Consider the following 274,137-nt stretch of genomic DNA (forward strand, 5'->3'; position numbering starts at 1 on the left):
AGTATCACACAGGATAGGATTAGATACACAGCTCAGCAGACAGTATCACACAGGAGAGGATTAGATACACGGCTCAGCAGACAGTATCACACAGGATAGGATTAGATACACGGCTCAGCAGACAGTATCACACAGGAGAGGATTAGATACACGGCTCAGCAGACGGTATCACACAGGAGAGGATTAGATACACGGCTCAGCAGACGGTATCACACAGGAGAGAATTAGATATACGGCTCAGCAGACAGTATCACACAGGAGAGGATTAGATACACGGCTTAGCAGACAATATCACACAGGATAGGATTAGATACACGGCTCAGCAGACAGTATCACACAGGATAGGATTAGATACACGGCTCAGCAGACAGTATCACACAGGAGAGGATTAGATACACGGCTCAGCAGACAGTATCACACAGGAGAGGATTAGATACACGGCTCAGCAGACGGTATCACACAGGAGAGGATTAGATACACGGCTCAGCAGACAGTATCACACAGGAGAGGATTAGATACACGGCTCAGCAGACAGTATCACACAGGAGAGGATTAGATACACGGCTCAGCAGACAGTATCGCACAGGAGGGGATTAGATACACGGCTCAGCAGACAGTATCACACAGGATAGGATTAGATACACGGCTCAGCAGACAGTATCACACAGAAGAGGATTAGATACACAGCTCAGCAGACGGTATCACACAGGAGAGGATTAGATACACGGCTCAGCAGACAGTATCACACAGAAGAGGATTAGATACACGGCTCAGCAGACAGTATCGCACAGGAGGGGATTAGATACACGGCTCAGCAGACAGTATCACACAGGAGAGGATTAGATACACAGCTCAGCAGACGGTATCACACAAGAGAGGATTAGATACACAGCTCAGCAGACAGTATCACACAGGATAGGATTAGATACACAGCTCAGCAGACAGTATCACACAGGAGAGGATTAGATACACGGCTCAGCAGACAGTATCACACAGAAGAGGATTAGATACACGGCTCAGCAGACAGTATCGCACAGGAGGGGATTAGATACACGGCTCAGCAGACAGTATCACACAGAAGAGGATTAGATACACGGCTCAGCAGTCAGTATCACACAGGATAGGATTAGATACACAGCTCAGCAGACGGTATCACACAGGAGAGGATTAGATACACGGCTCAGCAGACAGTATCACACAGGATAGGATTAGATACACAGCTCAGCAGACAGTATCACACAGGAGAGGATTAGATACACGGCTCAGCAGACAATATCACACAGGATAGGATTAGATACACGGCTCAGCAGACAGTATCACACAGGAGAGGATTAGATACACGGCTCAGCAGACAGTATCACACAGGAGAGGATTAGATACACGGCTCAGCAGACGGTATCACACAGGAGAGGATTAGATACACGGCTCAGCAGACAGTATCACACAGGAGAGGATTAGATACACGGCTCAGCAGACAGTATCACACAGGATAGGATTAGATACACGGCTCAGCAGACAGTATCACACAGGATAGGATTAGATACTCGGCTCAGCAGACAATATCACACAGGATAGGATTAGATACACGGCTCAGCAGACAGTATCACACAGGATAGGATTAGATACACGGCTCAGCAGACAGTATCACACAGGATAGGATTAGATACACGGCTCAGCAGACAGTATCACACAGGAGAGGATTAGATACACGGCTCAGCAGACAGTATCACACAGGAGAGGATTAGATACACGGCTCAGCAGACAGTATCACACAGGAGAGGATTAGATACACGGCTCAGCAGACAGTATCACACAGGAGAGGATTAGATACACAGCTCAGCAGACGGTATCACACAGGAGAGGATTAGATACACGGCTCAGCAGACAGTATCACACAGGATAGGATTAGATACATGGCTCAGCAGACAGTATCACACAGGAGAGGATTAGATACACAGCTCAGCAGACAGTATCACACAGGAGAGGATTAGATACACGGCTCAGCAGACAGTATCACACAGGAGAGGATTAGATACACGGCTCAGCAGACAGTATCACACAGGAGAGGATTAGATACACGGCTCAGCAGACAGTATAACACAGGAGAGGATTAGATACACGGCTCAGCAGACAGTATCACACAGGAGAGGATTAGATACACGGCTCAGCAGACAGTATCACACAGGAGAGGATTAGATACACGCTCAGCAGACAGTATCACACAGGAGAGGATTAGATACACGCTCAGCAGACAGTATCACACAGGAGAGGATTAGATACACGGCTCAGCAGACAGTATCACACAAGAGAGGATTAGATACACGGCTCAGCAGACAGTATCACACAGGAGAGGATTAGGTACACGGCTCAGCAGACAGTATCACACAGGAGAGGATTAGATACACGCTCAGCAGACAGTATCACACAGAAGAGGATTAGATACACGGCTCAGCAGACAGTATCACACAGGAGGGGATTAGATACACGGCTCAGCAGACAGTATCACACAGAAGAGGATTAGATACACGGCTAAGCAGACAGTATCACACAGGAGAGGATTAGATACACAGCTCAGCAGACGGTATCACACAGGAGAGGATTAGATACACGGCTCAGCAGACAGTATCACACAGGATAGGATTAGATACACAGCTCAGCAGACAGTATCGCACAGGAGGGGATTAGATACACGGCTCAGCAGACAGTATCACACAGGAGAGGATTAGATACACGGCTCAGCAGACAGTATCACACAGGAGAGGATTAGATACACGGCTCAGCAGACAGTATCGCACAGGAGGGGATTAGATACACGGCTCAGCAGACAGTATCACACAGAAGAGGATTAGATACACGGCTCAGCAGACAGTATCACACAGGATAGGATTAGATACACAGCTCAGCAGACGGTATCACACAGGAGAGGATTAGATACACGGCTCAGCAGACAGTATCGCACAGGAGGGGATTAGATACACGGCTCAGCAGACAGTATCACACAGAAGAGGATTAGATACACGGCTCAGCAGACAGTATCACACAGGATAGGATTAGATACACAGCTCAGCAGACAGTATCACACAGGATAGGATTAGATACACAGCTCAGCAGACAGTATCACACAGGAGAGGATTAGATACACGGCTCAGCAGACAGTATCACACAGGAGAGAATTAGATACACGGCTCAGCAGACAGTATCACACAGGATAGGATTAGATACACAGCTCAGCAGACAGTATCACACAGGATAGGATTAGATACACAGCTCAGCAGACAGTATCACACAGGATAGGATTAGATACATGGCTCAGCAGACAGTATCACACAGGAGAGTATTAGATACACAGCTCAGCAGACAGTATCACACAGGAGAGGATTAGATACACGGCTCAGCAGACAGTATCACACAGGATAGGATTAGATACATGGCTCAGCAGACAGTATCACACAAGAGAGGATTAGATACACGGCTCAGCAGACAGTATCACACAGGAGAGGATTAGATACACGGCTCAGCAGACAGTATCACACAGGAGAGGATTAGATACACGGCTCAGCAGACAGTATCACACAGGAGAGGATTAGATACACGGCTCAGCAGACAGTATCACACAGGAGAGGATTAGATACACGGCTCAGCAGACAGTATCACACAGGAGAGGATTAGATACACGGCTCAGCAGACAGTATAACACAGGAGAGGATTAGATACACGGCTCAGCAGACAGTATCACACAGGAGAGGATTAGATACACGGCTCAGCAGACAGTATCACACAGGAGAGGATTAGATACACGGCTCAGCAGACAGTATCACACAGGAGAGGATTAGATACACGGCTCAGCAGACAGTATCACACAGGAGAGGATTAGATACACGGCTCAGCAGACAGTATCACACAGGAGAGGATTAGATACACGGCTCAGCAGACAGTATCACACAAGAGAGGATTAGATACACGGCTCAGCAGACAGTATCACACAGGAGAGGATTAGATACACGGCTCAGCAGACAGTATCACACAGGAGAGGATTAGATACACAGCTCAGCAGACGGTATCACACAGGAGAGGATTAGATACACGCTCAGCAGACAGTATCACACAGGAGAGGATTAGATACACGGCTCAGCAGACAGTATCACACAAGAGAGGATTAGATACACGGCTCAGCAGACAGTATCACACAGGAGAGGATTAGATACACGGCTCAGCAGACAGTATCACACAGGAGAGGATTAGATACACAGCTCAGCAGACGGTATCACACAGGAGAGGATTAGATACACGGCTCAGCAGACAGTATCACACAGGATAGGATTAGATACATGGCTCAGCAGACAGTATCACACAGGAGAGGATTAGATACACGGCTCAGCAGACAGTATTACACAGGATAGGATTAGATACATGGCTCAGCAGACAGTATCACACAGGAGAGGATTAGATACACGGCTCAGCAGACAGTATCACACAGGAGAGGATTAGATACACGGCTCAGCAGACAGTATCACACAGGAGAGGATTAGATACACGGCTCAGCAGACGGTATCACACAGGAGAGGATTAGATACACGGCTCAGCAGACAGTATCACACAAGAGAGGATTAGATACACGGCTCAGCAGACAGTATCACACAGGATAGGATTAGATACACATCTCAGCAGACAGTATAACACAGGAGAGGATTAGATACACGGCTCAGCAGACAGTATCACACAGGAGAGGATTAGATACACGGCTCAGCAGACAGTATCACACAGGATAGGATTAGATACATGGCTCAGCAGACAGTATCACACAGGATAGGATTAGATACACATCTCAGCAGACAGTATAACACAGGAGAGGATTAGATACACGGCTCAGCAGACAGTATCACACAGGAGAGGATTAGATACACGGCTCAGCAGACAGTATCACACAGGATAGGATTAGATACATGGCTCAGCAGACAGTATCACACAGGATAGGATTAGATACACATCTCAGCAGACAGTATAACACAGGAGAGGATTAGATACACGCTCAGCAGACAGTATCACACAGGAGAGGATTAGATACACGCTCAGCAGACAGTATCACACAGGAGAGGATTAGATACACGGCTCAGCAGACAGTATCACACAAGAGAGGATTAGATACACGGCTCAGCAGACAGTATCACACAGGAGAGGATTAGATACACAGCTCAGCAGACAGTATCACACAGGAGAGGATTAGATACACGGCTCAGCAGACAGTATCACACAGAAGAGGATTAGATACACGGCTCAGCAGACAGTATCACACAGGAGAGGATTAGATACACGGCTCAGCAGACAGTATCACACAGGAGAGGATTAGATACACGCTCAGCAGACAGTATCACACAGGAGAGGATTAGGTACACGGCTCAGCAGACAGTATCACACAGGAGAGGATTAGATACACGCTCAGCAGACAGTATCACACAGAAGAGGATTAGATACACGGCTCAGCAGACAGTATCACACAGGAGGGGATTAGATACACGGCTCAGCAGACAGTATCACACAGAAGAGGATTAGATACACGGCTAAGCAGACAGTATCACACAGGAGAGGATTAGATACACAGCTCAGCAGACGGTATCACACAGGAGAGGATTAGATACACGGCTCAGCAGACAGTATCACACAGGATAGGATTAGATACACAGCTCAGCAGACAGTATCACACAGGAGAGGATTAGATACACGGCTCAGCAGACAGTATCACACAGAAGAGGATTAGATACACGGCTCAGCAGACAGTATCACACAGGATAGGATTAGATACACAGCTCAGCAGACGGTATCACACAGGAGAGGATTAGATACACGGCTCAGCAGACAGTATCACACAGGATAGGATTAGATACACAGCTCAGCAGACAGTATCACACAGGAGAGGATTAGATACACGGCTCAGCAGACAGTATCACACAGGAGAGGATTAGATACACAGCTCAGCAGACGGTATCACACAGGAGAGGATTAGATAAACGGCTCAGCAGACAGTATCACACAGGAGAGGATTAGATCCACAGCTCAGCAGACAGTATCACACAGGAGAGGATTAGATACACGGCTCAGCAGACAGTATCACACAGGAGAGGATTAGATACACAGCTCAGCAGACAATATCACACAGGAGAGGATTAGATACACGGCTCAACAGACAGTATCACACAGGAGAGGATTAGATACACGGCTCAGCAGACAGTATCACACAGGAGAGGATTAGATACACGGCTCAGCAGACAGTATCACACAGGAGAGGATTAGATACACGGCTCAGCAGACAGTATCACACAGGAGAGGATTAGATACACGGCTCAGCAGACAGTATCACACAGGAGAGGATTAGATACACGGCTCAGCAGACAGTATCACACAGGAGAGGATTAGATACACGGCTCAGCAGACAGTATCACACAGGAGAGGATTAGATACACGGCTCAGCAGAGAGTATCACACAGGAGAGGATTAGATACACAACTCAGCAGACGGTATCACACAGGAGAGGATTAGATACACAGCTCAGCAGACGGTATCACACAGGAGAGGATTAGATACACGGCTCAGCAGACAGTATCACACAGGAGAGGATTAGATACACGGCTCAGCAGACAATATCACACAGGATAGGATTAGATACACGGCTCAGCAGACAGTATCACACAGGATAGGATTAGATACACGGCTCAGCAGACAGTATCACACAGGAGAGGATTAGATACACGGCTCAGCAGACAGTATCACACAGAAGAGGATTAGATACACGGCTCAGCAGACAGTATCACACAGGATAGGATTAGATACACGGCTCAGCAGACAGTATCACACAGGAGAGGATTAGATACACAGCTCAGCAGACAGTATCACACAGGAGAGGATTAGATACACAGCTCAGCAGACAGTATCACACAGGAGAGGATTAGATACACGGCTCAGCAGACAGTATCACACAGGAGAGGATTAGATACACGGCTCAGCAGAGAGTATCACACAGGAGAGGATTAGATACACGGCTCAGCAGACGGTATCACACAGGAGAGGATTAGATACACGGCTCAGCAGAGAGTATCACACAGGAGAGGATTAGATACACGGCTCAGCAGACAGTATCACACAGGAGAGGATTAGATACACGGCTCAGCAGACAGTATCACACTGGAGAGGATTAGATACACGGCTCAGCAGACAGTATCACACAGGAGAGGATTAGATACACGGCTCAGCAGACAGTATCACACAGGAGAGGATTAGATACACGGCTCAGCAGACAGTATCAGACAGGATAGGATTAGATACACGGCTCAGCAGACAGTATCACACAGGAGAGGATTAGATACACGGCTCAGCAGACAGTATCACACAGGAGAGGATTAGATACACGGCTCAGCAGACAGTATCACACAGGATAGGATTAGATACACGGCTCAGCAGACAGTATCACACAGGAGAGGATTAGATACACGGCTCAGCAGACAGTATCACACAGGAGAGGATTAGATACACGGCTCAGCAGACAGTATCACACAGGAGAGGATTAGATACACGGCTCAGCAGACAGTATCGCACAGGAGGGGATTAGATACATGGCTCAGCAGACAGTATCACACAGGAGAGGATTAGATACACGGCTCAGCAGACAGTATCACACAGGAGAGGATTAGATACAGGGCTCAGCAGACAGTATCACACAGGAGAGGATTAGATACACGGCTCAGCAGACAGTATCACACAGGATAGGATTAGATACACGGCTCAGCAAACAGTATCACACAGGAGAGGATTAGATACACAGCTCAGCAGACAGTATCACACAGGAGAGGATTAGATACACGGCTCAGCAGACAGTATCACACAGGAGAGGATTAGATACACGGCTCAGCAGACAGTATCACACAGGATAGGATTAGATACACGGCTCAGCAGACAGTATCACACAGGATAGGATTAGATACACGGCTCAGCAAACAGTATCACACAGGAGAGGATTAGATACACAGCTCAGCAGACAGTATCACACAGGATAGGATTAGATACACGGCTCAGCAGACAGTATCACACCGAAGAGGATTAGATACACAGCTCAGCGGACAGTATCACACAGGATAGAATTAGATACACGGCTCAGCAGACGGTATCACACAGAGGAGGATTAGATACACGGCTCAACAGACAGTATCACACAGGATAGGATTAGATACACGGCTCAACAGACAGTATCACACAGGATAGAATTAGATACACGGCTCAGCAGACAGTATCACACAGGATAGGATTAGATACACGGCTCAGCAGACAGTATCACACAGGAGAGGATTAGATACACGGCTCAACAGACAGTATCACACAGGAGAGGATTAGATAAACAGCTCAGCAGACAGTATCACACAGGGTAGGATTAGATACACGGCTCAGCAGACAGTATCACACAGGAGAGGATTAGATACACGGCTCAGCAGACAGTATCACACAGGAGAGGATTAGATACACGGCTCAGCAGACAGTATCACACAGGATAGGATTAGATACACGGCTCAGTAGACAGTATCACACAGGATAGGATTAGATACACGGCTCAACAGACAGTATCACACAGGATAGGATTAGATACACGGCTCAGCAGACAGTATCACACAGGAGAGGATTAGATACACGGCTCAGCAGACAGTATCACACAGGATAGGATTAGATACACGGCTCAGTAGACAGTATCACACAGGATAGGATTAGATACACGGCTCAGCAAACAGTATCACACAGGAGAGGATTAGATACACGGCTCAGCAGACAGTATCACACAGGATAGGATTAGATACACGGCTCAGCAGACAGTATCACACAGGATAGGATTAGATACACGGCTCAGCAGACAGTATCACACAGGATAGGATTAGATACACGGCTCAGCAGACGGTATCACACAGGATAGGATTAGATACACGGCTCAGCAGACAGTATCACACAGGATAGGATTAGATACACGGCTCAGCAGACAGTATCACACAGGATAGGATTAGATACACTGCTCAGCAGACAGTATCACACAGTATAGGATTAGATACACGGCTCAGCAGACAGTATCACACAGGAGAGGATTAGATACACGGCTCAGCAGACAGTATCACACAGGATAGGATTAGATACACGGCTCAGCAGACAGTATCACACAGGATAGGATTAGATACACGGCTCAGCAGACAGTATCACACAGGAGAGGATTAGATACACGGCTCAGCAGACAGTATCACACAGGATAGGATTAGATACACGGCTCAGCAGACAGCATCACACAGGAGAGGATTAGATACACGGCTCACCAGACAGTATCACACAGGATAGGATTAGATACACGGCTCAGCAGACAGTATCACACAGGATAGGATTAGATACACGGCTCAGCAGACAGTATCACACAGGAGAGGATTAGATACATAGCTCAGCAGACAGTATCACACAGGATAGGATTAGATACACGGCTCAGCAGACAGTATCACACAGGATAGGATTAGATACACTGCTCAGCAGACAGTATCACACAGTATAGGATTAGATACACGGCTCAGCAGACAGTATCACACAGTATAGGATTAGATACACGGCTCAGCAGACAGTATCACACAGGAGAGGATTAGATACACGGCTCAGCAGACAGTATCACACAGGATAGGATTAGATACACGGCTCAGCAGACAGTATCACACAGGAGAGGATTAGATACACGGCTCAGCAGGCAGTATCACACAGGAGAGGATTAGATACACGGCTCAGCAGACAGTATCACACAGGAGAGGATTAGATACACAGCTCAGTAGACAGTATCACACAGGAGAGGATTAGATACACGGCTCAGCAGGCAGTATCACACAGGAGAGGATTAGATACACAGCTCAGTAGACAGTATCACACAGGAGAGGATTAGATACACGGCTCAGCAGGCAGTATCACACAGGATAGGATTAGATACACAGCTCAGCAGACAGTATCACACAGGAGAGGATTAGATACACAGCTCAGCAGACAGTATCACACAGGAGAGGATTAGATACACGGCTCAGCAGACAGTATCACACAGGAGAGGATTAGATACACAGCTCAGCAGACAGTATCACACAGGAGAGGATTAGATACACAGCTCAGCAGACAGTATCACACAGGAGAGGATTAGATACACGGCTCAGCAGACAGTATCACACAGGAGAGGATTAGATACACGGCTCAGCAGACAGTATCACTCAGGATAGGGTTAGATACACGGCTCGGCAGACAGTATCACACAGAAGAGGATTAGATACACGGCTCAGCAGACAGTATCACACAGGATAGGATTAGATACACGGCTCAGCAGACAGTATCACACAGGAGAGGATTAGATACACGGCTCAGCAGACAGTATCACACAGGAGAGGATTAGATACACAGCTCAGTAGACAGTATCACACAGGAGAGGATTAGATACACGGCTCAGCAGGCAGTATCACACAGGAGAGGATTAGATACACGGCTCAGCAGACAGTATCACACAGGAGAGGATTAGATACACGGCTCAGCAGACAGTATCACTCAGGATAGGGTTAGATACACGGCTCGGCAGACAGTATCACACAGAAGAGGATTAGATACACGGCTCAGCAGACAGTATCACACAGGATAGGGTTAGATACACTGCTCAGCAGACATTATCACACTGGAGAGGATTAGATACACGGCTCAGCAGACAGTATCACACAGGAGAGGATTAGATACACGGCTCAGCAGACAGTATCGCACAAGAGGGGATTAGATACACGGCTCAGCAGACTGTATCACACAGGATAGGATTAGATACACGGCTCAGCAGACAGTATCACACAGGAAGGATTAGATACACGGCTCAGCAGACAGTATCACACAGGATAGGATTAGATACACGGCTCAGCAGACAGTATCACACAGGATAGGATTAGATACACGGCTCAGCAGACAGTATCACACAGGAGAGGATTAGATACACGGCTCAGCAGACAGTATCACACAGGATAGGATTAGATACACTGCTCAGCAGACAGTATCACACAGTATAGGATTAGATACACAGCTCAGCAGACAGTATCACACAGTATAGGATTAGATACACGGCTCAGCAGACAGTATCACACAGGAGAGGATTAGATACACGGCTCAGCAGACAGTATCACACAGGATAGGATTAGATACACGGCTCAGCAGGCAGTATCACACAGGATAGGATTAGATACACGGCTCGGCAGACAGTATCACACAGGATAGGATTAGATACACGGCTCAGCAGACAGTATCACACAGAAGAGGATTAGATACACGGCTCAGCAGACAGTATCACACAGGATAGGGTTAGATACACTGCTCAGCAGACAGTATCACACAGGAGAGGATTAGATACACGGCTCAGCAGACAGTATCACACAGAAGAGGATTAGATACACGGCTCAGCAGACAGTATCACACAGGATAGGGTTAGATACACTGCTCAGCAGACAGTATCACACAGGATAGGATTAGATACACGGCTCAGCAGACAGTATCGCACAAGAGGGGATTAGATACACGGCTCAGCAGACAGTATCACACAGAAGAGGATTAGATACACGGCTCAGCAGACAGTATCACACAGGAGAGGATTAGATACACGGCTCAGCAGACTATCACACAGGAGAGGATTAGATACACGGCTCAGCAGACATTATCACACTGGAGAGGATTAGATACACGGCTCAGCAGACAGTATCGCACAAGAGGGGATTAGATACACGGCTCAGCAGACAGTATCACACAGAAGAGGATTAGATACACGGCTCAGCAGACAGTATCACACAGGAGAGGATTAGATACACGGCTCAGCAGACTATCACACAGGAGAGGATTAGATACACGGCTCAGCAGACAGTATCGCACAAGAGGGGATTAGATACACGGCTCAGCAGACTGTATCACACAGGATAGGATTAGATACACGGCTCAGCAGATAGTATCACACAGGAGAGGATTAGATACACAGCTCAGCAGACAGTATCGCACAGGATGGGATTAGATACACGGCTCAGCAGACAGTATCACACAGGATAGGATTAGATACATGGCTCAGCAGACAGTATCACACAGAAGAGGATTAGATACACGGCTCAGCAGACAGTATCACACAGGATAGGATTAGATACACGGCTCAGCAGACAGTATAACACAGGAGAGGATTAGATACACGGCTCAGCAGACAGTATCACACAGGATAGGATTAGATACACGGCTCAGCAGACAGTATCACACGGGAGAGGATTAGATACACGGCTCAGCAGACAGTATCACACAGGATAGGATTAGATACACGGCTCAGCAGACAGTATCACACAGGAGAGGATTAGATACACGGCTCAGCAGACAGTATCACACAGAAGAGGATTAGATACACAGCTCAGCAGACAGTATCACACAGGAGAGGATTAGATACACTGCTCAGCAGACAGTATCACACAGGAGAGGATTAGATACACGGCTCAGCAGACAGTATCACACAGGAGAGGATTAGATACACGGCTCAGCAGACAGTATCACACAGGATAGGATTAGATACGCAGCACAGCAGACAGTATCACACAGGAGAGGATTAGATACACGGCTCAGCAGAGAGTATCACACAGGATAGGGTTAGATACACGGCTCAGCAGACAGTATCACACAGGAGAGGATTAGATACACAGCTCAGCAGAGAGTATCACACAGGAGAGGATTAGATACACGGCTCAGCAGAGAGTATCACACAGGAGAGGATTAGATACACAGCTCAGCAGAGAGTATCACACAGGAGAGGATTAGATACACGGCTCAGCAGACAGTATCACACAGGAGAGGATTAGATACACGGCTCAGCAGACAGTATCACACAGGAGAGGATTAGATACACGGCTCAGCAGAGAGTATCACACAGGAGAGGATTAGATACACAGCTCAGCAGAGAGTATCACACAGGAGAGGATTAGATACACAGCTCAGCAGACAGTATCACACAGGAGAGGATTAGATACACGGCTCAGCAGACAGTATCACACAGGAGAGGATTAGATACACGGATCAGCAGACAGTATCACACAGGAGAGGATTAGATACACGGCTCAGCAGACAGTATCACACAGGAGAGGATTAGATACACGGCTCAGCAGACAGTATCGCACAGGAGGGGATTAGATACACGGCTCAGCAGACAGTATCACACAGGAGAGGATTAGATACACGGCTCAGCAGACAGTATCACACAGGAGAGGATTAGATACACGGCTCAGCAGACAGTATCACACAGGAGAGGATTAGATACACGGATCAGCAGACAGTATCACACAGGAGAGGATTAGATACACGGCTCAGCAGACAGTATCACACAGGAGAGGATTAGATACACGGATCAGCAGACAGTATCACACAGGAGAGGATTAGATACACGGCTCAGCAGACAGTATCACACAGAAGAGGATTAGATACACGGCTCAGCAGACAGTATCGCACAGGAGGGGATTAGATACACGGCTCAGCAGACAGTATCACACAGAAGAGGATTAGATACACGGCTCAGCAGACGGTATCACACAGGAGAAGATTAGATACACGGCTCAGCAGACAGTATCACACAGAAGAGGATTAGATACACGGCTCAGCAGACAGTATCACACAGAAGAGGATTAGATACACGGCTCAGCAGACAGTATCGCACAGGAGGGGATTAGATACACGGCTCAGCAGACAGTATCACACAGAAGAGGATTAGATACACGGCTCAGCAGACGGTATCACACAGGAGAGGATTAGATACACGGCTCAGCAGACAGTATCACACAGGAGAGGATTAGATACACGGCTCAGCAGACAGTATCGCACAGGAGGGGATTAGATACACGGCTCAGCAGACAGTATCACACAGAAGAGGATTAGATACACGGCTCAGCAGACGGTATCACACAGGATAGGATTAGATACACGGCTCAGCAGACGGTATCACACAGGAGAGGATTAGATACACGGCTCAGCAGACGGTATCACACAGGAGAGGATTAGATACACGGCTCAGCAGACAGTATCACACAGGATAGGATTAGATACACAGCTCAGCAGACAGTATCACACAGGAGAGGATTAGATACACGGCTCAGCAGACAGTATCACACAGGAGAGGATTAGATACATGGCTCAGCAGACGGTATCACACAGGAGAGGATTAGATACACGGCTCAGCAGACAGTATCACACAGGATAGGATTAGATACACAGCTCAGCAGACGGTATCACACAGGAGAGGATTAGATACACGGCTCAGCAGACAGTATCACACAGGATAGGATTAGATACACGGCTCAGCAGACAGTATCACACAGGAGAGGATTAGATACACGGCTCAGCAGACAGTATCGCACAGGAGGGGATTAGATACACGACTCAGCAGACAGTATCACACAGAAGAGGATTAGATACACGGCTCAGCAGACAGTATCACACAGGATAGGATTAGATACACGGCTCAGCAGACAGTATCACACAGGATAGGATTAGATACACAGCTCAGCAGACGGTATCACACAGGAGAGGATTAGATACACGGCTCAGCAGACAGTATCACACAGGATAGGATTAGATACACGGCTCAGCAGACAATATTACACAGGATAGGATTAGATACACGGCTCAGCAGACAGTATCACACAGGAGAGGATTAGATACACAGCTCAGCAGACGGTATCACACAGGAGAGGATTAGATACACGGCTCAGCAGACAGTATCACACAGGATAGGATTAGATACACGGCTCAGCAGACAATATTACACAGGATAGGATTAGATACACGGCTCAGCAGACAGTATCACACAGGATAGGATTAGATACACAGCTCAGCAGACGGTATCACACAGGAGAGGATTAGATACACGGCTCAGCAGACAGTATCACACAGGATAGGATTAGATACACGGCTCAGCAGACAATATTACACAGGATAGGATTAGATACACGGCTCAGCAGACAGTATCACACAGGATAGGATTAGATACACGGCTCAGCAGACAGTATCACACAGGATAGGATTAGATACACGGCTCAGCAGACAGTATCACACAGGAGAGGATTAGATACACGGCTCAGCAGACAGTATCACACAGGAGAGGATTAGATACACGGCTCAGCAGACAGTATCACACAGGAGAAGATTAGATACACGGCTCAGCAGACAATATCACACAGGATAGGATTAGATACACGGCTCAGCAGACAGTATCACACAGGATAGGATTAGATACACGGCTCAGCAGACAGTATCACACAGGAGAGGATTAGATACACGGCTCAGCAGACAGTATCACACAGGATAGGATTAGATACACAGCTCAGCAGACAGTATCACACAGGAGAAGATTAGATACACGGCTCAGCAGACAGTATCACACAGGAGAGGATTAGATACACGGCTCAGCAGACAGTATCACACAGGATAGGATTAGATACACGGCTCAGCAGACAGTATCACACAGGAGAGGATTAGATACACGGCTCAGCAGACAGTATCACACAGGATAGGATTAGATACACGGATCAGCAGACAATATCACACAGGATAGGATTAGATACACAGCTCAGCAGACAGTATCACACAGGATAGGATTAGATACACGGCTCAGCAGACAGTATCACACAGGAGAGGATTAGATACACAGCTCAGCAGACGGTATCACACAGGAGAGGATTAGATACACGGCTCAGCAGACAATATTACACAGGATAGGATTAGATACACGGCTCAGCAGACAGTATCACACAGGAGAGGATTAGATACACAGCTCAGCAGACAGTATCACACAGGAGAGGATTAGATCCACAGCTCAGCAGACAGTATCACACAGGAGAGGATTAGATACACAGCTCAGCAGACAGTATCACACAGGAGAGGATTAGATACACAGCTCAGCAGACAGTATCACACAGGAGAGGATTAGATCCACAGCTCAGCAGACAGTATCACACAGGAGAGGATTAGATACACAGCTCAGCAGACAGTATCACACAGGAGAGGATTAGATACACGGCTCAGCAGACAGTATCACACAGGATAGGATTAGATACATGGCTCAGCAGACAGTATCACACAGGAGAGGATTAGATACACGGCTCAGCAGACAGTATCACACAGGAGAGGATTAGATACACGGCTCAGCAGACAGTATCACACAGGAGAGGATTAGATACACGGCTCAGCAGACAGTATCACACAGGAGAGGATTAGATACACGGCTCAGCAGACGGTATCACACAGGAGAGGATTAGATACACGGCTCAGCAGACAGTATCACACAGGAGAGGATTAGATCCACAGCTCAGCAGACAGTATCACACAGGAGAGGATTAGATACACGGCTCAGCAGACAGTATCACACAGGATAGGATTAGATACATGGCTCAGCAGACAGTATCACACAGGAGAGGATTAGATACACGGCTCAGCAGACAGTATCACACAGGAGAGGATTAGATACACGGCTCAGCAGACAGTATCACACAGGAGAGGATTAGATACACGGCTCAGCAGACAGTATCACACAGGATAGGATTAGATACACGGCTCAGCAGACAGTATCACACAGGAGAGGATTAGATACACGGCTCAGCAGACAGTATCGCACAGGAGGGGATTAGATACACGGCTCAGCAGACAGTATCGCACAGGAGGGGATTAGATACATGGCTCAGCAGACAGTATCACAGGAGAGGATTAGATACACTGCTCAGCACACAGTATCACACAGGAGAGGATTAGATACACGGCTCAGCAGACAGTATCACACTGCAGAGGATTAGATACACAGCTCAGCAGACGGTATCACACAGGAGAGGATTAGATACACGGCTCAGCAGACAGTATCACACAGGATAGGATTAGATACACGGCTCAGCAAACAGTATCACACAGGAGAGGATTAGATACACAGCTCAGCAGACGGTATCACACAGGAGAGGATTAGATACACGGCTCAGCAGACAGTATCACACAGGGTAGGATTAGATACACGGCTCACCAGACAGTATCACACAGGATAGAATTAGATACACGGCTCAGCAGACGGTATCACACAGAGGAGGATTAGATACATGGCTCAGCAGACAGTATCACACAGGATAGGATTAGATACACGGCTCAGCAGACAGTATCACACAGTATAGGATTAGATACACGGCTCAGCAGACAGTATCACACAGGAGAGGATTAGATACACGGCTCAGCAGACAGTATCACACAGGATAGGATTAGATACACGGCTCAGCAGACAGTATCACACAGGATAGAATTAGATACATGGCTCAGCAGACGGTATCACACAGAGGAGGATTAGATACACGGCTCAGCAGACAGTATCACACAGGATAGGATTAGATACACGGCTCAACAGACAGTATCACACAGGATAGGATTAGATACACGGCTCAGCAGACAGTATCACACAGGATAGGATTAGATACACGGCTCAGCAGACAGTATCACACAGAAGAGGATTAGATACATATCTCAGCAGACAGTATCACACAGGAGAGGATTAGATACACGACTCAGCAGACAGTATCACACAGGATAGGGTTAGATACACGGCTCAGCAGACAGTATCACACAGTATAGGATTAGATACACGGCTCAGCAGACAGTATCACACAGGAGAGGATTAGATACACGGCTCAGCAGACAGTATCACACAGGATAGGATTAGATACACGGCTCAGCAGACAGTTTCACACAGGATAGAATTAGATACACGGCTCAGCAGACAGTATCACACAGGATAGAATTAGATACATGGCTCAGCAGACAGTATCACACAGGATAGGATTAGATACACGGCTCAGCAGACAGTATCACACAGGATAGGATTAGATACATGGCTCAGCAGACAGTATCACACAGGTGAGGATTAGATACACAGCTCAGCAGACAGTATCGCACAGGAGGGGATTAGATACACGGCTCAGCAGACAGTATCACACAGGATAGGATTAGATACACGGCTCAGCAGACAGTATCACACAGAAGAGGATTAGATACACGACTCAGCAGACAGTATCACACAGGATAGGGTTAGATACACGGCTCAGCAGACAGTATCACACAGGAGAGGATTAGATACACGGCTCAGCAGACAGTATCACACAGGAGAGGATTAGATACACGGCTCAGCAGACAGTATCACACAGGATAGGATTAGATACACGGCTCAGCAGACAGTATCACACAGAAGAGGATTAGATACACGACTCAGCAGACAGTATCACACAGGATAGGGTTAGATACACGGCTCAGCAGACAGTATCGCACAAGAGGGGATTAGATACACGGCTCAGCAGACAGTATCACACAGGATAGGATTAGATACACGGCTCAGCAGACAGTATCACACAGGAGAGGATTAGATACACGGCTCAGCAGACAGTATCACACAGGATAGGATTAGATACACGGCTCAGCAGACAGTATCACACAGGATAGGGTTAGATACGCAGCTCAGCAGACAGTATCACACAGGAGAGGATTAGATACACGGCTCAGCAGACAGTATCACACAGGATAGGATTAGATACACGGCTCAGCAGACAGTATCACACAGGAGAGGATTAGATACACGGCTCAGCAGACAGTATCACACAGGAGAGGATTAGATACACGGCTCAGCAGACAGTATCACACAGTATAGGATTAGATACACGGCTCAGCAGACAGTATCACACAGGAGAGGATTAGATACACGGCTCAGCAGACAGGATAGGATTAGATACACGGCTCAACAGACAGTATCACACAGGATAGGATTAGATACACGGCTCAGCAGACAGTATCACACAGGATAGGATTAGATACACGGCTCAGCAGACAGTATCACACAGGAGAGGATTAGATACACAGCTCAGCAGACAGTATCACACAGAAGAGGATTAGATACATAGCTCAGCAGACAGTATCGCACAGGATAGGATTAGATACACGGCTCAGCAGACAGTATCACACAGGAGAGGATTAGATACACGGCTCAGCAGACAGTATCACACAGGAGAGGATTAGATACACAGCTCAGCAGACAGTATCACACAGAAGAGGATTAGATACACAGCTCAGCAGTCAGTATCACACAGGAGAGGATTAGATACACGGCTCAGCAGACAGTATCACACAGGAGAGGATTAGATACACGGCTCAGCAGACAGCATCACACAGGAGAGGATTAGATACACGACTCAGCAGACAGTATCACACAGGAGAGGATTAGATACACGGCTCAGCAGACAGTATCGCACAAGAGGGGATTAGATACACGGCTCAGCAGACTGTATCACACAGGATAGGATTAGATACACGGCTCAGCAGATAGTATCACACAGGAGAGGATTAGATACACGGCTCAGCAGACAGTATCACACAGGAGAGGATTAGATACACGGCTCAGCAGACGGTATCACACAGGAGAGGATTAGATACACGGCTCAGCAGACAGTATCACACAGGAGAGGATTAGATACACGGCTCAGCAGACAGTATCACACAGGAGAGGATTAGATACACGGCTCAGCAGACAGTATCACACAGGAGAGGATTAGATACACGGCTCAGCAGACAGTATCACACAGGAGAGGATTAGATACACGGCTCAGCAGACAGTATCACACAGGAGAGGATTAGATACACGGCTCAGCAGACAGTATCACACAGAAGAGGATTAGATACACGGCTCAGCAGACAGTATCACACAGAAGAGGATTAGATACACGGCTCAGCAGACAGTATCGCACAAGAGGGGATTAGATACACGGCTCAGCAGACAGTATCACACAGGAGAGGATTAGATACACGGCTCAGCAGACAGTATCACACAGCAGAGGATTAGATACACGGCTCAGCAGACAGTATCACACTGCAGAGGATTAGATACAGAGCTCACCAGACAGTATCACACAGAAGAGGATTAGATACAGAGCTCAGCAGACAGTATCACACAGGAGAGGATTAGATACACAGCTCACCAGACAGTATCACACAGAAGAGGATTAGATACACGGCTCAGCAGACAGTATCACACAGGATAGAATTAGATACACGGCTCAGCAGACGGTATCACACAGAGGAGGATTAGATACATGGCTCAGCAGACAGTATCACACAGGATAGGATTAGATACATGGCTCAACAGACAGTATCACACAGGATAGGATTAGATACGCAGCTCAGCAGACAGTATCACACAGGAGAGGATTAGATACACGGCTCAGCAGACAGTATCACACAGGATAGGATTAGATACACGGCTCAGCAGACAGTATCACACAGTATAGGATTAGATACACGGCTCAACAGACAGTATCACACAGGAGAGGATTAGATACACAGCTCAGCAGACAGTATCACACAGGAGAGGATTAGATACACAGCTCAGCAGACAGTATCGCACAGGAGGGGATTAGATACACGGCTCAGCAGACAGTATCACACAGGATAGGATTAGATACACGGCTCAGCAGACAGTGTCACACAGGAGAGGATTAGATACACGGCTCAGCAGACAGTATCACACAGAAGAAGATTAGATACATAGCTCAGCAGACAGTATCGCACAGGAGGGGATTAGATACACGGCTCAGCAGACAGTATCACACAGAAGAAGATTAGATACATAGCTCAGCAGACAGTATCACACAGGAGAGGATTAGATACACGGCTCAGCAGACAGTATCACACAGGATAGGATTAGATACACGGCTCAGCAGACAGTATCACACAGAGGAGGATTAGATACACGGCTCAGCAGACAGTATCACACAGGAGAGGATTAGATACACGGCTCAGCAGACAGTATCACACAGGAGAGGATTAGATACACGGCTCAGCAGACAGTATCACAAGGAGAGGATTAGATACACGGCTCAGCAGACAGTATCACACAGAAGAGGATTAGATACACGGCTCAGCAGACAGTATCGCACAAGAGGGGATTAGATACACGGCTCAGCAGACTGTATCACACAGGATAGGATTAGATACACGGCTCAGCAGACAGTATCACACAGGATAGGATTAGATACACGGCTCAGCAGACAGTATCACACAGGATAGGATTAGATACACGGCTCAGCAGACAGTATCGCACAGGAGGGGATTAGATACACGGCTCAGCAGACAGTATCACACAGAAGAGGATTAGATACACGGCTCAGCAGACAGTATCACACAGAAGAGGATTAGATACACGGCTCAGCAGACAGTATCACACAGGATAGGATTAGATAAACGGCTCAGCAGACAGTATAACACAGGAGAGGATTAGATACACGGCTCAGCAGACAGTATCACACAGAAGAGGATTAGATACACGGCTCAGCATACAGTATCACACAGGAGAGGATTAGATACACGGCTCAGCAGACAGTATCACACAGGATAGGATTAGATACACGGCTCAGCAGACAGTATCACACAGGATAGGATTAGATACACGGCTCAGCAGACAGTATCACACAGAAGAGGATTAGATACACGGCTCAGCATACAGTATCACACAGGAGAGGATTAGATACACGGCTCAGCAGACAGTATCACACAGGATAGGATTAGATACACGGCTCAGCAGACAGTATCACACAGGATAGGATTAGATACACGGCTCAGCAGACAGTATCACACAGGATAGGATTAGATACACGGCTCAGCAGACAGTATCACACAGAAGAGGATTAGATACACGGCTCAGCAGACAGTATCACACAGGATAGGATTAGATACACGGCTCAGCAGACAGTATAACACAGGAGAGGATTAGATACACGGCTCAGCAGACAGTATCACACAGGATAGGATTAGATACACGGCTCAGCAGACAGTATCACACAGGATAGGATTAGATACACGGCTCAGCAGACAGTATCACACAGGATAGGATTAGATACACGGCTCAGCAGACAGTATCACACAGAAGAGGATTAGATACACGGCTCAGCAGACAGTATCACACAGAAGAGGATTAGATACACGGCTCAGCAGACAGTATCACACAGAAGAGGATTAGATACACGGCTCAGCAGACAGTATCACACAGGATAGGATTAGATACACGGCTCAGCAGACAGTATCACACAGGATAGGATTAGATACACGGCTCAGCAGACAGTATCACACGGGAGAGGATTAGATACACGGCTCAGCAGACAGTATCACACAGGAGAGGATTAGATACACGGCTCAGCAGACAGTATCACACAGGATAGGATTAGATACACGGCTCAGCAGTCAGTATCTCACAGGAGAGGATTAGATACACAGCTCAGCAGACAGTATCACACAGGAGAGGATTAGATACACGGCTCAGCAGACAGTATCACACAGGAGAGGATTAGATACACGGCTCAGCAGACAGTATCACACAGGATAGGATTAGATACACGGCTCAGCAGACAGTATCACACAGGATAGGATTAGATACACGGCTCAGCAGACAGTATCACACAGGATAGGATTAGATACACAGCTCAGCAGACAGTATCACACAGGAGAGGATTAGATACACGGCTCAGCAGACAGTATCACACAGGATAGGATTAGATACACGGCTCAGCAGACAGTATCACACAGGATAGGATTAGATACACGGCTCAGCAGACAGTATCACACAGGATAGGATTAGATACACGGCTCAGCAGACAGTATCACACAGAAGAGGATTAGATACACTGCTCAGCAGACAGTATCACACAGGATAGGATTAGATACACGGCTCAGCAGACAGTATCACACAGGAGAGGATTAGATACACGGCTCAGCAGACAGTATCACACAGGAGAGGATTAGATACAGGGCTCAGCAGACAGTATCACACAGGAGAGGATTAGATACACGGCTCAGCAGACAGTATCACACAGGATAGGATTAGATACACGGCTCAGCTGACAGTATCACACAGGATAGGATTAGATACACAGCTCAGCAGACAGTATCACACAGGATAGGATTAGATACACGGCTCAGCAGACAGTATCACACAGGATAGGATTAGATACACGGCTCAGCAGACAGTATCACACAGGATAGGATTAGATACACGGCTCAGCAGACAGTATCACACAGGATAGGATTAGATACACGGCTCAGCAGACAGTATCACACAGAAGAGGATTAGATACACTGCTCAGCAGACAGTATCACACAGGATAGGATTAGATACACGGCTCAGCAGACAGTATCACACAGGAGAGGATTAGATACACGGCTCAGCAGACAGTATCACACAGGAGAGGATTAGATACACAGCTCAGCAGACAGTATCACACAGAAGAGGATTAGATACACTGCTCAGCAGACAGTATCACACAGGATAGGATTAGATACACGGCTCAGCAGACAGTATCACACAGGAGAGGATTACATACACTGCTCAGCAGACAGTATCACACAGGAGAGGATTAGATACACGGCTCAGCAGACAGTATCACACAGGAAAGGATTAGATACACGGCTCAGCAGACAGTATCACACAGGAGAGGATTAGATACACGGCTCAGCAGACAGTATCACACAGGAGAGGATTAGATACACGGCTCAGCAGACAGTATCACACAGAAGAGGATTAGATACACGGCTCAGCAGACAGTATCGCACAGGAGGGGATTAGATACACGGCTCAGCAGACAGTATCACACAGAAGAGGATTAGATACACGGCTCAGCAGACAGTATCACACAGGAGAGGATTAGATACACAGCTCAGCAGACGGTATCACACAGGAGAGGATTAGATACACTGCTCAGCAGACAGTATCACACAGGATAGGATTAGATACACGGCTCAGCAGACAGTATCACACAGAAGAGGATTAGATACACGGTTCAGCAGACAGTATCACACAGGAGAGGATTAGATACACGGCTCAGCAGACAGTATCACACAGGAGAGGATCAGATACACGGCTCAGCAGACAGTATCACACAGGAGAGGATCAGATACACGGCTCAGCAGACAGTATCACACAGGATAGGATTAGATACACGGCTCAGCAGACAGTATCACACAGGATAGGATTAGATACACAGCTCAGCAGACAGTATCACACAGGAGAGGATTAGATACACGGCTCAGCAGACAGTATCACACAGGAGGGGATTAGATACACGGCTCAGCAGACAGTATCACACAGAAGAGGATTAGATACACGGCTCAGCAGACAGTATCACACAGGATAGGATTAGATACACGGCTCAGCAGACAGTATCACACAGGATAGGATTAGATACACGGCTCAGCAGACAGTATCACACAGGAGAGGATTAGATACACGGCTCAGCAGAGAGTATCACACAGGATAGGATTAGATACACGGCTCAGCAGACAGTATCACACAGGATAGGATTAGATACACGGCTCAGCAGACAGTATCACACAGGATAGGATTAGATACACAGCTCAGCAGACGGTATCACACAGGAGAGGATTAGATACACGGCTCAGCAGACAGTATCACACAGGATAGGATTAGATACACGGCTCAGCAGACAGTATCACACAGGAGAGGATTAGATACACGGCTCAGCAGAGAGTATCACACAGGATAGGATTAGATACACGGCTCAGCAGACAGTATCACACAGGAGAGGATTAGATACACGGCTCAGCAGAGAGTATCACACAGGATAGGATTAGATACACGGCTCAGCAGACAGTATCACACAGGAGAGGATTAGATACACGGCTCAGCAGACGGTATCACACAGGATAGGATTAGATACACGGCTCAGCAGAGAGTATCACACAGGATAGGATTAGATACACGGCTCAGCAGACAGTATCACACAGGAGAGGATTAGATACACGGCTCAGCAGACAGTATCACACAGGATAGGATTAGATACACGGCTCAGCAGACAGTATCACACAGGATAGGATTAGATACACGGCTCAGCAGAGAGTATCACACAGGATAGGATTAGATACACGGCTCAGCAGACAATATCACACAGGATAGGATTAGATACACAGCTCAGCAGACGGTATCACACAGGAGAGGATTAGATACACAGCTCAGCAGACAGTATCACACAGGAGAGGATTAGATACACGGCTCAGCAGACAGTATCACACAGGAGAGGATTAGATACACGGCTCAGCAGACAGTATCACACAGGAGAGGATTAGATACACGGCTCAGCAGACAGTATCACACAGGAGAGGATTAGATACACGGCTCAGCAGACAGTATCACACAGGAGAGGATTAGATACACGGCTCAGCAGACAGTATTACACAGGAGAGGATTAGATACACGGCTCAGCAGACAGTATCACACAGGATAGGATTAGATACACGGCTCAGCAGACAGTATCACACAGGATAGGATTAGATACACGGCTCAGCAGACAGTATCACAAAGGAGAGGATTAGATACACAGCTCAGCAGACGGTATCACACAGGAGAGGATTAGATACACGGCTCAGCACACAGTATCACACAGGAGAGGATTAGATACACGGCTCAGCAGACAATATCACACAGGAGAGGATTAGATACACGGCTCAGCAGACAGTATCACACAGGAGAGGATTAGATACACAGCTCAGCAGACGGTATCACACAGGAGAGGATTAGATCCACAGCTCAGCAGACAGTATCACACAGGAGAGGATTAGATACACGGCTCAGCAGACAGTATCGCACAAGAGGGGATTAGATACATGGCTCAGCAGACAGTATCACACAGGAGAGGATTAGATACACGGCTCAGCAGACGGTATCACACAGGAGAGGATTAGATACACGGCTCAGCAGACAGTATCGCACAAGAGGGGATTAGATACATGGCTCAGCAGACAGTATCACACAGGAGAGGATTAGATACACGGCTCAGCAGACGGTATCACACAGGAGAGGATTAGATACACGGCTCAGCAGACAGTATCACACAGGATAGGATTAGATACACGGCTCAGCAGACAGTATCACACAGGATAGGATTAGATACACGGCTCAGCAGACAGTATCACACAGGAGAGGATTAGATACACGGCTCAGCAGACAGTATCACACAGGAGAGGATTAGATACACGGCTCAGCAGACAGTATCACACAGAAGAGGATTAGATACACGGCTCAGCAGACAGTATCACACAGGAGAGGATTAGATACACGGCTCAGCAGACAGTATAACACAGGAGAGGATTAGATACACGGTTCAGCAGACAGTATCACACAGGATAGGATTAGATACACGGCTCAGCAGACAGTATCACACGGGAGAGGATTAGATACACTGCTCAGCAGACTATCACACAGGAGAGGATTAGATACACGGCTCAGCAGTCAGTATCTCACAGGAGAGGATTAGATACACTGCTCAGCAGACAGTATCACACAGGAGAGGATTAGATACACGGCTCAGCAGACAGTATCGCACAGGAGAGGATTAGATACACGGCTCAGCAGACAGTATCACACAGGAGAGGATTAGATACACTGCTCAGCAGACAGTATCACACAGGAGAGGATTAGATACACGGCTCAGCAGACAGTATCACACAGGAGAGGATTAGATACACGGCTCAGCAGACAGTATCACACAGGAGAGGATTGGATACACGGCTCAGCAGACAGTATCACACAGGAGAGGATTAGATACACGGCTCAGCAGACAGTATCACACAGAAGAGGATTAGATACACGGCTCAGCAGACAGTATCGCACAGGAGGGGATTAGATACACGGCTCAGCAGACAGTATCACACAGAAGAGGATTAGATACACGGCTCAGCAGACAGTATCACACAGGATAGGATTAGATACACAGCTCAGCAGACGGTATCACACAGGAGAGGATTAGATACACAGCTCAGCAGACAGTATCACACAGGAGAGGATTAGATACACGGCTCAGCAGACAGTATCACACAGGAGAGGATTAGATACACGGCTCAGCAGACAGTATCACACAGGATAGGATTAGATACACAGCTCAGCAGACAGTATCACACAGGAGAGGATTAGATACACGGCTCAGCAGACAGTATCACACAGGAGAGGATTAGATACACGGCTCAGCAGACAGTATCACACAGGATAGGATTAGATACACGGCTCAGCAGACAGTATCACACAGGAGAGGATTAGATACACGGCTCAGCAGACGGTATCACACAGGATAGGATTAGATACACGGCTCAGCAGAGAGTATCACACAGGATAGGATTAGATACACGGCTCAGCAGACAGTATCACACAGGATAGGATTAGATACACAGCTCAGCAGACAGTATCACACAGGAGAGGATTAGATACACGGCTCAGCAGACAGTATCACACAGGAGAGGATTAGATACACGGCTCAGCAGACAGTATCACACAGGAGAGGATTAGATACACGGCTCAGCAGACAGTATCACACAGGAGAGGATTAGATACACGGCTCAGCAGACAGTATCACACAGGATAGGATTAGATACACGGCTCAGCAGAGAGTATCACACAGGATAGGATTAGATACACGGCTCAGCAGACAATATCACACAGGAGAGGATTAGATACACGGCTCAGCAGACAGTATCACACAGAAGAGGATTAGATACACGGCTCAGCAGACAGTATCACACAGGAGAGGATTAGATACACGGCTCAGCAGACAGTATCACACAGGAGAGGATTAGATACACGGCTCAGCAGACAGTATCACACAGGAGAGGATTAGATACACGGCTCAGCAGACAGTATCACACAGGAGAGGATTAGATACACGGCTCAGCAGACAATATCACACAGGATAGGATTAGATACACGGCTCAGCAGACAGTATCACACAGAAGAGGATTAGATACACGGCTCAGCAGACAGTATCACACAGGAGAGGATTAGATACACGGCTCAGCAGACAATATCACACAGGATAGGATTAGATACACGGCTCAGCAGACAGTATCACACAGGAGAGGATTAGATACACGGCTCAGCAGACAATATCACACAGGAGAGGATTAGATACACGGCTCAGCAGACAGTATCACACAGGAGAGGATTAGATACACGGCTCAGCAGACAGTATTACACAGAAGAGGATTAGATACACGGCTCAGCAGACAGTATCACACAGGAGAGGATTAGATACACGGCTCAGCAGACAGTATCACACAGGAGAGGATTAGATACACGGCTCAGCAGACAATATCACACAGGATAGGATTAGATACACGGCTCAGCAGACAGTATCACACAGGAGAGGATTAGATACACGGCTCAGCAGACAGTATCACAAAGGAGAGGATTAGATACACAGCTCAGCAGACGGTATCACACAGGAGAGGATTAGATACACGGCTCAGCAGACAGTATCACACAGGTTAGGATTAGATACACAGCTCAGCAGACAGTATCACACAGGAGAGGATTAGATACACGGCTCAGCAGACAGTATCACACAGGAGAGGATTAGATACACGGCTCAGCAGACAGTATCACACAGGAGAGGATTAGATACACGGCTCAGCAGACAATATCACACAGGAGAGGATTAGATACACGGCTCAGCAGACAGTATCACACAGGAGAGGATTAGATACACGGCTCAGCAGACAGTATCACACAGGAGAGGATTAGATACACAGCTCAGCAGACAGTATCACACAGGAGAGGATTAGATACACGGCTCAGCAGACAGTATCACACAGGATAGGATTAGATACACGGCTCAGCAGACAGTATCACACAGGAGAGGATTAGATACACGGCTCAGCAGACAGTATCACACAGGATAGGATTAGATACACGGCTCAGCAGACAGTATCACACAGGATAGGATTAGATACACGGCTCAGCAGCCAGTATCACACAAGAGAGGATTAGATACACGGCTCAGCAGACAGTATCACACAGGATAGGATTAGATACATGGCTCAGCAGACAGTATCACACAAGAGAGGATTAGATACACGGCTCAGCAGACAGTATCACACAGGAGAGGATTAAATACACGGCTCAGCAGACAGTATCACACAGGAGAGGATTAGATACATGGCTCAGCAGACAGTATCACACAGGAGAGGATTAGATACACGGCTCAGCAGACAGTATCACACAGGAGAGGATTAGATACACGGCTCAGCAGACAGTATCACACAGGATAGGATTAGATACACGGCTCAGCAGACAGTATCACACAGAAGAGGATTAGATACACGGCTCAGCAGACAGTATCACACAGGATAGGATTAGATACACGGCTCAGCAGACAGTATCACACAGGATAGGATTAGATACACAGCTCAGCAGACAGTATCACACAGGAGAGGATTAGATACACGGCTCAGCAGACAGTATCACACAGGAGAGGATTAGATACACTGCTCAGAAGACAGTATCACACAGGATAGGATTAGATACACGGCTCAGCAGACAGTATCACACAGGAGAGGATTAGATACACGGCTCAGCAGACAGTATCACACAGGAGAGAATTAGATACACGGCTCAGCAGACAGTATCACACTGCAGAGGATTAGATACACGGCTCAGCAGACAGTATCACACAGGAGAGGATTAGATACACTGCTCAGAAGACAGTATCACACAGGATAGGATTAGATACACGGCTCAGCAGACAGTATCACACAGGAGAGGGTTAGATACACGGCTCAGCAGACAGTATCACACAGGAGAGGATTAGATACACGGCTCAGCAGACAGTATCACACAGGATAGGATTAGACACACGGCTCAGCAGACAGTATCACACAGGATAGGATTAGATACACGGCTCAGCAGACAGTATCACACTGCAGAGGATTAGATACACGGCTCAGCAGACAGTATCACACAGGAGAGGATTAGATACATGGTTCAGCAGACAGTATCACACAGGAGAGGATTAGATACACGGCTCAGCAGACAGTATCACACAGGAGAGGATTAGATACACGGCTCAGCAGACAGTATCACACAGGATGAGATTAGATACACGGCTCAGCAGACAGTATCACACAGGAGAGGTTAGATACACGGCTCAGCAGACGGTATCACACAGGAGAGGATTAGATACACGGCTCAGCAGACAGTATCACACAGGATAGGATTAGATACACGGCTCAGCAGACAGTATCACACAGGAGAGGATTAGATACATGGCTCAGCAGACAGTATCACACAGGAGAGGATTAGATACACGGCTCAGCAGACAGTATCACACAGAAGAGGATTAGATACACGGCTCAGCAAACAGTATCACACAGGAGAGGATTAGATACACGGCTCAGCAAACAGTATCACACAGGAGAGGATTAGATACACAGCTCAGCAGACAGTATCACACAGGAGAGGATTAGATACACGGCTCAGCAGACAGTATCACACAGGATAGAATTAGATACACGGCTCAGCAGACGGTATCACACAGAGGAGGATTAGATACACGGCTCAGCAGACAGTATCACACAGGATAGGATTAGATACACGGCTCAACAGACAGTATCACACAGGATAGGATTAGATACACGGCTCAGCAGACAGTATCACACAGGAGAGGATTAGATACACGGCTCAGCAGACAGTATCACACAGGAGAGGATTAGATACACGGCTCAACAGACAGTATCACACAGGATAGGATTAGATACACGGCTCAGCAGACAGGATAGGATTAGATACACGGCTCAACAGACAGTATCACACAGGATAGGATTAGATACACGGCTCAGCAGACAGTATCACACAGGAGAGGATTAGATACACGGCTCAACAGACAGTATCACACAGGAGAGGATTAGATACACGGCTCAACAGACAGTATCACACAGGATAGGATTAGATACGCAGCTCAGCAGACAGTATCACACAGGAGAGGATTAGATACACGGCTCAGCAGACAGTATCACACAGGAGAGGATTAGATACACGGCTCAGCAGACAGTATCACACAGTATAGGATTAGATACACGGCTCAGCAGACAGTATCACACAGGAGAGGATTAGATACACGGCTCAGCAGACAGGATAGGATTAGATACACGGCTCAGCAGACAGTATCACACAGGAGAGGATTAGATACACGGCTCAGCGGACGGTATCACACAGAGGAGGATTAGATACATGGCTCAGCAGACAGTATCACACAGGATAGGATTAGATACACGGCTCAACAGACAGTATCACACAGGATAGGATTAGATACACAGCTCAGCAGACAGTATCACACAGGAGAGGATTAGATACACGGCTCAGCAGACAGTATCACACAGGAGAGGATTAGATACACGGCTCAGCAGACAGTATCACACAGTATAGGATTAGATACACGGCTCAGCAGACAGTATCACACAGGAGAGGGTTAGATACACAGCTCAGCAGACAGTATCACACAGGATAGGATTAGATACACGGCTCAGCAGACAGTATCACACAGGATAGGATTAGATACACGGCTCAGCAGACAGTATCACACAGGAGAGGATTAGATACACGGCTCAGCAGACAGTATCACACAGGATAGGATTAGATACACGGCTCAGCAGACAGTATCACACAGGATAGGATTAGATACACGGCTCAGCAGACAGTATCACACAGGAGAGGATTAGATACACGGCTCAGCAGACAGTATCACACAGGAGGGGATTAGATACACGGCTCAGCAGACAGTATCACACAGGATAGGATTAGATACACGGCTCAGCAGACAGTATCGCACAGGATAGGATTAGATACACGGCTCAGCAGACAGTATCACACAGGATAGGATTAGATACACGGCTCAGCAGACAGTATCACACAGGAGGGGATTAGATACACGGCTCAGCAGACAGTATCACACAGGAGGGGATTAGATACACGGCTCAGCAGACAGTATCACACAGGATAGGATTAGATACACGGCTCAGCAGACAGTATCACACAGGATAGGATTAGATACACGGCTCAGCAGACAGTATCGCACAGGAGGGGATTAGATACACGGCTCAGCAGACAGTATCACACAGGAGAGGATTAGATACACGGCTCAGCAGACAGTATCGCACAGGAGGGGATTAGATACACGGCTCAGCAGACAGTATCACACAGGAGAGGATTAGATACACGGCTCAGCAGACAGTATCACACAGGATAGGATTAGATACACGGCTCAGCAGACAGTATCACACAGGAGAGGATTAGATACACGGCTCAGCAGACAGTATCACACAGGATAGGGTTAGATACACTGCTCAGCAGACAGTATCACACAGGAGAGGATTAGATACACGGCTCAGCAGACAGTATCACACAGGATAGGGTTAGATACACGGCTCAGCAGACAGTATCACACAGAAGAGGATTAGATACACGGCTCAGCAGACAGTATCACACAGGAGAGGATTAGATACACGGCTCAGCAGACAGTATCACACAGGATAGGGTTAGATACACTGCTCAGCAGACAGTATCACACAGGATAGGGTTAGATACACGGCTCAGCAGACAGTATCACACAGAAGAGGATTAGATACACGGCTCAGCAGACAGTATCACACTGGAGAGGATTAGATACACGGCTCAGCAGACAGTATCACACAGGAGAGGATTAGATACACGGCTCAGCAGACAGTATCACACAGGAGAGGATTAGATACACGGCTCAGCAGACAGTATCGCACAAGAGGGGATTAGATACACAGCTCAGCAGACTGTATCACACAGGATAGGATTAGATACACGGCTCAGCAGATAGTATCACACAGGAGAGGATTAGATACACAGCTCAGCAGACAGTATCACACAGAAGAGGATTAGATACACGGCTCAGCAGACAGTATCACACAGAAGAGGATTAGATACACAGCTCAGCAGACAGTATCACACAGGATAGGATTAGATACACGGCTCAGCAGACAGTATCACACAGGATAGGATTAGATACATGGCTCAGCAGACAGTATCACACAGGATAGGATTAGATACATGGCTCAGCAGACAGTATCACACAGAAGAGGATTAGATACACAGCTCAGCAGACAGTATCACACAGAAGAGGATTAGATACATGGCTCAGCAGACAGTATCACACAGAAGAGGATTAGATACACGGCTCAGCAGACAGTATCACACAGAAGAGGATTAGATACACAGCTCAGCAGACAGTATCACACAGGATAGGATTAGATACATGGCTCAGCAGACAGTATCACACAGGAGAGGATTAGATACACAGCTCAGCAGACAGTATCACACAGAAGAGGATTAGATACATGGCTCAGCAGACAGTATCACACAGAAGAGGATTAGATACACGGCTCAGCAGACAGTATCACACAGAAGAGGATTAGATACACAGCTCAGCAGACAGTATCACACAGAAGAGGATTAGATACATGGCTCAGCAGACAGTATCACACAGAAGAGGATTAGATACACGGCTCAGCAGACAGTATCACACAGAAGAGGATTAGATACACGGCTCAGCAGACAGTATCACACAGGATAGGATTAGATACATGGCTCAGCAGACATTATCACACAGAAGAGGATTAGATACACAGCTCAGCAGACAGTATCACACAGGAGAGGATTAGATACACGGCTCAGCAGACAGTATCACACAGGAGAGGATTAGATACACGGCTCAGCAGACAGTATAACACAGGAGAGGATTAGATACACAGCTCAGCAGACAGTATCACACAGGATAGGATTAGATACACGGCTCAGCAGACAGTATAACACAGGAGAGGATTAGATACACGGCTCAGCAGACAGTATCACACAGGAGAGGATTAGATACACGGCTCAGCAGACAGTATCACACAGGATAGGATTAGATACACCGCTCAATAGACAGTATCACACAGGATAGGATTAGATACACCATCCAGGAGACGGTATCACACAGGGCAGGATTAGATACACGGCTCAGCAGACAGTATCACACAGGATAGGATTAGATACAAGGCTCAGCAGACAGTATCACACAGGAGAGGATTAGATACACGGCTCAGCAGACAGTATCACACAGGATAGGATTAGATACACGGCTCAGCAGACAGTATCACACAGAAGAGGATTAGATACACGGCTCAGCAGACAGTATCACACAGGATAGGATTAGATACACGGCTCAGCAGACAGTATCACACAGGAGAGGATTAGATACATGGCTCAGCAGACAGTATCACACAGGAGAGGATTAGATACACGGCTCAGCAGACAGTATCACACAGGAGAGGATTAGATACACGGCTCAGCAGACAGTATCACACAGAAGAGGATTAGATACACAGCTCAGCAGACAGTATCACACAGGAGAGGATTAGATACACGGCTCAGGAGACAGTATCACACAGGAGAGGATTAGATACACGGCTCAGCAGACAGTATCACACAGGAGAGGATTAGATACACGGCTCAGCAGACAGTATCACACAGAAGAGGATTAGATACACGGCTCAGCAGACAGTATCACACAGGAGAGGATTAGATACACGGCTCAGCAGACGGTATCACACAGGAGAGGATTAGATACACGGCTCAGCAGACAGTATCACACAGGAGAGGATTAGATACACGGCTCAGCAGACAGTATCACACAGGAGAGGATTAGATACACGGCTCAGCAGACAGTATCACACAAGAGAGGATTAGATACACGGCTCAGGAGACAGTATCACACAGGAGAGGATTAGATACACGGCTCAGCAGACAGTATCACACAGGAGAGGATTAGATACACGGCTCAGCAGACAGTATCACACAGGAGAGGATTAGATACACGGCTCAGCAGACAGTATCACACAGGAGAGGATTAGATACACGGCTCAGCAGACGGTATCACACAGGAGAGGATTAGATACACAGCTCAGCAGACGGTATCACACAGGAGAGGATTAGATACACGGCTCAGCAGACAGTATCACACAGGAGAGGATTAGATACACGGCTCAGCAGACAGTATCACACAGGAGAGGATTAGATACACGGCTCAGCAGACGGTATCACACAGGAGAGGATTAGATACACGGCTCAGCAGACAGTATCACACAGGATAGGGTTAGATACACGGCTCAGCAGACAGTATCACACAGGATAGGATTAGATACACGCTCAGCAGACAGTATCACACAGGATAGGATTAGATACACGGCTCAGCAAACAGTATCACACAGGAGAGGATTAGATACACGGCTCAGCAGACAGTATCACACAGGAGAGGATTAGATACACGGCTCAGCAGACAGTATCACACAGGAGAGGATTAGATACACAGCTCACCAGACAGTATCACACAGAAGAGGATTGGATACACGGCTCAGCGGACAGTATCACACAGGATAGGATTAGATACACGGCTCAGCAGACAGTATCACACAGGATAGGATTAGATACACGGCTCAGCAGACAGTATCACACAGGAGAGGATTAGATACACGGCTCAGCAGTCAGTATCACACAGGACAGGATTAGATACACGGCTCAGCAGACAGTATCACACAGGATAGGATTAGATACACGGCTCAGCAGACAGTATCACACAGGAGAGGATTGGATACACGGCTCAGCAGACAGTATCACACAGGATAGGATTAGATACACGGCTCAACAGACGGTATCACACAGGATAGGATTAGATACACGGCTCAGCAGACAGTATCACACAGGAGAAGATTAGATACATGGCTCAGCAGACAGTATCACACAGTATAGGATTAGATACACGGCTCAGCAGACAGTATCACACAGGAGAGGATTAGATACACGGCTCAGCAGACAGTATCACACAGGAGAGGATTAGATACACGGCTCAACAGACGGTATCACACAGGATAGGATTAGATACACGGCTCAGAAGACAGTATCACACAGGAGAGGATTAGATACACGGCTCAGCAGACAGTATCACACAGTATAGGATTAGATACACGGCTCAGCAGACAGTATCACACAGGAGATGATTAGATACACGGCTCAGCAGACAGTATCACACAGGATAGGATTAGATACACGGCTCAACAGACAGTATCACACAGGATAGGATTAGATACACGGCTCAGCAGACAGTATCACACAGGATAGGATTAGATACACGGCTCAACAGACAGTATCACACAGGAGAGGATTAGATACACGACTCAGCAGACAGTATCACACAGGAGAGGATTAGATACACAGCTCAGCAGACAGTATCACACAGGGTAGGATTAGATACACGGCTCAGCAGACAGTATCACACAGGAGAGGATTAGATACACGGCTCAGCAGACAGTATCACACAGGAGAGGATTAGATACACGGCTCAGCAGACAGTATCACACAGGAGAGGATTAGATACATGGCTCAGCAGACAGTATCACACAGGATAGGATTAGATACACGGCTCAGCAGACAGTATCACACAGGAGAGGATTAGATACACGGCTCAGCAGACAGTATCACACAGGAGAGGATTAGATACACGGCTCAGCAGACAGTATCACACAGGATAGGATTAGATACACGGCTCAGCAGACAGTATCACACAGGAGAGGGTTAGATACACGGCTCAGCAGACAGTATCACACAGGAGAGGATTAGATACACGGCTCAGCAGACAGTATCACACAGGAGAGGATTAGATACACGGCTCAGCAGACAGTATCACACAGGATAGGATTAGATACACGGCTCAGCAGACAGTATCACACAGGAGAGGGTTAGATACACGGCTCAGCAGACAGTATCACACAGGATAGGATTAGATACATGGCTCAGCAGACAGTATCACACAGGAGAGGATTAGATACACGGCTCAGCAGACAGTATCACACAGGATAGGATTAGATACACGGCTCAGCAGACAGTATCACACAGGAGAGGATTAGATACACGGCTCAGCAGACAGTATCACACAGGAGAGGATTAGATACACGGCTCAGCAGACAGTATCACACAGGATAGGATTAGATACACGGCTCAGCAGACAGTATCACACAGGATAGGATTAGATACACGGCTCAGCAGACAGTATCACACAGGATAGGATTAGATACACGGCTCAGCAGACAGTATCACACAGGATAGGATTAGATACACGGCTCAGCAGACAGTATCACACAGGAGAGGGTTAGATACACGGCTCAGCAGACAGTATCACACAGGAGAGGATTAGATACACGGCTCAGCAGACAGTATCACACAGGAGAGGATTAGATACACGGCTCAGCAGACAGTATCACACAGGATAGGATTAGATACACGGCTCAGCAGACAGTATCACACAGGAGAGGGTTAGATACACGGCTCAGCAGACAGTATCACACAGGATAGGATTAGATACATGGCTCAGCAGACAGTATCACACAGGAGAGGATTAGATACACGGCTCAGCAGACAGTATCACACAGGATAGGATTAGATACACGGCTCAGCAGACAGTATCACACAGGAGAGGATTAGATACACGGCTCAGCAGACAGTATCACACAGGAGAGGATTAGATACACGGCTCAGCAGACAGTATCACACAGGATAGGATTAGATACACGGCTCAGCAGACAGTATCACACAGGATAGGATTAGATACACGGCTCAGCAGACAGTATCACACAGGATAGGATTAGATACACGGCTCAGCAGACAGTATCACACAGGATAGGATTAGATATACGGCTCAGCAGACAGTATCACACAGGAGAGGATTAGATACACGGCTCAGCAGACAGTATCACACAGGAGAGGATTAGATACACGGCTCAGCAGACAGTATCACACAGGATAGGATTAGATACACGGCTCAGCAGACAGTATCACACAGGATAGGATTAGATACACGGCTCAGCAGATGGTATCACACAGGAGAGGATTAGATACACGGCTCAGCAGACAGTATCACACAGGAGAGGATTAGATACACGGCTCAGCAGACGGTATCACACAGGAGAGGATTAGATACACGGCTCAGCAGACAGTATCACACAGGAGAGGATTAGATACACAGCTCGCGGGCAGTATCACACAGGGTAGGATTAGATACACCGCTCGCGGGCAGTATCACACAGGGTAGGATTAGATACACGGCTCGCGGGCAGTATCACACAGGGTAGGATTAGATACACGGCTCGCGGGCAGTATCACACAGGGTAGGATTAGATACACGGCTCAGCAGACGGTATCACACAGGAGAGGATTAGATACACGGCTCAGCAGACAGTATCACACAGGATAGGATTAGATACACGGCTCAGCAGACAGTATCACACAGGAGAGGATTAGATACACAGCTCAGCAGACAGTATCACACAGGAGAGGATTAGATACACGGCTCGCGGGCAGTATCTAGCACAGGTGATGAGCTCGGATACCTCATATATCATCACTTGTTATTATCTCCCTGTTATTAGTGCAGGTACTGTATAATTCGCAGTGATTGGTTATTATTATTATTGTTGGTTGTATCCAGTTTTGTGAAGATGTCACCAATGAATCACTCAGGGTGGAGGAATTTTAAGGCAGCAGGTGGCTCAGTGGTCAGCACTGTACTGTATATAGGGCAGCACGGTGGGTCAGTGGTCAGCACTGTACTGTATATAGGGCAGCACGGTGGCACAGTGGTCAGCACTGTACAGTATATAGGGCAGCACAGTGGCTCAGTGGTCAGCACTGTACTGTATATAGGGCAGCACGGTGGGTCAGTGGTCAGCACTGTACTGTATATAGGGCAGCACGGTGGCACAGTGGTCAGCACTGTACAGTATATAGGGCAGCACAGTGGCTCAGTGGTCAGCACTGTACTGTATATAGGGCAGCACGGTGGGTCAGTGGTCAGCACTGTACTGTATATAGGGCAGCACGGTGGGTCAGTGGTCAGCACTGTACTGTATATAGGGCAGCACGGTGGCTCAGTGGTCAGCACTGTACTGTATATAGGGCAGCACGGTGGGTCAGTGGTCAGCACTGTACTGTATATAGGGCAGCACGGTGGGTCAGTGGTCAGCACTGTACTGTATATAGGGCAGCACAGTGGCTCAGTGGTCAGCACTGTACAGTATATAGGGCAGCACGGTGGGTCAGTGGTTAGCACTGTATTGTATATAGGGCAGCACGGTGGCTCAGTGGTCAGCACTGTACTGTATATAGGGCAGCACAGTGGCTCAGTGGTCAGCACTGTACTGTATAAAGGGCAGCACGGTGGCTCAGTGGTCAGCACTGTACTGTATATAGGGCAGCACAGTGGCTCAGTGGTCAGCACTGTACTGTATATAGGGCAGCACGGTGGCTCAGTGGTCAGCACTGTACTGTATATAGGGCAGCACAGTGGCTCAGTGGTCAGCACTGTACTGTATATAGGGCAGCACAGTGGCTCAGTGGTCAGCACTGTACAGTATATAGGGCAGCACAGTGGCTCAGTGGTCAGCATTGTACAGTATATAGGGCAGCACAGTGGCTCAGTGGTCAGCATTGTACAGTATATAGGGCAGCACAGTGGCTCAGTGGTCAGCACTGTACAGTATATAGGGCAGCACAGTGGCTCAGTGGTCAGCACTGTACTGTATATAGGGCAGCACAGTGGCTCAGTGGTCAGCACTGTACTGTATATAGGGCAGCACAGTGGCTCAGTGGTCAGCACTGTACTGTATATAGGGCAGCACGGTGGGTCAGTGGTCAGCACTGTACTGTATATAGGGCAGCACGGTGGCACAGTGGTCAGCACTGTACAGTATATAGGGCAGCACAGTGGCTCAGTGGTCAGCACTGTACTGTATATAGGGCAGCACGGTGGGTCAGTGGTCAGCACTGTACTGTATATAGGGCAGCACGGTGGCACAGTGGTCAGCACTGTACAGTATATAGGGCAGCACAGTGGCTCAGTGGTCAGCACTGTACTGTATATAGGGCAGCACGGTGGGTCAGTGGTCAGCACTGTACTGTATATAGGGCAGCACGGTGGGTCAGTGGTCAGCACTGTACTGTATATAGGGCAGCACGGTGGCTCAGTGGTCAGCACTGTACTGTATATAGGGCAGCACGGTGGGTCAGTGGTCAGCACTGTACTGTATATAGGGCAGCACGGTGGGTCAGTGGTCAGCACTGTACTGTATATAGGGCAGCACAGTGGCTCAGTGGTCAGCACTGTACAGTATATAGGGCAGCACGGTGGGTCAGTGGTTAGCACTGTATTGTATATAGGGCAGCACGGTGGCTCAGTGGTCAGCACTGTACTGTATATAGGGCAGCACAGTGGCTCAGTGGTCAGCACTGTACTGTATAAAGGGCAGCACGGTGGCTCAGTGGTCAGCACTGTACTGTATATAGGGCAGCACAGTGGCTCAGTGGTCAGCACTGTACTGTATATAGGGCAGCACGGTGGCTCAGTGGTCAGCACTGTACTGTATATAGGGCAGCACAGTGGCTCAGTGGTCAGCACTGTACTGTATATAGGGCAGCACAGTGGCTCAGTGGTCAGCACTGTACAGTATATAGGGCAGCACAGTGGCTCAGTGGTCAGCATTGTACAGTATATAGGGCAGCACAGTGGCTCAGTGGTCAGCATTGTACAGTATATAGGGCAGCACAGTGGCTCAGTGGTCAGCACTGTACAGTATATAGGGCAGCACAGTGGCTCAGTGGTCAGCACTGTACTGTATATAGGGCAGCACAGTGGCTCAGTGGTCAGCACTGTACTGTATATAGGGCAGCACGGTGGGTCAGTGGTCAGCACTGTACAGTATATAGGGCAGCACGGTGGCTCAGTGGTCAGCACTGTACTGTATATAGGGCAGCACGGTGGGTCAGTGGTCAGCACTGTACAGTATATAGGGCAGCACGGTGGCTCAGTGGTCAGCACTGTACAGTATATAGGGCAGCACAGTGGCTCAGTGGTCAGCACTGTACTGTATATAGGGCAGCACGGTGGCACAGTGGTCAGCACTGTACAGTATATAGGGCAGCACAGTGGCTCAGTGGTCAGCACTGTACTGTATATAGGGCAGCACGGTGGGTCAGTGGTCAGCACTGTACTGTATATAGGGCAGCACGGTGGGTCAGTGGTTAGCACTGTACTGTATATAGGGCAGCACGGTGGCTCAGTGGTCAGCACTGTACTGTATATAGGGCAGCACGGTGGGTCAGTGGTTAGCACTGTACTGTATATAGGGCAGCACGGTGGGTCAGTGGTTAGCACTGTATTGTATATAGGGCAGCACGGTGGGTCAGTGGTCAGCACTGTACTGTATATAGGGCAGCACGGTGGCTCAGTGGTCAGCACTGTACAGTATATAGGGCAGCACGGTGGCACAGTGGTCAGCACTGTACAGTATATAGGGCAGCACAGTGGCTCAGTGGTCAGCACTGTACTGTATATAGGGCAGCACGGTGGGTCAGTGGTCAGCACTGTACAGTATATAGGGCAGCACAGTGGCTCAGTGGTCAGCACTGTACTGTATATAGGGCAGCACGGTGGGTCAGTGGTCAGCACTGAACTGTATATAGGGCAGCACGGTGGGTCAGTGGTTAGCACTGTATTGTATATAGGGCAGCACGGTGGCTCAGTGGTCAGCACTGTACTGTATATAGGGCAGCACGGTGGGTCAGTGGTTAGCACTGTATTGTATATAGGGCAGCACGGTGGGTCAGTGCTCAGCACTGTACTGTATATAGGGCAGCACGGTGGCTCAGTGGTCAGCACTGTACTGTATATAGGGCAGCACGGTGGCTCAGTGGTCAGCACTGTACTGTATATAGGGCAGCACAGTGGCTCAGTGGTCAGCACTGTACTGTATATAGGGCAGCACGGTGACTCAGTGGTCAGGACTGTACTGTATATAGGGCAGCACGGTGGCACAGTGGTCAGCACTGTACAGTATATAGGGCAGCACAGTGGCTCAGTGGTCAGCACTTTACTGTATATAGGGCAGCACGGTGGGTCAGTGGTCAGCACTGTACAGTATATAGGGCAGCACGGTGGCTCAGTGGTCAGCACTGTACTGTATATAGGGCAGCACGGTGGGTCAGTGGTTAGCACTGAACTGTATATAGGGCAGCACGGTGGGTCAGTGGTTAGCACTGTACTGTATATAGGGCAGCACGGTGGCTCAGTGGTTAGCACTGTACTGTATATAGGGCAGCACGGTGGCTCAGTGGTTAGCACTGTACTGTATATAGGGCAGCACGGTGGCTCAGTGGTCAGCACTGTACTGTATATAGGGCAGCACGGTGGCTCAGTGGTTAGCACTGTACTGTATATAGGGCAGCACGGTGGCTCAGTGGTCAGCACTGTACTGTATATAGGGCAGCACGGTGGCTCAGTGGTCAGCACTGTACTGTATATAGGGCAGCACAGTGGCTCAGTGGTCAGCACTGTACTGTATATAGGGCAGCACAGTGGCTCAGTGGTCAGCACTGTACTGTATATAGGGCAGCACGGTGGCTCAGTGGTTAGCACTGTACTGTATATAGGGCAGCACGGTGGCTCAGTGGTTAGCACTGTACTGTATATAGGGCAGCACGGTGGCTCAGTGGTCAGCACTGTACAGTATATAGGGCAGCACGGTGGCTCAGTGGTTAGCACTGTACTGTATATAGGGCAGCACGGTGGCTCAGTGGTCAGCACTGTACTGTATATAGGGCAGCACGGTGGCTCAGTGGTCAGCACTGTACTGTATATAGGGCAGCACAGTGGCTCAGTGGTCAGCACTGTACTGTATATAGGGCAGCCCAGTGGCTCAGTGGTCAGCACTGTACTGTATATAGGGCAGCACAGTGGCTGAGTGGTCAGCACTGTACTGTATATAGGGCAGCACAGTGGCTCAGTGGTCAGCACTGTACTGTATATAGGGCAGCACGGTGGCACAGTGGTCAGCACTGTACAGTATATAGGGCAGCACAGTGGCTCAGTGGTCAGCACTGTACTGTATATAGGGCAGCACGGTGGGTCAGTGGTTAGCACTGTACTGTATATAGGGCAGCACGGTGGGTCAGTGGTCAGCACTGTACTGTATATAGGGCAGAATGGCAGCTCGGTGGTTAGCACTGTACTATATATAGAGCAGCATGGTGGCTCAGTGGTTAACACTGTACTATATATAGAGCAGCATGGTGGTTCAGTGGTTAGCAGTGCACTATATATAGGGCAGTATGGTGGCTCAGTGGTCAGCACTGTACTATATATAGGGCAGCATGGTGTCTCCGTGGTCAGCACTGTACTATATATAGGGCAGCACGGTGGCTCAGTAGTTAGCAGTGCACTATATATAGGGCAGTATGGTGGCTCAGTAGTTAGCACTGTACTATATATAGGGCAGCATGGTGGCTCAGTAGTTAGCACTGTACTATATATAGGGCAGCATGGTGGCTCAGTGGTCAGCACTGTACTATATATAGGGCAGCACGGTGGCTCAGTAGTTAGCAGTGCACTATATATAGGGCAGCATGGTGGCTCAGTGGTTAGCAGTGCACTATATATAGGGCAGAATGGCAGCTCGGTGGTTAGCACTGTACTATATATAGGGCAGCACGGTGGCTCAGTAGTTAGCAGTGCACTATATATAGGGCAGCATGGTGGCTCAGTGGTTAGCAGTGCACTATATATAGGGCAGAATGGCAGCTCGGTGGTTAGCACTGTACTATATATAGGGCAGCACGGTGGCTCAGTAGTTAGCAGTGCACTATATATAGGGCAGAATGGCAGCTCGGTGGTTAGCACTGTACTATATATAGGGCAGCACGGTGGCTCAGTAGTTAGCAGTGCACTATATATAGGGCAGCATGGTGGCTCAGTGGTCAGCACTGTACTATATATAGGGCAGCACGGTGGCTCAGTAGTTAGCAGTGCACTATATATAGGGCAGCATGGTGGCTCAGTGGTTAGCAATGCACTATATATAGGGCAGAATGGCAGCTCGGTGGTTAGCACTGTACTATATATAGGGCAGCACGGTGGCTCAGTGGTTAGCACTGTACTATATATAGGGCAGCACGGTGGCTCAGTAGTTAGCAGTGCACTATATATAGGGCAGCATGGTGGCTCAGTGGTTAGCAGTGCACTATATATAGGGCAGAATGGCAGCTCGGTGGTTAGCACTGTACTATATATAGGGCAGCATGGTGGCTCAGTGGTCAGCACTGTACTATATATAGGGCAGCATGGTGGCTCAGTGGTTAGCACTGTTGCTTTACAGCGCTGGGGTTTTGAATTCAATTCCCACGAAGGAAACATCTTCAAGGAGTTTGTATGTTCTCCCAGTGTTTGCCTGGGTTTCCTCCGGGTTTTCGCCGGGTTCTCCGGTTTCCTCCCACACTCTGTGGAATTAATGGTGACATATAAGGGAATATATCAGTGAACCTTGTAAGAAAGAGGCAAAACAAATAACATCCACAGATCGGGGGTCCCCTTTGACAAATTACTATTGGCGGCCATATAGTATACATTGCACTATGGCTACACCGCACCCCTCCCCCACACGTCATGGCACATATAGGCTGCGAGCTTCCCGCGGTTTCTTGATTTCTTTCCTTTTTTTCTGATAGTTTTGTCCCTAGGTGGCGCTGTTGATGACGCTGGATAGAACTCGCGCCTCTCGGTCATCCTCTTCTATGCCCCGGTCCGGTCTCGTGTAAATCAGGAAATTAAAAGACTTCATAACTTTCTTCTCCCGTTTTGTGTCTACAGCTCCTATGCAGAACTATGTTTCTTCACGGTTACAGACTACACACAAGCCCTGTGTGGTCTCCCTCCCTGACAGCAGGTTATCAAGACAGGAGGCCCCTGGAGGTACTGATGATGGGGGGGGGTGGTCCGATGTGATAATCCTCCTACACCAGATTCCCAGGATTCACTATCCTGGAGAAGGAATAGTTAATGTGCGGAATTAACCCTGTCATGTCTGGACTGCTTAGTGTCTCTGCTGGTAATGCAGGAAAAGGCTCCATACAAGGTGATTGACAATCGCTTATGTAGCAATCGCTCAACAATTTATTTTCATCTTCACATTTTTAATGATTTTTTAAAACAATGAATATAATGGAGACACGTCGGAGTCCGAGCAAACAGATCAATAAAACCAACCGCGAGACAGTAACGACCCGAAACTCCTAACAGGTCGTAGGAAGTTACTGGAAGTAGAGGAAAAAGTTTCTGCGCAGAACAGTCCTGAATGGCCTTGTGCACACGCAGAGTTTTTGCTGCATTTTTGGAGTAGAAACTTAGTAGAAACTACCAAGTTATTGAGGAGTTTTATGATTTGGAGAATTTCCTCTCCACAAACTCCCTGAAAAAAAGTCAGGAAAGTGTTTTTTTTGTGCGACTTGAGAAACTTGGGAGAAACTCTTCCAAGTTATTTCTATGGCACATGAGGAGTTTTTGAGCATTTTCTCTCTTAACTGGAGAAGTTTTTGAAAAATGGTGGAAAAAAGAGAAAGCGAGAGAGAGCGAGAAAGCGAGAGCAAGCGGGAGAGAGAGAGCGAGAAAGCGAGAGCAAGCGAGAGAGAGAGAGCGAGAAAGCGAGAGCAAGCGAGAGAGAGAGAGAAAGCGAGAGCAAGCGGGAGAGAGAGAGCGAGAAAGTGAGAGCAAGCGAGAGAGAGCGAGAAAGCGAGAGCAAGCGAGAGAGAGAGAGCGAGAAAGCGAGAGCAAGCGAGAGAGAGAGAGCGAGAAAGCGAGAGCAAGCGGGAGAGAGAGAGCGAGAAAGCGAGAGCAAGCGGGAGAGAGAGAGCGAGAAAGTGAGAGCAAGCGAGAAAGCGAGAGCAAGCGAGAGAGAGCGAGAAAGCGAGAGCAAGCGAGAGAGAGCGAGAAAGCGAGAGCAAGCGAGAGAGAGCGAGAAAGCGAGAGCAAGCGAGAGAGAGCGAGAAAGCGAGAGCAAGCGAGAGAGAGCGAGAAAGCGAGAGCAAGCGAGAGAGAGCGAGAAAGCGAGAGCAAGCGAGAGAGAGAGAGAGCGAAAGTGAGAGAGAGAGCGAAAGCGAGAGAGAAAGTGAGAGCGAAAGCGAGAGAGAAAGCGAGAGAGAAAGCGAGAGCTAGAGAGAAAGCGAGAGCGAAAGCGAGAGAGAAAGCGAGAGAGAAAGCGAGAGCGAAAGCGAGAGAGAAAGCGAGAGAAAGCGAGAGAGAAAGCGAGAGAGAAAGCGAGAGAAAGCGAGAGAGAGAGAAAGAAAGCGAGAGAGAAAGAAAGCGAGAGAAAGTGAGAGAGAGAGCGAGAGACAGCGCGAGCGAGAGAGAGAGCGAGCGAGAGAGCGAGCGAGAGAGAGAGCGAGAGAGAGAGCGAGAGAGCGAGAGAGAGAGCGAGAGAGAGAGCGAGAGAGAGAGCGAGAGAGAGAGAAAGAAAGCGAGAGAAAGTGAGAGAGAGCGAGCGAGAGACAGCGCGAGTGAGAGAGAGAGCGAGAGAACACAAAGTGTAACTTCGCTGCAAAGCTTTATATTCAGGGGTAGAAGGGAAGCGGCCGTCTTCAGGTGCGGAGGCTGGCTTCACCTTTCACCATGTCTTCACCACAACCCAGGATGCAGGTGAAGGTGGTCACATCATGATCCGCAAAGTGCTGCAACCGCACAAAAAGCTGTAACCGGCTGGATGTTTTGTGACCCGTGCACTCGCAGCATGCACGCACTTTACAGCTACTTAACAACAGAGGATAAAGGATTTGGGCAAAATATGCGTGGAGGTAATGGCGGTGACTGTCAGCGGAGACATCTCATTGGCGGGTTTAGCAATATATTTGGATTTGTGCAGGGTAAAGCCATCATCAGTTTGGGGTCCACGGCCACTGCAACCACGGCAGGGTAAATCCAGCGGTTACTTAATCATCAGGTTGGGCAAAGCCGTGGAAGTTTGGGTTCAACCGAAGTTTGGTTCGGGCACCAGAGCTCTACCTGAACTTTAACCAGAACCCGAACCTCATAGAAGTCTCGCTCCGTCTTCGGAGTTCAGCTCCGCTCATCTCTAATTGCGACTTCTTTGGTATTATGAGATCTGGTGGATTCATTACTACGATTTTATGACTTTGCCGCAGATTATCGCTCCAGTAATCGCACTGATCGCAGGTAACGATGCGATCGATCTCACGCGCGTAGTGAAGTATCCACCAGGATTCTTCTCATCACCAGATCCAGGTGACATCGGATCCGTCTGTTTTCTGTTCAGTTGTAATCGGTGGGCGTCAGATTGGATCGGATGTTTGTCCGTCCTGACACGTTCCCGGCTGAGTCGCTCGTTCACGCCCCTGACTTATATACATATATATTAGTTTTGGACAGAAGCCACAGAACTCGCCGCCTCCTGGCAGGAAGACAGGTGAGCGCTCTCTGCTCCCAGGTGTAGGAGACGCCGCCCGCCCCTGGCGACTGACGCTGGCAGACGACTCCACTAATGACCCCCGTCCTGCTGATTGAAGCCGTCACCGAATCCTTCCAGTCACCTGCATCCCAGGAACACAGAGGAGACCATGTCTGAGGCCAGGGCCATCCCCGTCACCCACCGGAGGGCGACCTACCAAGTCTGCGTGGTCGGGATAGAGACGGCCATCGACATTCACAGGTGCGTTCGACAGATACATTCATCTCCTCCTCCTCCTTTTACTTACTTTTCCCAACAATCAGACCTCCCCCACCCCCCTGTATAAATGTTCTGTACACCCTGAAATCTGGCATCTAGAGGGTTAACCCCTTCCCCTGCCGTTCCGCCTGGGGACATCTTTTGGGATGATTCAGGTTTTTGTTTTTTTTTCTCCTGATTTGACTGAAGTCACAAAAAGGAGAAAGTTTTGGGGAAATCGAAATGTTGCGATTTGTAAAGACGGAGCTCACTGATTGGTCCAGAGGATTCTACAGAATGGTAACAAACCCTCAGCTGCGAGGAGTCTAATAATCAGGATGGGTTTAGATGTAAGCAACAATGTTTCCATTCACTGACAGCAATGAAGAGGAAACAAAGGGACAATTCTGTTACAAAGTTGTAGAAGTTTTATTAACAGAAAACTGGAAAACTCCATCCTGAAATACTCTGTGCTGAGTGATGACAGGGGTCAGGGCATCGCCTGCTATCAGGGGCTTTAGGACAGATCTTCCCCGTGGTTGTGAGATTCATAGGGGGGTCCTCAGCTTGGGGGCTAAGGCCACCAGGATTGTACGCAGCCCTGACCCAAAGAGCTGACGATCTAGTCTCCAAGTGTCAATCACTTAACATCCGCCTTTCGGTGTGTCGGATCCACGGACCGCCCGTCTCCATAGCTGCAGCCCACAGATACGTTTGTGTATTTCGAGGGACAAACCCTTCACAGCGATGTGATTGACAAGGGCCGGTGACTCAGACTGCGGGCCGGACGGGTGATTGACAGGCGACGATGGCCGTACTATAGGGATTAGCTGCCGGGTGTGAGAGGAGGCGACACTGCGTGTATCCAGAACTCGTCTCCTTCGCTCCTAACCCACCCGAGGATAATGGTGAACAATAGGGTCTGTTCTTCAGTCTTATGGGGGTCTGTGAGCCGGGACACCCACCAATGCCTACAAGAAGGGGACCTCCGGCTTTGGCGCTCTGTTCTCTTTTAGCCTTACTTGGGGGTCTCTGGGATTCTGTGACATGAAGGATGTTACAATGTATCACTCAGGATTCCAGCATGTTTATATCACAGAGGGCTGGATACATTGTGACGAACCCTCAGCTGTGGGAAGTGTTAGGTCTCCATTCGCTGACAGCAAGCAGAGATATAAGATGAGGAGCCGAGGCTTATTCAGAATATTCTGTGCTTAGGGGGGTCTTCCTGTGATAAACCTCTTATGTGTCACTGACATCCAATAGCTGAGGGTCCAAGTGACCGGATTCACTGCATGCAAGCGGGGGACCTGGGGAGGGGGAGCGTGCCGGGGTCTGGGAGTGAGGAGCTGGCCTTTGGGTGTAATGACCGGTGATCAGCGGGGGCCGAGCGGACGGACCCTTTGAAGATTTGTGGGACACGATGAGTCAGGGACGGCGGTGATTATAAGATTATTCTAATAACTCTGACTCCAGTCACCAACAATGTGACAAGTGCTCCCGTGGAAATGTCACCAGAGCGGATCCACCCCGAACGGGCGGACAGCAGCCGTCAATCAGGAAGACTTTCCCTTTAATCTGTTTCCTGGAAAGAGAGTCTCCTGCTGAAATACTCTGTGCTGCTGGGAGACCCTGCTTCATTCACTCTGGAACTCTCCGGCCCCCAAACTGGAGCACAAAATCAAACATGTTCTTATTTTTTTTCCGTCTTTGACCTTTGATTTTATTACAAAAAGTCGCACATTTCAGCAATTAAAAAGTGGCTGATTGGGAGGTATTCACACCAAAATCCTGACGGAAATGCAATCATGAATTGGGCCCTTAATATTTTGCCCCATAAAACAAGGACATCTCCACTAAAAACACTGAAGGGCCTTCTTACAAAGATTCCTGAAATACTCTGTGCTCCATACTAAAAAATATAATCTCCACGTCAAGAGGAAACTGCGTGACACTGAGGATGACGAGAAGATGAAATATTTATAGTAATTAGAATGTTCAGTGACACAATGTATCGAGATGTAGAATTATCCACCAATCACAGAACCCGGAGCGAGACACAAACAGATCCCGGAGAACGGTCAGCACAACTGCCCCTGTATATACACACCGCACAGTACAACTGCCCCTGTATATACACACCGCACAGTACAACTGCCCCTGTATATACACACCGCAGAGTACAACTGCTCCTGTATATACACACCGCACAGTACAACTGCCCCTGTATATACACACACCGAACAGTACAACTGCCCCTGTATATACACACCGCACAGTACAACTGCCCCTGTATATACACACCGCACAGTACAACTGCCCCTGTATATACACACCGCACAGTACAACTGCCCCTGTATATACACACACCGCACAGTACAACTGCCCCTGTATATACACACACCGCACAGTACAACTGCCCCTGTATATACACACACCGCACAGTACAACTGCCCCTGTATATACACACACCGCACAGTACAACTGCCCCTGTATATACACACCGCAGAGTACAACTGCTCCTGTATATACACACCGCAGAGTACAACTGCCCCTGTATATACACACACCGAACAGTACAACTGCCCCTGTATATACACACCGCACAGTACAACTGCCCCTGTATATACACACCGCAGAGTACAACTGCTCCTGTATATACACACCGCAGAGTACAACTGCCCCTGTATATACACATACCGAACAGTACAACTGCCCCTGTATATACACACCGCACAGTACAACTGCCCCTGTATATACACACACCGCACAGTACAACTGCCCCTGTATATACCACAGTACAACTGCCCCTGTATATACACACCGCACAGTACAACTGCCCCTGTATATACACACCGCAGAGTACAACTGCCCCTGTATATACACACACCGCAGAGTACAACTGCCCCTATATATACACACCGCACAGTACAACTGCCCCTGTATATACACACCGCACAGTACAACTGCCCCTGTATATACAAACCGCAGAGTACAACTGCCCCTGTATATACAAACCGCAGAGTACAACTGCCCCTGTATACACACACCGCACAGTACAACTGCCCCTGTATATACACACCGCACAGTACAACTGCCCCTGTATATACACACCGCACAGTACAACTGCCCCTGTATATACACACCGCAGAGTACAACTGCCCCTGTATATACACACACCGCAGAGTACAACTGCCCCTGTATACACACACCGCAGAGTACAACTGCCCCTGTATATACACACACCGCAGAGTACAACTGCCCCTGTATACACACACCGCAGAGTACAACTGCCCCTGTATATACACACACCGCACAGTACAACTGCCCCTGTATATACACACACCGCACAGTACAACTGCCCCTGTATATACACACCGCAGAGTACAACTGCCCCTGTATATACACACACCGCAGAGTACAACTGCCCCTGTATATACACACACCGCAGAGTACAACTGCCCCTGTATATACACACACCGCAGAGTACAACTGCCCCTGTATATACACACCGCACAGTACAACTGCCCCTGTATATACACACCGCAGAGTACAACTGCCCCTGTATATACACACCGCACAGTACAACTTCCCCTGTATATACACACCGCACAGTACAACTGCCCCTGTATATACACACCGCACAGTACAACTGCCCCTGTATATACACACACCGCACAGTACAACTGCCCCTGTATATACACACACCGCACAGTACAACTGCCCCTGTATATACACACACCGCACAGTACAACTGCCCCTGTATATACACACACCGCAGAGTACAACTGCCCCTGTATATACACAAACCGCAGAGTACAACTGCCCCTGTATATACACACACCGCAGAGTACAACTGCCCCTGTATATACACACACCGCAGAGTACAACTGCCCCTGTATATACACACACCGCAGAGTACAACTGCCCCTGTATATACACACCGCACAGTACAACTGCCCCTGTATATACACACCGCAGAGTACAACTGCCCCTGTATATACACACCGCACAGTACAACTTCCCCTGTATATACACACCGCACAGTACAACTGCCCCTGTATATACACACCGCACAGTACAACTGCCCCTGTATATACACACACCGCACAGTACAACTGCCCCTGTATATACACACACCGCACAGTACAACTGCCCCTGTATATACACACACCGCAGAGTACAACTGCCCCTGTATATACACAAACCGCAGAGTACAACTGCCCCTGTATATACACACACCGCACAGTACAACTGCCCCTGTATATACACACACCGCACAGTACAACTGCCAATGTATATACACACACCGCACAGTACAACTGCCCCTGTATATACACACCACACAGTACAACTGCCCCTGTATATACACACCGCACAGTACAACTGCCCCTGTATATACACACCGCACAGTACAACTGCCCCTGTATATACACACCGCAGAGTACAACTGCCCCTGTATACACACACACCGCAGAGTACAACTGCCCCTATATATACACACCGCACAGTACAACTGCCCCTGTATATACACACCGCACAGTACAACTGCCCCTGTATATACACACCGCACAGTACAACTGCCCCTGTATATACAAACCGCAGAGTACAACTGCCCCTGTATATACAAACCGCAGAGTACAACTGCCCCTGTATAAACACACCGCAGAGTACAACTGCCCCTGTATATACAAACCGCAGAGTACAACTGCCCCTGTATAAACACACCGCACAGTACAACTGCCCCTGTATATACAAACCGCAGAGTACAACTGCCCCTGTATATACAAACCGCAGAGTACAACTGCCCCTGTATAAACACACCGCAGAGTACAACTGCCCCTGTATATACACACACCGCACAGTAAAACTGCCCCTGTATATACACACACCGCACAGTACAACTGCCCCTGTATATACACACCGCAGAGTACAACTGCCCCTGTATATACACACACCGCAGAGTACAACTGCCCCTGTATATACACACCGCACAGTACAACTGCCCCTGTATATACACACCGCACAGTACAACTGCCCCTGTATATACACACCGCACAGTACAACTGCCCCTGTATATACACACCGCAGAGTACAACTGCCCCTGTATACACACAACGCAGAGTACAACTGCCCCTGTATATACACACACCGCACAGTACAACTGCCCCTGTATATACACACACCGCACAGTACAACTGCCCCTGTATATACACACCGCACAGTACAACTGCCCCTGTATATACACACCGCAGAGTACAACTGCCCCTGTATATACACACACCGCAGAGTACAACTGCCCCTGTATATACACACACCGCAGAGTACAACTGCCCCTGTATATACACACCGCACAGTACAACTTCCCCTGTATATACACACCGCACAGTACAACTGCCCCTGTATATACACACCGCAGAGTACAACTGCCCCTGTATATACACACACCGCACAGTACAACTGCCCCTGTATATACACACACCGCACAGTACAACTGCCCCTGTATATACACACACCGCAGAGTACAACTGCCCCTGTATATACACACACCGCAGAGGACAACTGCCCCTGTATATACACACACCGCACAGTACAACTGCCCCTGTATATACACACACCGCACAGTACAACTGCCCCTGTATATACACACACCGCACAGTACAACTGTCCCTGTATATACACATACCGCAGAGTACAACTGCCCCTGTATATACACACACCGCAGAGTACAACTGCCCCTGTATATACACACACCGCAGAGTACAACTGCCCCTGTATACACACACCACACAGTACAACTGCCCCTGTATACACACACCGCACAGTACAACTGCCCCTGTATATACACACCGCACAGTACAACTGCCCCTGTATACACACACCGCACAGTACAACTGCCCCTGTATACACACACCGCACAGTACAACTGCCCCTGTATACACACACCGCACAGTACAACTGCCCCTGTATACACACACCGCACAGTACAACTGCCCCTGTATACACACACCGCACAGTACAACTGCCCCTGTATACACACACTGTACAGTACCACTCCTCCTGTCCTGTATATATACACTGCACAGTACAACTGCCCCTGTATACACACACTGTACAGTACCACTCCTCCTGTCCTGTATATATACACTGCACAGTACCACTCCTCCTGTCCTGTATATATACACTGCACAGTACCACTCCTCCTGTCCTGTATATATACACTGCACAGTACCACTCCTCCAGTATATATACACTGCACAGTACCACTCCTCCTGTCCTGTATATATACACTGCACAGTACCACTCCTCCTGTCCTGTATATATACCCTGCACAGTACCACTCCTCCTGTATATATACACTGCACAGTACCACTCCTCCTGTCCTGTATATATACACTGCACAGTACCACTCCTCCAGTATATATACACTGCACAGTACCACTCCTCCTGTCCTGTATATATACACTGCACAGTACCACTCCTCCTGTCCTGTATATATACCCTGCACAGTACCACTCCTCCTATATATATACACTGCACAGTACCACTCCTCCTGTCCTGTATATATACACTGCACAGTGCCACTCCTCCTATATATATACACTGCACAGTACCACTCCTCCTGTCCTGTATATATACACTGCACAGTACCCCTCCTCCTGTCCTGTATATATACACTGCACAGTACCACTCCTCCTGTATATATATACACTGCACAGTACCACTCCTCCTGTATATATACACTGCACAGTACCACTCCTCCTGTATATATACACTGCACAGTACCACTCCTCCTGTATATATACACTGCACAGTACCGCTCCTCCTGTCCTGAATATATACACTGTACAGTACCACTCCTCCTGTCCTGTATATATATACACTGCACAGTACCACTCCTCCTGTCCTGTATATATACACTGCACAGTACCACTCCTCCTGTATATATACACTGCACAGTACCACTCCTCCTGTATATATACACTGCACAGTACCACTCCTCCTGTATATATACACACCGCACAGTACAACTGCCCCTATATACACACACCGCACAGTACAACTGCCCCTGTATACACACACCGCACAGTACAACTGCCCCTGTATACACACACTGTACAGTACCACTGCTCCTGTCCTGTATATATACACTGCACAGTACCACTCCTCCTGTCCTGTATATATACACTGTACAGTACCACTCCTCCTGTATATATACACTGCACAGTACCACTCCTCCTGTCCTGTATATATACACTGCACAGTACCACTCCTCCTGTCCTGTATATATACACTGCACAGTACCACTCCTCCTGTATATATACACTGCACAGTACCACTCCTCCTGTCCTGTATATATACACTGCACAGCACCACTCCTCCTGTCCTGTATATATACACTGCACAGTACCACTCCTCCTGTCCTGTATATATACACTGCACAGTACCACTCCTCCTGTATATATACACTGCACAGTACCACTCCTCCTGTATATATACACTGCACAGTACCACTCCTCCTGTATATATACACTGCACAGTACCACTCCTCCTGTATATATACACTGCACAGTACCACTCCTCCTGTCCTGTATATATACACTGCACAGTACCACTCCTCCTGTCCTGTATATATACACTGCACAGTACCACTCCTCCTGTATATATACACTGCACAGTACCACTCCTCCTGTCCTGTATATATACACTGCACAGTACCACTCCTCCTGTATATATACACTGCACAGTACCGCTCCTCCTGTCCTGTATATATACACTGCACAGTACCACTCCTCCTGTCCTGTATATATACACTGCACAGCACCACTCCTCCTGTCCTGTATATATACACTGCACAGTACCACTCCTCCTGTCCTGTATATATACACTGCACAGTACCACTCCTCCTGTATATATACACTGCACAGTACCACTCCTCCTGTCCTGTATATATACACTGCACAGTACCACTCCTCCTGTATATATACACTGCACAGTACCGCTCCTCCTGTCCTGTATATATACACTGCACAGTACCACTCCTCCTGTCCTGTATATATACACTGCACAGTACCACTCCTCCTGTCCTGTATATATACACTGCACAGTACCACTCCTCCTGTATATATACAGTACATGACAGAACAATAATACATTACAGGACACCGAACATAAGAACAAAACAAGACGACAAATCACAGAAAATAGAAACAAAATAAATCCCCCCAGGAATATATATATATATATACAGGAAATAACTATTATAAAACCTATAAGACCCCCGGCCCAGCTTCATTCATACTACTATATACAATCCCACACAACGCTCACACCGTCCTATATACACATAAAACACCGTCCTATATACAAGATTATATACAATAAAACACTAAACCTAATATAACGTATATACAACCGGGAACTAACACTGACCTACTGGCCCCACTGCCTGACCTTAGTCACCCCCTTACCGCACCTCATTCACACCACAGAAAACCAAAAATAACAAGATATACAATAGTGACATGGACAATTTTTTTTTTTTTTTTTTTTTTTTATATTTTATATTTTTTTTGTAATTTTTAATATATATACATAAAACACAGCCCTACACTAACTATCCCGCCACCCCTGATCCAGCTCTGGCCACAAAGTTCAGGATTACTCCGAGCTAGGATCAGGCCCCAAAGTTTTTCCCCAGGCGGGGCCTGGACCAGGCCAGATCAGTCCTCTTATCACCGCCGATGAAAACCCCCCCAAATCCCCCACCCAACCTAACTAAAACCCCCTATTATACATTATATACAATATATACAGAACACAACCTACACACTCACCATCCAAGGCTCAAGTTCGATGCCGGCAAACCTTCTATTCAGGAGACAGAAATACAAAACAAAAATCTAGGGTGAAAAGACATCGGCCCACCACCAGGATATAGGAGTACTACCGGACTAAGGCACCCTGAAGGAAAAGCCCCTCCAGAGACGGGCCGCCCTCCGGGCACCCAGTCTTTCATACTCCAGAGAACGTACCTTCACCAGGTCACCTAGGATGTTCCTACAGACTTCATCTACATGGAGGATTTTACTCTGCGTCGAGACTAAAACTCGTGCGTTCCACGTGAAATACCTGACCACTGCGCTGACTACGAATAAAGTGTCTCGGTCCCTTCTCCCAAGGTCTCCGAACGCTCCATAGGCCCACCCGGCGTAGAACAGAGTAGCCAGCCGCGGCCAACCAATGGAAGCCCCCACCCTGTTGTACACCTCTGTATTAAAGGGACAATGAAGCAGGAAGTGCTCCATGCTTTCCAGCACGTTAGCACAAGCCTCACGGGGGCAATTCCTGTCCTCGGAGCTCCTGTACTTCAAATTGTCCCTCACATACAGCTTACCATGGAAGCAGCGCCAAGTCAAGTCCCAGTACTTCTCGGGGATCCTGCTAGAATTTAACAAACTCAACCCAACCTCCAGATCCCGACTTGGGCAGTCTTTGAGGGCCAATGGACTCTGAAAATGAGAAAGCAAGACCCTCATATCGAGGAGTTTCCTCGGGAGGGACCTCACCTCCCACATTCCCAGACCCCACCGGCGGATCATTTTCAGAACCGGGGTAACATAAGCCGGGAGATGCCCGTGTGGTGTGCGGAGATCCTTCACTCTTCCCCCTGTCTCCCATTCCTGGAAGAAAGGCTGAAACCATCCCTTGCAGGAGAATACCCACGGAGGAGCCCTCTCTTTCCAGAGGTTTGCCACATTCAACTTCAAGAAAGTGTTCACTAGGAACACCACGGGGTTCACCATATTCAAACCCCCTAGTCTCCTCGTGCGGTAAGTGACCTCCCGCTTGACTAGGTTCAGTCTGTTCCCCCATAACATCTGGAAGAACAGACTGTAGACCCGTGTCCAGAGAGGCTCTGGCAAGACACAGACGCTGCCCAGGTAGATTAGCAAGGGGAGCAGGAAAGCTTTGCACAGGCCAACCCTTTCCCTCAGGGTCAAAGACCAACCCCTCCATTGGTCCACTCTTTGGGCGACACCTTTGATTCTGCCTTCCCAGTTTTTCGTGGGGTAATCACCCTGGCCGAATTCGATGCCCAGGACTTTGGCATGTTCTTGGGGTTCGGGGAGGGTGTCCGGAAGATCAAACCCGGGATCTCCGCCTCCCAGCCAGAGACTCTCACACTTATCCTGGCTGACCTTGGACCCGGATGCCTCCGAGTAGCGCTCCACTTCTGACATCACCGCTGCTGCCTCCTCTTGCGAAGAAACAAAGACGGTGACATCGTCCGCGTAGGCCACCACCCTCAGGATAGTCTCCGGCGCCGCCCCGCCCATCCGCACCCCCACCAACGGTCTACAATCGATCCTTCTGAGGAAGGGATCGATCGCAAATGCGTAAAGCAAAGGGCTAAGAGGACAGCCCTGACGGACACCGGATCCTACCCCAAAAGGTCGTCCAATCCACCCATTCACCAGAGGGAAAGTCTCAGCCCCTGCATACAAGGTCTTAAGCCAGTCCACAAACCCTCCAGGCAGACCATACCTCAAAAGAGTGGACCAGAGGTACTCGTGGTTAACCCGATCAAAGGCTTTTGCCTGATCCAGGGTCAGCAAGTACCCCTTCCAGAGGCCCGCCCTGCCTTGCTCCACGGCCTCTCGGACACCTAGAACAGCACTAAAAGTGCTACGGCCAGGAACGCAACAGTGCTGAACCTCCGAAAGGAGCCGGGGTGCAAACTTCACCAGCCTGTTGAAAAGTATCTTAGCCAAAATCTTCCTGTCCACATTGAGAAGTGCTATGGGACGCCAGTTCTCAATGCGTGACGGATCCTTACCCTTTGACAAAATGATCAAAGCTGACCTCCTTAATGATCTCGGCAGAGTGCCCGAGGAGAGACACTCGTTAAACACCTGAGTCAAGAGGGGGACCAAAGAGTCCCTAAAGGTCCTAAAGAACTCGGATGTTAAGCCATCCGGACCTGGCGACTTTTTGGGCCTAAGCCCATCGATCGCCAGTCTCACTTCCTCTTCTTTGATCGCTTCTGCCAAATCGCCCAGCGAGAGGTCAGCCCCTGGCTCAGGAACAGATTCAGCCAGGAAAGCCGACATCCCGTCACGATCAAGCTCCCTCCTTCCCAAGAGGTGCGAGTAGTAGGAACTGACAACCTCCAAGATCCCTGATCTGGACCTTCTCAGGGACCCCGTACTGTCCACCAGCCCCGTCACTATCTTACTATTCACTGACATCTTACAGTTTCTGTAAGGGTCGGGCGAGCAGTACTTCCCGTAGTCCCTCTCGAAAACCAAAGATGCGTGCCTATCGTACTGACACCTCTTCAGCAAGGACTTCACTCTGGAGATCTCCTCGCGGCTACCTCCAGTTGAGACAAGATGCTCGAGTTTCCTCCTCAGGCTCTGATACAGGCGATCCCTGTTCAGGCTTCTGAGGTTCGAGAGCTGCCGGAAGAATCTCGCCACCCGATGTTTGAACATCTCCCACCACTCCGACTTAGTGTTACTTAGGCCCAGCAATGGTACCTGGCTCTGAAAGAATTCCTCAAAAGACCGTCTTACAGCTTCTTCCTCAAGGAGTGATGAATTCAGCTTCCAATAGCCTCTTCCCATCCGAGGAGTCTCTGTAACGTTGAGAGAAAACATAATCAAACAGTGATCGGAGAACTCCACCTCCACAACCGACAACGGCGAAGAGACGGCCTCCTCCTTCAAATAAAACCTATCTAGCCTAGACCTGCACTGACTACCTCTAAAAAAGGTGAATCCCGTGTCGCCCGGGTTGTGCCGGATGTGGACATCCACCAGGCGAGCCTCACTCACTATCCTGTTTAACGCGACGCAGTCATAAGCCAGCCGGTCTCCGGAACCTCCTCTATCACAGGATCTCGTGACATTGTTGAAATCCCCTCCGAAGACCACCTGCCGACTCGAAAATAAAAAAGGTTTGATCTTCAGGAAGAGACATTTGCGGTCCCACTTGGACTGGGAACCATAGATGTTAATGAGCCGAAGCTCTTGTCCCCCCATGGAGACATCTAGGATCAAGCATCTCCCCATTTCTAATTCGATCACTCGTCTGCATTCAACCGCTGCGGTCTTAAAAAGGACCGCCACCCCGCTATACGGCTCGGCCGCAAGAGACCAGTAGGAGGGCCCATGCCTCCACTCCCGCCTTGCTTTATGCAAGGTTGATATATCGGTCAACCTGGTCTCCTGCAAAAACAAAATGTCGGCGTCAAGTTGGCCGAGAAAATGAAAGGCCGTGTACCTTGCCGCATCTGACTTTATGCTGCAAACATTAATAGTTGCCAGCGTCAACGGGGTGGGTGCCGCCATCATGATTGATTGAATTAGATAGCCTTTTTCTTCCCACCACTGACAGTCCCAACCTCTTCCTCTGATAATGACGGGTTTTTAGTGCGCTTAAGACAAACAGATTCATCCATTCTCTCCTTACATAGATTCTTGCCCTCGTCTGGTGGTCCTGGGTTAGTCATCCCCCCAGAGGGCTTTGTATTTGCCCCCCGAGAGGAAGACCCAGCCATCTCCTGAGCCCCAACGACCTTGTCCGCAACCTCCGGCCCCGGGTCCCCACTTCCCCCCTCCAGAGGGAGGTCCTGGAGAGCCCCGAACCGGTTGGAGAGATCCACCAGAGGGGGGGCGGCTGAACCCTCCAATGGCGCTTGGATCATGGCCAGAGAGTCAGAGGGGTCGCACTCCAAAGAGGCAGCTCGAGACCTGGTCCCCCTCCTACCTCTGGCCGTTTTTCTGTTACCCTTTTTCTTTTTCTCTGACCACTCCCCCTCTCCCTCATCTAGACTGTCACCAGAAGAGGGTTCCTGGGAAGACGTGGCGTCCTCTCGCTCTTCCCTTTCAAGTCTCTTGACTTCCTCGCTCAATTCACTGTCTTTAGGATCCTCAGCTGCAAGTGAAGTACCTGGGTCAGAGTTTAGGGACATTACTCCCTGCCCCCTGTCCCCACGGCGCTTCTCCTGCCGCCTGATGGTGGATGGCGGCAGCTTGCTCCTCACCGGATCCCTGCCTCCCCCGCCCCTACTGGTCCCTTCACCGGCAAGATTAGTCCCGGCTTGCGCCTGTCCCACACTCGCAGCTTTCAGGACCGCATTGGCGAAGGAACGCGGACAGCGACTGAACGGGTGACCGAGGTCACCACACAAGTTACACCTAATCCTGCGACAGGCAGCAGCAAGATGACCGAGGTCCCCACACAGTGCGCATTTCTGGGTGGTACACTGCGCACTGAAGTGTGTGGGGCTACCGCACCTGTGACAGACCTTAGGCTGCCCCCGGTAGAAAATCAAGATCCTATCCCTCCCCAAAAAGGTTGAGGAGGGGATATGGGTAACAGTGTTTCCCGAAACCTTCAATCTCACCATGAAGGTCCAGGCCCCTGACCAGATACCATGGTCATCCAGATTCTTTTCGGGAATATTGGTGACCTCTCCGTATCTACTCACCCAGGTGGTAATGTCCATACAGGAAAGCGACTCGTTACTAGTCAGAACGGTCACTTTCCTGACTGAATCTTGGCGAGTTATTGCCAGGGGAAAGAGACCATGCCATTCGGGGCGACTCCGAGCCAGCTCATGGCGAGACCAGAAAAGCTCAAGGCCCTCCGGTCTCACGAAGCTGACATCGAAGTAGGAGGTCCCATAGGGATGGATCAAGGCAAAGATGTCATATGCCGCAAAGCCCATCCCCAGCAGGAGCTCAACCACCTTCGACCTATCAGGACAGGCATCCTTGCTTACCCACTGGAGACGGACCACGTTCCTACGGTTACTCCTCTGCCCCGTTGTCGGCAGAGACCAGACAGTCTCTGCCCCTCTATCTCGGAAGGCTGAAAGACCATGTCTCTCTATCCAGAAAGACAGATCAACCTCCCTCCCCTCTACAGTGATGGAGCTCTCCCCTCTCCTCAGGGCGTCCAGGAGCTGCTGTTGCAAGTCACCATCCCCAGGGCCACCAGACGAGGGCGCACTACTACCCCCAGCACTGACAGCTTCTGAATAGCTTTGGGCTGAAGCCCCCGCCAATGCTGGGGGGGCAGCGGGACCAGCACCTACTTCCCCCCCACCAACACCAGTGCTGCTCCCACCATTCACTCCAGTACTATTCACACCATTCGCAGGACCATTACTCCCATCGTTCACTCCACTACTACTCACACCATTCGCAGGACCATTACTCCCACCATTCATTACACCACTACCCCCAACATTTGCTACACCACAACTCCCACCATTCCCACAACTCCCAGCATTCATTCCACCACTACCCCCACCATTTGCTGCATCATCATTCACTGTACCACTAATTCCACCATTCCTACTACTCTCATCATCTGCTCCACCATTACTCTCACCATCTGCTCCACCATTACTCCCATCATTCACTACACCACTATTTCTATTCTCTTTACTTGTCACCCCATTACCTCTGCTGTTCTCTGCACCTTCCACAGTCACCTCCATTCCTTCCTCCCTTGTGTCTGGTGTCTCTGCACTCACACCTGCTGGGCCGGGGGAGGGGAGCACCTCCAGAGACTCCTTTCCCTGCAGCACCACACCCGTTTCCCTTTGGTTGCTGCTGGCTTTCTGCAGGTCGTCTCCTGGAGCGCCCCGCCCCCCTACTGCAGCATTTTGGTCCTTGTTCTGGCCAGACTGTTTTCTCGGCACCTCTGCCCGCCCTGCACCCACAGACTTTGGGGTCTTAGTGTCCTTTTTGGGCTCTGGGGCACACTGCCCCCCTGTCGCAGCAGTGTGCCCAGTGTTCTTTGCTGATGTGTTTTTCACATCCTTCCCTGCCCCCCCAGCCCCGGTGATAACCGGCTTAGCCGCAGAGGGCAGGGTGGGAAACTCCACAGAACTCCCTATGTCCGGCGCTGTGAGTACCTCCACAGCCTCGCCCCCTGCACTGTTCCCCGCACAGATGGCAGCATCGCCGGACGTCCGCCTCCTCTCCCCACCTTGCCTCTGCCTCGAGCCCACTGCAGAGCCCGTGCCTTTAGGTTTGGTGGGGTTTAAACAGAAGGTGGCAGGCGCAACATCAGACATTGGTACATACTTGTAACTCACCACCTCCTGTGCAGCTCCTCCGGTCTTCTTCTTCTTCCTCTTCCCTGTCTCCTCCACTGGTTTGTCCTCACCGAAGGAAAACCGCGTCAGGTCCACTGGAGACTCCAGCAGTCGGATCTCCCTCAGCAGTCCTCCTTCCTCCTCCTCCCCCGACACTCCAGCCTCTGCTGTGGGAGTCCTCTGCCCTGCAGGGAGACCACTGGAACTCCGGCTCTGCCCCTCACTGGCTCCAGCAACTGAGACTCCAGTCACCTCTTCATCCTCCTCCTCCTCTTCACTAAGGACGCTGGCTGGCGGTTCTCCTGAGGTGTTTAACCCCTTCATTTCTGAGAACCGCCGCTGGTTCTTAAACCTCTCCAGGAAGGGACCTGCGCTTTTCTCAATCCCCTCCCGGAGGAGCACTAACCTGACCACCTCGTCTCTGAGGGCTTTAACCATGCCGGCCTCCCAGTAAGCCTGCCTCTCCCTGGGGAGAAGAGAGGCAGACGACAACCCTCCTCCTGGAAGTGCTTGAGCTCCACAGACAGCTGCTACTCTCAGCACCACTCCTCCTGTATATATACACTGCACAGTACCACTCCTCCTGTCCTGTATATATACACTGCACAGTACCACTCCTCCTGTCCTGTATATATACACTGCACAGTACCACTCCTCCTGTATATATACACTGTACAGTACCCCTCCTCCTGTATATATACACTGCACAGTACCACTCCTCCTGTCCTGTATATATACACTGCACAGTACCACTCCTCCTGTCCTGTATATATACACTGCACAGTACCACTCCTCCTGTATATATACACTGTACAGTACCACTCCTCCTGTATATATACAGTGCACAGTATCGCTCCTCCTGTATATATACACTGCACAGTACCACTCCTCCTGTCCTGTATATATACACTGCACAGTACCACTCCTCCTGTATATATACACTGCACAGTACCACTCCTCCTGTCCTGTATATATACACTGCACAGTACCACTCCTCCTGTCCTGTATATATACACTGCACAGTACCACTCCTCCTGTCCTGTATATATACACTGCACAGTACCACTCCTCCTGTCCTGTATATATACACTGCACAGTACCACTCCTCCTGTCCTGCATATATACACTGTACAGCACCACTCCTCCTGTATATATACACTGCACAGTACCACTCCTCCTGTATATATACACTGCACAGTACCACTCCTCCTGTATATATACACTGTACAGTACCACTCCTCCTGTCCTGTATATATACACTGCACAGTACAGCTCCTCCTGTATATATACACTGCACAGTACCACTCCTCCTGTATATATACACTGCACAGTACCACTCCTCCTGTATATATACACTGCACAGTACAGCTCCTCCTGTCCTGTATTTATACACTGCACAGTACCACTCCTCCTGTATATATACACTGCACAGTACCACTCCTCCTGTCCTGTATATATACACTGCACAGTACCGCTCCTCCTGTCCTGTATATATACACTGCATAGTACCGCTCCTCCTGTCCTGTATATATACACTGCACAGTACCACTCCTCCTGTATATACACACTGCACAGTACCACTCCTCCTGTCCTGTATATATACACTGTACAGTACCACTCCTCCTGTCCTGTATATATACACTGCACAGTACCACTCCTCCTGCCCTGTATATATACACTGCACAGTACCACTTCTCCTGTCCTGTATATATACACTGCACAGTACCACTCCTCCTGTCCTGTATATATACACTGCACAGTACAGCTCCTCCTGTATATATATACACTGCACAGTACCACTCCTCCTGTATATATACACTGCACAGTACCACTCCTCCTGTATATATACACTGCACAGTACCACTCCTCCTGTCCTGTATATATACACTGCACAGTACCACTCCTCCTGTATATATACACTGCACAGTATCGCTCCTCCTGTATATATACACTGCACAGTACCACTCCTCCTGTCCTGTATATATACACTGCACAGTACCACTCCTCCTGTCCTGTATATATACACTGCACAGTACCACTCCTCCTGTCCTGTATATATAGACTGTACAGTACCACTCCTCCTGTATATATACACTGCACAGTACCACTCCTCCTGTCCTGTATATATACACTGCACAGTACCACTCCTCCTGTATATATATACACTGTACAGTACCACTCCTCCTGTATATATACACTGCACAGTACCACTCCTCCTGTCCTGTATATATACACTGCACAGTACCACTCCTCCTGTATATATATACACTGCACAGTACCACTCCTCCTGTATATATACACTGCACAGTATCGCTCCTCCTGTATATATACACTGCACAGTACCACTCCTCCTGTATATATATACACTGCACAGTACCACTCCTCCTGTATATATACAGTGCACAGTATCGCTCCTCCTGTATATATACACTGCACAGTACCACTCCTCCTGTCCTGTATATATACACTGCACAGTACCACTCCTCCTGTCCTGTATATATACACTGCACAGTACCACTCCTCCTGTCCTGTATATATACACTGCACAGTACCACTCCTCCTGTCCTGTATATATACACTGCACAGTACCACTCCTCCTGTCCTGCATATATACACTGTACAGCACCACTCCTCCTGTATATATACACTGCACAGTACCACTCCTCCTGTATATATACACTGCACAGTACCACTCCTCCTGTATATATACACTGTACAGTACCACTCCTCCTGTCCTGTATATATACACTGCACAGTACAGCTCCTCCTGTATATATACACTGCACAGTACCACTCCTCCTGTATATATACACTGCACAGTACCACTCCTCCTGTCCTGTATATACACTGCACAGTACCACTCCTCCTGTATATATACACTGCACAGTACCACTCCTCCTGTATATATACACTGCACAGTACCACTCCTCCTGTATATATACACTGCACAGTACAGCTCCTCCTGTCCTGTATTTATACACTGCACAGTACCACTCCTCCTGTATATATACACTGCACAGTACCACTCCTCCTGTATATATACACTGCACAGTACAGCTCCTCCTGTATATATACACTGCACAGTACCACTCCTCCTGTATATATACACTGCACAGTACCACTCCTCCTGTATATATACACTGCACAGTACCACTCCTCCTGTATATATACACTGCACAGTACCACTCCTCCTGTCCTGTATTTATACACTGCACAGTACCACTCCTCCTGTCCTGTATATATACACTGCACAGTACCACTCCTCCTGTCCTGTATATATACACTGCACAGTACCACTCCTCCTGTCCTGCATATATACACTGTACAGCACCACTCCTCCTGTATATATACACTGCACAGTACCACTCCTCCTGTATATATACACTGCACAGTACCACTCCTCCTGTATATATACACTGTACAGTACCACTCCTCCTGTCCTGTATATATACACTGCACAGTACAGCTCCTCCTGTATATATACACTGCACAGTACCACTCCTCCTGTATATATACACTGCACAGTACCACTCCTCCTGTATATATACACTGCACAGTACAGCTCCTCCTGTCCTGTATTTATACACTGCACAGTACCACTCCTCCTGTATATATACACTGCACAGTACCACTCCTCCTGTATATATACACTGCACAGTACAGCTCCTCCTGTATATATACACTGCACAGTACCACTCCTCCTGTATATATACACTGCACAGCGCCACTCCTCCTGTCCTGTATATATACACTGCACAGTACCACTCCTCCTGTGCTGTATATATACACTGCACAGTACCACTCCTCCTGTCCTGTATATATACACTGCACAGTACCACTCCTCCTGTATATATACACTGCACAGTACCACTCCTCCTGTCCTGTATATATACACTGCACAGTACCACTCCTCCTGTCCTGTATATATACACTGCACAGTACACTCCTCTTGTCCTGTATATATACACTGCACAGTACCACTCCTCCTGTCCTGTATATATACACTGCACAGTACCACTCCTCCTGTCCTGTATATATACACTGCACAGTACCACTCCTCCTGTATATATACAGTACATGACAGAACAATAATACATTACAGGACACCGAACATAAGAACAAAACAAGACGACAAATCACAGAAAATAGAAACAAAATAAATCCCCCCAGGAATATATATATATATACAGGAAATAAATATTATAAAACCTATAAGACCCCCGGCCCAGCTTCATTCATACTACTATATACAATCCCACACAACACTCACACCGTCCTATATACACATAAAACACCGTCCTATATACAAGATTATATACAATAAAACACTAAACCTAATATAACGTATATACAACCGGACACTAACACTGACCTACTGGTCCCACTGCCGGACCTTAGTCACCCCCTTACCGCACCTCATTCACACCACAGAAAACCAAAAATAACAATATATACAATAGTGACATGGACAATTTTAAACCTTTTTTTTTTTTTATATTTTATATTTTTTTTTGTAATTTTTAATATATATACATAAAACACAGCCCTACACTAACTATCCCACCACCCCTGATCCAGCTCTGGCCACAAAGTTCAGGATTACTCCGAGCTAGGATCAGGCCCCAAAGTTTTTCCCCAGGCGGGGCCTGGACCAGGTCAGATCAGTCCTCTTATCACCGCCGATGAAAACCCCCCCAAATCCCCCACCCAACCTAACTAAAACCCCCTATTATACATTATATACAATATATACAGAACACAACCTACACACTCACCATCCAAGGCTCAAGTTCGATGCCGGCAAACCTTCTATTCAGGAGACAGAAATACAAAACAAAAATCTAGGGTGGAAAGACATCAGCCCACCACCAGGATATAGGAGTACTACCGGACTAAGGCACCCTGAAGGAAAAGCCCCTCCAGAGACGGGCCGCCCTCCGGGCACCCAGTCTTTCATACTCCAGAGAACGTACCTTCACCAGGTCACCTAGGATGTTCCTACAGACTTCATCTACATGGAGGATTTTACTCTGCGTCGAGACTAAAACTCGTGCGTTCCACGTGAAATACCTCACCACTGCGCTGACTATGAATAAAGTGTCTCGGTCCCTTCTCCCAAGGTCTCCGAACGCTCCATAGGCCCACCCGGCGTAGGACAGAGTAGCCAGCCGCGGCCAACCAATGGAAGCCCCCACCCTGTTGTACACCTCTGTATTAAAGGGACAATGAAGCAGGAAGTGCTCCATGCTTTCCAGCACGTTAGCACAAGCCTCACGGGGGCAATTCCTGTCCTCGGAGCTCCTGTACTTCAAATTGTCCCTCACATACAGCTTACCATGGAAGCAGCGCCAAGTCAAGTCCCAGTACTTCTCGGGGATCCTGGTAGAATTTAACAAACTCAACCCAACCTCCAGATCCCGACTTGGGCAGTCTTTGAGGGCCAATGGACTCTGAAAATGAGAAAGCAAGACCCTCATATCGAGGAGTTTCCTCGGGAGGGACCTCACCTCCCACATTCCCAGACCCCACCGGCGGATCATTTTCAGAACCGGGGTAACATAAGCCGGGAGATGCCCGTGTGGTGTGCGGAGATCCTTCACTCTTCCCCCTGTCTCCCATTCCTGGAAGAAAGGCTGAAACCATCCCTTGCAGGAGAATACCCACGGAGGAGCCCTCTCTTTCCAGAGGTTTGCCACGTTCACCTTCAAGAAAGTGTTCACTAGGAACACCACGGGGTTCACCATATTCAAACCCCCTAGTCTCCTCGTGCGGTAAGTGACCTCCCGCTTGACTAGGTTCAGTCTGTTCCCCCATAACATCTGGAAGAACAGACTGTAGACCCGTGTCCAGAGAGGCTCTGGCAAGACACAGACGCTGCCCAGGTAGATTAGCAAGGGGAGCAGGAAAGCTTTGCACAGGCCAACCCTTTCCCTCAGGGTCAAAGACCAACCCCTCCATTGGTCCACTCTTTGGGCGACACCTTTGATTCTGCCTTCCCAGTTTTTCGTGGGGTAATCACCCTGGCCGAATTCGATGCCCAGGACTTTGGCATGTTCTTGGGGTTCGGGGAGGGTGTCCGGAAGATCAAACCCGGGATCTCCGCCTCCCAGCCAGAGACTCTCACACTTATCCTGGCTGACCTTGGACCCGGATGCCTCCGAGTAGCGCTCCACTTCTGACATCACCGCTGCTGCCTCCTCTTGCGAAGAAACAAAGACGGTGACATCGTCCGCGTAGGCCACCACCCTCAGGATAGTCTCCGGCGCCGCCCCGCCCATCCGCACCCCCGCCAACGGTCTACAATCGATCCTTCTGAGGAAGGGATCGATCGCAAACGCGTAAAGCAAAGGGCTAAGAGGACAGCCCTGACGGACACCGGATCCTACCCCAAAAGGTCGTCCAATCCACCCATTCACCAGAGGGAAAGTCTCAGCCCCTGCATACAAGGTCTTAAGCCAGTCCACAAACCCTCCAGGCAGACCATACCTCAAAAGAGTGGACCAGAGGTACTCGTGGTTAACCCGATCAAAGGCTTTTGCCTGATCCAGGGTCAGCAAGAACCCCTTCCAGAGGCCCGCCCTGCCTTGCTCCACGGCCTCTCGGACACCTAGAACAGCACTAAAAGTGCTACGGCCAGGAACGCAACAGTGCTGAACCTCCGAAAGGAGCCGGGGTGCAAACTTCACCAGCCTGTTGAAAAGTATCTTAGCCAAAATCTTCCTGTCCACATTGAGAAGTGCTATGGGACGCCAGTTCTCAATGCGTGACGGATCCTTACCCTTTGACAAAATGATCAAAGCTGACCTCCTTAATGATCTCGGCAGAGTGCCCGAGGAGAGACACTCGTTAAACACCTGAGTCAAGAGGGGGACCAAAGAGTCCCTAAAGGTCCTAAAGAACTCGGATGTTAAGCCATCCGGACCTGGCGACTTTTTGGGCCTAAGCCCATCGATCGCCAGTCTCACTTCCTCTTCTTTGATCGCTTCTGCCAAATCGCCCAGCGAGAGGTCAGCCCCTGGCTCAGGAACAGATTCAGCCAGGAAAGCCAACATCCCGTCACGATCAAGCTCCCTCCTTCCCAAGAGGTGCGAGTAGTAGGAACTGACAACCTCCAAGATCCCTGATCTGGACCTTCTCAGGGACCCCGTACTGTCCACCAGCCCCGTCACTATCTTACTATTCACTGACATCTTACAGTTTCTGTAAGGGTCGGGCGAGCAGTACTTCCCGTAGTCCCTCTCGAAAACCAAAGATGCGTGCCTATCGTACTGACACCTCTTCAGCAAGGACTTCACTCTGGAGATCTCCTCGCGGCTACCTCCAGTCGAGACAAGATGCTCGAGTTTCCTCCTCAGGCTCTGATACAGGCGATCCCTGTTCAGGCTTCTGAGGTTCGAGAGCTGCTGGAAAAATCTCGCCACCCGATGTTTGAACATCTCCCACCACTCCGACTTAGTGTTACTTAGGCCCAGCAATGGTACCTGGCTCTGAAAGAATTCCTCAAAAGACCGTCTTACAGCTTCTTCCTCAAGGAGTGATGAATTCAGCTTCCAATAGCCTCTTCCCATCCGAGGAGTCTCTGTAACGTTGAGAGAAAACATAATCAAACAGTGATCGGAGAACTCCACCTCCACAACCGACAACGGCGAAGAGACGGCCTCCTCCTTCAAATAAAACCTATCTAGCCTAGACCTGCACTGACTACCTCTAAAAAAGGTGAATCCCGTGTCGCCCGGGTTGTGCCGGATGTGGACATCCACCAGGCGAGCCTCACTCACTATCCTGTTTAACGCGACGCAGTCATAAGCCAGCCGGTCTCCGGAACCTCCTCTATCACAGGATCTCGTGACATTGTTGAAATCCCCTCCGAAGACCACCTGCCGACTCGAAAATAAAAAAGGTTTGATCTTCAGGAAGAGACATTTGCGGTCCCACTTGGACTGGGAACCATAGATGTTAATGAGCCGAAGCTCTTGTCCCCCCATGGAGACATCTAGGATCAAGCATCTCCCCATTTCTAATTCGATCACTCGTCTGCATTCAACCGCTGCGGTCTTAAAAAGGACCGCCACCCCGCTATACGGCTCGGCCGCAAGAGACCAGTAGGAGGGCCCATGCCTCCACTCCCGCCTTGCTTTATGCAAGGTTGATATATCGGTCAACCTGGTCTCCTGCAAAAACAAAATGTCGGCGTCAAGTTGGCCGAGAAAATGAAAGGCCGTGTACCTTGCCGCATCTGACTTTATGCTGCAAACATTAATAGTTGCCAGCGTCAACGGGGTGGGTGCCGCCATCATGATTGATTGAATTAGATAGCCTTTTTCTTCCCACCACTGACAGTCCCAACCTCTTCCTCTGATAATGACGGGTTTTTAGTGCGCTTAAGACAAACAGATTCATCCATTCTCTCCTTACATAGATTCTTGCCCTCGTCTGGTGGTCCTGGGTTAGTCATCCCCCCAGAGGGCTTTGTATTTGCCCCCCGAGAGGAAGACCCAGCCATCTCCTGAGCCCCAACCACCTTGTCCGCAACCTCCGGCCCCGGGTCCCCACTTCCCCCCTCCAGAGGGAGGTCCTGGAGAGCCCCGAACCGGTTGGAGAGATCCACCAGAGGGGGGGCGGCTGAACCCTCCAATGGCGCTTGGATCACGGCCAGAGAGTCAGAGGGGTCGCACTCCAAAGAGGCAGCTCGAGACCTGGTCCCCCTCCTACCTCTGGCCGTTTTTCTGTTACCCTTTTTCTTTTTCTGTGACCACTCCCCCTCTCCCTCATCTAGACTGTCACCAGAAGAGGGTTCCTGGGAAGACGTGGCGTCCTCTCGCTCTTCCCTTTCAAGTCTCTTGACTTCCTCGCTCAATTCACTGTCTTTAGGATCCTCAGCTGCAAGTGAAGTACCTGGGTCAGAGTTTAGGGACATTACTCCCTGCCCCCTGTCCCCACGGCGCTTCTCCTGCCGCCTGATGGTGGATGGCGGCAGCTTGCTCCTCACCGGATCCCTGCCTCCCCCGCCCCTACTGGTCCCTTCACCGGCAAGATTAGTCCCGGCTTGCGCCTGTCCCACACTCGCCGCTTTCAGGACCGCATTGGCGAAGGAACGCGGACAGCGACTGAACGGGTGACCGAGGTCACCACACAAGTTACACCTAATCCTGCGACAGGCAGCAGCAAGATGACCGAGGTCCCCACACAGTGCGCATTTCTGGGTGGTACACTGCGCACTGAAGTGTGTGGGGCTACCGCACCTGTGACAGACCTTAGGCTGCCCCCGGTAGAAAATCAAGATCCTATCCCTCCCCAAAAAGGTTGAGGAGGGGATATGGGTAACAGTGTTTCCCGAAACCTTCAATCTCACCATGAAGGTCCAGGCCCCTGACCAGATACCATGGTCATCCAGATTCTTTTCGGGAATATTGGTGACCTCTCCGTATCTACTCACCCAGGTGGTAATGTCCATACAGGAAAGCGACTCGTTACTAGTCAGAACGGTCACTTTCCTGACTGAATCTTGGCGAGTTATTGCCAGGGGAAAGAGACCATGCCATTCGGGGCGACTCCGAGCCAGCTCATGGCGAGACCAGAAAAGCTCAAGGCCCTCCGGTCTCACGAAGCTGACATCGAAGTAGGAGGTCCCATAGGGATGGATCAAGGCAAAGATGTCATATGCCGCAAAGCCCATCCCCAGCAGGAGCTCAACCACCTTCGACCTATCAGGACAGGCATCCTTGCTTACCCACTGGAGACGGACCACGTTCCTACGGTTACTCCTCTGCCCCGTTGTCGGCAGAGACCAGACAGTCTCTGCCCCTCTATCTCGGAAGGCTGAAAGACCATGTCTCTCTATCCAGAAAGACAGATCAACCTCCCTCCCCTCTACAGTGATGGAGCTCTCCCCTCTCCTCAGGGCGTCCAGGAGCTGCTGTTGCAAGTCACCATCCCCAGGGCCACCAGACGAGGGCGCACTACTACCCCCAGCACTGACAGCTTCTGAATAGCTTTGGGCTGAAGCCCCCGCCAATGCTGGGGGGGCAGCGGGACCAGCACCTACTTCCCCCCCACCAACACCAGTGCTGCTCCCACCATTCACTCCAGTACTATTCACACCATTCGCAGGACCATTACTCCCATCGTTCACTCCACTAATACTCACACCATTCGCAGGACCATTACTCCCACCATTCATTACACCACTACCCCCAACATTTGCTACACCACAACTCCCACCATTCCCACAACTCCCAGCATTCATTCCACCACTACCCCCACCATTTGCTACATCATCATTCACTGCACCACTACCCCCACCATTTGCTGCATCATCATTCACTGTACCACTAATTCCACCATTCCTACTACTCTCATCATCTGCTCCACCATTACTCTCACCATCTGCTCCACCATTACTCCCATCATTCACTACACCACTATTTCTATTCTCTTTACTTGTCACCCCATTACCTCTGCTGTTCTCTGCACCTTCCACAGTCACCTCCATTCCTTCCTCCCTTGTGTCTGGTGTCTCTGCACTCACACCTGCTGGGCCGGGGGAGGGGAGCACCTCCAGAGACTCCTTTCCCTGCACCACCACACCCGTTTCCCTTTGGTTGCTGCTGGCTTTCTGCAGGTCGTCTGCTGGAGCGCCCCGCCCCCCTACTGCAGCATTTTGGTCCTTGTTCTGGCCAGACTGTTTTCTCGGCACCTCTGCCCGCCCTGCACCCACAGACTTTGGGGTCTTAGTGTCCTTTTTGGGCGCTGGGGCACACTGCCCCCCTGTCGCAGCAGTGTGCCCAGTGTTCTTTGCTGATGTGTTTTTCACATCCTTCCCTGCCCCCCCAGCCCCGGTGATAACCGGCTTAGCCGCAGAGGGCAGGGTGGGAAACTCCACAGAACTCCCTATGTCCGGCGCTGTGAGTACCTCCACAGCCTCGCCCCCTGCACTGTTCCCCGCACAGATGGCAGCATCGCCGGACGTCCTTCTCCTCTCCCCACCTTGCCTCTGCCTCGAGCCCACTGCAGAGCCCGTGCCTTTAGGTTTGGTGGGGTTTAAACAGAAGGTGGCAGGCGCAACATCAGACATTGGTACATACTTATAACTCACCACCTCCTGTGCAGCTCCTCCGGTCTTCTTCTTCTTCCTCTTCCCTGTCTCCTCCACTGGTTTGTCCTCACCGAAGGAAAACCGCGTCAGGTCCACTGGAGACTCCAGCAGTCGGATCTCCCTCAGCAGTCCTCCTTCCTCCTCCTCCCCCGACACTCCAGCCTCTGCTGTGGGAGTCCTCTGCCCTGCAGGGAGACCACTTGAGCTCCGGCTCTGCCCCTCACTGGCTCCAGCAACTGAGACTCCAGTCACCTCTTCATCCTCCTCCTCCTCTTCACTAAGGACGCCGGCTGGCGGTTCTCCTGAGGTGTTTAACCCCTTCATTTCTGAGAACCGCCGCTGGTTCTTAAACCTCTCCAGGAAGGGACCTGCGCTTTTCTCAATCCCCTCCCGGAGGAGCACTAACCTGACCACCTCGTCTCTGAGGGCTTTAACCCTCTGGGAGGTCGCGGGTCTCTCCTTGTTGGACGCCCGGGTGTTCAGGACCCGGGCCTCCCTCAGCTCCTCTTTCAGCTGGGTTAGTGCTTTGCCGGCGTCCTCGTACTCTCGCAACGTGGCGACCACTCGGGAGGAGAAGGAACTTGTGGACTCGCTGGAGCTCATCTCCCCCCAGGATCTTGCTGGGCTCTTGTTCCTGGGGCCTGGGGTGCCCCGGTCTCCCTCTCTGGGCTGGCGGTGAACAGTCTCGGGGTTGGAGCAGGTGGATGTATTCTTCCTCACCCTTCCCGATCTCCTCACTCCCTCCTGGGCCGGTTGTTGAGGCTCCTTCTCCCCCGCCGGCATAGACCGGGGGATAGGAGGCTGGGAAGCCATGCCGGCCTCCCAGTAAGCCTGCCTCTCCCTGGGGAGAAGAGAGGCAGACGACGACCCTCCTCCTGGAAGTGCTTGAGCTCCACAGACAGCTGCTACTCTCAGCACCACTCCTCCTGTCCTGTATATACACTGCACAGTACCACTCCTCCTGTCCTGTATATATACACTGCACAGTACCACTCCTCCTGTCCTGTATATATACACTGCACAGTACCACTCCTCCTGTATATATACACTGCACAGTACCACTCCTCCTGTCCTGTATATATACACTGCACAGTACCACTCCTCCTGTCCTGTATATATACACTGCACAGTACCACTCCTCCTGTCCTGTATATATACACTGCACAGTACCACTCCTCCTGTCCTGTATATATACACTGCACAGTACCACTCCTCCTGTATATATACACTGCACAGTACCACTCCTCCTGTCCTGTATTTATACACTGCACAGTACCACTCCTCCTGTATATATACACTGCACAGTACCACTCCTCCTGTCCTGTATATATACACTGCATAGTACCACTCCTCCTGTATATATACACTGCACAGTACCACTCCTCCAGTATATATACACTGCACAGTACCACTCCTCCTGTCCTGTATATATACACTGCACAGTACCACTCCTCCTGTATATATACACTGCACAGTACCACTCCTCCAGTATATATACACTGCACAGTACCACTCCTCCAGTATATATACACTGCACAGTACCACTCCTCCTGTCCTGTATATATACACTGCACAGTACCACTCCTCCAGTATATATACACTGCACAGTACCACTCCTCCTGTCCTGTAATTATACACTGCACAGTACCACTCCTCCTGTATATATACACTGCACAGTACCACTCCTCCTGTCCTGTATATATACACTGCACAGTACCACTCCTCCTGTATATATACACTGCACGGTACCACTCCTCCTGTCCTGTATATATACACTGCATAGTACAGCTCCTCCTGTATATATACACTGCACAGTACCACTCCTCCTGTATATATACACTGCACAGTACCACTCCTCCAGTATATATACACTGCACAGTACCACTCCTCCAGTATATATACACTGCACAGTACCACTCCTCCTGTCCTGTATATATACACTGCACAGTACCACTCCTCCAGTATATATACACTGCACAGTACCACTCCTCCTGTCCTGTATTTATACACTGCACAGTACCACTCCTCCTGTATATATACACTGCACAGTACCACTCCTCCTGTCCTGTATATATACACTGCACAGTACCACTCCTCCTGTATATATACACTGCACGGTACCACTCCTCCTGTCCTGTATATATACACTGCACGGTACCACTCCTCCTGTATATATACACTGCACAGTACCACTCCTCCTGTCCTGTATATATACACTGCACAGTACCACACCTCCTGTCCTGTATATATACACTGCACAGTACCACTCCTCCTGTATATATACACTGGACGGTACCACTCCTCCTGTATATATACACTGCACGGTACCCCTCCTCCTGTCCTGTATATATACACTGCACAGTACCACACCTCCTGTCCTGTATATATACACTGCACAGTACCACTCCTCCTGTATATATACACTGCACGGTACCACTCCTCCTGTCCTGTATATATACACTGCACAGTACCACTCCTCCTGTCCTATATATATACACTGCACAGTACCACTCCTCCTGTCCTGTATATATACACTGCACGGTACCACTCCTCCTGTATATATACACTGCACAGTACCACTCCTCCTGTCCTGTATATATACACTGCACAGTACCACTCCTCCTGTATATATACACTGCACGGTACCACTCCTCCTGTCCTGTATATATACACTGCACAGTACCACACCTCCTGTCCTGTATATATACACTGCACAGTACCACTCCTCCTGTCCTGTATATATACACTGCACGGTACCACACCTCCTGTCCTGTATATATACACTGCACAGTACCACACCTCCTGTCCTGTATATATACACTGCACAGTACCGCTCCTCCTGTATATATACACTGCACAGTACAGCTCCTCCTGTATATATACACTGCACGGTACCACTCCTCCTGTCCTGTATATATACACTGCACAGTACCACACCTCCTGTCCTGTATATATACACTGCACAGTACCACTCCTCCTGTCCTGTATATATACACTGCACAGTACCACTCCTCCTGTCCTGTATATATACACTGCACAGTACCACTCCTCCTGTCCTGTATATATACACTGCACAGTACCACTTCCCCTCTCCTGTATATATACACTGCACAGCACCACTCCTCCTGCCCTGTATATATACACTGCACAGTACCACTCCTCCTGTCCTGTATATATACACTGCACGGTACCACTCCTCCTGTCCTGTATATATACACTGCACAGTACCACACCTCCTGTCCTGTATATATACACTGCACAGTACCACTCCTCCTGTATATATACACTGCACAGTACCACTCCTCCTGTATATACACACTGCACAGTACCACTGCTCCTGTCCTGTATATATACACTGCACAGTACCACTCCTCCTGTATATATACACTGCACAGTACCACTCCTCCTGTCCTGTATATATACACTGCACAGTACCACTCCTCCTGTATATATACACTGTACAGTACCACTCCTCCTGTCCTGTATATATACACTGCACAGTACCACTTCTCCTGTCCTGTATATATACACTGCACAGTACCACTCCTCCTGTATATATACACTGTACAGTACCACTCCTCCTGTCCTGTATATATACACTGCACAGTACCACTCCTCCTGTATATATACACTGCACAGTACCACTCCTCCTGTCCTGTATATATACACTGCACAGTACCACTCCTCCTGTCCTGTATATATACACTGCACAGTACCACTCCTCCTGTATATATACACTGCACAGTACCACTCCTCCTGTCCTGTATATATACACTGCACAGTACCACTCCTCCTGTATATATACACTGCACAGTACCACTCCTCCTGTATATATACACTGCACAGTACCACTGCTCCTGTATATATACACTGCACAGTACCACTCCTCCTGTATATATACACTGCACAGTACCACTCCTCCTGTATATATACACCGCACAGTACAACTGCCCCTATATACACACACCGCACAGTACAACTGCCCCTGTATACACACACCGCACAGTACAACTGCCCCTGTATACACACACTGTACAGTACCACTCCTCCTGTCCTGTATATATACACTGTACAGTACCACTCCTCCTGTATATATACACTGCACAGTACCACTCCTCCTGCATATATACACTGTACAGCACCACTCCTCCTGTATATATACACTGCACAGTACCACTCCTCCTGTCCTGTATATATACACTGCACAGTACCACTCCTCCTGTCCTGTATATATACACTGCACAGTACCACTACTCCTGTCCTGTATATATACACTGCACAGTACCACTCTTCCTGTATATATACACTGCACAGTACCACTCCTCCTGTCCTGTATATATACACTGCACAGTACCACTCCTCCTGTCCTGTATTTATACACTGCACAGTACCACTCCTCCTGTATATATACACTGCACAGTACCACTCCCCCTGTCCTGTATATATACACTGCACAGTACCACTCCTCCTGTCCTGTATTTATACACTGCACAGTACCACTCCTCCTGTATATATACACTGCACAGTACCACTCCTCCTGTCCTGTATATATACACTGCACAGTACCACTCCTCCTGTCCTGTATTTATACACTGCACAGTACCACTCCTCCTGTATATATACACTGCACAGTACCACTCCTCCTGTCCTGTATATATACACTGCACAGTACCACTCCTCCTGTCCTGTATTTATACACTGCACAGTACCACTCCTCCTGTATATATACACTGCACAGTACCACTCCTCCTGTATATATACACTGCACAGTACCACTCCTCCTGTCCTGTATATATACACTGCATAGTACCACTCCTCCTGTATATATACACTGCACAGTACCACTCCTCCAGTATATATACACTGCACAGTACCACTCCTCCTGTCCTGTATATATACACTGCACAGTACCACTCCTCCTGTATATATACACTGCACAGTACCACTCCTCCAGTATATATACACTGCACAGTACCACTCCTCCAGTATATATACACTGCACAGTACCACTCCTCCTGTCCTGTATATATACACTGCACAGTACCACTCCTCCAGTATATATACACTGCACAGTACCACTCCTCCAGTATATATACACTGCACAGTACCACTCCTCCTGTCCTGTATATATACACTGCACAGTACCACTCCTCCTGTATATATACACTGCACAGTACCACTCCTCCAGTATATATACACTGCACAGTACCACTCCTCCAGTATATATACACTGCACAGTACCACTCCTCCTGTCCTGTATATATACACTGCACAGTACCACTCCTCCTGTATATATACACTGCACAGTACCACTCCTCCTGTCCTGTATTTATACACTGCACAGTACCACTCCTCCTGTATATATACACTGCACAGTACCACTCCTCCTGTCCTGTATATATACACTGCACAGTACCACTCCTCCTGTATATATACACTGCACGGTACCACTCCTCCTGTATATATACACTGCACGGTACCACTCCTCCTGTCCTGTATATATACACTGCATAGTACAGCTCCTCCTGTATATATACACTGCACAGTACCACTCCTCCTGTATATATACACTGCACAGTACCACTCCTCCAGTATATATACACTGCACAGTACCACTCCTCCAGTATATATACACTGCACAGTACCACTCCTCCTGTCCTGTATATATACACTGCACAGTACCACTCCTCCAGTATATATACACTGCACAGTACCACTCCTCCTGTCCTGTATTTATACACTGCACAGTACCACTCCTCCTGTATATATACACTGCACAGTACCACTCCTCCTGTCCTGTATATATACACTGCACAGTACCACTCCTCCTGTATATATACACTGCACGGTACCACTCCTCCTGTCCTGTATATATACACTGAACGGTACCACTCCTCCTGTATATATACACTGCACAGTACCACTCCTCCTGTCCTGTATATATACACTGCACAGTACCACACCTCCTGTCCTGTATATATACACTGCACAGTACCACTCCTCCTGTATATATACACTGCACGGTACCACTCCTCCTGTATATATACACTGCACGGTACCCCTCCTCCTGTCCTGTATATATACACTGCACAGTACCACACCTCCTGTCCTGTATATATACACTGCACAGTACCACTCCTCCTGTATATATACACTGCACGGTACCACTCCTCCTGTCCTGTATATATACACTGCACAGTACCACTCCTCCTGTCCTATATATATACACTGCACAGTACCACTCCTCCTGTCCTGTATATATACACTGCACAGTACCCCTCCTCCTGTCCTGTATATATACACTGCACAGTACCACTCCTCCTGTCCTGTATATATACACTGCACAGTACCACACCTCCTGTCCTGTATATATACACTGCACAGTACCACTCCTCCTGTCCTGTATATATACACTACACGGTACCACTCCTCCTGTATATATACACTGCAAAGTACCACTCCTCCAGTATATACACTGCACAGTACCACTCCTCCTGTCCTGTATATATACACTGCACAGTACCACACCTCCTGTCCTGTATATATACACTGCACAGTACCACTCCTCCTGTCCTGTATATATACACTGCACAGTACCCCTCCTCCTGTCCTGTATATATACACTGCACAGTACCACTCCTCCTGTCCTGTATATATACACTGCACAGTACCACACCTCCTGTCCTGTATATATACACTGCACAGTACCACTCCTCCTGTCCTGTATATATACACTACACGGTACCACTCCTCCTGTATATATACACTGCAAAGTACCACTCCTCCTGTATATATACACTGCACGGTACCACTCCTCCTGTCCTGTATATATACACTGCACAGTACCACACCTCCTGTCCTGTATATATACACTGCACAGTACCACTCCTCCTGTCCTGTATATATACACTACACGGTACCACTCCTCCTGTATATATACACTGCACGGTACCACTCCTCCTGTCCTGTATATATACACTGCACAGTACCACACCTCCTGTCCTGTATATATACACTGCACAGTACCACACCTCCTGTCCTGTATATATACACTGCACAGTACCACTCCTCCTGTCCTGTATATATACACTGCACAGTACCACTCCTCCTGTCCTGTATATATACACTGCACAGTACCACTCCCCCTCTCCTGTATATATACACTACACAGCACCACTCCTCCTGTATATATACACTGCACAGTACCACTCCTCCTGTATATATACACTGCACAGTACCACTCCTCCTGTCCTGTATATATACACTGTACAGTACCACTCCTCCTGTCCTGTATATATACACTGCACAGCACCACTCCTCCTGCCCTGTATATATACACTGCACAGTACCACTCCTCCTGTCCTGTATATATACACTGCACGGTACCACTCCTCCTGTCCTGTATATATACACTGCACAGTACCACACCTCCTGTCCTGTATATATACACTGCACAGTACCACTCCTCCTGTATATATACACTGCACAGTACCACGCCTCCTGTATATATACACTGCACAGTACCACTCCTCCTGTCCTGTATATATATACACTGCACAGTACCACTGCTCCTGTCCTGTATATATACACTGCACAGTACCACTCCTCCTGTATATATACACTGCACAGTACCACTCCTCCTGTCCTGTATATATACACTGCACAGTACCACTCCTCCTGTATATATACACTGTACAGTACCACTCCTCCTGTCCTGTATATATACACTGCACAGTACCACTTCTCCTGTCCTGTATATATACACTGCACAGTACCACTCCTCCTGTATATATACACTGTACAGTACCACTCCTCCTGTCCTGTATATATACACTGCACAGTACCACTCCTCCTGTATATATACACTGCACAGTACCACTCCTCCTGTCCTGTATATATACACTGCACAGTACCACTCCTCCTGTATATATACACTGCACAGTACCACTCCTCCTGTCCTGTATATATACACTGCACAGTACCACTCCTCCTGTATATATACACTGCACAGTACCACTCCTCCTGTATATATACACTGCACAGTACCACTCCTCCTGTATATATACACTGCACAGTACCACTGCTCCTGTATATATACACTGCACAGTACCACTCCTCCTGTATATATACACTGCACAGTACCACTCCTCCTGTATATATACACCGCACAGTACAACTGCCCCTATATACACACACCGCACAGTACAACTGCCCCTGTATACACACACCGCACAGTACAACTGCCCCTGTATACACACACTGTACAGTACCACTCCTCCTGTCCTGTATATATACACTGTACAGTACCACTCCTCCTGTATATATACACTGCACAGTACCACTCCTCCTGTCCTGTATATATACACTGCACAGTACCACTCCTCCTGTCCTGTATATATACACTGCACAGTACCACTCTTCCTGTATATATACACTGCACAGTACCACTCCTCCTGTCCTGTATATATACACTGCACAGTACCACTCCTCCTGTCCTGTATTTATACACTGCACAGTACCACTCCTCCTGTATATATACACTGCACAGTACCACTCCCCCTGTCCTGTATATATACACTGCACAGTACCACTCCCCCTGTCCTGTATATATACACTGCACAGTACCACTCCTCCTGTATATATACACTGCACAGTACCACTCCTCCTGTCCTGTATATATACACTGCACAGTACCACTCCTCCTGTCCTGTATATATACACTGCACAGTACCACTCCTCCTGTCCTGTATTTATACACTGCACAGTACCACTCCTCCTGTATATATACACTGCACAGTACCACTCCTCCTGTCCTGTATATATACACTGCACAGTACCACTCCTCCTGTCCTGTATATATACACTGCACAGTACCACTCCTCCTGTCCTGTATTTATACACTGCACAGTACCACTCCTCCTGTCCTGTATATATACACTGCACAGTACCACTCCTCCTGTATATATACACTGCACAGTACCACTCCTCCTGTCCTGTATATATACACTGCACAGTACCACTCCTCCTGTCCTGTATATATACACTGCACAGTACCACTCCTCCTGTCCTGTATTTATACACTGCACAGTACCACTCCTCCTGTATATATACACTGCACAGTACCACTCCCCCTGTCCTGTATATATACACTGCACAGTACCACTCCTCCTGTCCTGTATATATACACTGCACAGTACCACTCCTCCTGTATATATACACTGCACAGTACCACTCCTCCTGTATATATACACTGCACAGTACCACTCCTCCTGTCCTGTATATATACACTGCACAGTACCACTCCTCCTGTCCTGTATATATACACTGCACAGTACCACTCCTCCTGTCCTGTATATATACACTGCACAGTACCACTCCTCCTGTATATATACACTGCACAGTACCCCTCCTCCTGTCCTGTATTTATACACTGCACAGTACCACTCCTCCTGTATATATACACTGCACAGTACCACTCCTCCTGTCCTGTATATATACACTGCACAGTACCACTCCTCCTGTCCTGTATATATACACTGCACAGTACCACTCCTCCTGTCCTGTATATATATACTGCACAGTACCGCTCCTCCTGTATATATACACTGCACAGTACCACTCCTCCTGTCCTGTATATATACACTGCACAGTACCACTCCTCCTGTCCTGTATATATACACTGCACAGTACCGCTCCTCCTGTCCTGTATATATACACTGCACAGTACCACTCCTCCTGTCCTGTATATATACACTGCACAGTACCGCTCCTCCTGTCCTGTATATATACACTGCACAGTACCACTCCTCCTGTCCTGTATATATACACTGCACAGTACCACTCCTCCTGTATATATACACTGCACAGTACCACTCCTCCTGTCCTGTATATATACACTGCACAGTACCACTCCTCCTGTATATACAGTACATGACAGAACAATAATACATTACAGGACACCGAACATAAGAACAAAACAAGACGACAAATCACAGAAAATAGAAACAAAATAAATCCCCCCAGGAATATATATATATATATACAGGAAATAAATATTATAAAACCTATAAGACCCCCGGCCCAGCTTCATTCATACTACTATATACAATCCCACACAACGCTCACACCGTCCTATATACACATAAAACACCGTCCTATATACAAGATTATATACAATAAAACACTAAACCTAATATAACGTATATACAACCGGACACTAACACTAACCTACTGGTCCCACTGCCTGACCTTAGTCACCCCCTTACCGCACCTCATTCACACCACAGAAAACCAAAAATAACAATATATACAATAGTGACATGGACAATTTTTTTTTTTTTTTTTTTTTATATTTTATATTTTTTTTGTAATTTTTAATATATATACATAAAACACAGCCCTACACTAACTATCCCGCCACCCCTGATCTAGCTCTGGCCACAAAGTTCAGGATTACTCCGAGCTAGGATCAGGCCCCAAAGTTTTTCCCCAGGCGGGGCCTGGACCAGGCCAGATCAGTCCTCTTATCACCGCCGATGAAGACCCCCCCCAAATCCCCCACCCAACCTAACTAAAACCCCCTATTATACATTATATACAATATATACAGAACACAACCTACACACTCACCATCCAAGGCTCAAGTTCGATGCCGGCAAACCTTCTATTCAGGAGACAGAAATACAAAACAAAAATCTAGGGTGAAAAGACATCAGCCCACCACCAGGATATAGGGGTACTACCGGACTAAGGCACCCTGAAGGAAAAGCCCCTCCAGAGACGGGCCGCCCTCCGGGCACCCAGTCTTTCATACTCCAGAGAACGTACCTTCACCAGGTCACCTAGGATGTTCCTACAGACTTCATCTACATGGAGGATTTTACTCTGCGTCGAGACTAAAACTCGTGCGTTCCACGTGAAATACCTCACCACTGCGCTGACTATGAATAAAGTGTCTCGGTCCCTTCTCCCAAGGTCTCCGAACGCTCCATAGGCCCACCCGGCGTAGGACAGAGTAGCCAGCCGCGGCCAACCAATGGAAGCCCCCACCCTGTTGTACACCTCTGTATTAAAGGGACAATGAAGCAGGAAGTGCTCCATGCTTTCCAGCACGTTAGCACAAGCCTCACGGGGGCAATTCCTGTCCTCGGAGCTCCTGTACTTCAAATTGTCCCTCACATACAGCTTACCATGGAAGCAGCGCCAAGTCAAGTCCCAGTACTTCTCGGGGATCCTGCTAGAATTTAACAAACTCAACCCAACCTCCAGATCCCGACTTGGGCAGTCTTTGAGGGCCAATGGACTCTGAAAATGAGAAAGCAAGACCCTCATATCGAGGAGTTTCCTCGGGAGGGACCTCACCTCCCACATTCCCAGACCCCACCGGCGGATCATTTTCAGAACCGGGGTAACATAAGCCGGGAGATGCCCGTGTGGTGTGCGGAGATCCTTCACTCTTCCCCCTGTCTCCCATTCCTGGAAGAAAGGCTGAAACCATCCCTTGCAGGAGAATACCCACGGAGGAGCCCTCTCTTTCCAGAGGTTTGCCACGTTCACCTTCAAGAAAGTGTTCACTAGGAACACCACGGGGTTCACCATATTCAAACCCCCTAGTCTCCTCGTGCGGTAAGTGACCTCCCGCTTGACTAGGTTCAGTCTGTTCCCCCATAACATCTGGAAGAACAGACTGTAGACCCGTGTCCAGAGAGGCTCTGGCAAGACACAGACGCTGCCCAGGTAGATTAGCAAGGGGAGCAGGAAAGCTTTGCACAGGCCAACCCTTTCCCTCAGGGTCAAAGACCAACCCCTCCATTGGTCCACTCTTTGGGCGACACCTTTGATTCTGCCTTCCCAGTTTTTCGTGGGGTAATCACCCTGGCCGAATTCGATGCCCAGGACTTTGGCATGTTCTTGGGGTTCGGGGAGGGTGTCCGGAAGATCAAACCCGGGATCTCCGCCTCCCAGCCAGAGACTCTCACACTTATCCTGGCTGACCTTGGACCCGGATGCCTCCGAGTAGCGCTCCACTTCTGACATCACCGCTGCTGCCTCCTCTTGCGAAGAAACAAAGACGGTGACATCGTCCGCGTAGGCCACCACCCTCAGGATAGTCTCCGGCGCCGCCCCGCCCATCCGCACCCCCGCCAACGGTCTACAATCGATCCTTCTGAGGAAGGGATCGATCGCAAACGCGTAAAGCAAAGGGCTAAGAGGACAGCCCTGACGGACACCGGATCCTACCCCAAAAGGTCGTCCAATCCACCCATTCACCAGAGGGAAAGTCTCAGCCCCTGCATACAAGGTCTTAAGCCAGTCCACAAACCCTCCAGGCAGACCATACCTCAAAAGAGTGGACCAGAGGTACTCGTGGTTAACCCGATCAAAGGCTTTTGCCTGATCCAGGGTCAGCAAGAACCCCTTCCAGAGGCCCGCCCTGCCTTGCTCCACGGCCTCTCGGACACCTAGAACAGCACTAAAAGTGCTACGGCCAGGAACGCAACAGTGCTGAACCTCCGAAAGGAGCCGGGGTGCAAACTTCACCAGCCTGTTGAAAAGTATCTTAGCCAAAATCTTCCTGTCCACATTGAGAAGTGCTATGGGATGCCAGTTCTCAATGCGTGACGGATCCTTACCCTTTGACAAAATGATCAAAGCTGACCTCCTTAATGATCTCGGCAGAGTGCCCGAGGAGAGACACTCGTTAAACACCTGAGTCAAGAGGGGGACCAAAGAGTCCCTAAAGGTCCTAAAGAACTCGGATGTTAAGCCATCCGGACCTGGCGACTTTTTGGGCCTAAGCCCATCGATCGCCAGTCTCACTTCCTCTTCTTTGATCGCTTCTGCCAAATCGCCCAGCGAGAGGTCAGCCCCTGGCTCAGGAACAGATTCAGCCAGGAAAGCCAACATCCCGTCACGATCAAGCTCCCTCCTTCCCAAGAGGTGCGAGTAGTAGGAACTGACAACCTCCAAGATCCCTGATCTGGACCTTCTCAGGGACCCCGTACTGTCCACCAGCCCCGTCACTATCTTACTATTCACTGACATCTTACAGTTTCTGTAAGGGTCGGGCGAGCAGTACTTCCCGTAGTCCCTCTCGAAAACCAAAGATGCGTGCCTATCGTACTGACACCTCTTCAGCAAGGACTTCACTCTGGAGATCTCCTCGCGGCTACCTCCAGTCGAGACAAGATGCTCGAGTTTCCTCCTCAGGCTCTGATACAGGCGATCCCTGTTCAGGCTTCTGAGGTTCGAGAGCTGCTGGAAAAATCTCGCCACCCGATGTTTGAACATCTCCCACCACTCCGACTTAGTGTTACTTAGGCCCAGCAATGGTACCTGGCTCTGAAAGAATTCCTCAAAAGACCGTCTTACAGCTTCTTCCTCAAGGAGTGATGAATTCAGCTTCCAATAGCCTCTTCCCATCCGAGGAGTCTCTGTAACGTTGAGAGAAAACATAATCAAACAGTGATCGGAGAACTCCACCTCCACAACCGACAACGGCGAAGAGACGGCCTCCTCCTTCAAATAAAACCTATCTAGCCTAGACCTGCACTGACTACCTCTAAAAAAGGTGAATCCCGTGTCGCCCGGGTTGTGCCGGATGTGGACATCCACCAGGCGAGCCTCACTCACTATCCTGTTTAACGCGACGCAGTCATAAGCCAGCCGGTCTCCGGAACCTCCTCTATCACAGGATCTCGTGACATTGTTGAAATCCCCTCCGAAGACCACCTGCCGACTCGAAAATAAAAAAGGTTTGATCTTCAGGAAGAGACATTTGCGGTCCCACTTGGACTGGGAACCATAGATGTTAATGAGCCGAAGCTCTTGTCCCCCCATGGAGACATCTAGGATCAAGCATCTCCCCATTTCTAATTCGATCACTCGTCTGCATTCAACCGCTGCGGTCTTAAAAAGGACCGCCACCCCGCTATACGGCTCGGCCGCAAGAGACCAGTAGGAGGGCCCATGCCTCCACTCCCGCCTTGCTTTATGCAAGGTTGATATATCGGTCAACCTGGTCTCCTGCAAAAACAAAATGTCGGCGTCAAGTTGGCCGAGAAAATGAAAGGCCGTGTACCTTGCCGCATCTGACTTTATGCTGCAAACATTAATAGTTGCCAGCGTCAACGGGGTGGGTGCCGCCATCATGATTGATTGAATTAGATAGCCTTTTTCTTCCCACCACTGACAGTCCCAACCTCTTCCTCTGATAATGACGGGTTTTTAGTGCGCTTAAGACAAACAGATTCATCCATTCTCTCCTTACATAGATTCTTGCCCTCGTCTGGTGGTCCTGGGTTAGTCATCCCCCCAGAGGGCTTTGTATTTGCCCCCCGAGAGGAAGACCCAGCCATCTCCTGAGCCCCAACCACCTTGTCCGCAACCTCCGGCCCCGGGTCCCCACTTCCCCCCTCCAGAGGGAGGTCCTGGAGAGCCCCGAACCGGTTGGAGAGATCCACCAGAGGGGGTGCGGCTGAACCCTCCAATGGCGCTTGGATCACGGCCAGAGAGTCAGAGGGGTCGCACTCCAAAGAGGCAGCTCGAGACCTGGTCCCCCTCCTACCTCTGGCCGTTTTCCTGTTACCCTTTTTCTTTTTCTGTGACCACTCCCCCTCTCCCTCATCTAGACTGTCACCAGAAGAGGGTTCCTGGGAAGACGTGGCGTCCTCTCGCTCTTCCCTTTCAAGTCTCTTGACTTCCTCGCTCAATTCACTGTCTTTAGGATCCTCAGCTGCAAGTGAAGTACCTGGGTCAGAGTTTAGGGACATTACTCCCTGCCCCCTGTCCCCACGGCGCTTCTCCTGCCGCCTGATGGTGGATGGCGGCAGCTTGCTCCTCACCGGATCCCTGCCTCCCCCGCCCCTACTGGTCCCTTCACCGGCAAGATTAGTCCCGGCTTGCGCCTGTCCCACACTCGCCGCTTTCAGGACCGCATTGGCGAAGGAACGCGGACAGCGACTGAACGGGTGACCGAGGTCACCACACAAGTTACACCTAATCCTGCGACAGGCAGCAGCAAGATGACCGAGGTCCCCACACAGTGCGCATTTCTGGGTGGTACACTGCGCACTGAAGTGTGTGGGGCTACCGCACCTGTGACAGACCTTAGGCTGCCCCCGGTAGAAAATCAAGATCCTATCCCTCCCCAAAAAGGTTGAGGAGGGGATATGGGTAACAGTGTTTCCCGAAACCTTCAATCTCACCATGAAGGTCCAGGCCCCTGACCAGATACCATGGTCATCCAGATTCTTTTCGGGAATATTGGTGACCTCTCCGTATCTACTCACCCAGGTGGTAATGTCCATACAGGAAAGCGACTCGTTACTAGTCAGAACGGTCACTTTCCTGACTGAATCTTGGCGAGTTATTGCCAGGGGAAAGAGACCATGCCATTCGGGGCGACTCCGAGCCAGCTCATGGCGAGACCAGAAAAGCTCAAGGCCCTCCGGTCTCACGAAGCTGACATCGAAGTAGGAGGTCCCATAGGGATGGATCAAGGCAAAGATGTCATATGCCGCAAAGCCCATCCCCAGCAGGAGCTCAACCACCTTCGACCTATCAGGACAGGCATCCTTGCTTACCCACTGGAGACGGACCACGTTCCTTCCTTGCTTACCCACTGGAGACGGACCACGTTCCTACGGTTACTCCTCTGCCCCGTTGTCGGCAGAGACCAGACAGTCTCTGCCCCTCTATCTCGGAAGGCTGAAAGACCATGTCTCTCTATCCAGAAAGACAGATCAACCTCCCTCCCCTCTACAGTGATGGAGCTCTCCCCTCTCCTCAGGGCGTCCAGGAGCTGCTGTTGCAAGTCACCATCCCCAGGGCCACCAGACGAGGGCGCACTACTACCCCCAGCACTGACAGCTTCTGAATAGCTTTGGGCTGAACCCCCGCCAATGCTGGGGGGGCAGCGGGACCAGCACCTACTTCCCCCCCACCAACACCAGTGCTGCTCCCACCATTCACTCCAGTACTATTCACACCATTCGCAGGACCATTACTCCCATCGTTCACTCCACTAATACTCACACCATTCGCAGGACCATTACTCCCACCATTCATTACACCACTACCCCCAACATTTGCTACACCACAACTCCCACCATTCCCACAACTCCCAGCATTCATTCCACCACTACCCCCACCATTTGCTACATCATCATTCACTGCACCACTACCCCCACCATTTGCTGCATCATCATTCACTGTACCACTAATTCCACCATTCCTACTACTCTCATCATCTGCTCCACCATTACTCTCACCATCTGCTCCACCATTACTCCCATCATTCACTACACCACTATTTCTATTCTCTTTACTTGTCACCCCATTACCTCTGCTGTTCTCTGCACCTTCCACAGTCACCTCCATTCCTTCCTCCCTTGTGTCTGGTGTCTCTGCACTCACACCTGCTGGGCCGGGGGAGGGGAGCACCTCCAGAGACTCCTTTCCCTGCACCACCACACCCGTTTCCCTTTGGTTGCTGCTGGCTTTCTGCAGGTCGTCTGCTGGAGCGCCCCGCCCCCCTACTGCAGCATTTTGGTCCTTTTTCTGGCCAGACTGTTTTCTCGGCACCTCTGCCCGCCCTGCACCCACAGACTTTGGGGTCTTAGTGTCCTTTTTGGGCGCTGTGGCACACTGCCCCCCTGTCGCAGCAGTGTGCCCAGTGTTCTTTGCTGATGTGTTTTTCACATCCTTCCCTGCCCCCCCAGCCCCGGTGATAACCGGCTTAGCCGCAGAGGGCAGGGTGGGAAACTCCACAGAACTCCCTATGTCCGGCGCTGTGAGTACCTCCACAGCCTCGCCCCCTGCACTGTTCCCCGCACAGATGGCAGCATCGCCGGACGTCCGCCTCCTCTCCCCACCTTGCCTCTGCCTCGAGCCCACTGCAGAGCCCGTGCCTTTAGGTTTGGTGGGGTTTAAACAGAAGGTGGCAGGTGCAACATCAGACATTGGTACATACTTATAACTCACCACCTCCTGTGCAGCTCCTCCGGTCTTCTTCTTCTTCCTCTTCCCTGTCTCCTCCACTGGTTTGTCCTCACCGAAGGAAAACCGCGTCAGGTCCACTGGAGACTCCAGCAGTCGGATCTCCCTCAGCAGTCCTCCTTCCTCCTCCTCCCCCGACACTCCAGCCTCTGCTGTGGGAGTCCTCTGCCCTGCAGGGAGACCACTTGAGCTCCGGCTCTGCCCCTCACTGGCTCCAGCAACTGAGACTCCAGTCACCTCTTCATCCTCCTCCTCCTCTTCACTAAGGACGCCGGCTGGCGGTTCTCCTGAGGTGTTTAACCCCTTCATTTCTGAGAACCGCCGCTGGTTCTTAAACCTCTCCAGGAAGGGACCTGCGCTTTTCTCAATCCCCTCCCGGAGGAGCACTAACCTGACCACCTCGTCTCTGAGGGCTTTAACCCTCTGGGAGGTCGCGGGTCTCTCCTTGTTGGACGCCCGGGTGTTCAGGACCCGGGCCTCCCTCAGCTCCTCTTTCAGCTGGGTTAGTGCTTTGCCGGCGTCCTCGTACTCTCGCAACGTGGCGACCACTCGGGAGGAGAAGGAACTTGTGGACTCGCTGGAGCTCATCTCCCCCCAGGATCTTGCTGGGCTCTTGTTCCTGGGGCCTGGGGTGCCCCGGTCTCCCTCTCTGGGCTGGCGGTGAACAGTCTCGGGGTTGGAGCAGGTGGATGTATTCTTCCTCACCCTTCCCGATCTCCTCACTCCCTCCTGGGCCGGTTGTTGAGGCTCCTTCTCCCCCGCCGGCATAGACCGGGGGATAGGAGGCTAGGAAGCCATGCCGGCCTCCCAGTAAGCCTGCCTCTCCCTGGGGAGAAGAGAGGCAGACGACAACCCTCCTCCTGGAAGTGCTTGAGCTCCACAGACAGCTGCTACTCTCAGCACCACTCCTCCTGTTCTGTGTATATACACTGCACAGTACCACTCCTCCTGTCCTGTATATATACACTGCACAGTACCACTCCTCCTGTCCTGTATATATACACTGCACAGTACCACTCCTCCTGTATATATACACTGCACAGTACCACTTCTCCTGTCCTGTATATACACTGCACAGTACCACTCCTCCTGTCCTGTATATATACACTGCACAGTACCACTCCTCCTGTCCTGTATATATACACTGCACAGTACCACTCCTCCTGTATATATACACTGCACAGTACCACTCCTCCTGTCCTGTATTTATACACTGCACAGTACCACTCCTCCTGTATATATACACTGCACAGTACCACTCCTCCTGTCCTGTATATATACACTGCATAGTACCACTCCTCCTGTATATATACACTGCACAGTACCACTCCTCCAGTATATATACACTGCACAGTACCACTCCTCCTGTCCTGTATATATACACTGGACAGTACCACTCCTCCTGTATATATACACTGCACAGTACCACTCCTCCAGTATATATACACTGCACAGTACCACTCCTCCAGTATATATACACTGCACAGTACCACTCCTCCTGTCCTGTATATATACACTGCACAGTACCACTCCTCCAGTATATATACACTGCACAGTACCACTCCTCCTGTCCTGTAATTATACACTGCACAGTACCACTCCTCCTGTATATATACACTGCACAGTACCACTCCTCCTGTCCTGTATATATACACTGCACAGTACCACTCCTCCTGTCCTGTATATATACACTGCATAGTACAGCTCCTCCTGTATATATACACTGCACAGTACCACTCCTCCTGTATATATACACTGCACAGTACCACTCCTCCAGTATATATACACTGCACAGTACCACTCCTCCAGTATATATACACTGCACAGTACCACTCCTCCTGTCCTGTATATATACACTGCACAGTACCACTCCTCCAGTATATATACACTGCACAGTACCACTCCTCCTGTATATATACACTGCACAGTACAGCTCCTCCTGTATATATACACTGCACAGTACCACTCCTCCAGTATATATACACTGCACAGTACCACTCCTCCTGTATATATACACTGCACAGTACCACTCCTCCTGTATATATACACTGCACAGTACCACTCCTCCAGTATATATACACTGCACAGTACCACTCCTCCAGTATATATACACTGCACAGTACCACTCCTCCTGTCCTGTATATATACACTGCACAGTACCACTCCTCCTGTATATATACACTGCACAGTACCACTCCTCCTGTCCTGTATATACACTGCACAGTACCACTCCTCCTGTCCTGTATTTATACACTGCACAGTACCACTCCTCCTGTATATATACACTGCACAGTACCACTCCTCCTGTCCTGTATATATACACTGCACAGTACCACTCCTCCTGTATATATACACTGCACGGTACCACTCCTCCTGTCCTGTATATATACACTGCACGGTACCACTCCTCCTGTCCTGTATATATACACTGCACAGTACCACTCCTCCTGTATATATACACTGCACGGTACCCCTCCTCCTGTCCTGTATATATACACTGCACAGTACCACACCTCCTGTCCTGTATATATACACTGCACAGTACCACTCCTCCTGTATATATACACTGCACGGTACCCCTCCTCCTGTCCTGTATATATACACTGCACAGTACCACTCCTCCTGTCCTGTATATATACACTGCACAGTACCACACCTCCTGTCCTGTATATATACACTGCACAGTACCACTCCTCCTGTATATATACACTGCACGGTACCCCTCCTCCTGTCCTGTATATATACACTGCACAGTACCACACCTCCTGTCCTGTATATATACACTGCACAGTACCACTCCTCCTGTATATATACACTGCACGGTACCACTCCTCCTGTCCTGTATATATACACTGCACAGTACCACTCCTCCTGTCCTATATATATACACTGCACAGTACCACTCCTCCTGTCCTGTATATATACACTGCACGGTACCACTCCTCCTGTATATATACACTGCAAAGTACCACTCCTCCAGTATATACACTGCACAGTACCACTCCTCCTGTATATATACACTGCACAGTACCACTCCTCCTGTCCTGTATATATACACTGCACAGTACCACACCTCCTGTCCTGTATATATACACTGCACAGTACCACTCCTCCTGTCCTGTATATATACACTGCACGGTACCACTCCTCCTGTATATATACACTGCACGGTACCACTCCTCCTGTCCTGTATATATACACTGCACAGTACCACACCTCCTGTCCTGTATATATACACTGCACAGTACCACACCTCCTGTCCTGTATATATACACTGCACAGTACCACTCCTCCTGTCCTGTATATATACACTGCACAGTACCACTCCTCCTGTCCTGTATATATACACTGCACAGTACCACTCCCCCTCTCCTGTATATATACACTGCACAGCACCACTCCTCCTGCCCTGTATATATACACTGCACAGTACCACTCCTCCTGTCCTGTATATATACACTGCACAGTACCACACCTCCTGTCCTGTATATATACACTGCACAGTACCACTCTTCCTGTATATATACACTGCACAGTACCACTCCTCCTGTATATACACACTGCACAGTACCACTGCTCCTGTCCTGTATATATACACTGCACAGTACCACTCCTCCTGTATATATACACTGCACAGTACCACTCCTCCTGTCCTGTATATATACACTGCACAGTACCACTCCTCCTGTATATATACACTGTACAGTACCACTCCTCCTGTCCTGTATATATACACTGCACAGTACCACTTCTCCTGTCCTGTATATATACACTGCACAGTACCACTCCTCCTGTATATATACACTGTACAGTACCACTCCTCCTGTCCTGTATATATACACTGCACAGTACCACTCCTCCTGTATATATACACTGCACAGTACCACTCCTCCTGTCCTGTATATATACACTGCACAGTACCACTCCTCCTGTCCTGTATATATACACTGCACAGTACCACTCCTCCTGTATATATACACTGCACAGTACCACTCCTCCTGTCCTGTATATATACACTGCACAGTACCACTCCTCCTGTATATATACACTGCACAGTACCACTCCTCCTGTCCTGTATATATACACTGCACAGTACCACTCCTCCTGTATATATACAGTACATGACAGAACAATAATACATTACAGGACACCGAACATAAGAACAAAACAAGACGACAAATCACAGAAAATAGAAACAAAATAAATCCCCCCAGGAATATATATATATATACAGGAAATAACTATTATAAAACCTATAAACCCCCCGGCCCAGCTTCATTCATACTACTATATACAATCCCACACAACGCTCACACCGTCCTATATACACATAAAAGACCGTCCTATATACAAGATTATATACAATAAAACACTAAACCTAATATAACGTATATACAACCGGACACTAACACTAACCTACTGGTCCCACTGCCGGACCTTAGTCACCCCCTTACCGCACCTCATTCACACCACAGAAAACCAAAAATAACAAGATATACAATAGTGACATGGACAATTTTTTTTTTTTTTTTTTTTATATTTTATATTTTTTTTGTAATTTTTAATATATATACATAAAACACAGCCCTACACTAACTATCCCGCCACCCCTGATCCAGCTCTGGCCACAAAGTTCAGGATTACTCCGAGCTAGGATCAGGCCCCAAAGTTTTTCCCCAGGCGGGGCCTGGACCAGGCCAGATCAGTCCTCTTATCACCGCCGATGAAAACCCCCCCAAATCCCCCACCCAACCTAACTAAAACCCCCTATTATACATTATATACAATATATACAGAACACAACCTACACACTCACCATCCAAGGCTCAAGTTCGATGCCGGCAAACCTTCTATTCAGGAGACAGAAATACAAAACAAAAATCTAGGGTGAAAAGACATCAGCCCACCACCAGGATATAGGAGTACTACCGGACTAAGGCACCCTGAAGGAAAAGCCCCTCCAGAGACGGGCCGCCCTCCGGGCACCCAGTCCTTCATACTCCAGAGAACGTACCTTCACCAGGTCACCTAGGATGTTCCTACAGACTTCATCTACATGGAGGATTTTACTCTGCGTCGAGACTAAAACTCGTGCGTTCCACGTGAAATACCTCACCACTGCGCTGACTATGAATAAAGTGTCTCGGTCCCTTCTCCCAAGGTCTCCGAACGCTCCATAGGCCCACCCGGCGTAGGACAGAGTAGCCAGCCGCGGCCAACCAATGGAAGCCCCCACCCTGTTGTACACCTCTGTATTAAAGGGACAATGAAGCAGGAAGTGCTCCATGCTTTCCAGCACGTTAGCACAAGCCTCACGGGGGCAATTCCTGTCCTCGGAGCTCCTGTACTTCAAATTGTCCCTTACATACAGCTTACCATGGAAGCAGCGCCAAGTCAAGTCCCAGTACTTCTCGGGGATCCTGGTAGAATTTAACAAACTCAACCCAACCTCCAGATCCCGACTTGGGCAGTCTTTGAGGGCCAATGGACTCTGAAAATGAGAAAGCAAGACCCTCATATCGAGGAGTTTCCTCGGGAGGGACCTCACCTCCCACATTCCCAGACCCCACCGGCGGATCATTTTCAGAACCGGGGTAACATAAGCCGGGAGATGCCCGTGTGGTGTGCGGAGATCCTTCACTCTTCCCCCTGTCTCCCATTCCTGGAAGAAAGGCTGAAACCATCCCTTGCAGGAGAATACCCACGGAGGAGCCCTCTCTTTCCAGAGGTTTGCCACGTTCAACTTCAAGAAAGTGTTCACTAGGAACACCACGGGGTTCACCATATTCAAACCCCCTAGTCTCCTCGTGCGGTAAGTGACCTCCCGCTTGACTAGGTTCAGTCTGTTCCCCCATAACATCTGGAAGAACAGACTGTAGACCCGTGTCCAGAGAGGCTCTGGCAAGACACAGACGCTGCCCAGGTAGATTAGCAAGGGGAGCAGGAAAGCTTTGCACAGGCCAACCCTTTCCCTCAGGGTCAAAGACCAACCCCTCCATTGGTCCACTCTTTGGGCGACACCTTTGATTCTGCCTTCCCAGTTTTTCGTGGGGTAATCACCCTGGCCGAATTCGATGCCCAGGACTTTGGCATGTTCTTGGGGTTCGGGGAGGGTGTCCGGAAGATCAAACCCGGGATCTCCGCCTCCCAGCCAGAGACTCTCACACTTATCCTGGCTGACCTTGGACCCGGATGCCTCCGAGTAGCGCTCCACTTCTGACATCACCGCTGCTGCCTCCTCTTGCGAAGAAACAAAGACGGTGACATCGTCCGCGTAGGCCACCACCCTCAGGATAGTCTCCGGTGCCGCCCCGCCCATCCGCACCCCCGCCAACGGTCTACAATCGATCCTTCTGAGGAAGGGATCGATCGCAAACGCGTAAAGCAAAGGGCTAAGAGGACAGCCCTGACGGACACCGGATCCTACCCCAAAAGGTCGTCCAATGCACCCATTCACCAGAGGGAAAGTCTCAGCCCCTGCATACAAGGTCTTAAGCCAGTCCACAAACCCTCCAGGCAGACCATACCTCAAAAGAGTGGACCAGAGGTACTCGTGGTTAACCCGATCAAAGGCTTTTGCCTGATCCAGGGTCAGCAAGAACCCCTTCCAGAGGCCCGCCCTGCCTTGCTCCACGGCCTCTCGGACACCTAGAACAGCACTAAAAGTGCTACGGCCAGGAACGCAACAGTGCTGAACCTCCGAAAGGAGCCGGAGTGCAAACTTCACCAGCCTGTTGAAAAGTATCTTAGCCAAAATCTTCCTGTCCACATTGAGAAGTGCCATGGGACGCCAGTTCTCAATGCGTGACGGATCCTTACCCTTTGACAAAATGATCAAAGCTGACCTCCTTAATGATCTCGGCAGAGTGCCCGAGGAGAGACACTCGTTAAACACCTGAGTCAAGAGGGGGACCAAAGAGTCCCTAAAGGTCCTAAAGAACTCGGATGTTAAGCCATCCGGACCTGGCGACTTTTTGGGCCTAAGCCCATCGATCGCCAGTCTCACTTCCTCTTCTTTGATCGCTTCTGCCAAATCGCCCAGCGAGAGGTCAGCCCCTGGCTCAGGAACAGATTCAGCCAGGAAAGCCGACATCCCGTCACGATCAAGCTCCCTCCTTCCCAAGAGGTGCGAGTAGTAGGAACTGACAACCTCCAAGATCCCTGATCTGGACCTTCTCAGGGACCCCGTACTGTCCACCAGCCCCGTCACTATCTTACTATTCACTGACATCTTACAGTTTCTGTAAGGGTCGGGCGAGCAGTACTTCCCGTAGTCCCTCTCGAAAACCAAAGATGCGTGCCTATCGTACTGACACCTCTTCAGCAAGGACTTCACTCTGGAGATCTCCTCGCGGCTACCTCCAGTCGAGACAAGATGCTCGAGTTTCCTCCTCAGGCTCTGATACAGGCGATCCCTGTTCAGGCTTCTGAGGTTCGAGAGCTGCTGGAAAAATCTCGCCACCCGATGTTTGAACATCTCCCACCACTCCGACTTAGTGTTACTTAGGCCCAGCAATGGTACCTGGCTCTGAAAGAATTCCTCAAAAGACCGTCTTACAGCTTCTTCCTCAAGGAGTGATGAATTCAGCTTCCAATAGCCTCTTCCCATCCGAGGAGTCTCTGTAACGTTGAGAGAAAACATAATCAAACAGTGATCGGAGAACTCCACCTCCACAACCGACAACGGCGAAGAGACGGCCTCCTCCTTCAAATAAAACCTATCTAGCCTAGACCTGCACTGACTACCTCTAAAAAAGGTGAATCCCGTGTCGCCCGGGTTGTGCCGGATGTGGACATCCACCAGGCGAGCCTCACTCACTATCCTGTTTAACGTGACGCAGTCATAAGCCAGCCGGTCTCCGGAACCTCCTCTATCACAGGATCTCGTGACATTGTTGAAATCCCCTCCGAAGACCACCTGCCGACTCGAAAATAAAAAAGGTTTGATCTTCAGGAAGAGACATTTGCGGTCCCACTTGGACTGGGAACCATAGATGTTAATGAGCCGAAGCTCTTGTCCCCCCATGGAGACATCTAGGATCAAGCATCTCCCCATTTCTAATTCGATCACTCGTCTGCATTCAACCGCTGCGGTCTTAAAAAGGACCGCCACCCCGCTATACGGCTCGGCCGCAAGAGACCAGTAGGAGGGCCCATGCCTCCACTCCCGCCTTGCTTTATGCAAGGTTGATATATCGGTCAACCTGGTCTCCTGCAAAAACAAAATGTCGGCGTCAAGTTGGCCGAGAAAATGAAAGGCCGTGTACCTTGCCGCATCTGACTTTATGCTGCAAACATTAATAGTTGCCAGCGTCAACGGGGTGGGTGCCGCCATCATGATTGATTGAATTAGATAGCCTTTTTCTTCCCACCACTGACAGTCCCAACCTCTTCCTCTGATAATGACGGGTTTTTAGTGCGCTTAAGACAAACAGATTCATCCATTCTCTCCTTACATAGATTCTTGCCCTCGTCTGGTGGTCCTGGGTTAGTCATCCCCCCAGAGGGCTTTGTATTTGCCCCCCGAGAGGAAGACCCAGCCATCTCCTGAGCCCCAACCACCTTGTCCGCAACCTCCGGCCCCGGGTCCCCACTTCCCCCCTCCAGAGGGAGGTCCTGGAGAGCCCCGAACCGGTTGGAGAGATCCACCAGAGGGGGGGCGGCTGAACCCTCCAATGGCGCTTGGATCATGGCCAGAGAGTCAGAGGGGTCGCACTCCAAAGAGGCAGCTCGAGACCTGGTCCCCCTCCTACCTCTGGCCGTTTTTCTGTTACCCTTTTTCTTTTTCTCTGACCACTCCCCCTCTCCCTCATCTAGACTGTCACCAGAAGAGGGTTCCTGGGAAGACGTGGCGTCCTCTCGCTCTTCCCTTTCAAGTCTCTTGACTTCCTCGCTCAATTCACTGTCTTTAGGATCCTCAGCTGCAAGTGAAGTACCTGGGTCAGAGTTTAGGGACATTACTCCCTGCCCCCTGTCCCCACGGCGCTTCTCCTGCCGCCTGATGGTGGATGGCGGCAGCTTGCTCCTCACCGGATCCCTGCCTCCCCCGCCCCTACTGGTCCCTTCACCGGCAAGATTAGTCCCGGCTTGCGCCTGTCCCACACTCGCAGCTTTCAGGACCGCATTGGCGAAGGAACGCGGACAGCGACTGAACGGGTGACCGAGGTCACCACACAAGTTACACCTAATCCTGCGACAGGCAGCAGCAAGATGACCGAGGTCCCCACACAGTGCGCATTTCTGGGTGGTACACTGCGCACTGAAGTGTGTGGGGCTACCGCACCTGTGACAGACCTTAGGCTGCCCCCGGTAGAAAATCAAGATCCTATCCCTCCCCAAAAAGGTTGAGGAGGGGATATGGGTAACAGTGTTTCCCGAAACCTTCAATCTCACCATGAAGGTCCAGGCCCCTGACCAGATACCATGGTCATCCAGATTCTTTTCGGGAATATTGGTGACCTCTCCGTATCTACTCACCCAGGTGGTAATGTCCATACAGGAAAGCGACTCGTTACTAGTCAGAACGGTCACTTTCCTGACTGAATCTTGGCGAGTTATTGCCAGGGGAAAGAGACTATGCCATTCGGGGCGACTCTGAGCCAGCTCATGGCGAGACCAGAAAAGCTCAAGGCCCTCCGGTCTCACGAAGCTGACATCGAAGTAGGAGGTCCCGTAGGGATGGATCAAGGCAAAGATGTCATATGCCGCAAAGCCCATCCCCAGCAGGAGCTCAACCACCTTCGACCTATCAGGACAGGCATCCTTGCTTACCCACTGGAGACGGACCACGTTCCTACGGTTACTCCTCTGCCCCGTTGTCGGCAGAGACCAGACAGTCTCTGCCCCTCTATCTCGGAAGGCTGAAAGACCATGTCTCTCTATCCAGAAAGACAGATCAACCTCCCTCCCCTCTACAGTGATGGAGCTCTCCCCTCTCCTCAGGGCGTCCAGGAGCTGCTGTTGCAAGTCACCATCCCCAGGGCCACCAGACGAGGGCGCACTACTACCCCCAGCACTGACAGCTTCTGAATAGCTTTGGGCTGAAGCCCCCGCCAATGCTGGGGGGGCAGCGGGACCAGCACCTACTTCCCCCCCACCAACACCAGTGCTGCTCCCACCATTCACTCCAGTACTATTCACACCATTCGCAGGACCATTACTCCCATCGTTCACTCCACTACTACTCACACCATTCGCAGGACCATTACTCCCACCATTCATTACACCACTACCCCCAACATTTGCTACACCACAACTCCCACCATTCCCACAACTCCCAGCATTCATTCCACCACTACCCCCACCATTTGCTACATCATCATTCACTGCACCACTACCCCCACCATTTGCTGCATCATCATTCACTGTACCACTAATTCCACCATTCCTACTACTCTCATCATCTGCTCCACCATTACTCTCACCATCTGCTCCACCATTACTCCCATCATTCACTACACCACTATTTCTATTCTCTTTACTTGTCACCCCATTACCTCTGCTGTTCTCTGCACCTTCCACAGTCACCTCCATTCCTTCCTCCCTTGTGTCTGGTGTCTCTGCACTCACACCTGCTGGGCCGGGGGAGGGGAGCACTTCCAGAGACTCCTTTCCCTGCAGCACCACACCCGTTTCCCTTTGGTTGCTGCTGGCTTTCTGCAGGTCGTCTGCTGGAGCGCCCCGCCCCCCTACTGCAGCATTTTGGTCCTTGTGCTGGGCAGACTGTTTTCTCGGCACCTCTGCCCGCCCTGCACCCACAGACTTTGGGGTCTTAGTGTCCTTTTTGGGCGCTGGGGCACACTGCCCCCCTGTCGCAGCAGTGTGCCCAGTGTTCTTTGCTGATGTGTTTTTCACATCCTTCCCTGCCCCCCCAGCCCCGGTGATAACCGGCTTAGCCGCAGAGGGCAGGGTGGGAAACTCCACAGAACTCCCTATGTCCGGCGCTGTGAGTACCTCCACAGCCTCGCCCCCTGCACTGTTCCCCGCACAGATGGCAGCATCGCCGGACGTCCTCCTCCTCTCCCCACCTTGCCTCTGCCTCGAGCCCACTGCAGAGCCCGTGCCTTTAGGTTTGGTGGGGTTTAAACAGAAGGTGGCAGGTGCAACATCAGACATTGGTACATACTTATAACTCACCACCTCCTGTGCAGCTCCTCCGGTCTTCTTCTTCTTCCTCTTCCCTGTCTCCTCCACTGGTTTGTCCTCACCGAAGGAAAACCGCGTCAGGTCCACTGGAGACTCCAGCAGTCGGATCTCCCTCAGCAGTCCTCCTTCCTCCTCCTCCCCCGACACTCCAGCCTCTGCTGTGGGAGTCCTCTGCCCTGCAGGGAGACCACTTGAGCTCCGGCTCTGCCCCTCACTGGCTCCAGCAACTGAGACTCCAGTCACCTCTTCATCCTCCTCCTCCTCTTCACTAAGGACGCCGGCTGGCGGTTCTCCTGAGGTGTTTAACCCCTTCATTTCTGAGAACCGCCGCTGGTTCTTAAACCTCTCCAGGAAGGGACCTGCGCTTTTCTCAATCCCCTCCCGGAGGAGCACTAACCTGACCACCTCGTCTCTGAGGGCTTTAACCCTCTGGGAGGTCGCGGGTCTCTCCTTGTTGGACGCCCGGGTGTTCAGGACCCGGGCCTCCCTCAGCTCCTCTTTCAGCTGGGTTAGTGCTTTGCCGGCGTCCTCGTACTCTCGCAACGTGGAGACCACTCGGGAGGAGAAGGAACTTGTGGACTCGCTGGAGCTCATCTCCCCCCAGGATCTTGCTGGGCTCTTGTTCCTGGGGCCTGGGGTGCCCCGGTCTCCCTCTCTGGGCTGGCGGTGAACAGTCTCGGGGTTGGAGCAGGTGGATGTATTCTTCCTCACCCTTCCCGATCTCCTCACTCCCTCCTGGGCCGGTTGTTGAGGCTCCTTCTCCCCCGCCGGCATAGACCGGGGGATAGGAGGCTGGGAAGCCATGCCGGCCTCCCAGTAAGCCTGCCTCTCCCTGGGGAGAAGAGAGGCAGACGACAACCCTCCTCCTGGAAGTGCTTGAGCTCCACAGACAGCTGCTACTCTCAGCACCACTCCTCCTGTCCTGTGTATATACACTGTACAGTACCACTCCTCCTGTATATATACACTGCACAGTACCACTCCTCCTGTATATATACACTGCACAGTACCACTCCTCCTGTATATATACACTGCACAGTACCACTCCTCCTGTCCTGTATATATACACTGCACAGTACCACTCCTCCTGTATATATACACTGCACAGTACCACTCCTCCTGTCCTGTATATATACACTGCACAGTACCACTCCTCCTGTATATATACACTGCACAGTACCACTCCTCCTGTCCTGTATATATACACTGCACAGTACCTCTCCTCCTGTCCTGTATATATACACTGCACAGTACCACTCCTCCTGTATATATACACTGCACAGTACCACTCCTCCTGTCCTGTATATATACACTGCACAGTACCACTCCTCCTGTATATATACACTGCACAGTACCACTCCTCCTGTCCTGTATATATACACTGCACAGTACCTCTCCTCCTGTCCTGTATATATACACTGCACAGTACCACTCCTCCTGTATATATACACTGCACAGTACCACTCCTCCTGTCCTGTATGTAATGTGGTGCAGGGTGGTAGCCGGGGGTGAGGCACTCGTCTCCTGCGCCCCGACACATTACATGGGATTGAGGGTCCTGGCTGGGTGTGTGGACTTGTTTTGTGAGGGTACTACCCCTGTACAGGCCGCATGTAACCGTTGTTGCTGGTTGGTCAGGACCAGATGTTTCACAGTTTAATGAGGGAGACCACCGTTCAAAAATAAACTCTTTACTGAATGGGGATTTGGTGGGGATCATATACAGGACATAGCGGCACAAAGTCTTATGGCCGTTTCCTTTCCCCAGTTTCCTTCCTTCCTCTTCCCTCGTGCTCTGTGTCCGCTGTTTCTCACGACTTCACCACAACTCTACAGTCCTGATTAACAAGAGTCCTTTAGTTGTCTTGCGGTCCCGTGTCCTCCTTTCCCTTTTAGGGTGCCAGTATGGCCAATAATGCTGGTGCTCTAGAATTCCTGCCCGGGACACTTTACTCGTCCTACGGATCAGTCCTGTTCAGGCCCGTTACCTTCCAGTGTTATAAGCTCGGGGTCTCGCGGCACGGTGGACCCGTTACTCTGTCTCTGTCACTTCTGCTCCGGATCTTGCTATCCCTTCTATCCGGTCTCCTCTCACTTAGGTTCACCCCAGAATACAGCACTGCTCACCCTGGACCTGTAGACCCTCTCACTGTGCACTCTAGGCCCTATCTGACTCTCTGACAGCAAAACTGTCACTTTCCCTGCAACTCAGCCCCTCCCATTCTGGGCTAGTCCCAAATATTAACTTCAAATGTTCCTATGGTCAGACTACACACACCATTAAGACATCCCACTATTCACATTATATATTATATTTCACGTTCCACCACATAACTGTAAACGTGTTTCTTTTAGAGCATGTCCACATCCTTACACGTACAATGGGTATTACTCCCCGTATCCGGTAATTACAGGTTTCTTACATAAATCATCGGGGTTTACGACATATAAATACTTTCATTGTGCTGCAGTCGCTTGTTGCTTCCTATGATCCGCAGATCTGGCGGTTTTATAGATGTGGGGGAGGGGTGCGGACGGAGGACATGATGGCGGCTCCTTGTTGTCGCTCTCGGTTTTCAAAATTTATAGAAATGACTGAAAAATAATGAAGAACCGGAAGCAGGGCAGGTCCCAGCGTGCGAAACTGTATCTAATCCTGTGTGATACCGTCTACTGAGCCGTGTATCTAATCCTCTCCTGTGTGATACTGTCTGCTGAGCCGTGTATCTAATCCTCTCCTGTGTGACACTGTCTGCTGAGCCGTGTATCTAATCCTCTCCTGTGTGATACTGTCTGCTGAGCCGTGTATCTAATCCTCTCCTGTGTGATACCATCTGCTGAGCCGTGTATCTAATCCTCTCCTGTGTGATACTGTCTGCTGAGCCTGTATCTAATCCTATCCTGTGTGATACCGTCTGCTGAGCCGTGTATCTAATCCTCTCCTGTGTGATACTGTCTGCTGAGCCGTGTATCTAATCCTCTCCTGTGTGATACTGTCTGCTGAGCCGTGTATCTAATCCTCTCCTGTGTGATACTGTCTGCTGAGCCGTGTATCTAATCCTATCCTGTGTGATACTGTCTGCTGAGCCGTGTATCTAATCCTATCCTGTCTGATACTGTCTGCTGAGCCTGTATCTAATCCTATCCTGTGTGATACCGTCTGCTGAGCCGTGTATCTAATCCTCTCCTGTGTGATACTGTCTGCTGAGCAGTGTATCTAATCCTCTCCTGTGTGATACTGTCTGCTGAGCTGTGTATCTAATCCTCTCCTGTGTGATACTGTCTGCTGAGCTGTGTATCTAATCCTCTCCTGTGTGATACTGTCTGCTGAGCAGTGTATCTAATCCTCTCCTGTGTGATACTGTCTGCTGAGCTGTGTATCTAATCCTCTCCTGTGTGATACTGTCTGCTGAGCAGTGTATCTAATCCTATCCTGTGTGATACTGTCTGCTGAGCAGTGTATCTAATCCTCTCCTGTGTGATACTGTCTGCTGAGCTGTGTATCTAATCCTCTCCTGTGTGATACTGTCTGCTGAGCTGTGTATCTAATCCTCTCCTGTGTGATACTGTCTGCTGAGCAGTGTATCTAATCCTCTCCTGTGTGATACTGTCTGCTGAGCAGTGTATCTAATCCTCTCCTGTGTGATACTGTCTGCTGAGCCGTGTATCTAATCCTCTCCTGTGTGATACTGTCTGCTGAGCCATGTATCTAATCCTCTCCTGTGTGATACTGTCTGCTGAGCCGTGTATCTAATCCTCTCCTGTGTGATACTGTCTGCTGAGCCATGTATCTAATCCTCTCCTGTGTGATACTGTCTGCTGAGCCATGTATCTAATCCTCTCCTGTGTGATACTGTCTGCTGAGCCATGTATCTAATCCTCTCCTGTGTGATACTGTCTGCTGAGCCGTGTATCTAATCCTATCCTGTGTGATACTGTCTGCTGAGCCGTGTATCTAATCCTCTCCTGTGTGATACTGTCTGCTGAGCCGTGTATCTAATCCTATCCTGTGTGATACTGTCTACTGAGCCGTGTATCTAATCCTCTCCTGTGTGATACTGTCTGCTGAGCCGTGTATCTAATCCTATCCTGTGTGATACTGTCTTCTGAGCCGTGTATCTAATCCTCTCCTGTGTGATACTGTCTGCTGAGCCGTGTATCTAATCCTATCCTGTGTGATACTGTCTACTGAGCCGTGTATCTAATCCTCTCCTGTGTGATACTGTCTACTGAGCCGTGTATCTAATCCTCTCCTGTGTGATACTGTCTGCTGAGCCGTGTATCTAATCCTCTCCTGTGTGATACTGTCTTCTGAGCCGTGTATCTAATCCTCTCCTGTGTGATACTGTCTGCTGAGCCGTGTACCTAATCCTCTTCTGTGTGATACCGTCTGCTGAGCCGTGTATCTAATCCTCTCCTGTGTGATACTGTCTGCTGAGCCGTGTATCTAATCCTATCCTGTGTGATACTGTCTGCTGAGCCGTGTATCTAATCCTATCCTGTGTGATACCGTCTGCTGAGCTGTGTATCTAATCCTATCCTGTGTGATACTGTCTGCTGAGCCGTGTATCTAATCCTCTCCTGTGTGATACCGTCTGCTGAGTCGTGTATCTAATCCTCTCCTGTGTGATACTGTCTGCTGAGCTGTGTATCTAATCCTATCCTGTGTGATACCGTCTGCTGAGCTGTGTATCTAATCCTCTCCTGTGTGATACTGTCTGCTGAGCTGTGTATCTAATCCTATCCTGTGTGATACCGTCTGCTGAGCTGTGTATCTAATCCTCTCCTGTGTGATACCGTCTGCTGAGTCGTGTATCTAATCCTATCCTGTGTGATACTGTCTGCTGAGCCGTGTATCTAATCCTATCTTGTGTGATACTGTCTGCTGAGCCGTGTATCTAATCCTATCCTGTGTGATACTGTCTGCGGAGCCGTGTATCTAATCCTATCCTGTGTGATACTGTCTGCTGAGCCGTGTATCTAATCCTCTCCTGTGTGATACTGTCTGCTGAGCCATGTATCTAATCCTATCCTGTGTGATACCGTCTACTGAGCCGTGTATCTAATCCTCTCCTGTGTGATACCGTCTACTGAGCCGTGTATCTAATCCTATCCTGTGTGATACCGTCTACTGAGCCGTGTATCTAATCCTATCCTGTGTGATACTGTCTACTGAGCCGTGTATCTAATCCTATCCTGTGTGATACTGTCTGCTGAGCCGTGTATCTAATCCTCTCCTGTGTGATACTGTCTGCTGAGCCGTGTATCTAATCCTATCCTGTGTGATACCGTCTACTGAGCCGTGTATCTAATCCTATCCTGTGTGATACCGTCTGCTGAGCCGTGTATCTAATCCTCTCCTGTGTGATACTGTCTACTGAGCCGTGTATCTAATCCTCTCCTGTGTGATACCGTCTACTGAGCCGTGTATCTAATCCTATCCTGTGTGATACTGTCTACTGAGCCGTGTATCTAATCCTCTCCTGTGTGATACTGTCTGCTGAGCCGTGTATCTAATCCTCTCCTGTGTGATATTGTCTGCTGAGCCGTGTATCTAATCCTATCCTGTGTGATACCGTCTACTGAGCCGTGTATCTAATCCTATCCTGTGTGATACCGTCTACTGAGCCGTGTATCTAATCCTATCCTGTGTGATACCGTCTACTGAGCCGTGTATATAATCCTATCCTGTGTGATACTGTCTACTGAGCCGTGTATCTAATCCTCTCCTGTGTGATACTGTCTGCTGAGCCGTGTATCTAATCCTCTCCTGTGTGATACTGTCTGCTGAGCCGTGTATCTAATCCTCTCCTGTGTGATACTGTCTGCTGAGCCGTGTATCTAATCCTATCCTGTGTCATACTGTCTGATGAGCCATGTATCTAATCCTCTCCTGTGTGATACTGACTGCTGAGCTGTGTATCTAATCCTATCCTGTGTGATACTGTCTGCTGAGCCGTGTATCTAATCCTCTCCTGTGTGATACTGTCTGCTGAGCCGTGTATCTAATCCTATCCTGTGTGATACTGTCTGCTGAGCCGTGTATCTAATCCTCTCCTGTGTGATACTGTCTGCTGAGCCGTGTATCTAATCCTCTCCTGTGTGATATTGTCTGCTGAGTCGTGTATCTAATCCTCTCCTGTGTGATACTGTCTGCTGAGCCGTGTATCTAATCCTCTCCTGTGTGATACTGTCTGCTGAGCCGTGTATCTAATCCTCTCCTGTGTGATATTGTCTGCTGAGCCGTGTATCTAATCCTCTCCTGTGTGATACTGACTGCTGAGCTGTGTATCTAATCCTATCCTGTGTGATACTGTCTGCTGAGCCGTGTATCTAATCCTCTCCTGTGTGATACTGTCTGCTGAGCCGTGTATCTAATCCTCTCCTGTGTGATACTGTCTGCTGAGCCGTGTATCTAATCCTATCCTGTGTCATACTGTCTGATGAGCCATGTATCTAATCCTCTCCTGTGTGATACTGACTGCTGAGCTGTGTATCTAATCCTATCCTGTGTGATACTGTCTGCTGAGCCGTGTATCTAATCCTCTCCTGTGTGATACTGTCTGCTGAGCCGTGTATCTAATCCTATCCTGTGTGATACTGTCTGCTGAGCCGTGTATCTAATCCTCTCCTGTGTGATACTGTCTGCTGAGCCGTGTATCTAATCCTCTCCTGTGTGATATTGTCTGCTGAGTCGTGTATCTAATCCTCTCCTGTGTGATACTGTCTGCTGAGCCGTGTATCTAATCCTCTCCTGTGTGATACTGTCTGCTGAGCCGTGTATCTAATCCTCTCCTGTGTGATATTGTCTGCTGAGCCGTGTATCTAATCCTCTCCTGTGTGATACTGACTGCTGAGCTGTGTATCTAATCCTATCCTGTGTGATACTGTCTGCTGAGCCGTGTATCTAATCCTCTCCTGTGTGATACTGTCTGCTGAGCCGTGTATCTAATCCTCTCCTGTGTGATACTGTCTGCTGAGCCGTGTATCTAATCCTCTCCTGTGTGATATTGTCTGCTGAGCCGTGTATCTAATCCTCTCCTGTGTGATACTGTCTGCTGAGCCGTGTATCTAATCCTCTCCTGTGTGATACTGACTGCTGAGCTGTGTATCTAATCCTATCCTGTGTGATACTGTCTGCTGAGCCGTGTATCTAATCCTCTCCTGTGTGATACTGTCTGCTGAGCCGTGTATCTAATCCTATCCTGTGTGATACTGTCTGCTGAGCCGTGTATCTAATCCTCTCCTGTGTGATACTGTCTGCTGGGCCGTGTATCTAATCCTATCCTGTGTGATACTGACTGCTGAGCTGTGTATCTAATCCTATCCTGTGTGATACTGTCTGCTGAGCAGTGTATCTAATCCTCTCCTGTGTGATACTGTCTGCTGAGCCGTGTATCTAATCCTCTCCTGTGTGATACTGTGTGCTGAGCCGTGTATCTAATCCTCTCCTGTGTGATACTGTCAGCTGAGCCGTGTATCTAATCCTATCCTGTGTGATACTGTCTGCTGAGCCGTGTATCTAATCCTCTCCTGTGTGATACCGTCTGCTGAGCTGTGTATCTAATCCTATCCTGTGTGATACCGTCTGCTGAGCTGTGTATCTAATCCTCTCCTGTGTGATACTGTGTGCTGAGCCGTGTATCTAATCCTCTCCTGTGTGATACTGTCAGCTGAGCCGTGTATCTAATCCTCTCCTGTGTGATACTGTCTGCTGAGCCGTGTATCTAATCCTCTCCTGTGTGATACTGTCAGCTGAGCCGTGTATCTAATCCTATCCTGTGTGATACTTTCTGCTGAGCCATGTATCTAATCCTCTCCTGTGTGATACTGTCTGCTGAGCCGTGTATCTAATCCTATCCTGTGTGATACTTTCTGCTGAGCCATGTATCTAATCCTCTCCTGTGTGATACTGTCTGCTGAGCTGTGTATCTAATCCTATCCTGTGTGATACTGTCTGCTGAGCCGTGTATCTAATCCTCTCCTGTGTGATACTTTCTGCTGAGCCGTGTATCTAATCCTCTCCTTTGTGATACTTTCTGCTGAGCCATGTATCTAATCCTCTCCTGTGTGATACTGTCTGCTGAGCTGTGTATCTAATCCTCTCCTGTGTGATACTGTCTGCTGAGCCGTGTATCTAATCCTATCCTGTGTGATACTTTCTGCTGAGCCGTGTATCTAATCCTCTCCTGTGTGATACTGTCTGCTGAGCCGTGTATCTAATCCTGTGTGATACTGTCTGCTGAGCCGTGTATCTAATCCTGTGTGATACTGTCCTGTCTCTTCCCCTCTGGTTCTCTGCCTCTTCAGGGTGCGGACAGTGGTCTCTCTCTGTTCTCTGCTCGGTGCTGCCCCCACAATCTCCTGGTGACTTCTAGGTCTCTGCCTCCTCAGGGGTGAGTGTCTCCTTACAGGGGGGCACGGCCTCCTCCAACCAGGACAGTCACAGAGACCATCTCCTGTCTGTAACTCCTGCTCACTCTTCGCGCTCTCTGCTCCTGACTCTGCTCACTCTTCGCGCTCTCTGCTCCTGACTCTGCTCACTCTTCGAGCTCTCTGCTCCTGACTCTGCTCACTCTTCGCGCTCTCTGCTCCTGACTCTGCTCACTCTTCAAGCTCTCTTCTCCTGACTCTGCTCACTCTTCGCGCTCTCTGCTCCTGACTCTGCTCACTCTTCGAGCTCTCTGCTCCTGACTCTGCTCACTCTTCGCGCTCTCTGCTCCTGACTCTGCTCACTCTTCGCGCTCTCTGCTCCTGACTCTGCTCACTCTTCGCGCTCTCTGCTCCTGACTCTGCTCACTCTTCGCGCTCTCTGCTCCTGACTCTGCTCACTCTTCGCGCTCTCTGCTCCTGACTCTGCTCACTCTTCGCGCTCTCTGCTCCTGACTCTGCTCACTCTTCAAGCTCTCTGCTCCTGACTCTGCTCACTCTTCGCGCTCTCTGCTCCTGACTCTGCTCACTCTTCACGCTCTCTGCTCCTGACTCTGCTCACTCTTCGCGCTCTCTGCTCCTGACTCTGCTCACTCTTCGCGCTCTCTGCTCCTGACTCTGCTCACTCTTCGCGCTCTCTTCTCCCGACTCTGCTCACTCTTCGCGCTCTCTGCTCCCGACTCTGCTCACTCTTCGCGCTCTCTGCTCCCGACTCTGCTCACTCTTCTCGCTCTCTGCTCCCGACTCTGCTCACTCTTCGCGCTCTCTGCTCCCGACTCTGCTCACTCTTCGCGCTCTCTGCTCCCGACTCTGCTCACTCTTCGCGCTCTCTGCTCCTGACTCTGCTCACTCTTCGCGCTCTCTGCTCCTGACTCTGCTCACTCTTCGCGCTCTCTGCTCCTGACTCTGCTCACTCTTCGCGCTCTCTGCTCCTGACTCTGCTCACTCTTCGCGCTCTCTGCTCCTGACTCTGATCACTCTTCGCGCTCTCTGCTCCTGACTCTGATCACTCTTCGCGCTCTCTGCTCCTGACTCTGATCACTCTTCGCGCTCTCTGCTCCTGACTCTGATCACTCTTCGCGCTCTCTGCTCCTGACTCTGATCACTCTTCGCGCTCTCTGCTCCTGACTCTGATCACTCTTCGCGCTCTCTGCTCCTGACTCTGATCACTCTTCGCGCTCTCTGCTCCTGACTCTGATCACTCTTCGCGCTCTCTGCTCCTGACTCTGCTCACTCTTCGCGCTCTCTGCTCCTGACTCTGATCACTCTTCGCGCTCTCTGCTCCTGACTCTGATCACTCTTCGCGCTCTCTGCTCCTGACTCTGATCACTCTTCGCGCTCTCTGCTCCTGACTCTGATAACTCTTTGCGCTCTCTGCTCCTGACTCTGCTCACTCTTCGCGCTCTCTGCTCCAGACTCTGCTCACTCTTCGCGCTCTCTGCTCCTGACTCTGCTCACTCTTCGCGCTCTCTGCTCCTGACTCTGCTCACTCTTCACGCTCTCTGCTCCTGACTCTGCTCACTCTTCGCGCTCTCTGCTCCTGACTCTGCTCACTCTTCGCGCTCTCTGCTCCTGACTCTGCTCACTCTTCACGCTCTCTGCTCCTGACTCTGCTCACTCTTCGCGCTCTCTGCTCCTGACTCTGCTCACTCTTCGCGCTCTCTTCTCCTGACTCTGCTCACTCTTCGCGCTCTCTGCTCCTGACTCTGCTCACTCTTCGCGCTCTCTGCTCCTGACTCTGCTCACTCTTCGCGCTCTCTGTTCCTGACTCTGCTCACTCTTCATGCTCTCTGCTCCTGACTCTGCTCACTCTTCATGCTCTCTGCTCCTGACTCTGCTCACACCGTCCAGACTCAGGTCATGACCCTGCACCCCGTATCCTCCTGTGATGCGCTGCGCTGACCTGTAATTCTCCTTCCTCTCTGATAAGAATTTATTTTCTTCTTTTGCCGCTGATTTATGCTTTAGGAGTTTGCTGATAACGATCTGTGCTCGGCCCCAATCTCCTCTGATCCCCGACAGCAGGTCCTGGCCCCCTTACACCTTGGGCCCCTGTGCGACTGCACAGATTGCATCAATGATATGTCCGCCCCTGCGCAGCTCTACAGGACTGATGACAGATGATGAGATGTATATGAGAGCGGCGACTACGTGCATCCGACTCTGCACACTGTGACCAGAGGAAAACCACTCACCATGACCGACCGCCTCCGACACTGCTCATCATGACCGACCGCCTCCGACACTGCTCACCATGACCGACCGCCTCCGACACTGCTCATCATGACCGACCGCCTCCGACACTGCTCACCATGACCGACCGCCTCCGACACTGCTCATCATGACCGACCGCCTCCGACACTGCTCACCATGACCGACCGCCTCCGACACTGCTCATCATGACCGACCGCCTCCGACACTGCTCACCATGACCGACCGCCTCCGACACTGCTCACCATGACCGACCGCCTCCGACACTGCTCACCATGACCGACCGCCTCCGACACTGCTCATCATGACCGACCGCCTCCGACACTGCTCACCATGACCAACCGCCTCCGACACTGCTCACCATGACCGACCGCCTCCGACACTGCTCACCATGACCGACCGCCTCCGACACTGCTCACCATGACCGACCGCCTCCGACACTGCTCACCATGACCGACCGCCTCCGACACTGCTCACCATGACCGACTGCCTCCGACACTGCTCACCATGACCGACCACCTCCGACACTGCTCACCATGACCGACTGCCTCCAACACTGCTCACCATGACTGACCGCCTCCGACACTGCTCACCATGACCGACCGCCTCCGACACTGCTCATCATGACCGACCGCCTCCGACACTGCTCACCATGACCGACCGCCTCCGACACTGCTCACCATGACCGACCGCCTCTGACACTGCTCACCATGACCGACCGCCTCCGACACTGCTCACCATGACCGACCGCCTCCGACACTGCTCACCATGACCGACCGCCTCCGACACTGCTCACCATGACCGACCGCCTCCGACACTGCTCACCATGACCGACCGCCTCCGACACTGCTCATCATGACCGACCGCCTCCGACACTGCTCACCATGACTGACTGCCTCCGACACTGCTCATCATGACCGACCGCCTCCGACACTGCTCATCATGACCGACCGCCTCCGACACTGCTCACCATGACCGACCGCCTCCGACACTGCTCACCATGACCGACCGCCTCTGACACTGCTCATCATGACCGACCGCCTCCGACACTGCTCACCATGACCGACTGCCTCCGACACTGCTCACCATGACCGACCGCCTCTGAAGACCTGGGGTCTTTCGTGGGCGTAATACTACTCAGACAACACAGGGTGAGGGTCCAACACTGGTCCCCATGACCGACCACCTCTAACACTGGTCCCCATGACCGACCACCTCCAACACTGGTCCCCATGACCGACCACCTCCAACACTGGTCCCCATGACCGACCACCTCCAACATTGCTCACCATGACGGACCACCTCCAACATTGCTCAACATGATGGACCACCTCCGACATTGCTCACCATGACGGACCACCTCCGACATTGCTCACCATGACGGACCACCTCCGACATTGCTCACCATGACGGACCACCTCCAACATTGCTCACCATGACGGACCACCTCCGACATTGCTCACCATGACGGACCACCTCCGACATTGCTCACCATGACGGACCACCTCCGACATTGCTCACCATGACGGACCACCTCCGACACTGCTCACCATGACCGACCGCCTCCGACACTGCTCACCATGACCGACCGCCTCCGACACTGCTCACCATGACCGACCGCCTCTGACACTGCTCATCATGACCGACCGCCTCCGACACTGCTCACCATGACCGACTGCCTCCGACACTGCTCACCATGACCGACCGCCTCTGAAGACCTGGGGTCTTTCGTGGGCGTAATACTACTCAGACAACACAGGGTGAGGGTCCAACACTGGTCCCCATGACCGACCACCTCTAACACTGGTCCCCATGACCGACCACCTCCAACACTGGTCCCCATGACCGACCACCTCCAACACTGGTCCCCATGACCGACCACCTCCAACATTGCTCACCATGACGGACCACCTCCAACATTGCTCAACATGATGGACCACCTCCGACATTGCTCACCATGACGGACCACCTCCGACATTGCTCACCATGACGGACCACCTCCGACATTGCTCACCATGACGGACCACCTCCAACATTGCTCACCATGACGGACCACCTCCGACATTGCTCACCATGACGGACCACCTCCGACATTGCTCACCATGACGGACCACCTCTGACATTGCTCACCATGACGGACCACCTCCGACACTGCTCACCATGACCGACCGCCTCCGACACTGCTCACCATGACCGACCGCCTCCGACACTGCTCACCATGACCGACCGCCTCCGACACTGCTCACCATGACCGACCGCCTCCGACACTGCTCATCATGACCGACCGCCTCCGACACTGCTCACCATGACCGACTGCCTCCGACACTGCTCACCATGATCGACCGCCTCTGAAGACCTGGGGTCTTTCGTGGGCGTAATACTACTCAGACAACACAGGGTGAGGGTCCAACACTGGTCCCCATGACGGACCACCTCCAACACTGGTCCCCATGACGGACCACCTCCAACACTGGTCCCCATGACCGACCACCTCCAACACTGGTCCCCATGACCGACTACCTCCAACACTGGTCCCCATGACCGACCACCTCCAACACTGGTCCCCATGACCGACCACCTCCAACACTGGTCCCCATGACCGACCACCTCCAACACTGGTCCCCATGACGGACCACCTCCAACATTGCTCACCATGACGGACCACCTCCAACATTGCTCACCATGACGGACCACCTCCGACATTGCTCACTATGACGGACCACCTCCGACATTGCTCACCATGACGGACCACCTCCGACATTGCTCACCATGACGGACCACCTCCGACATTGCTCACCATGACGGACCACCTCCGACATTGCTCACCATGACGGACCACCTCCAACATTGCTCACCATGACGGACCACCTCCGACATTGCTCACCATGACGGACCACCTCCGACATTGCTCACCATGACGGACCACCTCCGACACTGCTCACCATGACCGACTAATTCACCATCTTCTGTTCTCATCTTTCTCTTGCTTTTTAGTTCGGCCCCCCGAGGAGCTGATTCGTTTGATGTTCGGGGTTCAAGCTCATTGGATGTCATCATTGTTTATGACCCAAGAGCTGCAGATAAACCCAAGAAGGGAGAAAAATGGCCTCTAAATAAAGTGAAGAAAGTTGTGGTCTCCCCCATAAAGGCCAGCACAGATCTCAATGACAGCAAGGTGACCCCAACATATTATCTTATATCATCTTCTCTAGAAAGGTCAGGGGTGTAATAATCTGCAGGATATATCACTATGTATCTGTCAGGAGATGGAGGAGTGATGTTCTGCAGATCTGTAGAGGGCAGTGGTGTAATAATCTGCAGGATTTACTTTTGATAATTAGTTATTATTTTTTGCCTCAGGTGAAGGTTTCTTATTATGGATCCAAAGGTAAAGATCTCCTGGGCAGCGCCATGTTGTACCTGACCAATGTTGGTAAGTGAGGATTGTGAGGACTATAGATGATGTTGGGGTCTGGTCACTATGGATGACGTTGGGGTCTGGTCACTATGGATGACGTTGGGGTCTGGTCACTATGGATGACGTTGGGGTCTGGTCACTATGGATGACGTTGGCGTCTGGTCACTATGGATGACGTTGGGGTCTGGTCACTATGGATGAGTGTTGGGGTCTGGTCACTATGGATGATGCTGGGGTCTGGTCACTATGGATGATGTTGGGGTCTGGTCACTATGGATGACGTTGGGGTCTGGTCACTATGGATGAGTGTTGGGGTCTGGTCACTATGGATGACGTTGGGGTCTGGTCACTATAGATGACGTTGGGGTCTGGTCACTATGGATGACGTTGGGTCACTATGGATGACGTTGGGGTCTGGTCACTATGGATGAGTGTTGGGGTCTGGTCACTATGGATGACGTTGGGGTCTGGTCACTATGGATGACGTTGGGGTCTGGTCACTATGGATGACGTTGGGTCACTATGGATGACGTTGGGGTCTGGTCACTATGGATGATGTTGGGGTCTGGTCACTATGGATGACGTTGGGGTCTGGTCACTATGGATGAGTGTTGGGGTCTGGTCACTATGGATGAGTGTTGGGGTCTGGTCACTATGGATGAGTGTTGGGGTCTGGTCACTATGGATGACGTTGGGGTCTGGTCACTATGGATGACGTTGGCGTCTGGTCACTATGGATGACGTTGGCGTCTGGTCACTATGGATGACGTTGGGGTCTGGTCACTATGGATGAGTGTTGGGGTCTGGTCACTATGGATGATGTTGGGGTCTGGTCACTATGGATGACGTTGGGGTCTGGTCACTATGGATGAGTGTTGGGGTCTGGTCATTATGGATGACGTTGGGGTCTGGTCACTATGGATGAGTGTTGGGGTCTGGAAACTATGGATGAGTGTTGGGGTCTGGTCACTATGGATGATGTTGGGGTCTGGTCACTATGGATGATGTTGGGGTTAGGTGGGCTTAGAGGATCTCCTATGATGATGCTTTATGCTCTGACTTGGTTCCTCCATATGACTTGTGTCCTCAGCTCTTTCTCTGGATGTGGACGTCTCCCGCACTGGATCGGTGACCCGCGGGGTCAGAGAGAAGGTAACGTGTCCCCCACTACCCATATTTATGTATAATCTAACAGGCGCCGTCTCATCGTCTCCTGTCATCGTTCTGTAGGACACTTGGTCTTGGGGACATGATGGTAAAGGCGCCATTCTGCTGGTGAACTGTGACAGCGACCGGAACATCTCTGGTGTTACTGACAGTGAAGACGATGGAGCGCCCAATGCTGCTGGTACTGACCGTCATCATCATACTCACTGCTGTACCCTCAAACTATGATGGCCGGGGTCTTACATGCGTCTCCCCACAGATGTGAAGGACATGTCCCCCATGATCCTGACTGTGGAGGGACCTGACGAGATCTTTGACGACCACAAGGTGATCCTGCAGATCTCGTCCTCGGACACCAACCGACTGCGGGTCTATCAGAAGAGAAGTATGTGCCTGTACGATGCCGGGGATTCCCTATATAAAGCCCCTGTCCTGGGGGGCTAAGAAGGGACTCACGCCTGCCCCAAGGGCCTGTGAATGGGCACCCCCCCAGTCCAGAGGTTCTATGAATGGGCACCTCCCTATCCTGAGGGTCTATGAATGGGCACCTCCCTGTCCTGAGGGTCTATGAATGGGCACCTCCCTGTCCTGAGGGTCTATGAATGGGCACCTCCCTGTCCTGAAGGTCTATGAATGGTCACCTCCCTGTCCTGAGGGTCTATGACTGGGCACCTCCCTGTCCTAAGGGTCTATGACTGGGCACCTCCCTGTCCTGAGGGCCTGTGAATGGGCACCTCCCTGTCCTGAGGGCCTGTGAATGGGCACCTCCCTGTCCTGAGGGTCTATGACTGGGCACCTCCCTGTCCTGAGGGTCTATGACTGGGCACCTCCCTGTCCTGAGGGTCTATGACTGGGCACCTCCCTGTCCTGAGGGTCTATGACTGGGCACCTCCCTGTCCTGAGAGTCTATGAATGGGCACCTCCCTGTCCTGAGGGTCTATGAATGGGCACCTCCCTGTCCTGAGGGCCTGTGAATGGGCACCTCCCTGTCCTGAGGGTCTATGAATGGGCACCTCTCATGCCACAAGGGTCTACGAACAAATGGTTCCCCTGCACTGAGGGTCTATGAACAGACTCCCCTCTTTCCCGTCGGTCTATGTTTTGAGGGTCTATGAAAAGATAACTTGGCCTGAGCGTCAAAGGATGGTCGCCCCCAAGTGTGTAATGAACAGACGCCCCACCCTCCCACCCTGAATGCCTGTGAACGATCCCGTCAGTCTATAACCTGATGCTCTTACCACCCATCATTATGTCATTATTGTTCTTGGTAGGAGGAGGGATGGTGATATGTTGGGGTCTTTCTTGTAGGGTATCAGTACGTTCATGTCTTAGGAAAGGGTAAAATCTCCTATGAGGTGAAGAGAGACAACCTGGATGAAATCCCCTTTTTCGTGGAGGGTCTCCAGTTCCCAGACGCTGACTTCTCGGGTCTAATTTATATAGACCTCCTATTCAAAAAGGAAGATGAGGTAAGTGATGGGGATGACTGGGAGAGGAACAGTATAACAAGATGGTTCCTCAAAAATAATACTGCCACACACTACCAGTAATACTGCTGCATATAGTGGCCAAAAATAATACTGCCACACACAACCAGTAATACTGCTGCATATAGTGCCCAAAAATAATACTGCCACACACAACCAGTAATACTGCTGCATATAGTGCCCAAAAATAATACTGCCACACACAACCAGTAATACTGCTGCATATAGTGCCCAAAAATAACACTGCCACACACAACCAGTAATACTGCTGCATATAGTGCCCAAAAATAATACTGCCACACACAACCAGTAATACTGCTGCATATAGTGCCCAAAAATAATACTGCCACACACAACCAGTAATACTGCTGCATATAGTGCCCAAAAATAACACTGCAACACAAACCCAAAAATAATACTTACTTATAGAGCTCAAAAATAATACTGCCACACTAATACTACTCCATATAGTGCCAAAAAATAATACTGTCACAGAAACCCAAAAATAATACTTACCTATAGCGCTCAAAAATAATACTGCCACACTAATACTACTCCATATAGTGCCCAAAAATAACACTGTCACACATATCTAGCAATAATACTACCATATAGCATTGAAAAATAATACTCCCACACACATTTAGTAATAATACTCCATGTAGTGCCCAAAAACAATACTTCCACACAGACACAAAAATAATGACTTATAGCGCTCAAAAATAATACTGCCACACACACCTAGAAATAATACTGCCATATAGCGTCCAAAAATAATACTTCCACACAATCCACGTAGTGCCCAAAAATAATACTTTCCCACAGTAATAAAACTCCATGTGGTGACCAAAATAATACTGTCATGCACACACTAATAATACTACCATATAGTATCCAAAAATTATACTACCACACAAACCCAGTAATAATACTCCATATAGTGCCCAACAATAATACTGCCACACACCCAGTAATTCTGATACCATATAGTGCTCAAAAATAATACTGACACACAGTAATATTACTGCCTAGTAGTGTCCAAAAATAATACTCACACACACCCAATAATAATACTGCCATATGGGACATACTGTCACACTCTTTCAGTAATAATGCTCCATATAGCACCCAAACATAATACTGCCACATGCCCAGTTATAATACTGCCAAATACTGTCCAAATTAATACTGCCAAGCTCCCAGAAATAATACTCCATGTATTATCCAAAAATAATACTGTAATAGTACTACCATATAGTGTCAAAAATAATAGTACCACACAATGCCAGTTTGTTACTATGCAGCAGTGTAGTCAGCGAACAGCAGCTCTGGGCTGACAGCTCTTATTGGGGGATGCAATAATATTACCACATGACGCCCAGTAATACTACTGCCATATAGTACCACACAGCCCTATAATACCAGTGCTATGACCGCCAGTCAGTGTGCGGGGGTCTTCTGACTGACAGCTGTCAATCATGTGTCAGGAGAGACTTCTGACTTGTGCTCATTGCTCTGTGGGATTTGCAGACTAATAAGTTTGTGCCCCCCCCCCCCCATTAGAGCCAGATCTTCTCGGAGCGGGTGGTCTTCCGGATGGCGCCATGGATTATGACTCCGAACACTCAGAAGCCTCTGGAGGTTTATGTCTGCAAGTAAGTGCTGCCCCCCCGAGATATGAGGACCCCACAACATGAGCATTCCCATAGAATCCAGGCGGAATGAAGCTCAGAGCTGCTGATCTGTTACAATGTATCAGCGCGATGTCCCCATTCACTGACTTAGTGGCGGACACGTCTGAGGCTGCGGAGCTCACGGGTCCGTTCAGCACCGGCTAGAGGTGATTTATGGCGGCTGATATTAAAGTCTCGCCCGACAGGAACCGGGTGACATCTGAGGAATAGATCATGAGGATGGGAAGCAGCGAGGCAAGAGGCGCCGCAGCAGCAGCTTCCAGTTGGTGTGCCCTATACAGGGGCGAATAGATTTATGAGGGTCTGTCAGCCCGGACCACTGTCAGAGGTTCTGGGACCCCCACCCATACTGCTCTGATCCGAGATCCACCCCGCACAGCCCCCAGGGTGGGATCACAGGGGCCCACGCCTATAGTGCTGGGTGCTGACTGCGCTGATACACTGTAGCAAACTTACTGCTGTGTGAGCAGGGCTGGGTCACCGCAACTTACCCTGCAAGCAGAGATCATGGAGTGGAAGCGATTGTTCTGAATGGCTGCAGATGACCCCGCCCACTTCATGCATCCCGCCCACTTCATGCATCCCGCCCACTTCATGCACCCCGCCCACTTCATGCATCCCGCCCACTTCATGCATCCCGCCCACTTCATGCATCCCGCCCACTTCATGCACCCCACCCACTTCATGCATCCCTCCCACTTCATGCATCCCGCCCACTTCATGCATCCCGCCCACTTCATGCACCCCGCCCACTTCATGCACCCCTCCCACTTCATGTACCCCGCCCACTTCATGCACCCCTCCCACTTCATGCACCCCTCCCACTTCATGCATCCCGCCCACTTCATGCATCCCGCCCACTTCATGCACCCCGCCCACTTCATGCACCCCTCCCACTTCATGCATCCCGCCCACTTCATGCATCCCGCCCACTTCATGCATCCCGCCCACTTCATGCACCCCGCCCACTTCATGCATCCCGCCCACTTCATGCACCCCTCCCACTTCATGCATCCCGCCCACTTCATGCACCCCTCCCACTTCATGCATCCCGCCCACTTCATGCACCCCTCCCACTTCATGCATCCCGCCCACTTCATGCACCCCTCCCACTTCATGCACCTCGCCCACTTCATGCATCCCGCCCACTTCATGCATCCCGCCCACTTCATGCACCCCGCCCACTTCATGCACCCCTCCCACTTCATGCATCCCGCCCACTTCATGCACCCCGCCCACTTCATGCGCCCCGCCCACTTCATGCATCCCTCCCACTTCATGCATCCCGCCCACTTCATGCATCCCTCCCACTTCATGCATCCCGCCCACTTCATGCATCCTGCCCACTTCATGTACCCCGCCCACTTCATGCACCCCTCCCACTTCATGCATCCCGCCCACTTCATGCATCCCACCCACTTCATGCACCCTGCCCACTTCATGCACCCTGCCCACTTCATGCATCCCACCCACTTCATGCATCCCGCCCACTTCATGCACCCCACCCACTTCATGCACCCCGCCCACTTCATGCACCCCGCCCACTTCATGCACCCCGCCCACTTCATGCACCCCACCCACTTCATGCACCCCTCCCACTTCATGCACCCCGCCCACTTCATGCACCCCGCCCTGGAGCTCTGCAGCATCTGACCCCGCGGATCACCTGCTCCTCCTCACTATGCTCTGCTCTATCCACCTTAAGGACACCACGCTCTCCGGGTTCTCCTCACACCTCTCTGAACGCTCCTTCACTGTATCATCTGCCGGCTCTTCTTCCTATAATCTTCCTCTTATTGTCGGGGATCCTCAGGGTTCAGTCCTAGGTCCTCTCCTCTTACTGTCGGGGTTCCTCAGGATTCAGTCCTAGGTCCTCTCCTCTTACTGTCAGGGTTATTCAGGGCTCAGTCCTAGGTCCGCTCCTCTTACTGTCGGGGTTCCTCAGGGTTCAGTCCTAGGTCCTCTCCTCTTACTGTCGGGTTCCTCAGGGTTCAGACCTAGGTCCTCTCCTCTTACTGTCGGGGTTCCTTAGGGTTCAGTCCTAGGTCCTCTCCTCTTATTGTCGGGGTTCCTCAGGGCTCAGTCCTAGGTCCTCTCCTCTTGCTGTCGGGGTTCCTCAGGGCTCAGTCCTAGGTCCTCTCCTCTTACTGTCGGGGTTCCTCAGGGCTCAGTCCTAGGACCTCTCCTCTTACTGTCGGGGTTCCTCAGGGCTCAGTCCTAGGTCCTCTCCTCTTACTGTCAGGGTTCCTCAGGGTTCAGTCCTAGGTCCTCTCCTCTTACTGTCAGGGTTACTCAGGGCTCAGTCCTAGGTCCGCTCCTCTTACTGTCGGGGTTCCTCAGGGTTCAGTCCTAGGTCCTCTCCTCTTACTGTCAGGGTTCCTCAGGGTTCAGTCCTAGGTCCTCTCCTCTTACTGTCAGGGTTACTCAGGGCTCAGTCCTAGGTCCGCTCCTCTTACTGTCGGGGTTCCTCAGGGTTCAGTCCTAGGTCCTCTCCTCTTACTGTCGGGTTCCTCAGGGTTCAGACCTAGGTCCTCTCATCTTACTGTCGGGGTTCCTTAGGGTTCAGTCCTAGGTCCTCTCCTCTTACTGTCGGGGATCCTCAGGGTTCAGACCTACGTCCTCTCCTCTTATTGTCGGGGTTCCTCAGGGTTCAGTCCTAGGTCCTCTCCTCTTACTGTCAGGGTTCCTCAGGGCTCAGTCCTAGGTCCTCTCCTCTTACTGTCGGGGATCCTCAGGGTTCAGTCCTAGGTCCTCTCCTCTTAATGTCGGGGTTCCTCAGGGTTCAGACCTAGGTCCTCTCCTCTTACTGTCAGGGTTCCTCAGGACTCAGTCCTAGGTCCTCTCCTCTTGCTGTCGGGGTTCCTCAGGGTTCAGTCCTAGGTCCTCTCCTCTTATTGTCAGGGTTCCTCAGGGTTCAGTCCTAGGCTCTCTCCTCTTATTGTCGGGATTCCTCAGGGTTCAGTCCTAGGTCCTCTCCTCTTACTGTCGGGGTTCCTCAGGGTTCAGTCCTGGGTCCTCTCCTCTTACTGTCGGGGTTCCTCAGAGTTCAGTCCTAGGTCCTCTCCTCTTATTGTCGGGATTCCTCAGGGTTCAGTCCTAGGTCCTCTCCTCTTACTGTCGGGGATCCTCAGGGTTCAGACCTACGTCCTCTCCTCTTATTGTCGGGGTTCATCAGGGCTCAGTCCTAGGTCCTCTCCTCTTACTGTCGGGGATCCTCAGGGTTCAGACCTACGTCCTCTCCTCTTATTGTCGGGGTTCATCAGGGCTCAGTCCTAGGTCCTCTCCTCTTACTGTCGGGGTTCCTCAGGGTTCAGTCCTAGGTTCTCTCCTCTTACTGTCGGGGTTCCTCAGGGTTCAGTCCTAGGTCCTCTCCTCGTACTGTCGGGTTCCTCAGAGCTCAGTCCTAGGTCCTCTCCTCTTATTGTTGGGGTTCCTCAGGGCTCAGTCCTAGGTTCTCTCCTCTTATTGTCGGGGTTCCTCAGGGTTCAGTCCTAGGTCCTCTCCTCTTACTGTCGGCGTTCCTCAGGGATCAGACCTAGGTCCTCTCATCTTACTGTCGGGGTTCCTTAGGGTTTAGTCCTAGGTCCTCTCCTCTTATTGTCGGGGTTCCTCAGGGTTCAGTCCTAGGTCCTCTCCTCTTACTGTCGGGGATCCTCAGGGTTCAGACCTAGGTCCTCTCCTCTTATTGTCGGGGTTCATCAGGGTTCAGTCCTAGGTCCTCTCCTCTTACTGTCGGGGTTCCTTAGGGTTCAGTCCTAGGTCCTCTCCTCTTACTGTCGGGGTTCCTCAGGGCTCAGTCCTAGGTCCTCTCCTCTTACTGTCGGGGATCCTCAAGGTTCAGACCTAGGTCCTCTCCTCTTACTGTCGGGGTTCCTTAGGGTTCAGTCCTAGGTCCTCTCCTCTTACTGTTGGGGTTCCTCAGGGCTCAGTCCTAGGTCCTCTCCTCTTACTGTTGGGGATCCTCAAGGTTCAGACCTAGGTCCTCTCCTCTTATTGTCGGGGTTCCTCAGGGTTCAGTCCTAGGTCCCCTCCTTTTCTCCTTATACACTGCCCACATTGGAGAAACCATCAATAGATTTGGTTTTCAGCACCATCTCTAGGCTGATGACCCCAATTATACACATCATCTCCTGACATCACCCGCATTACTACAGATACCAGGGACTGTCTGTCCGCTGTCTCTAGCATCATGTCCTCCTTCACTAGCCTACATGTGCCCAATATTACCATGTGTGTGGTTCAACCATAACTCGCCAGCAGCACGCTCGCTGTCTCGGGGTCATATGTGACACAGAACTTTCCTTTATTCTCTATATCCGATCACTCGTTGATGTCTCCTTCACCTCTCTAGAATCCAACCTTTTCTCACCTTTGAAACTGCAAAAACTCTTACTGTCGCTCTTATTCATTCTCGTCTGGACTTTTGCAGCTGTCTACTAATCGGTCTCCCTCTAACCAAACTCTCCCCTCTCCAATCTGTCGTATTTCTGTCCAGACGCTCCACCAATGCCTCCACCCTGTGCCAGTCATTACACTGGTTACCCATCCACTACAGAATACAATACAAACTTATCTCACCCACAAAGCTCTCCACAATGCTGCACCACTCAACATCTCCTCCCTCATCTCTGTCTACCATCTACCGTCTTCTCCACAGTGCTGCACTGCCCTACATCTTCTCCTCATCTGTCTACCACACTACCTGCCCTGTCCACAGTGCTACACCACTCTACATCTCCTCCTTATTTCTGTCTACCACCCTACCCTTCCTCTCCACAGTGCTGCACCGCCCTACATCTTCTCTTCATCTCTGTCTACCACCTACCCATCCTCTCCGCAGTGCTGCACCACCCTGCATCTCCTCCCTCATCTACCACCTACTCGTCCTCTCCACAGTGCTGCACTGCCCTACATCGCATCCTCATCCGTCTACCACCCTACCTGTCCTCTCCACAGTGCTGCACTGCCCTACATCGCCTCCTCATCTGTCTACCACCTACCCGTCCTCTCCTCAGAGCTGCACCACCCTACATCTCCTCCTCATCTTTGTCTATCATCCTACCAGTGCAATGGTTGCCCATCCGCTACAGAATAGAATACAAACTTATCTCTCTCACCCACAAAGCTCTCCACAATGCTGCACCGCTCTACATCTCCTCCTCATCTCTGTCTAGCACCCTACCCATCCTCTCTACAGTACTGCACTGTCCTATATCTCCTCCCTCATCTCTGTCTACCACCCTACTCATCCTCTCTACAGTACTGCACTGTCCTATATCTCCTCCCTCATCTCTGTCTACCACCCTACTCATCCTCTCCACAGAGCTGCACCGCTCTACATCTCCTCCTCATCTCTGTCTACCACCCTACTCATCCTCTCTACAGTACTGCACTGTCCTACATCTCCTCCCTCATCTCTGTCTACCACCCTACTCATCCTCTCCACAGAGCTGCACCGCTCTACATCTCCTCCTCATCTCTGTCTACCACCCTACTCATCCTCTCCACAGTACTGCACTGTCCTACATCTCCTCCCTCATCTCTGTCTACCACCCTACTCATCCTCTCCACAGAGCAGCACCGCTCTACATCTCCTCCCTCATCTCTGTCTACCACCCTACCCATCCTCTCTACAGTACTGCACTGTCCTATATCTCCTCCCTCATCTCTGTCTACCACCCTACTCATCCTCTCCACAGTACTGCACTGTCCTACATCTCCTCCCTCATCTCTGTCTACCACCCTACTCATCCTCTCCACAGAGCAGCACCGCTCTACATCTCCTCCCTCATCTCTGTCTACCACCCTACCCATCCTCTCTACAGTACTGCACTGTCCTATATCTCCTCCCTCATCTCTGTCTACCACCCTACTCATCCTCTCTACAGTACTGCACTGTCCTACATCTCCTCCCTCATCTCTGTCTACCACCCTACTCATCCTCTCCACAGTGCTGCACTGCCCTACATCGCCTCCTCATCTTTGTCTACCACCCTACTCATCCTCTCTACAGTACTGCACTGTCCTACATCTCCTCCCTCATCTCTGTCTACCACCCTACCCATCCTCTCTACGGTACTGCACTGTCCTACATCTCCTCCCTCATCTTTGTCTACCACCCTACTCATCCTCTCTACAGTACTGCACTGTCCTACATCTCCTCCCTCATCTCTGTCTACCACCCTACTCATCCTCTCCACAGTGCTGCACTGTCCTACATCTCCTCATCTGTCTACCACCCTACCCGTCCTCTCCTCAGAGCTGCACCGCTCTACATCTCCTCCTCATCTCTGTCTACCACCCTACTCCTCCTCTCCACAGTACTGCACTGTCCTACATCTCCTCCCTCATCTCTGTCTACCACCCTACTCCTCCTCTCCACAGTACTGCACCGCTCTACATCTCCTCCTCATCTCTGTCTACCACCCTACTCCTCCTCTCCACAGTACTGCACTGTCCTACATCTCCTCCCTCATCTCTGTCTACCACCCTACTCCTCCTCTCCACAGTACTGCACCGCTCTACATCTCCTCCTCATCTCTGTCTACCACCCTACTCCTCCTCTCCACAGTACTGCACTGTCCTACATCTCCTCCCTCATCTCTGTCTACCACCCTACTCCTCCTCTCCACAGTACTGCACTGTCCTACATCTCCTCCCTCATCTCTGTCTACCACCCTACTCCTCCTCTCCACAGTACTGCACCGCTCTACATCTCCTCCTCATCTCTGTCTACCACCCTACTCATCCTCTCCACAGTACTGCACCGCTCTACATCTCCTCCTCATCTCTGTCTACCACCCTACTCCTCCTCTCCACAGTACTGCACCGCTCTACATCTCCTCCTCATCTCTGTCTACCACCCTACTCATCCTCTCCACAGTACTGCACCGCTCTACATCTCCTCCTCATCTCTGTCTACCACCCTACTCCTCCTCTCCACAGTACTGCACTGTCCTACATCTCCTCCTCATCTCTGTCTATCATCCTACCAGTGCTCTCCGTTCGGCAATTCTGCAAATGTTCTAAGACTAATTTACTCCATAATCCGAACCTCCCACCTCCGTCACCAAGACTTCTCTCGTGCTGAGCCAGTTTTCTGTAATACACTACCGGGGATGATCTGACTAATACCTGACCCCTCATTTTTAAGCATGCTTTAAAAACACATCTCTCTAGACAGATCTATCCCGTCACTAATCTCACTCCCCTGTTACCTCCTTCTATATGTTCCTCAGAATCTGCTCCTTCCTATTAATCCATCTCCTCCATGCACCCAATAGCACTTGGTAACTGTACATACACAGATCCTGACCGGTGACGGATCATACATGTACATACACAGATCCTGACCGGTGACCGGATCATACATGTACATACACAGATCCTGACCGGTGACGGATCATACATGTACATACACAGATCCTGACCGGTGACCGGATCATACATGTACATACACAGATCCTGACCGGTGACCGGATCATACATGTACATACACAGATCCTGACCGGTGACAGATCATACATGTACATACACAGATCCTGACCGGTGACCGGATCATACATGTACATACACAGATCCTGACCGGTGACGGATCATACATGTACATACACAGATCCTGGCCGGTGACGGATCATACATGTACATACACAGATCCTGACCGGTGACCGGATCATACATGTACATACACAGATCCTGACCGGTGACGGATCATACATGTACATACACAGATCCTGACCGGTGACGGATCATACATGTACATACACAGATCCTGACCGGTGACGGATCATACATGTACATACACAGATCCTGGCCGGTGACCGGATCATACATGTACGTACACAGATCCTGGCCGGTGACGGATCATACATGTACATACACAGATCCTGACCGGTGACCGGATCATACATGTACATACACAGATCCTGGCCGGTGACCGGATCATACATGTACGTACACAGATCCTGGCCGGTGACGGATCATACATGTACATACACAGATCCTGACCGGTGACCGGATCATACATGTACATACACAGATCCTGACCGGTGACGGATCATACATGTACATACACAGATCCTGACCGGTGACGGATCATACATGTACATACACAGATCCTGACCGGTGACGGATCATACATGTACATACACAGATCCTGACCGGTGACGGATCATACATGTACATACACAGATCCTGACCGGTGACGGATCATACATGTACATACACAGATCCTGGCCGGTGACGGATCATACATGTACATACACAGATCCTGGCCGGTGACGGATCATACATGTACATACACAGATCCTGACCGGTGACCGGATCATACATGTACATACACAGATCCTGACCGGTGACGGATCATACATGTACATACACAGATCCTGACCGGTGACGGATCATACATGTACATACACAGATCCTGACCGGTGACGGATCATACATGTACATACACAGATCCTGACCGGTGACGGATCATACATGTACATACACAGATCCTGGCCGGTGACCGGATCATACATGTACGTACACAGATCCTGGCCGGTGACGGATCATACATGTACATACACAGATCCTGGCCGGTGACCGGATCATACATGTACGTACACAGATCCTGGCCGGTGACCGGATCATACATGTACGTACACAGATCCTGGCCGGTGACGGATCATACATGTACATACACAGATCCTGACCGGTGACCGGATCATACATGTACATACACAGATCCTGACCGGTGACGGATCATACATGTACATACACAGATCCTGACCGGTGACGGATCATACATGTACATACACAGATCCTGGCCGGTGACGGATCATACATGTACATACACAGATCCTGACCGGTGACCGGATCATACATGTACATACACAGATCCTGGCCGGTGACCGGATCATACATGTACATACACAGATCCTGGCCGGTGACGGATCATACATGTACATACACAGATCCTGGCCGGTGACGGATCATACATGTACATACACAGATCCTGACCGGTGACCGGATCATACATGTACATACACAGATCCTGACCGGTGACCGGATCATACATGTACATACACAGATCCTGACCGGTGACGGATCATACATGTACATACACAGATCCTGGCCGGTGACGGATCATACATGTACATACACAGATCCTGACCGGTGACCGGATCATACATGTACATACACAGATCCTGGCCGGTGACCGGATCATACATGTACATACACAGATCCTGACCGGTGACCGGATCATACATGTACATACACAGATCCTGACCGGTGACCGGATCATACATGTACATACACAGATCCTGACCGGTGACCGGATCATACATGTACATACACAGATCCTGACCGGTGACGGATCCTGCAGCTTTATATGAAAACTCCCATTTATTACATTGATGGGGGGCCGCGAGTGCGTTCTACCTCTTGTGCCCCCCTCATTTCCTCATAGATTGTAGCCTGTGATCAGGACCCTCACTCCTCCTGTAACCGGTGGTCTATGTGTTACTCTGTGATGTCTTTATTCTCTGTACATGTCCCGACTTATTGTACAGCGCTGCAGTATATGTCAGCCCTATAGAAATAAATTATTATTATTATTATTATTATTATTATTCACTTCCTTTTATTCCTCTTTTTTTTTCTTTCCAGTGTGAAAACCAACTCGGAGTTTTTAAAACTTCTCTCCGACTTTGTGGAGAAGGCGCGCTGCCCCCTGAACAAGGTGACGTACAGCGAGAACCGCGGGGACCAGTGGATACAGGTGAGATACGGGGGCGACACCGGCCGAGGAGCTGACAATCCACTGCTACTGACCGGGGGTGATAGGTATCACACAGGATAGGATTAGATACACGGCTCAGCAGACAGTATCACACAGGAGAGGATTAGATACACGGCTCAGCAGACGGTATCACACAGGAGAGGATTAGATACACGGCTCAGCAGACAGTATCACACAGGAGAGGATTAGATACAGAGCTCAGCAGATAGTATCACACAGGAGAGGATTAGATACACGGCTCAGCAGACAGTATCACACAGGATAGGATTAGATACACGGCTCAGCAGACAGTATCACACAGGAGAGGATTAGATACACGGCTCAGCAGACAGTATCACACAGGAAAGGATTAGATACACGGCTCAGCAGACAGTATCACACAGGGTGGGCTTAGATACACACTCAGCAGACAGTATCACACAGGATAGGATTAGATACACAGCTCAGCAGACAGTATCACACAGGAGAGGATTAGATACACTGCTCAGCAGACGGTATCACACAGGAGAGGATTAGATACACGGCTCAGCAGACAGTATCACACAGGAGAGGATTAGATACACCGCTCAGCAGACAGTATCACACAGGATAGGATTAGATACACTGCTCAGCAGACGGTATCACACAGGAGAGGATTAGATACACGGCTCAGCAGACAGTATCACACAGGAGAGGATTAGATACACTGCTCAGCAGACGGTATCACACAGGAGAGGATTAGATACACGGCTCAGCAGACAGTATCACACAGGAGAGGATTAGATACACAGCTCAGCAGACAGTATCACACAGGAGAGGATTAGATACACTGCTCAGCAGACGGTATCACACAGGAGAGGATTAGATACACCGCTCAGCAGACAGTATCACACAGGATAGGATTAGATACACAGCTCAGCAGACAGTATCACACAGGAGAGGATTAGATACACGGCTCAGCAGACGGTATCACACAGGAGAGGATTAGATACACGGCTCAGCAGACAGTATCACACAGGAGAGGATTAGATACAGAGCTCAGCAGATAGTATCACACAGGAGAGGATTAGATACACGGCTCAGCAGACAGTATCACACAGGATAGGATTAGATACACGGCTCAGCAGACAGTATCACACAGGGTGGGCTTAGATACACACTCAGCAGACAGTATCACACAGGATAGGATTAGATACACAGCTCAGCAGACAGTATCACACAGGAGAGGATTAGATACACGGCTCAGCAGACAGTATCACACAGGAGAGGATTAGATACACGGCTCAGCAGACAGTATCACACAGGAGAGGATTAGATACACGGCTCAGCAGACAGTATCACACAGGATAGGATTAGATACACGGCTCAGCAGACAGTATCACACAGGAGAGGATTAGATACACGGCTCAGCAAACAGTATCACACGGGATAGGATTAGATACACGGCTCAGCAGACAGTATCACACAGGAGAGGATTAGATACACGGCTCAGCAGACAGTATCACACAGAAGAGGATTAGATACACGGCTCAGCAGACAGTATCACACAGGATAGGATTAGATACATGGCTCAGCAGACAGTATCACACAGGAGAGGATTAGATACACGGCTCAGCAGACAGTATCACACAGAAGAGGATTAGATACACGGCTCAGCAGACAGTATCACACAGGAGAGGATTAGATACACGGCTCAGCAGACAGTATCACACAGGATAGGATTAGATACATGGCTCAGCAGACAGTATCACACAGGAGAGGATTAGATACACGGCTCAGCAGACAGTATCACACAGAAGAGGATTAGATACACGGCTCAGCAGACAGTATCACACAGGATAGGATTAGATACACGGCTCAGCAGACAGTATCACACAGGAGAGGATTAGATACACGGCTCAGCAGACAGTATCACACAGGATAGGATTAGATACACGGCTCAGCAGACAGTATCACACAGGAGAGGATTAGATACACGGCTCAGCAGACAGTATCACACAGGATAGGATTAGATACACGGCTCAGCAGACAGTATCACACAGGATAGGATTAGATACACGGCTCAGCAGACAGTATCACACAGGAGAGGATTAGATACACAGCTCAGCAGATAGTATCACACAGGATAGGATTAGATACACAGCTCAGCAGACAGTATCACACAGGAGAGGATTAGATACACGGCTCAGCAGACAGTATCACACAGGAGAGGATTAGATACACTGCTCAGAAGACAGTATCACACAGGATAGGATTAGATACACGGCTCAGCAGACAGTATCACACAGGAGAGGATTAGATACACGGCTCAGCAGACAGTATCACACAGGATAGGATTAGATACACGGCTCAGCAGACAGTATCACACAGGATAGGATTAGATACAGCTATCGCAGTCTCTGATGACCGTGTCTTGCAGGATGAGATGGAGTTCGGATACACTGCGGCTCCTCACAAGCGTTTTCCTGTGGTTTTGGATTCACCGAGGAATCGAGGACTGAAGAATTTCCCGGTGTCAGAAATTCTGGTAAGTGCCGTATAGACCGAATGTATTGCTGTGTATTACTCGCCCTCTCCTGAAACACTCTGTGCTGCTGGGGACCCCGCTCCGACCACGCTGTGCTGAGGCTTCTATATCGGGCACTTTGTGATTTTACTTTTTCTTATTTTCTCAGGGACCGGACTTTGGATACGTGACGCGGGAACCGGGAGATCGCAACACCGTCAGCACGCTGGATTCATTCGGAAATCTGGAAGTCAGTCCCCCGGTGACGGCAGAAGGGAAGAGCTACCGGCTGGGGAGGATCCTGATCGGAGACGGCCTGGACATGTAATGACCCCACAGCGTGATACCCAGTGTGATACCGTCTGCTGAGCCGTGTATCTAATCCTATCCTGTGTGATACTGTCTGCTGAGCCGTGTATCTAATCCTACACTGTGTGATACCACCTGCTGAGCCATGTATCTAATCCTCTGCAGTGTGATACCGTCTGCTGAGCCGTGTATCTAATCCTCTCCTGTGTTATACTGTCTGCTGAGCTGTGTATCTAATCCTCTCCTGTGTGATACTGACTGCTGAGCCGTGTATCTAATCCTCTCCTGTGTGATACTGTCTGCTGAGCCGTGTATCTAATCCTATCCGGTGTGATACTGTCTGCTGAGCCGTGTATCTAATCCTCTCCTGTGTGATACTGACTGCTGAGCCGTGTATCTAATCCCTCCTGTGTGATACTGTCTGCTGAGCCGTGTATCTAATCCTATCCTGTGTGATACTGTCTGCTGAGCCATGTATCTAATCCTGTCCTGTGTGATACTGTCTGCTGAGCCGTGTATCTAATCCTCTCCTGTGTGATACTGACTGCTGAGCCGTGTATCTAATCCCTCCTGTGTGATACTGTCTGCTGAGCCGTGTATCTAATCCTATCCTGTGTGATACTGTCTGCTGAGCCGTGTATCTAATCCCTCCTGTGTGATACTGTCTGCTGAGCCATGTATCTAATCCCTCCTGTGTGATACTGTCTGCTGAGCCGTGTATCTAATCCACTCCTGTGTGATACTGTCTGCTGAGTTGTGTATCTAATCCTCTCCTGTGTGATACTGTCTGCTGAGCCGTGTATCTAATCCTCTCCTGTGTGATACTGTCTGCTGAGCCGTGTATCTAATCCTCTCCTGTGTGATACTGTCTGCTGAGCCGTGTATCTAATCCTCTCCTGTGTGATACTGTCTGCTGAGCCGTGTATCTAATCCTATCCTGTGTGATACTGTCTGCTGAGCCGTGTATCTAATCCTATCCTGTGTGATACTGTCTGCTGAGCCGTGTATCTAATCCTATCCGGTGTGATACTGTCTGCTGAGCCATGTATCTAATCCTGTCCTGTGTGATACTGTCTGCTGATCCGTGTATCTAATCCTATCCTGTGTGATACTGTCTGCTGAGCCGTGTATCTAATCCTCTCCTGTGTGATACTGTCTGCTGAGCCGTGTATCTAATCCCTCCTGTGTGATACTGTCTGCTGAGCCGTGTATCTAATCCTCTCCTGTGTGATACTGTCGGCTGAGCCGTGTATCTAATCCTCCCCTGTGTGATACTGTCTGCTGAGCCATGTATCTAATCCTGTCCTGTGTGATACTGTCTGCTGAGCCGTGTATCTAATCCTCTCCTGTGTGATATTGTCTGCTGAGCCATGTATCTAATCCTCTCCTGTGTGATACTGTCGGCTGAGCCATGTATCTAATCCTATCCTGTGTGATACTGTCGGCTGAGCCATGTATCTAATCCTCTCCTGTGTGATACTGTCGGCTGAGCCATGTATCTAATCCTATCCTGTGTGATACTGTCTGTTGAGACGTGTATCTAATCCTCTCCTGTCTGATACTGTCTGATGAGCCGTGTATCTAATCCTCTCCTGTTTGATACTGTCTGATGAGCCATGTATCTAATCCTCTCCTGTCTGATACTGTCTGCTGAGCCGTGTATCTAATCCTCTCCTGTGTGATACTGTTTGCTGAGCCGTGTATCTAATCCTATCCTGTGTGATACTGTTTGCTGAGCCGTGTATCTAATCCTATCCTGTATGATACTGTCTGCTGAGCCATGTATCTAATCCCCTCCTGTGCGATACTGTCTGCTGAGCTGTGTATCTAATCCTCTCCTGTGTGATACTGTCTGCTGAGCCGTGTATCTAGTCCTCTCCTGTGTGATACTGTCAGCTGAGCCGTGTATCTAATCCCATCCTGTGTGATACTGTCTGCTGAGCCGTGTATCTAATCCTATCCTGTGTGATACTGTTTGCTGAGCCGTGTATCTAATCCTATCCTGTATGATACTGTCTGCTGAGCCATGTATCTAATCCCCTCCTGTGCGATACTGTCTGCTGAGCCGTGTATCTAATCCTCTCCTGTGTGATACTGTCTGCTGAGCCGTGTATCTAATCCTCTCCTGTGTGATACTGTCTGCTGAGCCGTGTATCTAATCCTCTCCTGTGTGATACTGTCTGCTGAGCCGTGTATCTAATCCTCTCCTGTGTGATACTGTCTGCTGAGCCGTGTATCTAATCCTATCCTGTGTGATACTGTCTGCTGAGCCGTGTATCTAATCCTCTCCTGTGTGATACTGTCAGCTGAGCAGTGTATCTAATCCCATCCTGTGTGATACTGTCTGCTGAGCCGTGTATCTAGTCCTCTCCTGTGTGATACTGTCAGCTGAGCAGTGTATCTAATCCTATCCTGTGTGATACTGTTTGCTGAGCCGTGTATCTAATCCTATCCTGTATGATACTGTCTGCTGAGCCATGTATCTAATCCCCTCCTGTGCGATACTGTTTGCTGAGCCGTGTATCTAATCCTATCCTGTGTGATACTGTTTGCTGAGCCGTGTATCTAATCCTATCCTGTATGATACTGTCTGCTGAGCCGTGTATCTAATCCTCTCCTGTGTGATACTGTTTGCTGAGCCGTGTATCTAATCCTATCCTGTGTGATACTGTTTGCTGAGCCGTGTATCTAATCCTATCCTGTATGATACTGTCTGCTGAGCCATGTATCTAATCCCCTCCTGTGCGATACTGTCTGCTGAGCTGTGTATCTAATCCTCTCCTGTGTGATACTGTCTGCTGAGCCGTGTATCTAGTCCTCTCCTGTGTGATACTGTCAGCTGAGCCGTGTATCTAATCCCATCCTGTGTGATACTGTCTGCTGAGCCGTGTATCTAATCCTATCCTGTGTGATACTGTTTGCTGAGCCGTGTATCTAATCCTATCCTGTATGATACTGTCTGCTGAGCCATGTATCTAATCCCCTCCTGTGCGATACTGTCTGCTGAGCCGTGTATCTAATCCTCTCCTGTGTGATACTGTCTGCTGAGCCGTGTATCTAATCCTCTCCTGTGTGATACTGTCTGCTGAGCCGTGTATCTAATCCTCTCCTGTGCGATACTGTCTGCTGAGCCGTGTATCTAATCCTCTCCTGTGTGATACTGTCTGCTGAGCCGTGTATCTAATCCTCTCCTGTGTGATACTGTCTGCTGAGCCGTGTATCTAATCCTCTCCTGTGTGATACTGTCTGCTGAGCCGTGTATCTAATCCTCTCCTGTGTGATACTGTCTGCTGAGCCGTGTATCTAATCCTATCCTGTGTGACACCGTCTGCTGAGCCGTGTATCTAATCCTCTCCTGTGTGATACTGTCAGCTGAGCAGTGTATCTAATCCCATCCTGTGTGATACTGTCTGCTGAGCCGTGTATCTAGTCCTCTCCTGTGTGATACTGTCAGCTGAGCAGTGTATCTAATCCCATCCTGTGTGATACTGTCTGCTGAGCCGTGTATCTAATCCTCTCCTGTGTGATACTGTCTGCTGAGCCGTGTATCTAATCCTATCCTGTATGATACTGTCTGCTGAGCCATGTATCTAATCCCCTCCTGTGTGATACTGTCTGCTGAGCCGTGTATCTAATCCTCTCCTGTGTGATACTGTCTGCTGAGCCGTGTATCTAATCCTCTCCTGTGTGATACTGTCTGCTGAGCCGTGTATCTAATCCTCTCCTGTGTGATACTGTCTGCTGAGCCGTGTATCTAATCCCATCCTGTGTGATACTGTCTGCTGAGCCGTGTATCTAATCCTCTCCTGTGTGATACTGTCTGCTGAGCCGTGTATCTAATCCTATCCTGTATGATACTGTCTGCTGAGCCATGTATCTAATCCCCTCCTGTGCGATACTGTCTGCTGAGCCGTGTATCTAATCCTCTCCTGTGTGATACTGTCTGCTGAGCCGTGTATCTAATCCTCTCCTGTGTGATACTGTCAGCTGAGCCGTGTATCTAATCCTCTCCTGTGTGATACTGTCAGCTGAGCCGTGTATCTAGTCCTCTCCTGTGTGATACTGTCAGCTGAGCCGTGTATCTAATCCTCTCCTGTGTGATACTGTCTGCTGAGCCGTGTATCTAGTCCTCTCCTGTGTGATACTGTCAGCTGAGCCGTGTATCTAATCCTCTCCTGTGTGATACTGTCAGCTGAGCCGTGTATCTAATCCTCTCCTGTGTGATACTGTCTGCTGAGCCGTGTATCTAATCCTCTCCTGTGTGATACTGTCTGCTGAGCCGTGTATCTAATCCTCTCCTGTGTGATACTGACTACTGAGCCGTGTATCTAATCCTCTCCTGTGTGATACTGACTGCTGAGCCGTGTATCTAATCCTCTCCTGTGTGATACTGTCTGCTGAGCCGTGTATCTAATCCTCTCCTGTGTGATACTGTCTGCTGAGCCGTGTATCTAATCCTATCCTGTATGATACTGTCTGCTGAGCCGTGTATCTAATCCTCTCCTGTGTGATACTGTCTGCTGAGCCGTGTATCTAATCCTCTCCTGTATGATACTGTCTGCTGAGCTGTGTATCTAATCCCATCCTGTGCGATACTGTCTGCTGAGCCGTGTATCTAATCCTCTCCTGTGTGATACTGTCTGCTGAGCCGTGTATCTAATCCTCTCCTGTGTGATACTGTCTGCTGAGCCGTGTATCTAATCCTCTCCTGTGTGATACTGTCTGCTGATCCGTGTATCTAGTCCTCTCCTGTGTGATACTGTCAGCTGAGCAGTGTATCTAATCCCATCCTGTGTGATACTGTCTGCTGAGCCGTGTATCTAATCCTCTCCTGTGTGATACTGTCTGCTGAGCCGTGTATCTAATCCTCTCCTGTGTGATACTGTCTGCTGAGCCGTGTATCTAATCCTCTCCTGTGTGATACTGTCTGCTGAGCCGTGTATCTAGTCCTCTCCTGTGTGATACTGTCAGCTGAGCCGTGTATCTAATCCTCTCCTGTGTGATACTGACTGCTGAGCCATGTATCTAATCCTCTCCTGTGTGATACTGACTGCTGAGCCGTGTATCTAATCCTCTCCTGTGTGATACTGACTGCTGAGCCGTGTATCTAATCCTCTCCTGTGTGATACTGTCTGCTGAGCCGTGTATCTAATCCTCTCCTGTGTGATACTGTCTGCTGAGCCGTGTATCTAATCCTCTCCTGTGTGATACTGTCTGCTGAGCCGTGTATCTAATCCTCTCCTGTGTGATACTGACTGCTGAGCCGTGTATCTATTCCTACCCTGTGTGATACTGTCTGCTGATCCGTGTATCTAGTCCTCTCCTGTGTGATACTGTCAGCTGAGCAGTGTATCTAATCCCATCCTGTGTGATACTGTCTGCTGAGCCGTGTATCTAATCCTCTCCTGTGTGATACTGTCTGCTGAGCCGTGTATCTAATCCTCTCCTGTGTGATACTGTCTGCTGAGCCATGTATCTAATCCTCTCCTGTGTGATACTGACTGCTGAGCCGTGTATCTAATCCTCTCCTGTGTGATACTGTCTGCTGAGCCGTGTATCTAATCCTCTCCTGTGTGATACTGTCTGCTGAGCCGTGTATCTAATCCTATCCTGTGTGATACTGTCTGCTGAGCCGTGTATCTAATCCTATCCTGCGTGATACTGTCTGCTGAGCCGTGTATCTCATCCTATCCTGTGTGATACTGTCTGCTGAGCCGTGTATCTAATCCTCTCCTGTGTGATACTGTCTGCTGAGCCGTGTATCTAATCCTATCCTGTGTGATACTGTCTGCTGAGCTGTGTATCTAATCCTCTCCTGTGTGATACTGTCTGCTGAGCCGTGTATCTAATCCTATCCTGTGTGATACTGTTTGCTGAGCCGTGTATCTAATCCTATCCTGTATGATACTGTCTGCTGAGCCATGTATCTAATCCTCTCCTGTGTGATACTGTCTGCTGAGCCGTGTATCTAATCCCCTCCTGTGCGATACTGTCTGCTGAGCCGTGTATCTAATCCTCTCCTGTGTGATACTGTCTGCTGAGCCGTGTATCTAGTCCTCTCCTGTGTGATACTGTCAGCTGAGCAGTGTATCTAATCCCATCCTGTGTGATACTGTCTGCTGAGCAGTGCATCTAATCGTCTCCTGTGTGATACTGTCTGCTGAGCTGTGTATCTAATCCTCTCCTGTGTGATACTGTCTGCTGAGCCGTGTATCTAATCCCCTCCTGTGCGATACTGTCTGCTGAGCTGTGTATCTAATCCTCTCCTGTGTGATACTGTCTGCTGAGCCGTGTATCTAGTCCTCTCCTGTGTGATACTGTCAGCTGAGCAGTGTATCTAATCCCATCCTGTGTGATACTGTCTGTTGAGCCGTGTATCTAATCCTATCCTGTGTGATACTGTCTGCTGAGCCGTGTATCTAATCCTATCCTGTGTGATACTGTCTGCTGAGCTGTGTATCTAATCCTCTCCTGTGTGATACTGTCTGCTGAGCCGTGTATCTAATCCTCTCCTGTGTGATACTGTCTGCTGAGCCGTGTATCTAATCCTCTCCTGTGTGATACTGTCAGCTGAGCAGTGTATCTAATCCTATCCTGTGTGATACTGTCTGCTGAGCCGTGTATCTAATCCTACCCTGTGTGATACCGTCTGCTGAGCCGTGTATCTAATCCTACCCTGTGTGATACTGTCTGCTGAGCCGTGTATCTAATCCTATCCTGTGTGATACTGTCTGCTGAGCCGTGTATCTAATCCTACCCTGTGTGATACTGTCTGCTGAGCCGTGTATCTAATCCTACCCTGTGTGATACCGTCTGCTGAGCCGTGTATCTAATCCTATCCTGTGTGATACTGTCTGCTGAGCCGTGTATCTAATCCTATCCTGTGTGATACTGTCTGCTGAGCCGTGTATCTAATCCTACCCTGTGTGATACTGTCTGCTGAGCCGTGTATCTAATCCTACCCTGTGTGATACTGTCTGCTGAGCCGTGTATCTAATCCTATCCTGTGTGATACCATCTGCTGAGCTCTGTATCTAATCCTATCCTGTGTGATACTGTCTGCTGAGCCGTGTATCTAATCCTATCCTGTGTGATACCGTCTGCTGAGCCGTGTATCTAATCCTATCCTGTGTGATACCGTCTGCTGAGCCGTGTATCTAATCCTCTCCTGTGTGATACTGTCTGCTGAGCCGTGTATCTAATCCTATCCTGTGTGATACTGTCTGCTGAGCCGTGTATCTAATCCTCTCCTGTGAGATACTGTCTGCTGAGCCGTGTATCTAATCCTATCCTGTGTGATATTGTCTGCTGAGCCCTGTATCTAATCCTCTCCTGTGTGATACTGTCTGCTGAGCCGTGTATCTAATCCTATCCTGTGTGATACTGTCTGCTGAGCGGTGTATCTAATCCTCTCCTGTGTGATACTGTCTGCTGAGCCCTGTATCTAATCCTCTCCTGTGTGATACTGTCTGCTGAGCCGTGTATCTAATCCTATTCTGTGTGATACTGTCTGCTGAGCCGTGTATCTAATCCTCTCCTGTGTGATACTGTCTGCTGAGCCGTGTATCTAATCCTCTCCTGTGTGATACTGTCTGCTGAGCCGTGTATCTAATCCTATTCTGTGTGATACTGTCTGCTGAGCCGTGTATCTAATCCTATTCTGTGTGATACTGTCTGCTGAGCCGTGTATCTAATCCTATTCTGTGTGATACTGTCTGCTGAGCCGTGTATCTAATCCTATTCTGTGTGATACTGTCTGCTGAGCCGTGTATCTAATCCTATCCTGTGTGATACTGTCTGCTGAGCCGTGTATCTAATCCTATCCTGTGTGATACTGTCTGCTGAGCCCTGTATCTAATCCTCTCCTGTGTGATACTGTCTGCTGAGCCGTGTATCTAATCCTATCCTGTGTGATACCGTCTGCTGAGCCGTGTATCTAATCCTATCCTGTGTGATACCGTCTGCTGAGCCGTGTATCTAATCCTCTCCTGTGTGATACTGTCTGCTGAGCCGTGTATCTAATCCTATCCTGTGTGATACTGTCTGCTGAGCCGTGTATCTAATCCTCTCCTGTGAGATACTGTCTGCTGAGCCGTGTATCTAATCCTCTCCTGTGTGATACTGTCTGCTGAGCCGTGTATCTAATCCTATTCTGTGTGATACTGTCTGCTGAGCCGTGTATCTAATCCTCTCCTGTGTGATACTGTCTGCTGAGCTGTGTATCTAATCCTATCCTGTGTGATACTGTCTGCTGAGCCGTGTATCTAATCCTATCCTGTGTGATACTGTCTGCTGAGCCGTGTATCTAATCCTCTCCTGTGTGATACTGTCTGCTGAGCCGTGTATCTAATCCTATTCTGTGTGATACTGTCTGCTGAGCCGTGTATCTAATCCTCTCCTGTGTGATATTGTCTGCTGAGCCATGTATCTAATCCTCTCCTGTGTGATACTGTCGGCTGAGCCATGTATCTAATCCTATCCTGTGTGATACTGTCTGCTGAGCCATGTATCTAATCCCCTCCTGTGCGATACTGTCTGCTGAGCCGTGTATCTAATCCTCTCCTGTGTGATACTGTCTGCTGAGCCGTGTATCTAATCCTCTCCTGTGTGATACTGTCTGCTGAGCCGTGTATCTAATCCTCTCCTGTGTGATACTGTCTGCTGAGCCGTGTATCTAATCCTCTCCTGTGTGATACTGTCTGCTGAGCCGTGTATCTAATCCTATCCTGTGTGATACTGTCTGCTGAGCCGTGTATCTAATCCTCTCCTGTGTGATACTGTCAGCTGAGCAGTGTATCTAATCCCATCCTGTGTGATACTGTCTGCTGAGCCGTGTATCTAGTCCTCTCCTGTGTGATACTGTCAGCTGAGCAGTGTATCTAATCCTATCCTGTGTGATACTGTTTGCTGAGCCGTGTATCTAATCCTATCCTGTATGATACTGTCTGCTGAGCCATGTATCTAATCCCCTCCTGTGCGATACTGTTTGCTGAGCCGTGTATCTAATCCTATCCTGTGTGATACTGTTTGCTGAGCCGTGTATCTAATCCTATCCTGTATGATACTGTCTGCTGAGCCGTGTATCTAATCCTCTCCTGTGTGATACTGTTTGCTGAGCCGTGTATCTAATCCTATCCTGTGTGATACTGTTTGCTGAGCCGTGTATCTAATCCTATCCTGTATGATACTGTCTGCTGAGCCATGTATCTAATCCCCTCCTGTGCGATACTGTCTGCTGAGCTGTGTATCTAATCCTCTCCTGTGTGATACTGTCTGCTGAGCCGTGTATCTAGTCCTCTCCTGTGTGATACTGTCAGCTGAGCCGTGTATCTAATCCCATCCTGTGTGATACTGTCTGCTGAGCCGTGTATCTAATCCTATCCTGTGTGATACTGTTTGCTGAGCCGTGTATCTAATCCTATCCTGTATGATACTGTCTGCTGAGCCATGTATCTAATCCCCTCCTGTGCGATACTGTCTGCTGAGCCGTGTATCTAATCCTCTCCTGTGTGATACTGTCTGCTGAGCCGTGTATCTAATCCTCTCCTGTGTGATACTGTCTGCTGAGCCGTGTATCTAATCCTCTCCTGTGCGATACTGTCTGCTGAGCCGTGTATCTAATCCTCTCCTGTGTGATACTGTCTGCTGAGCCGTGTATCTAATCCTCTCCTGTGTGATACTGTCTGCTGAGCCGTGTATCTAATCCTCTCCTGTGTGATACTGTCTGCTGAGCCGTGTATCTAATCCTCTCCTGTGTGATACTGTCTGCTGAGCCGTGTATCTAATCCTATCCTGTGTGACACCGTCTGCTGAGCCGTGTATCTAATCCTCTCCTGTGTGATACTGTCAGCTGAGCAGTGTATCTAATCCCATCCTGTGTGATACTGTCTGCTGAGCCGTGTATCTAGTCCTCTCCTGTGTGATACTGTCAGCTGAGCAGTGTATCTAATCCCATCCTGTGTGATACTGTCTGCTGAGCCGTGTATCTAATCCTCTCCTGTGTGATACTGTCTGCTGAGCCGTGTATCTAATCCTATCCTGTATGATACTGTCTGCTGAGCCATGTATCTAATCCCCTCCTGTGTGATACTGTCTGCTGAGCCGTGTATCTAATCCTCTCCTGTGTGATACTGTCTGCTGAGCCGTGTATCTAATCCTCTCCTGTGTGATACTGTCTGCTGAGCCGTGTATCTAATCCTCTCCTGTGTGATACTGTCTGCTGAGCCGTGTATCTAATCCCATCCTGTGTGATACTGTCTGCTGAGCCGTGTATCTAATCCTCTCCTGTGTGATACTGTCTGCTGAGCCGTGTATCTAATCCTATCCTGTATGATACTGTCTGCTGAGCCATGTATCTAATCCCCTCCTGTGCGATACTGTCTGCTGAGCCGTGTATCTAATCCTCTCCTGTGTGATACTGTCTGCTGAGCCGTGTATCTAATCCTCTCCTGTGTGATACTGTCAGCTGAGCCGTGTATCTAATCCTCTCCTGTGTGATACTGTCAGCTGAGCCGTGTATCTAGTCCTCTCCTGTGTGATACTGTCAGCTGAGCCGTGTATCTAATCCTCTCCTGTGTGATACTGTCTGCTGAGCCGTGTATCTAGTCCTCTCCTGTGTGATACTGTCAGCTGAGCCGTGTATCTAATCCTCTCCTGTGTGATACTGTCAGCTGAGCCGTGTATCTAATCCTCTCCTGTGTGATACTGTCTGCTGAGCCGTGTATCTAATCCTCTCCTGTGTGATACTGTCTGCTGAGCCGTGTATCTAATCCTCTCCTGTGTGATACTGACTACTGAGCCGTGTATCTAATCCTCTCCTGTGTGATACTGACTGCTGAGCCGTGTATCTAATCCTCTCCTGTGTGATACTGTCTGCTGAGCCGTGTATCTAATCCTCTCCTGTGTGATACTGTCTGCTGAGCCGTGTATCTAATCCTATCCTGTATGATACTGTCTGCTGAGCCGTGTATCTAATCCTCTCCTGTGTGATACTGTCTGCTGAGCCGTGTATCTAATCCTCTCCTGTATGATACTGTCTGCTGAGCTGTGTATCTAATCCCATCCTGTGCGATACTGTCTGCTGAGCCGTGTATCTAATCCTCTCCTGTGTGATACTGTCTGCTGAGCCGTGTATCTAATCCTCTCCTGTGTGATACTGTCTGCTGAGCCGTGTATCTAATCCTCTCCTGTGTGATACTGTCTGCTGATCCGTGTATCTAGTCCTCTCCTGTGTGATACTGTCAGCTGAGCAGTGTATCTAATCCCATCCTGTGTGATACTGTCTGCTGAGCCGTGTATCTAATCCTCTCCTGTGTGATACTGTCTGCTGAGCCGTGTATCTAATCCTCTCCTGTGTGATACTGTCTGCTGAGCCGTGTATCTAATCCTCTCCTGTGTGATACTGTCTGCTGAGCCGTGTATCTAGTCCTCTCCTGTGTGATACTGTCAGCTGAGCCGTGTATCTAATCCTCTCCTGTGTGATACTGACTGCTGAGCCATGTATCTAATCCTCTCCTGTGTGATACTGACTGCTGAGCCGTGTATCTAATCCTCTCCTGTGTGATACTGACTGCTGAGCCGTGTATCTAATCCTCTCCTGTGTGATACTGTCTGCTGAGCCGTGTATCTAATCCTCTCCTGTGTGATACTGTCTGCTGAGCCGTGTATCTAATCCTCTCCTGTGTGATACTGTCTGCTGAGCCGTGTATCTAATCCTCTCCTGTGTGATACTGACTGCTGAGCCGTGTATCTATTCCTACCCTGTGTGATACTGTCTGCTGATCCGTGTATCTAGTCCTCTCCTGTGTGATACTGTCAGCTGAGCAGTGTATCTAATCCCATCCTGTGTGATACTGTCTGCTGAGCCGTGTATCTAATCCTCTCCTGTGTGATACTGTCTGCTGAGCCGTGTATCTAATCCTCTCCTGTGTGATACTGTCTGCTGAGCCATGTATCTAATCCTCTCCTGTGTGATACTGACTGCTGAGCCGTGTATCTAATCCTCTCCTGTGTGATACTGTCTGCTGAGCCGTGTATCTAATCCTCTCCTGTGTGATACTGTCTGCTGAGCCGTGTATCTAATCCTATCCTGTGTGATACTGTCTGCTGAGCCGTGTATCTAATCCTATCCTGCGTGATACTGTCTGCTGAGCCGTGTATCTCATCCTATCCTGTGTGATACTGTCTGCTGAGCCGTGTATCTAATCCTCTCCTGTGTGATACTGTCTGCTGAGCCGTGTATCTAATCCTATCCTGTGTGATACTGTCTGCTGAGCTGTGTATCTAATCCTCTCCTGTGTGATACTGTCTGCTGAGCCGTGTATCTAATCCTATCCTGTGTGATACTGTTTGCTGAGCCGTGTATCTAATCCTATCCTGTATGATACTGTCTGCTGAGCCATGTATCTAATCCTCTCCTGTGTGATACTGTCTGCTGAGCCGTGTATCTAATCCCCTCCTGTGCGATACTGTCTGCTGAGCCGTGTATCTAATCCTCTCCTGTGTGATACTGTCTGCTGAGCCGTGTATCTAGTCCTCTCCTGTGTGATACTGTCAGCTGAGCAGTGTATCTAATCCCATCCTGTGTGATACTGTCTGCTGAGCAGTGTATCTAATCGTCTCCTGTGTGATACTGTCTGCTGAGCTGTGTATCTAATCCTCTCCTGTGTGATACTGTCTGCTGAGCCGTGTATCTAATCCCCTCCTGTGCGATACTGTCTGCTGAGCTGTGTATCTAATCCTCTCCTGTGTGATACTGTCTGCTGAGCCGTGTATCTAGTCCTCTCCTGTGTGATACTGTCAGCTGAGCAGTGTATCTAATCCCATCCTGTGTGATACTGTCTGTTGAGCCGTGTATCTAATCCTATCCTGTGTGATACTGTCTGCTGAGCCGTGTATCTAATCCTATCCTGTGTGATACTGTCTGCTGAGCTGTGTATCTAATCCTCTCCTGTGTGATACTGTCTGCTGAGCCGTGTATCTAATCCTCTCCTGTGTGATACTGTCTGCTGAGCCGTGTATCTAATCCTCTCCTGTGTGATACTGTCAGCTGAGCAGTGTATCTAATCCTATCCTGTGTGATACTGTCTGCTGAGCCGTGTATCTAATCCTACCCTGTGTGATACCGTCTGCTGAGCCGTGTATCTAATCCTACCCTGTGTGATACTGTCTGCTGAGCCGTGTATCTAATCCTATCCTGTGTGATACTGTCTGCTGAGCCGTGTATCTAATCCTACCCTGTGTGATACTGTCTGCTGAGCCGTGTATCTAATCCTACCCTGTGTGATACCGTCTGCTGAGCCGTGTATCTAATCCTATCCTGTGTGATACTGTCTGCTGAGCCGTGTATCTAATCCTATCCTGTGTGATACTGTCTGCTGAGCCGTGTATCTAATCCTACCCTGTGTGATACTGTCTGCTGAGCCGTGTATCTAATCCTACCCTGTGTGATACTGTCTGCTGAGCCGTGTATCTAATCCTATCCTGTGTGATACCATCTGCTGAGCTCTGTATCTAATCCTATCCTGTGTGATACTGTCTGCTGAGCCGTGTATCTAATCCTATCCTGTGTGATACCGTCTGCTGAGCCGTGTATCTAATCCTATCCTGTGTGATACCGTCTGCTGAGCCGTGTATCTAATCCTCTCCTGTGTGATACTGTCTGCTGAGCCGTGTATCTAATCCTATCCTGTGTGATACTGTCTGCTGAGCCATGTATCTAATCCTCTCCTGTGAGATACTGTCTGCTGAGCCGTGTATCTAATCCTATCCTGTGTGATATTGTCTGCTGAGCCCTGTATCTAATCCTCTCCTGTGTGATACTGTCTGCTGAGCCGTGTATCTAATCCTATCCTGTGTGATACTGTCTGCTGAGCGGTGTATCTAATCCTCTCCTGTGTGATACTGTCTGCTGAGCCCTGTATCTAATCCTCTCCTGTGTGATACTGTCTGCTGAGCCGTGTATCTAATCCTATTCTGTGTGATACTGTCTGCTGAGCCGTGTATCTAATCCTCTCCTGTGTGATACTGTCTGCTGAGCCGTGTATCTAATCCTCTCCTGTGTGATACTGTCTGCTGAGCCGTGTATCTAATCCTATTCTGTGTGATACTGTCTGCTGAGCCGTGTATCTAATCCTATTCTGTGTGATACTGTCTGCTGAGCCGTGTATCTAATCCTATTCTGTGTGATACTGTCTGCTGAGCCGTGTATCTAATCCTATTCTGTGTGATACTGTCTGCTGAGCCGTGTATCTAATCCTATCCTGTGTGATACTGTCTGCTGAGCCGTGTATCTAATCCTATCCTGTGTGATACTGTCTGCTGAGCCCTGTATCTAATCCTCTCCTGTGTGATACTGTCTGCTGAGCCGTGTATCTAATCCTATCCTGTGTGATACCGTCTGCTGAGCCGTGTATCTAATCCTATCCTGTGTGATACCGTCTGCTGAGCCGTGTATCTAATCCTCTCCTGTGTGATACTGTCTGCTGAGCCGTGTATCTAATCCTATCCTGTGTGATACTGTCTGCTGAGCCGTGTATCTAATCCTCTCCTGTGAGATACTGTCTGCTGAGCCGTGTATCTAATCCTCTCCTGTGTGATACTGTCTGCTGAGCCGTGTATCTAATCCTATTCTGTGTGATACTGTCTGCTGAGCCGTGTATCTAATCCTCTCCTGTGTGATACTGTCTGCTGAGCTGTGTATCTAATCCTATCCTGTGTGATACTGTCTGCTGAGCCGTGTATCTAATCCTATCCTGTGTGATACTGTCTGCTGAGCCGTGTATCTAATCCTCTCCTGTGTGATACTGTCTGCTGAGCCGTGTATCTAATCCTATTCTGTGTGATACTGTCTGCTGAGCCGTGTATCTAATCCTCTCCTGTGTGATACTGTCTGCTGAGCCGTGTATCTAATCCTATTCTGTGTGATACTGTCTGCTGAGCCGTGTATCTAATCCTCTCCTGTGTGATACTGTCTGCTGAGCTGTGTATCTAATCCTCTCCTGTGTGATACTGTCTGCTGAGCCGTGTATCTAATCCTATTCTGTGTGATACTGTCTGCTGAGCCCTGTATCTAATCCTATCCTGTGTGATACTGTCTGCTGAGCCGTGTATCTAATCCTATCCTGTGTGATACTGTCTGCTGAGCCCTGTATCTAATCCTCTCCTGTGTGATACTGTCTGCTGAGCCGTGTATCTAATCCTATCCTGTGTGATACCGTCTGCTGAGCCGTGTATCTAATCCTATCCTGTGTGATACCGTCTGCTGAGCCGTGTATCTAATCCTCTCCTGTGTGATACTGTCTGCTGAGCCGTGTATCTAATCCTATCCTGTGTGATACTGTCTGCTGAGCCGTGTATCTAATCCTCTCCTGTGAGATACTGTCTGCTGAGCCGTGTATCTAATCCTATCCTGTGTGATACTGTCTGCTGAGCCGTGTATCTAATCCTCTCCTGTGAGATACTGTCTGCTGAGCCGTGTATCTAATCCTCTCCTGTGTGATACTGTCTGCTGAGCCGTGTATCTAATCCTATTCTGTGTGATACTGTCTGCTGAGCCGTGTATCTAATCCTCTCCTGTGTGATACTGTCTGCTGAGCTGTGTATCTAATCCTATCCTGTGTGATACTGTCTGCTGAGCCGTGTATCTAATCCTATCCTGTGTGATACTGTCTGCTGAGCCGTGTATCTAATCCTATCCTGTGTGATACCGTCTGCTGAGCCGTGTATCTAATCCTATCCTGTGTGATACCGTCTGCTGAGCCGTGTATCTAATCCTCTCCTGTGTGATACTGTCTGCTGAGCCATGTATCTAATCCTCTCCTGTGAGATACTGTCTGCTGAGCCGTGTATCTAATCCTCTCCTGTGAGATACTGTCTGCTGAGCCGTGTATCTAATCCTATCCTGTGTGATACTGTCTGCTGAGCCGTGTATCTAATCCTCTCCTGTGTGATACTGTCTGCTGAGCCCTGTATCTAATCCTCTCCTGTGTGATACTGTCTGCTGAGCCGTGTATCTAATCCTCTCCTGTGTGATACTGTCTGCTGAGCCGTGTATCTAATCCTCTCCTGTGTGATACTGTCTGCTGAGCCATGTATCTAATCCTATTCTGTGTGATACTGTCTGCTGAGCCGTGTATCTAATCCTCTCCTGTGTGATACTGTCTGCTGAGCCGTGTATCTAATCCTCTCCTGTGTGATACTGTCTGCTGAGCCGTGTATCTAATCCTCTCCTGTGTGATACTGTCTGCTGAGCCCTGTATCTAATCCTCTCCTGTGTGATACTGTCTGCTGAGCCGTGTATCTAATCCTCTCCTGTGTGATACTGTCTGCTGAGCCGTGTATCTAATCCTATCCTGTGTGATACTGTCTGCTGAGCCGTGTATCTAATCCTATCCTGTGTGATACTGTCTGCTGAGCCATGTATCTAATCCTATTCTGTGTGATACTGTCTGCTGAGCCGTGTATCTAATCCTCTCCTGTGTGATACTGTCTGCTGAGCAGTGTATCTAATCCTCTCCTGTGTGATACTGACTGCTAAGCCGTGTATCTAATCCTCTCCTGTGTGATACTGTCTGCTGAGCCGTGTATCTTATCCTCTCCTGTGTGATACTGTCTGCTGAGCCGTGTATCTAATCCTATCCTGTGTGATACTGTCTGCTGAGCCCTGTATCTAATCCTATCCTGTGTGATACTGTCTGCTGAGTCGTGTATCTAATCCTCTCCTGTGTGATACTGTCTGCTGAGCCCTGTATCTAATCCTATCCTGTGTGATACTGTCTGCTGAGCCGTGTATCTAATCCTCTCCTGTGTGATACTGTCTGCTGAGCCCTGTATCTAATCCTATCCTGTGTGATACTGTCTGCTGAGCCGTGTATCTAATCCTATCCTGTGTGATACTGTCTGCTGAGCCGTGTATCTAATCCTCTCCTGTGTGATATTGTCTGCTGAGCCGTGTATCTAATCCTATCCTGTGTGATACTGTCTGCTGAGCCATGTATCTAATCCTCTCCTGTGTGATACTGTCTGCTGAGTCGTGTATCTAATCCCATCCTGTGTGATACTGTCTGCTGAGCCGTGTATCTAATCCTCTCCTGTGTAATACTGTCTGCTGAGCCGTGTATCTAATCCTCTACTGTGTGATACTGTCTGCTGAGCCGTGTATCTAATCCTATTCTGTGTGATACTGTCTGCTGAGCCGTGTATCTAATCCTCTCCTGTGTGATACTGTCTGCTGAGCAGTGTATCTAATCCTCTCCTGTGTGATACTGTCTGCTGAGCCGTGTATCTAATCCTCTCCTGTGTGATACTGTCTGCTGAGCCGTGTATCTAATCCTCTCCTGTGTGATACTGTCTGCTGAGCCGTGTATCTAATCCTCTCCTGTGTGATACTGTCTGCTGAGCAGTGTATCTAATCCTATCCTGTGTGATACTGTCTGCTGAGCCCTGTATCTAATCCTATCCTGTGTGATACTGACTGCTGAGCCGTGTATCTAATCCTACCCTGTGTGATACTGTCTGCTGAGCCGTGTATCTAATCCTACCCTGTGTGATACTGTCTGCTGAGCCGTGTATCTAATCCTCTCCTGTGTGATACTGTCTGCTGAGCCCTGTATCTAATCCTCTCCTGTGTGATACTGTCTGCTGAGCCCTGTATCTAATCCTATCCTGTGTGATACTGTCTGCTGAGCCGTGTATCTAATCCTATTCTGTGTGATACTGTCTGCTGTGCCGTGTATCTAATCCTCTCCTGTGTGATACTGTCTGCTGAGCCCTGTATCTAATCCTATCCTGTGTGATACTGTCTGCTGAGCTGTGTATCTAATCCTATCCTGTGTGATACTGTCTGCTGAGCCCTGTATCTAATCCTCTCCTGTGTGATACTGTCTGCTGAGCCCTGTATCTAATCCTATCCTGTGTGATACTGTCTGCTGAGCCCTGTATCTAATCCTATCCTGTGTGATACTGACTGCTGAGCCGTGTATCTAATCCTCTCCTGTGTGATACTGTCTGCTGAGCCGTGTATCTAATCCTATCCTGTGTGATACTGTCTGCTGAGCCGTGTATCTAATCCTCTCCTGTGTGATATTGTCTGCTGAGCCGTGTATCTAATCCTATCCTGTGTGATACTGTCTGCTGAGCCATGTATCTAATCCTATTCTGTGTGATACTGTCTGCTGAGCCGTGTATCTAATCCTCTCCTGTGTGATACTGTCTGCTGAGCCGTGTATCTAATCCTCTCCTGTGTGATACTGTCTGCTGAGCCGTGTATCTAATCCTATCCTGTGTGATACTGTCTGCTGAGCCGTGCATCTAATCCTATCCTGTGTGATACTGTCTGCTGAGCCGTGTATCTAATCCTCTCCTGTGTGATACTGTCTGCTGAGCCGTGTATCTAATCCTATCCTGTGTGATACTGTCTGCTGAGCCGTGTATCTAATCCTCTCCTGTGTGATACCGTCTGCTGAGCCGTGTATCTAATCCCATCCTGTGTGATACTGTCTGCTGAGCCGTGTATCTAATCCTCTCCTGTGTGATACTGTCTGCTGAGTCGTGTATCTAATCCCATCCTGTGTGATACTGTCTGCTGAGCCGTGTATCTAATCCTCTCCTGTGTAATACTGTCTGCTGAGCCGTGTATCTAATCCTCTCCTGTGTGATACTGTCTGCTGAGCCGTGTATCTAATCCTCTCCTGTGTGATACTGTCTGCTGAGCCGTGTATCTAATCCTTTCCTGTGTGATACTGTCTGCTGAGCCGTGTATCTAATCCTCTCCTGTGTGATACTGTCTGCTGAGCCGTGTATCTAATCCTCTCCTGTGTGATACTGTCTGCTGAGCCGTGTATCTAATCCTACCCTGTGTGATACTGTCTGCTGAGCCGTGTATCTAATCCTCTCCTGTGTGATACTGTCTGCTGAGCCGTGTATCTAATCCTCTCCTGTGTGATACTGACTGCTGAGCCGTGTATCTAATCCTATCCTGTGTGATACTATCTGCTGAGCCGTGTATCTAATCCTCTCCTGTGTGATACTGCCTGCTGAGCCGTGTATCTAATCTTCTGCTATGTGATACTGTCTGCTGAGCCGTGTATCTAATCCTCTCCTGTGTGATACTGTCTGCTGAGCCGTGTATCTAATCCCATCCTGTGTGATACTGTCTGTTGAGCCGTGTATCTAATCCTCTCCTGTGTGATACTGCCTGCTGAGCCGTGTATCTAATCTTCTGCTGTGTGATACTGTCTGCTGAGCCGTGTATCTAATCCTCTCCTGTGTGATACTGTCTGCTGAGCCGTGTATCTAATCCTATCCTGTGTGATACTGTCTGCTGAGCCGTGTATCTAATCCTCTCCTGTGTGATACTGTCGGCTGAGCCATGTATCTAATCCTATCCTGTGTGATACTGACTGCTGAGCCGTGTATCTAATCCCATCCTGTGTGATACTGACTGCTGAGCCGTGTATCTAATCCTATCCTGTGTGATACTGACTGCTGAGCCGTGTATCTAATCCTATCCTGTGTGATACTGACTGCTGAGCCGTGTATCTAATCCTCTCCTGTGTGATACTGTCTGCTGAGCCGTGTATCTAATCCCATCCTGTGTGATACTGACTGCTGAGCCGTGTATCTAATCCTCTCCTGTCTGATACTGTCTGATGAGCCGTGTATCTAATCCTATCCTGTGTGATACTGTCTGCTGAGCCGTGTATCTAATCCCATCCTGTGTGATACTGACTGCTGAGCCGTGTATCTAATCCTCTCCTGTGTGATACTGTCTGCTGAGCCGTGTATCTAATCCCATCCTGTGTGATACTGACTGCTGAGCCGTGTATCTAATCCTCTCCTGTCTGATACTGTCTGATGAGCCGTGTATCTAATCCTATCCTGTGTGATACTGTCTGCTGAGCCGTGTATCTAATCCTCTCCTGTGTGATACTGTCTGCTGAGCCGTGTATCTAATCCTCTCCTGTGTGATACTGTCTGCTGAGCCATGTATCTAATCCTCTCCTGTGTGATACTGTCGGCTGAGCCGTGTATCTAATCCTATCCTGTGTGATACTGACTGCTGAGCCGTGTATCTAATCCTCTCCTGTGTGATACTGTCTGCTGAGCCGTGTATCTAATCCTATCCTGTGTGATACTGACTGCTGAGCCATGTATCTAATCCTCTCCTGTGTGATACTGTCTGCTGAGCCGTGTATCTAATCCTCTCCTGTGTTATACCATCTGCTGAGCCGTGTATCTAATCCTCTCCTGTGTTATACTGTCTGCTGAGCCGTGTATCTAATCCTCTCCTGTGTGATACTGTCTGCTGAGCCGTGTATCTAATCCTCTCCTGTGTTATACCATCTGCTGAGCCGTGTATCTAATCCTCTCCTGTGTTATACTGTCTGCTGAGCCGTGTATCTAAACCTCTCCTGTCTGATACTGTCTGCTGAGCCGTGTATCTAATCCCATCCTGTGTGATACTGTCTGCTGAGCCGTGTATCTAATCCTATCCTGTGTGATACTGACTGCTGAGCCGTGTATCTAATCCTCTCCTGTGTGATACCGTCTGCTGAGCCGTGTATCTAATCCTATCCCGTGTGATACTGTCTGCTGAGCCGTGTATCTAATCCTATCCTGTGTGATACTGACTGCTGAGCCGTGTATCTAATCCTATCCTGTGTGATACTCTCTGCTGAGCCGTGTATCTAATCCTCTCCTGTCTGATACTGTCTGATGAGCCGTGTATCTAATCCCATCCTGTCTGATACTGTCTGATGAGCCGTGTATCTAATCCCATCCTGTCTGATACTGTCTGATGAGCCGTGTATCTAATCCTATCCTGTGTGATACTGTCTGCTGAGCTGTGTATCTAATCCTCTCCTGTGTGATACTGTCTGCTGAGCCGTGTATCTAATCCTATCCTGTGTGATACTGTCTGCTGAGCCGTGTATCTAATCCTCTCCTGTGTGATACAGTCTGCTGAGCCGTGTATCTAATCCTATCCTGTGTGATACTGTCTGCTGAGCCGTGTATCTAATCCTCTCCTGTGTGATACTGTCTGCTGAGCCGTGTATCTAATCCTCTCCTGTGTGATACTGTCTGCTGAGCCGTGTATCTAATCCTATCCTGTGTGATACTATCTGCTGAGCCGTGTATCTAATCCTCTCCTGTGTGATACTGCCTGCTGAGCCGTGTATCTAATCTTCTGCTATGTGATACTGTCTGCTGAGCCGTGTATCTAATCCTCTCCTGTGTGATACTGTCTGCTGAGCCGTGTATCTAATCCCATCCTGTGTGATACTGTCTGTTGAGCCGTGTATCTAATCCTCTCCTGTGTGATACTGCCTGCTGAGCCGTGTATCTAATCTTCTGCTGTGTGATACTGTCTGCTGAGCCGTGTATCTAATCCTCTCCTGTGTGATACTGTCTGCTGAGCCGTGTATCTAATCCTCTCCTGTGTGATACTGTCTGCTGAGCCATGTATCTAATCCTCTCCTGTATGATACTGTCTGCTGAGCCGTGTATCTAATCCTCTCCTGTGTGATACTGTCTGCTGAGCCGTGTATCTAATTCTCTCCTGTGTGATACTGTCTGCTGAGCCTGTATCTAATCCTCTCCTGTGTGATACTCTCTGCTGAGCCGTGTATCTAATCCTCTCCTGTGTGATACTGTCTGCTGAGCCGTGTATCTAATTCTCTCCTGTGTGATACTGTCTGCTGAGCCTGTATCTAATCCTCTCCTGTGTGATACTGTCTGCTGAGCCGTGTATCTAATCCTCTCCTGTGTGATACTGTCTGCTGAGCCTGTATCTAATCCTCTCCTGTGTGATACTGTCTGCTGAGCCTGTATCTAATCCTCTCCTGTCTGATACTGTCTGCTGAGCCGTGTATCTAATCCTCTCCTGTGTGATACTGTCTGCTGAGCCGTGTATCTAATCCTATCCTGTGTGATACTGTCTGCTGAGCCGTGTATCTAATTCTCTCCTGTGTGATACTGTCTGCTGAGCCGTGTATCTAATCCCCTCCTGTGTGATACTGTCTGCTGAGCCGTGTATCTAATCCTCTCCTGTGTGATACTGTCTGCTGAGCCGTGTATCTAATCCTCTCCTGTGTGATACTGTCTGCTGAGCCGTGTATCTAATCCTCTCCTGTGTGATACTGTCTGCTGAGCCGTGTATCTAATCCTCCCCTGTGTGATACTGTCTGCTGAGCCGTGTATCTAATCCTCTCCTGTGTGATACTGTCTGCTGAGCCGTGTATCTAATCCTCTCCTGTGTGATACTGTCTGCTGAGCTGTGTATCTAATCCTCTCCTGTGTGATACCGTCTGCTGAGCCGTGTATCTAATCCTCTCCTGTGTGATACTATCTGCTGAGCCGTGTATCTAATCCTCTCCTGTGTGATACCGTCTGCTGAGCCGTGTATCTAATCCTCTCCTGTGTGATACCGTCTGCTGAGCCGTGTATCTAATCCTCTCCTGTGTGATACTATCTGCTGAGCCGTGTATCTAATCCTATCCTGTGTGATACTGTCTGCTGACCTGTGTATCTAATCCTCTCCTGTGTGATACCGTCTGCTGAGCCGTGTATCTAATCCTCTCCTGTGTGATACTATCTGCTGAGCCGTGTATCTAATCCTCTCCTGTGTGATACTGTCTGCTGAGCTGTGTATCTAATCCTCTCCTGTGTGATACCGTCTGCTGAGCCGTGTATCTAATCCTCTCCTGTATGATACTATCTGCTGAGCCGTGTATCTAATCCTATCCTGTGTGATACTGTCTGCTGAGCTGTGTATCTAATCCTCTCCTGTGTGATACCGTCTGCTGAGCCGTGTATCTAATCCTCTCCTGTGTGATACCGTCTGCTGAGCCGTGTATCTAATCCTCTCCTGTGTGATACTATCTGCTGAGCCGTGTATCTAATCCTCTCCTGTGTGATACCGTCTGCTGAGCCGTGTATCTAATCCTCTCCTGTGTGATACTATCTGCTGAGCCGTGTATCTAATCCTCTCCTGTGTGATACTGTCTGCTGAGCCGTGTATCTAATCCTCTCCTGTGTGATACTATCTGCTGAGACGTGTATCTAATCCTCTCCTGTGTGATACTGTCTGCTGAGCCGTGTATCTAATCCTATCCCGTGTGATACTGACTGCTGAGCCGTGTATCTAATCCTATCCTGTGTGATACTGTCAGCTGAGCAATGTATCTAATCCCATCCTGTGTGATACTGTCTGCTGAGCCGTGTATCTAATCCTCTCCTGTGTGATACTGTCAGCTGAGCAGTGTATCTAATCCTATCCTGTGTGATACTGTCTGCTGAGCCGTGTATCTAATCCTATCCTGTGTGATACTGACTGCTGAGCTGTGTATCTAATCCTCTCCTGTGTGATACTGTCTGCTGAGCTGTGTATCTAATCCTCTCCTGTGTGATACTGTCTGCTGAGCTGTGTATCTAATCCTATCCTGTGTGATACTGTCTGCTGAGCCGTGTATCTAATCCTCTCCTGTGTGATACTGTCTGCTGAGCCGTGTATCTAATCCTATCCTGTGTGATACTGTCTGCTGAGCCGTGTATCTAATCCTATCCTGTGTGATACTGACTGCTGAGCTGTGTATCTAATCCTCTCCTGTGTGATACTGACTGCTGAGCCGTATCTAATCCTCTCCTGTGTGATACTGTCTGCTGAGCTGTGTATCTAATCCTCTCCTGTGTGATACTGTCTGCTGAGCCGTGTATCTAATCCTCTCCTGTGTGATACTGTCTGCTGAGCTGTGTATCTAATCCTATCCTGTGTGATACTGTCTGCTGAGCTGTGTATCTAATCCTCTCCTGTGTGATACTGTATGCTGAGCCGTGTATCTAATCCTATCCTGTGTGATACTGACTGCTGAGCTGTGTATCTAATCCTCTCCTATTTTATACTGTCTGCTGAGCCGTGTATCTAATCCTATCCTGTGTGATACTGTCTGCTGAGCCGTGTATCTAATCCTCTCCTGTGTGATACTGTCTGCTGAGCTGTGTATCTAATCCTATGCTGTGTAATACTGTCTGCTGAGCCCTGTATCTAATGCTCTCCTGTGTGATACCGCCTGCTGAGCCATGTATCTAATCTTCTCCTGTGTGATACTGTCTGCTGAGCCATGTATCTAATCCTCTCCTGTGTGATACTGTCTGCTGAGCCGTGTATCTAATCCTATCCTGTGTGATACTGTCTGCTGAGCAGTGTATCTAATCCTCTCCTGTGTGATACTGTCTGCTGAGCCGTGTATCTAATCCTCTCCTGTGTGATACTGTCTGCTGAGCCGTGTATCTAATCCTATCCTGTGTGATACTGTCTGCTGAGCCGTGTATCTAATCCTCTCCTGTGTGATACTGTCTGCTGAGCAGTGTATCTAATCCTCTCCTGTGTGATACTATCTGCTGAGCCGTGTATCTAATCCACTCCTGTGTGATACTGTCTGCTGAGCCCTGTATCTAATCCTCTCCTGTGTGATACTGTCTGCTGAGCTGTGTATCTAATCCTCTCCTGTGTGATACTGTCGGCTGAGCTGTGTATCTAATCCTATCCTGTGTGATACTGTCTGCTGAGCCGTGTATCTAATCCTCTCCTGTGTGATACTGTCTGCTGAGCCGTGTATCTAATCCTCTCCTGTGTGATACTGTCTGCTGAGCCCTGTATCTAATCCCCTCCTGTGTGATACTGTCTGCTGAGCCGTGTATCTAATCCTATCCTGTGTGATACTGCCTGCTGAGCCATGTATCTAATCCTCTCCTGTGTGATACTGTCTGCTGAGCCGTGTATCTAATCCTATCCTGTGTGATACTGTCTGCTGAGCCGTGTATCTAATCCTCTCCTGTGTGATACTGTCTGCTGAGCCGTGTATCTAATCCTCTCCTGTGTGATACTGTCTGCTGAGCCGTGTATCTAATCCTCTCCTGTGTGATACCGTCTGCTGAGCCGTGTATCTAATCCTATCCTGTGTGATACTGTCTGCTGAGCCGTGTATCTAATCCTATCCTGTGTGATACTGTCTGCTGAGCCATGTATCTAATCTTCTCCTGTGTGATACTGTCTGCTGAGCCGTGTATCTAATCCTCTCCTGTGTGATACTGACTGCTGAGCCGTGTATCTAATCCTATCCTGTCTGATACGGTCTGCTGAGCCGTGTATCTAATCCTCTTCTGTGTGATACTGTCTGCTGAGCCGTGTATCTAATCCTATCCTGTGTGATACTGTCTGCTGAGCCATGTATCTAATCTTCTCCTGTGTGATACTGTCTGCTGAGCCGTGTATCTAATCCTCTCCTGTGTGATACTGACTGCTGAGCCGTGTATCTAATCCTATCCTGTCTGATACGGTCTGCTGAGCCGTGTATCTAATCCTCTCCTGTGTGATACTGACTGCTGAGCTGTGTATCTAATCCTCTCCTATTTTATACTGCCTGCTGAGCCGTGTATCTAATCCTCTCCTGTGTGATACTGTCTGCTGAGCCGTGTATCTAATCCTATCCTGTGTGATACTGTCTGCTGAGCCATGTATCTAATCTTCTCCTGTGTGATACTGTCTGCTGAGCCATGTATCTAATCCTCTCCTGTGTGATACTGTCTGCTGAGCCGTGTATCTAATCCTCTCCTGTGTGATACTCTCTGCTGAGCCGTGTATCTAATCCTCTCCTGTGTGATACCGTCTGCTGAGAGGTGTATCTAATCCTATACTGTGTGATACTGTCTGCTGAGCTGTGTATCTAATCCTATCCTGTCTGATACGGTCTGCTGAGCCGTGTATCTAATCCTATCCTGTGTGATACCGCCTGCTGAGCCGTGTATCTAATCCTCTCCTGTGTGATACTGTCTGCTGAGCCGTGTATCTAATCCTCTCCTGTGTGATACCGCCTGCTGAGCCGTGTATCTAATCCTCTCCTGTGTGATACTGTCTGCTGAGCCGTGTATCTAATCCTCTCCTGTGTGATACTGACTGCTGAGCTGTGTATCTAATCCTCTCCTATTTTATACTGCCTGCTGAGCCGTGTATCTAATCCTATCCTGTGTGATACTGTCTGCTGAGCCATGTATCTAATCTTCTCCTGTGTGATACTGTCTGCTGAGCCATGTATCTAATCCTCTCCTGTGTGATACTGTCTGCTGAGCCGTGTATCTAATCCTCTCCTGTGTGATACTGTCTGCTGAGCCGTGTATCTAATCCTCTCCTGTGTGATACTGTCGGCTGAGCTGTGTATCTAATCCTCTCCTGTGTGATACTGTCTGCTGAGCTGTGTATCTAATCCTATCCTGTCTGATACGGTCTGCTGAGCCGTGTATCTAATCCTATCCTGTGTGATACCGCCTGCTGAGCCGTGTATCTAATCCTCTCCTGTGTGATACCGCCTGCTGAGCCGTGTATCTAATCCTCTCCTGTGTGATACTGTCTGCTGAGCCGTGTATCTAATCCTCTCCTGTGTGATACTGTCTGCTGAGCCGTGTATCTAATCCTATCCTGTCTGATACTGTCTGCTGAGCCGTGTATCTAATCCTCTCCTGTGTGATACTGTATGCTGAGCTGTGTATCTAATCCTCTCCTGTGTGATACCGTCTGCTGAGCCGTGTATCTAATCCTCTCCTGTGTGATACTGTCTGCTGAGCCGTGTATCTAATGCTCTCCTGTGTGATACTGTCTGCTGAGCAGTGTATCTAATCCTCTCCTGTGTGATACTGTCTGCTGAGCCGTGTATCTAGTCCTCTCCTGTGTGATACCGTCTGCTGAGCCGTGTATCTAATCCTCTCCTGTGTGATACCGTCTGCTGAGCCGTGTATCTAATCCTCTGCTGTGTGATACTGTCTGCTGAGCTGTGTATCTAATCCTATCCTGTGTGATACTGTCTGCTGAGCTGTGTATCTAATCCTATCCTGTGTGATACTGTCTGCTGAGCCGTGTATCTAATCCTATCCTGTGTGATACTGTCTGCTGAGCTGTGTATCTAATCCTCTCCTGTGTGATACTGTCTGCTGAGCTGTGTATCTAATCCTTTCCTGTGTGATACTGTCTGCTGAGCCGTGTATCTAATCCTCTCCTGTGTGATACTGTCTGCTGAGCCGTGTATCTAATCCTCTCCTGTGTGATACTGTCTGCTGAGCCGTGTATCTAATCCTTTCCTGTGTGATACTGTCTGCTGAGCCGTGTATCTAATCCTCTCCTGTGTGATACTGTCTGCTGAGCCGTGTATCTAATCCTTTCCTGTGTGATACTGTCTGCTGAGCCGTGTATCTAATCCTATCCTGTGTGATACTGTCTGCTGAGCCGTGTATCTAATCCTATCCTGTGTGATACTGTCTGCTGAGCCGTGTATCTAATCCTCTCCTGTGTGATACTGTCTGCTGAGCCGTGTATCTAATCCTCTCCTGTGTGATACTGTCTGCTGAGCCGTGTATCTAATCCTCTCCTGTGTGATACCGTCTGCTGAGCCGTGTATCTAATCCTCTCCTGTGTGATACTGTCTGCTGAGCCGTGTATCTAATCCTATCCTGTGTGATACCGTCTGCTGAGCCGTGTATCTAATCCTATCCTGTGTGATACTGTCTGCTGAGCCGTGTATCTAATCCTCTCCTGTGTGATACTGACTGCTGAGCCGTGTATCTAATCCTCTCCTGTGTGATACTGTCTGCTGAGCCGTGTATCTAATCCTCTCCTGTGTGATACTGACTGCTGAGCCGTGTATCTAATCCTCTCCTGTGTGATACTGTCTGCTGAGCCGTGTATCTAATCCTATCCTGTGTGATACTGTCTGCTGAGCCGTGTATCTATTCCTCTCCTGTGTGATACTGTCTGCTGAGCCGTGTATCTAATCCTATCCCGTGTGATACTGTCTGCTGAGCCGTGTATCTAATCCTCTCCTGTGTGATACTGTCTGCTGAGCCGTGTATCTAATCCTCTCCTGTGTGATACAGTCTGCTGAGCCGTGTATCTAATCCTATCCTGTGTGATACTGTCTGCTGAGCCGTGTATCTAATCCTATCCTGTGTGATACTGTCTGCTGAGCCGTGTATCTAATCCTCTCCTGTGTGATATTGTCTGCTGAGCCGTGTATCTAATCCTCTCCTGTGTGATACTGTCTGCTGAGCCGTGTATCTAATCCTCTCCTGTGTGATACTGTCTGCTGAGCCGTGTATCTAATCCTCTCCTGTGTGATACTGTCTGCTGAGCCGTGTATCTAATCCTATCCTGTGTGATACTGTCTGCTGAGCCGTGTATCTAATCCTCTCCTGTGTGATACTGACTGCTGAGCCGTGTATCTAATCCTATCCTGTGTGATACTGACTGCTGAGCCGTGTATCTAATCCTATCCTGTGTGATACTGACTGCTGAGCCGTGTATCTAATCCTCTCCTGTGTGATACTGACTGCTGAGCCGTGTATCTAATCCTATCCTGTGTGATACTGACTGCTGAGCCGTGTATCTAATCCTATCCTGTGTGATACTGACTGCTGAGCCGTGTATCTAATCCTATCCTGTGTGATACTGACTGCTGAGCCGTGTATCTAATCCTATCCTGTGTGATACTGACTGCTGAGCCGTGTATCTAATCCTATCCTGTGTGATACTGACTGCTGAGCCGTGTATCTAATCCTATCCTGTGTGATACTGACTGCTGAGCCGTGTATCTAATCCTCTCCTGTGTGATACTGACTGCTGAGCCGTGTATCTAATCCTCTCCTGTGTGATACTGTCTGCTGAGCCGTGTATCTAATCCTATCCTGTGTGATACTGACTGCTGAGCCGTGTATCTAATCCTCTCCTGTGTGATACTGGTGTATCTAATCCTCTCCTGTGTGATACTGACTGCTGAGCCGTGTATCTAATCCTATCCTGTGTGATACTGACTGCTGAGCCGTGTATCTAATCCTCTCCTGTGTGATACTGATTGCTGAGCCGTGTATCTAATCCTCTCCTGTGTGATACTGACTGCTGAGCCGTGTATCTATTCCTCTCCTGTGTGATACTGTCTGCTGAGCCGTGTATCTAATCCTCTCCTGTGTGATACTGTCTGCTGAGCCGTGTATCTAATCCTCTTCTGTGTGATACTGTCTGCTGAGCCGTGTATCTAATCCTCTCCTGTGTGATACTGTCTGCTGAGCCGTGTATCTAATCCTCTCCTGTGTGATACTGTCTGCTGAGCCGTGTATCTAATCCTCTCCTGTGTGATACTGTCTGCTGAGCCGTGTATCTAATCCTCTCCTGTGTGATACTGTCTGCTGAGCCGTGTATCTAATCCTCTCCTGTGTGATACTGTCTGCTGAGCCGTGAATCTAATCCTCTCCTGTGTGATACTGTCTGCTGAGCCGTGTATCTAATCCTCTCCTGTGTGATACTGTCTGCTGAGCCGTGTATCTAATCCTCTCCTGTGTGATACTGTCTGCTGAGCCGTGTATCTAATCCTCTTCTGTGTGATACTGTCTGCTGAGCCGTGTATCTAATCCTCTCCTGTGTGATACTGTCTGCTGAGCCGTGTATCTAATCCCATCCTGTGTGATACTGTCTGCTGAGCCATGTATCTAATCCTCTCCTGTGCGATACTGTCTGCTGAGCCGTGTATCTAATCCTATCCTGTGTGATACTGTCTGCTGAGCCATGTATCTAATCCTATCCTGTGTGATACTGTCTGCTGAGCTCTGTATCTAATCCTATCCTGTGTGATACTGTCTGCTGAGCTGTGTATCTAATCCTCTCCTGTGTGATACTGTCTGCTGAGCCGTGTATCTAATCCTCTCCTTTGTGATACTGTCTGCTGAGCCATGTATCTAATCCTATCCTGTGTGATACTGTCTGCTGAGCTCTGTATCTAATCCTATCCTGTGTGATACCGTCTGCTGAGCCGTGTATCTAATCCTATCCTGTGTGATACTGTCTGTTGAGCTCTGTATCTAATCCTATCCTGTGTGATACTGTCTGTTGAGCTCTGTATCTAATCCTATCCTGTGTGATACTGTCTGCTGAGCCGTGTATCTAATCCTATCCTGCGTGATACTGTCTGCTGAGCCGTGTATCTAATCCTATCCTGTGTGATACTGTCTGCTGAGCCGTGTATCTAATCCTATGCTGTGTGATACTGTCTGCTGAGCCGTGTATCTAATCCTATCCTGTGTGATACTGTCTGCTGAGCCGTGTATCTAATCCTATCCTGTGTGATACTGTCTGTTGAGCTCTGTATCTAATCCTATCCTGTGTGATACCGTCTGCTGAGCTGTGTATCTAATCCTATCCTGTGTGATACTGTCTGCTGAGCCGTGTATCTAATCCTATCCTGTGTGATACTGTCTGCTGAGCCGTGTATCTAATCCTATCCTGTGTGATACTGTCTGCTGAGCCGTGTATCTAATCCTATCCTGTGTGATACTGTCTGCTGAGCTGTGTATTTAATCCTATCCTGTGTGATACTGTCTGCTGAGCTGTGTATCTAATCCTATCCTGTGTGATACTGTCTGCTGAGCCGTGTATCTAATCCTCTCCGGTGTGATACAGTCTGCTGAGCCGTGTATCTAATCCTCTCCTGTGTGATACTGACTGCTGAGCCGTGTATCTAATCCTATCCTGTGTGATACTGTCTGTTGAGCTCTGTATCTAATCCTATCCTGTGTGATACTGTCTGTTGAGCTCTGTATCTAATCCTATCCTGTGTGATACTGTCTGCTGAGCTGTGTATCTAATCCTATCCTGTGTGATCCTGTCTGCTGAGCTGTGTATCTAATCCTATCCTGTGTGATCCTGTCTGCTGAGCTGTGTATCTAATCCTATCCTGTGTGATACTGTCTGCTGAGCCGTGTATCTAATCCTCTCCTGTGTGATACTGTCTGCTGAGCCGTGTATCTAATCCCATCCTGTGTGATACTGTCTGCTGAGCTGTGTATCTAATCCTCTCCTGTGTGATACCGTCTGCTGAGCCCTGTATCTAATCCTCTCCTGTGTGATACTGACTGCTGAGCCGTGTATCTAATCCTCTCCTGTGTGATACTGTCTGCTGAGCCGTGTATCTAATCCTATCCCGTGTGATACTGACTGCTGAGCCGTGTATCTAATCCCATCCTGTGTGATACTGACTGCTGAGCCGTGTATCTAATCCTCTCCTGTGTGATACTGTCTGCTGAGCAGTGTATCTAATCCTCTCCTGTGTGATACTGTCTGCTGAGCCGTGTATCTAATCCTCTCCTGTGTGATACTGTCTGCTGAGCCGTGTATCTAATCCTCTCCTGTGTGATACTGTCTGCTGAGCCGTGTATCTAATCCTCTCCTGTGTGATACTGCCTGCTGAGCCGTGTATCTAATCCTATCCTGTCTGATACTGTCTGCTGAGCCATGTATCTAATCCTCTCCTGTGTGATACTGCCTGCTGAGCCGTGTATCTAATCCTATCCTGTGTGATACTGTCTGCTGAGCCGTGTATCTAATCCTCTCCTGTGTGATACTGCCTGCTGAGCCGTGTATCTAATCCTCTCCTGTGTGATACTGTCTGCTGAGCCGTGTATCTAATCCTCTCCTGTGTGATACCGTCTGCTGAGCCGTGTATCTAATCCTCTCCTGTGTGATACTGTCTGCTGAGCTGTGTATCTAATCCTATCCTGTGTGATACTGTCTGCTGAGCCGTGTATCTAATCCTATCCTGTGTGATACTGTCTGCTGAGCTGTGTATCTAATCCTCTCCTGTGTGATACTGTCTGCTGAGCCGTGTATCTAATCCTATCCTGTGTGATACTGTCTGCTGAGCCGTGTATCTAATCCTATCCTGTGTGATACTGTCTGCTGAGCTGTGTATCTAATCCTCTCCTGTGTGATACTGTCTGCTGAGCCGTGTATCTAATCCTCTCCTGTGTGATACTGTCTGCTGAGCCGTGTATCTAATCCTCTCCTGTGTGATACTGTCTGCTGAGCCGTGTATCTAATCCTCTCCTGTGTGATACTGTCTGCTGAGCCGTGTATCTAATCCTCTCCTGTGTGATACTGTCTGCTGAGCCGTGTATCTAATCCTCTTCTGTGTGATACTGTCTGCTGAGCTGTGTATCTAATCCTATCCTGTGTGATACTGTCTGCTGAGCTGTGTATCTAATCCTCTCCTGTGTGATACTGTCTGCTGAGCCGTGTATCTAATCCTCTCCTGTGTGATACTGTCTGCTGAGCCGTGTATCTAATCCTCTCCTGTGTGATACTGTCTGCTGAGCCGTGTATCTAATCCTCTCCTGTGTGATACTGTCTGCTGAGCCGTGTATCTAATCCTCTTCTGTGTGATACTGTCTGCTGAGCCGTGTATCTAATCCTCTCCTGTGTGATACTGTCTGCTGAGCCGTGTATCTAATCCCATCCTGTGTGATAGTGACTGCTGAGCCGTGTATCTAATCCTCTCCTGTGTGATACTGTCTGCTGAGCCGTGTATCTAATCCTATCCTGTGTGATACTGTCTGCTGAGCCGTGTATCTAATCCTCTCCTGTGTGATACTGTCTGCTGAGCCGTGTATCTAATCCTATCCTGTGTGATACTGTCTGCTGAGCTCTGTATCTAATCCTATCCTGTGTGATACTGTCTGTTGAGCTCTGTATCTAATCCTATCCTGTGTGATACTGTCTGTTGAGCTCTGTATGTAATCCTATCCTGTGTGATACTGTCTGCTGAGCCGTGTATCTAATCCTCTCCTGTGTGATACTGTCTGCTGAGCCGTGTATCTAATCCTCTCCTGTGTGATACTGTCTGCTGAGCCGTGTATCTAATCCTCTCCTGTGTGATACTGTCTGCTGAGCCGTGTATCTAATCCTCTCCTGTGTGATACTGTCTGCTGAGCCGTGTATCTAATCCTCTTCTGTGTGATACTGTCTGCTGAGCTGTGTATCTAATCCTATCCTGTGTGATACTGTCTGCTGAGCCGTGTATCTAATCCTATCCTGTGTGATACTGTCTGCTGAGCTGTGTATCTAATCCTCTCCTGTGTGATACTGTCTGCTGAGCCGTGTATCTAATCCTCTCCTGTGTGATACTGTCTGCTGAGCCGTGTATCTAATCCTCTCCTGTGTGATACTGTCTGCTGAGCCGTGTATCTAATCCTCTCCTGTGTGATACTGTCTGCTGAGCCGTGTATCTAATCCTCTTCTGTGTGATACTGTCTGCTGAGCCGTGTATCTAATCCTCTCCTGTGTGATACTGTCTGCTGAGCCGTGTATCTAATCCCATCCTGTGTGATAGTGACTGCTGAGCCGTGTATCTAATCCTCTCCTGTGTGATACTGTCTGCTGAGCCGTGTATCTAATCCTATCCTGTGTGATACTGTCTGCTGAGCCGTGTATCTAATCCTCTCCTGTGTGATACTGTCTGCTGAGCCGTGTATCTAATCCTATCCTGTGTGATACTGTCTGCTGAGCTCTGTATCTAATCCTATCCTGTGTGATACTGTCTGTTGAGCTCTGTATCTAATCCTATCCTGTGTGATACTGTCTGTTGAGCTCTGTATCTAATCCTATCCTGTGTGATACTGTCTGCTGAGCCGTGTATCTAATCCTATCCTGCGTGATACTGTCTGCTGAGCCGTGTATCTAATCCTATCCTGTGTGATACTGTCTGCTGAGCCGTGTATCTAATCCTATCCTGTGTGATACTGTCTGTTGAGCTCTGTATCTAATCCTATCCTGTGTGATACTGTCTGCTGAGCTGTGTATCTAATCCTATCCTGTGTGATACTGTCTGCTGAGCTGTGTATCTAATCCTATCCTGTGTGATACTGTCTGCTGAGCCGTGTATCTAATCCTCTCCTGTGTGATACTGTCTGCTGAGCCGTGTATCTAATCCTCTCCGGTGTGATACAGTCTGCTGAGCCGTGTATCTAATCCTCTCCTGTGTGATACTGACTGCTGAGCCGTGTATCTAATCCTATCCTGTGTGATACTGTCTGTTGAGCTCTGTATCTAATCCTATCCTGTGTGATACTGTCTGTTGAGCTCTGTATCTAATCCTATCCTGTGTGATACTGTCTGCTGAGCTGTGTATCTAATCCTATCCTGTGTGATACTGTCTGCTGAGCCGTGTATCTAATCCTATCCTGTGTGATACTGTCTGCTGAGCTGTGTATCTAATCCTCTCCTGTGTGATACTGTCTGTTGAGCCCTGTATCTAATCCTCTCCTGTGTGATACTGTCTGCTGAGCTGTGTATCTAATCCTCTCCTGTGTGATACTGTCTGCTGAGCCGTGTATCTAATCCTATCCTGTGTGATACTGTCTGTTGAGCCCTGTATCTAATCCTCTCCTGTGTGATACTGTCTGCTGAGCCGTGTATCTAATCCCATCCTGTGTGATACTGTCTGCTGAGCCGTGTATCTAATCCCATCCTGTGTGATACTGTCTGCTGAGCTGTGTATCTAATCCTCTCCTGTGTGATACTGTCTGCTGAGCAGTGTATCTAATCCTCTCCTGTGTGATACTGTCTGCTGAGCAGTGTATCTAATCCTCTCCTGTGTGATACTGTCTGCTGAGCCGTGTATCTAATCCTCTCCTGTGTGATACTGTCTGCTGAGCCGTGTATCTAATCCTCTCCTGTGTGATACTGCCTGCTGAGCCGTGTATCTAATCCTATCCTGTCTGATACTGTCTGCTGAGCCGTGTATCTAATCCTCTCCTGTGTGATACTGCCTGCTGAGCCGTGTATCTAATCCTATCCTGTGTGATACTGTCTGCTGAGCCGTGTATCTAATCCTCTCCTGTGTGATACTGCCTGCTGAGCCGTGTATCTAATCCTCTCCTGTGTGATACTGTCTGCTGAGCCGTGTATCTAATCCTCTCCTGTGTGATACCGTCTGCTGAGCCGTGTATCTAATCCTCTCCTGTGTGATACTGTCTGCTGAGCTGTGTATCTAATCCTATCCTGTGTGATACTGTCTGCTGAGCCGTGTATCTAATCCTATCCTGTGTGATACTGTCTGCTGAGCTGTGTATCTAATCCTCTCCTGTGTGATACTGTCTGCTGAGCCGTGTATCTAATCCTATCCTGTGTGATACTGTCTGCTGAGCCGTGTATCTAATCCTATCCTGTGTGATACTGTCTGCTGAGCTGTGTATCTAATCCTCTCCTGTGTGATACTGTCTGCTGAGCTGTGTATCTAATCCTATCCTGTGTGATACTGTCTGCTGAGCCGTGTATCTAATCCTCTCCTGTGTGATACTGTCTGCTGAGCTGTGTATCTAATCCTCTCCTGTGTGATACTGTCTGCTGAGCTGTGTATCTAATCCTCTCCTGTGTGATACTGTCTGCTGAGCCGTGTATCTAATCCTCTCCTGTGTGATACTGTCTGCTGAGCCGTGTATCTAATCCTTTCCTGTGTGATACTGTCTGCTGAGCCGTGTATCTAATCCTCTCCTGTGTGATACTGTCTGCTGAGCCGTGTATCTAATCCTTTCCTGTGTGATACTGTCTGCTGAGCCGTGTATCTAATCCTCTCCTGTGTGATACTGTCTGCTGAGCCGTGTATCTAATCCTTTCCTGTGTGATACTGTCTGCTGAGCCGTGTATCTAATCCTATCCTGTGTGATACTGACTGCTGAGCCGTGTATCTAATCCTCTCCTGTGTGATAATGTCTGCTGAGCCGTGTATCTAATCCTCTCCTGTGTGATACTGTCTGCTGAGCCGTGTATCTAATCCTCTCCTGTGTGATACTGTCTGCTGAGCCGTGTATCTAATCCTATCCTGTGTGATACTGTCTGCTGAGCCGTGTATCTAATCCTATCCTGTGTGATACTGTCTGCTGAGCCGTGTATCTAATCCTCTCCTGTGTGATACTGTCTGCTGAGCCGTGTATCTAATCCTCTCCTGTGTGATACTGTCTGCTGAGACGTGTATCTAATCCTCTCCTGTGTGATACTGTCTGCTGAGCCGTGTATCTAATCCTCTCCTGTGTGATACCGTCTGCTGAGCCGTGTATCTAATCCTCTCCTGTGTGATACCGTCTGCTGAGCCGTGTATCTAATCCTCTCCTGTGTGATACCGTCTGCTGAGCCGTGTATCTAATCCTCTCCTGTGTGATACTGTCTGCTGAGCCGTGTATCTAATCCTATCCTGTGTGATACTGTCTGTTGAGCTCTGTATCTAATCCTATCCTGTGTGATACTGTCTGCTGAGCTGTGTATTTAATCCTATCCTGTGTGATACTGTCTGCTGAGCTGTGTATCTAATCCTATCCTGTGTGATACTGTCTGCTGAGCCGTGTATCTAATCCTCTCCGGTGTGATACAGTCTGCTGAGCCGTGTATCTAATCCTCTCCTGTGTGATACTGACTGCTGAGCCGTGTATCTAATCCTATCCTGTGTGATACTGTCTGTTGAGCTCTGTATCTAATCCTATCCTGTGTGATACTGTCTGTTGAGCTCTGTATCTAATCCTATCCTGTGTGATACTGTCTGCTGAGCTGTGTATCTAATCCTATCCTGTGTGATCCTGTCTGCTGAGCTGTGTATCTAATCCTATCCTGTGTGATCCTGTCTGCTGAGCTGTGTATCTAATCCTATCCTGTGTGATACTGTCTGCTGAGCCGTGTATCTAATCCTCTCCTGTGTGATACTGTCTGCTGAGCCGTGTATCTAATCCCATCCTGTGTGATACTGTCTGCTGAGCTGTGTATCTAATCCTCTCCTGTGTGATACCGTCTGCTGAGCCCTGTATCTAATCCTCTCCTGTGTGATACTGACTGCTGAGCCGTGTATCTAATCCTCTCCTGTGTGATACTGTCTGCTGAGCCGTGTATCTAATCCTATCCCGTGTGATACTGACTGCTGAGCCGTGTATCTAATCCCATCCTGTGTGATACTGACTGCTGAGCCGTGTATCTAATCCTATCCTGTGTGATACTGTCTGCTGAGCAGTGTATCTAATCCTCTCCTGTGTGATACTGTCTGCTGAGCCGTGTATCTAATCCTCTCCTGTGTGATACTGTCTGCTGAGCCGTGTATCTAATCCTCTCCTGTGTGATACTGTCTGCTGAGCCGTGTATCTAATCCTCTCCTGTGTGATACTGCCTGCTGAGCCGTGTATCTAATCCTATCCTGTCTGATACTGTCTGCTGAGCCATGTATCTAATCCTCTCCTGTGTGATACTGCCTGCTGAGCCGTGTATCTAATCCTATCCTGTGTGATACTGTCTGCTGAGCCGTGTATCTAATCCTCTCCTGTGTGATACTGCCTGCTGAGCCGTGTATCTAATCCTCTCCTGTGTGATACTGTCTGCTGAGCCGTGTATCTAATCCTCTCCTGTGTGATACCGTCTGCTGAGCCGTGTATCTAATCCTCTCCTGTGTGATACTGTCTGCTGAGCTGTGTATCTAATCCTATCCTGTGTGATACTGTCTGCTGAGCCGTGTATCTAATCCTATCCTGTGTGATACTGTCTGCTGAGCTGTGTATCTAATCCTCTCCTGTGTGATACTGTCTGCTGAGCCGTGTATCTAATCCTATCCTGTGTGATACTGTCTGCTGAGCCGTGTATCTAATCCTATCCTGTGTGATACTGTCTGCTGAGCTGTGTATCTAATCCTCTCCTGTGTGATACTGTCTGCTGAGCCGTGTATCTAATCCTCTCCTGTGTGATACTGTCTGCTGAGCCGTGTATCTAATCCTCTCCTGTGTGATACTGTCTGCTGAGCCGTGTATCTAATCCTCTCCTGTGTGATACTGTCTGCTGAGCCGTGTATCTAATCCTCTCCTGTGTGATACTGTCTGCTGAGCCGTGTATCTAATCCTCTCCTGTGTGATACTGTCTGCTGAGCCGTGTATCTAATCCTCTTCTGTGTGATACTGTCTGCTGAGCTGTGTATCTAATCCTATCCTGTGTGATACTGTCTGCTGAGCCGTGTATCTAATCCTATCCTGTGTGATACTGTCTGCTGAGCTGTGTATCTAATCCTCTCCTGTGTGATACTGTCTGCTGAGCCGTGTATCTAATCCTCTCCTGTGTGATACTGTCTGCTGAGCCGTGTATCTAATCCTCTCCTGTGTGATACTGTCTGCTGAGCCGTGTATCTAATCCTCTTCTGTGTGATACTGTCTGCTGAGCCGTGTATCTAATCCTCTCCTGTGTGATACTGTCTGCTGAGCCGTGTATCTAATCCCATCCTGTGTGATAGTGACTGCTGAGCCGTGTATCTAATCCTCTCCTGTGTGATACTGTCTGCTGAGCCGTGTATCTAATCCTATCCTGTGTGATACTGTCTGCTGAGCCGTGTATCTAATCCTCTCCTGTGTGATACTGTCTGCTGAGCCGTGTATCTAATCCTATCCTGTGTGATACTGTCTGCTGAGCTCTGTATCTAATCCTATCCTGTGTGATACTGTCTGTTGAGCTCTGTATCTAATCCTATCCTGTGTGATACTGTCTGTTGAGCTCTGTATCTAATCCTATCCTGTGTGATACTGTCTGCTGAGCCGTGTATCTAATCCTATCCTGCGTGATACTGTCTGCTGAGCCGTGTATCTAATCCTATCCTGTGTGATACTGTCTGCTGAGCCGTGTATCTAATCCTATCCTGTGTGATACTGTCTGTTGAGCTCTGTATCTAATCCTATCCTGTGTGATACTGTCTGCTGAGCTGTGTATCTAATCCTATCCTGTGTGATACTGTCTGCTGAGCTGTGTATCTAATCCTATCCTGTGTGATACTGTCTGCTGAGCCGTGTATCTAATCCTCTCCTGTGTGATACTGTCTGCTGAGCCGTGTATCTAATCCTCTCCGGTGTGATACAGTCTGCTGAGCCGTGTATCTAATCCTCTCCTGTGTGATACTGACTGCTGAGCCGTGTATCTAATCCTATCCTGTGTGATACTGTCTGTTGAGCTCTGTATCTAATCCTATCCTGTGTGATACTGTCTGCTGAGCTGTGTATCTAATCCTATCCTGTGTGATACTGTCTGCTGAGCCGTGTATCTAATCCTATCCTGTGTGATACTGTCTGCTGAGCTGTGTATCTAATCCTCTCCTGTGTGATACTGTCTGTTGAGCCCTGTATCTAATCCTCTCCTGTGTGATACTGTCTGCTGAGTTGTGTATCTAATCCTATCCTGTGTGATACTGTCTGCTGAGCCGTGTATCTAATCCTATCCTGTGTGATACTGTCTGTTGAGCCCTGTATCTAATCCTCTCCTGTGTGATACTGTCTGCTGAGCCGTGTATCTAATCCCATCCTGTGTGATACTGTCTGCTGAGCCGTGTATCTAATCCCATCCTGTGTGATACTGTCTGCTGAGCTGTGTATCTAATCCTCTCCTGTGTGATACCGTCTGCTGAGCCCTGTATCTAATCCTCTCCTGTGTGATACTGACTGCTGAGCCCTGTATCTAATCCTCTCCTGTGTGATACTGACTGCTGAGACGTGTATCTAATCCTCTCCTGTGTGATACTGTCTGCTGAGCCGTGTATCTAATCCTATCCCGTGTGATACTGACTGCTGAGCCGTGTATCTAATCCCATCCTGTGTGATACTGACTGCTGAGCCGTGTATCTAATCCTATCCTGTGTGATACTGTCTGCTGAGCAGTGTATCTAATCCTCTCCTGTGTGATACTGTCTGCTGAGCAGTGTATCTAATCCTCTCCTGTGTGATACTGTCTGCTGAGCCGTGTATCTAATCCTCTCCTGTGTGATACTGTCTGCTGAGCCGTGTATCTAATCCTCTCCTGTGTGATACTGTCTGCTGAGCCGTGTATCTAATCCTCTCCTGTGTGATACTGCCTGCTGAGCCGTGTATCTAATCCTATCCTGTCTGATACTGTCTGCTGAGCCGTGTATCTAATCCTCTCCTGTGTGATACTGCCTGCTGAGCCGTGTATCTAATCCTATCCTGTGTGATACTGTCTGCTGAGCCGTGTATCTAATCCTCTCCTGTGTGATACTGCCTGCTGAGCCGTGTATCTAATCCTCTCCTGTGTGATACTGTCTGCTGAGCCGTGTATCTAATCCTCTCCTGTGTGATACCGTCTGCTGAGCCGTGTATCTAATCCTCTCCTGTGTGATACCGTCTGCTGAGCTGTGTATCTAATCCTATCCTGTGTGATACTGTCTGCTGAGCCGTGTATCTAATCCTATCCTGTGTGATACTGTCTGCTGAGCTGTGTATCTAATCCTCTCCTGTGTGATACTGTCTGCTGAGCCGTGTATCTAATCCTATCCTGTGTGATACTGTCTGCTGAGCCGTGTATCTAATCCTATCCTGTGTGATACTGTCTGCTGAGCTGTGTATCTAATCCTCTCCTGTGTGATACTGTCTGCTGAGCTGTGTATCTAATCCTCTCCTGTGTGATACTGTCTGCTGAGCCGTGTATCTAATCCTCTCCTGTGTGATACTGTCTGCTGAGCTGTGTATCTAATCCTCTCCTGTGTGATACTGTCTGCTGAGCTGTGTATCTAATCCTCTCCTGTGTGATACTGTCTGCTGAGCCGTGTATCTAATCCTCTCCTGTGTGATACTGTCTGCTGAGCCGTGTATCTAATCCTTTCCTGTGTGATACTGTCTGCTGAGCCGTGTATCTAATCCTCTCCTGTGTGATACTGTCTGCTGAGCCGTGTATCTAATCCTTTCCTGTGTGATACTGTCTGCTGAGCCGTGTATCTAATCCTCTCCTGTGTGATACTGTCTGCTGAGCTGTGTATCTAATCCTATCCTGTGTGATACTGTCTGCTGAGCCGTGTATCTAATCCTCTCCTGTGTGATACTGTCTGCTGAGCCGTGTATCTAATCCTATCCTGTGTGATACTGTCTGTTGAGCTCTGTATCTAATCCTATCCTGTGTGATACTGTCTGCTGAGCTGTGTATCTAATCCTCTCCTGTGTGATACCGTCTGCTGAGCCCTGTATCTAATCCTATCCTGTGTGATACTGTCTGCTGAGCCGTGTATCTAATCCTCTCCTGTGTGATACCGTCTGCTGAGCCGTGTATCTAATCCTCTCCTGTGTGATACTGTCTGCTGAGCCCTGTATCTAATTCTATCCTGTGTGATACTGTCTGCTGAGCTGTGTATCTAATCCTATCCTGTGTGATACTGTCTGCTGAGCTGTGTATCTAATCCTATCCTGTGTGATACTGTCTGCTGAGCCGTGTATCTAATCCTATCCTGTGTGATACTGTCTGCTGAGCTGTGTATCTAATCCTCTCCTGTGTGATACTGTCTGCTGAGCCGTGTATCTAATCCTATCCTGTGTGATACTGTCTGTTGAGCTCTGTATCTAATCCTATCCTGTGTGATACTGTCTGCTGAGCTGTGTATCTAATCCTCTCCTGTGTGATACTGACTGCTGAGCCGTGTATCTAATCCTCTCCTGTGTGATACTGTCTGCTGAGCCGTGTATCTAATCCTCTCCTGTGTGATACTGTCTGATGAGCCGTGTATCTAATCCTATCCTGTGTGATACTGTCTGTTGAGCTCTGTATCTAATCCTATCCTGTGTGATACTGTCTGCTGAGCTGTGTATCTAATCCTCTCCTGTGTGATACTGACTGCTGAGACGTGTATCTAATCCTCTCCTGTGTGATACTGTCTGCTGAGCCGTGTATCTAATCCTCTCCTGTGTGATACTGACTGCTGAGCCGTGTATCTAATCCTCTCCTGTGTGATACCGTCTGCTGAGCCCTGTATCTAATCCTCTCCTGTGTGATACTCTCTGCTGAGCCATGTATCTAATCCTCTCCTGTGTGATACTGTCTGCTGAGCCGTGTATCTAATCCTATCCTGTGTGATACTGTCTGCTGAGCCGTGTATCTAATCCTCTCCTGTGTGATACTGTCTGCTGAGCCGTGTATCTAATCCTATCCCGTGTGATACTGACTGCTGAGCCGTGTATCTAATCCCATCCTGTGTGATACTGACTGCTGAGCCGTGTATCTAATCCTCTCCTGTGTGATACTGTCTGCTGAGCCGTGTATCTAATCCTCTCCTGTGTGATACTGTCTGCTGAGCCGTGTATCTAATCCTCTCCTGTGTGATACTGTCTGCTGAGCTGTGTATCTAATCCTCTCCTGTGTGATACTGTCTGCTGAGCCGTGTATCTAATCCTCTCCTGTGTGATACTGTCTGCTGAGCCGTGTGTCTAATCCTCTCCTGTGTGATACTGTCTGCTGAGCCGTGTATCTAATCCTCTCCTGTGTGATATCGTCTGCTGAGCCGTGTATCTAATCCTCTCCTGTGTGATACTGTCTGCTGAGCATTGTATCTAATCCTCTCCTGTGTGATATCGTCTGCTGAGCCGTGTATCTAATCCCATCCTGTGTGATATTGTCTGCTGAGCTGTGTATCTAATCCCATCCTGTGTGATACTCTCTGCTGAGCCGTGTATCTAATCCTATCCTGTGTGATACTTTCTGCTGAGCCGTGTATCTAATCCTATCCTGTGTGATACTGTCTGCTGAGCCGTGTATCTAATCCTCTCCTGTGTGATACTGTCTTCTGAGCCGTGTATCTAATCCTCTCCTGTGTGATACTGTCTACTGAGCCGTGTATCTAATCCTCTCCTGTGTGTTACTGTCTGCTGAGCCGTGTATCTAATCCTCTCCTGTGTGATACTGTCTGCTGAGCCGTGTATCTAATCCTCTCCTGTGTGATACTGTCTGCTGAGCCGTGTATCTAATCCTCTCCTGTGTGATACTGTCTGCTGAGCCGTGTATCTAATCCTCTCCTGTGTGATACTGTCTGCTGAGCCGTGTATCTAATCCTCTCCTGTGTGATACTGTCTGCTGAGCCGTGTATCTAATCCTCTCCTGTGTGATACTGTCTGCTGAGCCGTGTATCTAATCCTTTCCTGTGTGATACTGTCTGCTGAGCCGTGTATCTAATCCTCTCCTGTGTGATACTGTCTGCTGAGCCGTGTATCTAATCCTTTCCTGTGTGATACTGTCTGCTGAGCCGTGTATCTAATCCTCTCCTGTGTGATACTGTCTGCTGAGCCGTGTATCTAATCCTTTCCTGTGTGATACTGTCTGCTGAGCCGTGTATCTAATCCTATCCTGTGTGATACTGACTGCTGAGCCGTGTATCTAATCCTCTCCTGTGTGATAATGTCTGCTGAGCCGTGTATCTAATCCTCTCCTGTGTGATACTGTCTGCTGAGCCGTGTATCTAATCCTCTCCTGTGTGATACTGTCTGCTGAGCCGTGTATCTAATCCTATCCTGTGTGATACTGTCTGCTGAGCCGTGTATCTAATCCTATCCTGTGTGATACTGTCTGCTGAGCCGTGTATCTAATCCTCTCCTGTGTGATACTGTCTGCTGAGACGTGTATCTAATCCTCTCCTGTGTGATACTGTCTGCTGAGCCGTGTATCTAATCCTCTCCTGTGTGATACCGTCTGCTGAGCCGTGTATCTAATCCTATCTTGTGTGATACTGTCTGCTGAGCCGTGTATCTAATCCTCTCCTGTGTGATACTGTCTGCTGAGCCGTGTATCTAATCCTATCCTGTGTGATACTGTCTGCTGAGCCGTGTATCTAATCCTCTCCTGTGTGATACTGTCTGCTGAGCCGTTTATCTAATCCTCTCCTGTGTGATACTGTCTGCTGAGCCGTGTATCTAATCCTCTCCTGTGTGATACCGTCTGCTGAGCCGTGTATCTAATCCTCTCCTGTGTGATACCGTCTGCTGAGCCGTGTATCTAATCCTCTCCTGTGTGATACTGTCTGCTGAGCCGTGTATCTAATCCTCTTCTGTGTGATACTGTCTGCTGAGCCGTGTATCTAATCCTCTCCTGTGTGATACCGTCTGCTGAGCCGTGTATCTAATCCTCTCCTGTGTGATACCGTCTGCTGAGCCGTGTATCTAATCCTCTCCTGTGTGATACTGTCTGCTGAGCCGTGTATCTAATCCTCTCCTGTGTGATACTGTCTGCTGAGCCGTGTATCTAATCCCATCCTGTGTGATACTGACTGCTGAGCCGTGTATCTAATCCTCTCCTGTGTGATACTGTCTGCTGAGCCGTGTATCTAATCCTCTCCTGTGTGATACTGTCTGCTGAGCCGTGTATCTAATCCTCTCCTGTGTGATACTGACTGCTGAGCCGTGTATCTAATCCTATCCTGTGTGATACTGTCTGTTGAGCTCTGTATCTAATCCTATCCTGTGTGATACTGTCTGCTGAGCTGTGTATCTAATCCTATCCTGTGTGATACTGTCTGCTGAGCCGTGTATCTAATCCTATCCTGTGTGATACTGTCTGTTGAGCTCTGTATCTAATCCTATCCTGTGTGATACTGTCTGTTGAGCTCTGTATCTAATCCTATCCTGTGTGATACTGTCTGTTGAGCTCTGTATCTAATCCTATCCTGTGTGATACTGTCTGCTGAGCTGTGTATCTAATCCTATCCTGTGTGATACTGTCTGCTGAGCCGTGTATCTAATCCTCTCCTGTGTGATACTGTCTGCTGAGCCGTGTATCTAATCCTATCCTGTGTGATACTGTCTGTTGAGCTCTGTATCTAATCCTATCCTGTGTGATACTGTCTGCTGAGCTGTGTATCTAATCCTCTCCTGTGTGATACCGTCTGCTGAGCCCTGTATCTAATCCTATCCTGTGTGATACTGTCTGCTGAGCCGTGTATCTAATCCTCTCCTGTGTGATACCGTCTGCTGAGCCGTGTATCTAATCCTCTCCTGTGTGATACTGTCTGCTGAGCCCTGTATCTAATCCTATCCTGTGTGATACTGTCTGCTGAGCTGTGTATCTAATCCTATCCTGTGTGATACTGTCTGCTGAGCTGTGTATCTAATCCTATCCTGTGTGATACTGTCTGCTGAGCCGTGTATCTAATCCTATCCTGTGTGATACTGTCTGCTGAGCTGTGTATCTAATCCTCTCCTGTGTGATACTGTCTGCTGAGCCGTGTATCTAATCCTATCCTGTGTGATACTGTCTGTTGAGCTCTGTATCTAATCCTATCCTGTGTGATACTGTCTGCTGAGCTGTGTATCTAATCCTCTCCTGTGTGATACTGACTGCTGAGCCGTGTATCTAATCCTCTCCTGTGTGATACTGTCTGCTGAGCCGTGTATCTAATCCTCTCCTGTGTGATACTGTCTGATGAGCCGTGTATCTAATCCTATCCTGTGTGATACTGTCTGTTGAGCTCTGTATCTAATCCTATCCTGTGTGATACTGTCTGCTGAGCTGTGTATCTAATCCTCTCCTGTGTGATACTGACTGCTGAGACGTGTATCTAATCCTCTCCTGTGTGATACTGTCTGCTGAGCCGTGTATCTAATCCTCTCCTGTGTGATACTGACTGCTGAGCCGTGTATCTAATCCTCTCCTGTGTGATACCGTCTGCTGAGCCCTGTATCTAATCCTCTCCTGTGTGATACTCTCTGCTGAGCCATGTATCTAATCCTCTCCTGTGTGATACTGTCTGCTGAGCCGTGTATCTAATCCTATCCTGTGTGATACTGTCTGCTGAGCCGTGTATCTAATCCTCTCCTGTGTGATACTGTCTGCTGAGCCGTGTATCTAATCCTATCCCGTGTGATACTGACTGCTGAGCCGTGTATCTAATCCCATCCTGTGTGATACTGACTGCTGAGCCGTGTATCTAATCCTCTCCTGTGTGATACTGTCTGCTGAGCCGTGTATCTAATCCTCTCCTGTGTGATACTGTCTGCTGAGCCGTGTATCTAATCCTCTCCTGTGTGATACTGTCTGCTGAGCTGTGTATCTAATCCTCTCCTGTGTGATACTGTCTGCTGAGCCGTGTATCTAATCCTCTCCTGTGTGATACTGTCTGCTGAGCCGTGTGTCTAATCCTCTCCTGTGTGATACTGTCTGCTGAGCCGTGTATCTAATCCTCTCCTGTGTGATATCGTCTGCTGAGCCGTGTATCTAATCCTCTCCTGTGTGATACTGTCTGCTGAGCATTGTATCTAATCCTCTCCTGTGTGATATCGTCTGCTGAGCCGTGTATCTAATCCCATCCTGTGTGATATTGTCTGCTGAGCTGTGTATCTAATCCCATCCTGTGTGATACTCTCTGCTGAGCCGTGTATCTAATCCTATCCTGTGTGATACTTTCTGCTGAGCCGTGTATCTAATCCTATCCTGTGTGATACTGTCTGCTGAGCCGTGTATCTAATCCTCTCCTGTGTGATACTGTCTTCTGAGCCGTGTATCTAATCCTCTCCTGTGTGATACTGTCTACTGAGCCGTGTATCTAATCCTCTCCTGTGTGTTACTGTCTGCTGAGCCGTGTATCTAATCCTCTCCTGTGTGATACTGTCTGCTGAGCCGTGTATCTAATCCTCTCCTGTGTGATACTGTCTGCTGAGCCGTGTATCTAATCCTCTCCTGTGTGATACTGTCTGCTGAGCCGTGTATCTAATCCTCTCCTGTGTGATACTGTCTGCTGAGCCGTGTATCTAATCCTCTCCTGTGTGATACTGTCTGCTGAGCCGTGTATCTAATCCTCTCCTGTGTGATACTGTCTGCTGAGCCGTGTATCTAATCCTCTCCTGTGTGATACGCATCGTGTATTGGTCCAGGCTTTACTCTCTGTTATCTGCAGTGGTAACATGCGCATGAGCCGGGTGGTCCGCGACTTCCTGGGGGCTCAGCAGGTGCAGGCGCCCGTCTTCCTCTTCTCCACGTGGTTGTACGTCGGACATATTGACGAGTTCATGAGTTTCGTGCCGGCGCCAGATAGGAAGGTAAGAGCCGGCATAATGGGGTCCAGAGGAATATGAGACCCCTCCTCATAGTACTGAGCGGCTCACTTGTCCTAGGGGGGCGCTCCACCTCCATTTGAGCCGTGTGGAGCCCCCCGCCTCACACTTTGTCACTGCCCCTCCATGTGAGCTGGTCGGAGCCCCCCGCCTCACACATTGGCGCTGTGTGGAGCCCCCCGCCTCACACATTGGCGCTATGCGGAGCCCCCCGCCTCACCCATTGTCCGCCATGCTGTTTCTCGCTCTCAGGGGTTCCGGCTGCTGCTCGCGAGTCCTCGCTCCTGTCTGCAGGTTCTTACACAGAAGCAGAAAGAAGGACACGGGGACGCAGTCATGTTTGAAGGTGGGTGCGGCCCCCCAGGCGTCTCTAGGCACTAACATGGTATGATGGGGTCTCGGGGTCTGACTGGACGATATTTGCTTCTCAGGATTGGGGACCACAGAATACACCATAGACGACATCTTGGCAGATGAAACCCTGAAGCAGTCGTCAGAGACCTGCCAGGTAACTGAGAGCCCCCCGGCCACGACCCGCGGGGGCCACCCTGACAACCGAGGCGGACACCCAGTTGTCATCTCTCCTGTGTCTTCTCCTCCAGGAAAATATTGACCTGAACAGGAAGATCATGAAGAAGGAGCTGGGCCTCTCCGAAGACGACATCATAGACGTCCCCATGCTCTACAAGTGCGACTCCTCCATGGAGTGCGCCGAGTCCTTCTTCCCCAACATGGTGAGACACCCGGACGATGCCCCCTGTATATGCAGGTGCCACATGTATCTAAGACCAAGGCTCCGGGCAATGAGGCCACCAGGGCGATGCTCCTCTACATACAGGTGCCACATGTATCTAAGACAAAGGCTTCGGGCAATGAGGCCTCCAGGGCGATGCCTCTCTACATACAGGTGCCACATGTATCTAACACCAGGGTCCCGGGCAATGAGGCCACCAGGGCGATGCCCCTCTACATACAGGTGCCCCATGTATCTAACACCAGGGCTCCGGGCAAGGAGGCCACCAGGGCGATGCCCCTCTACATACAGGTGCCCCATGTATCTAACACCAGGGTCCCGGGCAATGAGGCCTCCAGGGCGATGCCCCCTGTATCTAACACCAGGGCTCCGGGCAATGAGGCCACCAGGGCGATGCCCCTCTACATACAGGTGCCACATGTATCTAAGACCAAGGCTCCGGGTAATGAGGCCACCAGGGCGATGCCGCTCTACATACAGGTGCCACATGTATCTAACACCAGGGCTCCGGGCAATGAGGCCACCAGGGCGATGCCCCTCTACATACAGGTGCCCCATGTATCTAAGACCAAGGCTCCGGGCAATGAGGCCACCAGGGCGATGCTCCTCTACATACAGGTGCCACATGTATCTAAGACCAAGGCTCCGGGCAATTAGGCCACCAGGGCGATGCCCCTCTACATACAGGTGCCACATGTATCTAACACCAGGGTCCCGGGCAATGAGGCCTCCAGGGCGATGCCCCTCTACATACAGGTGCCACATGTATCTAAGACCAAGGCTCCGGGCAATGAGGCCACCAGGGCGATGCCCCTCTACATACAAGTGCCACATGTATCTAAGACCAAGGCTTCGGGCAATGAGGCCTCCAGGGCGATGCCTCTCTACATACAGGTGCCACATGTATCTAACACCAGGGTCCCGGGCAATGAGGCCACCAGGGCGATGCCCCTCTACATACAGGTGCCCCATGTATCTAACACCAGGGCTCCGGGCAAGGAGGCCACCAGGGCGATGCCCCTCTACATACAGGTGCCCCATGTATCTAACACCAGGGTCCCGGGCAATGAGGCCTCCAGGGCGATGCCCCCTGTATCTAACACCAGGGCTCCGGGCAATGAGGCCACCAGGGCGATGCCCCTCTACATACAGGTGCCACATGTATCTAACACCTGGGCTCCGGGCAATGAGGCCACCAGGGCGATGCCGCTCTACATACAGGTGCCACATGTATCTAACACCAGGGCTCCGGGCAATGAGGCCACCAGGGCGATGCCCCTCTACATACAGGTGCCACATGTATCTAACACCTGGGCTCCGGGCAATGAGGCCACCAGGGCGATGCCGCTCTACATACAGGTGCCACATGTATCTAACACCAGGGCTCCGGGCAATGAGGCCACCAGGGCGATGCCCCTCTACATACAGGTGCCCCATGTATCTAAGACCAAGGCTCCGGGCAATGAGGCCACCAGGGCGATGCTCCTCTACATACAGGTGCCACATGTATCTAAGACCAAGGCTCCGGGCAATTAGGCCACCAGGGCGATGCCCCTCTACATACAGGTGCCACATGTATCTAACACCAGGGTCCCGGGCAATGAGGCCTCCAGGGCGATGCCCCTCTACATACAGGTGCCACATGTATCTAAGACCAAGGCTCCGGGCAATGAGGCCACCAGGGCGATGCCCCTCTACATACAAGTGCCACATGTATCTAAGACCAAGGCTTCGGGCAATGAGGCCTCCAGGGCGATGCCTCTCTACATACAGGTGCCACATGTATCTAACACCAGGGTCCCGGGCAATGAGGCCACCAGGGCGATGCCCCTCTACATACAGGTGCCCCATGTATCTAACACCAGGGCTCCGGGCAAGGAGGCCACCAGGGCGATGCCCCTCTACATACAGGTGCCCCATGTATCTAACACCAGGGTCCCGGGCAATGAGGCCTCCAGGGCGATGCCCCCTGTATCTAACACCAGGGCTCCGGGCAATGAGGCCACCAGGGCGATGCCCCTCTACATACAGGTGCCACATGTATCTAACACCTGGGCTCCGGGCAATGAGGCCACCAGGGCGATGCCGCTCTACATACAGGTGCCACATGTATCTAACACCAGGGCTCCGGGCAATGAGGCCACCAGGGCGATGCCCCTCTACATACAGGTGCCACATGTATCTAACACCTGGGCTCCGGGCAATGAGGCCACCAGGGCGATGCCGCTCTACATACAGGTGCCACATGTATCTAACACCAGGGCTCCGGGCAATGAGGCCACCAGGGCGATGCCCCTCTACATACAGGTGCCCCATGTATCTAACACCTGGGCTCCGGGCAATGAGGCCTCCAGGGCGATGCCCCCTGTATATGCAGGAGCCCCCGACCACCATTGCTCCCATGCCTCTGAAACGCACCCTCTCTTTAGCGCCTCTCTGCGGATAAGGAGTCACTTTTTGGGGTGGTCTTCTTTATGTGGGGGGGCTAGAGAAGTCTCCTCATTAATGGAGTTAGATGACAGATCAAGTCCATATTAATTTAATCCTACAGACTTTTAGCCGCTGTTATAAACTACTTTGCACTGATTCATTCTCTGTGCCATTGTAGTGGGGGCCGTGCAGGGTCTCATGTGGTGGGGGGGCCGTGCAGGGTCTCATGTGGGTGGGTGGGGGGCCCCGGGCAGGGTCACATGACCTGTTTCTGACTCCCAAACTCCTTACATGAACTCTGTGTCTTTTACACCCTTTACTTGCTCCACTTCACAGCCACTCAGTAACCTTCCCCTTCTGGCAGCTATAAACAAAGCCCCAGTCTATCTGCTTCCCCCTATGGTCAGTCACATTCTCCATCTGGCATCTTTAAAGATAGCCCCCAGTTAGTCTTCTGCGCCCTTTAGCATCTGTAAATACAGACCTCAGTAAGCTCCCAATCAGCCTTACTGACCCCCTGGCATCCGGAAGAATAGTATCTATTAAGTCTCCTTCCCCATCTGGCAGCTGTAAGGTCAGTTTCCTGTGGATTACCCTGCAAATAAACAGAATTGTACCATAGAGTGGAGCAGAGAACAGGAATTGTAGTTGCTTTCTCAGAAGTCAATCTTTAGGAGTCTTCAGCCATACCGCCATATAGTGCAGAGGCTGCTCCTGTCCTGTCTAGCAGGAAAAAAGTAGTGAACAGATGATCATTGTGCAGAGACCTGGGGAGAGTGACTGAGCATGTGGCCTCCAGCACTCGGCTCATTAGAGGGAGGTGAGTGAGCGGTTGCGTGGCCTCCAGCACTCGGCTCATTAGAGGGAGGTGAGTGAGCGGTTGCGTGGCCTCCAGCACTCGGCTCATTAGAGGGAGGTGAGTGAGCGGTTGCGTGGCCTCCAGCACTCGGCTCATTAGAGGGAGGTGAGTGAGCGGTTGCGTGGCCTCCAGCACTCGGCTCATTAGAGGGAGGTGAGTGAGCGGTTGCGTGGCCTCCAGCACTCGGCTCGTTGGCTTGCGTGGCCTCCAGCACTCGGCTCGTTGGCTTGCGTGGCCTCCAGCACTCGGCTCGTTGGCTTGCGTGGCCTCCAGCACTCGGCTCGTTGGCTTGCGTGGCCTCCAGCACTCGGCTCGTTGGCTTGCGTGGCCTCCAGCACTCGGCTCGTTGGCTTGCGTGGCCTCCAGCACTCGGCTCGTTGGCTTGCGTGGCCTCCAGCACTCGGCTCGTTGGCTTGCGTGGCCTCCAGCACTCGGCTCGTTGGCTTGCGTGGCCTCCAGCACTCGGCTCGTTGGCTTGCGTGGCCTCCAGCACTCGGCTCGTTGGCTTGCGTGGCCTCCAGCACTCGGCTCGTTGGCTTGCGTGGCCTCCAGCACTCGGCTCGTTGGCTTGCGTGGCCTCCAGCACTCGGCTCGTTGGCTTGCGTGGCCTCCAGCACTCGGCTCGTTGGCTTGCGTGGCCTCCAGCACTCGGCTCGTTGGGTTGGGTTGCGCGGCCTCCAGCACTCGGCTCGTTGGGTTGCGCGGCCTCCAGCACTCGGCTCGTTGGGTTGCGCGGCCTCCAGCACTCGGCTCGTTGGGTTGCGCGGCCTCCAGCACTCGGCTCGTTGGGTTGCGCGGCCTCCAGCACTCGGCTCGTTGGGTTGCGCGGCCTCCAGCACTCGGCTCGTTGGGTTGCGCGGCCTCCAGCACTCGGCTCGTTGGGTTGCGCGGCCTCCAGCACTCGGCTCGTTGGGTTGCGTGGCCTCCAGCACTCGGCTCGTTGGGTTGTGTGGGCGCGTCTGACCCTTCTCTTCTCCTCTCCAGGTGAACATGCTCGTCCTGGGAAAACATCTGGGAATTCCGAAACCATTTGGCCCCCGAATCTCCGGTTCCTGCTGTCTGGAGGAGAAGGTGCGGTCCTTGCTGGAGCCCCTGGGACTGCGATGCACCTTCCTTGATGATTTTGCCACATACCACCAATTCCTGGGGGAAGTGCACTGCGGCACCAATGTAGTCAGGAAGCCGTTCTCCTTCAATTGGTGGGAGTGCGACATTTAACGTGGGGTCTTCAGGGTGAACTGTGTAACGATGGGTGCAGTAAGGGCTCTGCAGAGCGTTACTCCCGTAGGACTGCAGCTATTGATACTGACCAAGACAAGAGGGGACGCAGGAGGCAAACAGCTGCCTGTGGGCTAAGGAGGAGACCGGGAGACATTGAGGCCTGGAGCAAGCACTGACCCCGGATACAGACCGCACGAGGGTCCTGGGGCATTTAGTAATTTCTACATTACATCAAAAAATTGGCCTCCCCCCCCAAATCTCCATGTGATCCCCACATCTTGGGATCTCCTGGTCTCCTCCTCAGCGTCATGTTCTCTGGATTCGCCTCCCTTGTCCTCCAGCCGCAGTGACATCTGCAAACCCCACGTGTGCAAAAATCTCCACGCCCCTGCAGCCATCGCTGGAGCCCGCAGGTTGGAGCCCGCAGGTTGGAGCCAGCAGGTTGGAGCCAGCAGGTTGGAGCCAGCAGGTTGGAGCCAGCGGCCTGTGACCACAGTAGCCCTGATAAAGCCCAAATAATAATTAGGGATCTCCCTTCTACCTGTGATTAGTCCCAGAAATGTGACATCCCGGACGACTGGGATCCGGGTTACCAATGTGAATATTCACGGGCGCAGTCACATGACATAGTATATATGTATACTTGACGCTGCTTCTCTCTAGTGTATTACTCGCTCACACCCCCTGCTGGTCATTCTGCGCCACTGTCCAATGTCATATTTATAAAGTATCAAATAAAGAAACAATGTAACAGAATCTCCTGCTCTGACAACCTCAGACCTAGTTTAACCCTTTTCTCAAATGACATGAACTTACTGTACCCAGGATCTGCTGAGGAGTAAAAATTTAGGGCTCACTGCGCCATCTTGTGGACAAAATAGATATTACACACTCCAGCTGTACAATACCCAGCACTCACTCCTGGACCGATCACACGCCTGCCAGAGGCGCCCGTGACGTCACACAGGCGCAGTCACACGCCTGCCGGAGGCGCCCCGTGACGTCACACAGGAGCCGTCACACGCCTGCCGGAGGCGCCCAGTGACGTCACACAGGAGCCGTCACACGCCTGCCGGAGGCGCCCCGTGACGTCGCGCAGGCGCCGTCACACGCCTGCCGGAGGCGCCCCGTGACGTCACGACTACCAGAGGCGCCACATTACATCACACAGGCACGGTCACACGCCGGCCGGAGGCTCCCCGTGACGTCACACAGGCGCGGTAACACGCCTGCCGAAGGCGCCCCGTGACGTCACACAGGCGCGGTAACACGCCTGCCGGAGGCGCCCCGTGACGTCACACAGGCGAGGTCACACGACTACCAAAGGAACCACGTTACATCACACAGGCGCGGTCACACGCCTGCCGGAGGCACCCCGTGGCGTCACACAGGCGAGGTCACACGACTACCAAAGGAACCACGTTACATCACACAGGCGCGGTCACACGCCTGCCGGAGGCACCCCGTGGCGTCACACAGGCGAGGTCACACGACTACCAGAGGCGCCACGTTACGTCACACGCCTGCCGGAGGCGCCCCGTGACGTCACACAGGCGAGGTCACACGACTACCAAAGGAACCACGTTACATCACACAGGCGCGGTCACACGCCTGCCGGAGGCACCCCGTGGCGTCACTCAGGCGAGGTCACACGACTACCAGAGGCGCCACGTTACGTCACACGCCTGCCGGAGGCGCCCCGTGACGTCACACAGGCGAGGTCACACGACTACCAAAGGCGCCACGTTACATCACACAGGCGCGGTCACACGACTACCAGAGGCGCCACGTTACGTCACACGCCTGCCGGAGGCGCCCCGTGACGTCACACAGGCGAGGTCACACGACTACCAAAGGCGCCACGTTACATCACACAGGCGCGGTCACACGACTACCAGAGGCGCCACGTTACGTCACACGCCTGCCGGAGGCGCCCCGTGACGTCACAGGCGCGGTCACACGACTACCAGAGGTGCCCCGTGGGGGCTGCCGGGGTCTCTGTGCTGGATCAGTGTGTGTTCTTTTAGATAAAAGTTCAGACTTGGACACAGACTTATTTTTTATTTTTTTTTTATTAAACAATGACCTTGAGAAATATAAAACGCAACAAAACGAAGAGATACGACATGGAGCCCCGCGAGAGAAGCCGCTTCCGTCACCGTGAGCGGCGCAGACACATGGAGGGGGTCAAAGCAAAAGACAAAACTGTACAGGTAATGTTCAGACGGCGCCGAACTAAATCATAAGCAAAACTCGCTGCCGTCCGCTAATCGTGGAATGGTTCGGACTAGAAACGAGGGACATTGGGGGCAGAACTGAAACGTTGCTTTATTGCCATGTGCGGGAACCCCTTAAACCTTACAGAAACAAAATGGCGGATGAGCGCGGCAGCTCGCCGACGATGCTATAAAGAGGGGGGGGACATTAACTCTTTCTATACTGTACGGAACTTTTTTTTTTTCCCCATTTTATACGTTATATCTAACAAAAAAATCTAAAATAACAAATGAGCTTTCTATGTAACAAGGCTGGTAACGCGCGGGCGGAGCGTGAGCCGCGCCGCGCGCCAACCACACGCACGTGTAAGTGAAGGCACCAATAGTGCGGCCCTGCTGGGTCAGAGCCGCTCACGCTGCCAGGAACACTCGGGTCACAAGGCACCGATAATCGGACACTCGCGAGGAGTCCGGAGCGCAGCTCGGCGCCGGGCGCACTCTGCTTTGCATCAGCGTCGGGCGGCACCGGAGGGTGAAGCGGAGGAGGGGACATCGGCGGGAGACTGAGGAAGCAGCATATGGCAGAGTAAGGAAGGGACAGTCAGGTCCTGGACTTCTGGCCCTCGCGTCTTCAAAGAAACATGGCCGCCATGGAAACAGCAGATATTAAAGTTTTGTTTTTTGTTTGTTTTTTTCCTGGAAAAGTGGAGGAATGTGTGTGAATGGTTTCCGGTCCCCTGGGGTTGGGATCAGCTGCCTCACCCCTGTCAGTGCTGGCAACGCCTGCCACAGCGGAGGGCACTGCAAGGGTCACTAGAGGGAGGACGAGAGGAGTGGTTGTTGTGGTGTCTCCTCCAAAGTCAGGAAGGGGCTTGTAAAGCATCACAGGGTGCGAGGGTTGTACTCCGGGAGCTTCTTCAACTTCTCCTTGTCTTGCTCCGTTTCATCCCGCGCCACAATCATGGTATGTGAGTAGCCCATGGCCACCTATGGGGAGAGGAAACGGGCAGGGGGCCGTCAGGGGAAGGGCGCCGGGGCAAATGGGGGCCGTCAGGGGAAGGGCGCCGGGGCAAACGGGGGCCGTCGGGGCAAACGGGGGCCGTCGGGGCAAACGGGGGCCGTCGGGGCAAACGGGGGCCGTCGGGGCAAACGGGGGCCGTCGGGGCAAACGGGGGCCGTCGGGGCAAACGGGGGCCGTCGGGGCAAACGGGGGCCGTCGGGGCAAACGGGGGCCGTCGGGGCAAACGGGGGCCGTCGGGGCAAACGGGGGCCGGGGCAAACGGCGCCAGGGGAAACGGGGGCCGGGGCAAACGGCGCCAGGGGAAACGGGGGCCGGGGCAAACGGCGCCAGGGGAAACGGGGGCCGGGGCAAACGGCGCCAGGGGAAACGGCGCCAGGGGAAACGGGGGCCGGGGCAAACGGGCAGGCAGCATCAGGGGAAGGGGGCCAGGGCAAAAGGGCAGGCAGCATCAGGGGAAGGGGGCCAGGGCAAACGGCGCCAGGGGAAGGGGGCCAGGCGGCATCAGGGGAAAATGAATGGCCAACAGTCAAGTGGGTGGAGACTCACCTGCTCCGAGTAGATGCCGTCTAACGTCTTCACCTCCTGAGCGGTTGTCGAGGACTTGGCCTTGTTGTCACCATAACCCTGTAGAGATCAGACATTAGTAAGATGTCAGGACGCAGCTCTGATGGTGGCAGCGGTCTACATGCTGGATAAGGGCGCAGCACAGAAAACTCTCAGTGTTACAAGACGCCGGGGAGCCATTCGCTCACATCACCAGACGTGTGGCAAGTCAGATCCTACACGCTTGTAACCTCCAGAGCCGCTGCCCCCTATAGACCCGGTGTCAGCACAGAGGGCACCGTGCGGGGGAAGAGAGGTGCACGCGCCATGTCTGCACCAGGCGGGGTGCAGCACAGATCAAGGTGGTGGTCAGCATCTGACTGCCCAGGGTGCAACATGTATAAGGCCATGCACCCGCAGAATCGTGACCGCAGCGAGAAGTGGGGTTGCACTTTAAAAAAAAAAACACAGCGCGAAGATGACGGACTCACCAGCTCCCCGAAGGTGGGCGAGGGTCCCCAGCTGATGGTGCTCTCGTCGGCTGCCACAATAACACTGCTTTTGCTACAGAAACAAAAGACGTGAGCAGAATTAGTCCACAGGTCACATCACTATATAATGAGGAGCACACGGAGGGGCGACCTCCACATAGTGACCCTTTTTTGAGAGGCATGTAAAAGTTTAGGCACCCCTGGTCAAAATTCCTGTTATTGTGAACAGTTCAGCAAGTTGAAGATGAAATTATATAAAAGGCCTAAAGTTACAGATGTCACATTTCCTTTGTATTTTAGAAGAAAAAAAATTACCGTATTTAAATATTACTATAAGACGCACCCCAAATTTTGGGGTGGAAAATGGGAAAAACTTTTTTTTTTATAAGATGGGGGGGGCTGTCTTATAGTCCAAATAGGTCCCTTACCTGGGGGGCGGTGGAGCGGAGGGACCCTGCTTCCTTGTGATCCCCACTCCACCACCACAGCAACTCCCCGGTAGGCCTGTATTCGGACCATAAGACTCCCCCCCTCCCCTTCCCCATTTTCCTCCCAAATGTGTGTGTGTGGGGGGGGGGGGATCTTATGGTCTGAAAAATATGGTATATGCATGTCAGGTTTTACATTTTAAAAATTACGAAGGAAAATGGGCCGATGCAAAAGTTTGGGCACCCTTGGAGATTTGTGTGCTCAGATAACTTTGACCAAGATTTCAGCCCTTCAATAACCTGTTCGGGTCATGGCTTGTTCACCATCATCGTTAGGAAAGGCCGGTGATGGAGATTTCCCAGGTTTATAAAGACCTCCTCTAACCTTGTGCCAAAACCAGCAGCCATGGGACCTTCTAAGCAGCTGACAATAGTGGAGGCCACAAAGCAGGAGAAGCTATAAGAAGATGGCAAAGCGTTTTCAAGTTACCATTTCCTCAGTTTGAAATGTAGTTAAGAAATGGCAGTTACCAGGAACAGTGGAGGTCAAGATAAGGTCTGGAAGACCAAGCAAAATTTAAGTGAGAGCTGCTTGTAGGATTGCTAAAGAGTCAAATCAGAACCCTTACGTACGGTGGATTCCACCTTTCCCACACTCCACGCCCCATTGGCAAACATGGTGGAGGAGTAGGTTTTCTCCTGTCAGATAACTTCTCCTTCACCCAAATCCCACTGCCACCCTCCATTACTCTCCCCTCTTTTGAGGTGCACTGTGTGCGCATCTACTCCCCCTACAACCTCCAACTGGTCGTCATCCAACGTCCCCCAGGACCAGCCATCACCTTCTTAGACCATTTCACCACCTGGCTACTGCATTTCCTTTCCGCTGACATCCCCACTATCATAATGGGTGACTTCAACATCCCCATTGACACTTCCCGCTCAGCTGCCTCTAAGCTTCTATCTCTCACTTCACAAAGACGGCCACACACTGGACCTCATCTTCACCCGCCTCTATTCCTTATCTAACCTCTCTAACTCACCTCTCCCTTTGACTACAACCTACTTACATTCTCTTCTCTCTCCTCTCCAGGGCAACAATCTCCCTTCCACAAGCTTCCATTCCCTCTCAGAAATCTCAAACACCTTGACCTACACTCTCTCTCTGAATCCCTTCTCCCTCTTACAGACATATATTCCTTACACGATGTAGATGTTGCTGCAGCTTTATATAACACCACAACAGCTGCAGCTCTCAATTCAGTCACCCCTCTCACACATTCAATAGGCAACCCTGGCACACCACCCTGACTAAAGAACTGCGAAGGGACTCCAGGGTTGCTGAGTGGAGATGGAAAAGGTCCCACTCCAATGAACAATTAATCGCATTCAAACAGTCCCTCACTACCTTCAAGTCCACACTCACTGCAGCAAAACAAACCTACTTCTCATCTCTCATATCCTCCCTGTCTCACAACCCTAAACAACTATTCAACACTTTCAATTCTCTCCTCCATCCCCCAGCTCTCCCTCCCTCTCCTCTCAGCAGAGGACTTTGCATCATTCTTCAAGCAGAAGATGGACACCATCAGACAAAGCTTTTGCCTAAAGTCCCCCCAGCCCCTCCCCACACCTACTCAGACCTCTTCCTCCAAAACCAGTTTCTCCACCATTCCAAAAGATCAACTTTCCTCCTTACTCTCCAAATCACAGTTCACCATCTGTGAACTTGACCCAATCCCGTCCCACCTCATCTCCAACCTTACCACTATCTTCATCCCAACCCTAACCCACCTCTTCAACCTGTCACTAACAACTGGTGTCTTCCCCTCATGCTTCAAACATGCCTCAATCACACCCATCCTCAAAAAGCCCTCCCTTGACCCTTCCTCTCTGTCTAGCTATCACCCCATAGCACTTCTCCCCTAAGCCTCAAAACTACTAGAACAACGCGTCCATCTTGAACTGTCCTCCCACCTCTCCTCCTGCTCCCTCTTCGACCGCCTGCAATCTGGCTTCCGACCGCACCACCCTACTGAAACTGCCCTGACTAAAGTCATCAACGACCTACTAACCGCCAAATCCAAGCGACACTACTCCATCCTCCTCCTTCTGGACCTGTCATCTGCCTTCGACACAGTGGACCATTCCCTCTTAATCCAGATTCTCTCATCTCTTGGCATCACAGACTTGGCCCTATCTTGGATCTCCTCATACTTAACAGACCGGACATTCAGCATCTCCCACTCACACACCACCTCCTCATCTCGCCCCCTATCTGTCGGTGTCCCCCAAGGCTCAGTTCTAGGACCCCTGCGCTTCTCCATCTACACCTTCGGTCTGGAACAGCTCACAGAGTCTCATGGCTTTCATTATCACCTCTATGCTGATGACACACAGATCTACCTCTCTGGACCTGATATCACCTCCTTACTAACCAGAATCCCACAATGTCTGTCCGCCATCTCATCCTTCTCTGCTAGATTCCTAAAACTTAACATGGACAAAACAGAATTCATCATTCCGCCATCTCATTCATATCCCCCATCTGACTTATCCATCAACGTCAATGGCTGCCCACTCCCCCCAGTCCCACAAGCTCGCTGCCTCGGGGTAACCCTGGACTCTCCTTCAAACCACATATCCAAGCCCTTTCCACTTCCTGCCAACTCCAACTCAAAAATATCTCCCGGATCCGCACATTCCTTAACCATGAATCTGCAAAAACACTAGTGCACGCCCTCATCATCTCCCGCCTCGACTACTGCAACCTCCTGCTCTGTGGCCTCCCCTCTAACACTCTCACACCCCTCCAATCTATCCTAAACTCTGCTGCTCGACTAATCCACCTGTCGCCCCCTCTATTCCCCGGCCTCTCCTCTCTGTCAATCCCTTCACTGGCTCCCCATTGCCCAGAGAATCCAGTTCAAAACCCTAACCACGGCATACAAAGCCATCCACAACCTGTCTCCTCCATACATCTGTGACCTAGTCTCCCGGTACATACCTGCATGCACCCTCCGATCCTCACAAGATCTCCTGCTCTACTCCCCTCTTATCTCCTCCTCCCACAATCACATACAAGATTTCTCCCGTGCTTCCCCCCTACTCTGGAACTCTCCACCCCAACATATCAGACTCTCGCCGACCGTGGAAACCTTCAAAAGGAGCCTGAAGACCTACCTCTTCCGACAAGCCTACAACCTGCAGTAATCCTCGCTCCACCATACTGCTGCACGACCAGCTCTACCCTCACCTACTGTATCCTCACCCATCCCTTGTAGACTGTGAGCCCTCGCGGGCAGGGTCCTCTCTCCACCATACCGCTGTACGACCAGCTCTACCCTCACCTACTGTATCCTCACCCATCCCTTGTAGACTGTGAGCCCTCGCGGGCAGGGTCCTCTCTCCACCATACCGCTGTACGACCAGCTCTACCCTCACCTACTGTATCCTCACCCATCCCTTGTAGACTGTGAGCCCTCGCGGGCAGGGTCCTCGCTCCACCATACCGCTGTACGACCAGCTCTACCCTCACCTACTGTATCCTCACCCATCCCTTGTAGACTGTGAGCCCTCGCGGGCAGGGTCCTCGCTCCACCACACCGCTGTACGACCAGCTCTACCCTCACCTACTGTATCCTCACCCATCCCTTGTAGATTGTGAGCCCTCGCGGGCAGGGTCCTCGCTCCACCATACCGCTGCACGACCAGCTCTACCCTCACCTACTGTATCCTCACCCATCCCTTGTAGACTGTGAGCCCTCGCGGGCAGGGTCCTCGCTCCACCATACCGCTGCACGACCAGCTCTGCCCTCACCTACTGTATCCTCACCCATCCCCTGTAGACTGTGAGCCCTCGCGGGCAGGGTCCTCGCTCCACCATACCACTGCACGACCAGCTCTGCACTCACCTACTGTATCCTCACCCATCCCCTGTAGACTGTGCGCCCTCGCAGGCAGGGTCCTCTCTCCACCATACCGCTGCACGACCAGCTCTACCCTCACCTACTGTATCCTCACCCATCCCCTGCAGACTGTGCGCCCTCGCAGGCAGGGTCCTCTCTCCACCATACCGCTGCACGACCAGCTCTACCCTCACCTACTGTATCCTCAACCATCCCTTGTAGACTGTGAGCCCTCGCGGGCAGGGTCCTCGCTCCACCATACCGCTGCACGAACAGCTGTACCCTGACCTACTGTATCCTCACCCATCCCTTGTAGACCGTGAGCCCTCGCGGGCAGGGTCCTCGCTCCACCACATTACTGCTTGACCAGCTCTACCCTCACCTACTGTATCCTCACCCATCCCTTGTAGACTGTGAGCCCTCGCGGGCAGGGTCCTCGCTCCACCATAACTCTGCACGACCAGCTCTACCCTCACCTACTGTATCCTCACCCATCCCTTGTAGACTGTGAGCCCTCGCGGGCAGGGTCCTCGCTCCACCATACCGCTGTACGACCAGCTCTACCCTCACCTACTGTATCCTCACCCATCCCCTGTAGACTGTGAGCCCTCGCGGGCAGGGTCCTCGCTCCACCATACCACTGCACGACCAGCTCTACCCTCACCTACTGTATCATCACCCATCCCTTGTAGACTGTGAGCCCTCGCGGGCAGGGTCCTCGCTCCACCACACCGCTGCACGACCAGCTCTACCCTCACCTACTGTATCTCACCCATCCCTTGTAGACTGTGAGCCCTCGCGGGCAGGGTCCTCGCTCCACCATACCACTGCACGACCAGCTCTACCCTCACCTACTGTATCTCACCCATCCCTTGTAGACTGAGCCCTCGCGGGCAGGGTCCTCGCTCCACCACACCGCTGCACGACCAGCTCTACCCTCACCTATTGTATCCTCACCCATCCCCTGTAGACTGTGAGCCCTCGCGGGCAGGGTCCTCGCTCCACCATACCGCTGCATGACCAGCTCTACCCTCACCTACTGTATCCTCACCCATCCCTTGTAGACTGTGAGCCCTCGCGGGCAGGGTCCTCGCTCCACCATACCGCTGCACGACCAGCTCTACCCTCACCTACTGTATCCTCACCCATCCCCTGTAGATTGTGAGCCCTCGCGGGCAGGGTCCTCGCTCCACCATACCGCTGTACGACCAGCTCTACCCTCACCTACTGTATCCTCACCCATCCCTTGTAGACTGTGAGCCCTCGCGGGCAGGGTCCTCGCTCCACCATACCGCTGCACGAACAGCTGTACCCTGACCTACTGTATCCTCACCCATCCCTTGTAGACTGTGAGCCCTCGCGGGCAGGGTCCTCGCTCCACCATACCGCTGTACGACCAGCTCTACCCTCACCTACTGTATCCTCACCCATCCCCTGTAGACTGTGAGCCCTCACGGGCAGGGTCCTCGCTCCACCATACCACTGCACGACCAGCTCTACCCTCACCTACTGTATCCTCACCCATCCCTTGTAGACTGAGCCCTCGCGGGCAGGGTCCTCGCTCCTCCTGTACCAGTCGCCGTCACGTTTTGTTAAAGATCATTGTAATTGTTTTGGTATGTATACCCCTATCACATGTAAAGCGCCATGGAATAAATGGCGCTATAATAATAAATAATAATAACCCCCACTTGACTGCAAAAGACCTTCAGAAATATTTAGCAGACTCTAGCTTTGTGGTAAATTGTTCTACTGTTCAGAGACACCTGCACAAATATGGCCTTCATGGAAGAGTCATCAGAAGAAAACCTCTCCTGCGTCCTCACCATAAAATTTAGCATCAGAAGTCTGAGAAGAACATCTAAACAAGCTGATGCATCGGGGAAACAAGTCCTGTGGACCGATGAGGAAAAATAGAAGTCTCTGGCCACAATGATCAAGGTATGTGTGGAGAAAAAAGGGCACAGAATGTCAGGAAAAGAACATCTCACCAACCATTAAGCATGGTGGTGGATCAATCATGCTTTGCACTTGTGTTACAACAAATGACACTGGGAATATTTCACAGGTAGAGGGAAGAATGGATTCAATGAAATTTCAGCAAATTCTTAATGCATACATAACACCATCTGTAAAAAAAGCCGAAGATGAAAAGAGGATGGCTTCTACATATGGATAATGATCCTAAATACAAGTCACAATCTAAAATAGACGACCTCAAAAGGCACAAGCTGAAGGTTTTACAACGGCCCTCACAGTCCCCTGATCTGAACATCATTGAAAATCAATCTATCTAATCAGATTTTGCGGTTTATAAGACGCACCCCAAATTTTGGGGTGCAAAATAGGAAAGAATGTTTTTTTTAGATAAAATGGTACACCTTATAATCCTTTTTACCTGGGGGGGCAGGGGAGGCTCTCGAGAGACTAGCATGATCTGCGCATGCTCCGACGGCCATTTTGCCGAAGCGCAAGGCTATGTACGGGACAGGGAACCTCTCCTCCGCTCACCGCAAACTTCTGAGGACGAGGCTGCAGCATCACCCTGGTATCGCCGCCACCACCACCTTAAATCAACGACACTTCTTTTGAGGACGAGGCCTGTAGCATCGCCCTGCTACCACCGCCACAAACCTGTATCCGGGACCCCGATCCGAAGCCGCCCTCCCAGGTAAAATACCGTAAGCTCACATTATAAGACGCAACCCCTTATTCCTTCCAAATTTGGGGGGTTAAAAGTGCACCTTATAATCTGCAAAATATGGTACATTCTTGCCTAAAATACAAAGGAATTGTGTCATCCGTAACTTTAGGCCTTTTAGATAATTTCATCCTCCACTTGCTTTACTGTTCACAATAACAGGATTTTTGACCAGGGGCGCTATAATTTTACATGCCACTGTACATCGGCAGCACTAGCCAGCCATGGCCTCGATCACCGGCAGTTATCAGCACATGCTAGGACTAGTTGTTTTGGGATCATTATGATTGCCCAGCTCCTATCTGGATCTTGGAAAGCTGAGTGAAACTAATAACCATCACAGCAGGAGGTGAACTGCATTGCGTTGCGGCGGAGTCCCCCTCCATGGATCTCTGAAGCCGCATGGAAACTCACCCACAGGCCAAACTCCGAACTTTCCAGCCGCATAGATCCTGCACACTTTTGGGGTACATGGTGGAATCACGGGATGTGTTTGTTGCTCCCCAGAAGAACAGACCACCTAGAAATCACACTCCGGTCAGAGACCCCCAACATTAGCATCCAGTCCTCCCCCCCGCACCTCTGTACGGCACTCACCCATCTCACTGACGGCAAAAGAGGAGGTGGATCCGGCGTAGATCTGGGAGGCGCCGCGTCCGGGGAAATCAAACAGTTTCACAAGCCTTGGGACCATCTCGTCTTTTTGCTCGGTGTGCCCCAGCCGCCCGTACCCGCCAAATCCCCAAGTGAAAACGCGTTTCTGAGAGTCCAGCACCAGCTGTAAAACGCAGACAGAAAAGTTGAGGAGCCCCGAAAAACTTACAAAAACTTCACACTGCTTGTGGGTTAATGGCACAGGACCCTCTGCTGCAGCTCGGAGGCAGCGCACTTTTCATGGCTGGCTTCTCACCGTGTGGTTGATGCCGCAGGCGATGTCTCTCACAACCACATTGGTCACCGGAAGAACTTGCCCGTCCTTTGTCTTTTCAATAAAAATGGCGATCCGACGCGGTATCAGCTCGCAGTCGTACTCGATCCGATGCGCCCGCGCTATGTACTTGCCGTCAGAGTTGTGACCTGTTTGGGGGTAAATGAACAAGATCTTGATGTCAGATACGACCCCACTAGGAACGGATGATGAGGAGAGTAGTACAATACTGGCGACTTACCCAGCTGTCCGTACTCGGGGCAGCCAAAAGAATACAGGTTCCCTTTGCAGTCCATGATCATGCTGAACTCTGCACCGCACGCCACCTTGGTGATTGGCTGCCCGTTATACAGTATCTGGGAAGGAACCACATGCCGATCGTTACATCGGGTTACAGGCAGGTGGGAGGCACCCGGCGCGGGCACTCACCTGAGCCGGGCTGGACACGGCGTCTGTCTTATTACCCAGGCCGAGCTGACCCATCTTGTTCTCTCCGAACGCATAGACGGATCCGTTCTCTGCAGAGAGCATGATAAGCTGATTACACGTACACCCCCCGCATTCAGTGCAGTCACCCTCTAGACCTGCCGATCCTGTGCCGCGTACCTGTGAGCGCCAGCGTGTGGTTCCTGCCGCAGGACGCGTACACAAACACTTCTTCCTTTACGCTATCGATGGGTTTGGGGGCGTCCACTCTCTTGATGTCTCCGTGCCCGAGTTGACCCTTCTCGTTCCGCCCTGCGATTAAATCATCGTTTATAGAAGGTCACATCCAAATCAGCGTCCACCAGGCGAGGGTTAAAGGGTAACTCTGCCCGCGTGAAGCGACACGGCCATCGTGCTGGACTCAGCTTTCTTTCAGTTACTGGCATGTCCCTAAGAGTATATGGTGGGACTCGGTGTCCTGAGACCCCCACACCAACTGCCCAGATAACAGTTCAGAAATTGCTCAGCTTCTGCACGAGGACGCACACAGCGGTATATGGCCTCAATACTGAGTCTGGGGGTCTCCGCGCTGCTCGGCATCACTGAAATCTGACTCATCCCCTCCGACACGGCCTCTCCTGCTGCACTTTCATACAGTCGATTCCACCTCTCCCATACCCCCCACCCCACCGGCAAGCATGGTGGAGGAATAGGTTTCCTCCTATCAGATAACTGCTCCTTCACCCATATCCCACTGCCGCCCTCCATTACTCTCTATTGAAGTGCAGTGTGTGCACCTCTACTCCTCCTCCAACTGGCCGTCATTTACCGCCCCCCAGGATCAACCACCACCTTCTTTGACCACTTCACCACCTGGCTGCTTCATTTCCTTTCCGCTGACATCCCCACTATCATCATGGGCGACTTCAACATCCCCATTGACACTTCCCACTCATCTGTCTCGAAGCTTCTTTCCCTCACGTCCTCCTTCGGCCTCGCTCAATGGTCTTCCACAACCACTCACAAAGACGCACTGGACCTCATCTTCACCCGACTCTGTTCCCTATCTAACCTCTCTAACTCACCTCTCCCTCTCTCTGACCACAACCTACTTACATTCTCCATCCTCTCCTCTCCAGGGCAACAATCCCCACTCCACAAACTTGCATACCCTCACAGAAATCTCAAACACCTTGACCTACACTCACTCTCAAAATCCCTCCTCCCTCTCACAGACACTGGGTCCTTACATGATGCAGATGTTGCTGCCGCTTCATATAACACCCCAATAGCTGCAGCTCTCGTATCTGTCACCCCTCACCAAAACTCGCACAATCAACAGACAACCCTGGCACACCAGCCTGACTAAAGAACTGCGACGGGCCTCCAGGGTTGCTGAGCGGAGATGGAAAAGGTCCCACTCCAATGAGCACTTCATCGCATTCAAACAGTCCCTCACTACCTTCAAGTCCACACTCACTACAGAAAAACAAACATACTTCTCATCTCTCATATCCTCCGTGTCTCACAACCCTAAACAACTATTCAACACCTTCAATTCTCTCCTCCGTCCCCCAGTGCCTCCTCCCTCTCCTCTTATTTCAGCCGAGGACTTTGCCTCATTCTTCAAGCAGAAGATGGACACCATCAGACAAAGCTTTTGCCTAAAGCCCACACAACCCCTCCTCATATTTACTCAACCTTCCTCCTCCAAAACCAGCTTCTCCACCATTATGGAAGATCAACTTTCCTCCTTACTCTCCAAACCACATCTCATCACCTGTGAGCTTGACCCACTCCCATCCCAACCTTACCACAGTCTTCATCCCACCCCTAGCCCAACTCTTTAACTAGTCATTAACAACTGGTGTCATCCCCTCATGCTTCAAACATGCCTCAATCACACCCATCCTCAAAAAGCCCTCCCTTGACCCATCCCGTGTCTAGCTATCGCCCCATATCACTTCTCCCCTTTGCCTCAAAACTACTGGAACACCACGTCCACTCTGAGCTGTCCTCCCACCTCTCCTCCTGCTCCCTCTTCGACCTCCTACAATCTGGTTTCCGAACGCACCATTCTACTGAAACTGCCCTGACTAAAGTCACCAACGACCTACTAACCGCCAAATCTAAGCGACACTACTCTGTCCTCCTCCTCCTGGACCTGTCATCTGCCTTTGACACAGTGGACCATTCCCTCTTACTCCAGACTCTCTCATCCCTCGGCATCACAGACTTGGCCCTATCCTGGATCTCCTCATACCTAACAGACCGGACATTCAGCGTCTCCCACTCACACACCACCTCCTCATCTCGCCCCCTATCAGTCGGTGTCCCCCAAGGTTCAGTTCTAGGACCCCTGCTCTTCTCCATCTACACCTTTGGCCTGGGACAGCTCATAGAGTCTCATGGCTTTCAGTATCACCTCTATGCTGATGACACACAGATCTACCTCTCTGGACCCGATATCACCTCCTTACTAACCAGAATCCCACAATGTCTGTCCGCCATCTCATCCTTCTCTGCTAGATTCCTAAAACTTAACATGGACAAAACAGAATTCATCATTCCGCCATCTCATTCATATCCCCCATCTGACTTATCCATCAACGTCAATGGCTGCCCACTCCCCCCAGTCCCACAAGCTCGCTGCCTCGGGGTAACCCTGGACTCTCCTTCAAACCACATATCCAAGCCCTTTCCACTTCCTGCCAACTCCAACTCAAAAATATCTCCCGGATCCGCACATTCCTAAACCATGAATCTGCAAAAACACTAGTGCACGCCCTCATCATCTCCCGCCTCGACTACTGCAACCTCCTGCTCTGTGGCCTCCCTTCCAACACTCTCGCACCCCTCCAATCCATCCTAAACTCTGCTGCCCGACTAATCCACCTGTCCCCCGCTATTCCCCAGCCTCTCCCCTCTGTCAATCTCTTCACTGGCTCCAGTTCAAAACCCCAACCATGGCATACTAAGCCATCCACAATCTCCTCCACATATCTGTGATCTAGTCTCCCAGTACATACCTGCACGCAGCCTCCGGATCCTCACAAGATCTCCTGCTCTACTCCCCTCTTATCTCCTCCTCCCACAATCGCATACAAGATTTCTCCTGTGCTTCCCCCCTACCCTGGAACTCTCTACCCCAATACATCAGACTCTCGCCGACCATGGAAACCTTCAAAAAGAGCCTGAAGACCCACCTCTTCCGACAAGCCTACAACCTGCAGTAACCACTGCTCCACCACACCGCTGCACGACCAGCTCTACCCTCACCTACTGTATCCTCACCCATCCCTTGTAGACTGTGAGCCATCGCGGGCAGGGTCCTCGCTCCACCATACCGCTGCACGACCAGCTCTACCCCCACCTACTGTATCCTCACCCATCCCTTGTAGACTGTGAGCCATCGCGGGCAGGGTCCTCGCTCCACAATACCGCTGCATGACCAGCTCTACCCTCACCTACTGTATCCTCACCCATCCCTTGTAGACTGAGCCATCGTGGGCAGGGTCCTCGCTCCACCATACCGCTGTACGACCAGCTCTACCCTCACCTACTGTATCCTCACCCATCCCCTGTAGACTGTGAGCCCTCGTGGGCAGGGTCCTCGCTCCACCATACCGCTGCATGACCAGCTCTACCCTCACCTACTGTATCCTCACCCATCCCTTGTAGACTGTGAGCCATCGCGGGCAGGTTCCTCGCTCCACCATACCGCTGTACGACCAGCTCTACCCTCACCTACTGTATCCTCACCCATCCCTTGTAGACTGTGAGCCCTCAGAGCAGGGTCCTCGCTCCACCATACCGCTGCACGACCAGCTCTACCCTTACCTGTATCCTCACCCATCCCCTGTAGACTGTGAGCCCTCGCGGGCAGGGTCCTCGCTCCACCATACCGCTGCACGACCAGCTCTACCCTCACCTACTGTATCCTCAACCATCGCTTGTAGACTGAGCCATCGCGGGCAGGGTCCTCGCTCCACGACCAGCTCTACCCTCACCTACTGTATCCTCACCCATCCCCTGTAGACTGTGAGCCCTCGCAGGCAGGGGCCTCGCTCCACCATACCGCTGCACGACCAGCTCTACCCTCACCTACTGTATCATCACCCATCCCTTGTAGACTGTGAGCCCTCGCGGGCAGGGTCCTCGCCCCACCATACCGCTGCACGACCAGCTCTACCCTCACCTACTGTATCATCACCCATCCCTTGTAGACTGTGAGCCCTCGCGGGCAGGGTCCTCGCCCCACCACACCGCTGCACGACCAGCTCTACCCTCACCTACTGTATCATCACCCATCCCTTGTAGACTGTGAGCCCTCGCGCGCAGGGTCCTCGCTCCTCCTGTACAAGTTGCCTTCACATTGTGTTCAAGATTATTGTAATTGTTTTTGCTATGTATACCCCTTTTTCACATGTAAAGCGCCATGGAATAAATGGCGCTATAATAATAATAAATAAAAATATAAAAGCCCAGCAGAGACTGAGGACATGATGTGAACGCAGCCGTAGACATCTTCCGGAACTTGTGTATGAGGTGTGTGGCGCCCCCTTCTGTCTTCACGATACTGGACCGGGCAGGAGATGGAGCCCAGGTGTAGTGTGACCATGGTACTCACCCCAGCTCCATATCTTCCCCTCCGTGGTGATGAGTATACTGTGAGCGGAGCAGGGCCCGGAGGCCACAGTCCGGACATGCACGCCCGTCAGGCAGCCGTATCGGTGAGGTCCCCACAGGTTCTGGCCCAAGTTACGATAAGCAGCTAAAGAACACAAAAACATCTATGTAAGACGACGAAAAGCGCCCCCTACTGTCAGAGGCTGCTACGACCCCGAAGCCTGCCCTCCCTACAAATATAAAACCTTGCACCAGTGATCCCAGCTGAAATCACGTCCTGGATGCGTCTGATTGGCTCACCTTGCAGTTTAGGCACTTCTTTCCTTCCAATCAAATCCCAGTTAGTGGCTCCAAAAATCAATAATTGACCATTTGCTTTAGAGCCTTCAAGTTTCTGGAAAAAAAAAAATAGAAATCAGAATACATCCGACTGCGACGCCTCCGGGAGGAAAGGAGAGGGCAGCCGGACGCCGCGGGACGGGTCTGGGAGGAGGCGGCCCATCATCATCACCGGGGCGGCGGAGGACAATTTCCAGCACAGCACATAGAAGCCACAAAACTGGTTCTAATCCATCCATTACTGAGGATTATAACTACTCAGAGGCTGCAATAGCGAATACATAATACAAGACCAGCTTCCCAAAACCAAGCCCCTTGTCAGATGAAGACGGCCCCATAACACTAATCCTTACGATCTTCTCCTTGGTGTGCTCGGGCTCGTTGACTACGACAGCCGCTGGTACAGGAGCTTTGCTGCCGCCCTTTCCGCCGGCTCCACGTTTGCTGTTGGGCCCCTGGAATCCATCAGATCCCGGGCCCCCGTCCAGGTCGTCGTCATCGCTGCTGAACTCGTCCCGGTCTCTCTTCTTGCCTGCCGGCTTCTTCCTGCCTCCAGGACGGGCAGCGCCATTCCCGGGTCCGGCTCCATCTGTCACCTTCTTTCTTGGCATGATGAACGAGGGGGTCACTGTGGGGAGCAAGAGACGCTGGGTGAGACACCCACAAACCCCATTGTATGCAGCCGGCGCGCCCCAAAAGTCACCCGACCCCCGCCGTGTGCAGCCGGCGCGCCCCAAAAGTCACCCAACCAGCGCCGTGTGCAGCCGGCGCGCCCCAAAAGTCACCCAACCCCCGCCGTGTGCAGCCGGCGCGCCCCAAAAGTCACCCGACCCCCGCCGTGTGCAGCCGGCGCGCCCCAAAAGTCACCCGACCGCCGTGTGCAGCCGGCGCGCCCCATAATACCCCGTCCCTCCGTATACAGCCAGCGCGCCCCATAATAACCCGTCCCTCCGTATACAGCCAGCGCGCCCCATAATAACCCGTCCCTCCGTATACAGCCAGCGCGCCCCATAATAACCCGTCCCTCCGTATACAGCCAGCGCGCCCCATAATACCCCGTCCCTCCGTACACAGCCGGCGCGCCCCATAATACCCCGTCCCTCCGTATACAGCCGGCGCGCCCCATAATACCCCGTCCCTCCGTATACAGCCGGCGCGCCCCATAATACCCCGTCCCTCCATACACAGCCGGCGCGCCCCATAATACCCCGTCCCTCCGTACACAGCCGGCGCGCCCCATAATACCCCGTCCCTCCGTACACAGCCGGCGCGCCCCATAATACCCCGTCCCTCCGTATACAGCCAGCGCGCCCCATAATAACCCGTCCCTCCGTATACAGCCAGCGCGCCCCATAATACCCCGTCCCTCCGTACACAGCCGGCGCGCCCCATAATACCCCGTCCCTCCGTACACAGCCGGCGCGCCCCATAATAACCCGTCCCTCCGTATACAGCCGGCGCGCCCCATAATACCCCGTCCCTCCGTATACAGCCAGCGCGCCCCATAATACCCCGTCCCTCCGTATACAGCCAGCGCGCCCCATAATACCCCGTCCCTCCGTATACAGCCAGCGCGCCCCATAATAACCCGTCCCTCCGTATACAGCCAGCGCGCCCCATAATAACCCGTCCCTCCGTATACAGCCAGCGCGCCCCATAATAACCCGTCCCTCCGTATACAGCCAGCGCGCCCCATAATAACCCGTCCCTCCGTATACAGCCAGCGCGCCCCATAATAACCCGTCCCTCCGTATACAGCCAGCGCGCCCCATAATAACCCGTCCCTCCGTATACAGCCGGCGCGCCCCATAATACCCCGTCCCTCCGTATACAGCCAGCGCGCCCCATAATAACCCGTCCCTCCGTATACAGCCAGCGCGCCCCATAATAACCCGTCCCTCCGTATACAGCCAGCGCGCCCCATAATAACCCGTCCCTCCGTATACAGCCAGCGCGCCCCATAATACCCCGTCCCTCCGTACACAGCCGGCGCGCCCCATAATACCCCGTCCCTCCGTATACAGCCGGCGCGCCCCATAATACCCCGTCCCTCCGTACACAGCCGGCGCGCCCCATAATACCCCGTCCCTCCATACACAGCCGGCGCGCCCCATAATACCCCGTCCCTCCGTATACAGCCGGACTCTAAGCAGAAAGACACAAATAATCAACAAACGACAACATCCGATGTGAGAAGACCCCAAAATCTACCGGGGGACCCCGATATAATCCGAGCGCGGCTCAGCCGGAACCCCAAGAATGAACCAGGAGAACCCGCTCCCCCGGTATTACCGCTCCCACAGACCCCGGTGTCCCGCCCCCGACAGTACAGTCCCGGCCGCTCCCGGTGTTGCCCCTCACGTGCGCTCGCGGTGCCCTCAGTCCGGGGAGAGCGCGGCCCTTTGTCCGGAGCCGCCGGTGACTGCTGTGAACAATGGGCTGTGTGTCTGGGCTCCGGCACCACGTGGTTCCGCCCCCACATCCCCTCCCCCCCCCACCCCACACACAGAGAACCCCGGGGACCGCGATGGCGCCGACGCTCACCTGACTCCGCACCGGCCGCCGGTCACACCGATAGTCTGTCTGTCCCGACAGCTGAAACTTCCGTCACGACACAGCCGCCCGGCACAACACCAAACACAGGCACATGGAGAGCAGCGAGACGAGCCCGGCCAGAGCGACCCAGACTGCTACAGCGACCACTGGAGGCGGGAGGAGCGCACTGCGGCGCGGAAGAGAGTCAGGAGCTCACAGCGACCCCTACAGGCGGGAGGAGTCACGTGACCCTACCTCACGCAGACACTGACTGAGACAGCGAATTTTCCCGCCTAAACCTAACACTGCCTCAGAGCAGCTGCCAGAACACGGCAGACACCACCTCATCTCTCACCGCCATCGTCCCCTCATCCACTCCGCACTGCCATCGTCCCCTCATCCGCTCCGCACCGCCATCGTCCCCTCATCCGCTCCGCACCGCCATCGCCCCCTCATCCGCTCTGCACCGCCACCGTCCCCTCATCCGCTCCGCACCGCCACCGTCCCCTCATCCGCACCGCCACCGTCCCCTCATCCGCACCGCCATCTTCCCCTCATCCGCTCCGCCACCGTCCCCTCATCCGCTCCGCCACCGTCCCCTCATCCGCTCTGCACCGCCACCGTCCCCTCATCCGCTCTGCACCGCCACCGTCCCCTCATCAACTCCGCACCGCCATCGCCCCCTCATCCACTCCGCACCGCCCCCTCATCCGCTCCGCACCGCCACCGTCCCCTCATCAACTCCGCACCGCCATCGCCCCCTCATCCACTCCGCACCGTCCCCTCATCCGCTCTGCACCGCCACCGTCCCCTCATCCGCTCCGCCATCGCCCCCTCATCAACTCCGCACCGCCATCGCCCCCTCATCCACTCCGCACCGCCCCCTCATCCGCTCCGCACCGCCATCGTCCCCTCATCCGCTCCGCACCGCCATCGTCCCCTCATCCGCTCCGCACCGCCATCGTCCCCTCATCCGCTCCGCACCGCCATCGTCCCCTCATCCGCTCCGCACCGCCATCGTCCCCTCATCCGCTCCGCACCGCCATCGTCCCCTCATCCGCTCCGCACCGCCATCGTCCCCTCATCCGCTCCGCACCGCCATCGTCCCCTCATCCGCTCCGCACCGCCATCGTCCCCTCATCCGCTCCGCACCGCCATCGTCCCCTCATCCGCTCCGCACCGCCATCGTCCCCTCATCCGCTCCGCACCGCCATCGTCCCCTCATCCGCTCCGCACCGCCATCGTCCCCTCATCCGCTCCGCACCGCCATCGTCCCCTCATCCGCTCCGCACCGCCATCGTCCCCTCATCCGCTCCGCACCGCCATCGTCCCCTCATCCGCTCCGCACCGCCATCGTCCCCTCATCCGCTCCGCACCGCCATCGTCCCCTCATCCGCTCCGCACCGCCATCGTCCCCTCATCCGCACCGCCATCGTCCCCTCATCCGCTCCGCCATCGTCCCCTCATCCGCACCGCCATCGTCCCCTCATCCGCACCGCCATCGTCCCCTCATCCGCACCGCCATCGCCCCCTCATCCGCTCCGCCATCGCCCCCTCATCCGCTCCGCACCGCCATCGTCCCCTCATCCGCTCCGCACCGCCATCGTCCCCTCATCCGCTCCGCACCGCCATCGTCCCCTCATCCGCTCCGCACCGCCATCGTCCCCTCATCCGCTCCGCACCGCCATCGTCCCCTCATCCGCTCCGCACCGCCATCGTCCCCTCATCCGCTCCGCACCGCCATCGTCCCCTCATCCGCTCCGCACCGCCATCGTCCCCTCATCCGCTCCGCACCGCCATCGTCCCCTCATCCGCTCCGCACCGCCATCGTCCCCTCATCCGCTCCGCACCGCCATCGTCCCCTCATCCGCTCCGCACCGCCATCGTCCCCTCATCCGCTCCGCACCGCCATCGTCCCCTCATCCGCTCCGCACCGCCATCGCCCCCTCATCCGCACCGCCATCGCCCCCTCATCCGCACCGCCATCGCCCCCTCATCCGCTCCGCACCGCCATCGCCCCCTCATCCACTCCGCACCGCCATCGTCCCCTCATCCGCACCGCCACCGTCCCCTCATCCGCACCGCCATCTTCCCCTCATCCGCTCCGCCACCGTCCCCTCATCCGCTCCGCCACCGTCCCCTCATCCGCTCCGCACCGCCACCGTCCCCTCATCCGCTCCGCCATCGCCCCCTCATCAACTCCGCACCGCCATCGCCCCCTCATCCACTCCGCACCGCCCCCTCATCCGCACCGCCATCGCCCCCTCATCCGCTCCGCACCGCCATCGCCCCCTCATCCGCTCCGCACCGCCATCGTCCCCTCATCCGCTCCGCACCGCCATCGTCCCCTCATCCGCTCCGCACCGCCATCGTCCCCTCATCCGCTCCGCACCGCCATCGTCCCCTCATCCGCTCCGCACCGCCATCGTCCCCTCATCCGCTCCGCACCGCCATCGTCCCCTCATCCGCTCCGCACCGCCATCGTCCCCTCATCCGCTCCGCACCGCCATCGTCCCCTCATCCGCTCCGCACCGCCATCGTCCCCTCATCCGCTCCGCACCGCCATCGTCCCCTCATCCGCTCCGCACCGCCATCGTCCCCTCATCCGCTCCGCACCGCCATCGTCCCCTCATCCGCTCCGCACCGCCATCGTCCCCTCATCCGCTCCGCACCGCCATCGTCCCCTCATCCGCTCCGCACCGCCATCGTCCCCTCATCCGCTCCGCACCGCCATCGTCCCCTCATCCGCTCCGCACCGCCATCGCCCCCTCATCCGCTCCGCACCGCCATCGCCCCCTCATCCGCTCCGCACCGCCATCGTCCCCTCATCCGCTCCGCACCGCCATCGTCCCCTCATCCGCTCCGCACCGCCATCGTCCCCTCATCCGCTCCGCACCGCCATCGTCCCCTCATCCGCTCCGCACCGCCATCGTCCCCTCATCCGCTCCGCACCGCCATCGTCCCCTCATCCGCTCCGCACCGCCATCGTCCCCTCATCCGCTCCGCACCGCCATCGTCCCCTCATCCGCTCCGCACCGCCATCGTCCCCTCATCCGCTCCGCACCGCCATCGTCCCCTCATCCGCTCCGCACCGCCATCGTCCCCTCATCCGCTCCGCACCGCCATCGTCCCCTCATCCGCTCCGCACCGCCATCGCCCCCTCATCCGCACCGCCATCGCCCCCTCATCCGCTCCGCCATCGTCCCCTCATCCGCTCCGCACCGCCATCGTCCCCTCATCCGCTCCGCACCGCCATCGTCCCCTCATCCGCTCCGCACCGCCATCGTCCCCTCATCCGCTCCGCACCGCCATCGTCCCCTCATCCGCTCCGCACCGCCATCGTCCCCTCATCCGCTCCGCACCGCCATCGTCCCCTCATCCGCTCCGCACCGCCATCGTCCCCTCATCCGCTCCGCACCGCCATCGTCCCCTCATCCGCTCCGCACCGCCATCGTCCCCTCATCCGCTCCGCACCGCCATCGTCCCCTCATCCGCTCCGCACCGCCATCGTCCCCTCATCCGCTCCGCACCGCCATCGTCCCCTCATCCGCTCCGCACCGCCATCGCCCCCTCATCCGCACCGCCATCGCCCCCTCATCTGCTCCGCACCGCCATCGCCCCCTCATCTGCTCCGCACCGCCATCGTCCCCTCATCCGCTCCGCCATCGCCCCCTCATCCGCTCCGCACCGCCACCGTCCCCTCATCTGCTCCGCACCGCCACCGTCCCCTCATCCGCACCGCCACCGTCCCCTCATCCGCACTGCCATCGCCCCCTCATCCGCTCCGCCATCGCCCCCTCATCCGCACCGCCATCGCCCCCTCATCCGCACCGCCACCGTCCCCTCATCCGCTCCGCCATGGCCCCCTCATCTGCTCCGCACCGCCATGGCCCCCTCATCTGCTCCGCACCGCCATCGTCCCCTCATCCGCACCGCCATCGTCCCCTCATCCGCACCGCCACCGTCCCCTCATCCGCACCGCCACCGTCCCCTCATCCGCACCGCCACCGTCCCCTCATCCGCACCGCCACCGTCCCCTCATCCGCACCGCCACCGTCCCCTCATCCGCACCGCCATCGCCCCCTCATCCACTCCGCACCGCCATCGCCCCCTCATCCGCACCGCCATCGCCCCCTCATCCGCACCGCCATCGCCCCCTCATCCGCACCGCCATCGCCCCCTCATCCGCACCGCCATCGCCCCCTCATCCGCACCGCCATCGCCCCCTCATCCGCACCGCCATCGCCCCCTCATCCGCACCGCCATCGCCCCCTCATCCGCACCGCCATCGCCCCCTCATCTGCTCCGCACCGCCATCGCCCCCTCATCCGCACCGCCATCGCCCCCTCATCCGCACCGCCATCGCCCCCTCATCTGCTCCGCACCGCCATCGCCCCCTCATCTGCTCCGCACCGCCATCGCCCCCTCATCTGCTCCGCACCGCCATCGCCCCCTCATCTGCTCCGCACCGCCATCGCCCCCTCATCTGCTCCGCACCGCCATCGCCCCCTCATCTGCTCCGCACCGCCATCGCCCCCTCATCTGCTCCGCACCGCCATCGCCCCCTCATCTGCTCCGCACCGCCATCGCCCCCTCATCTGCTCCGCACCGCCATCGCCCCCTCATCTGCTCCGCACCGCCATCGCCCCCTCATCTGCTCCGCACCGCCATCGCCCCCTCATCTGCTCCGCACCGCCATCGCCCCCTCATCTGCTCCGCACCGCCATCGCCCCCTCATCTGCTCCGCACCGCCATCGCCCCCTCATCTGCTCCGCACCGCCATCGCCCCCTCATCTGCTCCGCACCGCCATCGCCCCCTCATCTGCTCCGCACCGCCATCGCCCCCTCATCTGCTCCGCACCGCCATCGCCCCCTCATCTGCTCCGCACCGCCATCGCCCCCTCATCTGCTCCGCACCGCCATCGCCCCCTCATCTGCTCCGCACCGCCATCGCCCCCTCATCTGCTCCGCACCGCCATCGCCCCCTCATCTGCTCCGCACCGCCATCGCCCCCTCATCTGCTCCGCACCGCCATCGCCCCCTCATCTGCTCCGCACCGCCATCGCCCCCTCATCTGCTCCGCACCGCCATCGCCCCCTCATCCGCACCGCACGGCCATCGCCCCCTCATCCGCACGGCCATCGCCCCCTCATCCGCACGGCCATCGCCCCCTCATCCGCTCGGCACGGCCATCGCCCCCTCATCCGCTCGGCACGGCCATCGCCCCCTCATCCGCTCGGCACGGCCATCGCCCCCTCATCCGCTCGGCACGGCCATCGCCCCCTCATCCGCTCGGCACGGCCATCGCCCCCTCATCCGCTCGGCACGGCCATCGCCCCCTCATCCGCTCGGCACGGCCATCGCCCCCTCATCCGCTCGGCACGGCCATCGCCCCCTCATCCGCTCGGCACGGCCATCGCCCCCTCATCCGCTCGGCACGGCCATCGCCCCCTCATCCGCTCGGCACGGCCATCGCCCCCTCATCCGCTCGGCACCGCCACCGCCCCCTCACCCGCTCTGCACCGCCCCCTCACCCGCTCTGCACCGCCCCCTCACCCGCTCTGCACCGCCCCCTCACCCGCTCTGCACCGCCATCGCCCCCTCCTCTCCTGCGCACCGCCATCGCCCCCCGCATCGCCATCATCGCTCTCCGCACCGTCATCCTCCTCTCCTCTGCACCGCCATCATCCCCCTCCTGTCCTCCGTACTGCCATTGTCCCCTCAAGCCCTCTATAATGCCTCAGAGATTTCCTGTTCTGCTGGGAGCGTTAGTGCCACAGCAGATCGAGAGGTATTCCCAGCATAAAATATTTATAAATATACGTGGGGTGTTCAATAAGTGATCAACCCCAGTACAGTCTGTCAATGTCAGAGAGATGAGCTCTTTTCTGCATGGTGAGATGTTGATATGCAACAGACACAGTAGAAGTTTAGTCTCATGAAAGACGTGGAAGTGACAGGATGGCAAGTGCAGTACAGTGCAGCTCTACAACGAAGGAGGCCGTGATTTAATTCCTTACAAAGGAAGAAAAGAAAACTAAAGAAATTGATGAAAGAATGATTGCGGTATATGGTGAAGGATGCACTTTCCTGCTACCAAGTAAAGGTTTGAGCCAAGCAGTTTAAATGGGGTAGGGAATCAATTGATGATGACCCCCGTTCAGGGTGAGGAAATGTGCTGTAAAGTGGAGGCCATGATTTTGGAAGATTGTTGATCAGTGTTATAGCTCATGAATTAGACATCTCAGTTGCCATGGTTTCCAGTATCATGATGATGTTATCGGCCCACTCGACAGCACACGGAGGTAGACACGGGAACACTGTCTCTTTAAATTCTTCCCAGGTTTATTATAAAGGCAGCATAAACCATGGTGAAGTAAAAATAAACACTGCCCTTTTGGCAAAAACAAAGTGGTAGCACAAAGCACAGTCCTTGTGGTAGCAGGGATCCGCCTGCTCAGCGTTTAGCAAATGGTTCAGCTTTTCCTTGTCAGGACACAAAGAACTGGTGTTCCTCTCTCCAGCCCTACCGAACACTGGATGATTCAAAAGGCCGACTATTTATAGCCCAGGCCACACCCTGGGGTGGAGATATGGTGAACAGCCTCCCACCCGCTCTACAGCTTTCCACATAAAATCCTAGCCCATTAAAAATGGTTGATTAACCCTCTCAGCACATAAAATGCTGGAGAAAACTTCACATCTCTGAAGCGAATAGCCTCAGTGAAACATATCTCTCTCCTCCAGTACTTTGCCAATAACTTTGTCAAACGCGTGACAGTTCTCGGGTGCCATGAGCATGTCTGACCCCCCAAAAAAACATGTCGCCAGCAATTTGCACAATCAGAATTTAGACACTGTGTATAGAACCTCTGCACCCTGACGGCAGTGTTACTGCCAGTGTGCCCAAGGTGCAGTTACAATAAAAGTCCAGCAGATGTCCTCAGTATACCTGGGTTTCAGTCTCATGACTAACTCATTGACTTGATGTCATCAGGCTATGATTTTTTTTTTTACAGGTCGTACAGCGAAGAAATGGATTAATTCATTAAACCATTTCCCTTTGATCTGATTGATGAGAATGTTTTGTTCCAGATACCAAAACCTTTACTCCACCCTCACTGATATGTCAGACTGGACATTTAACATTCTCTTAGTGGCTACTAATAGTTTAAATGGCTACTTTGTTATTGTATAAATGCTCAAACTCTGTAGTCATCAGCTAAGGTTGAAAGAAGGAAAACTGGAACTGAATCCTCTATGCGCACAGTTACTTTGGCAAGAAGTCATGGCACCTGAGCTCCATTATAGAGATTTTATTTCACTGAATCATATCAAAATACTGCCCCCTATTAAAAACATTTATCATACACAAAATGACACGTGTGAGGATTGGACAAAGAGAGACAATCAAGAAAAGAAGTGATGGTAAATAAGGTAAGACTTATAACATGTATTCAATGTCTGCTCTGCTTGCAATGAAAAAATGGCTGCCACATAATATAGTATGTATGTCTAAAGTAGACGCCAATCAGGCAAATCCATTTAAAGCAGAGTTAAAAGAGTTTATAGCACAACCACCCCGACGCGCGTTTTGCACTAGTGCTTTCTCAAGGGGAGTGTGATACATGTTTTGAAAATATGTCTAAATAAAATATTATTGATTTTATATTTGGTCTTGTGAGTGGTTCATGGATATGTAGGTTATTACTATAATACAACTTCTATAATACTGCCCCCTATGTACAAGAATACAAATACTAAATAACACTCACACGGGTAACAATTGAAGGAAATGCTGTACCTGCACCCAACTGGTCACTGTACAGACTAGGAAAGTCCATAACCACACAACTAAAAAAAAACAAAAAAACACCTCTTCTGGCCTGGTTCCTTAAAAGGCCGTCGAGGGGCTTCTCGTACCTCCTGAGGAACCAGAGGGGAGTCCACAGACAAATCCTACTAAGGGAAAGAAGAGCATGCTGGGAGACACGAGAACCCAGGGGTAAGAAACAAAACATGGTCACACAGAGTAGACAGGGAAAATACAGAGAACCAAATAAACAACGGACTAAGTGAAAAACACCCCAGACACCCAAACATAAAAGAAAGGAAGAGTGCTGGGAAGGACTCACATCAGACCGCAGGAAAAGCAAGATACTCCCTAGATGAGGCACTGGAACTCCTAACAGCATCTACACAGAAGTGCAGCCAGCAAAAAAAAAAAAATCAGCGAGAGGTGATTATATAAAGACCATCCCAAAATGTGATAGGAAAGAAGCAAAGGAGAAAACGAGAAACACCTGAAGTTCAGGAAGAAAAGGAAAGCAAGGAGAAAAGATCCATCAGCGTTTGGACAGAGACAAATCCGGCTGTGTCTCCATAGAGAGGGAAACAGACCACACAGCAAAGGGTCACCGGATCAAGTCCTGAAACCGAGCTATGACACTATAATACTGCCCCTATGTACAAGAATATAATTACTATAATACTGCCCCCTATGTACAAGAATATAACTACTATAATACTGCCCCCTATGTACAAGAATATAACTACTATAATACTGCCCCTATGTACAAGAATATAACTACTATAATACTGCTCCTATGTACAAGAATATAACTACTATAATACTGCCCCTATATACAAGAATATAACTACTATAATACTGCCCCTATATACAAGAATATAACTACTATAATACTGCTCCCTATGTACAAGAATATAACTACTATAATACTGCCCTCTATGTACAAGAATATAACTACTATAATACTGCTCCTATGCACAAGACTATAACTACTATAATACTGCCCCCTATGTACAAGAATATAACTACTATATTACTGCCCCCTATGTACAAGAATATAACTACTATAATACTGCCCCCTATGTACAAGAATATAACTACTATAATACTGCTCCTATATACAAGAATATAACTACTATAATACTGCCTCCTATGTACAAGAATATAACTACTATAATACTGCCCCCATGTATAAGAATATAACTACTATAATACTGCTCCTATGTACAAGAATATAATTACTATAATACTGCTCCTATGTACAAGAATATAACTACTATAATACTGCTCCTATGTACAAGAATATAACTACTATAATACTGCTATGTACAAGAATATAATTACTATAATACTGCTCCTATGTACAAGAATATAACTACTATAATACTGCCCCTATGTACAAGAATGTAACTACTATAATACTGCCCCCTATGTACAAGAATATAACTACTATAATACTGCTCCTATGTACAAGAATATAATTACTATAATACTGCTCCTATGTACAAGAATATAACTACTATAATACTGCTCCTATGTACAAGAATATAACTACTATAATACTGCTCCTATGTACAAGAATATAATTACTATAATACTGCTCCTATGTACAAGAATGTAACTACTATAAAACTGCTCCTATGTACAAGAATATAACTACTATAATACTGCTCCTATGTACAAGAATATAACTACTATAATACTGCCCCCTATGTACAAGAATATAACCGCTATAATACTGCCCCATATGTACAAGAATATAACTACTATAATACTGCTCCCTATGTACAAGAATATAACTACTATAATACTGCTCCTATGTACAAGAATATAACTACTATAATACTGCCCCTATGTACAAGAATATAACTACTATAATACTGCCCCTATGTACAAGAATATAACTACTATAATACTGCACCCTATGTACAAGAATATAACTACTATAATACTGCTCCTATATACAAGAATATAACTACTATAATACTGCTCCTATGTACAAGAATATAACTACTATAATACTGCCCCCTATGTACAAGAATATAACTACTATAATACTGCACCCTATGTACAAGAATATAACTACTATAATACTGCTCCTATATACAAGAATATAACTACTATAATACTGCTCCTATGTACAAGAATATAACTACTATAATACTACCCATATGTACAAGAATATAACTACTATAATACTGCACCCTATGTACAAGAATATAACTACTATAATACTGCTCCTATATACAAGAATATAACTACTATAATACTGCCCCCTATGTACAGGAATATAACTACTGTAATACTGCTCCTATGTACAAGAATATAACTACTATACTACTGCACCTATGTACAAGAATATAACTACTATAATACTGCTCCTATGTACAAGAATATAACTGCTTTAATACTGCTCCTATGTACAAGAATATAACTACTATAATACTGCTCCTATGTACATAATATAACTGCTATAATACTGCCCCTATGTACAAGAATATAACTACTATAATACTGCCCCCTATGTACAAGAATATAACTACTATAATACTGCCCCCTATGTACAAGAATATAACTACTATAATACTGCCCTCTATGTACAAGAATATATCTACTATAATACTGTTCCTATGTACAAGAATATAACTACTATAATACTGCAACCTATGAACAAGAATATAACTACTATAATACCGCCCCTATGTATAAGAATATAACTACTATAATACCGCTCCCTATGTACAAGAATATAACTACTATAATACTGCCCCCTATGTACAAGAATATAACTCCTATAATACTGCCCCTATGTACAAGAATGTAACTACTATAATACTGCCCCCTATGTACAAGAATATAACTACTATAATACTGCTCCTATGTACAAGAATATACCTAGTATAATACTGCCCCCTATGTACAAGAATATACCTACTATAATACTGCCCCTATGGACAAGAATATACCTACTATAATACTGCCCCTATGTACAAGAATATAACTATTATAATACTGCCCCTATGTACAAGAATATAACTACTATAATACTGCCCCTATGTACAAGAATATAACTACTATAATACTGCCCCTATGTACAAGAATATAACTACTATAATACTGCCCCCTATGTAGAAGAATATAACTACTATAATACAGCTCCTATGTACAAGAATATATCTACTATAATACTGCTCCTATGTACAAGAATATAACTACTATTATACTGCCCCTATGTACAAGAATATAACAACTATAATACTACCCGCTATGTACAAGAATATAACTACTATAATACTGCTCCCTATATACAACAATATAACTACTATAATACTGCCCCCTATGTACAAGAATATAACTACTATAATACTGCCCCTATGTACAAGAATATAACTACTATAATACTGCTCCTATGTACAAGAATATAACTACTATAATGCTGCCCCTATGTACAAGAATATACCTACTATAATACTGCTCCCTATGTACAAGAATATAACTACTATAATACTGCTCCCTATATACAAGAATATAACTACTATAATACTGCTCCTAAGTACAAGAATATAACTACTATAATACTGCCACTATGTACAAGAATATAACTACTATAATACTGCCCCCTATGTACAAGAATATAACTACTATAATACAGCTGCTATGTACAATAATATAACTACTATAATACTGCTCCTATGTACAAGAATATAACTACTATAATACTGCTCCCTATGTACAAGAATATAACTACTATAATACTGCCCCTATGTACAGGAATATAACTACTATAATACTGCCCCTATGTACAGGAATATAACTACTATAATACTGCCCCTATGTACAAGAATATAACTACTATAATACTGCCCCCTATGTACAAGAATATAACTACTATAATACTACTCCCTGTGTACAAGAATATAACTACTATAATACTGCTCCTATATACAAGAATATAACTAATATAATACTGCTCCCTATGTACAAGAATATAACTACTATAATACTGCTCCTATATGCAAGAATATAACTACTATAATACTGCCCCCTATGTACAAGAATATAACTACTATAAAACTACTCCCTATGTACAAGAATATATTTACTATAATACTGCCCCCTATGTACAAGAATATAACTACTATAATACTACTCCCTGTGTACAAGAATATAACTACTATAATACTGCCCCCCTATGTACAAGAATATAACTACTATAATACTGCCCCCTATGTACAAGAATATAACTACTATAATACTGCTCCTATGTACAAGAATATAACTACTATAATACTGCTCCTATGTACAAGAATATAACTACAATACTGCTCCTATGTACAAGAATATAACTACTATAATACTGCTCCTATGTATAAGAATATAACTACTATAATACTGCTCCTATGTACAAGAATATAACGACTATAATACTACTCCCTGTGTACAAGAATATAACTACTATAATACTGCCCCCCTATGTACAAGAATATAACTACTATAATACTGCACCCTATGTACAAGAATATAACTACTATAATACTGCTCCTATATACAAGAATATAACTACTATAATACTGCCCCCTATGTACAGGAATATAACTACTGTAATACTGCTCCTATGTACAAGAATATAACTACTATACTACTGCACCTATGTACAAGAATATAACTACTATAATACTGCTCCTATGTACAAGAATATAACTGCTTTAATACTGCTCCTATGTACAAGAATATAACTACTATAATACTGCTCCTATGTACATAATATAACTGCTATAATACTGCCCCTATGTACAAGAATATAACTACTATAATACTGCCCCCTATGTACAAGAATATAACTACTATAATACTGCCCCCTATGTACAAGAATATAACTACTATAATACTGCCCTCTATGTACAAGAATATATCTACTATAATACTGTTCCTATGTACAAGAATATAACTACTATAATACTGCAACCTATGAACAAGAATATAACTACTATAATACCGCCCCTATGTATAAGAATATAACTACTATAATACCGCTCCCTATGTACAAGAATATAACTACTATAATACTGCCCCCTATGTACAAGAATATAACTCCTATAATACTGCCCCTATGTACAAGAATGTAACTACTATAATACTGCCCCCTATGTACAAGAATATAACTACTATAATACTGCTCCTATGTACAAGAATATACCTAGTATAATACTGCCCCCTATGTACAAGAATATACCTACTATAATACTGCCCCTATGGACAAGAATATACCTACTATAATACTGCCCCTATGTACAAGAATATAACTATTATAATACTGCCCCTATGTACAAGAATATAACTACTATAATACTGCCCCTATGTACAAGAATATAACTACTATAATACTGCCCCTATGTACAAGAATATAACTACTATAATACTGCCCCCTATGTAGAAGAATATAACTACTATAATACAGCTCCTATGTACAAGAATATATCTACTATAATACTGCTCCTATGTACAAGAATATAACTACTATTATACTGCCCCTATGTACAAGAATATAACAACTATAATACTACCCGCTATGTACAAGAATATAACTACTATAATACTGCTCCCTATATACAACAATATAACTACTATAATACTGCCCCCTATGTACAAGAATATAACTACTATAATACTGCCCCTATGTACAAGAATATAACTACTATAATACTGCTCCTATGTACAAGAATATAACTACTATAATGCTGCCCCTATGTACAAGAATATACCTACTATAATACTGCTCCCTATGTACAAGAATATAACTACTATAATACTGCTCCCTATATACAAGAATATAACTACTATAATACTGCTCCTAAGTACAAGAATATAACTACTATAATACTGCCACTATGTACAAGAATATAACTACTATAATACTGCCCCCTATGTACAAGAATATAACTACTATAATACAGCTGCTATGTACAATAATATAACTACTATAATACTGCTCCTATGTACAAGAATATAACTACTATAATACTGCTCCCTATGTACAAGAATATAACTACTATAATACTGCCCCTATGTACAGGAATATAACTACTATAATACTGCCCCTATGTACAGGAATATAACTACTATAATACTGCCCCTATGTACAAGAATATAACTACTATAATACTGCCCCCTATGTACAAGAATATAACTACTATAATACTACTCCCTGTGTACAAGAATATAACTACTATAATACTGCTCCTATATACAAGAATATAACTAATATAATACTGCTCCCTATGTACAAGAATATAACTACTATAATACTGCTCCTATATGCAAGAATATAACTACTATAATACTGCCCCCTATGTACAAGAATATAACTACTATAAAACTACTCCCTATGTACAAGAATATATTTACTATAATACTGCCCCCTATGTACAAGAATATAACTACTATAATACTACTCCCTGTGTACAAGAATATAACTACTATAATACTGCCCCCCTATGTACAAGAATATAACTACTATAATACTGCCCCCTATGTACAAGAATATAACTACTATAATACTGCTCCTATGTACAAGAATATAACTACTATAATACTGCTCCTATGTACAAGAATATAACTACAATACTGCTCCTATGTACAAGAATATAACTACTATAATACTGCTCCTATGTATAAGAATATAACTACTATAATACTGCTCCTATGTACAAGAATATAACGACTATAATACTACTCCCTGTGTACAAGAATATAACTACTATAATACTGCCCCCCTATGTACAAGAATATAACTACTATAATACTGCCCCCTATGTACAAGAATATAACTACTATAATACTGCCCCCTATGTACAAGAATATATCTACTATAATACTGCTCCTATATACAAGAATATAACTACTATAATACTGCCTCTTTGTACAAGAATATAACTACTATAATACTGCCCCTATGTACAAGAATATAACAACTATAATACTGCCCCTATGTACAAGAATATAACTACTATAATACTGCCCCCTATGTACAAGAATATAACTACTATAATACTGCTCCTATGTACAAGAATATAACAACTATAATACTGCCTTCTATGTACAAGAATATAACTACTATAATACTGCCCCCTATGTACAAGAATATAACTACTATAATACTGCTCCAATATACAAGAATATAACTACTATAATACTGCTCCTATGTACAAGAATATAACAACTATAATACTGCCTTCTATGTACAAGAATATAACTACTATAATACTGCCCCCTATGTACAAGAATATAACTACTATAATACTGCTCCTATGTACAAGAATATAACAACTATAATACTACCCCCTATGTACAAGAATATAACTACTATAATACTGCCCCTATGTGCAAGAATATAACTACTATAATACTACCTCCTATGTACAAGAATATAACTACTATAATACTGCCCCTATGTACAAGAGTATAACTACTATAATACTGCCCCTATGTACAAGAATATAACTACTATAATACTGCCCCTATGTACAAGAGTATAACTACTATAATACTGCCCCTATGTACAAGAGTATAAGTACTATAATACTGCCCCTATGTACAAGAGTATAACTACTATAATACTGCCCCTATGTACGAGAATATAACTACTATAATACTGCCTGCTATCTACAAGAATATAACTACTATAATACTGCCCTCTATGTACAAGAATATAAGTACTATAATACTGCTCCTATGTACAAGAATATAACTACTATAATAATGCCCCTATGTACAAGAATATAACTACTATAATACTGCCCCTATCTACAAGAATATAAATACTGTAATACTGCTCCTATATACAACAATATAACTACTATAATACTGCCCCCTATGTACAAGAATATAACTACTATGATACTGCTCCTATATACAAGAATATAACTACTGTAATACTGCCCCCTATGTACAAGAATATAACTACTATAATACTGCCCCTATGTACAAGAATATAACTACTATATTACAGCCCCTATGTACAAGAATATAACTACTATAATACTGCTCCTATGTACAAGAATATACTATAATACTGCTCCTATGTACAAGAATATAACTACTATAGTACTGCCCTCTATGTACAAGAATATAACTACTATAATACTGCCCCCTATGTACAAGAATATAACTACTATAATAATGCTCCTATGTACAAGAATATAACTACTATAATAGTGCCCCCTATGTACGAGAATATAACTACTATAATACTGCCCCCTATGTACAAGAAAATAACTACTATAATACTGCTCCTATATACAAGAATATAACTACTATAATACTGCTCCTGTGTACAAGAATATAACTACTATAATACTGCCCCCTATGTACAAGAATAAAACTACTATAATACTGCCCCCAATGTACAAGAATATAACTACTATAATACTGCCCCCTATGTACAAGAATATAACTGCTATAATACTGCCTCTATGTACAAGAATATAACTACTATAATACTGCCCCCTATGTACAAGAATATAATTACTATAATACCGCTCCCTATGTACGAGAATATAACTACTATAATACTGCTCCTATGTACAAGAATATAACTACTATAATACTGCTCCTATGTACAAGAATATAACTACTATAATACTGCCCCCTATGTACAAGAATATAACTACTATAATACTGCCCTCTATGTACAAGAATATAGCTACTATAATACTGCTCCTATGTACAAGAATATAACTACTATAATACTGCTCCTATGTACAAGAATATAACTACTATAATACTGCTCCTATGTACAGGAATATAACTACTCTAATACTGCCCCTATGTACAAGAATATAACTACTATAATACTGCTCCCTATGTACAAGAATATAACTACTATAATAATGCTCCTATGTACAAGAATATACTACTATAATACTGCTCCCTATGTACGAGAATATGACTACTATAATACTGCCCCCTATGTACAAGAATATAACTACTATAATACTGCCCCCTATGTACAAGAATATAACTACTATAATAATGCTCCTATGTACAAGAATATAACTACTATAATACTGCTCCCTATGTACGAGAATATAACTACTATAATACTGCCCCGTATGTACAAGAATATAACTACTATAATACTGCTCCTATATACAAGAATATAACTACTATAATACTGCTCCTATGTACAAGAATATAACTACTATAATACTGCCCCCTATGTACAAGAATATAACTACTATAATACTGCCCCCTATGTACAAGAATATAACTACTATAATACTGCCCCCTATGTACGAGAATATAACTACTATAATACTGCTCCTATGTACAAGAATATAACTACTATAATCCTGCTCCTATGTACAAGAATATAACTACTATAATACTGCCCCCTATGTACAAGAATATAACTACTATAATACTGCCCCCTATGTACAAGAATATAACTACTATAATACTGCTCCTATGTACAAGAATATAACTACTATAATACTACCCCTATGTACAAGAATATAACTACTATAATACTGCCCCTATGTACAGGAATATAACTACTATAATACTGCCCCCTATGTACAAGAATATAACTACTATAATACTGCTCCCTATGTACAAGAATATAACTACTATAATACTGCTCCTATGTACAAGAATATAACTACTATAATACTGCCCCCTATGTACAAGAATATAACTACTATAATACTGCCCCCTATGTACAAGAATATAACTACTATAATACTGCCCCTATCTACAAGAATATAACTACTATATTACTGCCCCCTATGTACAAGAATATAACTACTATAATACTGCCCCCTATGTACAAGAATATAACTACTATAATACTGCCCCTATGTACAACAATATAACTACTATTATACTGCCACCTATGTACAAGAATATAACTACTATAATACTGCTCCTATGTACAAGAATATAACTACTATAATACTGCCCCCTATATACAAGAATATAACTACTATAATACTGCCCCTATGTACAAGAATATAACTACTATAATACTGCCCCTAACTACAAGAATATAACTACTATAATACTGCCCCCTATGTACAAGAATATAACTACTATAATACTGCCCCCTATGTACAAGAATATAACTACTATAATACTGCCCCCTATATACAAGAATATAACTACTATAATACTGCCCCTATCTACAAGAATATAACTACTATAATGCTGCCCCTATCTACAAGAATATAAATACTATAATACTACTCCTATATACAAGAATATAACTACTATAATACTGCCCCCTATGTACGAGAATATAACTACTATAATACTGCTCCTCTGTACAAGAATATAACTACTATAATACTGACCCCTAGGTACAAGAATATAACTACTATAATACTGCTCCTATATACAAGAATATAACTACTATAATACTGCCCCCTATGTACAAGAATATAACTACTATAATACTGCTCCTATGTACAAGAATATAACTACTATAATACTGCCCCCTATGTAAAAGAATATAACTACTATAATACTGCTCCTATATACAAGAATATAACTACTATAATACTGCCCTCTATGTACAAGAATATAACTACTATAATACTGCTCCTATGTACAAGAATATAACTACTATAATACTGCCCCTATGTACAAGAATATAACTACTATAATACTGCTCCTATATACAAGAATATAACTACTATAATACTGCCCCCTATGTACAAGAATATAACTACTATAATACTGCTCCTATGTACAAGAATATAACTACTATAATACTGCCCCCTATGTACAAGAATATGACTACTATGATACTGCTCCTATATACAAGAATATAACTACTATAATACTGCCCCCTATGTACAAGAATATAACTACTATAATACTGCCCCCTATGTACAAGAATATAACTACTATAATACTGCCCCTATGTACAAGAATATAACTACTATAATACTGCCCCCTATGTACAAGAATATAACTACTATAATACTGCTCCTATATATAAGAATATAACTACTATAATACTGCCCCTAGGTACAAGAATTTAACTACTATAATACTGCTCCCATGTACAAGAATATAACTACTATAAAACTGCTCCTATATACAAGAATATAACTACTATAATACTGCCCCCTATGTACAAGAATATAACTACTATAATACTGCTCCCTATGTACAAGAATATAACTACTATAGTACTGTTCCTATATGCAAGAATATAACTACTATAATACTGCCCCCTATGTACAAGAATATAACTACTATAATACTGCCCCTATGTACAAGAATATAACTATTATAATACTGCTCCTATATACAAGAATATAACTACTATAATACTGCTCCTATGTACAAGAATATAACTACTATAATACTGCTCCTATGTACAAGAATATAACTACTATAATACTGCTCCTATGTACAGGAATATAACTACTCTAATACTGCCCCTATGTACAAGAATATAACTACTATAATACTGCTCCCTATGTACAAGAATATAACTACTATAATAATGCTCCTATGTACAAGAATATACTACTATAATACTGCTCCCTATGTACGAGAATATGACTACTATAATACTGCCCCCTATGTACAAGAATATAACTACTATAATACTGCCCCCTATGTACAAGAATATAACTACTATAATAATGCTCCTATGTACAAGAATATAACTACTATAATACTGCTCCCTATGTACGAGAATATAACTACTATAATACTGCCCCCTATGTACAAGAATATAACTACTATAATACTGCTCCTATATACAAGAATATAACTACTATAATACTGCCCCTATGTACAAGAATATAACTACTATAATACTGCCCCCTATGTACAAGAATATAACTACTATAATACTGCCCCCTAGGTACAAGAATATAACTACTATAATACTGCCCCCTATGTACGAGAATATAACTACTATAATACTGCTCCTATGTACAAGAATATAACTACTATAATCCTGCTCCTATGTACAAGAATATAACTACTATAATACTGCCCCCTATGTACAAGAATATAACTACTATAATACTGCCCCCTATGTACAAGAATATAACTACTATAATACTGCTCCTATGTACAAGAATATAACTACTATAATACTACCCCTATGTACAAGAATATAACTACTATAATACTGCCCCTATGTACAGGAATATAACTACTATAATACTGCCCCCTATGTACAAGAATATAACTACTATAATACTGCTCCCTATGTACAAGAATATAACTACTATAATACTGCTCCTATGTACAAGAATATAACTACTATAATACTGCCCCCTATGTACAAGAATATAACTACTATAATACTGCCCCCTATGTACAAGAATATAACTACTATAATACTGCCCCTATCTACAAGAATATAACTACTATATTACTGCCCCCTATGTACAAGAATATAACTACTATAATACTGCCCCCTATGTACAAGAATATAACTACTATAATACTGCCCCTATGTACAACAATATAACTACTATTATACTGCCACCTATGTACAAGAATATAACTACTATAATACTGCTCCTATGTACAAGAATATAACTACTATAATACTGCCCCCTATATACAAGAATATAACTACTATAATACTGCCCCTATGTACAAGAATATAACTACTATAATACTGCCCCTAAGTACAAGAATATAACTACTATAATACTGCCCCCTATGTACAAGAATATAACTACTATAATACTGCCCCCTATGTACAAGAATATAACTACTATAATACTGCCCCCTATATACAAGAATATAACTACTATAATACTGCCCCTATCTACAAGAATATAACTACTATAATGCTGCCCCTATCTACAAGAATATAAATACTATAATACTACTCCTATATACAAGAATATAACTACTATAATACTGCCCCCTATGTACGAGAATATAACTACTATAATACTGCTCCTATGTACAAGAATATAACTACTATAATACTGACCCCTAGGTACAAGAATATAACTACTATAATACTGCTCCTATATACAAGAATATAACTACTATAATACTGCCCCCTATGTACAAGAATATAACTACTATAATACTGCTCCTATGTACAAGAATATAACTACTATAATACTGCCCCCTATGTAAAAGAATATAACTACTATAATACTGCTCCTATATACAAGAATATAACTACTATAATACTGCCCTCTATGTACAAGAATATAACTACTATAATACTGCTCCTATGTACAAGAATATAACTACTATAATACTGCCCCTATGTACAAGAATATAACTACTATAATACTGCTCCTATATACAAGAATATAACTACTATAATACTGCCCCCTATGTACAAGAATATAACTACTATAATACTGCTCCTATGTACAAGAATATAACTACTATAATACTGCCCCCTATGTACAAGAATATGACTACTATGATACTGCTCCTATATACAAGAATATAACTACTATAATACTGCCCCCTATGTACAAGAATATAACTACTATAATACTGCCCCCTATGTACAAGAATATAACTACTATAATACTGCCCCTATGTACAAGAATATAACTACTATAATACTGCCCCCTATGTACAAGAATATAACTACTATAATACTGCTCCTATGTATAAGAATATAACTACTATAATACTGCCCCTAGGTACAAGAATTTAACTACTATAATACTGCTCCCATGTACAAGAATATAACTACTATAAAACTGCTCCTATATACAAGAATATAACTACTATAATACTGCCCCCTATGTACAAGAATATAACTACTATAATACTGCTCCCTATGTACAAGAATATAACTACTATAGTACTGTTCCTATATGCAAGAATATAACTACTATAATACTGCCCCCTATGTACAAGAATATAACTACTATAATACTGCCCCTATGTACAAGAATATAACTATTATAATACTGCTCCTATATACAAGAATATAACTACTATAATACTGCTCCTATGTACAAGAATATAATTACTATAATACTGCCCCCTATGTACAAGAATATAAATACTATAATACTGCTCCTATATACAAGAATATAACTACTATAATACTGCCCCTATGTACAAGAATATAACTACTATAATACTGCCCCTATCTACAAGAATATAACTACTATAATACTGCCCCCTATGTACAAGAATATAACTACTATAATACTGCCCCCTATGTACAAGAATATAGCTACTATAATACTGCCCCCTATATACAAGAATATAACTACTATAATACTGCCCCTATGTACAAGAATATAACTACTATAATGCTGCCCCTATCTAAAAGAATATAAATACTATAATACTACTCCTATATACAAAAATATAACTACTATAATACTGCCCCCTATGTACGAGAATATAACTACTATAATACTGCTCCTATGTACAAGAATATAACTACTATAATACTGACCCCTAGGTACAAGAATATAACTACTATAATACTGCTCCTATATACAAGAATATAACTACTATAATACTGCCCCTATGTACAAGAATATAACTACTATAATACTGCCCCCTATGTACAAGAATATAACTACTATAATACTGCCCCCTATGTAAAAGAATATAACTACTATAATACTGCTCCTATATACAAGAATATAACTACTATAATACTGCCCTCTATGTACAAGAATATAACTACTATAATATTGCTCCTATGTACAAGAATATAACTACTATAATACTGCCCCTATGTACAAGAATATAACTACTATAATACTGCTCCTATATACAAGAATATAACTACTATAATACTGCCCCCTATGTACAAGAATATAACTACTATAATACTGCTCCTATGTACAAGAATATAACTACTATAATACTGCCCCCTATGTACAAGAATATGACTACTATGATACTGCTCCTATATACAAGAATATAACTACTATAATACTGCCCCCTATGTACAAGAATATAACTACTATAATACTGCCCCCTATGTACAAGAATATAACTACTATAATACTGCCCCTATGTACAAGAATATAGCTACTATAATACTGCTCCTATGTATAAGAATATAACTACTATAATACTGCCCCTAGGTACAAGAATTTAACTACTATAATACTGCTCCTATGTACAAGAATATAACTACTATAAAACTGCTCCTATATACAAGAATATAACTACTATAATACTGCCCCTATGTACAAGAATATAGCTACTATAATACTGCTCCTATGTATAAGAATATAACTACTATAATACTGCCCCTAGGTACAAGAATTTAACTACTATAATACTGCTCCCATGTACAAGAATATAACTACTATAAAACTGCTCCTATATACAAGAATATAACTACTATAATACTGCCCCCTATGTACAAGAATATAACTACTATAATACTGCTCCCTATGTACAAGAATATAACTACTATAATACTGTTCCTATATGCAAGAATATAAGTACTATAATACTGCCCCTTATGTACAAGAATATAACTACTATAATACTGCCCCTATGTACAAGAATATAACTATTATAATACTGCTCCTATATACAAGAATATAACTACTATAATACTGCTCCTATGTACAAGAATATAATTACTATAATACTGCCCCCTATGTACAAGAATATAACTACTATAATACTGCTCCTATATACAAGAATATAACTACTATAATACTGCCCCCTATGTACTAGAATATAACTACTGTGATACTGCTCCTATATGCAAGAATATAACTACTATAATACTGCCCCCTATGTACAAGAATATAACTACTATAATACTGCCCCCTATGTACAAGAATATAACTACTATGATACTGCTCCCTATGTAAAAGAATATAACTGCTATAATACTGCTCCTATATGCAAGAATATAACTACTATAATACTGCCCCTATGTCCAAGAATATAACTACTATAATACTGCCCCTATGTACAAGAATATAACTACTATAATACTGCTCCTATGTACAAGAATATAATTACTATAATACTGCCCCCTATGTACAAGAATATAAGTACTGTAATACTGCTCCTATGTACAAGAATATAGCTACTATAATACTGCTCCTATGTACAGGAATATAACTACTATAATACTGCTCCCTATGTACAAGAATATAACTACTGTAATACTGCTCCCTATGTACAAGAATATAACTACTATAATACTGCTCCTATATACAAGAATATAACTACTATAATACTGCCCCTATGTACAAGAATATAACTACGATATTACTGCTCCTATGTACAAGAATATAACTACTGTAATACTGCCCCCTATGTACAAGAATATAGCTACTATAATACTGCCCCCTATGTACAAGAATATAACTATTATAATACTGCCCCTATGTACAAGAATATAACTACTATAATACTGCTCCTATGTACAAGAATATAACTATTATAATTCTGCCCCTATGTACAAGAATATAACTACTATAATACTGCTCCTATATACAAGAATATAACTACTGTAATACTGCTCCTATGTACAAGAATATAACTACTATAATACTGCCCCTATGTACAAGAATATAACTTTTATAATACTGCCACCTATGTACAAGAATATAACTACTATAATACTGCTCCTATGTACAAGAATATAACTACTATAATACTGCTCCTATGTACAAGAATATAACTACTATAATACTGCTCCCTATGTACAAGAATATAACCACTATAATACTGCCCCCTATGTACAAGAATATAACTACTATAATACTGCTCCTATGTACAAGAATATAACTACTATAATACTGCCCCTATGTACAGGAGCATAGCTACTATAATACTGCTCCTATGTACAAGAATATAACCACTATAATATTGCCCCTATGTACAAGAATATAGCTACTATAATACTGCCCCCTATGTACAAGAATATAACTACTATAATACTGCTCCTATGTACAAGAATATAACTACTATAATACTGCCCCTATGTACAAGAATATAACTACTATAATACTGCCCCTATGTACAAGAATATAACTACTATAATACTGCCTCTATGTACAAGAATATAACTACTATAATACTGCTCCCTATATACAAGAATATAACTACTATAATACTGCTCCTATGTACAAGAATATAACTACTATAATACTGCCCCTATGTACAAGAATATAACTACTATAATACTGCCTCTATGTACAAGAATATAGCTACTATAATACTGCCCCCTATGTACAAGAATATAACTACTATAATACTGCTCCTATGTACAAGAATATAACTACTATAATACTGCCCCTATGTACAAGAATATAACTACTATAATACTGCCTCTATGTACAAGAATATAACTACTATAATACTGCCCCTATGTTCAAGAATATAACTACTATAATACTGCTCCCTATGTACAGGAATATAACTACTATAATACTGCTCCTATGTACAAGAATATAAGTACTATAATACTGCCCCCTATGTACAAGAATATAACTACTATAATACTGCCCCCTATGTACAAGAATATAACTACTATAATACTGCCCCTATGTACAAGAATATAACTACTATAATACTGCCCCCTATGTACAAGAATATAACTACTATAATACTGCTCCTATGTACAAGAATATAACTACTATAATACTGCCCCTATGTACAAGAATATAACTACTATAATACTGCTCCTATGTACAAGAATATAACTACTATAATACTGCTCCTATGTACAAGAATATAACTACTATAATACTGCTCCTATGTACAAGAATATAACTACTATAATACTGCTCCTATGTACAAGAATATAACTACTATAATACTGCCCCTATGTACAAGAATATAACTACTATAATACTGCTCCTATGTACAAGAATATAACTACTATAATACTGCCCCTATGTACAAAAATATAACTACTATAATACTGCTCCTATGTACAAGAATATAACTACTATAATACTGCTCCTATGTACAAGAATATAACTACTATAATACTGCCCCTATGTACAAGAATATAACTACTATAATACTGCTCCTATGTACAAGAATATAACTACTGTAATACTGCTCCTATGTACAAGAATATAACTACTATAATACTGCTCCTATGTACAAGAATATAACTGCTATAATACTGCTCCTATGTACAAGAATATAACTACTATAATACTGCCCCTATGTACAAGAATATAACTACTATAATACTGCCCCTATGTACAAGAATATAACTACTATAATACTGCTCCTATGTACAAGAATATAACTACTATAATACTGTCCCTATGTACAAGAATATAACTACTATAATACTGCCCCTATGTACAAGAATATAACTACTATAATACTGCTCCTATGTACAAGAATATAACTACTGTAATACTGCTCCTATGTACAAGAATATAACTACTATAATACTGCTCCTATGTACAAGAATATAACTGCTATAATACTGCTCCTATGTACAAGAATATAACTACTATAATACTGCCCCTATGTACAAGAATATAACTACTATAATACTGCCTCTATGTACAAGAATATAACTACTATAATACTGCCCCTATGTACAAGAATATAACTACTATAATACTGCCCCCTATGTACAAGAATATAACTACTATAATACTGTCCCTATGTACAAGAATATAACTACTATAATACTGCTCCCTATGTACAAGAATATAACTACTATAATACTGCCCCCTATGTACAAGAATATAACTACTATAATACTGTCCCTATGTACAAGAATATAACTACTATAATACTGCTCCCTATGTACAAGAATATAACTACTATAATACTGCTCCCTATGTACAAGAATATAACTACTATAATACTGCCCCCTATGTACAAGAATATAACTACTATAATACTGCTCCTATGTACAAGAATATAACTACTATAATACTGCTCATATGTACAAGAATATAACTACTATAATACTGCTCCTATGTACAAGAATATAACTACTATAATACTGCCCCCTATGTACAAGAATATAACTACTATAATACTGCTCCTATGTACAAGAATATAACTACTATAATACTGCCCCTATGTACAAGAATATAACTACTATAATACTGCCCCTATGTACAAGAATATAACTACTATAATACTGCTCCTATGTACAAGAATATAACTGCTATAATACTGCCCCTATGTACAAGAATATAACTACTATAATACTGCCCCCTATGTACAAGAATATAACTACTGTAATACTGCTCCTATGTACAAGAATATAACTGCTATAATACTGCCCCTATGTACAAGAATATAACTACTATAATACTGCCCCTATGTACAAGAATATAACTACTATAATACTGCCCCTATGTACAAGAATATAACTACTATAATACTGCCCCTATGTACAAGAATATAACTACTGTAATACTGCTCCTATGTACAAGAATATAACTGCTATAATACTGCCCCTATGTACAAGAATATAACTACTATAATACTGCCCCTATGTACAAGAATATAACTACTATAATACTGCCCCTATGTACAAGAATATAACTACTATAATACTGCCCCTATGTACAAGAATATAACTACTATAATACTGCTCCTATGTACAAGAATATAACTACTATAATACTGCCCCCTATGTACAAGAATATAACTACTGTAATACTGCCCCTATGTACAAGAATATAACTGCTATAATACTGCCCCCTATGTACAAGAATATAACTACTATAATACTGCTCCTATGTACAAGAATATAACAACTATAATACTGCCTTCTATGTACAAGAATATAACTACTATAATACTGCCCCCTATGTACAAGAATATAACTACTATAATACTGCTCCAATATACAAGAATATAACTACTATAATACTGCTCCTATGTACAAGAATATAACAACTATAATACTGCCTTCTATGTACAAGAATATAACTACTATAATACTGCCCCCTATGTACAAGAATATAACTACTATAATACTGCTCCTATGTACAAGAATATAACAACTATAATACTACCCCCTATGTACAAGAATATAACTACTATAATACTGCCCCTATGTGCAAGAATATAACTACTATAATACTACCTCCTATGTACAAGAATATAACTACTATAATACTGCCCCTATGTACAAGAGTATAACTACTATAATACTGCCCCTATGTACAAGAATATAACTACTATAATACTGCCCCTATGTACAAGAGTATAACTACTATAATACTGCCCCTATGTACAAGAGTATAAGTACTATAATACTGCCCCTATGTACAAGAGTATAACTACTATAATACTGCCCCTATGTACGAGAATATAACTACTATAATACTGCCTGCTATCTACAAGAATATAACTACTATAATACTGCCCTCTATGTACAAGAATATAAGTACTATAATACTGCTCCTATGTACAAGAATATAACTACTATAATAATGCCCCTATGTACAAGAATATAACTACTATAATACTGCCCCTATCTACAAGAATATAAATACTGTAATACTGCTCCTATATACAACAATATAACTACTATAATACTGCCCCCTATGTACAAGAATATAACTACTATGATACTGCTCCTATATACAAGAATATAACTACTGTAATACTGCCCCCTATGTACAAGAATATAACTACTATAATACTGCCCCTATGTACAAGAATATAACTACTATATTACAGCCCCTATGTACAAGAATATAACTACTATAATACTGCTCCTATGTACAAGAATATACTATAATACTGCTCCTATGTACAAGAATATAACTACTATAGTACTGCCCTCTATGTACAAGAATATAACTACTATAATACTGCCCCCTATGTACAAGAATATAACTACTATAATAATGCTCCTATGTACAAGAATATAACTACTATAATAGTGCCCCCTATGTACGAGAATATAACTACTATAATACTGCCCCCTATGTACAAGAAAATAACTACTATAATACTGCTCCTATATACAAGAATATAACTACTATAATACTGCTCCTGTGTACAAGAATATAACTACTATAATACTGCCCCCTATGTACAAGAATAAAACTACTATAATACTGCCCCCAATGTACAAGAATATAACTACTATAATACTGCCCCCTATGTACAAGAATATAACTACTATAATACTGCCTCTATGTACAAGAATATAACTACTATAATACTGCCCCCTATGTACAAGAATATAATTACTATAATACCGCTCCCTATGTACGAGAATATAACTACTATAATACTGCTCCTATGTACAAGAATATAACTACTATAATACTGCTCCTATGTACAAGAATATAACTACTATAATACTGCCCCCTATGTACAAGAATATAACTACTATAATACTGCCCTCTATGTACAAGAATATAGCTACTATAATACTGCTCCTATGTACAAGAATATAACTACTATAATACTGCTCCTATGTACAAGAATATAACTACTATAATACTGCTCCTATGTACAGGAATATAACTACTCTAATACTGCCCCTATGTACAAGAATATAACTACTATAATACTGCTCCCTATGTACAAGAATATAACTACTATAATAATGCTCCTATGTACAAGAATATACTACTATAATACTGCTCCCTATGTACGAGAATATGACTACTATAATACTGCCCCCTATGTACAAGAATATAACTACTATAATACTGCCCCCTATGTACAAGAATATAACTACTATAATAATGCTCCTATGTACAAGAATATAACTACTATAATACTGCTCCCTATGTACGAGAATATAACTACTATAATACTGCCCCGTATGTACAAGAATATAACTACTATAATACTGCTCCTATATACAAGAATATAACTACTATAATACTGCTCCTATGTACAAGAATATAACTACTATAATACTGCCCCCTATGTACAAGAATATAACTACTATAATACTGCCCCCTATGTACAAGAATATAACTACTATAATACTGCCCCCTATGTACGAGAATATAACTACTATAATACTGCTCCTATGTACAAGAATATAACTACTATAATCCTGCTCCTATGTACAAGAATATAACTACTATAATACTGCCCCCTATGTACAAGAATATAACTACTATAATACTGCCCCCTATGTACAAGAATATAACTACTATAATACTGCTCCTATGTACAAGAATATAACTACTATAATACTACCCCTATGTACAAGAATATAACTACTATAATACTGCCCCTATGTACAGGAATATAACTACTATAATACTGCCCCCTATGTACAAGAATATAACTACTATAATACTGCTCCCTATGTACAAGAATATAACTACTATAATACTGCTCCTATGTACAAGAATATAACTACTATAATACTGCCCCCTATGTACAAGAATATAACTACTATAATACTGCCCCCTATGTACAAGAATATAACTACTATAATACTGCCCCTATCTACAAGAATATAACTACTATATTACTGCCCCCTATGTACAAGAATATAACTACTATAATACTGCCCCCTATGTACAAGAATATAACTACTATAATACTGCCCCTATGTACAACAATATAACTACTATTATACTGCCACCTATGTACAAGAATATAACTACTATAATACTGCTCCTATGTACAAGAATATAACTACTATAATACTGCCCCCTATATACAAGAATATAACTACTATAATACTGCCCCTATGTACAAGAATATAACTACTATAATACTGCCCCTAACTACAAGAATATAACTACTATAATACTGCCCCCTATGTACAAGAATATAACTACTATAATACTGCCCCCTATGTACAAGAATATAACTACTATAATACTGCCCCCTATATACAAGAATATAACTACTATAATACTGCCCCTATCTACAAGAATATAACTACTATAATGCTGCCCCTATCTACAAGAATATAAATACTATAATACTACTCCTATATACAAGAATATAACTACTATAATACTGCCCCCTATGTACGAGAATATAACTACTATAATACTGCTCCTATGTACAAGAATATAACTACTATAATACTGACCCCTAGGTACAAGAATATAACTACTATAATACTGCTCCTATATACAAGAATATAACTACTATAATACTGCCCCCTATGTACAAGAATATAACTACTATAATACTGCTCCTATGTACAAGAATATAACTACTATAATACTGCCCCCTATGTAAAAGAATATAACTACTATAATACTGCTCCTATATACAAGAATATAACTACTATAATACTGCCCTCTATGTACAAGAATATAACTACTATAATACTGCTCCTATGTACAAGAATATAACTACTATAATACTGCCCCTATGTACAAGAATATAACTACTATAATACTGCTCCTATATACAAGAATATAACTACTATAATACTGCCCCCTATGTACAAGAATATAACTACTATAATACTGCTCCTATGTACAAGAATATAACTACTATAATACTGCCCCCTATGTACAAGAATATGACTACTATGATACTGCTCCTATATACAAGAATATAACTACTATAATACTGCCCCCTATGTACAAGAATATAACTACTATAATACTGCCCCCTATGTACAAGAATATAACTACTATAATACTGCCCCTATGTACAAGAATATAACTACTATAATACTGCCCCCTATGTACAAGAATATAACTACTATAATACTGCTCCTATATATAAGAATATAACTACTATAATACTGCCCCTAGGTACAAGAATTTAACTACTATAATACTGCTCCCATGTACAAGAATATAACTACTATAAAACTGCTCCTATATACAAGAATATAACTACTATAATACTGCCCCCTATGTACAAGAATATAACTACTATAATACTGCTCCCTATGTACAAGAATATAACTACTATAGTACTGTTCCTATATGCAAGAATATAACTACTATAATACTGCCCCCTATGTACAAGAATATAACTACTATAATACTGCCCCTATGTACAAGAATATAACTATTATAATACTGCTCCTATATACAAGAATATAACTACTATAATACTGCTCCTATGTACAAGAATATAACTACTATAATACTGCTCCTATGTACAAGAATATAACTACTATAATACTGCTCCTATGTACAGGAATATAACTACTCTAATACTGCCCCTATGTACAAGAATATAACTACTATAATACTGCTCCCTATGTACAAGAATATAACTACTATAATAATGCTCCTATGTACAAGAATATACTACTATAATACTGCTCCCTATGTACGAGAATATGACTACTATAATACTGCCCCCTATGTACAAGAATATAACTACTATAATACTGCCCCCTATGTACAAGAATATAACTACTATAATAATGCTCCTATGTACAAGAATATAACTACTATAATACTGCTCCCTATGTACGAGAATATAACTACTATAATACTGCCCCCTATGTACAAGAATATAACTACTATAATACTGCTCCTATATACAAGAATATAACTACTATAATACTGCCCCTATGTACAAGAATATAACTACTATAATACTGCCCCCTATGTACAAGAATATAACTACTATAATACTGCCCCCTAGGTACAAGAATATAACTACTATAATACTGCCCCCTATGTACGAGAATATAACTACTATAATACTGCTCCTATGTACAAGAATATAACTACTATAATCCTGCTCCTATGTACAAGAATATAACTACTATAATACTGCCCCCTATGTACAAGAATATAACTACTATAATACTGCCCCCTATGTACAAGAATATAACTACTATAAAACTGCTCCTATGTACAAGAATATAACTACTATAATACTACCCCTATGTACAAGAATATAACTACTATAATACTGCCCCTATGTACAGGAATATAACTACTATAATACTGCCCCCTATGTACAAGAATATAACTACTATAATACTGCTCCCTATGTACAAGAATATAACTACTATAATACTGCTCCTATGTACAAGAATATAACTACTATAATACTGCCCCCTATGTACAAGAATATAACTACTATAATACTGCCCCCTATGTACAAGAATATAACTACTATAATACTGCCCCTATCTACAAGAATATAACTACTATATTACTGCCCCCTATGTACAAGAATATAACTACTATAATACTGCCCCCTATGTACAAGAATATAACTACTATAATACTCCCCCTATGTACAACAATATAACTACTATTATACTGCCACCTATGTACAAGAATATAACTACTATAATACTGCTCCTATGTACAAGAATATAACTACTATAATACTGCCCCCTATATACAAGAATATAACTACTATAATACTGCCCCTATGTACAAGAATATAACTACTATAATACTGCCCCTAACTACAAGAATATAACTACTATAATACTGCCCCCTATGTACAAGAATATAACTACTATAATACTGCCCCCTATGTACAAGAATATAACTACTATAATACTGCCCCCTATATACAAGAATATAACTACTATAATACTGCCCCTATCTACAAGAATATAACTACTATAATGCTGCCCCTATCTACAAGAATATAAATACTATAATACTACTCCTATATACAAGAATATAACTACTATAATACTGCCCCCTATGTACGAGAATATAACTACTATAATACTGCTCCTATGTACAAGAATATAACTACTATAATACTGACCCCTAGGTACAAGAATATAACTACTATAATACTGCTCCTATATACAAGAATATAACTACTATAATACTGCCCCCTATGTACAAGAATATAACTACTATAATACTGCTCCTATGTACAAGAATATAACTACTATAATACTGCCCCCTATGTAAAAGAATATAACTACTATAATACTGCTCCTATATACAAGAATATAACTACTATAATACTGCCCTCTATGTACAAGAATATAACTACTATAATACTGCTCCTATGTACAAGAATATAACTACTATAATACTGCCCCTATGTACAAGAATATAACTACTATAATACTGCTCCTATATACAAGAATATAACTACTATAATACTGCCCCCTATGTACAAGAATATAACTACTATAATACTGCTCCTATGTACAAGAATATAACTACTATAATACTGCCCCCTATGTACAAGAATATGACTACTATGATACTGCTCCTATATACAAGAATATAACTACTATAATACTGCCCCCTATGTACAAGAATATAACTACTATAATACTGCCCCCTATGTACAAGAATATAACTACTATAATACTGCCCCTATGTACAAGAATATAACTACTATAATACTGCCCCCTATGTACAAGAATATAACTACTATAATACTGCTCCTATGTATAAGAATATAACTACTATAATACTGCCCCTAGGTACAAGAATTTAACTACTATAATACTGCTCCCATGTACAAGAATATAACTACTATAAAACTGCTCCTATATACAAGAATATAACTACTAAAATACTGCCCCCTATGTACAAGAATATAACTACTATAATACTGCTCCCTATGTACAAGAATATAACTACTATAGTACTGTTCCTATATGCAAGAATATAACTACTATAATACTGCCCCCTATGTACAAGAATATAACTACTATAATACTGCCCCTATGTACAAGAATATAACTATTATAATACTGCTCCTATATACAAGAATATAACTACTATAATACTGCTCCTATGTACAAGAATATAATTACTATAATACTGCCCCCTATGTACAAGAATATAACTACTATAATACTGCTCCTATATACAAGAATATAACTACTATAATACTGCCCCTATGTACAAGAATATAACTACTATAATACTGCCCCTATCTACAAGAATATAACTACTATAATACTGCCCCCTATGTACAAGAATATAACTACTATAATACTGCCACCTATGTACAAGAATATAGCTACTATAATACTGCCCCCTATATACAAGAATATAACTACTATAATACTGCCCCTATGTACAAGAATATAACTACTATAATGCTGCCCCTATCTAAAAGAATATAAATACTATAATACTGCTCCTATATACAAGAATATAACTACTATAATACTGCCCCCTATGTACAAGAATATAACTACTATAATACTGCTCCTATGTACAAGAATATAACTACTATAATACTGCCCCCTATGTACAAGAATATGACTACTATGATACTGCTCCTATATACAAGAATATAACTACTATAATACTGCCCCCTATGTACAAGAATATAACTACTATAATACTGCCCCCTATGTACAAGAATATAACTACTATAATACTGCCCCTATGTACAAGAATATAGCTACTATAATACTGCTCCTATGTATAAGAATATAACTACTATAATACTGCCCCTAGGTACAAGAATTTAACTACTATAATACTGCTCCTATGTACAAGAATATAACTACTATAAAACTGCTCCTATATACAAGAATATAACTACTATAATACTGCCCCTATGTACAAGAATATAGCTACTATAATACTGCTCCTATGTATAAGAATATAACTACTATAATACTGCCCCTAGGTACAAGAATTTAACTACTATAATACTGCTCCCATGTACAAGAATATAACTACTATAAAACTGCTCCTATATACAAGAATATAACTACTATAATACTGCCCCCTATGTACAAGAATATAACTACTATAATACTGCTCCCTATGTACAAGAATATAACTACTATAATACTGTTCCTATATGCAAGAATATAAGTACTATAATACTGCCCCTTATGTACAAGAATATATCTACTATAATACTGCCCCTATGTACAAGAATATAACTATTATAATACTGCTCCTATATACAAGAATATAACTACTATAATACTGCTCCTATGTACAAGAATATAATTACTATAATACTGCCCCCTATGTACAAGAATATAACTACTATAATACTGCTCCTATATACAAGAATATAACTACTATAATACTGCCCCCTATGTACTAGAATATAACTACTGTGATACTGCTCCTATATGCAAGAATATAACTACTATAATACTGCCCCCTATGTACAAGAATATAACTACTATAATACTGCCCCCTATGTACAAGAATATAACTACTATGATACTGCTCCCTATGTAAAAGAATATAACTGCTATAATACTGCTCCTATATGCAAGAATATAACTACTATAATACTGCCCCTATGTCCAAGAATATAACTACTATAATACTGCCCCTATGTACAAGAATATAACTACTATAATACTGCTCCTATGTACAAGAATATAATTACTATAATACTGCCCCCTATGTACAAGAATATAAGTACTGTAATACTGCTCCTATGTACAAGAATATAGCTACTATAATACTGCTCCTATGTACAGGAATATAACTACTATAATACTGCTCCCTATGTACAAGAATATAACTACTGTAATACTGCTCCCTATGTACAAGAATATAACTACTATAATACTGCTCCTATATACAAGAATATAACTACTATAATACTGCCCCTATGTACAAGAATATAACTACGATATTACTGCTCCTATGTACAAGAATATAACTACTGTAATACTGCCCCCTATGTACAAGAATATAGCTACTATAATACTGCCCCCTATGTACAAGAATATAACTATTATAATACTGCCCCTATGTACAAGAATATAACTACTATAATACTGCTCCTATGTACAAGAATATAACTATTATAATTCTGCCCCTATGTACAAGAATATAACTACTATAATACTGCTCCTATATACAAGAATATAACTACTGTAATACTGCTCCTATGTACAAGAATATAACTACTATAATACTGCCCCTATGTACAAGAATATAACTTTTATAATACTGCCACCTATGTACAAGAATATAACTACTATAATACTGCTCCTATGTACAAGAATATAACTACTATAATACTGCTCCTATGTACAAGAATATAACTACTATAATACTGCTCCCTATGTACAAGAATATAACTACTATAATACTGCCCCCTATGTACAAGAATATAACTACTATAATACTGCTCCTATGTACAAGAATATAACTACTATAATACTGCCCCTATGTACAGGAGCATAGCTACTATAATACTGCTCCTATGTACAAGAATATAACCACTATAATATTGCCCCTATGTACAAGAATATAGCTACTATAATACTGCCCCCTATGTACAAGAATATAACTACTATAATACTGCTCCTATGTACAAGAATATAACTACTATAATACTGCCCCTATGTACAAGAATATAACTACTATAATACTGCCCCTATGTACAAGAATATAACTACTATAATACTGCCTCTATGTACAAGAATATAACTACTATAATACTGCTCCCTATATACAAGAATATAACTACTATAATACTGCTCCTATGTACAAGAATATAACTACTATAATACTGCCCCTATGTACAAGAATATAACTACTATAATACTGCCTCTATGTACAAGAATATAGCTACTATAATACTGCCCCCTATGTACAAGAATATAACTACTATAATACTGCTCCTATGTACAAGAATATAACTACTATAATACTGCCCCTATGTACAAGAATATAACTACTATAATACTGCCTCTATGTACAAGAATATAACTACTATAATACTGCCCCTATGTTCAAGAATATAACTACTATAATACTGCTCCCTATGTACAGGAATATAACTACTATAATACTGCTCCTATGTACAAGAATATAAGTACTATAATACTGCCCCCTATGTACAAGAATATAACTACTATAATACTGCCCCCTATGTACAAGAATATAACTACTATAATACTGCCCCTATGTACAAGAATATAACTACTATAATACTGCCCCCTATGTACAAGAATATAACTACTATAATACTGCTCCTATGTACAAGAATATAACTACTATAATACTGCCCCTATGTACAAGAATATAACTACTATAATACTGCTCCTATGTACAAGAATATAACTACTATAATACTGCTCCTATGTACAAGAATATAACTACTATAATACTGCTCCTATGTACAAGAATATAACTACTATAATACTGCTCCTATGTACAAGAATATAACTACTATAATACTGCCCCTATGTACAAGAATATAACTACTATAATACTGCTCCTATGTACAAGAATATAACTACTATAATACTGCCCCTATGTACAAAAATATAACTACTATAATACTGCTCCTATGTACAAGAATATAACTACTATAATACTGCTCCTATGTACAAGAATATAACTACTATAATACTGCCCCTATGTACAAGAATATAACTACTATAATACTGCTCCTATGTACAAGAATATAACTACTATAATGCTGCCCCTATGTACAAGAATATACCTACTATAATACTGCTCCCTATGTACAAGAATATAACTACTATAATACTGCTCCTATGTACAAGAATATAACTACTATTATACTGCCCCTATGTACAAGAATATAACAACTATAATACTACCCGCTATGTACAAGAATATAACTACTATAATACTGCTCCCTATATACAACAATATAACTACTATAATACTGCCCCCTATGTACAAGAATATAACTACTATAATACTGCCCCTATGTACAAGAATATAACTACTATAATACTGCTCCTATGTACAAGAATATAACTACTATAATGCTGCCCCTATGTACAAGAATATACCTACTATAATACTGCTCCCTATGTACAAGAATATAACTACTATAATACTGCTCCCTATATACAAGAATATAACTACTATAATACTGCTCCTAAGTACAAGAATATAACTACTATAATACTGCCACTATGTACAAGAATATAACTACTATAATACTGCCCCCTATGTACAAGAATATAACTACTATAATACAGCTGCTATGTACAATAATATAACTACTATAATACTGCTCCTATGTACAAGAATATAACTACTATAATACTGCTCCCTATGTACAAGAATATAACTACTATAATACTGCCCCTATGTACAGGAATATAACTACTATAATACTGCCCCTATGTACAGGAATATAACTACTATAATACTGCCCCTATGTACAAGAATATAACTACTATAATACTGCCCCCTATGTACAAGAATATAACTACTATAATACTACTCCCTGTGTACAAGAATATAACTACTATAATACTGCTCCTATATACAAGAATATAACTAATATAATACTGCTCCCTATGTACAAGAATATAACTACTATAATACTGCTCCTATATGCAAGAATATAACTACTATAATACTGCCCCCTATGTACAAGAATATAACTACTATAAAACTACTCCCTATGTACAAGAATATATTTACTATAATACTGCCCCCTATGTACAAGAATATAACTACTATAATACTACTCCCTGTGTACAAGAATATAACTACTATAATACTGCCCCCCTATGTACAAGAATATAACTACTATAATACTGCCCCCTATGTACAAGAATATAACTACTATAATACTGCTCCTATGTACAAGAATATAACTACTATAATACTGCTCCTATGTACAAGAATATAACTACAATACTGCTCCTATGTACAAGAATATAACTACTATAATACTGCTCCTATGTATAAGAATATAACTACTATAATACTGCTCCTATGTACAAGAATATAACGACTATAATACTACTCCCTGTGTACAAGAATATAACTACTATAATACTGCCCCCCTATGTACAAGAATATAACTACTATAATACTGCACCCTATGTACAAGAATATAACTACTATAATACTGCTCCTATATACAAGAATATAACTACTATAATACTGCCCCCTATGTACAGGAATATAACTACTGTAATACTGCTCCTATGTACAAGAATATAACTACTATACTACTGCACCTATGTACAAGAATATAACTACTATAATACTGCTCCTATGTACAAGAATATAACTGCTTTAATACTGCTCCTATGTACAAGAATATAACTACTATAATACTGCTCCTATGTACATAATATAACTGCTATAATACTGCCCCTATGTACAAGAATATAACTACTATAATACTGCCCCCTATGTACAAGAATATAACTACTATAATACTGCCCCCTATGTACAAGAATATAACTACTATAATACTGCCCTCTATGTACAAGAATATATCTACTATAATACTGTTCCTATGTACAAGAATATAACTACTATAATACTGCAACCTATGAACAAGAATATAACTACTATAATACCGCCCCTATGTATAAGAATATAACTACTATAATACCGCTCCCTATGTACAAGAATATAACTACTATAATACTGCCCCCTATGTACAAGAATATAACTCCTATAATACTGCCCCTATGTACAAGAATGTAACTACTATAATACTGCCCCCTATGTACAAGAATATAACTACTATAATACTGCTCCTATGTACAAGAATATACCTAGTATAATACTGCCCCCTATGTACAAGAATATACCTACTATAATACTGCCCCTATGGACAAGAATATACCTACTATAATACTGCCCCTATGTACAAGAATATAACTATTATAATACTGCCCCTATGTACAAGAATATAACTACTATAATACTGCCCCTATGTACAAGAATATAACTACTATAATACTGCCCCTATGTACAAGAATATAACTACTATAATACTGCCCCCTATGTAGAAGAATATAACTACTATAATACAGCTCCTATGTACAAGAATATATCTACTATAATACTGCTCCTATGTACAAGAATATAACTACTATTATACTGCCCCTATGTACAAGAATATAACAACTATAATACTACCCGCTATGTACAAGAATATAACTACTATAATACTGCTCCCTATATACAACAATATAACTACTATAATACTGCCCCCTATGTACAAGAATATAACTACTATAATACTGCCCCTATGTACAAGAATATAACTACTATAATACTGCTCCTATGTACAAGAATATAACTACTATAATGCTGCCCCTATGTACAAGAATATACCTACTATAATACTGCTCCCTATGTACAAGAATATAACTACTATAATACTGCTCCCTATATACAAGAATATAACTACTATAATACTGCTCCTAAGTACAAGAATATAACTACTATAATACTGCCACTATGTACAAGAATATAACTACTATAATACTGCCCCCTATGTACAAGAATATAACTACTATAATACAGCTGCTATGTACAATAATATAACTACTATAATACTGCTCCTATGTACAAGAATATAACTACTATAATACTGCTCCCTATGTACAAGAATATAACTACTATAATACTGCCCCTATGTACAGGAATATAACTACTATAATACTGCCCCTATGTACAGGAATATAACTACTATAATACTGCCCCTATGTACAAGAATATAACTACTATAATACTGCCCCCTATGTACAAGAATATAACTACTATAATACTACTCCCTGTGTACAAGAATATAACTACTATAATACTGCTCCTATATACAAGAATATAACTAATATAATACTGCTCCCTATGTACAAGAATATAACTACTATAATACTGCTCCTATATGCAAGAATATAACTACTATAATACTGCCCCCTATGTACAAGAATATAACTACTATAAAACTACTCCCTATGTACAAGAATATATTTACTATAATACTGCCCCCTATGTACAAGAATATAACTACTATAATACTACTCCCTGTGTACAAGAATATAACTACTATAATACTGCCCCCCTATGTACAAGAATATAACTACTATAATACTGCCCCCTATGTACAAGAATATAACTACTATAATACTGCTCCTATGTACAAGAATATAACTACTATAATACTGCTCCTATGTACAAGAATATAACTACAATACTGCTCCTATGTACAAGAATATAACTACTATAATACTGCTCCTATGTATAAGAATATAACTACTATAATACTGCTCCTATGTACAAGAATATAACGACTATAATACTACTCCCTGTGTACAAGAATATAACTACTATAATACTGCCCCCCTATGTACAAGAATATAACTACTATAATACTGCCCCCTATGTACAAGAATATAACTACTATAATACTGCCCCCTATGTACAAGAATATATCTACTATAATACTGCTCCTATATACAAGAATATAACTACTATAATACTGCCTCTTTGTACAAGAATATAACTACTATAATACTGCCCCTATGTACAAGAATATAACAACTATAATACTGCCCCTATGTACAAGAATATAACTACTATAATACTGCCCCCTATGTACAAGAATATAACTACTATAATACTGCTCCTATGTACAAGAATATAACAACTATAATACTGCCTTCTATGTACAAGAATATAACTACTATAATACTGCCCCCTATGTACAAGAATATAACTACTATAATACTGCTCCAATATACAAGAATATAACTACTATAATACTGCTCCTATGTACAAGAATATAACAACTATAATACTGCCTTCTATGTACAAGAATATAACTACTATAATACTGCCCCCTATGTACAAGAATATAACTACTATAATACTGCTCCTATGTACAAGAATATAACAACTATAATACTACCCCCTATGTACAAGAATATAACTACTATAATACTGCCCCTATGTGCAAGAATATAACTACTATAATACTACCTCCTATGTACAAGAATATAACTACTATAATACTGCCCCTATGTACAAGAGTATAACTACTATAATACTGCCCCTATGTACAAGAATATAACTACTATAATACTGCCCCTATGTACAAGAGTATAACTACTATAATACTGCCCCTATGTACAAGAGTATAAGTACTATAATACTGCCCCTATGTACAAGAGTATAACTACTATAATACTGCCCCTATGTACGAGAATATAACTACTATAATACTGCCTGCTATCTACAAGAATATAACTACTATAATACTGCCCTCTATGTACAAGAATATAAGTACTATAATACTGCTCCTATGTACAAGAATATAACTACTATAATAATGCCCCTATGTACAAGAATATAACTACTATAATACTGCCCCTATCTACAAGAATATAAATACTGTAATACTGCTCCTATATACAACAATATAACTACTATAATACTGCCCCCTATGTACAAGAATATAACTACTATGATACTGCTCCTATATACAAGAATATAACTACTGTAATACTGCCCCCTATGTACAAGAATATAACTACTATAATACTGCCCCTATGTACAAGAATATAACTACTATATTACAGCCCCTATGTACAAGAATATAACTACTATAATACTGCTCCTATGTACAAGAATATACTATAATACTGCTCCTATGTACAAGAATATAACTACTATAGTACTGCCCTCTATGTACAAGAATATAACTACTATAATACTGCCCCCTATGTACAAGAATATAACTACTATAATAATGCTCCTATGTACAAGAATATAACTACTATAATAGTGCCCCCTATGTACGAGAATATAACTACTATAATACTGCCCCCTATGTACAAGAAAATAACTACTATAATACTGCTCCTATATACAAGAATATAACTACTATAATACTGCTCCTGTGTACAAGAATATAACTACTATAATACTGCCCCCTATGTACAAGAATAAAACTACTATAATACTGCCCCCAATGTACAAGAATATAACTACTATAATACTGCCCCCTATGTACAAGAATATAACTGCTATAATACTGCCTCTATGTACAAGAATATAACTACTATAATACTGCCCCCTATGTACAAGAATATAATTACTATAATACCGCTCCCTATGTACGAGAATATAACTACTATAATACTGCTCCTATGTACAAGAATATAACTACTATAATACTGCTCCTATGTACAAGAATATAACTACTATAATACTGCCCCCTATGTACAAGAATATAACTACTATAATACTGCCCTCTATGTACAAGAATATAGCTACTATAATACTGCTCCTATGTACAAGAATATAACTACTATAATACTGCTCCTATGTACAAGAATATAACTACTATAATACTGCTCCTATGTACAGGAATATAACTACTCTAATACTGCCCCTATGTACAAGAATATAACTACTATAATACTGCTCCCTATGTACAAGAATATAACTACTATAATAATGCTCCTATGTACAAGAATATACTACTATAATACTGCTCCCTATGTACGAGAATATGACTACTATAATACTGCCCCCTATGTACAAGAATATAACTACTATAATACTGCCCCCTATGTACAAGAATATAACTACTATAATAATGCTCCTATGTACAAGAATATAACTACTATAATACTGCTCCCTATGTACGAGAATATAACTACTATAATACTGCCCCGTATGTACAAGAATATAACTACTATAATACTGCTCCTATATACAAGAATATAACTACTATAATACTGCTCCTATGTACAAGAATATAACTACTATAATACTGCCCCCTATGTACAAGAATATAACTACTATAATACTGCCCCCTATGTACAAGAATATAACTACTATAATACTGCCCCCTATGTACGAGAATATAACTACTATAATACTGCTCCTATGTACAAGAATATAACTACTATAATCCTGCTCCTATGTACAAGAATATAACTACTATAATACTGCCCCCTATGTACAAGAATATAACTACTATAATACTGCCCCCTATGTACAAGAATATAACTACTATAATACTGCTCCTATGTACAAGAATATAACTACTATAATACTACCCCTATGTACAAGAATATAACTACTATAATACTGCCCCTATGTACAGGAATATAACTACTATAATACTGCCCCCTATGTACAAGAATATAACTACTATAATACTGCTCCCTATGTACAAGAATATAACTACTATAATACTGCTCCTATGTACAAGAATATAACTACTATAATACTGCCCCCTATGTACAAGAATATAACTACTATAATACTGCCCCCTATGTACAAGAATATAACTACTATAATACTGCCCCTATCTACAAGAATATAACTACTATATTACTGCCCCCTATGTACAAGAATATAACTACTATAATACTGCCCCCTATGTACAAGAATATAACTACTATAATACTGCCCCTATGTACAACAATATAACTACTATTATACTGCCACCTATGTACAAGAATATAACTACTATAATACTGCTCCTATGTACAAGAATATAACTACTATAATACTGCCCCCTATATACAAGAATATAACTACTATAATACTGCCCCTATGTACAAGAATATAACTACTATAATACTGCCCCTAACTACAAGAATATAACTACTATAATACTGCCCCCTATGTACAAGAATATAACTACTATAATACTGCCCCCTATGTACAAGAATATAACTACTATAATACTGCCCCCTATATACAAGAATATAACTACTATAATACTGCCCCTATCTACAAGAATATAACTACTATAATGCTGCCCCTATCTACAAGAATATAAATACTATAATACTACTCCTATATACAAGAATATAACTACTATAATACTGCCCCCTATGTACGAGAATATAACTACTATAATACTGCTCCTCTGTACAAGAATATAACTACTATAATACTGACCCCTAGGTACAAGAATATAACTACTATAATACTGCTCCTATATACAAGAATATAACTACTATAATACTGCCCCCTATGTACAAGAATATAACTACTATAATACTGCTCCTATGTACAAGAATATAACTACTATAATACTGCCCCCTATGTAAAAGAATATAACTACTATAATACTGCTCCTATATACAAGAATATAACTACTATAATACTGCCCTCTATGTACAAGAATATAACTACTATAATACTGCTCCTATGTACAAGAATATAACTACTATAATACTGCCCCTATGTACAAGAATATAACTACTATAATACTGCTCCTATATACAAGAATATAACTACTATAATACTGCCCCCTATGTACAAGAATATAACTACTATAATACTGCTCCTATGTACAAGAATATAACTACTATAATACTGCCCCCTATGTACAAGAATATGACTACTATGATACTGCTCCTATATACAAGAATATAACTACTATAATACTGCCCCCTATGTACAAGAATATAACTACTATAATACTGCCCCCTATGTACAAGAATATAACTACTATAATACTGCCCCTATGTACAAGAATATAACTACTATAATACTGCCCCCTATGTACAAGAATATAACTACTATAATACTGCTCCTATATATAAGAATATAACTACTATAATACTGCCCCTAGGTACAAGAATTTAACTACTATAATACTGCTCCCATGTACAAGAATATAACTACTATAAAACTGCTCCTATATACAAGAATATAACTACTATAATACTGCCCCCTATGTACAAGAATATAACTACTATAATACTGCTCCCTATGTACAAGAATATAACTACTATAGTACTGTTCCTATATGCAAGAATATAACTACTATAATACTGCCCCCTATGTACAAGAATATAACTACTATAATACTGCCCCTATGTACAAGAATATAACTATTATAATACTGCTCCTATATACAAGAATATAACTACTATAATACTGCTCCTATGTACAAGAATATAACTACTATAATACTGCTCCTATGTACAAGAATATAACTACTATAATACTGCTCCTATGTACAGGAATATAACTACTCTAATACTGCCCCTATGTTCAAGAATATAACTACTATAATACTGCTCCCTATGTACAAGAATATAACTACTATAATAATGCTCCTATGTACAAGAATATACTACTATAATACTGCTCCCTATGTACGAGAATATGACTACTATAATACTGCCCCCTATGTACAAGAATATAACTACTATAATACTGCCCCCTATGTACAAGAATATAACTACTATAATAATGCTCCTATGTACAAGAATATAACTACTATAATACTGCTCCCTATGTACGAGAATATAACTACTATAATACTGCCCCCTATGTACAAGAATATAACTACTATAATACTGCTCCTATATACAAGAATATAACTACTATAATACTGCCCCTATGTACAAGAATATAACTACTATAATACTGCCCCCTATGTACAAGAATATAACTACTATAATACTGCCCCCTAGGTACAAGAATATAACTACTATAATACTGCCCCCTATGTACGAGAATATAACTACTATAATACTGCTCCTATGTACAAGAATATAACTACTATAATCCTGCTCCTATGTACAAGAATATAACTACTATAATACTGCCCCCTATGTACAAGAATATAACTACTATAATACTGCCCCCTATGTACAAGAATATAACTACTATAATACTGCTCCTATGTACAAGAATATAACTACTATAATACTACCCCTATGTACAAGAATATAACTACTATAATACTGCCCCTATGTACAGGAATATAACTACTATAATACTGCCCCCTATGTACAAGAATATAACTACTATAATACTGCTCCCTATGTACAAGAATATAACTACTATAATACTGCTCCTATGTACAAGAATATAACTACTATAATACTGCCCCCTATGTACAAGAATATAACTACTATAATACTGCCCCCTATGTACAAGAATATAACTACTATAATACTGCCCCTATCTACAAGAATATAACTACTATATTACTGCCCCCTATGTACAAGAATATAACTACTATAATACTGCCCCCTATGTACAAGAATATAACTACTATAATACTGCCCCTATGTACAACAATATAACTACTATTATACTGCCACCTATGTACAAGAATATAACTACTATAATACTGCTCCTATGTACAAGAATATAACTACTATAATACTGCCCCCTATATACAAGAATATAACTACTATAATACTGCCCCTATGTACAAGAATATAACTACTATAATACTGCCCCTAAGTACAAGAATATAACTACTATAATACTGCCCCCTATGTACAAGAATATAACTACTATAATACTGCCCCCTATGTACAAGAATATAACTACTATAATACTGCCCCCTATATACAAGAATATAACTACTATAATACTGCCCCTATCTACAAGAATATAACTACTATAATGCTGCCCCTATCTACAAGAATATAAATACTATAATACTACTCCTATATACAAGAATATAACTACTATAATACTGCCCCCTATGTACGAGAATATAACTACTATAATACTGCTCCTATGTACAAGAATATAACTACTATAATACTGACCCCTAGGTACAAGAATATAACTACTATAATACTGCTCCTATATACAAGAATATAACTACTATAATACTGCCCCCTATGTACAAGAATATAACTACTATAATACTGCTCCTATGTACAAGAATATAACTACTATAATACTGCCCCCTATGTAAAAGAATATAACTACTATAATACTGCTCCTATATACAAGAATATAACTACTATAATACTGCCCTCTATGTACAAGAATATAACTACTATAATACTGCTCCTATGTACAAGAATATAACTACTATAATACTGCCCCTATGTACAAGAATATAACTACTATAATACTGCTCCTATATACAAGAATATAACTACTATAATACTGCCCCCTATGTACAAGAATATAACTACTATAATACTGCTCCTATGTACAAGAATATAACTACTATAATACTGCCCCCTATGTACAAGAATATGACTACTATGATACTGCTCCTATATACAAGAATATAACTACTATAATACTGCCCCCTATGTACAAGAATATAACTACTATAATACTGCCCCCTATGTACAAGAATATAACTACTATAATACTGCCCCTATGTACAAGAATATAACTACTATAATACTGCCCCCTATGTACAAGAATATAACTACTATAATACTGCTCCTATGTATAAGAATATAACTACTATAATACTGCCCCTAGGTACAAGAATTTAACTACTATAATACTGCTCCCATGTACAAGAATATAACTACTATAAAACTGCTCCTATATACAAGAATATAACTACTATAATACTGCCCCCTATGTACAAGAATATAACTACTATAATACTGCTCCCTATGTACAAGAATATAACTACTATAGTACTGTTCCTATATGCAAGAATATAACTACTATAATACTGCCCCCTATGTACAAGAATATAACTACTATAATACTGCCCCTATGTACAAGAATATAACTATTATAATACTGCTCCTATATACAAGAATATAACTACTATAATACTGCTCCTATGTACAAGAATATAATTACTATAATACTGCCCCCTATGTACAAGAATATAAATACTATAATACTGCTCCTATATACAAGAATATAACTACTATAATACTGCCCCTATGTACAAGAATATAACTACTATAATACTGCCCCTATCTACAAGAATATAACTACTATAATACTGCCCCCTATGTACAAGAATATAACTACTATAATACTGCCCCCTATGTACAAGAATATAGCTACTATAATACTGCCCCCTATATACAAGAATATAACTACTATAATACTGCCCCTATGTACAAGAATATAACTACTATAATGCTGCCCCTATCTAAAAGAATATAAATACTATAATACTACTCCTATATACAAAAATATAACTACTATAATACTGCCCCCTATGTACGAGAATATAACTACTATAATACTGCTCCTATGTACAAGAATATAACTACTATAATACTGACCCCTAGGTACAAGAATATAACTACTATAATACTGCTCCTATATACAAGAATATAACTACTATAATACTGCCCCTATGTACAAGAATATAACTACTATAATACTGCCCCCTATGTACAAGAATATAACTACTATAATACTGCCCCCTATGTAAAAGAATATAACTACTATAATACTGCTCCTATATACAAGAATATAACTACTATAATACTGCCCTCTATGTACAAGAATATAACTACTATAATATTGCTCCTATGTACAAGAATATAACTACTATAATACTGCCCCTATGTACAAGAATATAACTACTATAATACTGCTCCTATATACAAGAATATAACTACTATAATACTGCCCCCTATGTACAAGAATATAACTACTATAATACTGCTCCTATGTACAAGAATATAACTACTATAATACTGCCCCCTATGTACAAGAATATGACTACTATGATACTGCTCCTATATACAAGAATATAACTACTATAATACTGCCCCCTATGTACAAGAATATAACTACTATAATACTGCCCCCTATGTACAAGAATATAACTACTATAATACTGCCCCTATGTACAAGAATATAGCTACTATAATACTGCTCCTATGTATAAGAATATAACTACTATAATACTGCCCCTAGGTACAAGAATTTAACTACTATAATACTGCTCCTATGTACAAGAATATAACTACTATAAAACTGCTCCTATATACAAGAATATAACTACTATAATACTGCCCCTATGTACAAGAATATAGCTACTATAATACTGCTCCTATGTATAAGAATATAACTACTATAATACTGCCCCTAGGTACAAGAATTTAACTACTATAATACTGCTCCCATGTACAAGAATATAACTACTATAAAACTGCTCCTATATACAAGAATATAACTACTATAATACTGCCCCCTATGTACAAGAATATAACTACTATAATACTGCTCCCTATGTACAAGAATATAACTACTATAATACTGTTCCTATATGCAAGAATATAAGTACTATAATACTGCCCCTTATGTACAAGAATATAACTACTATAATACTGCCCCTATGTACAAGAATATAACTATTATAATACTGCTCCTATATACAAGAATATAACTACTATAATACTGCTCCTATGTACAAGAATATAATTACTATAATACTGCCCCCTATGTACAAGAATATAACTACTATAATACTGCTCCTATATACAAGAATATAACTACTATAATACTGCCCCCTATGTACTAGAATATAACTACTGTGATACTGCTCCTATATGCAAGAATATAACTACTATAATACTGCCCCCTATGTACAAGAATATAACTACTATAATACTGCCCCCTATGTACAAGAATATAACTACTATGATACTGCTCCCTATGTAAAAGAATATAACTGCTATAATACTGCTCCTATATGCAAGAATATAACTACTATAATACTGCCCCTATGTCCAAGAATATAACTACTATAATACTGCCCCTATGTACAAGAATATAACTACTATAATACTGCTCCTATGTACAAGAATATAATTACTATAATACTGCCCCCTATGTACAAGAATATAAGTACTGTAATACTGCTCCTATGTACAAGAATATAGCTACTATAATACTGCTCCTATGTACAGGAATATAACTACTATAATACTGCTCCCTATGTACAAGAATATAACTACTGTAATACTGCTCCCTATGTACAAGAATATAACTACTATAATACTGCTCCTATATACAAGAATATAACTACTATAATACTGCCCCTATGTACAAGAATATAACTACGATATTACTGCTCCTATGTACAAGAATATAACTACTGTAATACTGCCCCCTATGTACAAGAATATAGCTACTATAATACTGCCCCCTATGTACAAGAATATAACTATTATAATACTGCCCCTATGTACAAGAATATAACTACTATAATACTGCTCCTATGTACAAGAATATAACTATTATAATTCTGCCCCTATGTACAAGAATATAACTACTATAATACTGCTCCTATATACAAGAATATAACTACTGTAATACTGCTCCTATGTACAAGAATATAACTACTATAATACTGCCCCTATGTACAAGAATATAACTTTTATAATACTGCCACCTATGTACAAGAATATAACTACTATAATACTGCTCCTATGTACAAGAATATAACTACTATAATACTGCTCCTATGTACAAGAATATAACTACTATAATACTGCTCCCTATGTACAAGAATATAACCACTATAATACTGCCCCCTATGTACAAGAATATAACTACTATAATACTGCTCCTATGTACAAGAATATAACTACTATAATACTGCCCCTATGTACAGGAGCATAGCTACTATAATACTGCTCCTATGTACAAGAATATAACCACTATAATATTGCCCCTATGTACAAGAATATAGCTACTATAATACTGCCCCCTATGTACAAGAATATAACTACTATAATACTGCTCCTATGTACAAGAATATAACTACTATAATACTGCCCCTATGTACAAGAATATAACTACTATAATACTGCCCCTATGTACAAGAATATAACTACTATAATACTGCCTCTATGTACAAGAATATAACTACTATAATACTGCTCCCTATATACAAGAATATAACTACTATAATACTGCTCCTATGTACAAGAATATAACTACTATAATACTGCCCCTATGTACAAGAATATAACTACTATAATACTGCCTCTATGTACAAGAATATAGCTACTATAATACTGCCCCCTATGTACAAGAATATAACTACTATAATACTGCTCCTATGTACAAGAATATAACTACTATAATACTGCCCCTATGTACAAGAATATAACTACTATAATACTGCCTCTATGTACAAGAATATAACTACTATAATACTGCCCCTATGTTCAAGAATATAACTACTATAATACTGCTCCCTATGTACAGGAATATAACTACTATAATACTGCTCCTATGTACAAGAATATAAGTACTATAATACTGCCCCCTATGTACAAGAATATAACTACTATAATACTGCCCCCTATGTACAAGAATATAACTACTATAATACTGCCCCTATGTACAAGAATATAACTACTATAATACTGCCCCCTATGTACAAGAATATAACTACTATAATACTGCTCCTATGTACAAGAATATAACTACTATAATACTGCCCCTATGTACAAGAATATAACTACTATAATACTGCTCCTATGTACAAGAATATAACTACTATAATACTGCTCCTATGTACAAGAATATAACTACTATAATACTGCTCCTATGTACAAGAATATAACTACTATAATACTGCTCCTATGTACAAGAATATAACTACTATAATACTGCCCCTATGTACAAGAATATAACTACTATAATACTGCTCCTATGTACAAGAATATAACTACTATAATACTGCCCCTATGTACAAAAATATAACTACTATAATACTGCTCCTATGTACAAGAATATAACTACTATAATACTGCTCCTATGTACAAGAATATAACTACTATAATACTGCCCCTATGTACAAGAATATAACTACTATAATACTGCTCCTATGTACAAGAATATAACTACTGTAATACTGCTCCTATGTACAAGAATATAACTACTATAATACTGCTCCTATGTACAAGAATATAACTGCTATAATACTGCTCCTATGTACAAGAATATAACTACTATAATACTGCCCCTATGTACAAGAATATAACTACTATAATACTGCCCCTATGTACAAGAATATAACTACTATAATACTGCTCCTATGTACAAGAATATAACTACTATAATACTGTCCCTATGTACAAGAATATAACTACTATAATACTGCCCCTATGTACAAGAATATAACTACTATAATACTGCTCCTATGTACAAGAATATAACTACTGTAATACTGCTCCTATGTACAAGAATATAACTACTATAATACTGCTCCTATGTACAAGAATATAACTGCTATAATACTGCTCCTATGTACAAGAATATAACTACTATAATACTGCCCCTATGTACAAGAATATAACTACTATAATACTGCCTCTATGTACAAGAATATAACTACTATAATACTGCCCCTATGTACAAGAATATAACTACTATAATACTGCCCCCTATGTACAAGAATATAACTACTATAATACTGTCCCTATGTACAAGAATATAACTACTATAATACTGCTCCCTATGTACAAGAATATAACTACTATAATACTGCCCCCTATGTACAAGAATATAACTACTATAATACTGTCCCTATGTACAAGAATATAACTACTATAATACTGCTCCCTATGTACAAGAATATAACTACTATAATACTGCTCCCTATGTACAAGAATATAACTACTATAATACTGCCCCCTATGTACAAGAATATAACTACTATAATACTGCTCCTATGTACAAGAATATAACTACTATAATACTGCTCATATGTACAAGAATATAACTACTATAATACTGCTCCTATGTACAAGAATATAACTACTATAATACTGCCCCCTATGTACAAGAATATAACTACTATAATACTGCTCCTATGTACAAGAATATAACTACTATAATACTGCCCCTATGTACAAGAATATAACTACTATAATACTGCCCCTATGTACAAGAATATAACTACTATAATACTGCTCCTATGTACAAGAATATAACTGCTATAATACTGCCCCTATGTACAAGAATATAACTACTATAATACTGCCCCCTATGTACAAGAATATAACTACTGTAATACTGCTCCTATGTACAAGAATATAACTGCTATAATACTGCCCCTATGTACAAGAATATAACTACTATAATACTGCCCCTATGTACAAGAATATAACTACTATAATACTGCCCCTATGTACAAGAATATAACTACTATAATACTGCCCCTATGTACAAGAATATAACTACTGTAATACTGCTCCTATGTACAAGAATATAACTGCTATAATACTGCCCCTATGTACAAGAATATAACTACTATAATACTGCCCCTATGTACAAGAATATAACTACTATAATACTGCCCCTATGTACAAGAATATAACTACTATAATACTGCCCCTATGTACAAGAATATAACTACTATAATACTGCTCCTATGTACAAGAATATAACTACTATAATACTGCCCCCTATGTACAAGAATATAACTACTGTAATACTGCCCCTATGTACAAGAATATAACTGCTATAATACTGCCCCCTATGTACAAGAATATAACTACTATAATACTGCTCCTATGTACAAGAATATAACAACTATAATACTGCCTTCTATGTACAAGAATATAACTACTATAATACTGCCCCCTATGTACAAGAATATAACTACTATAATACTGCTCCAATATACAAGAATATAACTACTATAATACTGCTCCTATGTACAAGAATATAACAACTATAATACTGCCTTCTATGTACAAGAATATAACTACTATAATACTGCCCCCTATGTACAAGAATATAACTACTATAATACTGCTCCTATGTACAAGAATATAACAACTATAATACTACCCCCTATGTACAAGAATATAACTACTATAATACTGCCCCTATGTGCAAGAATATAACTACTATAATACTACCTCCTATGTACAAGAATATAACTACTATAATACTGCCCCTATGTACAAGAGTATAACTACTATAATACTGCCCCTATGTACAAGAATATAACTACTATAATACTGCCCCTATGTACAAGAGTATAACTACTATAATACTGCCCCTATGTACAAGAGTATAAGTACTATAATACTGCCCCTATGTACAAGAGTATAACTACTATAATACTGCCCCTATGTACGAGAATATAACTACTATAATACTGCCTGCTATCTACAAGAATATAACTACTATAATACTGCCCTCTATGTACAAGAATATAAGTACTATAATACTGCTCCTATGTACAAGAATATAACTACTATAATAATGCCCCTATGTACAAGAATATAACTACTATAATACTGCCCCTATCTACAAGAATATAAATACTGTAATACTGCTCCTATATACAACAATATAACTACTATAATACTGCCCCCTATGTACAAGAATATAACTACTATGATACTGCTCCTATATACAAGAATATAACTACTGTAATACTGCCCCCTATGTACAAGAATATAACTACTATAATACTGCCCCTATGTACAAGAATATAACTACTATATTACAGCCCCTATGTACAAGAATATAACTACTATAATACTGCTCCTATGTACAAGAATATACTATAATACTGCTCCTATGTACAAGAATATAACTACTATAGTACTGCCCTCTATGTACAAGAATATAACTACTATAATACTGCCCCCTATGTACAAGAATATAACTACTATAATAATGCTCCTATGTACAAGAATATAACTACTATAATAGTGCCCCCTATGTACGAGAATATAACTACTATAATACTGCCCCCTATGTACAAGAAAATAACTACTATAATACTGCTCCTATATACAAGAATATAACTACTATAATACTGCTCCTGTGTACAAGAATATAACTACTATAATACTGCCCCCTATGTACAAGAATAAAACTACTATAATACTGCCCCCAATGTACAAGAATATAACTACTATAATACTGCCCCCTATGTACAAGAATATAACTACTATAATACTGCCTCTATGTACAAGAATATAACTACTATAATACTGCCCCCTATGTACAAGAATATAATTACTATAATACCGCTCCCTATGTACGAGAATATAACTACTATAATACTGCTCCTATGTACAAGAATATAACTACTATAATACTGCTCCTATGTACAAGAATATAACTACTATAATACTGCCCCCTATGTACAAGAATATAACTACTATAATACTGCCCTCTATGTACAAGAATATAGCTACTATAATACTGCTCCTATGTACAAGAATATAACTACTATAATACTGCTCCTATGTACAAGAATATAACTACTATAATACTGCTCCTATGTACAGGAATATAACTACTCTAATACTGCCCCTATGTACAAGAATATAACTACTATAATACTGCTCCCTATGTACAAGAATATAACTACTATAATAATGCTCCTATGTACAAGAATATACTACTATAATACTGCTCCCTATGTACGAGAATATGACTACTATAATACTGCCCCCTATGTACAAGAATATAACTACTATAATACTGCCCCCTATGTACAAGAATATAACTACTATAATAATGCTCCTATGTACAAGAATATAACTACTATAATACTGCTCCCTATGTACGAGAATATAACTACTATAATACTGCCCCGTATGTACAAGAATATAACTACTATAATACTGCTCCTATATACAAGAATATAACTACTATAATACTGCTCCTATGTACAAGAATATAACTACTATAATACTGCCCCCTATGTACAAGAATATAACTACTATAATACTGCCCCCTATGTACAAGAATATAACTACTATAATACTGCCCCCTATGTACGAGAATATAACTACTATAATACTGCTCCTATGTACAAGAATATAACTACTATAATCCTGCTCCTATGTACAAGAATATAACTACTATAATACTGCCCCCTATGTACAAGAATATAACTACTATAATACTGCCCCCTATGTACAAGAATATAACTACTATAATACTGCTCCTATGTACAAGAATATAACTACTATAATACTACCCCTATGTACAAGAATATAACTACTATAATACTGCCCCTATGTACAGGAATATAACTACTATAATACTGCCCCCTATGTACAAGAATATAACTACTATAATACTGCTCCCTATGTACAAGAATATAACTACTATAATACTGCTCCTATGTACAAGAATATAACTACTATAATACTGCCCCCTATGTACAAGAATATAACTACTATAATACTGCCCCCTATGTACAAGAATATAACTACTATAATACTGCCCCTATCTACAAGAATATAACTACTATATTACTGCCCCCTATGTACAAGAATATAACTACTATAATACTGCCCCCTATGTACAAGAATATAACTACTATAATACTGCCCCTATGTACAACAATATAACTACTATTATACTGCCACCTATGTACAAGAATATAACTACTATAATACTGCTCCTATGTACAAGAATATAACTACTATAATACTGCCCCCTATATACAAGAATATAACTACTATAATACTGCCCCTATGTACAAGAATATAACTACTATAATACTGCCCCTAACTACAAGAATATAACTACTATAATACTGCCCCCTATGTACAAGAATATAACTACTATAATACTGCCCCCTATGTACAAGAATATAACTACTATAATACTGCCCCCTATATACAAGAATATAACTACTATAATACTGCCCCTATCTACAAGAATATAACTACTATAATGCTGCCCCTATCTACAAGAATATAAATACTATAATACTACTCCTATATACAAGAATATAACTACTATAATACTGCCCCCTATGTACGAGAATATAACTACTATAATACTGCTCCTATGTACAAGAATATAACTACTATAATACTGACCCCTAGGTACAAGAATATAACTACTATAATACTGCTCCTATATACAAGAATATAACTACTATAATACTGCCCCCTATGTACAAGAATATAACTACTATAATACTGCTCCTATGTACAAGAATATAACTACTATAATACTGCCCCCTATGTAAAAGAATATAACTACTATAATACTGCTCCTATATACAAGAATATAACTACTATAATACTGCCCTCTATGTACAAGAATATAACTACTATAATACTGCTCCTATGTACAAGAATATAACTACTATAATACTGCCCCTATGTACAAGAATATAACTACTATAATACTGCTCCTATATACAAGAATATAACTACTATAATACTGCCCCCTATGTACAAGAATATAACTACTATAATACTGCTCCTATGTACAAGAATATAACTACTATAATACTGCCCCCTATGTACAAGAATATGACTACTATGATACTGCTCCTATATACAAGAATATAACTACTATAATACTGCCCCCTATGTACAAGAATATAACTACTATAATACTGCCCCCTATGTACAAGAATATAACTACTATAATACTGCCCCTATGTACAAGAATATAACTACTATAATACTGCCCCCTATGTACAAGAATATAACTACTATAATACTGCTCCTATATATAAGAATATAACTACTATAATACTGCCCCTAGGTACAAGAATTTAACTACTATAATACTGCTCCCATGTACAAGAATATAACTACTATAAAACTGCTCCTATATACAAGAATATAACTACTATAATACTGCCCCCTATGTACAAGAATATAACTACTATAATACTGCTCCCTATGTACAAGAATATAACTACTATAGTACTGTTCCTATATGCAAGAATATAACTACTATAATACTGCCCCCTATGTACAAGAATATAACTACTATAATACTGCCCCTATGTACAAGAATATAACTATTATAATACTGCTCCTATATACAAGAATATAACTACTATAATACTGCTCCTATGTACAAGAATATAACTACTATAATACTGCTCCTATGTACAAGAATATAACTACTATAATACTGCTCCTATGTACAGGAATATAACTACTCTAATACTGCCCCTATGTACAAGAATATAACTACTATAATACTGCTCCCTATGTACAAGAATATAACTACTATAATAATGCTCCTATGTACAAGAATATACTACTATAATACTGCTCCCTATGTACGAGAATATGACTACTATAATACTGCCCCCTATGTACAAGAATATAACTACTATAATACTGCCCCCTATGTACAAGAATATAACTACTATAATAATGCTCCTATGTACAAGAATATAACTACTATAATACTGCTCCCTATGTACGAGAATATAACTACTATAATACTGCCCCCTATGTACAAGAATATAACTACTATAATACTGCTCCTATATACAAGAATATAACTACTATAATACTGCCCCTATGTACAAGAATATAACTACTATAATACTGCCCCCTATGTACAAGAATATAACTACTATAATACTGCCCCCTAGGTACAAGAATATAACTACTATAATACTGCCCCCTATGTACGAGAATATAACTACTATAATACTGCTCCTATGTACAAGAATATAACTACTATAATCCTGCTCCTATGTACAAGAATATAACTACTATAATACTGCCCCCTATGTACAAGAATATAACTACTATAATACTGCCCCCTATGTACAAGAATATAACTACTATAAAACTGCTCCTATGTACAAGAATATAACTACTATAATACTACCCCTATGTACAAGAATATAACTACTATAATACTGCCCCTATGTACAGGAATATAACTACTATAATACTGCCCCCTATGTACAAGAATATAACTACTATAATACTGCTCCCTATGTACAAGAATATAACTACTATAATACTGCTCCTATGTACAAGAATATAACTACTATAATACTGCCCCCTATGTACAAGAATATAACTACTATAATACTGCCCCCTATGTACAAGAATATAACTACTATAATACTGCCCCTATCTACAAGAATATAACTACTATATTACTGCCCCCTATGTACAAGAATATAACTACTATAATACTGCCCCCTATGTACAAGAATATAACTACTATAATACTCCCCCTATGTACAACAATATAACTACTATTATACTGCCACCTATGTACAAGAATATAACTACTATAATACTGCTCCTATGTACAAGAATATAACTACTATAATACTGCCCCCTATATACAAGAATATAACTACTATAATACTGCCCCTATGTACAAGAATATAACTACTATAATACTGCCCCTAACTACAAGAATATAACTACTATAATACTGCCCCCTATGTACAAGAATATAACTACTATAATACTGCCCCCTATGTACAAGAATATAACTACTATAATACTGCCCCCTATATACAAGAATATAACTACAATAATACTGCCCCTATCTACAAGAATATAACTACTATAATGCTGCCCCTATCTACAAGAATATAAATACTATAATACTACTCCTATATACAAGAATATAACTACTATAATACTGCCCCCTATGTACGAGAATATAACTACTATAATACTGCTCCTATGTACAAGAATATAACTACTATAATACTGACCCCTAGGTACAAGAATATAACTACTATAATACTGCTCCTATATACAAGAATATAACTACTATAATACTGCCCCCTATGTACAAGAATATAACTACTATAATACTGCTCCTATGTACAAGAATATAACTACTATAATACTGCCCCCTATGTAAGAGAATATAACTACTATAATACTGCTCCTATATACAAGAATATAACTACTATAATACTGCCCTCTATGTACAAGAATATAACTACTATAATACTGCTCCTATGTACAAGAATATAACTACTATAATACTGCCCCTATGTACAAGAATATAACTACTATAATACTGCTCCTATATACAAGAATATAACTACTATAATACTGCCCCCTATGTACAAGAATATAACTACTATAATACTGCTCCTATGTACAAGAATATAACTACTATAATACTGCCCCCTATGTACAAGAATATGACTACTATGATACTGCTCCTATATACAAGAATATAACTACTATAATACTGCCCCCTATGTACAAGAATATAACTACTATAATACTGCCCCCTATGTACAAGAATATAACTACTATAATACTGCCCCTATGTACAAGAATATAACTACTATAATACTGCCCCCTATGTACAAGAATATAACTACTATAATACTGCTCCTATGTATAAGAATATAACTACTATAATACTGCCCCTAGGTACAAGAATTTAACTACTATAATACTGCTCCCATGTACAAGAATATAACTACTATAAAACTGCTCCTATATACAAGAATATAACTACTAAAATACTGCCCCCTATGTACAAGAATATAACTACTATAATACTGCTCCCTATGTACAAGAATATAACTACTATAGTACTGTTCCTATATGCAAGAATATAACTACTATAATACTGCCCCCTATGTACAAGAATATAACTACTATAATACTGCCCCTATGTACAAGAATATAACTATTATAATACTGCTCCTATATACAAGAATATAACTACTATAATACTGCTCCTATGTACAAGAATATAATTACTATAATACTGCCCCCTATGTACAAGAATATAACTACTATAATACTGCTCCTATATACAAGAATATAACTACTATAATACTGCCCCTATGTACAAGAATATAACTACTATAATACTGCCCCTATCTACAAGAATATAACTACTATAATACTGCCCCCTATGTACAAGAATATAACTACTATAATACTGCCACCTATGTACAAGAATATAGCTACTATAATACTGCCCCCTATATACAAGAATATAACTACTATAATACTGCCCCTATGTACAAGAATATAACTACTATAATGCTGCCCCTATCTAAAAGAATATAAATACTATAATACTACTCCTATATACAAAAATATAACTACTATAATACTGCCCCCTATGTACGAGAATATAACTACTATAATACTGCTCCTATGTACAAGAATATAACTACTATAATACTGACCCCTAGGTACAAGAATATAACTACTATAATACTGCTCCTATATACAAGAATATAACTACTATAATACTGCCCCCTATGTACAAGAATATAACTACTATAATACTGCCCCCTATGTACAAGAATATAACTACTATAATACTGCCCCCTATGTAAAAGAATATAACTACTATAATACTGCTCCTATATACAAGAATATAACTACTATAATACTGCCCTCTATGTACAAGAATATAACTACTATAATATTGCTCCTATGTACAAGAATATAACTACTATAATACTGCCCCTATGTACAAGAATATAACTACTATAATACTGCTCCTATATACAAGAATATAACTACTATAATACTGCCCCCTATGTACAAGAATATAACTACTATAATACTGCTCCTATGTACAAGAATATAACTACTATAATACTGCCCCCTATGTACAAGAATATGACTACTATGATACTGCTCCTATATACAAGAATATAACTACTATAATACTGCCCCCTATGTACAAGAATATAACTACTATAATACTGCCCCCTATGTACAAGAATATAACTACTATAATACTGCCCCTATGTACAAGAATATAGCTACTATAATACTGCTCCTATGTATAAGAATATAACTACTATAATACTGCCCCTAGGTACAAGAATTTAACTACTATAATACTGCTCCTATGTACAAGAATATAACTACTATAAAACTGCTCCTATATACAAGAATATAACTACTATAATACTGCCCCTATGTACAAGAATATAGCTACTATAATACTGCTCCTATGTATAAGAATATAACTACTATAATACTGCCCCTAGGTACAAGAATTTAACTACTATAATACTGCTCCCATGTACAAGAATATAACTACTATAAAACTGCTCCTATATACAAGAATATAACTACTATAATACTGCCCCCTATGTACAAGAATATAACTACTATAATACTGCTCCCTATGTACAAGAATATAACTACTATAATACTGTTCCTATATGCAAGAATATAAGTACTATAATACTGCCCCTTATGTACAAGAATATATCTACTATAATACTGCCCCTATGTACAAGAATATAACTATTATAATACTGCTCCTATATACAAGAATATAACTACTATAATACTGCTCCTATGTACAAGAATATAATTACTATAATACTGCCCCCTATGTACAAGAATATAACTACTATAATACTGCTCCTATATACAAGAATATAACTACTATAATACTGCCCCCTATGTACTAGAATATAACTACTGTGATACTGCTCCTATATGCAAGAATATAACTACTATAATACTGCCCCCTATGTACAAGAATATAACTACTATAATACTGCCCCCTATGTACAAGAATATAACTACTATGATACTGCTCCCTATGTAAAAGAATATAACTGCTATAATACTGCTCCTATATGCAAGAATATAACTACTATAATACTGCCCCTATGTCCAAGAATATAACTACTATAATACTGCCCCTATGTACAAGAATATAACTACTATAATACTGCTCCTATGTACAAGAATATAATTACTATAATACTGCCCCCTATGTACAAGAATATAAGTACTGTAATACTGCTCCTATGTACAAGAATATAGCTACTATAATACTGCTCCTATGTACAGGAATATAACTACTATAATACTGCTCCCTATGTACAAGAATATAACTACTGTAATACTGCTCCCTATGTACAAGAATATAACTACTATAATACTGCTCCTATATACAAGAATATAACTACTATAATACTGCCCCTATGTACAAGAATATAACTACGATATTACTGCTCCTATGTACAAGAATATAACTACTGTAATACTGCCCCCTATGTACAAGAATATAGCTACTATAATACTGCCCCCTATGTACAAGAATATAACTATTATAATACTGCCCCTATGTACAAGAATATAACTACTATAATACTGCTCCTATGTACAAGAATATAACTATTATAATTCTGCCCCTATGTACAAGAATATAACTACTATAATACTGCTCCTATATACAAGAATATAACTACTGTAATACTGCTCCTATGTACAAGAATATAACTACTATAATACTGCCCCTATGTACAAGAATATAACTTTTATAATACTGCCACCTATGTACAAGAATATAACTACTATAATACTGCTCCTATGTACAAGAATATAACTACTATAATACTGCTCCTATGTACAAGAATATAACTACTATAATACTGCTCCCTATGTACAAGAATATAACTACTATAATACTGCCCCCTATGTACAAGAATATAACTACTATAATACTGCTCCTATGTACAAGAATATAACTACTATAATACTGCCCCTATGTACAGGAGCATAGCTACTATAATACTGCTCCTATGTACAAGAATATAACCACTATAATATTGCCCCTATGTACAAGAATATAGCTACTATAATACTGCCCCCTATGTACAAGAATATAACTACTATAATACTGCTCCTATGTACAAGAATATAACTACTATAATACTGCCCCTATGTACAAGAATATAACTACTATAATACTGCCCCTATGTACAAGAATATAACTACTATAATACTGCCTCTATGTACAAGAATATAACTACTATAATACTGCTCCCTATATACAAGAATATAACTACTATAATACTGCTCCTATGTACAAGAATATAACTACTATAATACTGCCCCTATGTACAAGAATATAACTACTATAATACTGCCTCTATGTACAAGAATATAGCTACTATAATACTGCCCCCTATGTACAAGAATATAACTACTATAATACTGCTCCTATGTACAAGAATATAACTACTATAATACTGCCCCTATGTACAAGAATATAACTACTATAATACTGCCTCTATGTACAAGAATATAACTACTATAATACTGCCCCTATGTTCAAGAATATAACTACTATAATACTGCTCCCTATGTACAGGAATATAACTACTATAATACTGCTCCTATGTACAAGAATATAAGTACTATAATACTGCCCCCTATGTACAAGAATATAACTACTATAATACTGCCCCCTATGTACAAGAATATAACTACTATAATACTGCCCCTATGTACAAGAATATAACTACTATAATACTGCCCCCTATGTACAAGAATATAACTACTATAATACTGCTCCTATGTACAAGAATATAACTACTATAATACTGCCCCTATGTACAAGAATATAACTACTATAATACTGCTCCTATGTACAAGAATATAACTACTATAATACTGCTCCTATGTACAAGAATATAACTACTATAATACTGCTCCTATGTACAAGAATATAACTACTATAATACTGCTCCTATGTACAAGAATATAACTACTATAATACTGCCCCTATGTACAAGAATATAACTACTATAATACTGCTCCTATGTACAAGAATATAACTACTATAATACTGCCCCTATGTACAAAAATATAACTACTATAATACTGCTCCTATGTACAAGAATATAACTACTATAATACTGCTCCTATGTACAAGAATATAACTACTATAATACTGCCCCTATGTACAAGAATATAACTACTATAATACTGCTCCTATGTACAAGAATATAACTACTGTAATACTGCTCCTATGTACAAGAATATAACTACTATAATACTGCTCCTATGTACAAGAATATAACTGCTATAATACTGCTCCTATGTACAAGAATATAACTACTATAATACTGCCCCTATGTACAAGAATATAACTACTATAATACTGCTCCTATGTACAAGAATATAACTACTATAATACTGTCCCTATGTACAAGAATATAACTACTATAATACTGCCCCTATGTACAAGAATATAACTACTATAATACTGCTCCTATGTACAAGAATATAACTACTGTAATACTGCTCCTATGTACAAGAATATAACTACTATAATACTGCTCCTATGTACAAGAATATAACTGCTATAATACTGCTCCTATGTACAAGAATATAACTACTATAATACTGCCCCTATGTACAAGAATATAACTACTATAATACTGCCCCTATGTACAAGAATATAACTACTATAATACTGCCCCTATGTACAAGAATATAACTACTATAATACTGCCCCCTATGTACAAGAATATAACTACTATAATACTGTCCCTATGTACAAGAATATAACTACTATAATACTGCTCCCTATGTACAAGAATATAACTACTATAATACTGCCCCCTATGTACAAGAATATAACTACTATAATACTGTCCCTATGTACAAGAATATAACTACTATAATACTGCTCCCTATGTACAAGAATATAACTACTATAATACTGCTCCCTATGTACAAGAATATAACTACTATAATACTGCCCCCTATGTACAAGAATATAACTACTATAATACTGCTCCTATGTACAAGAATATAACTACTATAATACTGCTCATATGTACAAGAATATAACTACTATAATACTGCTCCTATGTACAAGAATATAACTACTATAATACTGCCCCCTATGTACAAGAATATAACTACTATAATACTGCTCCTATGTACAAGAATATAACTACTATAATACTGCCCCTATGTACAAGAATATAACTACTATAATACTGCCCCTATGTACAAGAATATAACTACTATAATACTGCTCCTATGTACAAGAATATAACTGCTATAATACTGCCCCTATGTACAAGAATATAACTACTATAATACTGCCCCCTATGTACAAGAATATAACTACTGTAATACTGCTCCTATGTACAAGAATATAACTGCTATAATACTGCCCCTATGTACAAGAATATAACTACTATAATACTGCCCCTATGTACAAGAATATAACTACTATAATACTGCCCCTATGTACAAGAATATAACTACTATAATACTGCCCCTATGTACAAGAATATAACTACTGTAATACTGCTCCTATGTACAAGAATATAACTGCTATAATACTGCCCCTATGTACAAGAATATAACTACTATAATACTGCCCCTATGTACAAGAATATAACTACTATAATACTGCCCCTATGTACAAGAATATAACTACTATAATACTGCCCCTATGTACAAGAATATAACTACTATAATACTGCTCCTATGTACAAGAATATAAGTACTATAATACTGCCCCCTATGTACAAGAATATAACTACTATAATACTGCCCCCTATGTACAAGAATATAACTACTATAATACTGCCCCTATGTACAAGAATATAACTACTATAATACTGCCCCCTATGTACAAGAATATAACTACTATAATACTGCTCCTATGTACAAGAATATAACTACTATAATACTGCCCCTATGTACAAGAATATAACTACTATAATACTGCTCCTATGTACAAGAATATAACTACTATAATACTGCTCCTATGTACAAGAATATAACTACTATAATACTGCTCCTATGTACAAGAATATAACTACTATAATACTGCTCCTATGTACAAGAATATAACTACTATAATACTGCCCCTATGTACAAGAATATAACTACTATAATACTGCTCCTATGTACAAGAATATAACTACTATAATACTGCCCCTATGTACAAAAATATAACTACTATAATACTGCTCCTATGTACAAGAATATAACTACTATAATACTGCTCCTATGTACAAGAATATAACTACTATAATACTGCCCCTATGTACAAGAATATAACTACTATAATACTGCTCCTATGTACAAGAATATAACTACTGTAATACTGCTCCTATGTACAAGAATATAACTACTATAATACTGCTCCTATGTACAAGAATATAACTGCTATAATACTGCTCCTATGTACAAGAATATAACTACTATAATACTGCCCCTATGTACAAGAATATAACTACTATAATACTGCTCCTATGTACAAGAATATAACTACTATAATACTGTCCCTATGTACAGGAATATAACTACTATAATACTGCCCCTATGTACAAGAATATAACTACTATAATACTGCTCCTATGTACAAGAATATAACTACTGTAATACTGCTCCTATGTACAAGAATATAACTACTATAATACTGCTCCTATGTACAAGAATATAACTGCTATAATACTGCTCCTATGTACAAGAATATAACTACTATAATACTGCCCCTATGTACAAGAATATAACTACTATAATACTGCCCCTATGTACAAGAATATAACTACTATAATACTGCCCCTATGTACAAGAATATAACTACTATAATACTGCCCCCTATGTACAAGAATATAACTACTATAATACTGTCCCTATGTACAAGAATATAACTACTATAATACTGCTCCCTATGTACAAGAATATAACTACTATAATACTGCCCCCTATGTACAAGAATATAACTACTATAATACTGTCCCTATGTACAAGAATATAACTACTATAATACTGCTCCCTATGTACAAGAATATAACTACTATAATACTGCTCCCTATGTACAAGAATATAACTACTATAATACTGCCCCCTATGTACAAGAATATAACTACTATAATACTGCTCCTATGTACAAGAATATAACTACTATAATACTGCTCATATGTACAAGAATATAACTACTATAATACTGCTCCTATGTACAAGAATATAACTACTATAATACTGCCCCCTATGTACAAGAATATAACTACTATAATACTGCTCCTATGTACAAGAATATAACTACTATAATACTGCCCCTATGTACAAGAATATAACTACTATAATACTGCTCCTATGTACAAGAATATAACTACTATAATACTGCCCCCTATGTACAAGAATATAACTACTATAATACTGCTCCTATGTACAAGAATATAACTACTATAATACTGCTCATATGTACAAGAATATAACTACTATAATACTGCTCCTATGTACAAGAATATAACTACTATAATACTGCCCCCTATGTACAAGAATATAACTACTATAATACTGCTCCTATGTACAAGAATATAACTACTATAATACTGCCCCTATGTACAAGAATATAACTACTATAATACTGCCCCTATGTACAAGAATATAACTACTATAATACTGCTCCTATGTACAAGAATATAACTGCTATAATACTGCCCCTATGTACAAGAATATAACTACTATAATACTGCCCCCTATGTACAAGAATATAACTACTGTAATACTGCTCCTATGTACAAGAATATAACTGCTATAATACTGCCCCTATGTACAAGAATATAACTACTATAATACTGCCCCTATGTACAAGAATATAACTAC

At 46.2% G+C, this 274,137-nt stretch overlaps 2 protein-coding genes across 7 annotated transcripts; one reads left to right on the forward strand and one right to left on the reverse strand.

Moving 5' to 3' along the window:
• The first annotated feature begins 47,219 nt into the window (after positions 1-47,219).
• Positions 47,220-185,547, forward strand: LOC141172202 (protein-arginine deiminase type-1-like). 2 transcript variants are annotated; one of them, XM_073656151.1, is made up of 17 exons: positions 47,220-47,505; positions 115,494-115,674; positions 115,860-115,932; positions 117,008-117,069; positions 117,148-117,265; positions 117,344-117,469; positions 118,393-118,553; positions 120,135-120,226; positions 129,920-130,031; positions 132,451-132,558; positions 132,707-132,861; positions 179,370-179,511; positions 179,779-179,872; positions 179,958-180,034; positions 180,129-180,260; positions 184,554-185,203; positions 185,246-185,547. In XM_073656151.1, exons 1-16 carry the CDS (start codon positions 47,414-47,416, stop codon positions 184,785-184,787), a joined length of 1,959 nt encoding a protein of 652 aa, XP_073512252.1. In that variant the 5' UTR covers positions 47,220-47,413; the 3' UTR covers positions 184,788-185,203; positions 185,246-185,547. The 2 variants fall into 2 exon arrangements, with proteins under 2 accessions (XP_073512252.1, XP_073512253.1); XM_073656152.1 differs by having other exon boundaries at positions 185,260-185,547.
• A 1,296-nt stretch (positions 185,548-186,843) lies between these two features.
• RCC2 (regulator of chromosome condensation 2) lies at positions 186,844-205,139 on the reverse strand. Of its 5 annotated transcripts, none has more exons than XM_073656156.1 (13): positions 204,965-205,139; positions 202,774-203,048; positions 202,382-202,475; positions 202,083-202,226; positions 197,633-197,764; positions 197,456-197,544; positions 197,268-197,382; positions 197,009-197,175; positions 196,696-196,876; positions 196,513-196,618; positions 189,062-189,134; positions 188,574-188,651; positions 186,844-187,993 (listed from the first exon to the last, which is right to left on the reverse strand). In XM_073656156.1, the coding sequence occupies exons 2-13, from the start codon at positions 203,029-203,031 to the stop codon at positions 187,889-187,891; spliced, it is 1,542 nt and encodes a 513-aa protein (XP_073512257.1). In that variant the 5' UTR covers positions 203,032-203,048; positions 204,965-205,139; the 3' UTR covers positions 186,844-187,888. The 5 variants fall into 5 exon arrangements, with proteins under 5 accessions (XP_073512257.1, XP_073512255.1, XP_073512256.1 ...); XM_073656154.1 differs by lacking the exon at positions 204,965-205,139 and adding an exon at positions 204,782-204,905; XM_073656155.1 differs by lacking the exon at positions 204,965-205,139 and adding an exon at positions 204,713-204,904 and having other exon boundaries at positions 186,844-187,702.
• Between the last annotated feature and the right edge of the window lie 68,998 nt (positions 205,140-274,137).

Source organism: Phyllobates terribilis, unplaced genomic scaffold (assembly GCF_046119375.1).
Source record: "Phyllobates terribilis strain yellow unplaced genomic scaffold, ASM4611937v1 Scaffold_12__6_contigs__length_324123572, whole genome shotgun sequence".
Classification (NCBI taxonomy): domain Eukaryota; kingdom Metazoa; phylum Chordata; class Amphibia; order Anura; family Dendrobatidae; genus Phyllobates; species Phyllobates terribilis.

Coding starts and splice junctions, on each gene's coding strand:
- LOC141172202 (XM_073656151.1), top strand. CDS start 47,414: ATGTCTGAGGCCAGGGCCATCCCCGTCACCCACCGGAGGGCGACCTAC. Junction 118,554..120,134: donor TATTCAAAAAGGAAGATGAG/GTAAGTGATGGG, acceptor CCCCCCCATTAG/AGCCAGATCTTCTCGGAGCG. Junction 180,261..184,553: donor AGTCCTTCTTCCCCAACATG/GTGAGACACCCG, acceptor TCTCCTCTCCAG/GTGAACATGCTCGTCCTGGG.
- RCC2 (XM_073656153.1), bottom strand. CDS start 204,902: ATGTGGGGGCGGAACCACGTGGTGCCGGAGCCCAGACACACAGCCCAT. Junction 196,619..196,695: donor TTTTGCCGTCAGTGAGATGG/GTGAGTGCCGTA, acceptor TGTGATTTCTAG/GTGGTCTGTTCTTCTGGGGA. Junction 187,994..188,573: donor ACGGCATCTACTCGGAGCAG/GTGAGTCTCCAC, acceptor CTCTCCCCATAG/GTGGCCATGGGCTACTCACA.